The sequence below is a fragment of the Dasypus novemcinctus genome, chromosome 30 (assembly GCF_030445035.2).
Source record: "Dasypus novemcinctus isolate mDasNov1 chromosome 30, mDasNov1.1.hap2, whole genome shotgun sequence".
NCBI classification, from domain to species: domain Eukaryota; kingdom Metazoa; phylum Chordata; class Mammalia; order Cingulata; family Dasypodidae; genus Dasypus; species Dasypus novemcinctus.
Window position 1 is genome coordinate 9,497,962 of NC_080702.1, and position 288,358 is coordinate 9,786,319.

General features: G+C 40.7%; 1 long non-coding RNA gene, 1 other non-coding gene and 1 pseudogene across 2 annotated transcripts; 2 read left to right on the forward strand and 1 right to left on the reverse strand.

Annotated features, from left to right (window-relative positions):
• Positions 1-48,841: 48,841 nt before the first annotated feature.
• On the forward strand, positions 48,842-152,971 carry LOC131276715 (uncharacterized). Its single transcript, XR_009184120.2, has 3 exons — positions 48,842-48,967; positions 111,725-111,858; positions 152,727-152,971. It is a non-coding gene; the product is annotated as an uncharacterized lncRNA (long non-coding RNA).
• On the reverse strand, positions 128,821-128,882 carry LOC131276962 (U7 small nuclear RNA). The gene has a single exon (XR_009184177.1). It is a non-coding gene; the product is annotated as a U7 small nuclear RNA (small nuclear RNA).
• Positions 152,972-267,106: 114,135 nt separating the features above from the next.
• LOC131276953 (U2 spliceosomal RNA) lies at positions 267,107-267,206 on the forward strand (annotated as a pseudogene).
• Positions 267,207-288,358: the final 21,152 nt, after the last annotated feature.

Genomic DNA, 288,358 nt, shown 5'->3' on the forward strand with positions numbered 1-288,358 from the left:
TCTTTGTCTAGAGCATTGGATAATTTGACAAGTATATGTCTTGGGGTAGGCCTGTTGGGATTTATGCTGTTTGGAGTGTGTTGTGCTTTCTGGACATGTACATCCATCTCCCTCAATAGGTTTGGGAAGTTTTCCGCTATTATTTCCTGCAACACCCCTTCTGTCCCCTTTCCCTTCATTCCTCTTTCTGGGATGCCTATTTGTTGAAGAGGCCATTCTCTCCCAGTTGAGTGGGCTTGGTGTCCTTGTCGAAAATGAGGTGACTCTCTATGTGAGGATCTGTATCAGGACTCTAAATTCAATTCCGTTGGTCATTATGTCTATCCTTTTGACAACACCATGCAGTTCTTACCACTGTAGCTTTTTAGTATGTTTTATGGTCAACTAGTGTGATTCCTCTGATTGGATTTTCTCTTTTCAATATGTCTTTGGCTATTCAGTGCCTCTTGCCCTTCCAAATAAATCCCATAGATAGTTTTTCCAGTTTATTAGAAAATGCTGTGTTGATTTTTTTTGGGATTGTATTAAGTCTGTAGATTTGTTTGGGTAGAATAGACATCTTAATGATATTTATTCTTCCTTTCCATGAACAGGGAATATTCTTCCTTTTTTTTACTCTCAATTTCCTTTAACAGTGTTATGTAGTTTTGTGTTTATAAGTCATTTACATCTTTAGTTAAATTCATTCCTATGTATGTGATTTTTTTTTAGTTACTATTTTAAATATATTTTTTCTTGATTTCCTGCTCGGATTGATCATTATTGATATACGAGTTTGATTTTTGCGAGCATGTCGGACAGCACGTGATTGGTGCCTCGCTTTGTCCGTCAAGGGTAGGGCCCCTCCCCCTTAGGGGCGTGGAGACCCTGAGCGGGCAGGACCTCATTGGCCCAGGCGCTGGCTTAGAAGCTCCGCCCCTCAAGTCACGTCCAGTCCACGTCGTGGGGGCTCCTCTAAGAGCTCGCGGTGTTTGGGAAGCTCGCGGTGTTTGTGAAACTCGCTGTGTTTGGGGAGCTCGCGAGAACCTGCTGGCGTGTTCCGGGTAGGAGGACGTGTAGGCCGGCGTGGGGACTGCGGAAGCACTCGGCCCATCGCACAGGGACCCCGCCTGTGGACCCACCCCACGGCAACGGTAAGTCTGGGGACCCAAGTTGGCGTCGGGGCGGGGCGCAGGTGGGCGGGGACCCCCAGAGGCGTGGAAAAGCGGGCGAGCGAGCCTCACCTTGCTGCGTCGAGGGGGCGCCCGCGCCGCGACCCCTAAAGTTCCTGCTGGCTCCCCTGTGGGGGGTGCGGGGGGCGGAAAGTTGTGCGCGCCTCCCGGGTCCCAGAAAGTTGTACGTAGCGCCCGGGACCTGCGTGCCCTCGCGGCCTGTAGGGGACCAGGCAGGGCCGCGCCGGGTGGGGGCGCTGCTTCCGCGGGCGGTGCGGGGCGGGGGGCGCAGGGTGCAGTCGGGGGTCCCGGCCCAGCCCGACTGGCCTGCGGCGCAGGGCCCTGTGTCAGAATAAGGGTCCCGCGGCCCACGGGAAGGGCGGCCCGCCCCTCCCTCCCACAGCTCCACCTTTCCCCCACCATGGTCATCTTCCCCCCCACTGTCCCCCCTTTACCCCCACGGTCCTCCTGCCCTCACCACGGTCCGTCTTGTCCTCCCCATGGCCCCTCCTGCTCCCCCACCTACTGTCGTTGCTCTCCCCCACGGTTCCTGTTCCCCCAAGGTTCCTCCTATTCTCCAGGATCCCTCCTACCCTCCATGGTCCCTTCTCCCCCTCCACGGTGCCCCCTCCCTCCCTGCATTCCCCAAGGTCCCCCCATGGTCCACCCCTGTGCCCCTCCCTCTGCCCTCCTGACCCTCCCAGGTGCCTGGGGTCCATCCCCTTTCAGCGCCCACTTCCCAGGCCCTACACTTTGAATTTGCCTCTGGAGCCAGGCAGAGGCTGCTTGGCTTTCTTCTGCACCTGGGAAGTTAATGCTCAGGGCCTGGCCTGCAGCAGCTGGCTCTTAAAGGGGTTACTGCTGAGGGGGAATTGATGGCTCCCAGGGGAAGGGCTCCTGGGAAGGCCCAGGGGGAGGGTGACTGACACCCGGTGTGTGCCTGCAGGGAGCCCAGTGAATGGGGACCCCTCCCGGGTGGGGCCTCTGGTTGCAGGGTTGTGCCCAGCCTGGGAGTTTTGCAGGGATCACAACAGTTTGCAACTAAAAGTGTGTATCCTTCCCCAGTGGTCTGCAGGTGTGGGGCCCTCCTCCTCTTAGGCACTTGCATTCTTTGGGTCAAAGCCCTGGTGGTTCACTTGAGCCTTTAATTGTGTGTCTTTCCTGTTTTACTCCTTTCTGCTCTCTGAGATTACACAGGGCAGGTGAGATCTGGGTTCCAGGGGCCCACTCCCACTGTGTCCTCTCCTGGCTGTGGTGGCACTAGAAGCCCTGGGACAGCTTCAGCCTTGGCTTCCCTCAGAGGTCCCCATGGTCCCAGGGACACTCTTTCCTTTTGGTAGTGGTTACAGCTTTTCTTAAAAGTTTGATTTCTTGGGGTAATGCTGGGTAGACATGGTTGGTGAACTCTTGCTAAGGTGGTAGCTTGCTAGGGCTGGAGGAGGGCAGCTGGCCAGTGGGGGCCCCTGGATTTGGGTGCCTGCTAGGACCCTCTGCACAGACTGGGGAAGGGCTCCTGCTGGTCAGGCCACCTGCCCGAGGCTGCTGAGGGAGCCCAGGGGTGTGCTGAGTATTTCCAGGAGCTCCAGGGAGCCTCTCCTTTGCAGGAGGGTGACTGGGTGACTTGGGGACACCATTCTTGCCCTGCTTTGTCTGCCAGGAGCAGTCACCCAGCTGGCCTTAAAGGAGCTGGGCTGCAGAGGAAGTCTCTGCATTAACTGTTCTCAGCCTCTTAGAAGAGATGTTCCCGTTCTAGGGGAGCAGTTGAGGGCTGTGGAGCTGCTGTTCTTAGAACAGATGGGCTGGACCTTCTCAACCCCCAGCCCCTTCTTTTGTCCCCTGCAATTCCCCCTGAACTTCTGCAGGTGGTTTTCACAGAGTTACCACCCTGGCGGGGGGTTGCCAGGCAGGGCTCCTGGGTGCCCTGTCACTTCCGTACAGATGACCACACTGTTCTCCTATTGCACTATCACTCAGCAGATCCTAAGTATGACCAGGAAGAATATAATGCTATTCTCAGTGGAAAAATTCGGGAAAGTTTTATACCAAAACCTTAGCAATGACATTTTTGGATGAGGATTAGCAGTCTTTTATTTTTTAATTTTAAAAGAAATTAATTTTATTGATACACCTATATTTTTTAACAAATCAGTTTTATTGATAAATGTTAATAAAGCATACAATTCATTTAAAGTGTCCAATGCATGGCATTTGTATAATCATGTGCATTCATTACCTTAGACATTGGAATATTTTCATTATTTCAATAATAAGAAAAATAAACCAATAAAATTCTTCACCCCTCTATTTGTTTTCCCTGCTGGAAATAGCTTCTATTTCTGGCTTTTCTAGCGCAATTATTTATGTTTTAAGCAGTTTTATTGAGTTTTATTCACATACCATACAGTCTATCCAAAGTGTATAATCAGTGGATTTTAGTATTATCACAATGTTGTGCATCCATCACCATAAAATATTTTAAACATTTTCAGTACTCTAACAAGAAAAACCCCATGTCCTTTAGCAGTCCTTCCCCAGCCCTACATAACCACAAATCTAACTTCATCTTTATAAACTGATTTACATTTTCCATAAATGGAATCTTGCAGTATATCGAACTTTGTGTCAGGTTTCTTTCACTTAGCATAAGTGATATTATATTAACATTTTGTAGTGTAAACATACATTTGTTCAGTTTCAAAGAATAGATTATCTCTTTTTTGTTACCTCTTTTTCTTGAGTTATAAATTACATCTTAAGTCTCCAATTTTCAACTCTTCAGTGTAACCTCACTTTTTTTTTAACTTTATTTTGTACATTTAATAATTGACTATATAAACAATAGTTTTAAAAAAGAAAACACTTGAATAAAAGCATACATTTCTAAATTAAATATATTAGAAACATATAAATTTTTTTCAATCATATAATATATTACACGATATATTTGGTTCATAGAAACGCAGTCATATGGTATTTGTCCTTTTGTGTCTGGCTTGCTTCCCTCAACATAGTGTCCTTTAGATTCATCCATGGGGTCACATGCTTTCCGACTTCATTTCTTCTTACTGCTGCATAATGTTCCATCACGTGAATACACCACAGTTTGTTTATCTCCTGATCAGTTGATGGACACCTGCGTTGTTCCCAACTTTTCGCATTTGCAAATAATGCTGCTATGAACATCCGTGTGCAGATAGATGTCTGTGCCTCTGCTACCGATTTTCTGGCTATATTCCCAGTAGTGATATTGCAGCATCATGTGGGAAGTTTATATTCAACTTCTTTAGGAACCACCAAACAGTCCTCCACAGTGGCTGTAGCATTCTGCATTCCCACCAACAGTGAATAAGTGTTCCTATCTCTCCACATCCTCTGCAGTACTTTTGGTTCTCTGTCTGTGGCAGGGGAGGATCATTGGTGCAGGTGTCAGTGATGGGATAACATGGAGGAAGCTCACCTGGGCATACATATAAGGCATATAAATGTGTGTTTATGGAGCATTGCCACGGTGGATGGAGATTCATACAATAACCAAAGAAATATCAAATTTCCATTGTGGGGAGCTCTGCTACATTCTCTAGGGTCAGCAAGAATCCCCTGAGTACAGGAGCAGTGACTAGTGAAGGAGAGGATGTTCTACTTATGGACACTTGATATAGATGACTGTGCTTATGAACCTTTACGCTCGAAATTGAAACTTAGACTAATATTACAGGGTGCCTACGAATTGTCTCTTGGGAGCCTCCTTGTTCAAATGTGGCCTCTCTCTAAGCCAAACTCAGCATGTAAATACTATACCTTCCCCCCAGTGTGGGACATGACTCCAGGGTATGAGACTCCCTGGCACTGACGGATTACTACCAAGCACCAACTAGCAGTGCAACTGGAAAAAGACCTTGACCAAAATGGGGAAAAGATAAAGACAAATGGGTTTATATGGCTAAGGTACTTCAAAGTGAGATGAGTCCAGAGATCATCCCAGAAGTAATGCTTCTGTATGTATCAGCAGGATCTCTTTGACTGCCAAAGTAGATACTACCCCAAATAGCTGGGCTCCTGAGGGTTCTGGAGGCATCCAGACACTTGAGTCAGGGCAGATAGCTCAGGAGTTTGGTGCCTTGCTGGTGGTCCCTACTTTGGAATTTATGTTCCCCAGAGTGACAGAATTGGACTCAGTTGTGGTTTCCCTACACATGGCTCTTCTGTCCTTCTATTTGAATCTATAATCAGTACTAAAGTTAGTCCTTTGGAGGCCTGCGTACCCTCCAGGTAGGGTGTGGACAGGTCCTGTGGGGTTGTTTCCAAGGATAGCGTGGAGCGGGGTATGTGCCTGAAATTAGATAGTTGAAGGTGCAGATCTATTTATGGATGTACCACCTTTTGTTATCCATGCACCAGCTAATAGACATTTGTGCATTTTTTCCCCCAGTTTTGGCTGCCATGCACTTGCCCTAGGAATTATTGCATGGATATGATTTCATTTGTCTTGGACAGCTTTTTGAAGTGGAATTAGCAAGAATTATGGTAAGTTTATATTTTTAAGAAACTGATAAAATGTTTCCCAAAGTGGCAGCACCATTTTGCATTCTCACCAGAAATGTATGAGGGCTCCAGTTTTTCTACATCTTCTTAAACAGTTGGTATTATATCTCTTGATTTTAGCCATTCTAGTAAATATAGCAGATTTTAATGTGTATTTCCCTTGTGATTAAAAGAATGGAACGTTTCTTCTTTTGCAAATGTGTATTCACATATTTTCCCATTTTTAAGTGCTGTTTGTCTTTTTTATTTTTTTTTTAAAGTGTACCATTCATCCACAGTGCACAATCAGTGGTATTCGGCACTGTCACATAGTTGTGCTTTGATCACCTCAGTTATCTTTACAGCAATTTATTTCAATAATAATAATAATAAATGAAAAATCAAATAAGAAAATCCATCACCTCTCCATCTCTCTATGCTTCCGCTGTCCACAGATCCCATAGTTATTTTTGCACAGATACTTTTTTCCTCTATAAATTGATTTATATTTACATTTCCTATAAATGGAATCCTACATTATGTTACACAATACATGTAGGCCATAGTAATGCAAGGTTCCTGTATTTGTCCTTTGGGTCTGGCTTGCTTCATTCACCATACTGTCCTCTAGGGTCATCCATGTTGTCATATGGTTTATGACTTCATTTCTTTGTACCACTGCCTAATATTCTATCATGTGAATACATCATAGTTTGTTTACCATTCATTGTCTGATGGACACATAGGTTGTTTCCATTTTTGGCAATTGTGAATAACGCCACTATGAATGTAGGTGTGCAGATGTCCGTTCATGTCACTGCTCTCATATTTCTGGGTATATACCCAGTAGTGGTGTTGCAGGGTCATGTAGCAAATCTATATTCAACTTCTTTAGGAATTGCCAAATAGTCCTTCAGCGTGCTGTACCATTCTGCATTCCTACCAACAGTGAATAAGTGTTCCTATCTTCCCACATCCTCTACATCACTTGTAGTTCTCTGACTTTTTAATAGTGGCCATTCTGATAACTGTGAAATGATATCTAGTTTTGATTTGCATTTCCCTAATCATTAATGACATTGCATATTTTTTCATGTGTTTTTTGCCATTTATATTTCTTCTTTGGACAAATATCTATTCATGTCTTTTGCCATTTTATAATTGGATCATTTGTTTTTTTATTGTTGACTTGTAACATCTCTCTATATATCCCATATATTAAACTCTTATCTGACATGTACTTTCTAAGTATTTTCTCCCATTGAATTGGCTGTCTTTTCACCCTTTTGACAAAGTCCTGGGAGGTGCAAAAGTGTTTAATTTTGAAGAGGTCCCATTTATGTAATTTTTCTTTGGTGTTTGTGCTTTGGATGTTAAGGTCTAAGAAACTTCACATACCACAAAGACTTTAAGATCCTTCCCTACATTTTCTTCTAATAGTTTCATGGTATTTGCTTTTATATTTAGGTCTTTGATCCATTTTGAGTTGTTTCTTGTATAGAGAGTGAGATAGGGGTCCTCTTTAAAAATTCTTTTAAGTATAGACAACCTGTTCTCCCAGCAGCATTTGTTGGAAAGTCTGTTTTTCTCCCATTAACACAGACTTGGTACACTTGTCAAAAACTAGTTGACAATAGACGTGTGAGGGTTTATTCCTGTACTCTCAGTTCTATTCCACTGATTGATGTCTCTCTCTCTCTATGGCAGTATCATGCTGATTTGTCCACTGTAGCTTTGTAATATGTTCAAGGTCAGGCAGTGAAATTCCTCCTATGTCACTCTTCATTTTAGAATGCTTTTGGGTGTTCATGTGCACTTTCCCTTCCAAATGATTTGGTAATTGTCTTTTTTGGTTTTTTAAAGTAGGCTGTTGGAATTTGGATTGGTATTGCAGTGAATCTATCAATCAATTTGGGTAGGATTCACATCTTTATGATGTTTAGTCTTCTAGTCCATGAACATGGAATGTCTTTCTAATGGTTTACGTCCTGTTAAATTTATTTTGGCATTGTTTATTAATATTCTCCATATAGGTCTTGTACTTCTTTTTTTAAATCGATTGCTAGGTATTTGAGTCTTTTTCTTGCTATTGGAAGAAAATGGAATTTTCCCCTGGTCTCCTCCTCAGATTGTGCAATAGTAGTGTAGAAAAATATTACTGATTTCTTCATGTCGATCTTGCTGCCTGCCACTCTGCTGAACTCATGTATTAGCTCCAGTAGCTTTGTTGTAGACATTTCAGAATTTTCTAAATATAAGATCATGTCATTCAGGAGTAGAGTTTTACTACTTCTTTTCTTAATTGGATACCTTTATTTTTTCTTCTCTAATTGTTTTACCCAGAGCTTCTATTACAATGTTGAATAACAGTGGTGCTAGTGGGCTTCCTTGTCTTATTCCAGTCTTAGAGGGAAAGCTTTCAACCATTGCCCACTGGGTAAGATGTTAGCTGTGGGTTTTTCATCTATCTTTTTTATCAATTTAGGAATTTTCCTTCTATTCATTTGTTTTGAAATGTTTTTATAAGAAAGGATGCTGGATTTTGACAAATGCTTTTTCTGCCTCAATTGAGGTGATCATGTTTTCTTTCCCTCGGTTTGTTAACATGGTGTATTACATTGATTGATTTTCTTCTGTTGAACCAGCCTTCTCTAACAGGAATAAATCCCACTTAGTCTTTTGATATGCTGCTGGATTTAAATTAGAAATATTTTGCTGAGAATTTTTATTTATTTATTTATTTATTTTTTATTGACTTTGTAATAATATTACATTAAAAAAATATATATATGAGGTCCCTTTGAACCCTACCACCCCCACCCCACTTCTCCCCCCCCCCCCCCCCCCCAGCAACACTCCTTCCCATCATCATGACACATCCATTGCATTTGGCAAGTACATCTTTGGGCACCTCTGCACCTCATGGTCAATGGTCCACATCATGGCCCATACTCTCCCCCATTCCATCCAGTGGGCCCTGTGAGGATTTACAATGTCCAGTGATTGCCCCTGAAGCACCATCCAGGGCAGCTCCATGTCCCAAAGACGCCTCCACCTCTCATCTCTTCCTGCCTTTCCCCATACCCATCAGCCATCATGTCCACTTTTCTCAATCCAATGCCACCTTTTCTATGTGGACATTGGATTGGTTGTGTCCATTGCACCTCTATGTCAAGAGGAGGCTCAGATTCCACATGTATGCTGGATGCAATCCTCCCACTTTCAGTTGTAATCACTCTAGGCTCCATGGTGTGGTGGTTGTCCTTCTTCAACTCCATCTTAGCTGAGTGTGGTGAGCCCAATAAGTCAGATTGTAGGTGCTGGAGTCTGTTGAGGCTCAGGACCTGGCTATCACATTGTCAGTCCAGAGATTCAAATCCCCTAAATATATCTTAAACCCCGACACTAACTGCACCTCCAGCACATTAGCATGAAAGTCTTATGAAGAGAGATCCCATCTGAGTCCAGATTCATCACACATAAACACCATTTCCAAAGAGGGGCCATCTGACCTGGTAGTTAACCCCATCGGCCGTGACCATAACTCCCATGGGTCTCTTTAGCCCTCGAAGGAACCGTTATCTGGGGGTTGTATCTGCTTTATCTGTCTCTCAGACTCTGCTCAGTTGTGCATAAGGGCAATCCTTCTGACAGCCTCCAGACTCTTTTTTAGAGACTCGTAGCCATATAAACTCATTTCTCCTTTCCATTTCCCCCTTACATTAGGTCAAACAGCATTTTAAAGTCATGTTATTTTATGTAGACAGGGATATTCCACTGATCCGCGTTGAACCTTCCGTATAAGGTCATTTTCCAGTTGCATCATCAGTTGGTAGTTGATAGTGGTCCCTCGGTGCCAGGGAGGCTCATCCCCGGGTGTCATGTCCCACGCTGGGGGGAAGGCATTGCATTTACATGCTGAGTTTGGCTTCGAGACTGGCCACATTTGAGTAACATGAAGGCTGACAGGTGGAAATTCCCAGGCACAATGCTGCTCTAGGCCTTGTTCTTATTTTAGGCTTATCAGCTCACAAGCATAGTCATTATTTGCTGAGAATTTTTGCATCAGTATTCATTAGAGAGATTGGTCTGTAATTTTCTTTTCCCTACAGTGTTCATGTTTGGCTTTGGTATTATGGTGATGTTGGCTTCCTATAAAGTGTTGGGTTATTTTCCCTCTTCTTCAGTTTTTGAGAAGAGTTTAAACAGGATTGGTGTTAATTGTTTTTGAACCGTTTGGTGGAATTCACCTGTAAAGCCAAATAATCCTGGAGTTTTCTTTGTTGGGAGATTTTTGAAGACAGTTTCAGTGTCTTTAAATGTGATTGGTTTGTCAAGTTCTTGTATTTTTTCTTGTAGTGTCAATGTAGATTGGTTGTGCATTTCTAGGAATTTGCCCATTTCATCTAAGTTGTTTAGTTTGTTGGCATACAGTTTCTCAGAATATCATCTTATGATCCTTTTTAGTTCTGTGGGGTCAGTCATAACTTCCCCGTCGTTGAAAATTGTTTTATTGGGTTCTTTTTTTTTTTTTTTTCCTTAATCTTGGTAGGGGTTTGTGAATTTTACTGATCTTCTCAAAGAACCAGGTTTTGGTTTTCTATATTTTATTTTTCTCAATTTCATTTATTTCAAATCTAATCTTTATTATTTCTTCTGTTTGCTTTGATGATTGGTTTGCTGTTCTTTTCCTAGTTTCTCTTGTTATTCAGTTAATTCTTTGAGTTTAGCTCTTTCTTTTTTAATACCTTCTAGAAGTATAAATTTCCCTCTCAAGAATACTGCTTTAGTCAGCCAAAGCGGTGCTAATGCAATATACCTGAAATTGGTTGGTTGTAAAGAGTGTTTATTTGTGTTAGGAGCTTACAGATACCAGGCCATAAAGCATAAGTTACTTCCCTCGGCAAATTCTATTTTTACGTGTTGGAGCAAGATGGCTGCTGATGTTTGTGAGGGTTCAGGCTTCCTGGGTTTCTCTGGGCTCAGCGCCTCTATTTTCTCCGCAAGGCCAGCTGTAGACTATGATGCTCTCTAGGCTTTGCCTCTCTCCACAAGGTCAGCTCTAGACTATCAGATGAATGGCTCTGTCTCTGTACCTGGGGTTCCAGCTTCAGCATCAATCTCCACCATCAAAACTCGAATTTTTTTTTTTTTTAGAAAACAATAGAAATGGAGAAATTTAATGAAGATAAAGGGACAAATAAGCTTAATGAAAAATAGATCAAAGAAATTTCATAGCGTTGTATATGTAATATATTTCAATAAAATATAAACCATTAGATATTCCATATTATTTTTACTCCATTAAAATATTTTCATTAAAACTTCTAGGAGAAAGACCGGTTTTGGGACTCTGAGCTACAATCTTAATTTTGAACATCATGTATGGCATTTCTTTTTTTTTTTTTTAATTAAAACTCGAATATTAAAAATCCCAATTCTGTCCTTTACCATGCTTTTCATCTGTGAGTCCCCACCCAGGGGGCAGGGACTCAATGCCTAATGACATGGCCAAATCAAAGCCCTAGTCATAACTTAATCATGTCCGCGTATAGACCAGATTACAAATATAATCCAATATCTATTTTGGAATTCCTAAGTGTTGGAGAAAGTGGTGCTTACTGGGACATGGAGACTGATATAACCATAGGCAGAGAAAGAATTTACTGGGAAGCTCTCCCAAGAGAGGGGGTCTGAAGAACAGACTTCAAGCCCCCCTCAGCATGGTGGGGGTCTGAAGAGAGTCTTCAGCCCACCCCTGGAATGGGATTTGAATTTATACAGAACTTTTCTAGGTGGGGACATGGTAGTTGGTGGGAGGGGGTTGAGGGTCCGAGTGAGGTGCAGGGGCCAATAGGAAGCCCTAGAGGTGAAAATTTTCCCTCATAGTGACTAGGAAATAGTGGGTTAGGGAGTTATGGTTTCTTGGAATGCTGCAGGAGCAGATGTTTCTTTGATCTGTAGGGATTTTATCTCCCTCTGACATGCAAGTAGGGAAGGTTTCATTTCCCTTTACTCCTGTCTCTATGTGGTTTCTTTGTTTAACCTGTGGGAAAGTGCCATGCCCTTAGACACCTAATTTTATGGGGGATGGGGTTAACCTTTCCCCAGTGCATATCAGGGGAAACTGAGCTACAGCTTGTTAATTATTGGAAGCCTCTAATGTTTCTAACTCTTTATATATATAAAATATTGGGGTATGTGGTACTGGGCAGGATGGGAGAGTGAGGGGATTTGGGGCATTGGCTTGATCTGGCTACTTCCTGCTGTCAAGGGGCAGAGAAAAGTTCCCTTCCATCCTGTATAGTGGGCTGTCGTTTCAGGTCCCATAGGGGTTGACATTGTTCACACAGCAGAAAGACACCATTTACGTATTCCTGGGTTGTTGGCTGTATGATTCGGGGTATGAATTGGAGAAGAAGATGATCATGGGTGACATCTTGGATGGCTGTCTGGATAAACTGAGTTATTGCATGGAAGATGTATGGACCTGCTGATAGGAGGAGTATGAGAGTTAAAATTGTGGTAAGGATAGGAATTAATTAGGAAATTTAGGGTGGTCTATGAGGTTATTGCCTCCAGGAGTCTGAGGAGAAGAGATAATAAGATTATACATTCAGTGTTAAACATTAGTGGCATTAATGGTTGACAGTGAAATTACATGGTTTGATGGGCTTATACATATAGAATTTTAGTTGGAATAAAAGACTTCAGATTATTAACTGTGGTTTCATAACAGTGTTTTTGAGTGATTTTTTTAATGGATTTAAGAGTCCCAACCAGCAGAGCTGCATAGACCAGTGTGGTGATCAAAATGACCACATTTCCCCCAGTTTATAGAGTTTGAAGCATAGGCCACAACAATAATTATTACTTTCCCTTTTGGGCTTGGAGCAGCTGGCACTTTAACTTGTAGGTTAGACTTAGTTGATTGCTGTAAAGATCTGGTTACAGGATCTGCCTGTTGCAGTGTTTGCAGCACTGAAAGCATATCTTGCGCCTTCTGAGAGAGGGAGTGGACGGATGTCATCCACTTGCCATCGTGCTGCTGGAGTCTGTGCTCGGCCAGTCTGTTTCATCCCGTGAGGTGATTGTTACAGTCATTGGAGTGAGCACGATGGACACTCATGGGTGATGTTCATGAGCTGCTGGCAACTGACAGGCAGTTGGAACTGCTGCCCTAGGCACTGCCAGGTCTGGTATCCACGATATTTGTGGGTTTTTTTGGTGGATTCACTCTGCTGCTTTTGGGTTTCAGTGGTATGGCTCTGGACTTTCACGAGGGCATCTGCCTTAACAGTCTCAAGAGATGCTAGAGGAGGGGCAGGGACATGGTAGACAGTTGCCTGTTACTGCTGGCAGGTGTTCCAGATGTTTTTTCACAGATTTTTCTTTTCCACAGAGGGCAGTTTACAACAGTTCATTGTTCTTGTTTTGTGCTTTGTTTTCTTCTCATAATTGTGACTAAAACTCAAGTGGTATTTATTTAGAAAGTTTCTTTTGCCACAAACCCCACCCAAAGCTAATATTGGTACTGGCTCCATCCAGTTCACAGGGTAGGTTAAGATCCACCCCCTTGCTGCTTGAGCCTCTGTTATTGTTTTAAAAGCAGCCTGCTGGAAGGGGCGGGCTTTCATTTCCATGCACAACTTTTTCTGATTAACACATATAATGGTTTTAATATCTGAGCTGAATGAGGGATGAATTGTTTTCGGTACCTTAATAATATGAGAAAACATTGTACTTCATCAGTTACAACGGAGGGTGCAGTTTTTTTTTTGTTTTATTTAACTAAACACCATTTAAGAATGTGATAGACAGGACTTTGTAGTTTGTTTTAATTGTTTGCCTATTTTAGGCTCTAAAGATCCTTAACAATAAAATACGTTCTATACACCCTACTTATATAAGTTACTAAATGATTTTGGAAACTGTTTTAAAGGAAATGCTTTAAAACCTATAATTATCATGATTACATTAATTAACAGGTATTTTATTTTAGCAGTTCAGAAAAAAACTACTTTTTTATTATTTTATGAAAACTTAAGATTTTTAATGGAATTAAAATTATTTTTCCCTATTACCATTGTAATATGCAGAGCGAGGTGGTTTTTAATCATCAATTCAGTTTCTGTTTAATAATGATTTTTGTAATTAGCCATTTGAATATTTCATTTTAAGCAATGCTTTTACAAACTTTTTATAATTATTTATAACTGCATAGAGTATAGTTACTTCATTTCAAGATAAACTCTGCCTTTACAGAACACGTTATTTTACTTAACGCTACCACAATGCCTTCTACAACTTGCCATGTGCATTCAAGTTTTGTCTTATGTACTTCCATTTTGATTTCATGAAAACCAGCCATCTTATCTTAGGACAAAACACACTTTCTTGAAAGAACTTATTAAATTTCAGTCAGTTTTCCTACAAACTTTTCACTTCTTTTAATAACCTTACATTTTATTCTGTGAAGAAAAATAAACTTCCTTTTAATTTAGGTGAGAACCATTTTTCATGAAGAGATTTGTAGTAATTTTATCAGTTAAGACAGAATTTTCATTACTTACACCTAGTTGCTAATATAAGTGCTCGTTTAATTTTTGGCCATTTGAATAGAGTTTTTTTAGGAATTAACATTACCATCCAGAGGTATTAAAATATATACTGCCAGTGAACAAACAGACAAACAGAAAAAGAGTTAATGCATGCAGACAGAAACATAATGGTCATTAATTTGACTCATAGTTTTTACTCCTTTGGTATGGCTATTTTTACTGCCTTCAAGATTTTTTTGGAATCAGCGTTGCTTGTAATATGCAATCTTATTTTTGTAAACATGTTTATTAGTAATGAGCAACAATTAGGACTATTTGAGCACAATAAATGCAGTTAAACTTTAAAACAGTTTAGATATATATATTTTTAAAGATTTATTTATTTTTTTTAAAAGACTATTTATTTCTTTATTTCTCTCCCCTTCCCCCCCAACCTGGTTTTCTGCTGTGTCTATTCTCTGCGTCGTCGTCTTTGTCCACTTCTGTTGTCAGCGGCACGGGAATCTGTGTCTCTTTTTTTTGTTGTTGTTGTGTCATCTTGTTGATGTCAGCTCTCCATGTGGGCAGCACCATTCTTAGGCAGGCTGCACTTTCTTTCACGCTGGACGGCTCTCTTTACGGGGCGCACTCCTTGCACGTGGAGCTCCCTTACGCGGGGACACCCTTGAGTGTTAGGGCACTCCTTGTGCGCATCAGCACTGCACATGGGCCAGCTCCACACGGGTCAAGGAGGCCCAGGGTTTGAACCGTGGACCTCCCATATGGTAGACGGATGACCTAACCACTGGGCCAAGTCTGCTTCCCTTATTTATTTTTTAATTTATCTCCCACCCCCCCAATTGTCTGCTCTCTCTGTCCATTCGCTGTGTGTTCTTCTGTGACCCCCTCTATCCTTATCAGCGGCACTGGGAATCTGTGTCTCTTTTTTTTGTTGTTGTTGCGTCATCTTGTTGATGTCAGCTCTCCACGTGGGCAGCACCATTCTTAGACAGGCTGCTCTTTCTTTCACGCTGGGCGGCTCTCCTTATGGGGCGCACTCCTTGCGCGTGGGGCTCCCCTACGCTGGAGATACCCCTGCGTGGCAGGGCACTCCTTGTGCGCATCAGGACTGCACATGGGCCAGCTCCACACGGGTCAAGGAGGCCCGGGGTTTGAACCGCGGACCTCCCATGTGGTAGACGGATGCCCCATCCACTGGGCCAAGTCCGCTTCCCTGATTTTACTTTAAATGCTTTATTTATTTCTACCATTTTCTTCTTTGGTTATCATATGTCATGTCAGATTTTAGTCTGTCTTTTTACTCTTGTTGTTATCCTTTCTTCTATTCTTTCTTCTCTACTCTTTTCCAAGCCTCTCTCTCCTGTCTTTTCTTTCAGGTTCTAAGACTTCATTTAATATATCCTTTGAGATGGATTCTTTATTATGAACTGTCTTAGATTCTCTTTGCTTGTGTATATTTTATACCCACATTCCTATGTGAAGAACAGTTTTGCTGGATGCAGAATTCTTGGTTGCCAATTTTTCTCTTTCAGTCTCATAATTGTGTCATTCTACTGTCGTCTTACCTCCATGGTTTCTCATGAAGAATATGAAGTTTTACTGGGTGTCCCTTGTAAGTGATGGTTCCCTTGTCCCTTACTGCTCTCAGAATTTTCTTTTTATCTCTGACATTTGTGACCTTCTGAGTAGAATAGCATAGGTCTATTTGGATTTCTTCTGATTGGGGTACAGTGGGCTTCTTGGACATGGAGGTTCATTTCTTTCATGAAAGTTGGGAAATTTTCAACTATTTTTTCCTCAAATACTCCTTTTCCCCCTTTTTCTTTCTCTTCTCCTTTTTGAACTCTTCTGACATGTATATTGTTGCTTTTTGAGTTGTCATTCCACTCCCTGATCTCATGCGCATTTTTTTCCTTTTTTTCTCTCTTCAGTTTCAGCTGTTCTGTCTTCAGTATCACTTATTCTTTCTTCTGTCATTTCAAGTTTGTTGTCATGTGCCTTTAATGTGTTTTCGATCTCACCTATTATGTCTTTCATTCACATCAGCTCTTGTTACTTTTTTCTCATGGATTTCAAATATTTCTCTATTCTTGTTCAGTATCTTCTTGATCTCACTCATTTCTTTAGCCATATAGTCTTTCATCTCATTAATTTCAGAAATTTGTACGCATCTTGTTAACTAGTGATCTCAAATTCTGTGTCTCTTTTGGGGCTTTGATATATTCCTTTTCCTGAGCCATTCTTCCATTTTCTTAGTCTGGCTTGAAAAATTTTTGCCGATGTCTGGGCATCTGGTTAGGATGCAATTTACTGAAATGCTCAATTTCTTTCTCATTTTGGGATTTAGTGGCAGGAGGCTGTGAGTTAGTCCTGCTCTTTGATTCTTGGTTCAACCTGGATCCAATGTTAGTTGTCAAAAGTAGGGTCTGGACCCAGTGTATTAGTCATCCAAAGGGGTACTAATGCAAAATACCAGCAATATATTGGACTTTATAAAGGATATTTATTTGGGGTGTAAGCTTAGTTACCAGGCCATAAACTGTAAGCTACTTTCCTCCTCAAAGTCTTTTCCAACATGTTGGAGCAAGATGTCTGCTGATGTCTGCCAGCCTTCGGGCCTCCTGGGATCCACTCTTCCCATGGTTAATTTCTCTCCAGGATCAACTCCTCTGTTTTCACCAGAAGGTCAGCTGTAGACTCTGAGGCTCTCTAGGCTTTGCCTCTTTCCACAGAGTCAGCTGTAGACTATCAGGCAAATAGCTCTGTCCTCTCCTTGGGGCTTATTCTGTGTCTAAGGGGCTGTCTCCATTCCTTTGGTGGTGTTCTCCTGTGTGTTCATTCCCTGGGCTCCAGCTCAAAAACTCCAGCCATCTTTTCTGCCATGTCATTTTCTCTGTGAGTCCCCACCCCAATGGGGCAGGGATGCAACATCCTACTCATGTGGCCCAATCAAAGCCTTGATCATTATTTAATCATGTAAACCTCTGAATCCAATATAATCTAATATGCCCAGAGAAAAAGACCAGTTTACTAACATAATCCAATATATTTTTTTGGAATTCATCAATAATATCCAAGAGTTACACCCAGTAATGGGTTGCAGACTTGCTTCCTAGGGCTTTGGGAGGGAAGCTATAAAGGCCAGCAAAATCCTAACATACTTATTTTTCCTTTTCTCATGTGTTCTCCCTAGTTCTGCTAGCAGATGGCACTCTTTGGCAGCCCTTTCAGTTCAGCATCTGGTTGGAGTGTTCTTGCTGTAACACAGACTGGATCAATGTGATAGAAGTTCCTGCCTGGAGATTTTTCCTCAGAAACAGTTCTCCAGCCTTCTCTGGCAGCCCCCTCTCTTTTCCTGGGTATGAAATGATTCCACTCCCCTCTGTGTCCTCAACAGTCCTTCCTGTTTAGTAGAGAAGTAGATCGAGAGGGTCAGATCTCTTTAGTCCTTTGCTGGCTTCCAAGGCCAATGATGGCATGTCTTCTGCAGCCAGGTGGGGCTCATGGGACAGTGCAGACCAAATTTGTGGGTCAAAAGCTGAGCCAGCCTTATGCTGTGTCCCCCTCTCTCGTTTCCTGCAGAGGTGCCTCCTCAACAATCAGTCCTGGCCATAATAGAGGGAGACTGAGTGTCAGATTTCTCCATTTCAGTTAGGGTCCCAAGTAAACAACAGGGCTTTCTCACCCAGCCTGGAAAGGGTGGTAGGACACAGCAGACCAGATTTGTGGGTGAGAAGCTGTCAGCCCTAGGCTATGTCCTTCTCCCTCTCTTCCAGGGGTGGTAGATCCCTGGAGACCCCTTTGTGGGTGGCCAGCTCAGAGCCTGAGTATTCTAGTATCTTTAGTGTGGAGAGGTTCCAGCAGTAGTAGCCCCTCCTTCGTCCCTCTCTGTTCTGGGTGGTGTCTGGCCTTCACCTGCTGTCCTAAACCCTGGAAGATCTTTTTCTAGTCCATTTCACTCTGTCCTCCACCTAATTTTCTGGAGGAGGAGAGAGGCCCATGTCTTTCTAATCCACCATGTTCCCAGAAGTCCTCAGTAGTATCTTCTTTTTTTTCCCCCTCCCCTGCTCCCACCCTGCTGTTTTTGCTGTCTGTGTCCATTTTCTGTGTGATCTTCTGTGTCTGTTTCTGTTTTTGTCTTCTCTTCTCATTTTCTCTTCTAGGCTTCACCAGGATTCAATACTGGGTACCTCGGATGTGGAGAGAGGTTCCCTGTCACTTGCACCACTTCAGTTCCTGGTTTCTTTTGTGCCTTGCCTTGACTCTCCCCTTCATCTCTCTTTCCTGGCATCCTCATCTTGCTGTGTGACTCACTTGCTCAGGCCCTTGACGTGCTGCATCGACCCTGGCTCACCACGCGGGCACTTGGCTGGCTGCATGGGTGCTTGAATTGCTGAGCAGGTACTGGCTTAATGCACAGGCACTTGGCTCCAAGCACCGGCACTCCTTTCCCAGGAGGCCTTGGGGATTGATCCCAGGTTCTACCATATGATAGGCAGAAGCCCTGTCACTTGAGCCACACGTGCTTCCTGCTAGTATCTTCTTGACATCGCCAGTGAATTCATTCTCCATGGATCTGCGTAAACTGACACTGCATTTACCATATATGCTACAGGAATTTCTACTTGATTAGAAGCAACCTTTTTTTGGCGGAGTCAGTTCAGTCCTAGACAATCCATTCTATCACATTTATTCACTAATGTTTGTATTAAATATAATAATTATAGGTATGAAAATACTGCTATCTTACCATTTAAAAATGGTCACTTAATAATAGTGTATTTTTCCATCCAGTCTTCCTTTTCTTCACCATGTGTGTTTGTTCATTGGATTACTGGCCATTAACAGTAGGACAGTCATTATGGAGGGACGCAGAGGGTCAATGCTGACTCCCGCTAACGTTGCTCTTTAGTTGTATTTTATCCAAGGTTTTGGACACCAGGTTAAGAACTGAGCGGAATCAGAATTCTTATTTGTCACAAACACTACTGTGTGACTTATAGGATTTTAGCATCTAGAGGGTCCGTGGCAATGATATAATCCAGTACATTTAACTTTTCTTCCCAATACCTATGTACTGTGGCAGAGCTCCTGGCTGTGACATCAGCGTGAGGGTTGACAGGTCATTCTATGTGATGCTTCACAACTCTCAGGATTTTGATTTAACCTATGAGCTTTCTTTTCATTTTGGACATCAGGAACTATGCTAGAGTCTGAGGTGATCTGCTCAGCTAGCTTCCCTAGGCCCTATGATCATGGATGTACAGTTTGGTCTCTCTGTAGACTCAGTTAATTGTAAGCCCATGCACAGATGGTGGAACTCCCTTACATAGTTTCTTTTTTTGTTGTGGTGGTTGTTTTATTGGTTTCTTTTTGGTGATTTTTAAAAATGATTTCTTTTCATTCATTTATTTGTCCCCACCCTCTCATTGTTTACAGTTGCCGTCTCTATGTGTCTTCTGTTGTTTCCTTAGGAGGCACTGGGAACTGAACCTGGGATCTCTGATGTGGCTGGGAGGCATCTAATTGCTTAAACCACCTCCATTCCTTGCCATTGTTGTGCCTCTCATTATGTTTTCCCTTTTGTGTCTTTTGTTGCATTGTCTTGTTGTGTCAGCTTGCCATGCCTGCCCAATGTGCCAGCTCACTGTCTTTTTTAGGAGGCACTGGGAACCAAACCATGAACCTCCCATATCATAGGTGGGAGCTCAGTCCCTTGAGCCACCTCCACTTCCCTGGGTGGTTGCTAATAGTCCCATGACTGAGTGATAACTGCAGCTCTGTAGTGCAGAGCATTGGAGCCACATGCCTGGGTTCACATTAAGGCCAGTCCCCTTGGAGCACCAGAGCTTGAGCAGTCCATCTCACCTGGGAGAAATGCACACAGTGACCCCACAAGCTCACACATAGTCTCACAGTCACGCCACAGAGACTCAACATAGATTCCCTTAAGCCTCCACACAGCCTAACCTGTAACTCCCAAAAGGAACAGATCCATTCCTGGGGACTGGGGAAGGAAGGACAAAACTCCTTAATAGAAAACTTTTCATAATATCTCATATGCTCATTTTACAATGAGGATGGGATCAGCTTAGGTCTACAGCCTAAAGCTTGCAGGAAGCCCCCTATTTTATGTCGGTTTTTCCCACTTTATTTGGATAAGCCCAGAATACCTATATATTTTCATTTGCTCTCAAGGTCACCTGCAATGGCAGAAAAGAAAAAAACAGTGAGGATAGGATCACGCTGTGTTGTGTGTTTTCAGGTCTTCATGATTTTAAAAAACAGTTGGGAAACAGTGGTAAATTCAAAGACCCCATGAATAAGCTTGAAAACACCTGTGGGAAAGACTCAAGCTCTTCCTGGAGGATGCGATTTCCAAGTCTATTTACGAAAATAGGCAATTACAAAAGTCTTAGTCAAATAAGGGAAAATGTTGCTCTGATAATTAATACAACCTTTCTATTTGGTTTATAACCAGATGCTGCCATTTTTAAAGCCCTCTTGTGTCATGTATCTGTTCATAGGATTCTTACTTTCAGTTCTTCCTTCCACAAAACAGCAGCTAATGTCTATAGGTATAACATATAGTAAAATCTGTACTCAATGTGAAAAGGAATGTGAGAAAGAAACATTTCTGTCTTAGACAAAAACAGGTGGCCTTATCTCAGCATTAGAGGGAGTCTCTTCATCTGCCCTGTAACTAGCAGGCCCCTCCATCAGGTCTTCCAAGGGAGCTAGAGGGACACAGAGTAGCCATCAGTACACTGGGTGCAGTTCATGCATTACCTGGGGAACTTTAACTAGGATGAGGGGCTACAGTGATCAGGGCTGGTTGGGTAGAAAGCACACATGTGCAAGAAAGAGAGACTAATGAGAGCAGGAAAATTAGAAGTGGAGTCCTTGGCTTTGGAGCTTAAAGGCAATTTAAATGAATGTGAAGTAGTTCATCTAATATTGGTTCTGAATTACACACTGAGTCAAACACAGAGCCCCTACCTTTTTGCCCATTTTGAAGCCCAACTAAATTTCCTGAATCTCCTTGACATCAAGTTTGTTACTGATTTGCCTGTCCCATGTATTTTATCAGATTTTGTTAATTTTACAAGTTGACATGTTTATAAAGAAAATTCCCATTTTAACCATTTTCTACTGGTACAATTAACTCATTCACCTTAATTACATTAACTATTTTTAATATCACCATTAATCTCCAAAATTTCTTCATGACCTGAAACAGAAGCTCTTTATCTATTAGATATTAATCTCATTGCCCTTTTCCCCAAATTTCTATTAATAATCCTTAATCACCTTCCTTCTTCTGTTTTCTTTTTGTAGATGTTTCACATATGCAGAATCATACACTCTTTGTCTTCTGTGTCATCTAATTTCACTGAGTATAATCATGTGGATGTCATCCATACAGTAGGATGTCTCAGAACTTCCATTGCTTGCTGTGGCTGAATTCCATTGTATGGATGTTGCCATTTTTCCTTTTTTATCCATTCATCTGTTGATGGACACTTGCATAGTTGTGAGCATTGGCTATTGTGAATAATGCTGCTGTGAACATTGGATTGCAAGTATGTGTAGTCCCGTTTTCCAATACATAGATATATATCTGTGTATATATGTATGTATATAGATTTGTTAAATTGCTGGTTATATGGTTACTCTATATTTCACTTTTTGAGGGATTGCTCACCTGTTTTCCACAGTACAGGACATTATGCCTTGGTCAAAGCCTGCAGAGCTTTTCAACAGATACTGAGCCTTCATAGGAATGTATTGATACTGGCCCTTGAATTGTGCTTCAAACTAAACAATTAATGCAGTATGCTGAGGAAGAAGAGGAAAGATGGGAGGGGAGGATGCAGAAACTTTAGAACTATCTTTCCATTTTTATGTGACTCTAAAACTGCTCTACATAAAGTCTGTTAATTTTTTCAAAATATGGAAGCATTATTTCAGGCGTGTTTCAGTCAAACGGGTGCTGATGCAAAGTGCTAGGAATCTGTTGGCTTTTATAAAGAGTATTTATTTGAGGTAGAAGTTTACAGTCAGAAGGCCCTAAAGAGTCCCTCTCAAGTTACTCTAGAGGTACTTTGCCACTCAAAGTCATTTGCCACGCGTTGAAACAAGATGGTGGGCACGTCTGCAAGGGTTGAGCCTTCCTCCTTCTCTTAAGGCGCCATGATCCCAGCTTCCTCCCATCTCACCTGTAGGCTGGCATGAGGCTGAGCTCACAAGGCTTCTCAGCTGCTCTGTTCTCTTCAGCTCCAACTCTCAGGCTCATCTCTGTATTCTTCTTCTCTGCATCTTATTCTGTGCTCTCCCAGAGCGAGCATCTGCCTAATCTTGATTTAATAAAAGTGAAACCTTTGAATTTAGATGTGAACCAATCTTGAGTTGTAGACGCATCCTTAATTCTGATGGTGGTGCTTCTGATTTAATTAGTAAATTAAAGTGTTCACAGGTGAAAGAACAATATGGCTTATGCATTTTATGGATTTTCCCTATACGTGGGACTGAATAAACTACAGTCATTATTTTTGAATCAGTGTGATTGCATTTCCACATTTACCATCTGTATTAGTCAGCCAAAGGGGTGCTGATACAAAATACCAGAAATTGGTTAATTTTTATAAAGGGTATATAATTGGGGTAGGAGCTTACAGATACTAGGCCGTAAAGTGTAAGTTACTTCCCTCACCAAAGTCTATTTGGAGCAAGATGGCTGCTGACGTCTGTGAGGGTTCAGGTTTCCTGGGTTTCTGCGTTCCTGGGGCTTGCTTTTCTCTGGGTTCGAGGTTCCTTTCTTCCTGGGGCTGGCTTCTCTTTGCTCTGGGAGCTTACTTCCTGGGTCTCCAGCTTAAGTCTTCAGCATCAAACTCCAACATAAGAAAACCCTTGCATCAAAAGCTCCAACTCTGTCCTTTACCATGCCTTTTATCTGTGAGTCCCTACTCACCAAGGTGTGGAGACTCAACACGGTAATAACATGGCCCAGTTAAAGCCCTAATCATAATTCAATTATGCCCAGGTATAGATCGGATTATAAGCATAGTCAAATATTTCTTTTTGGAATTCACCAGTTATATCAAACTGCTACAGCGTCCATAGGGCAGTTGCTTGGTGATATCTTCCCGAGCTCCCTCTTCTTGAGCAGATAGTGATTTTCATGCTACTGATGGGCTGGGTGTCATTGGCAGTAGGTTTTTTGACTAAGAAACAAATTTTCAGTTTTTAACCCTGAGACAAAAACCTGGGAAAATCATTCATAATTGAAAGAACTGTTGACCGCTTACTCACAGTAAAAGGTAGGAATATTGCTAGTACTTTTTTTACAGTTCAAACTTTTGATCCCCTTATTTATAAGTGTCCTAGTAGATCCATGTGAATTAAAGTCGGGTTTCATGAAAATCTTGTGATTTTATGTTTACTTAACCCAACCAACAGACAGATATGAAGGCATGTGAAAGTTGCAATAGGTGATATGACTTAGCTTACCTTATAATTTTTGGGAATATTTGGAAACTGTAGGCTTGGGAAATTTCAGCAATATGCACAGATGCTAGATCTCCCTTGTACAGTATCTAATATTCCCATTTCACAGTTTAAGGGTAGGCTTGTTGTATCAACATTGAGGTTACTTGATGGGGTACATATTAGGCTCTTCCACATGAGATTGGAAACATTTTTCTCTATGCCTGGGATCCTCTATCTGAGTTGTGTATATAATAAGCAAACCCACTACATATGGCTGTGATAATGGACTGAATGAGTCCTATATGTAAACCTTGCAGTGGTAAGATGAGATTATATTTTTGACATCATTGACAGTGGCAGTTGTCCTGTGTAAATAAGAACTATGTCTAGGATAAATGCACAGCATCCCATGTAGACACAAACATGCACAATAACACTACATAGACTTACATATTGACAAACTGCAACTCTACTTTATGTTAAGCCAGACCACCCAATGGGAACCCAGGTGATTCCAGGAACTGTAGAAACATGATCCAAGATCTTTTCCTGGAAATGAGTTTCTCTCATCACACTCATGATCCTTGTTCCCACGTGGCATGCAGAATCATTGTGCTATCCAATTTAAAGCCAACATGGAAACCCCATCATAGTCATCTAGATTTCTTTCCTCAGCCAGAGATATCAGAATACACACCTTTTTCTCTTGTACTTGAGGCCACCTGTAGTGAAGGAAAGGAAATGTTGTGAGTTTGTATCATGGTGGGTTCTGTTTGCTCTTTTTTATGCTCCAGAAAACCAGATGGAAAACAGTGATCATATCAAAGAACACAAAAGCAAGATTGGTAATTTATAGAAGAGGCTTGAGGAATTTTATTTAAAGTCCATCTGGTTGACAATTACAAAATTTTTAATCAAAAGAGGATAAATGTCACCAATTAAAAGTCCTACCATGCACTTTCCTATCTGGTGGTATCAACATTGAATACTCTTGGCACCAGGCATCAGCTAGTAAGAGATTCTACTCACACACACACATATGCACACACTACACACACAAGAGGATGGTACCTGAATTATGTTATCTACATGATATTGTCAAGTCTGAACTTGACTGAAAACACAAAAACCAAGAAAGCAACAAAACTGTTTCAAGCAAAGAAAGGCAATCTTGCCTTGGCATTGGATGGGTTTTCCTCCTTTGCCTGGCATTAGGAAGCTCCTCCAGTTAGTCGCCAGGTGGAGGTGAGAGGTGAGAGGACCCAGAATAATTGTCAGTACACTGTTGTGCTCATGAATTACTCAGGGAAACTTTCTTGTTGCACAAAGGGCCTCTGTTTATCACTGTTGTTTAGCAAGTATGAATTGAGCATTTTGTCTTCAAAGAAACTTTAGGTTACAGAAAAGTCATGTACAGAATAGAGTAGATTCCCATATACCCAACATTGTCCCCCATTCCCCTCTCCCCTTTTAATAACATTTTACTTGTGAATGGTACATTTGTTACAATTGATGTACAAATATTGAAATATTCATACTAAATCTTGTCAATGATTTACATTATGGTTTATATTTTAGCCCATACACTTAGATAAATTTTGATGAAATTTAACATGGCCTGTATCCATCATTGTAAGATCCTGCAGAGAAAAATATTTAAAACAATAAAAAAAAGAAAAAGGAAAAGAAAAAGATCATAATGGACACTTCCATAGCCCCCCAAATGCCCCATGTTCCATCTATTCTATTCCTTCTTCCCCCACCCCTCGGGACCTATGGCAACCACCAAGCTTCACTCATAGTTATGTGCAACAACATTTAGAGCTTGACATACTGACATGTCCTCCACTATTAGGCACTGCCTATGCTCTCAAGAGTCTCCCACCCCTCTCTTGGAGAACATAGCAGGACTCCTCAGGATGGGAGTTCAACACTTTCCCACTCACTCTGTGGGTCTCAACCCAGTGATACAACACACTATGACCAGGTGAGCACTTGCACACTCCCTAGAAGCCTGCCCCAGGGGTGTATTCTCCCGAATGTCCCCCTCAACCAACACCCTAAACCAGTAACCATTCCCTACCATGTTGCCAAAAGAACATTCTGAACTTTGTAGTTTCAAGCAGGTACCTCCAAATACCCAGATGGTACCTGGTCCCTCCTCAAGTGACTCCCATTGCATGGATAGTCCAACCCACCCTCCTCACTCTACCCTGCACACAGACCAATCCCATGTATCAATTTACCACTGTCATGCCCATCCACTGCACAACTACATACTTCCACCTTATCATAGATTTTTCCTATATGGGCATTTGGTCACAACCTTCTTCTCCCTGTCTCCTGTAAACATGTTTTCCAGATTTTAGATCTGTGAATCTGCTCAATTTATTTAATTTCTCTCACTGAGGTCATGTAATATTTGTCCTTCAGTTCCTAGCCTGCTTAATGCAATGTAAGGTCTTCAGAATTCATCCATGTTATCCTATGTGTTCATACTGGATTCCTTCTTACAGCTGAGTCATATTCCATTGTATATATATAGCACAATTTGTTTATCCATTCGTCGGTTGATGGACATTTGGGTTGTTTCCAACTTTTGGCAATAGTGAATAATGCCACTCTCAACATTGGTGTGCATATATCTGTTTGTGTCCCTGCTTTCTGTTTTTCTGGACATATACCCAGCAGTGGGATTGTTGGATCATATGTTTGTTCTATAGTTAGATTTCTGTGGAACAGCCAAAATGTATTCCACAATGGCTGCACCATTCTACATTCCCACCAGCAGTGGATGATAGTTTCCATTCCTTCACATCCTCTGCAACATTTGTAATCCATTGTTTTTTCAATTGCTTCCAATCTAATGTGTGTAAGATGATTTCTCATTGTAGTTTTTTTTTTCTGATCTGAATGTTTTATTTTTTTTCTCTATTTTTTTTTAATGTTACATTCAGAAAATATGAGGTCCCCATATACCTCCTACCCGCTTCACCCCACTGCTCCCAAAAAACAACCTTTTTCATCATCGTAGGACATTCATTGCGTTTGGTGAATACATTTTGGAGAACTGCTGCACCACATGGATAATGGTTTACATTGTGGTTTACACTCTCCCCCAGTCCACCCAGTGGGCCATGGCAGGATATATAAAAGTCCAGCATCTGACCCTGCGATATCATTTAGGACAACTCAGATTACCAGAATTACCCTCACATCACATCTCTTCTTCCTTCTCCATGCCCTCAGCGACTACCATGGCCACTTTCTCCACCTCAGTGCTACAATTTCTTCTATTACTAGGTCACAATTGTTTTATAGTAGAATATCAGTAAGAATATCAGTAAATCCGTATTTTATTCCTCCATACTCGGGACCCTGGGATGGTGATGTCCACTCCACCTCTGTATTGAGAGGGGGCATAGATTCCACATGGATGATGGATACAATTCTCCTGCTTGCAGTTGTAGGCACTCTTGATTCTCTGGTGTGGTGGTTGACCATCTTCACCTCTCTGTTAGCTGACCTGGGTTAAGTCCAACGAACGAGAGAGTAGGAGTTGCAACCCTGCTGTGGCTTAGGGCCCAGCTGGCACACGGCCAGTCCAGAGATTCAAGTCCCCTGAGTATACACCATCTCTAGCGCCAACCTGCTGGGTAGGATTGATATTAGAAAAATACAGTCTTATCAACCTTGAACAATGGATATCTTGCCATATGTTTATGTCTTCTTCAGTTGCATTCAGGTATGTTTGCTAGTGTTCAAGTGTTTCATCCTTTCATTAAATTCATTCTTAGGTATTTTATTTGTTAGCAGCTAATTGAATATACTTTGAAAAGAATCCATTTCAGTTTTTTTTTTTTTTTGCTGTACTATATAAACAAAACGGACTTTTGTGTGTATATTTCATACAATGAAAGTTTGCTTGAAGTCTTTGTTGTTGCCTGAGTTATGTAGTGGATTCTTTGGAATTATGTGTTTAAAATACTGTGTATAAGGATAGCTTTACTTCTTTGATTCCAATTTGGATGACTTTATTTCTTTTTCTTACCCAATTGCTTGGCTAGAACTTCTAGTACAATGTTGAAAAGCAGTGATGAAAGTGAGCTAACTTACCTTGTTCATGATCTCATGGGAAAGACTTTCAGTATTTCACTATTGAGTATGATTAGGTGTGGGTTTTTAGATGCAGCTATGACCAGAGTAGAATGACTTCCACAAATGACTATTCACTTTGTGAGCAGCAGAAAGTCCCCAGGTTATAGGCTTCCTGTGAGTGCATTTCTGAAATCCTGGAATGTGAGTTAATTGTAGGATAGCTCCATTTTTATGGTTTTGAAGAACTTAATTCTTACTAATGTCCACACATTCAGGTTTTAATAATAAGATCATGGTAGACTATACCTGAAATATTTTCATGTTTTCTTTTTTTTTTTTTTAAAGATTTATTTATTTATTTAATTTCCCCCCCCTCCCCTGGTTGTCTGTTCTCGGTGTCTCTTTGCTGCGTCTTGTTTCTTTGTCCGCCTCTGTTGTCGTCAGCGGCACGGGATGTGTGGGCTGCGCCATTCCTGGGCAGGCTGCTCTTTCTTTTCACGCTGGGCGGCTTTTCCTCACGGGCGCACTCCTTGCGCGTGGGGCTCCCCCACGCGGGGGACACCCTTGCGTGGCACGGCACTCCTTGCGCGCATCAGCACTGCGCATGGCCAGCTCCACACGGGTCAAGGCGGCCCGGGGTTTGAACCGCGGACCTCCCATATGGTAGACGGACGCCCTAACCACTGGGCCAAAGTCCGTTTCCCTCATGTTTTCTTAAATTTTAAAAATTCAATAAACCCTATTAAATGAATTTTTCTTTTTAGAGGTTATTTAAAAATAGTACTTTTAATGGTGCAAGGGTAAGTATTAAGCACAATCCTCAGGGACCATGGGACATATAAAGATTACTTTGGGGGTGTTGGTGTGTGTGCCTGATGATAGGTATTAAGCCATACAGTGGTAATAGTGTAGTTCAGATATAAATGACTCTGAACCTATGTGATTGTGAATCTAAAGCAGGAGAAATTTTAAAGAATTTGCTGAATATGAACTGTGATTGCTAACCCCAAATATGTATAATAATAGATTGATATAAAACTAAATAGAAAATTAATCTCTTTAGTATTATAAAATATGAGAAACTAAAATGTAATGGTTGTAGGAATACAAGACATATAAATACACAATATTAAGGTAATTCACAAATGAAATACAGTGTAAGTTATTCAAGTAACTTATAGATAATTGATTTTAAAACATTTAGATATTTATGGATAAATGATTTTGAAAATCTATAGACATTTATAAGGAATGATTAGATTTTGGCAATGTAATGGTTTTCTTCAATAGAGGAGCACATGTAACAGGAATATTTGATAGTCAGATGGAGTAAGAAAAGAGACAAAAAAGATTCAACAGAGGTAATGAGAGTGTAGACCCAGTTTTAAGAGTGGTAGAAGTACAGAATCCAGAAATATCAGCAAGAAAGTTTTCATACTTTAAAACATTTCATAAAAAATGTAAAGAGAGAAGCAAATTGGTGTTGTTGGGAAAGCTGTTTTCAATCTCACTTCTGTGTCTGAATTTTTTTAAATCATGTGAAAACTAACAAAAAATTCATCTTATTTTATTTTCAAGAGAAAAGGAGTAAATGCAGAGGAACCCACAACAAATGAATGAAGGCTCATCATTGTGATCTACATTATATACTGACATACACTTTTCCTTTTGGGAGGTTTTTGATTATTCAGTCTTTTTGCTTTTATAGGTCTGTTAAGCTCTTTTATTTCTTCATGAGTCAGTGTAGGTTATTTTTATGTTTCTAGGAATTTGTTCATGTCCTCTAGATTGTCTAGTTAGTTTGCATATGATTGTTCACAGTATTCTCTTATAACCCTTTTAATTTCTGTAGTGTTCTCACTTTCATTCCTTAAATAATTATTTGCTTCTCTCTCCTTTCTCTTTGTCTGGATAAAGGTTTGTTAATTTTATCAATCTTTTCAAAGAACCAAATTTTGGTTTCATTGATCCTTTCAATTGTTTTTCTATTCTTTATCTCACTTATCTCCACTCTAATCTTCATTATTTCTAGTAATGTTAAGTTTGGCTTAGTCTTCTTTCCTCGAGATACGAAGTTAGGTTATTGATTATGATATCATTCTTTCTTAATGTAGGAATTTATAGCTATCAGTTTCCCAATGAGCAGTGCCTTGCTCCTTCCCATAGTTCTTGGCATGTTTCTTTTTTTTTTCCTCTAAGAATTTTCTGATTTCCCTTGTAGGTGGATTTCAGAAAATTATCCTATTGTTTATTTAAAATGGGTCATTTATTTTCCACTTAATAGTACAATTGCAGTTTTCCTTCTTTTATTGATTTTTATATCATTCATTTGTGGTAGGAGGGAAACTGTGTGTGATTTCAATCTTTCAATTTTTATTGTCTTGTTCCCTAACATATGGTCTAGCCTGGAGAAGGACCTATGGCCACTTGAGAAGAATGTGTATTATACTGTTGTTGAGTGATGTTCTATATATATAGTTATTAGATGCTGTTTTTTTTCTTTTGTGTTATTCTTCACATCCTTATTTTCCCTCCTGATATTCTGTTTTGATAATCGATTCATTCTTGAAAGTGTTTTGAAGTCTTCAACTATTATCGTACAAGTATTTCTTCTTTCAGTTTTGCCAGTGTTATTTCATGTATTTTGTGGCTCTGTGCATATGTGTTGATGATTGTTATACCTTCTTGGTGGATTGACCCTTTTATTAATATATAATTTCCTCCATTTTCTTTTTTTGTAGTTTCATACTTCAAGGTTATTTTTTTCTGATAGTAGTATAACCACCCCAGCTCTCTTGTAGTTACTCTTAATATGTAACATTTTTATTCATCTTGAAACTGTTTATTTCTTTGGATCTAAAGTGTATCTCTTTAAAATAACATAGGTGTTCCAAATAATTTTTTAATACATTCTGTCAATATCTGTCTTTTAATTTGTGAGTGTAATCTATTTATTTTTTAAAAGATATTTAGATTACGTGATACATAAAAAAACATAGCAAATTGGCATTTGCCCTGCTCTACATCTTGCATATTTTCCCACTTTAACAACATCATTCATTAGTGTGGTGCATTTGTTACAATTGATGAACATACTTTGGTGCATTCCCTCTAAGCATGGAATGTAGTTAACATTGTAGTTTATGCTCTCTCCTGCACAATTTTGTAGGTTATGGCAAGATGCATAATGGCCGGTATCTGTCATTGGAGTGTTATTCAGAGCAATTCCATTTCCCAAGAATGCTCCCCCATATTATACCTGTTTTCCCCTCTCCCTTCCCTCAGAACCTCCAGTGGCCACTGCCTCAACATCAGTGACACAAGTTCTTCCATTTCTAGAATCACAATAATTCTGTAGTAGAATACCAGTAAATCTACTTTAATCCATAGTTCATTCCCCAATCCTGAGGATTCTGGGATGGTGATTCCCAATCCACCTCTTGTTAAGAGGGGGCTTCGATCTCATAGAGCAGGTGGATGGGACTATCTTGTTTGCAGTTGCAGACTCTCTCTGTTTCTTGGGATGGGCAGTGTCCATCATCATCTCCTTGTTATTTGTCCTGGGTGAGTCCAATGAACTGTAGAGTAGGTGTCGCAACTCTGATAAGAATCAAAGCCCAGCTGGCACATGGACAGCCGAAAGATTTAAGTGCCTGTATGTACCCCCTTAATCTATTTATTTCCACGTAATTACTTTGAACATCAGGATTTATTTAACCATTTTAATATTCATTTCCTGTTCCTCTTATACTTTTTACCCCTCTTTTCCTCCATTGCTGCCTACTTTTGTGTAGAGTTGATCTTTTGTCATAAAACAGTTTGATCCCATCCTTATGTCTTTCTCTGTATATTTTTTAGATATTTTCTTTGTGGGCTTATATTGTAGTTTTTATTTAACATCAGAAATTCATAATAATCTTGCTTAAGTTGACACAAACTTACCTTCAATTTCAACACTAACAATAGAAGCTAAAAGTTAATAATTCTTAGATAAAATACTTATAAACAAAATTTAATTCAGAAGTGAATTACGTTTTAAGATATATAAGTGAAAGTACCTTTAAGGCTGATTTAGTCTGAAAATACATGTGCATTTAAAGGCAATGACTAGATTTTGTCAAGGTGGTGGCATTTTTTTCCTTTCATAACAGGAACTTAGGGGTAAAAATTAATCAAATACAGAATGAAAAAAGAAGAGGACAGGTAAAATAGAGGTAATGTGAATGGAGACCCATATTTAAGGTTGGGAGAGGTACAGAACCAGGAAATACCCAGAACTAAGCGGCCATATTTTTGAACATTTTACAGAAAGAACAGGAGAGTCAGCTTTGTGAGGTTGGGAACACTCTTCTGAATCATAGTATTACCTACAAATTCAAGGGAAAAAAAATCATATAAAATAGCCAATAGAAAAAATACTGATGTCAGTTGGCATAAGGCAACTATGGAGTAAGTACAGAGTAAAGCACCACAAAGAAATGAAAAATCACCATTTCGATGTACTTTTATGCTGTACCTTTTCAAAAACAAGGTATAAAGTATTCAGAAAATGAAGCTAGATGTGAAAAGACATCAGATAAGAAATACTCAAAGAATGAAGGGACAGGAATGAGGAAAACAAATATGAAAAAAAGAGGAAAATCACTTCAAAATATAATGTAAGACCAGAAGAAACACAGTGAGTGATAATGGTTTATAAGAAATAGAAGTTGAAAAGAGAAAAAAATATTCAAGAGAAATTAACAAAGATTGTAAAGATTTGGGGAAAAGTGTCAAAAGTTAACAATAGGTACAGAAGAGCCAATATGTAAATAATTGGAGTGCATCTAAAGAGAAAACCAAAGCAGAGACCCGAAAGAAATTTAAAAGTTATCCTTTTTTTCTGGAAGTGGGAAGAATGCATTGAAGCCATTCAGGAAAAGTGCAAACTGAGCACTGGAAGAGAATGATTATAAGGGCAATATATATTCTAGTCAAATTGATGGGCTTTAAAGAAAAAGAGAAATCCTTTTTGCATTTAGGAAAAAAAGCAAGTTGTGTGAACAAAACATTAGAATCTCATCAAGGATTTTGAAACAATGCATCATGTCGAAGGAAAATGGAGTCATTAGTTTTGTATCAAAAAAATTGACCTGCAATTATAAAAGTCATGGAAGTTCCAAGTTTTATAATTAGACCGTGGGCCATGTGTAATATTGTTCCAATGTTCCCTTCCATGTGAGTGAGCAGCAGAATTCAGTAAAGGAAGTGTTTTAACTATGATTAAATGAGGATTCTATGAGAGAGGGAGTGTCCTTGGTGGAATCCACTAGGAAAACTGACTCAGGATAATTCAGGAAGTTCCAATTCTCTTTAGGGTACTTATCTGTATATGTGTTTATTTTATTGATAAGTATTAAGAAAAACAACTAGTAGGGCCTATTTCTAAAACTCCCTTTAATCTATCAAACTAAAAACTAAACTTTCACTTAATTGGCTGGTTAGAGAAAGGCTATAAGGGGTTGAGTCATGAGACATCTCCATTTCTTTGCTTTTATGCCTTCTTTCAGTCTCCAAACACCAGCTCCTCTGAGGCTCCCACAAAGACCTTCAGTTCATGCATGGTTTTTGTAGCTGTCAGTACTAGGACCTGAGACACAAACACAGGTTCTGGAATCTGGAAAGGCAGAGAGATGACGGGAGGAGGAAGCTGTACATGTTGACCCTACAGTCACCTGTAAGCCCTCTTCTCTATATTAAGGAGCTCTTGCATGGATGACCGAGCACCCTAGGAGCTTGTGTGGAAAGGGTTTCTATCCCCTAGGTAGAAGTGCGTGTCTCAGTTACCCAGTGCAGGAAAACACCCAGTGGCCTGAGGAAAGTTCACAGGGAGGAGCATGAGTAGATTTTAGGGGACAGAGCGAACTGTCTCACTGGAGCTGTGGGTTCTGAGAGAGCAGGGGGCCCTCAGCCCTGTGGTCCAGAGATGCTGTGGTGGGCCCGGTTGGTTCCAGGAGACCAGGTCAGCAGTGTTGTGGAGCCAGTGTGTGAAACAAGGCAGTCAGTAGCCCCTTCACCAAGTCCTCCAGAAACCCTGTCAGGCCTTGGAAAGTACTGAGGGGCCGCTGGACAGCAATTTCTCTCAAATGGGAGCCAATTCAGGTTTTATTCCTAATCCTGGAATTTTGGATTTGGGTGAAGAGTGGAGGCTAGAAGTGAGTTCAAGGATATGCATCCCCCTGTCCCCAACCAGGACACACACTCACAGCCCTCCCCTGCCCTGCACATTCACCAGCACACCACGCAGACTTACACAGACTCTCCAGTCCCTGCACACAGAATCCATGCCACCTTAGGGGAACACTGATGCTTACAAGAACTGTAGTCCTTTAACTGGAAAATGACTTTCTTTAACCATACTGGAATCATTGTTTCTTCCAGGAGATGGAACCAGAATGATTCTCCAGACAAAGCCAGCAAGAATGCTCTGATTTTCTTATGCAGAATTTTCCTCAAAAGCGAGTGATTTCAGAAAATATACTGTTTTTGTTTGTTCTTAAGTCATGCCCAATTACAGGAATGAAAACTCCATGTCAGATCATGCTGTGTAGTGTTTGCTCAGGTACTTTGTTCTCTTGGGGCTTTATTTTTTTTTATTTATTTATTTTTTGTCTTTATCTTTTTAATGTTACATTCAAAAAACATGACGTCCCCATGTACCCCCCACCCTCCTCACCCCTCTCCTCCCCCTATAACCACAACCTCCTCAGTCATCGTGAGACATTCATTGCATCTGGTGAATACATCTCTGAGTACTGCTGCACCTCATGGTCAATGGTCCACATCATAGCCCACACTCTCCCACAGTCCACCCAGTGGGCCATGGGAGGACATACAATGTCTGGTAACTGTCCCTGCAGCACCACCCAGGACAACTCCAAGTCCCGAAAATGCCCCCACATCACATCTCTTCCTCCCACTCTCTATCCCCAGCAGCCACCATGGCCACTTTCTCCACACCAATGCCACATTTTCTTCGATTGCTAATCACAATCACAATAGTTCATGAATAGATTATCAGTAAGTCCACTCTAGTCCCTACTCTCTTCCTCCATCCTGTGGACCTTAGAATGGTTGTATCCACTCCACATCTATATCAAGAGGGGGCTGAGATTCCACATGGATGCTGGATGCAATTCTCCTGCTTTCAGTTGTAGGCACTCTTGACTCCCTGGTGTGGTGGTTGACCTTCTTCACCTCCATGTTAGATGAGTGGGGTCAGTCCAATAAACCAGAGTGTAGGAGTTGCAAATCTGTTGAGGCTCAGGGCCTGGCTATCATATGGCCAGTCCAGAGATTCAGGTCTCCTGGGTATCCATTAAACCCCAGTACCAACTACAGTTCTGGTAAAAGTAACAAGAGAGACTTGTGGACAAAGATCACATCTAAGTCAAACTCCATCACACAGAAACACAAACTCCAAAGTAGGGCCAACTGACATGGCACTGAACTCCATCTGCCATGACCATAGAACCTGTGGGTGTCTGTAGCCCTCAGAAGAACCAATGCCTGGGGTTGTATCTACTTTATCTTTCTCTGGGACTCTGCTCAGGTGTGCATAAGGGCAACCCCTCTGATAACCTCCTGGCTCTTTTTGGAGACTCATAGCCATATAAGCTCATTTGTTCTTTCCATTTCCCCCTTTTATTCAGGTCAAAAGCATTTTTAACTCCTGGTATTATATGTAGACTGAGATATTCTGCTGGTCCGAGTTGACCCTTTTATTCGAGGTCATTTTCTAGTTACATCATCAGCTGGTACTTGGTAGTAATCCCTCAGCACCAGGGAGGTTCATCCCGGGGAGTCATGTCCCATGCTGCGGGGAAAGCAACATATTTACATGCTGAGTTTGGCTTCGAGACTGGCCACATTTGAGCAACACGGAGGCTCTCAGGAGGTAACTCTTAGGCACCCTGCAGCTCTAGGCCTTGTTCTTATTTCAGGTGCACAGGCTCACAAGCATAGTCATTAGTATCAAGGGCTCATCGTTGGACCTTCCTTCTTTTTTGGTCTTTGCTGTTATACTTGGGGGATTGTTGCTGTTCCTTTAGGGACTGTGATAGAGCTCCGCTTGCTAGGAACTCAGCACTCCCTCAGTTGTTGTTTTTAAATGTAACCACTATGAAAATATCCAGACATTTTTATGTACCCTGGATATATGCCCAGTAGAACTCCCTGCCAACCATGTGTCCCCTGTCAGTAATATCCCATACCAGTATTCCTCCCCTGCCATTGTTGAACCTCTCTGTGATCCAAAACTTCTTCAAAAGTGAAGCCCAATATATTGCCAGGTTCCATTAATAGTAAAATGGAATATAGTGATGAGTTTAAAGGTTAGCTATAGAATACATATTTAGAAAAATTAAGGTAAAAATAAATTGGGGTACCAAAAATTTAAAAATGCAAAAGCTTTGTTTTTGATATTTTGCCTTCCATCACTGCAATAAGTGTTGCCCTGTATGCTTATCTTCACAAAAGCTTTAGATCACAGTAATTCATATTTACAATATACAGTACTCCCACATATCCAACATAAAACTTTTTTCCCTTCCACAGCAATAATCTTTTTACATATTCCTATTATATGTACTGAAACTGATGTACAGATATTGAGACAATAGCTTTCAAACAAGGTAACATTTGGGTTTACATTGTAGTTTGTATTTTAGACTATACAATTTTCTAAATTTTTAGCTATCTTACGTTTTACATTATGATTTACATTTAGCCTACCAGCCCCTATATATTTTTGGTGTAATTTAACATGTCTTATATCCATACTTGTGTACTCTTGTGGAACAATTCTATTGCCCACAGAGTTACATTGGTTTCATCTATTCAATACCTCTTTCCCCTCTCCTTAGGGCCCACAGTGACAGTAAATCTTGATTGCTTGAAGGGCCATGTTCAGAGATACTTGGAACAGTGTTAAGGGCTTGACATGCCCTAATGCACTGGGAGCCACCATTTCTCTCGAGAGATACAATTCCCTCTATTTGAGAACATCAATCCTCCCCAGGATGTGGGTATACCTTCACTCGCATTATATGGGTCTCTATCCAATGATATAACCCAATATGGCAAAATGAGCACTCACATACTCCCTAGGAGCCTGTCCTGTGTCTGATTATGCCCTTTAAGCATCTTAAATAGGTAACATTCCTTATTATATTTTTGAAAAAGTTTTCTCAGCATTATACTCTGAATCAAATACCTGACAATCTCCTATGTTCGTATGTTGCCCTCCCCTCCCCCCAATTTCTTGGGCAATATTACCCATCCTCCCATCCCTAGCCCCCTCAAGCCCGCAAAGCCCCACCCAAAGGTAACCCTATGCCCCCATTTTATCCCTTCTTGTACAAATACTTACCTCCAGCTTATCATAGATTTCACCCATGTAGGTGTCAGCTTACATCCTTCCTCTACCCCCCATTTTCCTTTAAGCCTATCATCCAGTCTCTAGCTCTCTGAGGCAGCTTGGTTTACTTATTTCATATCATTGAGGTCATGTAGTATTTGTCCTTCAATGCCTGGGTTACTTCACTCAACATAAGGTTCTCAAGATTCATCCATGTTATCATGTGTGTTTGTAGTGTATTCGTTCTTAAAGCTGAGTAGTATTCCATTGTATGTATATACCACATTTTATTTATCCATTCATCTGTTGATGGGCATTTGGGTTGATTCCAGCTTTTGGCAATAGTGAACAATGGTCCTATGAACATTGGTGTGTATATATCGGTTTGTGTCCTTGTTTTCAGTTCTACTGGAATTGCTGGGTCATATGGCAAATCTATAGCTAGTTTTTTGAGAAACCGCCAAACTGTCCTCAAGAATGGCTGGATCCTTCTGCATTCCCACCAGCAGTGGATGAGTGTTCCCATTCCTCCATATCCTCTTAAGCATTTCTGGTCTTCTGTTTCTTTCATAGCTGCCAATCTTATGGGAGTAATATGGTATCTCATTGTAGTTTTGATTTGCATTTCCCTGATAGGTAGAGATTTGGAGCATTTTTTCATGTGCTTTTTAGCCATTTGTATTTCTTCTTTGGAGAAGTGTCTGTTTAAATCATTTTCCCATTTTTTAAATAGATTGTTTGTCTTTTTATTTTCAAGATATAGGAGTTCTTTATATATGAATGATATAAGTCTCCTATCAGATATATGGTTACCAAATATTTTCTCCCATTGTATATACTCTCCTCACTTTCTTGACAAAATCCTTTGAGGTGCAAAAGGCTTTAATTCTGAGGAGGTCCCATTTATCTTATTTGTTCTTTTGCTGCTTGTGCTTTTGGAGTGAAGTTCATGAAGCCATTTCTTATTAAGAGGTTTTATAGATGCTTCCCTACACTGCTTTCCAAAGTGTATATGGTCTTGGCTCTCATATTTAAGTCTTTGATCCATCTTGAGTTGATTTTTGTATAAGGTGTGAAATGGTAATCCTCTTTCATTCTTTTACATATGGATATAGTTCTCCAGGCACCATTTGTTGAATAGGCCATTCTTTCCCAGTTGAGAGGGTTTGGTGGCTTTATCGAATATTATATGACTATATATATGAGGTTCTATATCAGAACTCTCAGTTCGGTTCCATTGGTCTGTGTGTCTCTCCTTGTGCCAACACCATGCTGTTTTCACTACTGTAGCTTTGTAGTATGTTTTGAAGTCATGTAGTGTGATTCCTCCAATTTCATTTTCTTTTTCAATATGTCTTTGGCTATTTGGGGCCTCATTCCTTTCCAAATAAATTTCATAGCTAGTTTTTTCAGTGCCTTAAAGAAGGCTGTGTTGATTTTTATTGGGATTGCATTGAATGTGTATATCAGTTTTGGTAGGATAGACACCTTAATAATATTTACTCTTCCTATCCATGAACAGGGAATATTCTTCCATTTATTTAGGTCTTCTTTGATTTCCTTGAATAGTGTTGTGTAGTTCTCTGTGTAAAAGTTTTTTTTACATCTTTAGTTAAATTTATTCCTATGTATTTGAATTTTTTATTGACTATCGTAAATGGTATTTGTTTCTTTTTTTTTTTTCAAATTCTACTCAATTCATTTTTTAAAAAGATATTACATTAAAAAAATATGAGGTCCCCATTCGCCCCCACCGCGCCCACCCCACCACTCCCCCCCCCCCAATAACACTCTGCCCCATCATCATGTCACATCCATTGCGTCTGGTGAGTACATATCCAGGCATCGCTGCATCCCATGTCCCGTGTTCCACACCATAGCACACACTTTCCCACATTCCATCCAGTGGGCCACAGGAGGACATACAGCATCCGGCAATTGTCCCTGGGGCACCACCCAGGACAACTCCAAGTCCCGAAAATCCCTCCACATCTCTTCTCTTCCTCCCATTCCCTGCACCCAGCAGCCACCATGGCCACTTTTTCCACATCAATGCCACATTTTCTCCATTATTAACCACAATAGTTCATGAATAGAATATCATTAAGTCCACTCTGATCCTTACTGTATTCCTCCTTCCTGTGGACCTTGGCTTGGTTGTGTCCATTCCACATCTATGTGAAGAGGGGGTTTAGATTCCACATGGATATTGGATGCAATCATCTTGCTTTCAGTTGTAGGCACTCTAGGATCCATGGTGTGGTGGTTGACATTCTTCAACTCCATGTTAGCTGAGTGGGGTAAATCCAATAAATCAGAGTATAGGAGCTAAAGTCTGTTGAGGTCAGGGCCTGGCTATCATATTGTCAGTCCAGAGATTCAAATCCCCTAGATATATCTTAAGCCCCAGCACCAACTACAATTACAGTAAAGTAGCATGAAAGGCTTGTGAAAAGAGATCCCATCTGTGTCCAGCTCCAACACACAGAAACACCAGCTCCAAAGAAGGGCCAACTGACAGGGCAGTGAACCCCATCTGCCATGACCATAGAACCTGTGGGTCTCTTTAGCCCTCAAAAGGACCAATACCTGGGGTTGTATCTACTTTATCTGTCTCTGAGACTCTGCTCAGGTGTGCATAAAGGCATTCCTTCTGACAACGTCCAGACTCTTTTTTAGAGACTCATAGCCATATAAACTCATTTGTCTTTTCCATTTCCCTCTTAATTTAGGTCAAACAGCATTTTTAACTCCTGTTATTATATGTAGACAGGGATATTCTGCTGGTCTGCGTTGAACCTTTAATTCAAGGTCATTTTCTAGTTGCAGCATCAGCTGGTACTTGGTAGTGATCCCCCGGTGCCACGGAGGCTCATCTCCAGGTGTCATGTCCCTCACTGGGGGGAAGGCATTGCATTTACACGCTGAGTTTGGCTTCGAGACTGGCCACATTTGAGTAACACGGAGGCTGTCAGGAGGGAACTCCTAGGCACAGTGCTGCTCTAGGCCTTGTTCTTATTTCAGGCATATAGGCTCACAAGCATAGTCATTAGTATCAGGGGCTCACTGTTGGACCCTCATTCCTTCCTGATCCTTGCCATTGCACCTGGGGGACTGCCGCTGCTCTCCTAGGGACCACGACAGAGCCCCCCCCCCCCGGCCAGTAACCCAGTACCCCCCCAGCTGTTGTTTTTAATTGTTTCCACTATGAGTATATCCAAACATTTCCATGTCCCCTGGACATATGCCCTGTATAACTCCCTGTGAACCCTATATCGCCTGTCCATAACATTCCATACCAGTATTCCTCTGCTGCCGTTGTTGAACCACTCTGTGATCCAAAACTTCCTGAAAAGTGAAGCCCAATATAATGTCAGGTTCCCTAACTAGTAAAATGGAATATAGCGGTGAGTTTAAAGGTTAGATATAGAGTACATATTGATTTGGAAAAATTCTACATCCTACCTTTTTCTTTTCTTTTTTCCTAATTATTGAGCTTCTCTTCACAGGAGCCCTAGATCACAGTAATTCGTACATACAATATACAGTACTCCCACACATCCACCATAAAACCTTTTCCCTTCCACAGCAATAATCTTTTAACTTATTCATATCATATTTGCTGAAACTGATGTACAGGCTCTGAGACAATAGCTTTCAAACAAGGTGACATCTGTGCTTACATTGTGGTCCATACTTTAGGATATACAGTTTTCTAAATTTTTTAGTTATCCTATGTTTTACATTACGGTTTACATTATTAGTCTGTCGTCCCCTATATGTTTTTGGTGTAATATTACATGTTTTATATTCATCCTTGTGTACTCTCGCAAAACTCCTCTCTTGCCCCCACATTTACCTTGGTTCCATCCATTCAACATCCATTTTCCCCTCCCCTTGGGGCCCATCTCCATTTCCCGAGGAGCCACATCCAGAGATACTTGCAACAGTGTTCAGGGCCTGACTTGCTCAACTGCCCTAATGCCCTGGGAGCCACGCTTTCTCTCGAGAGATACAGTTCCCTCTATTTGATGGCATTAGTCCTCCCCAGGATGTGGGTCCACCCCCACTCTCACTACTTGGGGTTCTACCCAATGGTACAACCCACCCTGGCAAAATGAGCATTCAGACATTCCCCAGGAGTCTGTCCCGCGTCAGACCATCCCCTCCGAGCATCCTAAACAGGTAACCCTCCTAATTATATTTTGATACGGTTTTCTCAGCATTTTACCAACCAACCACACCTGACAATCTCCTATGTTCGTATGTTGCCCTCCCTCCCCCCAATTTTTTGGGCAATATTACCCATCCACCCATCCCCAGCCCCCCTCAAACCCTCAAAGCCCCACCCAAGGGCAACCCCTTGCCCCCATTTTATCTCTTCTTTGTGCTCATACTTACCGCCAGCTCATCATAGATTCCACCCCTGCAGACGTCAGCTCACATCCTTCCTCCACCCCCCGATTTCCTGTAAGCCTATCTTCCAGTCTCTAGCTCTCTGAGGCAGCTTGCTTATTTCATATCATTGAGGTCATGTAGTGTTTGTCCTTCAGTGCCTGGGTTACTTCACTCAACATAAGGTTCTCAAGATTCATCCATGTTATCACGTGTGATTGTAGTGTATTTGTTCTTACAGCCGAGTAGTATTCCATTGTGTGTATATACCACATTTTATTGATCCACTCGTCTGTTGATGGGCATTTGGGTTGATTCCAACTTTTTGCAATAGTGAACAATGCTGCTATGAACATTGGTGTACATATATCGGTTTGTGTCCTTGTTTTCAGTTCTGCTGGGTATATACTCAGCAGTGGTATTCCTGGGTCATATGGCAAATCTATAGCTAGTTTTTTGAGAAACCGCCAAACTGTCCTCCAGAATGGTTGGCTCCTTCTGCATTCCCACCAGCAGTGGATGAGTGTTCTGATTTCTTCACATCCTTTCCAGCTTTTGTACTCTTCTGATTTTTTCATAGCTGCCAATCTTATGGGAGTAATATGGTATCTCATTGTAGTTTTGAATTGCATTTCCCTGATAGCTAGAGATTTGGAGCATTTTTTCATGTGTTTTTTAGCCATTTGTATTTCTTCTTTGGAGAAGTGTCTGTTTAAATCTTTTTCCCATTTTTTAAATGTGTTGTTAATCTTTTTATTTTCAAGATATAGGAGTTCTTTATATATGCAAGTTATAAGTCCCTTATCAGATATATGGTTGTCAAATATTTTCTCCCATTGTGTAGGTTCCCTTTTTACTTTCTTGACAAACTCCTTTGAGGTGCAGAAGGCTTTAATTTTGAGGAAATCCCATTTATCTATTTGTTCTTTTCCTGCTTGTGCTTTTGGTGTGAAGTTCATGAAGCCATTTCCTATTACAAGGTCTTGTAGATGTTTCCCTACATTTCTTTCCTAGGTCTTTATGGTCTTGGCTCTTATATTTAGGTCTTTGATCCATCTTGAGTTGATCTTTGTATAAGGTGTGAGATGGTAATCCTCTTTCATTCTTCTACATATGGATATCCAGTTCTCCAGGCACCATTTGTTGAATAGGCCATTCTTTCCCAGTTGAGAGGGTTTGGTGGCTTTATCGAATATTATATGGCTATATATATGAGGTTCTATATCAGAACTTTCAATTCGATTCCATTGGTCTGTGTGTCTCTCCTTATGCCAATACCATGCTGTTTTCACTACTGTAGCTTTGTAGTATGTTTTGAAGTCATGTAGTGTGATTCCTCCAATTTCGTTTTTCTTTTTCAATATGTCTTTGGCTATTCAGGGTCTCTTTCCTTTTCAAATAAATTTCATAGTTAGTTTTTCTAGTTCTTTAAAGAAGGCTGTGTTGATTTTTATTGGGGTTGCTTGAATGTGTAGATCAGTTTTGGTAGGATACACATCTTAATAACATTTAGTCTTCCTATCCATGAACTGGGAATATTCTTCCATTTATTTAGGTCTTCTTTGATTTCCTTGAACAGTCTTGTATAGTTCTCGGTGTATAAGTTTTTTGCATCATTAGTTAAATTTATTCCTAAATACTTGATTTTTTAATTTACTGTTGTGAATGGTATTTGTTTCTTGATTTCCTCCTGATCTTGCTCATTATTGGTGTACAGAAATGCTACTGATTTTTGCGCATTGATCTTATAACCTGCGACTTTACTAAACTCAGTTATGAGTTCTAGAAGCTTTGTTGTAGACTTCTCAGGGTTTTCTATGTATAGGATCATGTCATCTCCATATAATGAAATTTTGGCTTCTTCCTTTCCAAGTTGAATGCCTTTTATATCTGGTTCTTGCCTCAGTGCTCAAGCAAGTACTTCTAAGACAATGTTAAATAGAAGGGGAGACGGTGGGCATCCTTGTCTTGGTCCTGACTTTAGAGGGAAGGATTTTAGGGTTTCTCCCTTGTAAGCAATGTTGGGTGTAGGTTTCTCATATATATTCTTTATCATGTTCAAAAAATTTCATTGTATTCCGATCTTTCGGAGTGTTTTTATCAAGAAAGGGTGCTGTATTTTTCAAATGTTTTTTCTGCATCTATGGATATAATCATGTGATTTTTTTCCTTCCATCTGTTTATGTAGTGTATTACATTGATTGATTTTCTTATGTTGCACCATCCTTGCATACCTGGAATGAATCCCACTTGGTCGTCGAGTATAATTAATTTAATGTGTTGTTGAATAGGATTAGCAAGTATTAAGTATTTTTGCGTCTAGGTTCATTAGAGAAATTGGTCTGTAATTTTCCTTTCTTGTGGTGTCTTTGTTTTGGCTTCAGTACTAGGGTAATGTTGGCATCAAAGAAGGAGTTAGGCAATGTTCCTTCTGTTTTGATTTTTTGGAATAGTTTCAGCAGGATTGGTGTTAGTTCTTTCTGGAATGTTTTGTAGAATTCACCTGTGAAGCCGTCTGGCCCTGGGCTCTTCTTAGTTGGGAGGTTTTTATCGACTGATTCTATCTCTTTACTTATGATTGGTTTGTTGAGATCATCAATTTCTTCTTCCGTCAATAAGGGCTGCTTATGTGTTTCTAGGAATTTGTCCGTTTCCTCTGAATTGTCATTTTTGTTGGAATATTGTTTTTCAAAGTATCCTCTTATGATAGTCTTTATTTCTGTGGGGTCAATGGTGATAGCTCCTTTCTCATTTCTTTTTTGTGTATTTGCATCGTCTCTCTTTTTTTCTTTGTTAGTCTCGCTAAAGGTTTGTCAATTTTATTGATCTTCTCAAAAAACCAGCTCTTGGTCTTGTTTATCTTTTCAAGTGCTTTCTTATTTTCTATTTCATTTAGTTCTGCTCTTATCTTTGTTATTTCCTTCCTTCTTCTTCCTGTTGGATTACTTCATTGTTTTTTTTCTAATTCCTTCAAATGTGCAGTTAGTTCTTCAATTTTGCTCTTTCTTCTTTTTTGATATAAGAATTTATGGCTATAAATTTCCCTCTCAGTACTGCTTTTGCTGCATCCCATAAATTTTGGTATGTTGTGTTATCATTATCATTTGTTTCAAGGTAGTTATTGATTTCTTTTGAGATTTCGTCTTTGACCCACTGTTTTTCTAAGGGTGTGCTGTTTAATTTCCAAATCTTGGTGTGAAATATGGGCCTCTGGCCGTTGCAAATTTCCAGCTTCACTCCACTGTGGTCAGAGATATTATTTTGTATGATTTTGATCTTTCTGAATTCATTGAACCTTTCTCTGTGGCGTAGCATATGATTATCTTGGAGAATGATCCATGTGCACTTGAGAAAAATGTATATCCTGCTGTGTTTGGGTAATGACCTGTATATGTCTATTAGATCCAGCTCCTCTAATATACTATACAAATATTTTGTTTCTTTAGTGATTTTCTTTTGAGATGTTCTGTCCAGAGTTGATAGTGGTGTATTAAAATCCCCCACTATAACTGTAGATGCATCTCTTCTTTCACTTAGTTTTTCCAGTGTTTGCCTCACATATTTAGAGGTGCCCTTGTTAGGAGCATAAATATTTATGATTGTTCATTCTTCTTGACAGATTGTCCCTTTCACTAATATGTAATATCCTTCTTTGTCTCTCACAATTGTTTTGCATTTAAAGTCTATTTTGTCTGATATTAATATAGCTACTCCTGCCTTTTTTTGATTATTGTTTGCTTGTAAGATTGTTTTCCAACCATTCACTTTCAGCCTCCATGAATCTCTGGGTCTAAGATGTGTCTCTTGTAGACAGCATATAGATGGGTCATATTTCCTTATCCAGTGTCCCAGTCTGAATTATTTGATAGGTGAGTTTAATCCATTGACATTCAGTGTTATTACTTTCAAGGAATTATTTATGTTACCCGTATTTTGATTGGACTTGTGTTTGTCATATTTTGCTTGTTTTTTTTTCCCCTTCTCTTTTTGTCTTTTTTGTTGCTCTTACACTCTCCTCCAACTCTGTCTGTTCTGATTTTTCCTTTCTTCCTGCAGAACTCCCTTTAGAATTTCTTGAAAGGTTGGTTTCTTGTTGGCATACTCTTTCAGTTTCTGTTTATCTGTGAATATTTTGAACTCCCCATCAGTACTGAATACTAGTTTAGCTGCATAGAGTATTCTTTTTTTTTTTTTAAAGATTTATTTATTTAATTTCCCCCCCTCCCCTGGTTGTCTGTTCTTGGTGTCTATTTGCTGCGTCTTGTTTCTTTGTCTGCTTCTGTTGTTGTCAGCGGCACGGGAAGTGTGGGCGATGCCATTCCTGGGCAGGCTGCTCTTTCTTTTCACGCTGGGCAGCTTTCCTCACGGGCGCACTCCTTGCACGTGGGGCTCCCCCACACGGGGGACACCCTTGCATGGCACGGCACTCCTTGCGTGCATCAGCACTGCGCATGGCCAGCTCCACACAGGTCAAGGAGGCCCGGGGTTTGAACCGCGGGCCTCCCATATGGTAGACGGACGCCCTAACCACTGGGCCAAAGTCCGTTTCCTTGGATAGAGTATTCTTGGTTGGAAATTTTTTTCTTTTAGTTCCTTGATTATATCATACCACTGCCTTCTTGCCTCCATGGTTTCAGATGAGAAATCAGCACTTAATCTTATGGAGCTTCCCTTGTATGTGATGGTTTTCTGTTCTCTTGCTGCTTTTGGAATTTTCTCTTTGTCTTGAGCATTGGATAATTCGACAAGTATATGTCTTGGGGTGGGCCTGTTGGGATTTATGACAATTGGGGTGCGCTGTGCTTCTTGGATATGTACATCTGTCTCTTTCAGTAGATTTGGGAAGTTTTCAGCCATTATTTCCTGCAACACTCTTTCTGACCCCTTTCTCTTCTCTTCTCCTTCTGGTATGCCTATAATACGTATGTTTCAGCGTTTTGCATTATCATTCAGGTCCCTAAGTCCTAGCTGGATTTTTTCTTTTTATCGACCATTTCTACTAGCTGTTTGATTTCCATTGTACTGTCTTCCACATCACTAATTCTCTGCTCTGCCTCTTCTATTCTGCTGCTGTTTCCTGCAAGTGTATTTTTGATTTCTTGAACTGTGGTGTTCATTCCCATCATATCTGTTATCTTTTTGCATATGTCTGCAATTTCCCCTCCAAGTGTTGTCTTCATGTTGTTAACCTCTTACTTTACTTCATTAAATTTGTCGGTGATAAATGTTCTGAGATCTTTCATTGCTTGTGTGAAGTTCTGCTCCCCTTCCTGATTTTTAGTTTGTTGATTGGATTCAGCCATGTTTTCCTGATTACTGGTGTGGTTTGTAGATTTTTGTTGCTGTCTGGTTATCATTTTATCTTGACAGGTTTAATCAGTTCCTTAGCTTCTTTGTCTAGTCTTGGGGATTAGTTAGCTGTTGTTTTTGCATAAGTATTATATCTTCTCTTTGTCACTTTGTTCCTCTTCTTCTAATTTCTTATTGCTGGTTTAGTTCACTTTAAAGGAAAGTATTCAGGCCAGGGAAAAGCAATTGTGTAAGCAAGAAAAAAGTGTAAAGTAATATTGGTGATAAATGTTAACAGAGCAACAATATGAGATCTGGGAGGATGGATATTAGATTCATGTAAGTTGTGTAGAGTATAGGTATAGTACCTATAATGAGGTAGTCGACTGAATATGGGAGGAATATGGTATGAATTAAAAAGCTATTGTTTTCGTGAGAGAGGGAAAGAGAAAAGAAAGGCAGTAGTTTCAAGAGTGGATAAAAGACATAAAACAAAACAAAGGTGTTAGAAATTAAGAGTTAGACGATTTGGGGATCAAAGAAAGGGAGGTGGAATATAGGAGAGACAGTAGATGATGGGGGATATTAAGATGTAGGGGAAAGGAGATTGTGTAGGTAGCCAAAATCAATTCACACAGAAATGAGTCAGTAGAGGATGAGGAAACCCAGGAAATGTGAGGTGTTCCCTGCAGCACCTATTGTATAATTAAGATAAAATAAAATAAGAAGAAAATGAGGGACAAGAGAGAGAAGAAAAAAAAAAAGAGAAGAAAGGAATGAAGAAAATGGGGGTGGTTAAAGGGCGGTGAACAAGTAGGGAAAAGAAAAAAAAGATATAGAAGAACCACAACAGTAACAAGAACAATAACAATAAAAAAAAACCCTAAATTACTGAAATAAAAACAAACAAAAAAAGACTTTGGGGGATACGCTGGGAGAAAAGACTAGGCGAATAATGCAATGTTAGCAATCAGGACATGAAAAAAAAATAAAATAAAATAAAAATGAAAACAAAACAAAACAAAAAAGAAAAAATGCAGACGTTGAGGGCTAGGACATTCAAGGACCTTAGATGGACCTCAGGGCGTGATGGATTCAGGGATCAAAAGTCTGAGATATTGAAGACTCAAGAAGTGTGAGTCTCTGGGGTGTGGGCCACCAGGGTTTAGGGGACTCAGACCTGGCAACCTCAAATCTGGTTAACAGGGAGCCTGGGAGCACCGCAGTGCAACACAGCCTTCAGGGATCTCCGCAGCTAGGTGCCAGCCCGATGGATGAGGTCACATCCACAAACTCTATCTTATGTATCTGAACCCCGCAATTCACTCACTCACTGGGGTCTATTCTGTGTATGTATCACCAATTCGGCTTCAGGACACCTCCCACCCTGTAAGCCCCTGGAACAGCCACCTGGGGGAGCCTCTGCACTGCAGTCAATTTAATGGTGCAGTTCAGTAGGCAGGCCCGGGGGTGGGGCTCCAGCCGGAAACACCAGTAACAGAGTCCAAAACCGAAATTCCCACACTTCACAAAATACTCCCCTAATCGGCTTCCAGACGTCTCCCACCCTGCCAGAACCTGTAACAGCCTCCTGGTGCCGTCTCTTTATTGCTAGCAATTTAAGTCTGCTGCAAATCGGCAGCTGGGCTTGGGGGGGCGGGGCTCTAGGCGTAAGCACTATTTTTTGTGTCCGCCATCAAAAATTCCCTGCTTCACAATAAAACTCCCGTTTGTCTCCCCAGATCGGTCTGCAAAGGCCTCCTGTCCTGTTAACCCCCCAATAGCCCACTCTGGGCTTATGAATTCCCCAGTACCACAGAGCCTCCAGAAATTGCCTACGCAGCGCAGGTGCTGCGGCTCCACCCACCCCAGGAGGGAGCTTCCCACATGCAGCTCCCACCTCCATGTAATAGAGTCTCAATTATATTTTATAGATGAATTTTCTGTCTTACCTTCCCACCAAATCGATGTCCAGACACCTCCTGTCCTGCGAAAATCCCGAAACAGCTTGGTCCCGAAGAACCTCCAACGCTGCCCAGCTGCTTCTTTGCAGGAGAGATTATCAGGTAAGGTCACTCAGCTACCATCTTGCCCCACCCCTCGGTATTTGTTTCTTGATTTCCTCCTGAGCCTGCTCAAGAGGAAATGCTACTGATTTTTGCACAGTGATCTTATAACCTGTGACTTTACTAAGCTCATTTATGAATTCTAGATGCTTTGTTGTAGACCTTTCAGGGTTTCCTATGTATAGGATCATGTCATTGGCAAATAATGAAATTTTGACTTCTTCCTTTCCAATCTGAATGCCTTTTATATCTGGTTCTTGCCTCAGTGCTTGAGCAAGTACTTCTAAGACAACGTTAAATAGAAGAGATGATAGTGGTCATCCTTGTCTTGTTCCTGATCTTAGAGGGAAAGATTTTAAGATTTCACCACTGTAAACGATGTTGGCTGTGGATTTTTCATATATACTTTTTATCATATTCAGAAAATTTCCTTGTATTCCAATCTTTTGCAGTGTTTTTATCAAGAAAGGGTGCTGTATTTTGTCAAATGCTTTTTCTGCACCTGTTGATATAATCCTGTGATTTTTTTCCTTCAATCTGTTTATATGGTGTATTATATTGATTGGTTTTCTTATGTTGAACCATCCTTCCATACCCGGAATGAATCCCACTTGGTCAAGGTGTATAATTTGTTTAATGTGTTGTTGGATATGGTTAGCAAGTATTTTGTTGAGGATTTTTGTGTCTAGGTTCATTAGAGAAATTGGTCTGTAATTTTCCTTTCTTGCGGTATCTTTCTTTGGCATTGACACTATGGTAATATTGGCATCATAGAATGAGTTAGGTAATGTTCCTTCTGTTTCGATTTTTTGGAAGAGTTCCAGCAAGATTGGCGTTAGTTCTTTCTGGAATGTTTTGTAGAATTCACCTGTGACACCATCTGGCCCTTGGCTCTTCTTAGTTGGGAGGTTTTTTATGACTGATTCTATCTCTTTACTTGTGATTGTTGAGATCATCAATTTCTTCTTTCATCAATATAGGCAGCTTATGTGTTTCTAGGAATTTGTCCATTTCCTCTGAATTGTCATTTTTTTTGGAATATAGTTTTTCAAAAGTATCCTCTTAAGATAGTCTTTATTTCTGTGGGGTCAGTGGTGATATCTCCTTTCTCATTTCTTATTTTGTATATTTTCATTTTCTTTCTTTTTTTCTTTGTTAATCTAGCTAAGAGTTTGTTAATTTTATTGATCTTCTCAAAGATCCAGCTCTTGGTTTTGTTTATCTTTTCAAGTGCTTTCTTATTGTCTATTTCATTTAGTTCTGCTCTTATCTTTGTTCTTTCTTTCTTTCTTCTTCCTGTGCTGTTACTTTTTTGTTTTTTTACTAAGTCCTCCAAATGTGCAGTTAGTTCTCCAATTTTAGCTCTTCTTTTTTGATGTATGAATTTATGGCTGTAAATTTCCCTCTCAGTACTGCTTTTGCTGCATCCCATAAGTTTCGGTATGTTGTGTTATCATTTTCATTAGTTTCAAGGTAGTTATTAATTTATTTTGAGATTTCCTCTTTTGGCCTCTGGCCCTTGTAGATTTCCAGCTTCACTCCACTGTGGTCAGAGATATTATTTGGTATGATTTTGATCTTTCTGAATTCATTGAGCCTTTCTTTGTGGCCCAGCATAAGGTCTATCTTGGAGAATGATCCATTTGCTCTTGAGAAAAATGTATATCCTGCTGTATTCGGGTGTAATGATCTGTATATGTCTATTAGGTCCACCTCCTCTAATAAACTGTTCAGAGTTTTTGTTTCTTTATTGATTCTGTTTTGAGATGTTTTGTCCAAAGTTGACAGTAGTGTATTGAAGTCTGCCACTATAATTGTAGAGGCATCTATTCTTTCACTTAGTTTTTCCAGTGTTTGCCTCACATATTTGGAGGCACCTTTGTTAGGAGCATAAATATTTATGATTGTTCGTTCTTCTTGAAAGATTATCCCTTTCACTAGTATGTAGTATCCACCTTTGTCTCTCACAATTGTTTTGCCTTTAAAGTCTATTTTGTCTGATATTAATATAGCTACCCCTGCCCTTTTTTGGTTATTGTTTTCTTGTAAGATTGTTTTCTAGCCATTCACTTTCAGCCTCCATGAATCGCTAGGTCTAAGATGTGTTTCATGTAGACAGCATATAAATGGGTCATATTTCCTTATCCAGTCTTCCAGTCTGAATCTTTTGACAGGTGAGTTTAATCCATTGACATTCAGTGTTATTTCTTTCAAGGAATTATTTGTGTTAGCCATATTTTGTTTGGACTTGTGTTTGTTATATTTTGTTTGTTTTTTCCTTCTCTTTCTGTCTTTGTTCTTGCTCTTACACTCTCCTCCAACTCTGCCTCTCCTGTTTTTTTCTTTCTTCCCGCAGAACTCCCTTTAGTATTTCCTGAAGGGCAGGGTTCTTTTTGGCATACTCTTTTAATTTCTGTTTATCTGTGAATATTTTGAACTCTCCATCATTTTGGATTGCTAGCTTAGCTGGGTAGAGTATTCTTGGTTGGAAATTTTTCCTTTTAGTACCTTGACTATATCATACCACTGCCTTCTTGCCTCTATGGTTTCAGATGAGAAATCAGCACTTAATCTTATAGAGCTTCCCTTGTATGTGATGGTTCTCTTTTCTCTTGCTTCTTTTAGAATTTTGTCTTTGCCTTGAGCATTGGATAATTTGACAAGTATATGTCTTAGGGTGGGCCTCTTGGGATTTATGGTGTTTGGGGTGTGTTGTGCTTCCTGGACATGTGCATCCATCTCTCTCAGTAGATTTGGGAAGTTTTCAGCCATTATTTCCTCCAGCACCCCTTCTGTCCCCTTTCCCTTCTCTTCTCCTTCTGGGTTGCCTTTAATATGTATGTTTGTGCATTTTGTATTGTCATTCAGGTCTGTAAGTCCTAGCTGGATTTTTTCTGTCTTTTGATCGATCAGTTCTACTATCTGTTTGATTTCAGATGTGCTGTCTTCCATGTTGCTAATTCTCTCCTCTGCCTCTGCGAATCTGCTGCTATTTGCTGAGAGTGTATTTTTGATTTCTTGAACTGTGGTGTTCATCAACATCATATCTGTTATCTTTTTGCTTATGTCTGCAATTTCCTCTCCAAGTGTTTTCTTCATATTGTTAATCTCTTCTTTTACTTCATTGAATTGGTCTCTAATATATATTTTGAGATCTTTAATTACTTGTCTGATGTTCTGCTCTTCTTCCTGGTTTTTAGTTTGTTCATTGGATTCAGCCATGTTTTCCTGTGTGTTGGTATGATTTGTAGTTTTTTGTTGCTGTCTGGTCATCATTTTATCTTGATGGGTTTAATCAGTTCCTTAGCTTCTTCGTCTAGTCTTGGGGATTGATTAGTTGTTGTTCCCATGTAAGTGTTATGTCTTCTCTTTGTCACTCTGTTCTTCTTACTCTATTTTCTTGTTGCTGGCTAAGTTCACTTTGAAGGAAAATATTAGGGCCAGGGAAAGCAAAATGAATAAGAAAAGAAAATGTATAAAGTAGTATTGGTAGTAAATGTTAACAGAGCAACAATGTGAGACCTAGGAGAATGGATATTAGACTTATATAAGTTGTGTAGAGTTATAGCAGTAAGTAGAGTACCCATAATGAGATAGTCAACTGAATATGGGGAGGAATATAGTATGAATTAAAAGGCCAGTGTTTTCATGAGAGAGAGAAAGAGAAAAGAAAGACAATAATATCAAGAGTGGATAAGAGACAGAGAACAGAACAGAGGTATTAGAAATAAAAAGTCAATTTGTGGGCCAAAGAAAGGGAGGTAGAATGTAAGAGAAACAGTAGATGATGGAGGATAGAAAGATGTGGGAGGAAGGGGATAGTGCTGGTGGCCAGAATCAATACACACAGAAAAGAGGAAATGGAGGATGAGGAAACACATCAAGTGTGAAGTGCTCCCAGCAGCACCTATTATATAAAGAAAATAAAATAGAAATAGAAGGAAAACAGAAGAGAAAAAGGGGGGCAAAGAAAAAGGAGGGGAAACAAGCAAGAAAAAGAGAAAAAAAAACCTAAATAAATGAGAAAGGACCTTGGGGGATAAAATGGGAGAAAAGACCAGGAGACAATGCAATAATAGCAACCACGCCAACAAAAAAACAAAACAAAAAACCAACATTTCAAGCTAGGAATCCTCTTTGCAGTTAAATAATACACTTAGGGATCTGACCTTCCCCCTTTCTCCTTTCCTAACTTCTCTCTCTCCCAGGGCAGCAGGAAAGCTGCCTGTAGGAGATTCAAGTAGGTCCTTGTTGAACCAACTCAACACAGAAGGCTATGACTCTTTATTTCCACCATGAGAGCACCTACATCTCACCAGAAACCCGAAATATGTTATTGGAAGCTTGAATAGCACCTCCTACAGTCCCTCCCCCTTAGGTGTGCTAGGAGAGGTCTAATTGATTTTCTGACTCCACCTTCTCCCAGAAGAAGTTTCCTATTCCAGGACGTTTAGGTAAATTGGGCTTCCTCAGCAGATTTGCCTCTGTTTTCTTCCCAGACTCTCCCCAAATCAGCTGCTACACTCCTCCAAGTTCAAGGAAAGAGAGAGAGAGAGAAAAAAAAAAAAAGCCAAGGGCTAGCGTAATCAAGGACCTCCGACGGACCTCAGGGCCGGGTGGGTTCGGGGATGGAAGGTGCGCGATATTGTAGACTCACGGTGTGTGAATCTCTGGAGTGTGGGCCACCAGGGTTTAGGGGACACAGACCTGGGAGCCACGCATCTTATTAACACGGGGCCTGGGAACACTACGGTGCAACAAAGCCTTCAGGGATTGTAGCAGCCGGGCCGCCAGCCCTAGGGGGAGGGGTCCCGCCCACAACTTCTGACCTCCATGTCAGAAACCCAAAATTCCACCTCTCACAATAATCTCTTCTGTCACTCTCTCACCAAATCGACATCCAGATACCTCCTGCCCTGCAAGCCCCCGAAACAGCCCGCTCAGGGTTTTGGAGCACTGCAGCACAACAAAAATTTCAGGGATCGCCGCATCCGGGCTGCCTGCCCTGGTTTGGGGGGGGGCGGTGGGTTTCCACCTACAACTTCTGACCTCCATGTCAGAAACCCAAAATTCCAACTCTCAGAAGAATCTCCTCCATCACTGTCTCATCAAATCGACATCCGGACACCTCCCGCCCTGCAAGCCCCCGAAACACCCACTCAGGGCTTGGGAACTCCCCAGCACAGCAAAGCCTTCAGGAATTGCTGCAGCTGGGCCGACAGCCCCAGGGGGAAGGGTCCTGCTCACAACCTCCGACCTCCATGCAAGAGACACAAAATTCTACCTCTTGCAAGAATCTCCTCTGTCACCGTCACACCAAATCGACATCCAGACACCTCCTGCCCTGCAAACACCCAAAACAGCCCGGTCCAGCAGGACTCCAACCCTACTCAGCCGCTTCTTTGTAGGAGAGATGATGAGGTGCACTCACTCAGATGCCATCTTGCCCCGCCTCCTCCTCTTGGTGCTTTAGAAGAACAGATGGGAAATGGTGGTCAGGTCAAAGGCCCAATAAGGAAGTATAGGGACATCTGTGGAAGGGCACATGCTTTGCTTGAAAAGAAATCTCTCAAGTCCATTTTGCTTTGCGATTGCAAAATTATTAATCAGTGGAGAAACAAATGCTGCTGAGGTAATGATCCTTACCATGTAGTTAATAATCTGCTGTTGCCTTTTTGGATGCCCTTTTAAAAAAGGGGTCAATTTGAAGTTGACCCCACTCAACATTTACCTCTCCTACAAAATTGTTTATATCAAATATAAGACACATGATTAGATATTCTTATCTGAAGTCAATGGAAAGAGAAAGAAAGAAAAAAGGTAAAATTTAACTTAGAAAAGAATAGCGACCCCACCTCAGCATTAGATGGTGCCACCTCATCTTCTCTGTCATTGGGAAGCTCCACCATTATTTATTCCTTGGGAGCTAGGAGGACACAGCATTTCTCCAAGCACATTGTGGTTTTAGCCATGAATTACTCAGGGAGTATTTTGGCCTTGGACAATAGGGTAGAGTGTTTGGAGAGTGTGGTTTAACAAGTACAGTATAAGCTGCTGCTGGGCCATCCTTCTTACTATAAGAAGAATAGCAAAGACAGTAGGATGAAAGATTTGTGAATCAGAGAGCTTGGTTTTGTAGTTAATGGCAACCTAAAGTAATTTGGAATAATCAGTTTGCAAATGGTACTAAAATTCAAAGACAGTGTCCCTTGGTGCCTCCCATTTGTTCTGTATCTCACCTAAATCTCCAAAACTGCCAGTGTTTTCTTGACATTTTTCAGATCATTTCAATCTCCATGTATCCACATATGCTGATCATGCATTTACCTTATGTTCTACCATTTTGGTGGACTGAATTCAATCCTGGGCAACACAAATGCTCTGGATTTGAAAATTTTTCCCCTCAAAACTGAGTGTTTCCATAATATGTACTGATTTTGCTTGCGCTTGAGGCACCTGCATTTACATAGAAGAAAATGCTGTGAGAGTTCATTCTGTTTAGTGTTTGCTCAGGTCTCGGTGATTTTAGAAAACCAGATTTTGGTGATTTTAGCAATAGTGGTATGTCAAAGGCCAGAATAATAAGTGTAGAGCTGTTTCTGTCCATTTGGTGGTAATTATAAAAGTCTTATTCAAGGAAGAAAAATTACTTCTGAGGAAAAGGCTCCTTACCTTACAGCTTATAAGCGGAGGCTGCTTGTTTTATTAGGAGTCCCCTCTCCAAAATTTCTCCTCCCCAAAAATGGTAGCTAGCATCTGTAGTGTACATAGTCATATTTTCATGTCTGTACTCAATTGAAGAAGAATGAATCCAAGGAAGGAACATATCTATCTTAGAGAAAAACAGGTGACTTTATCTTGGCATTAGATATGGCCTCCTCATCTACCCTGTTAGCCCGAAGCTCCTCTAACATGTCTGCCAAGAGAGCTGGGAGGCAAAGAAACTGTCACCTTGCTCAGGGAACTTGATGTGATTTGGTCCAGGAAGGGGCTAGAGTGTATGGAAGCTGTTGGTTAACAAACATGGGCTGACGTCCTACTCAACCATCCATTGTAGATGAAAGAGACCAAGGAGAGGAGCAGCAAAGAAATAAGAAATAGATTTCCTAGCTTTGTAGTTAAAGACAATTTGTATTAGTGTAAAATGGTCAGCAAATAGTCCTGTGGTGCTGTGCTACACTATGATTCAATGAGAGAGTCCTGTTACTCCTCCTGCCCGTTTTGAAACTCAGCTAAATTGCCAGTATCTTTTTTGTTCCATCTAAGACGGTTTCCGCCAATATTGCATTTCTCATATATTATATAGGATTTTAAAGAATTACTAAGATAACATTTAAATAACATAAAATTTGCCATTTCAACCACCTTTTTACGATTTATTTTACTTCATTTATTTCTCTATTCCCCTCCCCTGTATTGTCTGGTCTCTGTGTCCATTCACAGTGTGTTCTTCTGTATCTGCTTATATTCTCATTAGGCGTCTCTGGGAACAGGTACTGGGACCTTCCCGAGTGGGAGAGAGGCAATCATTCTCTTGTGCCACCTCAGCTTCCTGATCTGATGCATCTCTTATTGTCTCTTCTCTGTGTCTCTTTTTGTTGCATCATCTTGGTGTGCCAGCTCTCCGCATGGGCCAGCATTCCTGCACGGGGCAGCACTCTGTGTCGGCCAGCACTCCGCTCAGGCCAGCACTCTACATAGGCCAGCTCACCACATAGGTGAGCTTGCCTTCACCAGGAGGCCCTGGGTATTGAACCCTGGACCTCCTATATGGTAGATGGGAACCCAGTTGCTTGAGCCACATCCACTTCCCTCAGTCGTTTTTATGCATGTAATTCAGTGGGATTAATTACATTTACACATAGTGTTTCCATCACTACCGTCCAATACTAAAGCTTTTTCATCACCTGTACATGAACTCTATATATAGCACTCCATTCCCCCTGACCCAATAACTTCAGTCTGCTTAGAAGTCTTTGTGAATTTGTTTATTCTAGAAATTTCATAAGTGGAATCATACAATATTTGTCCTTTTGAGTGTATCTTATTTTACTTAGTATAACGTTTTCAGGTTCATTCATGTATTAGCATGTATTAGAACTTGATTATTTTCAAAGACTGAATAACGTTCTGTTATAGGTATAGAACACACTTGGGTTGCTTCAACTGTTTGGCTGTTGTGAATAATGCTTGTACGGATGTTGGTGTACAAATAATTGTTTGGGTCTCTATTTTCAATTTGAATATACCTGAGTAGGGTTGTAGGTCATATGGTAATCCTTTTAAGTTTTTGAGGAAGCGCTACACTGTTTCCAGAGTGGCTATAAAATTTTTCATTCCCACCAGCAATGTATGAGGACTCTTATTTATTCACATCCTAGCACTTGTTATTTTCCTTTCATTTTTTTAATATTGGCTATCATAGTATCACTCATTTTAATTTTCATTTCCCTAATGTATAATGTCTTTGAATATCTTTTCATGTCCTTATTGGTCATTGGTATATCCTCTGGAGAATTATCTATTCAAGTCCTTTGCCCATTTTTAATTGGGTTGTTTTTCTTTCTGTTGCTGTTGTGTTTTTTAAAAAAATTTTATTCTCTTTTTTTAAAGATACATAGATTACACAAAATGTTACATTAAAAAATATGAGGTTCCCACTACCCCCACTTTCCATCCGCCCCATTCTTCCCACGTCAACAACACATTCATTGCATTTGATGAATATATTTTCGAGCACTGCTACATAGCATGGATTATAGTTTACATTGTAGTTTACACTCTGCCCCAGTGCATTCAGTGGATTATGGCAGGATATATAACATCCTGCATCTGTCCCTGCAGTGTCATTCAGGACATCCCCAAGTCCCGAAAATGCCCCCATGTCACACCTCCTTTTCCTTTTCCCTGCCGTCAGCAACTCCAGAGGCCACTGAGTTCACATCAATGAGATAATTGCTTCCATTGGTAGAGTCACAATAATTCTATATTAGAAGATCAGTCAAGTTCACTCTAGTCCATATTTTATTCCTCTATCCTGAGGACCCTGGGATGGTGATGCCAACTCCTCTCAATTGAGAAGGGGATTCTTTCCCACATGGCTGGTGCATGTGACTCTCATGCCAGCAGCTGTATGCTCTCTTGGTTCCTGGGTGTAGTGGTTGTCCATCCTCACCTCCATTTCAACTGACCTTGGTAATTCCAATGAACTGGAGTGTAGGTCCTCCAACACCGCTGAGGCTCAGGGCCCAGTTGGCACATGGACAGCCCAGAGATCCAAGTCCTGTGGGCATATAGCATTCCCAACCCAAGCAGAGTTTCAATAAAAGGGACAGAAAAGGCATGTGTAGAAAGTCACATCTTAGTCCAACGCAATCATGCTTAGGAGGACAAGTTCCCAATTAGGACCCACTGTTAAGGCAATGATCTCTTGAGCTATCTGCCATGACCGTAGGACCAGGGTGTCTTCATAGCCCTCAGGAGCACCAATACTTCAGGTTGTCTAGTGTCATCTTTGGCTGTCTATGAGACCCTGCTGAGACATGCATAAGCACGATCCCTTTGATGACCTCTCAACTCATTTTGTAGTCTCTTAGCCATGTAAACTCATTTGTCTTTACCATTTCCCCTTTTAATCAAGGTCTTTTTCAAGTTACATCACCAACTTATGCTTGGGTGCAAGCCCTCGGTGCCAGGGAGCCTCATCCCTGGGAGTCGTTTCCTATGCTAAGGAGAAGGTAATGCATTTATATGCTGTTTGATCAGAGAGTGGCCATATTGGAGCAACATGGAAGCTCTCAGAAGGTAAGTCTTAGGCACCCTGCAACACTAGGCCAGGTTGAAATTTCAATGACAAGAGGTCCACAAGCATAGGCATTAGTATCAAGGTCCCATCATTGGACCATCCTTCACTGGTCATTGCCCTTGCCCATGGGAATTGTTAGTGTTCCATTGGGGAATGTGTGAGAGCTCTCCAGATGGGAACCCAGCACTCCCTCACTTGTCGTGTGAAACTCTACCCACTGTGTCAGTACCCAATGAACATACAAACATATCTATACCCTGTATATCCATGCCAAGGTGAGCTCCCTCCCATACATCCCCCATCAATGACAGCCAACACCAGTGTTCCTCCCCTGCCCTACTTGAACCCTGTGTGATCCAAAAGTTCTTCATAATGAAGCCTAATATATGGCCAAATTCAATTAATAGGAAAATGAGATAGTAATTCTTAGTTTAAACATTAGAAGGGAAATGCATATTGATTTAGAAAAACTAAAAAAAGCTTAGAATTTGGGGTATTAAAAAATGGAAAATATTGCAAAAATTTTTTTTTGACGTTTTGCCTTTTATCACTGTAATAATAGGTGTTGTCTTATATGTACAGTGGCAAGGCTATCTCTTCCATTTCTTCCTCAGCATCTTATCTCTTTTTTATATATTTTTCATTATGTCTTCAAAGAAGTTTTAGGTTACATTAACGTCACATACAGAATATAAGTGACTCCCATATACCCAGCATTCTCCCCCTTCTCTCCCTTCCCCACCAATGGTATTTTTACATGTGGATGTTCCATTTGCTATAACTGATGTATAAATATTGAAACATAGCTACTAACCATGGTCAGTCGTTTACATTATGGGCTACATTTTAGAATGTACACTCTTTATAAGTTTTTAGTGAAATTCAACATGACCTTTATCCATCGTTGAATGATCATGCAGAACACTTCCATTGCCCCCCAATTGCCCCTCTTCCATCTAGTCTATTCCTCTCTTCCCCTCCCCTCCTGGCGCACAGTGACAACCAAGCTTCAGTGCTTGAAGAACAAGATTCATAGATACTTGTGATAATGCCGAGGGCTTGACATACTAGCCTGTCCTCCCCTGTTAGGAGCCACCCTATTCTTGAGAGACAACATCCCCTCTGAAATCATCAGCCTCCCCAGTGTGGGGGTACAACACCTTCCTACTCATTGTGTGGCTCTCCATCCATTGATATAACACATTGTGACAAAATGAGCACTCACACACGCCCTAGAAGCCTGCTCCAGGTGCATCCTTTTTCAGATGTTCCCCTTCCAAACCCCTAAACCAATAACCCTTCATTGTCATATTGCTGAAAGGTTTTCTGAACATAGTAGTTTGAGCCACACACCTGCCAATCTCCTGTGTTCTCCTGTTCCCTCCCCCAACATTCCCCCTAGTGCCATGGACTTCTGACCCATCCTTCCCACCCTAGACCTTGTCAAGCTTGCATTGCCCAACCCGAGAGTAACCCTGCTCCCATCATATCCCTTCATTGCCCAACTACTTACTTCCTCTTTATCTAGATTTTGCCTGTGTGGGTATTTGCTCACAACCACCTTCTACCGTTCTATTTCCCATAAGCCTGTCTTCCAGACTCTAGCTCTCTGAGTTGGCTGGATTTGCTTAATTCACATCAGAGAGGTCATGTAATATTTCTCCTTTCACACCTGGCTTCCTTCACTCAACATAAGGTTCTCAAGATTCATACATGCTATCCCGTGTGTTCGTACTGTATTCCTTCTTACAGCTGAATAGCATTCCATTGTATGTGTATACCACATTTTGTTTGTCCATTCGTCTGTTGAAGGGCATTTGGGTTGATTCCAACTTTTGGCAGGAGCGAATAATACTGCTATGAACATTGGTGTGCATGTATCCTTTCATGTCTTTGTTTTCAATTCTTCTGGTTATATACCCAGAAATGAAATTGCTGGGTCATGTGGCAGATCTATAGTTATTTTTTTGAGGAACCACCAGTCTGTCCTCCACAATGACTGGACAATTCTGCATTCCCACCAGCAGTGGAAGAGGGTTCCTATTCCTCCACATCCTCTACAACACTTGTAGTCCTCTGTTTTTTTAATAGCCGTCAGTCTATTGGGTGTAAGATGGCATCTCATTGTAATTGCATTTCTCTAATAGTGATGTTCGGCATCTTTTCAGGTGCTTTTTAGTCATTTCTATTTCTTCTTTGGAGAAGTGTTTGTTCAAATCTCTTGCCCATTTTTAAATCGTTTTGCTTATCTCTTAAGTTTTTAAATATAGGTTTTCTTTATATATGCTGGATATTAGGCTCTTATCAGATATATGGGTTACCGAATATTTTCTTTCATTGAGTAGGCTGTCGTTTCCCTTTCTTGACAAACTCCTTTGCAGTGCAAAAGGCTTTAATTTTGAAGAGGTCCCTTTCATCTGTTTTTTTCTTTTTTTTCTCCCACTTTTAATTGTGAAGTTCATGAAGCCATTTCCTATTACAAGGTCCTGTCGATGCTTCCCTACATTACCCTCCAAGGTCTTTGTGGTCTTGGCTTTTATATTTAGATCTTTGATCCATCTTGAGTTGATTTTTCCATAAGGTTTGAAATGGTGTTCCTCTCTCATTCTTTTGCATATGGATGTCCAGTTCTCCAAGCACCATTTGTTGAAGAGGCCATTCTCTCCCGGTTGAGTGGGCTTGGTGGCCTTGTCAAATATCAGGTGACTGTATGTGTGAGGATCTGTATCAGAACTCTCAATTCGGTTCCATTGGTCAGTATGTCTATTCTTGTGCCAATACCATGCAGTTTTGTAGCTTTGTGTAGTATATTTTAAAGTCAGGTAATGTGATTCCTCTGATTTGATTTTCCTTTTTCAATAAATGTCTTTGAGTGTTGAGGGCCTCTTCCCCTTCCAAATAAATATTTCATAGGTAGCTTTTCCAATTCAATAAAAAGTGCTGTGTCGATTTTTATTGGGATTGCATTAAATCTGTAGATTAGTTTGGATAGGATAGACATCTTAATGATATTCTTCCTTTCCATGAACAAGGAATATTCTTCCCTTTACTTACGTCTTCTTTGATTTCCTGAAAATGTTGTGTAGATTTCTGTGTTTGTCATTTATAGCATTCAATTCATTCCTAGCTATGTGATTTTTTAAGTTACTACTATAAATGATATTTTTTTCTTGATTTTCTCCTCAGTGATCTTTACTGGTACATGTATTTGAGTTTTGCACAGGTGGTGTTCCGCTAGCCAGTCCGAGAGCACATGATTGGGTGCCTGGCGCTGTCCGTCAAGGTTAGGGCCCCTCCCTCGGGGGCGTGGAGACCCTGAGTGGGGCGGGCCCTCATTGGCCCAGGCGCAGGCGCAGAAGCTCCGCCCCTCAAGTCTCGCCCAGGCCACGTCGGTGCGGCTCCTCTAAGAGCTCGCGGTGTTTGGGGAGCGCACGAGGACCTGCTGGCGTGTTCAGGGGGTGCTCCCCAGGACCCCGAGGGCAGGGGAGACGTGTGTAGGCCGCCGTGGGGGCTGCGGGAGCATTCGGCCCCTTGCCCAGGGACCCCTCCCGTGTCCCCTGCACGAAAGCGGTAAGTTTGGGGACCCGACTTGACGTCGGGGCGGGGCGCAGGCGGGCGGGGACCCCCAGAGGCGCGGAAAAGTGGGCGAGCGAGCCTCCCCTTGCTGCGTCGAGGGGGTGCCCGTGCCGCGCCCCTAAAGTTCCTGCTGGCTCGCCTGCGGGGCGCGGGGGCCGGAAAGTTGTTCGAAGCGCCCGGGTCCTGCGTGCCTCAGGGCCAGTTGGGGACCGGGCAGGGCCGCTGCTTCCACGGGCGGTGCTTCCATGGGCGGTGCGGGGCGGGGGGCGCAGGGTGCAGTCGGGGCCCGGCCCAGGCCGACTGGCCTGTGACGCGGGGCCCGGGGTCAGAATAAGGGTCCCGCGGCCCAGGGGAAGGGTGGGCCGCCCCTCCCTCCCTCAGGCCCACCTTTCCTCCACCATGGTCATCTTTCCCCCCACTGTCCCCCCTGCCCCCCATGGTCCTTCCTCCCCCCTCATACCCTCACAGTCCTCCTACCCCCCCTCCCCTCAGGGTCCCTCCCATCCCGGGAAAGTCCCTCCCCCATAGTTCTTCCAACCCCAAGGCCCCTCCTACTCCCACACAGTCTCTCCTGCTTCCCCACAGCCCCATCCCCTGCAAGCTCCCTGCCCCTCTACCCTCCTCCTTCCCCCCACACACTTCCTCTCCCTCCACACTGTCCCTCCTGCCCCAACAAGATCCCTCTCTCTGCCCTAAGGTCCCTCCCTGCACATGGAACCTCCTAGACCCCTCTGGTCCCTTCTCCCCCCTAAAGTTCCTCCTCCTCGCTTACTGCCCCTCACCCACATGATCACCCCTCCCACTGTCACCGCCCCATGGTTCTCCCTCCATAGGCCGTTCTGCCCCCCCAAAGTCTGTCCTTTCCCTCTCCATTACCCTCCCACCATGATCCCTCACCACCACAATCTCTTCTGCCCCCCAATGGCCCTTCCTGCCCCCCCCACTCCTGTTCCTGGATGGTCCCTCCTGCTCCACCATGCTACCTCCACCCCCACAGTTCCTCCCGCCTCCCCAATGTCCTTCGTGCCCCCTCAAAGTCCCTCTTCCATCCCCATGGTCCCTCACTCCCCACAGTCCCTCCTAGCTCCCCGTCCCTCCTGCCCCCCCCCAGTCCCTCCTCCCCTGCCACAGTCCCTCCTGCCACCCATGCTCCCTCCACCCTCATGGTCACCTCCAGAAGGTTCCTCCCACCAAGGTCTCACCCTCAAGGTCTCTCCTGCTCTTACAAAGCCCCTCCTTCCCCCTTACCTTCCCTCTTCCCCCACAGTCCCTCTTGCTTCCCCAGGGTCCCTCCCCCCTCGGTCCTTCCTCCTCCCCATGGTCCCTTCACCCCACTGTCCCCCCTTCCTCCCCATAGTCCCTCCTGCTCCCCCCACAGCCTCTGCCCCTTGTCCCTCCTCTTCCCCAGTCCCTTCCCCCCAAGGTTCTTCTGGTCCTCTCCAACATCCCTTTTGTCCCCCCCCCAGAGTACCTGCTGTTCCCTCCAAGGTCCTTCCTGCTCTGCCATGCTACCTCCAACCCCCACAGTTCCTCCTGCCTCCCCAGGGTCCCTCCTAAAGTCCCTCTCCCACCCCCATAGTCCCTCTCCCCTATGGCCCTTTCTGGCCCCCATGGTCTCTGTTGTCCCCCACAAACCCTTCTGCCCCCCCGCCCCCCCCCCAGTACCTTCTCCCTGTCAGGGTTCCTCCTGTTCCTCCAAGGTCCCTCCTGTTCCCACATTATACCTCTTGCTCTGCCATTCTCCCTCCACTCCCACAGTTCCTCCCGCCTCCCCAGGGCTCCTCCCCCCACGGTTCCTCCTTACTGCTCCGTGCTCCTTCTTCCACCCACCCTGTAGCGCCTCCTGTCCCCCGGATTCCTCCCCCGCCCCCCGTCCTTCCCGTCATCTCACAGTCCCTCCTCACCACCATGGTCTCTCCTGTCCCTCCTTGTCCCCTCCTGCCCCACGGTGCCCCCTCCTCCCCCCCTACTTTCCCTCCTGCCTCCCCTTGGTCTCTCCTGCCCACCACAGCCCTTGATGCCTCCCTCCCCCCCTCCCATGACCCCTTCTCCACCCCTGTGGTCCCTCCTCCCCTCCATGGTCCCTTCTCCCTCTCCACAGTCCCCCCTCCCTCCCTGCATTCCCCTGGGTACCCCCCATGGTCCACCACTTTGCCCTGCCCTCTGCCCTCCTGGTCCTCTGACGTCCCTGGGGTGCTTCCCCTTTCAGCAGCCCCCTTCCCAGCCCCTGCACTTCAGATTTGCCTCTGGAGCCAGGCAGAGGCTGCTTGACACTCCCACCTGGAAAGGTGAGGCTCAGGGCCTGGCCTGCAGCAGCTGGCTCTTAAAGGGGTTACTGCTGAGGGGGAATTGATCACTCCCAGGGAAGGGCTCCTGGGAAGGCCCAGGGGGAGTGTGACTGACACCCGGTGTGTGCCTGCAGGGAGCCCAGTGAATGGGGACCCCTCCCGGGAGGGGCCTCTGGGTGTTTTTGTGTCCAGCCCAGGAATTTTTTAGGGACCACACCAGTTTGCAACTAAAAGTGTGTATCCTGCCTCAGGTCTGCAGGTGTGGGCCCCTCCTCTCTTAGGGACTTTGCATTCTTTGGGTCAAAGCCCTGGTGGGTTGCTGGAGCCTTTCATTTTCTGTCTTCCTGCTGTGTTGTACTGGGTTCTGCTTTCTGGGAGTACACAGGGCAGGTGAGGTCTGGGTCTCGGGAACCACTCCCATCGTGTCCCCTCCTGGCTGTGGCTGCACTAGAAGCCCTGGGACAGCTTCAGCCTTGGCTTCCCTCAGAGCTCCCCATGGTCCCAGGGACACTCTTTTCCTTTTGGTAGTGGTTACATACCATATGATCTCTCCAAAGTGTATGATCCATGGCTTTTAGTATAATCACAGTATTGTGCATTCATCACCACAAAAATTTGAAGACATTTTCAGTACTTTAAGGAGAAAAACCCCACGCTCCTTAGCAGTTCTTCCTCAGCCCTACATAACCACTGATCCAACTTCATCTTTATAAACTGATTTACATTTACATTTATGTAAATGAAATCATACAGTATGTAGTACTATGTGTCAGGTTTCTTTTACTTAACATAAGTGACATTATGATATTAATTTTTTAGTGTTAACATACATTTGTCCAGTTTCAAAGAAAACAGTCATTTATGCAGTTTTATCCATATTTAAATAATTTTTTATTCGCTTCTTTGAAGATAAATAGATCACACAAAATGTTACATTCAAAAACATAAGAGGTTCCCATGCCACTCCCCATCCCCCACCCCCACTTCTCCCACATCAGCATCCCCTTTCATCAGTAAGAAACATTCATTGCATTTGGTGAATACACCCAGTGAATGCCCCATATCACACCTTTTCCTCCCTCTGCTTACCATCAGCAACTCCCATGGCCATCATCGTCTCCCTATCAATGATATATTTTTTTCCATTTCTAGAGTCACAACAGTTATATAGTAGAATACCAGCAAATCCACTCTAATCCTTAATATATTCTTCCATCCTGTGGACCCTGGGATGGCGAAGTCCAGTCCACCTCTAAATCGAGTTGTGGTTAGATCCCACATGGCCAATGGATGCGATTCTCCTGCTTGCAGTTGTAGACACCCTCAGTTCCCTGGTATGGCTGTTGACCATTCTCATTTCCCTGTCAGCTGACCTGGGTAAGTCCAACGAATCAGAGAGTAGGTATTGCAACTCTGCTGAGGCTCAGGGCCCGGCTGGCACATGGACAGCCCTGAGATTCAAGTCTCCTGAGCATACACCAAGCTCAGCTCCAACCACAGGTTCAGTAGAAGTGACAGAAGAGGCATGTGCAGAGAGGTCACATCTGAGTCCAACTCCATCACACTGAGGAGCACAAATTCCAAAGGAAGGCCTGCTGGCAAGACAGTGAACTCTAGAGCCAGCTGTCATGACTGTAGAACCTGTGTGTTTCTGTAGCCCTCAGAAGTACCAGTACCTGGGGTTGTATCTACTTTGGCTGTCTCTGGAATTCTGCTGAGCTGTGTGTAAGCGTGACCCCGCTAATGAACCCCTGACTCATTTTGAAGTGTCTTAGCCATGTAAACTCATTTGTCTTTACCATTTACCCCTTTTATTCAAGGTCTTTCTCTAGTTGAATCAGCAGCTGGTAGTGATAGTAATCCCTTGGTGCCAGGGAGACTCAGGGTGCTTGAAATTAGGTAGTTAAAGGTGCATATATATTTATGGATGTACCACTTTTTATCCATGCACCAGCTAATAGACATTCGTATTTTTTTTCCAGTTTTGGCTGCCATGCAGTTGCCCTAGGAATCATTGCATGGACACAATTTCATTTGTCTTGGATATATTTCTTGGAGTGGAATTAGCAAGAATTACACTAAGCTTATATTTTTAAGAAACTGACAAAATGTTTCCCAAAGTGGCAACAACATTTTGCATTCTTTCCAGAAATGTATTAGGGCTCCAGGTTTGCCACATCTTCTTTAACAGTTGGTATTATGTCTTTTGGTTTTAACCATTCTAGTATGTATAGCAGAGGTTTTTTTTTTAAGATTTATTTATTTATTTACTCCCCCACCTTGTGAGTTGTTTTTTGTTTTTTTTGCTGTCCTCTGTGTCAGTTCACTGAGCGTTTTTTTTTTTTTTTTTTTTTCCCTGTCTGCTTGTCTCCCTTTGTTGCGTCACCTTTCTGTGTCAGCTCTCCATGGTGCACGGGCCGTCAGCTCTCCACAGTGTACGGGCCAGCTCACCTTCACAAAGAGGCCCTGGAGTGGGAATCCAGGGTCTCCCATATGGTCGATGGGAGACGGGAGCCCAACTGATTGAGCCACAGCTGCTACCCTGTATGGCAGATTTTCTACATGTGTTTTTCTAGTGATGAAAAGAATCAAATGTTTCTTCTTTGGTAAATGTGTATTTACATGTTTTCCCATTTTTAGGAGCTGTTTGTCTTTTTCTTAAAAAACAAAAAACAAAAAACAAACAAACATATAATTCATCCAAAGTGGTCAGTCAGTGATATTCGGCACAATCACATAGTTGTTCACTGATCACCTCAGTTATCATTAGAGCATTTTCATTATTTCAGTAATAATAATAAGAAATGAAAAACAAACAAGAACTCCTCACCTCTTGATCACTCTTGCTTCCCCTGCCATCAACAGATCCCATTTCTGAATACTTTTTATTTCCTCTAAAAATTCATGTTTACATTTTATGTAAGTGGAATCATACATTATGTTATACTGTATTTAGGTCATAGTAATGCAAGGTGCCTGTATTTGTCCCTTTGTGTCTGGCTTGCTTCACTCAACATAGTGTTCTCTAGTTAATCCATAGTGGTCCTACAAATAGTGAATAAGCGTTCCTATCTCTCCACCTTCTCTCCAACACTTGTAGTTCTCTGACTTTTTAATAGTGGCCATTCTGATAGCTGTGAAATACTATCTTGTTTTGATTTGCATTTCCCTAATCATTAATGGGATTGAATATTTTTTCAAGTGTTTTTTGCCCTTTATGTTTCCTCTGGATAAATGTCTACTCATGTTTTTTGCCCTTTTTTATTTTATTCCCCCCCTTGTGGCTTTTTACATGCTGTCTGTTCTCTGTGTCTATTTGCTGTGCTTTCTTCTGTGTCTGTATTTATTTTATTTATTCCCTCCCACCTTGTGGCTTGCTTGCTGTCTGCCCTCTGTGTCCATTTGCTGCCCGCAGTGATTGTGGGCCAGGTGGCACTCTGCAGCGCCCGGGCCGGCGACTCTGCGCAACGTGTGGGCGAGCCTGCTTTCACAGAGGCCCCAGGACGTGAACCTAGGGCTTCCCATATGGTAGATGGGAGCCCAACTGATTGAGCCACAGCCGCTTCCATTTTGCCCGTTTTTTCATTGGGTCATTTGTCTTTTTATTGTTGAGTTATAACATCTCTCTTTATATCCTGAATATTAAGCCCTTATGGAACATGTAGATTTGTAAGTATCTTCTCCCATTGAGTCAGCTGCCTTTTCACCCTCTTGACAAAGTCCTGGGGGGTGCAAAAGTTTTAAATTTTGAGGAGGTCCCATTTATCTAATTTTTCATTTGTTGTTTGTGCTTTGGGTGTAAGGTCCAAGAAACTACCATGTACCACAAGGTCTTCTAGTAGTTGTATGGTATTTGCTTTTATGTTTCGGTCTTTAATCCATTTTGAGTTGATTCTTATATAGAGAGTGAGATGGGGTCCTCCTTAATTCTTTTGGTTATAGATAACCTGTTCTCCCAGCAGCATTTGTTTAAGAGTCTGTTTTTGTCCAGTTAACACAGACTTGGTAGGTTTGTCAAAAACTAGTTGACCATTAGAGATGAGGGTTTATTTTTGTACTCAGTTCAATTCCACTGATCGTTGTGTCTCTCTTTATGGCAGTATCATGGTGAATTGTGCACGTAGCTTTGTAATATGTTTTGACATAAGGCAGTGAAATTCTTCCTATGTCGCTCTTCTTTTTTAGAATGCTTTTGTCTATTCATGTGTACTTGCCCTTCAAAATGATTTTGTAATTGTCTTTTCTATTTTTGTAAAGTTGACTGTTTTAATTTTGATTGGTGTTGCTGTGAATCTATAAGTCAGTGAGGGTAGGATTCACATCTTCCTGACATTCAGTCTTCCAGTCCATGAACATGGAATGTCTTTCTAATTGTTTAGGTCTTTTAAAATTTCTTTTAGCACTGTTTTGTGATTTTCTCTGTGTAGGTCCTGTACTTCTTTTTTTAAATTGATTCCTAGGAATTTGTTTTTTTGTTGCTATTGTAAATGGAATTTTCCCCTGATTTCCTCCTCAGATTTGCACACTACCAGTGTATAAAAACATTAGTGATTTCTCCATGTTGATTTTGCTGCCTGCCACTTTGCTGAACTCATTTATTAGCTCTAGTAGCTTCATTGTAGACCTTTCAGAATTTTCTAAATATAAGATCATGTCATCTGCAAATAGAGTTTTACTTCCTCTTTTCTTAATTCTTTTAATTCTTTTTTCTTTTCTTATTGCTCTACCTAGAGCTTCTATTACAGTGTTAAGTAACAATGGTGCTAGTGGGCGTCCTTCTCTTCTTTCTGGTCTTAAAAGTTAAGCTTTCAACCTTTCCCCAGTGGTTATGATGTTAGATGTGGGGTTTTTCATATGTGTCTTTTATCATATTAAGGAATTTTCCTTCTTTTCATCTCTTTTGAAATGTTTTTTATAAGAGAGGATACTGGATTTTGTCAAATGCTGCCTCAATTGGGATGATCATATGTGTTTTTTTCCTTCCTTCAGTTTGTTAATGTGGTGTATTACTTTGATTGATTTTCTTATATTGAACCAGCCTTGCCTACCAGGAATAAATCCCACTTGGTTGTGATATATAAGTCTTTCGATATGCTGCTGGATTCGATTTCTAAATACTTTGTTGAGAATTTTTGCATCAATGTTCCTTAGAGAGCTTGGTCTGTCATTTTCTTTTCCATGCAGTGTCCTTATTTGGCTTTGGTATCATGGGGATATTGGCTTCTTAAAAAGTGTTGGGTTATTTTCCCTCCTCGTCAACTTTTTGTAAGAGTTTAAAGAGGACTGATGTGAATTCTTTTGAAGTGTTTGGTAGAATTCACCTGTGAAGCCACATGGTCCTGGAGTTTTCTTTGTTGGAAGATTTTTGAAGACAGAATCGGTGTCTTTGAATGTAACTGGTTTACGTTCTTGTATTTCTCGTAGTGGCAATGTAGGTTGGTTGTGCATTTCTAGGAATTTTCCCACTTCATCTAGGTTGTCTTGTTTGTTGGCATACAGTTTCTCAGAATATCCTGTCATGATCCTTTTCAGTTCTGTGGGGTCATTCATAACTTCCCCCCTTTTAATTTCAAATTTTATTTATTTGTTTCCTTTTGTTTTTTCTCTTAATCTTGCTAAGGGTTTGTGAATTTTATTGATGTTCTCCAACCAGCTTTTGGTTTTGATTTTCTCTATTTTTTTAATCCTCAATTTCATTTATTTCTACTCTAATCTTTATTATTTTTTTTCTGCGTGCTTTGAGGATTAGTTTGCTATTCTATTTCTAGTTTCTCTTGTTGTTCAGTAAATTCTTTGAGTTTAGCTTTCTTCTTTTTTAATATAGGCTTTTTGGTCTATAAATTTCCCTCTTAGGACTGCCTTTGCTGTATCCCATAAGTTCTGATAAGTTGTGATCTCGTTTTCATTTGTCTGAATACATTTACTGATTTCACTTGCAATTTCTTCAACCTACTGATTATTTAGGAGTGTGTTGTTTAGCTTCCATATATTTGTGAATTCACCTTTATCCTGTCTGTTTCTGATTTTCAGTTTCATTCCCTTATGATCTGAGAAGGTGCTTTTTCTAATTTCATTCTTTTTATTTCTTGAGAGTTGTATTGTGTCCTAGCCTATGGTTTATCCTGGGGAAGGATAAATGTGCATGGGAAAAGAATGAATAACCCACTGAGTTTGCATGCTGCATTCTGTATATGTCTGTTAGATCTAACTCATTTATTATATTGTTTAAGTTCTCTATTTCCTTGTTGACCTTTTGTCTCATTCTATCTAATGATGTGAGAGGTGTGTTGACATCTCTAATGATTAAAGTAGAGATGCCTATTTCTCCCTTTAGTTTACCCAGAATTAGTTTCATGTATTTTGGGGGACATTGGTTAGGTGCATAGATATTTTTGTCTCCTATATCTTCCTGGTTGATTGTTCCTTTTATTAATATTTAATGTCCTTCTGTATCTCTTGACTTTTTTGCATTTATAATTTTTTGTCCAGTATTACTATAGCTACCCCTGCTCTATTTTGGTTACTTTTTGCATGGAGTATCTTTTTCTAGGCTTTTACTTTGAGACAGTTTGTATACCTGGGTCTAAAGTGTTTCTTTGATAAGCAGCATACGGATGGCTCATGCTTTTTCTTTAATACATCCTGTCAGTCTATATCTTTTGATTGGTGAGTTTAATCCATTCACATTCAATGGTATTACTGTAAATTCATTGTTTATTTCCACCATTTTCTTCTTTGGTCATCATATGGCATATCAGATTTTGGTCTTTTTACTTTCTTGCTTATGCTTTCTTCTATTCTTCCATTCTCTCCTCCAAGCTTCTCTCTCCTGTCTTTTTTTTTCAGGTTCTAAGGCTTCCTTTAATAAATCCTTCAAGATGGATTCTTTAATAAGAACTTAGTTTCTTAGTTTCTGTGAATATTTTATACACACCTTCATATTTGAAGGAAGTTTTGCTGGATGCAGAATTCTTGGCTGGCAATTTTTCTCTTTCATTGTCCCAATTGTATCATACTACTGTCTTCTCACTGCCATGGTTTCTTTTTTTTTTTTAAAGATTTATTTATTTATTTTATTTCTCTCCCCTTCCCCACCCCCACCCCAGTTGTCTGTTCTCTGTGTCTATTTGCTGCGTGTTCTTCTTCGTCCGCTTCTGTTGTCAGTGGCACAGGAATCTGTGTTTCTTTTTGTTGTGTCATCTTGTTGTGTCAGCTCTCTGTGTGGGCAGCGCCATTCCTGGGCAGGCTGCTCTTTCTTTCGCGCTGGGCAGCTCTCCTTATGGGATGCACTCCTTGTGCGTGGGGCTCCCCTACACGGGGGGCACCCCTGCGTGGCAGGGCACTCCTTGCGTGCATCAGCACTGCACATGGGCCAGCCCCACGCGGGTCAGGGAGGCCCGGGGTTTGAACTGAGGACCTCCCATGTGGTAGATGGACACCCTAACCACTGGGCCAAGTCTGCCTCCCCCTAATGTGTTTTCTTAATCTCGCCTATTGTGTCTTTCATTCCCATTAGCTCTGTTACTTTTTTTTTTTCCTGTTACTTTTTCATTTCGGATTTCCAGTTTTCCTTTGTGCTTGTTCAGTATCTTCTTGGTGTTGTTCATTTCTTTAGCTGTGATTTTTTTCATCTCATTAATTTGATTTCAGAATCAGCACGCATCTTGTTAATCAGTTCTCTCAAATCCTGTGTCTCTTTAGGGACTTTGATATATTCCTTTTCCTCGGCCATGTCTTCCATTTTCTTAGTCTGGCTTGTAAATTTTTGCTCATAAGAGGCATCTGATTAGGATGCAGGTTACTCAGATGTTCAATTTCTTTCCCTTTTCTTGGGATTTGGTGGTGGGATTCTGTGTGTCACTGCTGCTGTTTGATTCTTGGTTCAACCTGGATCATTAGGATTGTCTCTCTTAGTTGCTCAAAACTGGGCTCTGGACCCACTGTTTTTGCTAAAGGAGTGCTGATGCAAAAAGCAGAAGTCTGTTGACCTTTATAAAGGGTATTTATTTGGGGTAGAAGGTTATTTACTAGGCCATAAAGTGTAAGTTACTTCCCTCACCAAAGTCTTACCATGTGTTAGAGCAAGATGACTGCTGGTGTCTGCAAGGGTTCAGGCTTCTTGGGTTCCTCTTCTCTTGGTTCATTTCCAGGATCAGCTCTTCTGTTTTCACAAGGTCAGCTCTAGACTATGAGGCTCTCTAAGCTTTGCCTCTCTCCACAAGGTCAGCTTGTAGACTATCAGGCAAACAGCTCTGTCCTCATACCAGGGCTTCTCCTGTGTCTAAGGAGCTGTCCCTCTTCCTCTGGTGATGTTCTCCTGTGTGTTCACCTCCTGGGCTCAAGCTCAAAACCTCCAACCATGTTTTATGCCATCTCGTTTTCTCTGTGAGTCCCACCTACCCAGGGGCAGGGATGCAACATTCTTAATGTGGCCTAGCCAAACCTTTGATCATTATTTAATCATGTACATGTATGAATCCTATATACTCTAATTGCCTAGAGGAAAAGACCAGTTTACATGCATAATCCAGTATTTCTTTTTGGAACTCATCAGTAATGTCCAACTGCTATACCCAGTAATGGTTTGCAGACCTGCTTCCTAGGGCCTTGAGAGGGAGGGTATAAAGGCGAGCAAAAGCCTCTCTAACTTTCTTATTTTTAATTTTCTCATATGTACAACCTAGTTCTGCTAGCAGATGGCACTCCTTGGCAGCCCTTTCAGTTCAATGCCTGGTTGGAGTGTTTTTGCTGTGAGACAGACTGGATCTGTGTGGTAGAGGTTCTTGCCTAGAGATAAAGAGACTTATAATTTAAACTTTCTCAGAAACAGTTCTTCAGCCTTCTGTCAGCCTGCTCCCTTTTCCTGGGTAGTAAATGATTCCACGCCCCTCTGTGTCTTCAACAATCATTCCCACTTAGTAGAGAAGTAGATCGAGAGGGTCATGATCTCTTTAGTCCTTTGCTGGCTCCCAAGGGAAACGATGACATGACCCCATCCAGCTTGGTAGAGCTCATGGGACACAGCAGACTAAATTTGTGGGTCAAAAGATGTCAGCCTTAGGCTGTGTCCCTCTCCCTCCCCTTTCTGGGGGTGGTGGATCCCTGGAGACCCCTTTTTCTAAAGTTGGTCAGAGGCCTGAGTGTTCTAAAGTCTTTAGTGTGGGGGAGGGTGCCAGCAGCAAGAGCTGCTGCTTTCAACTCACAGTTTTGCTGTCGCGATTCCCCTCCTTTGTCCGTCTCTGTCCTGGGTGGTGTTCAGCCTTACCCTGCTGTCCTAAACCCTAGAAGATCTTTTTCCAGTCCATTTCAGTCTCTTCTCCAGCTGTTTTTCTGAAGGAGGAGAGAGTCCCATGTCTTCCTCGTCTGCCATCTTCCTGGAAGTCTTCACAGGTGTCTTTTGACATCTCCAATGAATTCAGCCTCCATGGATCTGCATAAACTGAAACTACATTTACCAAATATACAACAGGAATTTCTACTTGATTAGAGGCAACCTTTTTTTGGTGGAATCAGTTCAATTCTAGGCAGTGCATTCTGTCATGTTTCTTCACTCATCTTTGTGGTATAAGATAATACTTACAAATATGAAAACATCGATATCTTACCATTTAAAAATGATCATTTAATAATACTGTTTTTTTCCATCAGTCTTCCTTTTCTCCCCTAGGTGTGTTTATTCATTGAATTACTGGCTCTCCATCTTCAGTCTTTAACAGTGGGATCGTCATTATGGAGGGACGAAGAGGGTCAATGCTGACTCCCTCTAATATTGCTCTCTAATTGCATTTCAACAAAGATTTTGGATATCAGGTTAAAAACCAAGTGGAATCTGAGTTCTTATTTGTCAAAGACCCTCATAGGATTTGAGCATCTAGAGGGTCCAAGGTAATGATACAATGCAGAGTACTAACTTTTTCCCAACGCCTGTGTGCTGTGTCCAAGCTCCTGGCTATGACATCATTGTGATAGTTGACAAGTCATTCTGTGTGATGCCTCACAGCTCTCACGATTTTGATCTAATGAAGAGTCATATGGGCTTACCTTTAGTTTTGGACACCAGGAACTATGCCAGCGTCTGAGGTTATCTGCACAGCTAGCTTGCCTGGGCCCTGTGATCTGGAGGCCACCTTATAAAGATGGACAGTTTGGTTTCTCTGTAGACTCAATTGTAAGCACGTGTGCAGATGGTGCAACTCCATTGCATAGTTTCTTTTTTTTGTTGTTGTAGTTGTTTTTTGGGTATCTCTTTGGTTGTTTTTTTTAAAGATTTGTTTTCATTTCTTTATTTCTCCCTACTCCCGTGTCGTTTACACTTGCTGTCTCTATCCATCTTCTTTTGTTTCTTTAGGAGGCACTGGGAACTGAACCTGGGACCTCTGATGTGAGAGGTAGGTGCCTAGTCATCTAAGCTGCCTCTGTTCACTACCTTTGTTGTTTCTCTCATTGTTTTTCCTCTTGTGTCTCTTGTTGTGTCATGTTGTTGTGTCAGGTTGCCATGCCTGCCTGTCATGCAGGCTCACTGTCTTCTTTAGGATGCATGAAGAACCAAACCCCGGGCTTCCCGTATGGTAGGCAGGAGCTCAATCTCATGAGCCACACCCTGGGTTCACATTAAGGCCCCTCCCCTTGGAGCACCAGAGCTTGAGCAGTCCATCTCACCTGGGGGAAGTGCACACAGTCATCTCCACAAGCTCATACAGTCTCACAGTCACACCACAGAGACTCACACATGGATTCCCTTAAGCCTCCACACAGCCTAACCTGTAACCCCCAAATGAACAGATCCACCCCTGGGGACTGTGGAAAGAAGGACAGAACTCCTTAATAGAAAACCTTTCATCATATCCCATATCCGCATTTTACAGTGAGGCTGGGATCAGGCTAGGTCATCAGCCTACAGCTTGTAGGAAGCCCCCTATTTCATCCCACTTTTTCCCACAATATTTTGATGAGCCCAGAATACCTACCATTTTCTTTTGCTTTCAAGGTCACCTGCAATGCAGAAAAGAAAACAGAGTGATGATAGGATCATGTTTTGTTGTGTTTTTCCAGGTCTTGGTGATTTTCAAAAAGAGATGGGAAGCAGTGGTAAATTCAAAGGCCCCATGAATGAGCTTGGGAGACACCTGTGCGAGAGGCTCCAGCTCTTCCTGGAGGAAGTGATTCTGAAGTCTATTTACCAAAATAGGCAATTACAAAAGTCTGAGTTAAAGGAAGGAAAATGGTGCTGAGATAATTAACACAACCTTGCTATTTGGTTTAAAACCAGATGCTGCCATTTTTAAAGCCCTCTTAAACAGCAGTGTGTGTCTATAGGTACAACCCGTAGCAAGATCTGTACTCAATGTGAAAAGGAATGTGAGAAAGAAACATTTCTGTCTTAGACAAAAACAGGTGGCCTTACCTCAGCATCAGAGGGAGTCTCCTCATCTGCTCTGTCACTAGCAGGCCCTCCATCAGGTCTTCCATGGAACTAGAGGGACACAGAGTAGCCGTCAGTACACTGGGTGCAGTTCATGCATTACCTGGGGGACTTTAACTAGGACGAGGGGCTACAGTGATCAGGGCTGGTTGGGTAGAAAGCATACACATGATGCTACTCAGACTTCCTTTGTTTAAGAAAGAGAGATTGATGAGAACAAAAATTACCAGAAGTAGAGTCCTTGGCTTTGGTGCTAAAGGCAATTTAAATTAATGTGAAGTAGTTCATCTAATATTGGTTCTAAATTACACACTGACTCAAACACAGAGCCCCTACCCTTCTACCCATTTTGAAGCCCAACTAAATTTCCTGAATCTCCTTGACATCCAGTTCATTATGGATTTGCCAATTCCATGTATTTTATAATATTTTGTTCAATTTCATAAATTGACATGAGCATAACGAAAATTCCTATTTTAACCGTTTTTATTGGTACTTAACTCATTGGCATTAATTACCTTAACAATCTGTAACATCACCATTGATCTCCAAAATTTCTTCATGACCTGAGACAGATGCTCTTTATAACTCTTAATCTCATTGTCCTTTCCCCCTAATTCCTATTGATAATCCTTAATCTCCTTCCTTCCTGTTTTCTTTTCCTAGAGGTTTCACATACGCAGAATCATACACTCTTTCTCTTTTGTGTCATCTGATTTCACTCAGTATATAATCATGTTGATGTCATTCATATATTAGGATGTCTCAGAACTTCCATTGTTTGCTATGGCTGAATTCTGTTTTATGGATGTAGCAGTTTTTCTTTTTGTATCCATTCATCTGTTGATGGATACTTGCATAGTTGTGACCATTGGCTATTGTGAATAATGCTGCTATGAAGAGTGGTTTGCAAGTATGTGTAGTCCCATTTTCCAATACATAGATATATATCTATTTGTATTTATGTATGTTTATAGATTTGTTGGATTGCTGGTCATATGGTTACTGTGTTTCACTTTTTGAAGGATTGCTCAACTGTTTTCCACAGTACAGGATAGTATGCATTGGTCATAGCCTGCAGAGCTTTTCAACAGATACTGAGCCTTCATAGGGATGAATTGATGCTGGCCCTTGAATTGTGCAAACTAATCGACTACTGTAGTATGCTGAGCAAGGAGAGGAGAGATGGGAGGGGAAGATGCAGGAATTTTAGAAGTATCTAAAGTATTCATTTGTTTGTGAATCTAAAACTGCTCTGAATACAGGGTGTTAATTTTTTTATAATATGGAAGCATCACTTATCAGGTGTAGCCAAAGGGGTGCTGATGCAAAGTACCAGGAATCTGTTGGCTTTTATAAAAGGTATTTATTTGGGGGAGAAGCATATAGTCAGAAGGCCCTACCTAAAGATCCCTCTCAAGGTACTCTAAGAAGTAATTGGTCACCTGAAGTCATTTACCACGCGTTGAAACAAGATGGTGGGCACGTCTCAAGGGTTGAGCCTTCCTTCTTCCCTTAAGGCTCCATGATCCCAGCTTCTTCCCATCTCACCTGTAGGCTGGCATGAGGCTGAGCTCACAGGGCTTCTCAGCTGCTCTGTTCTCTTCAGTGTCAAACTATCAGGCTCATCTCTGTATTCTTCTCTGCATCTTATTCTGTGTTCTCCCTGAGCGAACATCTGCCTTTTCTTCATTTAATAAAGTGAAAGTGAAACCTTCGAATTTAATATAATCAGAGGGATATCATATCTACATTAATAGACCAGTTTACAACCATGATCAATATCTCTTTTTGGAATTCATAAATAATATTAAACTGCCACAGGAAGGATGTTTTTCCTGTAATGTTCAAAATTAAACTAATAACCAAACTTTAGGTTGAAACACTGGCCACTATTAGATGTGAAGAAATCTTGTGTTGTAAATGTGTCCTTAATTCTGTGATTGTGGCACTTCTGATTTAATTAGTAAATTAAAGTGTTCACATGTGAAAAGAATATGGCTTAGGCATTTTATGAATTTTCCCTATATATGGGACTGAATAAACTGCAGTCATTATTCTTGAATTGAAATGATTGCATTTCCATATTACCATCGGTAGGGCAGGTAGTGATATCTTCCTGTGCTCCCTCTTCTTGGGCAGATAGTGCTTTTCATGCTGCTGATGGACTGGGTGTCATGGCAGTAGGTTTTTTTTGACTAAGAAACAAATTTTCTCTTTTTAACCTTGAGACAAAAACCTGGGAAAATCATTCAGGATTGAAAGAGCTGTTGACAACTTACAGTCAAAGGTAGGAACATTATTAATACTTTATTTACAGTTGAAACTTCTGATCCCCTTATTCATAAGTTGCCTAATGGACACATGTGAATTAAAGTCAGAGTTCAAGAAAATCTTGTCATTTTATTTTTACATAAAACACCCAACAGATCGATATGAAGGCTTGTGAAATTTGCAATAGGTGATGTGCCTACTTAGCTTACCTTATAATTTTGGGCAGTATTTGGAAACTGTAGGCTTGGGAAATTTCAGCAATATGCACAGATGCTACATCTCCCTTGTACAATAGCTAATACTCCCATTTCACAGTTTAAGGAAAGGCTCATTATCAACATTGAGGTTACTTGATAGGTGTGTGTTAGACTCTTCACATGAGATTGGGAACATTTGTCTCCACACCTGGGATCCTCCTCCTGAGTTGTGTGTATAATAAACAACCCTACTACATATGGCTGATGAGGACTGAATGAGTTCCTGTATGTAAACTTTGCAGTGGTTAGATTATATTCTTGACGTAGTCGACAGTGGCAGTTGTCCTGTGTAAATAAGACCTATGTTTAGGATAAATACACAGTAGCACATATACACACACATACATGTACAATTATACTACTTAGACTTAAACATTGACAAACTGCAACTCCAATTTATGGTAAGCTAGACCCCCCAAAGGGAATTCAGCTGATTCCAGGAACTGAGTAATGTGATCAAAGATCTCTTCCTGAAAATCAGTTTCTCTCACCACATTCATCATCCTCACTCCACAAGTGAAATGTTATCACTGTGATATCCACTCTAAAGCCAACAAGGAAACCCCATCATAGTCCTCTAGATTTCTTTCCACAGCCAGGAGATAACAGAATTTCCTCTGTACTTGAGGCCACCTGTAATGAAGGAAAAGAAATGCTGTGAGGTTTGTATCCTGGTGGGTTCTGTTTCCATGGATTTTTTGCTGTCTTTCTTGCTCCAGAAAAGCAGATGGAAAGCAGCGGTCATGTCAGAGAACACAAAAGCAAGATTAGAAGACGTCTCTAGAAGAGGCCTTGAGGAATTTTATTTCAAGTCCATCTGGTTGACAATTACAAAATTTTTAATTGAAAGAGGATAAATGTCACCCATTAAAAGTCCTTATACCATACGCTTTCCTGTCTGGTCCTATTGACCTTGAATGCCCTTGGAACCAGACATCAGCTAGTAAGGGATTCCACTCACACACACACACGTACACACTACACACACAAGAGGATGGTACCTAAATTCTATGATCTACATCATGTTTTCAAATCTGAACTTGACTGAAAACACAAAACAAGAAAGCCACATAAGTATTTCAAGCAATAAAAGTAATCCTTATCTAAGAATTGGATGGGTTTTCTTCTTCTGCCTGGCAGTCGGAAGCTTCTCCAGTTTGTCCCCAGCGGGACCTGAGAGGACACAAAATAACTGTTAGTACTTTGGTGGTTTTGCTCGTGAAATTACTCAGGGAAACTTTCTTGTTGAGAAAAGGGCCTCTGTTTACCACTGTTGTTTAACAAGTATGAATTGAGCATTTTATCTTCAAAGAAGCTTTAGGTTACAGAGAAGTCATGTACAGAATAGAATGGATTCCCATATACCCAACATTCTTCTCCATTACCCTTTCCCCTTTTAATAACATTTTACTTGTGTATGGTATATTTGTTACAATTGATGTACAAATATTGCAACATTTGTCAATGATTTATATTATGGTTTACATTGTAGACCACACACTTATATAAGTTTGATGAAATTTAACATAGCCTGTATACATCATTGCAAGATCATGTAGAGAAAAAGAATAAAAGCTCAAAAAATAAAAAGGAAAAGAAAAAAGATCATGTAGAACACTTCCATTGCCCACAAAATGCCCCATGTTCCATCTAGTCTGTTCCTCCTTCCCCGCCCCTAGGTACCCATGGCAACCACCAAGCTTCACTCCTTGAAGAACAAGATTCATAGTTACTTGCAGCAATATTGAGAGCTTGACATACTGGCCTGTCCTACACTATTAGGCACTACTTATGCTCTCAAGAGTCTCCCTGCCCTCTATTTGAGAACATAGCAGTACTTCTCAGGGTGGGACTCCATCACATTCCCGCTCATTATGTGAGTCCCACCCATGACACAACACACTGTGACAAGGCGAACACTTACTCCCTAGAAGCCTGCCCCAGGTGTGCATTCTCCCAAATGCTCTCCAGAACACCCTAAACCAGTAACTCTCCCCTACCTTACTGCCAAAACAACATTCTGAACTTTGTAGTTTCAAGCAGGTACCTTCAGATACCCAGATGTTACCTGGTCCCTCCCCAGATGCCCCCCCCATTCCATGGATCGTCCAACCCACCCTCCTCACTCTACCTCACACACAGACCATCCCTGTAGTGTCACTTCACCACTGACATGCCCATCCACTGAACAGCTACATACTTCTACCTTATCATAGATTTTTTCCCATATGGGGATTTGCTCACAACTTTCTTCTCCCTGTCTCTTGTAAACCTGTCTTCCAGATTCTAGCTCTGTGAGTCTGCTCAATTTATTTAGTTCACTGAACTAAAATTTATTTAGTTCACTTATTACACTGAAGTCATGTAATAATTGTCCTTCAGTATCTGTCTTAGTTCACGCAACATAATGTCTTCAGAATTCACCCATATCATCCCATGTGTTCTTAACTGCATTCCTTCTTACAGTTGAGTAATATTCCATTGTATGTATATACCACAGTTTGTTTATCCATTCATTGGTTGATGGACTTTGGGTTGTTTCCAAATTTGGCAATAGTGAGTGATGCTACTGTCAACATTGGTGTGCATATATCTGTTTGTGTCTCTGCTTTCAGTTCTTCTGGGTATATACCCAGCAGTGGGATTGTTGGATCATATGGTTGTTGTATAGTTAGCTTCCTGTGGAACAGCCAGAATGTCCTCCACCATGGCTGTACCATTCCACATACCCACCAGCAGTGGATGACAGTTCCCATTCCTCCACGTCCTCTCCAACATTTGTAATCCACTATTTTTTTTAAATCATTGCCCGTCTAATGGGAGTAGATGATATCTCATTGTGCTTTTGATTTGCATTTCCTTAGCAGTGATGTTGAACATCTCTTCAAGTGCTTTTTAGCCAATTGTATTTCTTCTTTAGAGATGTGTCTGTTCAAATCACTTGCCCATTTTTAAAACGGGTTAATTTTTTTATTTTTGAGGTGTAAGAGTTCTTTATATATGCTGGATACTAGGCCTCTATCAGATATATGGTTACCAAATATTTTCTCATATTGTATAGGCTGCCTTTTCACTTTCTTGACAAACTCCTCTAAGGTACGTAAGTTAGTATTATTATTTTTTTTGAGGCGGTGTAGGATTCCTTTATATATGCTGGATATTAGTCTTCTTTGATGTCCTTTAACAGTGTTGTGTAGTTTTCTGTGCGGAAGTCATTTCCATCTTGGGCTGTTCAGTTCGTCTTTCTTCTTTCATCAGTGTAGGCTGCCTGTCTGTTTTTAGGAATTTGCCTATTTCCTCTGAATATCCTTTTGGTTGGCATAAAAGTTTTCAGAGTATCCTCTTATGATACACTTTATTGCTGTGGCATCAGTGGTGATATCTCCTTCCTCATTCTTATTTTATGTATTTGCATCTTTTTTTTTTTTTGTTAGTGTAGCTAAGGGTTTGTCAATTTTATAGATTTTCAAGAACCACCTTTGCTTTTGTTTATTGTTTTCTAGTGTTTTTTCCTAGTGTTTTCTTATTTTTTATTTCATTTATTTCTGCACTAATCTTTGTTATTTCCTTCTTTCTACATCATTTGGGGTTAGTTTGTTGTTCTTTTCAAGTTTCTCCAGGTGCGTCGTTAGGTCTTTGATTTTAGCACTTCTCTTTTAATACAGGCATTTAAGGCTGTGAATTTCCTTCTCAGTATAGCATTTGCTGCATACCATAGAGTATGGTACTTTGTGTTGTAATTTTCATTTGTTTCAAGGTAGTTACTGATTTCTTTTGGAATTTCCTCCTTGACTACTGATTGTCTAAGAGTGTGTTGTTTAACTTCCATATCTTTGTGCCTAATCTGCTTCTGTGCCCCTCGCTGATTTCCAGTTTCATTCCATTGTTGTCAGATAAATTATTTTGTATAATTGCAGTCTTTTGGAATTCATTGAGAGTTGTTCTGTGGCCTAGCACGTGGTCTATCGTAGAGAGTGATCCACGTGCACTTGGGAAGAATGTACATTTCAGTGTATTTGGGTGTAATGTTCTGTTTATGTCTATCAGGTCCAGATCCTCTAATATATTATGCAACGTCTTTATTTATTGATTCTCTGTTGAGATGTCTGTCTAATGTTGTTAATGGTTTATTAAAGTCCCCCACAATAATTGTAGAGCCATCAGTTTCTCCACTTGGTTTTTCCAGTGTTCTCCTCATGTATTTTGAGGCACCTGCTTAGGTTTGCAAATGTTTATGATTATTCTTTCTTCTTGAGTGATTTCTTCCTTTATGAATATATTATGTCCTTTTTTCTCCCTTACAATAGTTTTGAATTTAAAGTCTATTTTATGTGATATTAGTATGGCTCCTCTTCCCCCTTTTCTGATTGTTTGTATGTAAAATTGTTTTCTATCCATTTACTTTTCATCTCCTTGTGTCCCTGGATCTAGTGAGATTCTTGTAGGCAGCATATGGATGGGTCATATTTCCTTATCCATTCTGCCAATCTCTTGATTGGAGAATTTAAGCCTTTAACATTCAGTGTTCTTACTGCCAAGGAATTATTTATATTAACCCAATTTTGTATAGGTTATGCATGCCAAATGTTTTTAGGAATAAAAAAAATTTTTTTTTTTTGGAGGCATTGGTGATTTAACCCAGGAACTCATACATGGGAAGCAGGCACTCAGCCACTGAGCTACATCCACTTCCCTATACCATATGTGTTTATTTCTCTTTTTATCTTTTTAGTTATTCTTACACTGTCTTCCCCCTCTTTCTCTCCTGTTTTTCCCTTTCATCCTGCAGAACTCCCTTTTGTATTTCTTGAAGGGCAGGTTTATTATGGACAAACTCTCTTAGTTTCTGTTTATCTATTAATATGTTGAATTCTCCCTCATTTTTGAATGCCCCTTTACTGGATAGAGAAATCTTGGCTGGAAGTTTTTTCCTTTTAGCACCTTAACCATGTCATACCACTGCCTTCTTGCCTGCATGGCTTCAGATGATGTAGCAGTTTGATATAATTGATGAATTCCAAAAAGAAATACTGGATTGTGTTTGTAGTCTGATCTGTACCTGGGCATGATTGAGTTATGATTAGGGCACTGAGTCAGATGAGAAATCAGCACCTAATCTTATCGAGCTTCCCTTGTATGTGATAGATCTCTTTTCTCTTGCTGCTTTTAGTATTCTCTCTTTGTCTTGAGCATTAGACAGTTTGACAAGTACATGTCTTGTGTTAGGATTTATATGTTTGCATGTGCTGCACTTCCTGGACATGTACATCCATGTCCCTCAATAGAGTTGGGAAATTTTCAGCCATTATTTTCTCCAACAGTCCTTTTGTCCCGTCTCCCTTCTTTTCTCCCTCTGAGATGCGTGTAATGCATAAGTTGTGGATTTTGTGTTGTCATTCAAATCCTTAAGTCCCTCCTGGAGTTTTTAAATCTTTTTATCTATTTGTTCTACTATCTGATTTCAGATGTACTGTCTTCAGATGTACTGACTCTCTTCTCTGCCTTTTCATATCTGCTGTTATGTGCTACTGGTATGTTTTTGATTTCCTGCACTGTGCCATTTGCCACCCTTGTATATGGCATCTTTTTAGGTATGTTTACAATTTCTTTAGTATGTTCCCTCAATGTTTTCTTTTTTTTTTTTTTTTTTTACAAAGACACAAACCAATAATAAAGTCTTAATTTTACTTAGCATTTTACAATTCACAAGGAGTTTGCACATACATTCTCTCATTTGAATCTCATCTCACTACAACCTTGAGGAACAAAAATAAAAACACTCGGGAGTTCAACACACACACACACACACACACACACACACACACACACACACGAGGGCACCTGGATCACTTCCCCTCACCCCCCCCAGGCTGCCGTCGGGAAGTGGGCAGGCCTGGTCCGCCAGGTTTTTCTCCCCACCTCCCTCTCTAGCCCACGACCTGCTCCAGGACCCGGGAGAGGCGACCCCAGGACCGGCTCCTCCCCCGCCCTCTCTCTGAAGCGCGGCCGCTGGCGCCCGGCGCCCAGCACGTTCCCACCGCCTCGCTGCACGCCCCACTCCGCCCTCCTCCCCAGGCCTGCGTCTTCCTCCAGATCCCGGGGCTCAGCGCCGCCCCAGGGGGGCCCCGGGCGGGAGCGAGCGGGGCGCCTGGAGCAGAGGCTGCGTGGGCGGAGGATGTGCGTCACGGGGAGCGGGGGCGGGGGAGGGCGGGGGCACGTGGAAACCTGGGGCCAGCGGCTGGCAGCCCGGGCTCCAAAATAACCGGAGGGGAGCGTGGGGGAGGGGCCGCCCCCGCGAGCCTCAGAGGGGGGTCCAGGAGCGCTGCCGGAGGGAGCCGGTCTAGGCGCGCCCTCCGGTTGCAGAATGGGGCATTGGAAGGAGGGAACTCTGCTCGTTCCTACCCTCAACCTCGGGGTTTGGTGTTTAAAGGGATGAAAAGGGGAATCTACAGAAACCCCCCCTAACAAGTACCCCTCCTCACCTGCCCCCACCAGAAACGGAAAGGTCCCCTCACCCGGCCGGAATGTAAAACCGGCCCCCGCCCACGCCACCCACGCCCTGCCGGGCCCTGGGCCACTCAGAAGTGCGGAATGGAGGGGCGGGGCTCAGGCTCCCGACGAGGGGGAACCTGGTTTCTGGCCTGACTGCTCTCCTGCTGCCACCCGCCTCTCCTCCCCCGGACCCTGGGCCGCTGGGCGGGGCCCTCAGAGCCCCCGCGCGCCCTCCAAGCCGTGGGAGGGGGTGAAATGGGAACCAGATGGGGCTGGGAGAAACTAAGGGGTAGGAGGCAGTGAGCTGAGGAGGGGGCCTGGCTCCTTGCAGGCGCTTCTCGCTCCCGCTTTTCCGCAGGGAGCCCCGTCGGACACTCGGGCCTTGGAGGTTGGGGGTAGGAACGAGCAGAGTTCCCTCTTTTGGGAATGAGACGAGTAGACGGAGGCGGGGGTCCCCCCTTCCCGCCTACCCACGCGCTAACAACCCCCTATGCGTCTCAACAGGCATCTAAGCGGTGGCCTTGAGCGTAACCCGCCCATCCCAGGCCCCCAGACTGCCGCAAGGGCTCGAGGCAGGGCGGGCGAAGGCCTCGGTTTCCGAGGGCAGCCTCCCCAGATTACTCCTTTTGGGGCTGCGGAAGGGCGCCGGAGTCTCGCACAGCCCCACGCTCAGACTCGCCTACGGCAGTCAGGTGCGCGCACACGCAGAGCCGCGCGCCGAGCGTCGCCAACTTTTCCGACTCTGCACATTCGCTGGTACAGCGCCGCGAGGCCGCAGTGTGGGCACCAGGCGGCCGCGCAGTCGTCTCGGCCGTGTGCACGTCCCGGCGCTTCTCTGTCTTTGTGTACCTGTGCTGATTGTGAAACTCCGCTCTCAGCTCCGAGTGGCGGGGGAGAGTAGGAATGTGGCCGGCGGGGAGCTCACGTGGGAACGTGGGCGCGGAGAGGGCCGGCTGCGCATCCGGCGTGGGCGGCACGAGGCGACCTTTCTCAATGTTTTCTTAATATCCTTAATCTCTTCTTTCACTTTATAAAGTTGATTCAGGATATTTGTTTGCGCATCCATATTCTGTATCAACTCCTGTTTTTTAGTTTGTCATTAGACTGGGTCAATCTTATTTCTTAGTATGGCTTACAATTTTTGTTGCTTTCTAGGCATCTAATTATCTTGATGGGTTTATTCAGTTGGTTAGTTTTTCTTTCTTCTCTAGAGTTATATTTTGTTCTTTTTATGCATTGTAAGGTTTCATTTTGATTCTTCATTCCTTTTATTCTGTTTCCTTGATAAAAAATACGACCAGAGAAAAGGAAAGATATAAGAATAGAAAAAGAAAAATAGTAGTAGTAATAATGATAAAAGGTAGAAGGGGTGCTGTAGAAGATCTATGAAAATAATTTATATGAGTAAAAAATCATAAGTACAGAAGAATAAGGTTTAAAAAGTGGAATATAAAAAATGAAATGAGAACTAAAATAGAGAAAAAGATATAGAAGTAATTCAAAGCTTGGGATGATGAAAAGAGAGGAAAAGAAAATAGAATAGGAAAATAAAGAAAGAAAGAAAGTAAAAAAAAAAATAAGGAATGGAAACAGAGAAAAAAGAGATAAATAAAAATTGAGAAATATTGGATCCCAAACAAAAAGTGGTGTGATGAATGAAAACAAAAGTAAATAAAAGATAGAAAAAGGAAGGAAAGAGAGAAACATTGTAGGTAGAAAAAAATAAGTAAAAGTAAAAAAGGGGGGACAAAGAAAGGGGAAACATAACAAACGAAAGAAAACAGCAGCAACAACGAAACAACGGAGGAAACACTGCCTTCCATTTGGGCCCCTAAGGAGCTTCTCAGGCTGCTGGTGTTCATCATTCACCCTACAGCCTGCCCTCTGAGGGTGATGATCTGGGTTTTTGCAATCACAGTTTAAAAAGTTAAAATTGAAAAAAGAAGTTTTGTTTTTGTTTTTTAAAGAAATAACAGATCCAGGAAAGCCTAAAAAAAAAGAATATCTGTATGTTCCTTGTCATAAAGTACAAGCTGGATGCCTGACAACCAGGTGGCTCATGCTCTTGATTGACCTGGGAATCAAACCTGGGGCCTCTATGCAAGTCAGGAATTCCTCAACTGAGCTGCCTTGTCTCCTTAGGTTAACTGGCCTTTAGAGAGCTAGCTGCCACCTTTCCCAGGTGTGTTTAGACTTGTGTAGCTTGCTAGAGTCCTGCTGATGAGGTGCGTGTGCCCAACCCCTCTCCACTGTCATTGCTTTCTCACCCCAGGTGGGCGGCTGGGTCTTAGAGCCAGCCTGAGGGGAACCCCCCTCCCTTCTCCCAGTCAGGTCCGGGTACCCTATGAGATTCAAAGGTGCCGTTGCTAGACAAAGTCACCACAAAGAAACCACCTGGCTGTGCCAGACCCCTCTTCCTCCCAGGACACGCCCCCTCCCTGTCCCTTGGCAGCAACAAGCCAGGGGCCATGCAGTTACTTGCTGTGATTGTGGGGTATTTATGCTGTTTCCAGCCACAGGGTAAGGAACTCAGTTTTCTTTATCTTTCTAGTACCTTCCTAGATGACTCAGGGCACCTTCCTGTTCAATATATATCCAGAGCAGCTTCTCTAGATAGGTCCCTGTCTTCTCCCCTTTTTTTCTTAGAGGATATGTCTGGATTTTCATGCTGCCTCCACCCTCTGTCACCACAGAACTCATGCTTCATCCTTAACTCTCCAATCTTTCCTTCTTATTCAGAAATTTATGGATACTCTTAGGCTAAAATCACCTTGTTTCCACAAACCTTAGGTGAGATTTTTGTGTCATGGTCATCTGCGGTTTGTAGAATCCAAGCCTTCAAACATGGATATCTATTTTCTACCTTGTAAATTTCTAATATTCTAAATAAGAAATTTTCTAAATTTCTACCATCTAATTTCTAAATTTGGAGTTCAGAAATAGAGCCTCATGTCTATAGATGTATGGTGGAAAGAATAGTCTTTAATTAATTGGGAAAGAATGCTCTTTAACAAATTGTTCTGGAAGAACTGGCTATTCATAGGCAAAAGAAAGAAGGGGACACCTGTCTCTCACCCCATATTCAAAAAATTAACTCACAGTGCTTAAAAAACCTAAATATACAAACCAGGACTATAAAACAAGAAGAAAAATAAAACATAAAGAAGCATCTTCAGATCATTATATTCGGCAATGTTTTCTTAGGCTTGACACCTAAAGCACAAGGAACAAAAAAAGGAAGAGCTCAGTGGGACCTTATAAAAACTAAACATTTTGTGCATCAAAAAGCCTTACCATGAAAGTAAGAAAGAAAATTTATTAGTGTAAGAAAATACTTGGAAATGACATTATCTAGTAAGAGTTTAATATCCAAATTATCTAAAGAAATCCTACAATTCTGGCATAAAAAGACAAGCAACCTATTTAAAAACAGGAGAAGTCTTGGGTAGACATTTCTCCGACGAAGATATATAAATGTCCCAAAAGCACATGGAAAGATCCTAGAAATCATTAGCTATTAAGGAAATGCAAATCAGAGCTACAAGCTGATACCAGTTCATACCCATTAAAAAGACATCTACTAAAAAAACGGACAGTTACAAGGGTTGGAGAGGATGTGGATAAATAGGAATATTCATCCATTGGTGGTGGTAAAAAAAAAATAGTTGTAGTTGCTGTGGAAGACTGACAGTTCCTCAGAAAATTAAGTATAGAATTACCGTATGAACCAGCAGTCCCACCAGGACAGAACCAGGATCTGAAAGCAGTTCCCACTCTAAGCCTTAGGCCTCTTGGCATTTGCACCACAGCTTTGAAGAACTCCATGGCGCTGGCCTTCTCTGGCTGAAGTTCCTTTAGATTCACATGGTCTGAGTCTGAGTCACCATTTTAACATTTTTTGTTCTTAGAAAAATAAAATATTTTATGTAAGCATCATTACTCCAACACTGATGCCCCAACTTTCATTCAGAAGCTGAAATTTTCTCACTTTATCTTTTTCCTTTGCCCTGACACATTTTTGAAGATTTCTTTTAGGACATGGCTGTTAGCAATAGGCTTCTACTTTTTTTTTTTTACCTAGGAAAGTATTTATTCCTAAGATTTGATGCATAATGTCTCTAAATACGGAGAACTTGAATATGTAGTGTTGGAACTTTTTAACATTATATATTACAAGTAACTGTCTTTTTAGTTGCATGACTCTTCAGAATTTTTTTTCTGTAATTCTATCATTGTTTTTATGGAGGTAATTGTATTTGTTTATTTAACTTTCTTTCAATTCTTTGAAAACTAATACAGGTTGAACATACTTTGCCTAGATAAGACTTTTAAAAATATTTTTTATTTCCTTTTCAAAGACACATAGATCACACAAAACGTTACATTAAAAAATATAGGAGGGGGAAGTGGCCGTGCCTTGCTTAAACAGTTGGGCTCCCGTCTACCATATGGGGGCCCTGTGTTGGCATCCCGGGGCCTTCTTGTGAAAGCAGGCTTGCTGGCAAGCTGGGATGTGCTGCCAGTCCGGGTGCCGCAGCGTGCCACCCAGCCCGCATGGCCACGGAGTGCCACCGGCCCCCAAGCGCCACAGAGAGCTGAATTAGCAAGGTGACACAAGAAAAAGGGAGACAAGCAAAAAACCAAAAAACCAAAACACAGAAGAACTTGCAGCGAATGGACAGAGAGGAGACAGCCAACAAGCCACAAGGGAAGGGGAATAAATAATTTAAAAAAAAACACACTTTAAATACCGACCCAGAAATACACACTGTAAATGGACACAGAGCAGACAGCACACAAAATGCTACGGGGGGTGGAGATTAAAAAAAATACATTATTCTAAAAAAACAAAATAGGTTCCCAGATGCCCCACTCCCCACTCCCCCCACCTTTCCCACATAAAGAGGTTCTTTCATTAGTGTGGTACATGCATTGCATTTGATGGATACATTTTGAAGCACTGCCACACAGCATGGACTATTATTTAGAGTAGTTTACACTCTCTTCCAGCCCATTCAGTGGGTTATGGCAGGATACATAATGTCCTGCATCTGTCCCTGCAATATCATTCAGGACATCTCGAAGTCTCAAAAATGCCCCTGAGTCCTGTCAATGACATAATTGCTTCCGTTGCTAGAGTCACAATAATTCTATAGCAGAATATCAGTTCCATTCTAGCCCATATTTTATTCTTCTATCCTGAGGACCCTGGGATGGTGATGCCAAGCCCTTCTCTTGATTGAGAAGGGGCTTCTTTCTCACGTGGCTGGTGGATGTGACTCTCATGACCACAGCTGTAGGCTCTCTTGGTTCCTTGGTGTGGTGGTTGTCCATCCTCACCTCCATTTCAACTGACCTGGATAATTCCAATGAACTGGAGTGTAGGTGCTGCAACACCACAGAGGCTGAGGGCCCAGCTGGCACGTGGGCAGCCCAGAAATCCAAGTCTCCTGTGCACACTGCAATCCCAGCACCAACCACAGGTTCAGAAGAGGCATGTGTAGAAAGTCACATTTGAATCCAACATCATCACACTTAGGAGTACAATTCCAAATTAGGGCCCACCATGAAGGCACTGATCTCTCGAGCTATCTGCGATGACCGTAGGACCAGGGTGTCTTCATAGCCCTTAGGAGCACTACTACCTGGGGTTGTCTAGTATCATCTTTGGCTCTCTATGAGATCCTGCTGAGACATGCATAAGCACGACCCCTCTGATGACCTCACAACTCAGTTTGAAGCCTCTTAGTTCTCTCAGTCTATCTTCCAGACTCTAGCTCTCTGAGTCGGCTCAATTTGCTTAAGTCATATTAGAGAGGTCATGTAATATTTGTCCTTTAATACTTGCCTTGCTTCACTCAACATAAGGTTCTCAAGATTAATCCATGTTATCCTGTGTTTCTGTACTATATTCGTTCTTAGAGCTAAGAAGCATTCCTTTGTATGTGTATACCATATTTTGTTTATGCACTCATTTGTTGAGGGGCATTTAGGTTGATTCCAACTTTTGGCAATAGTGAATAATGCTCCCATGAAACATTGGTGTGTATATATCTATTCATATCCTTGTTTTCCATTCTTCTGGTTATATACCCAGCAGTGGAATGCTGGGTCACATGGCAGATCTGTAGTTAGTTATTTGAGGAACAGCCAATCTCTCCTCCACAGTGGATGGATCATTCTACATTCCCACTGTCAGTGGATGAGGGTTCCCATTCCTCCACATCCTCTCCAACACTTGTAGTCCTCTGGCCTTTAATAGCCATCAGTATATTGGGTCTAAGATGGTATCTCATTGTAGTTTTGATCCCTTATAGTTAGTGATGTTGAGCATCTTTTCATGCACTCTTTAGTCATTTGTATTCCTTCTTTGGAGAAGTTCTGTTCAAATCTCTTGTCCTTTTTAAAAATGGGTTGTTTGTTTTCTTATTTTTGAGATAAAAGATTTCTTCACGTATGCTAGATATTAGGCTCCTATCAGATATATGGTTACCAAATACTTTCTTTTATTGGATAGGCAGTCTTTTCACTTTCTTGACAGACTCCTTTGAGGTGCAAAAGGTTTTAATTTTGAGGACTTCCCTTTTATCTATTTTTTCTTTTTCTGCTCCTGCTTTGAGTGTGATGTTCATGAACGGATTTCCTGTTAAAGTCCCTGTAGATGTTTCCTTACATTATCTTCCAAGGTGTTCATGGTCTTGGCTTTTGTATTTAGAGCTTTGATCCATCTTGAGTTGATTTTTTAGTAAGGTTTGAAATGGTGTTGTCCTCTCAGTCTTTTGCATATGGATATCCAGTTTTCCACCCACCAATTTTTGAAGAGGTCGTTCTCTCTCAGCTGAGTGGGCTTGGTGGCCTTGTCGAATACCAGGTGACTCTATGTGAGGATCTGTATAAGAACTCTAAATTCAGTTCCATTGGTCAGTGTGTCTATCCTTGTGAGAATACCATGCAATTTTTGACCCCTGTTGCTTTATAGTATGTTTTAAAGTCGGGTAATGTGAGTCCTCTGATTTGATTTTCCTTTTTCAATAAATCTTTTACTGTTCTGGGCCTTTTGTCCTTCCAAATACATTTCATAGGTAGTTTTTTCAATTCAGTAAAAAATGCCGTTTTGATTTTTATTGGGATTGCATTGTCTGTAGTTTAGTTTGGGTAGGATAGCCATGCTAATGATATTTATTCTTCCTTTCCATGAACAGGAAATATTCTTTCATTTATTTACATCTTCTTTGATTTCCTTGAACAGTGTTGTGTAGTTTTGTGTGTATGTCATTTACAGCTTTAGTTAGTTATTCCAATATATGCGATTTTTAAAATTTATTATTTTAAATCATAGTTTTTTTTTCTTCATTTCCTCCTCAGATTGGTCATTACTGGTGTACATAACTGTTGTGATTTTTGCACAGGTGGTGTCCCGGGGGCAGGTTCGACAGTACCATGACTGGGTGCCTGGCGCTGTCCGTCAAGGGTAGGGCCGCGCTCTCTTAGGGGCGTGGAGTCCTGGAGCGGGGCGGGGCCTCATTGGCCCAGGCGCAGGCGCAGAAGCTCCGCCCCTTAAGTCCCGCCCAGTCCACGTTGGTGCGGCTCCTCTAAGAGCTCGTGGTGTTTGGGGAGCGCACGAGGACCTGCTGGCGTGTTCTGGGGGTGCCCCTCGGGACGTGTTGTCAACCGGTGTGTGGGGCTGCAGGAGCGCTTAAGGGCCCCGCCTGTGTTCCACCCACGGTAGCGGTAAGTTTGGGAGCCTCTCCTTGGCAGGGAGGTGACTGGGTGACTTGGGGACACCATTCTTGCCCTGCTTTGTCTGCCAAGAGCAATCACCCACCTGGCCTTAAAGGAGCCGGGCTGCAGAGGAAGCCTCTGTGTTTACTACATATTGCATGATTCCATTTATAGAAAATATAAATATGCTTATAAAAATGAAGTTAGATTTCCGGTTATGAAGGGCTGGGGAAGGACTGCTAAGGGGCGTGGGGTTTTCTTTTCATAGTACTGAAAATGTTCTAAAAAATTTTGTGGTGATGAAGGCACAATATTGCAATTATACTAAAAGGCACTGATTATACACTTTGGATAGATGGTATGGTATGTGAATATGTCTCAAGAAAACTGCTCAATATAACTATTTACTGTTCTCAGCCTCTTAGAAGAGTTGTTCTCATTCTAGGGGAGCAGTTGAGGGCTGTGGAGCAGCTGCTCTTAGGACAGATGGGCTGGACCTTCTCAACCCCCAGCCCCTTCTTTTGTCCCCTGCCCTTCCCTCTGAACTTCTGCAGGTGGTTTTCACAGGGTTGCCACCCTGGAAGGGGGGAAGCCAGGCAGGGCTGCTGGGTGCCCTGTCACTTCCATGCAGATGACCACACTGTTCTCCCAATGCACTGTCACTCAGCAGACCCTAAGTATGACGAGGAAGAATATGATGCTACCATCAGTGGGGAAATTCAGGAAGGTTTTATACCAGAACCTTAGCAATGAAATCTTTGGATGAGGATTAACAGTCCTTTTTTTTTCCTTTTTCTTAAACAAAATAATTTAATGATATATGTGTATATTTTTAACAAGTCAGTTTTATTGATACTTATTAATAAAGCATACAATTCTTTCAAAGTATACCATGCATGGTATTTGATATAATGACATAGATGTGCATTCATTACCTCAGTCATCATTAGAATATTTTCATTATTTCCATAATAAGAAAAATAAACTAATAAGACAGTTCTTCAGCCCTGTATCTGTTTACCCTGCTAGAAATCACTTCTTTTTCTGGCTGTTCTAGCACAATTATTTATGTATTAAGCAGTTTTATTGAGACATATTCACATACCATACCATCTATCCAAAGTGTATAATCAGTGGCTTTTAGTATAATCGCAATATTGTGCCTTCATCACCATAAAATTTTTTAGAACATTTTCAGTACTCTGAAAAGAAAACCCCACGCCCCTTAGCAGTCCTTCCCCAGCCCTTCATAACCGGAAATCTAACTTCATTTTTATAAACATATTTATATTTTCTATAAATGGAATCATGCAATATGTAGTACTTTGTATCAGGTTTCTTTCCCTTATCATAAGTGATATTAACATTTTTGTAGTGTTAACATACATTTGTTCAATTTCAAAGAATAGAGTCTTGTATATGCAGTTTTATCCATATTCATATTTTACACATGGTTTTACAATGCTGAAAAATAACTTTTTGGTTTCTCTTATCTCTTTTTTGTTACCTCTTTTCTTGAGTAACAGATCACATGTTAAGGCTCCAATTCTCAACTCTTCAGTATAGCCTCACTTTTTTTATTTTAAACCTTATTTTGTAAATTTAATAATTGAATATGTAAGCAATAGTTTCTTAAAAAAGAAAATACTGTTGAATGAAGATATACATTTCTAACTTAAATATATTGGATACATATAAATTTTTTTCAGTCATACATTACAATATATTAGGTTCATAGTAATCCAATCCAGTCATATAGTATTTGTCCTTTTGTGTCTGGCTTGCTTCCCTCAACATAATGTCCTTTAGATTCATCCATGTTGTCACATGCTTTCCGACTTCATTTTTTCTTACTGCTGCATAATGTCCCATCATGTGAATACTCAATTTGTGTATCTTTTCATCCGTTGATGGACATCTGGGGTGTTCCCAACTTTTCACAATCGTGAATAATGCTTCTGTGAACATCCGTGTGGAGATGTCTGTGTCCCTGCTACAGTTTTTCTGGGTATGTACCCAGTAGTGATAATGCAGCATCATGTGGGAAGTTTATATTCAACTTCTTTAGGAACCACCAAACAGTCCTCCGCAGTGGCTGTATCATTCTACATTCCCACCAACAGTGAATAAGTGTTCTGTCTGTCCACGTCCTCTCCAGTACTTGTGGTTCTCTTTCTGTGGCAGGGGAAGATCACTGGAGTGGGATGTCAGTGACAGGGGATAACATGGCAGGAAGCTCACCTGGGCATACATATAAGGCATGTAAATTTATGTTCATGGGGCATTGCCATGGTGGATGGAGATTCATAACGTAACTGAAGAAATATCAAATTGCCATCTAGGGAGCTCTGCCACATTCTCTAAGACATCAGCCAGAATCCCCTGAGTACAGGGGCAATGACTAGTGAAGGAGGATGTTCTACTAATGGACACTTGATATTGATGACTGTGCTTATGAACCTTTACACTCGAAATCAAAACTTAGCCTAGTATTATAGGGTGTCTAAGAATTGCCTCCTGGGAGCCTCCTTGTTGCTCAAATGTGGCTTCTATCTAAGCCAAACTCACCATATAAATCCATTATCTTCCCCCGGGTATGGGACATGACTCCAGGGTATGAGACTCCCTGGCACGAAGGGATTACTACTAAGCACCAGCTAGCAATGCAACTGGAGAAAGACCTTGGCCTAAATGGGGAAAAGATAAAGATAAATGAATTTGTGTGGCTAAGAGATTTCAGAGTGAGGTGAATCGGAGGTCATCCCAGAGGTAATGTTCATGCATGTATCAGCAGGATCTCTTTGACTGCCAAAGTAGATTCTACCCCAAACAACTGGGCTCCTGAGGGTTCTGGAGGCATCCAGACACTTGAGTCAGGGTAGATAGCTCAGTAGTTTAGTGCCCTGCCAGTGGTCCCTACTTTGGAATTTATGTTCCCCAGAGTGACAGAATTGGACTCAGTTGTGGTTTCCCTACACATGGCACTTCTGGTCTTCTTTTTGAATCTATAATCAGTACTAAAGTTAGTCCTGTAGAGGCTTGTGTACCCTCCAGGTTGGTTGTGGACAGGCCCGGTGGGCTGCTTCCAGTGGCGGCGTGGGGGAACGGGGAGGTTGCCTGAAATTAAATAGTTAAAGATGCAGATCTACTTATGGATGTACCACCTTTTCTTATCCATCCACCAGCTAGTAGACATTCATATTTTTTCTAGTTTTGGCTGTCATACAGTTGCCATAGGAATCATTGCACAAACACAATTTTGTTTGTCTTGGATAGATTTTTAGAGTGGAGTTAGCAAGAATTATGGTAAGTTTATATTTTTAAGTATCTGACAAAATGTTTTCCAAAGTGGCAGAACCATTTTGCATTCTCACCAGAAATGTATGAGGGCTCCAGTTTTTCCACATCTTCTTTAACAGTTGGTATTATGTCTCTTGATTTTAACCATTCTAGTATATATAGCAGATTTTAATGTGTGTTTCTCTAGTGATGAAAAGAATCATTCGTTTCTTCTTTGGTAAGTATGTATTCACATTTTTTTTCCCATTTTTAAGTGTGATTTGCCTTTTTTTTTTTTTTTTAAAGGCATGCAATTCATCCATAGTGCACAATCAGTGGTATTAGGCACAATCACATAGTTACGCTTTGATCACCTCAGTCATCATTAGAGCATTTTTATTATCTCAATAATAATAAATGATAAAACAAATAAGAAAATCCATCACCTCTCGGTCTCTCTGTGCTTTTTCTGCTGTCCAGAGATCCCATTTCTAGCTATTTTTGCACAAATACTTTTTTCCTCTATAAATTGATTTATGTTTACATTTTATGTAATGGAATCATACATTATGTTACACAATATATTTAGGTCATAGTAATGAAAGCCTCCTGTATTTGTTCTTTTGTGTCTGGCTTGCTTCACCATACTGTCCCCCAGGTTCATTCACATTGTCAAATGGTTTATGACTTTATTTCTTCTTAGCACTGCATGAGATTCCATCATGTGAATACATCACCGTTTGTTTATCCATTTACTGGCTGATGGACACCTGGGTTGTTTCCAGCTTTGCAATTGTGAATAGCACCACTATGAATGTAGGTGTGCGGATGTTTATTCATGTCACTGCTCTCAGTTCTTCTGGGTGTTTATCCAGTAGTGGTATTGCAGCATCACGTGGCAAATCTATAGTCAACTTCTTTAGGAACTGCCAAACAGTCCTCCACAGTGGCTATACCTTTCTGCATTCCTTCTGACAGTGAATAAGTGTTCCTACCTTTCACATCCTCTCCAACACTTGTAGTTCTCTGACTTTTTAATAGTGACCATTCTGATTGCTGTGAGATGATATCTCGTTTTGATTTGCATTTCCCTGATCATTAATGATGTTGAATATTTTTCCATATATTTTTTTCATTTGTATTTCTTTCTTTCTTTTTTTTTAAGATTTATTTATTTATTTAATCCCCCCCCCCCCCCTTGTCTGTTCTCGGTGTCTATTTGCTGCGTTTTGTTTCTTTGTCCTCTTCTGTTGTCATCAGCGGCACCCGGAAGTGTGGGCGGCGCCATTCCTGGGCAGGCTGCACTTTCTTTTCACGCTGGGCGGCTCTCCTCACGGGCGCACTCCTTGCGCGTGGGGCTCCCCTACGCCGGTACACCCTTAGGTGGCACGGCACTCCTTGCGCACATCAGCGCTGCACATGCGCCAGCTCCACACGGGTCAGGGAGGCCTGGGGTTTGAACTGCGGACCTCCCATGTGGTAGACGGGCGCCCTAACCACTGGGCCAAGTCCGTTTCCCTCATTTGTATTTCTTTGGACAAATATCTGTTCATGTTTTTTGCCCATTCTATAACTGGATCGTCTGTCTTTTTATTGTTGAGTTGTAACATCTCTCTATATATTTTATATATTAAACCCTTATCGACTTGTGATTTCTAAGTATTTTCTCCCATTGAATTGATGACCTTTTCACCTTTTTGACAAAGTCCTGGGAGGTGAAAAAGTGTTTAATTTTCAGGAGGTCCCACTTACCTAATTTTTCATTTGTTGTTTTTTCTTTGGATGTAAAGTCTGAGAAACCACCCTGTACCACAAGGTCTTATGTTTCCCTACATTTTCTTCTAGTAGTTTTATGGTACTTGCTTTTAAATTTAGGTCCTTGATCCATTTTGAGTTGATTCTTGTACAGAGAATGAGATAGGGGTCCTCCTTATTTCTTTTGGGTATAGATATCCTGTTCTCCCAGCAGCATTTGTTGAAGAGTCTGTTTTTTTTCCGATTAACACAGACTTGGTAGGCTTGTCAAAAACTAGTTGACCATAGAGCTAAGGGTTTATTCCTGTATTCTCTATTCAATTCCACTGATTGATGTATCTTTCTTTATGGCAGTATCATGGTGATTTGTCCACTGTAGCTTTGTAGTATGTTTCAAGATCTGGCAGTGAAATTCCTTCTACGTTGCTGTTTTTTTTTTTAGAATACTTTTGGCTGTTCCCGTGCACTTTCCCTTCCAAATGATTTCATAATTTTCTTTTCTATTTCTGTAAAGTAGGCTGTTGGAGTTTAGATTGGTATTGCAGTGAAATCTATAATATAATCAGTTTGGGTAGGATTCACATCTTTATCCCATTTAGACTTCCAGTCCATGAACAAGGAATGTCTTTCCAATTGTTTAGGTCTTTTAAAATTTCTTTTGTCATTGTTTTGTAATTTTCACCATATAAGTCCTGTACTTGTTTTGTTAAATCAATTGCTAGGTATTTGAGTCTTTTAGTTGCTCTTGTAAATGGAATTTTCCCCTGATTTCTTCCTCAGATTGTGCAACGCTACTGTACAAAAACATTACTGATCTCTCTGTTGATCTTGCTGCCTGGCACTTTGCTGAACTCATTTATTAGCTCAAGTAGCTTTGTTGTAGACATTTCAGAATTTTCTAAGTATGAGATCATGTCATCCACAAATAGAGTTTCACTTCTTCTTTTCTTACTTGGATGCCTTTAATGTTTTTCTTCTCTAATTGCTGTACCTAGAGCTTCTATTAAAGGTTGAGTGACAATTGTGCTAGTGGTCATCCTTGTCTTGCTCCAGGTCTTAGAAGGAAAACTTTCAACCTTCCCCCACTGGGTAAGATGTTAGCTCTAGGTTTTTCATATGTGCCTCTTTTATCATATTCGGGGATTTTCCTTCTCTTCATTGATTTTGAAATGTTTTTATAAGAAAGGAAGCTAGATTTGGTCATATACTTTTTCTGTCTTGGTTGAGATGATCATGTTTCTTTTTTCCTTCAGTTTGTCAATGTGGTGTATTACATCAATTGATTTTCTTATGTTGAACCAGCTTTGCCTACCAGGAGTAAATCCCCTTTGCTTGTGGTGTAGAAGTCTTTTGATGTGCTGTTGCATTTGATTTATAAGCATTTTGTTGAGAAATTTGCATCAATGTTCATTAGAGAAATTGGTCTGCAAATTCCTTGCAGAGTCTTCATTTGTTTCGGGTATTACGGTGATGTTGGCTTTCTTAAAAGTGTGGGTGATTTTCCCACCTCTTCAATTTTTTGGAAGATTTTAAACAGGATTGGTGTTAATTCTTTTTGAACTGTGTGGTAGAATTCACCTGTGAAGGCATATGGTCCTGGAGTTTTCTCTGTTGGGAGATTTTTGAAGACAGATTCAGTGTCTTTAAATGTGATTGGTTTGTTAAGTTGTTGTATTTCTTGTAGTGTCAATGTTGGTTGGTTATGCATTTCTAGGAAATTGCTCCTTTCATCTAGGTTTTTTAGTTTGTTGGCATACAGTTTCTCAGAATATCCTCTTATCCTTTTTAGTTCTCTAGGGTCAGTCATAACTTCGCCCCTTTCATTTCAAATTGTATTTATTAGGTTCTTTTTTTTTTCTTTGTTTATCTTGCTGGGGTTTGTGAATTTTATTGATCTTCTCAAATGATTAGCTTTTTTAATATTTTAAATTTTTTTTTTTAATTTCCCCTTCCCCCTTGCTTGCTTGCTGTCTGCTCTCTGTGTCCATTCGCTGCATTCTCTTCTGTGTTTTTGCTTGTCTCCCTTCTTTTTTTTTGTTGTGTCACCTTGCCGAGTCTCTGCTCCGTGGCATCCTTGTGCCAGGCAGTGCACCGTGGTGTCTGTGGGCTGCGTAGCTCTCCTCCGCACTTGGGGGCCCAGTGGCTCTCCACAGCATGCAGGGGAGCCCGCCGCCACAAGGAGGCCTTGGGACGCGATCTGAGGGCCTCCCATATTGTAGACGGGAGCTCATCTGATTGAGCCACAGCTGCTTCCCTCAAATAACCAGCTTTTGGCTTTGATTTTTTCTATTTTTTTCTTTCCAATTTCATTTATTTCTAGTCTTATCTTTATTATTTCTTCTGCTTGCTTTGAGAATTGCTCTGCTGTTCTTTTTCTAGTTTCTCTTGTTGTTCAGTCAATTTTTGGAGTTTAGCTTTTTCTTCTTTTTTACTATAGGCTTTTAGGTCTATAAATGTCCCCCTCAAGACTGCCTTTGCTGTATCCCGTAAGTTTTGACAAGTTGTGATCTTGTTTTATTTGTCTGAATACATTTACTGATTACACTTGGAATTTTTTTTTTTTAATTTTTAAGGATTGATTTATTTCTGTATCCTTTCTCTGCTCCCCCCTCTGTGTCTATTCACTGTGTGTTCTTCTGTGTGCACTTGTATTCTCATCAGGCTGCACTGGGGTCTGTGTCTCTTTTTATTGCATCATCTTGCTGCATCAGCTTTCCGTGTGCGTGGCACCACTCCTGGGTGGACTGTAGTTTTGCTCAGGGTGGCTCTCCTATCCCAGTGGCCATTACTTGCATGGGGGACATTGTTACACGGGGGCATCCCTTAGTGGGCCAGCACTCCTTGTGTGCAGCAGCACTATGTGTGGACCAGCTCACCCTATGAGCCAAGAGGCCCTGGCCATCGAATCCCTGGACCTCCTATATGGTAGATGGACCCTCTATCAGTTGAGCCACAACCACTTTCCATATGTCTTCTTTGACCCACTGATTATTTAGGAGTGTGTTGTTTAGCCTCCACACATTTGTCAATTCACCTTTTTCATGTCTGTTACTGATTTTCAGTTTCATTCCCCTATGATCTGGGAAGATGCTTTGTGTAATTTCAACCTTTTTATATTTATCAAAAGCTGTATTATGCCCTAACATGTGGTCTATTCTGGAGAAGGATCCATGGGCACATGAAAAGAATGTATAACCCACTGAGTTTGGATGCTGCTTTCTGCATATGTCTGTTAGGTCTAACTTGTCATATTGTTTCAGTTCCCTAGTTACTCGTTGATCTTCTGTCTAGTTCTGTCTAGTGATGTGAGAGGTGTGTTGAAGTCTCCAGTGATTATTGCAGAGATGACTATTTCTCCCTTCATTTTTCCCTGAATTTGTTTCATGTATTTTGAAGGATCTTAGTTAGGTACATAGATATTTATGTCTGTTTTATCTTCCTGGTTGATTGTCCCTTTTATTAATATTTAATGGCCTTCTGTATCTCTTCTCACTTCTTTGGATTTATAGTCTGTTTTGTCCAGTATTACTCTTTGGTTATCCTTTCTGTTATTCTTTCTTTCTACTCTCCTCCAAGCCTCTCTCTCCTGTCTTTTTCTTTCAGATTCTAAAGTTTCCTCTAATATATCTTTCAAGATGGATTCTTTATTGCGAACTGTCTTAGTTTCTCTTTGCTTGTGAATATTTTTTACCCTCTTTCATATGTGAAGGACAGTTTTGCTGGATGCAGGATTCTTGGCTGGCAGTTCTCATTCAGTCTCCAAATTGTGTCATACTACTGTCTTCTCACCTCCATGGTTTCTCTTGAGGAATGTGTGCTACGTCTTACTGGTTGTCCCTTGTAAGTGATGGTTCTCATCTCTTATCGCTCTCAGAATTTTCTCTTTATCCCTGACGTTTGACTTTCTGAGTAGTATGTGTCTTGGAATAGGTCTATTTGGATTTATTCTTTTTTTTTTTAAAGATTTTTTATTTATTTCTCTCCCCTTCCTGCCCCCTTCCCCCAGTTGTCTGCTTTCTGTGTCCATTTGCTGTGTGTTCTTCTGTGAACGCTTCTATCCTTATCAGCAACACCGGGAATCTATATTTCTCTTTGTTGAGTCATCTTATTGTATCAGCTCTCTGTTTGTGCGGCGCCATTCCTGGGCAGGCTGCAGTTTCTTTCGCGCTGGGCGACTCTCCTTATGGGGTGCACTCCTTGCGCATAAGGCTCCTCTATGCGGGCGACACCCCTGTGTGGCAGGGTATACCTTGCGCGCATTAGCACTGCACATGGGCAAGCTCCACATGGGTCAAGGAGGCCCGGGGTTTGAACCGTGGACCTCCCGTGTAGTACACGGACGCCCAATCCATTGGGCCAAATCCGCTTCACTGGATTTATTCTGATTGGGGTACAGTGGGTTTCTTGGCATGTAGGTTCATTTCTTGAGAACTGGGTCATTTTCACTTATTATTTCCTCAAATACTCTTTTTTCCCCCTTGTCCTTTCTCATCTCCTTCTGAAACTCTTATGACATATATTTTGTTGCTTTTTGTGTTGTCATTCTGCTCCCTGATCTCTTGCTCATTTTTTTCCCTTTTTTTTTCCCTCTCTTCAATTTCAGCTGTTATGTCTTCCTTATCACTTATTCTTCTATCATTTCAGGTTTGCTGTTGTATGACTTTAATGTATTGGTTTTTTAAAATGATTTATTCCCCCCGCCCCCATTGTCTGTGCACTCTGTCCATTCGGTGTTTGTTCTTCTGTGTCTGCTTCTATGTTGTTAGGCAACTCTCGGAATCTGAGTTTCTTTTTGTTGCATCATCTTGCTGCGTGTGCTCTCTGTGTGGGTGGCACCACTCCTGGTGGGGCTGTACCTAGGTACAGGGTGGCTGTTCTTGCGTGGGGAGGCACTCCTTTGGGGGGCACCCCTGTGCCAGGCAGCACTGCTTGAGTGCAGCAGCACTCCACGTGGGCCAGTCACCACACGGGCCAGGAGGCCCTGGGTATCCAACCCTGGACCTCCCATATAGTAGGCGGAAGCTATCAATTGAGCCACATCTGCTTCCCTTTAATTTGTTTTTGATCTCACCTATTGTGTCCTTCATTCCCATTAGCTCTGTTAATTTTCTTTTTGTGGTTTCACCTTTTTCTTTTTGCTTATTCAGTAAGTCCTTGATCTCATTCATTTCTTTAGCCATATTGTCTTTCATTTCATTAATTTGACTTTGGGAATTTGTATACATCTCGTTAATTACTTCTCTCAAATCCTGCATCTCTTTTGGAGCTTTGGTGTATTCCTTCTTAGCATGGCTTGTAAAGTTTTGCTGATGCTACGCATCTGATTGGGATGCAGTTTACGCAGATGCTCAGTTTCTTTCTCTTTTATTGGGATTTGGTGGTGGGAGGCTTTGTGTTATTTGTGTTCTTTGATTCTTGATTCAACCTGGATTGTTAGGGTTCTCCCTGTTAGTTGCTCAAAACTGGGTTCTGGACCCAGTGTATTCGTAGTCAAAGTGGTGCTAATGCAAAATATGGGAAATCTGTTAGCCTAGCCTTTATAAAGGGTATTTATTTGGGGTAGTTGCTTATATACCAGGCCATGAAGTATAAGTTATTTCCCTCACCATGCCATGTGTTGGAGCATGATGGATACCGATGCCTGCCAGGGTTCAGACTTCGGGGTTCTTCTCTTCCCAGGGTTCCTTTCTCTCCAGGATCAGCTCCTCTGTTTTCTCCACAAGGTCAGCTGTTGAATGTGAGGATCTCTAGGCTTTTTCTCTTTCTACAAGGTTGGTTATAGACGATCAGGCAAACAGCTCTGTCCCCTCGCTTGGGCTCCTGCTGTGTCTGAGGAGCTGTCTCTAATCTCTGGTGATGTTCTCCTGTGTGTTCACTTTTGGGCTCCAGCTCCAAACTCCAGCCATCTCTTCTGTCATGTTTTTTCTGTGAATCCCCACCCACCAAGGAGTCGAGGATGCAACGTACTAAAGATATGGTCCAATCAAAACGCCTTGATCATCATTTAATCATGTAAACCTCTGAATAAAATATAATTTAATATGCCAGAGGAAAAGAGCAGTTTACAAACATAATCCAATATTTCTTTTTGGAATTCATCAATAATATCAAACTGCTAGCATCAAACCCAGTAATGGATTGTAGACTTGCTTCCTAGGGCATTGGGAGGGAAGCTATAAAGGCCAGCAAAAGCTAATCGAACTTATTTTTAATTTCTCCTGTGTACTACCTAGTTCTGCTAGGAGGTGGCATTCTTTGCAGCCCTGTCAGTTCAGTGCCTGGTTGGAGTGTTCTTGCTGTGACACAGGCTGGATCAGTGTGGGCAGAGCTTCTTGGCTGGAGATTAAGAGCTTGTAATTTAAACTTTCTTAGAAACAGTTCTTCAGCCTTCTCTGGCAGCCGCCTCCCTTTTCCTGGGTTGGAAGTGATCCCACTCCCCTCTGTGTCCTCAACAGTCATTTTGTTCAGTAGAGAAGATTGAGAGGGTCAGATCTCTTTAGTCCTTTACAGGCAAATAATGGCTGGGCCCCGGGCTCATGTGACACAGCAGACCAAATTTGTGGGCCAAAAGCTGAGTCAGCCTTAGGCTGTGTCCCTCTCTGTCCTGTTTCCTGCAGAGGTCAGTCTTTGACAATCAGTCTTAGCTGTAAGAGAAGGAGATTGAGCCTGGAAAGGCTGGTTGGAAACACAGCAGATCAGATTTGTGGGTCAGAAGCGTCAGCCTTAGGCTGTGTCCCTCTCTCTCCCCTTTCCAGGGGCAGTGGATCTCTGGAGACCTCTTTGTGTAAATTTGGCTCAGAGGCCTGAGTATTCTAAAGTGTTCAGTGTGGGGGAGGGTGCCAGCAGTAGCAGCCTCTGCTTTCAACTCATGGTTTCACTGTTAGGATTCCTCTCCTTTGCCCCTCTCTGTTCTGGGTGGTGTCCAGCCTTCACCTGCCGACCCAATGCCTAGAAGATCTTTTTCCAGTCCATTTCAGTCTATACTCCAGCTGCTTTATTGGAGGAGGAGACAGTCCCATGTCTTCCTAGTCTGCCCTCTTCCTGGAAGTCTTCACAGGTGTCTTTTTTTTTTTTTAATTAATTAATTAATTTCTCTCCTCTTCCTCCTCCACCCCCCCCCCAGTTGTCTGCTCTCTCTGTCCATTCGCTGTGTGTTTTTCTGTGACTGCTTCTATCCTTATCAGCAGCACGGGAATCTTGTTTCTTTTTGTTGCATCATCTTGTTGTGTCAGCTCTCCGTGTGGGCAGCACCATTCCTGGGTAGGCTGCACTTTCTTTCACGCTGGGCGGCTCTCCTTATGGAGTGGATTCCTTGGGTGTGGGCCTCTGCTATGCGGGGGACACCCCTGTGTGGCACAGCACTCCTTGTTCACATCAGCACTGCGCATGTCCAGCTCCACACTGGTCATTGAGGCCCGGGGTTTGAACCGCAGAACTCCCATGTGGTAAGTGGATGCCCTAATCACTGGGCCAAGTCCGCCAGCTTCACCAGTGTCTTTTGACATCTCCAATGAATTCAGCCTCCATGGATCTGCATAAACTGACACTGCATTTACCAAATATACTGCAGGAGCTTCTGATTGATTAGAGGCAACCTTTTTTTGGTGAAATCATTTCAATTCCAGGCAATTCATTCTATCACATTTATTCACTAATCTTTGTGGTAAATATAATTTTAGGTATGAACATATTGATATCTTACCATTTAACAATGACCGCTTAATAATAGCGTATTTTTCCATCCAGTCTTTCTTTTCTCTATCATGTTTGTTTATTTCTTGAATTACTGGCCCTTAACAGTGGGACCGTCATTATGGAGAGACGCAGAGGGTCAATGCTGACTCCCTCTAAGGTTGCTCTCTAGTTGGAGTACAACAAAGGTTGTGGACACCAGGTTAAGTACCAAGTGGAATCTGAGTTCAGACTTGTCAGAGCCCTACAGTGTGACTCGTAGGCTTTTCTTTAAAATTTATTTTTACTTCTCCTTTCCCCCTTGCTGCTTGCTTGCTGTCTGCTCTCTGTGTCCATTCCTTGTGCATTCTTCTGTGTCTGCTTGTATTCCTTTGTTGCATCATCTTCCTGTGCCACCTCTCCACGGACGCAGACTGTCAGCTCTGTGCAGATGCGGGTCAGCTTGCCTTCTCAAGGAGGTCCTGGGAAGCAAACCCAGGGCCTGCCATATGGTAGATGGGAGCCCAGTTGATTGAGTCTCATCCTCTTCCCTGACTCATAGGATTTTAGCCTCTGGAGGGTCCGTGGTAACGATATAATCCAGTGCACTAACTTTTCTTTCCAGTGCCTATGTGTCGTGGCAGAACTCCTGGCTGTGACATCAGCGTGAGGGTTGACAGAGGATTCTATGTGATGTCTCACAACTCTCAGGATTTTGATCTAATGCAGAGTCAAAAGGCCTTTCCTTTAGTGTTGGACATCAGAAACTGTGCCAGAGTCTGAGGTTATCTGCACAGCTAGCTTCCCTAGGCCCTGTGATTTGGAGGCCACCTTATAAAGATGGACAGTTTGGTCTCTCTGTAGACTCAGGTAATTGTAAGCACATACACAGATAATGGAACCTCCCTTGCATGGTTTCTTTTTTTGTTATTTTGGTTGTTTTTTTTGTTCCTTTTTGGTTGTTGTTGTTGTTGTTTTTAATATTTATGTCTATTTCTTTATTTCTCCCTACCCCCTCATTGTTTACCTTTGCTGTGTTTGTCTTCCTTTGTTTTTTTAATCAGAAGGACCTCTAATATGACAGGGAGGTGCTTAATCACTTAAGCCACCTCTCTTCCCTGCTTTGCTTTTTCTGTCATTGTTTTTCCTTGTGTCTCTTGTTGCATCATCTTGTTTTGTCAGCTTGTTGTGGCTGCCCACCATGCCAGCTTGCTGTCTTCTTCAGGAGGCACTGGAAACCTCTTCTCTCTGCTTTGTTGTGTCTCTTGTTGCATCATCTTATTGTGTCAGCTTCCCGTGTCTGCCCATAGTGCCATCTCACTGTGTTCTTTAGGAGACACTGGGAACCAAACCACGGATCTCCCATAAGGTAGGCAGGACCTCAGTCTAATGAGCCTTATCCGCTTCCTTGTGTGGCTTCTCCTGGTCCCATGACTGAGTGATAACTGCAGGTCTGTAGTGCAGAGCATTGGAGCCACATGCCTGGGTTCACATTAAGGCCCCTCCCCTTGGAGCACCAGAGCTTGAGCAGTCCCTGTCACCTGGGGGAAATTCATACAGTCACCCCCCCACAAGCTCACACACAGTCTCACAGTCACCCCACAGAGACTCACACATCGATTCTCATAATCCTCCACTCAGCCTAACCTGTAACCCCCAAATGAACAGATCCATCCCTCGGGACTGTGGATGGAAGGACAGAACTCCTTAATGGAAAACCTTTCATCATATCCTCAGTCTACTTTGAGCCTGGGACCAGGCTAGGTCTCCAGCCTACAGCTTGCAGGAAGCCCCCTATTTTATCTGTTTTTCATGTTACATACTTTGATGAGCCTAGAATAGTTACCATTTTCATTTACTTTCAAGATCTCCTACAAGTGACAGAAAAGAAAATACAATAAGGATTGGACCATGTTGTGTTGTGTTTGTTCATGGCTTGGTAATTTTAAAACACAGATAGGAAACAGTGGTAAAGTCAAAGACCCTCTGAATAAGCACGACAGATACCTGTGGGTAGTATTGGTATTAGAATAATATTGAGTCTTACCCACTTCTCCGAAGAAGAAATACAAATGGCAAGAAAGCACATGAAAAAATGTTCAAAATCTCTAGCTATCAGGGAAATGCAAATCAAAACTACAATGAGATACCATCTTACACCCATAAGATTGGCAGCTATGAAAAAAACAGAAGAATACAAGTGCTGGAGAGGATGTGAAGGAAGGGGAACACTCATCCACTGCTGGTGGGAATGCAGAAGGATCCAACCATTCTGGAGGACAGTATGGCGGTTTCTCAACAAACTAGCCATAGATTTCCCATATGACCCAGCAATACCACTGCTGGGTATATACCCAGCAGAACTGAAAACAATGACACAAACCGATATATGTACACCAATGTTCATAACAGCATTGTTCACTATTGCCAAAAGTTGGAATCAACCCAAATGCCCATCAACAGATGAGTGGATCAATAAAATGTGGTATATACACACAATGGAATACTACTCGGCTGTAAGAACAAACACACTACAAACACATGTGATAACATGGATGAATCTTGAGAACCTTATGTTGAGTGAAGCAACCCAGACATTGAAGGACAAATACTACATGACCTCAATGATATGAAACAAACAAGCTGCCCTAGATAGCAAGAGACTGAACGATAGGCTTACAGGAAATCGGAGGGTGGAGGAAGGATATGAGCCGATGTCTGCAGGGGTGGAACTTAAGACGAGATGGTGGTAAGTATGAACACAAAGAAGAGATAAAATGGGGGCAAGGGGTTGCCTTTGGTTGGGGCTTTACGGGTTTGAGGGTGGCTGGGGAGAGACGGTTGGGTAATGTTGCCCAAAAGTGGGGGGAGGGAGGGGTAGCATACGAACACAGGAGAGGGTTAGGAGGTGGTGGAGAGTAAAATGCCGAGAAAATCATATCAAAATATAATAAAGAGGGTTACCTGTTTAGAATGCTCGGAGGGGAGGGTCTGATGCAGGACGGGCTCCTGGGGAATGTCTAAATACTCATTCTGCCAGAGTGGGTGACACCATGGGGTAGAATCCCAAGTAGTGAGAGTGGGGGTGGACCCACATCCTGGGGAGGACTAATGCCACCAAATAGAGGGAACTCTATCCCTCGAGAGAAAGGGTGGCTCCCAGGGCATTGGGGCAGATGAGCAAGTTAGGCCCTAAACACTATTCCATCTATCTCTGGAAGTGGCTCCTCAGGAAACGGAGGTTGACTGTCACTGTGGGCACCAAGGTGGAAGGGAAAATGGACGTTAAATGTGTGGAACCAAAGTAAATGGGGGGCAAGGGAGGAGTTTCTGGAGAGTACACAAGGATGGATATAAAACATGTAATATTACACCATAACATATAGGAGATGACAGACTGATAATGTAAACCATAATGTAAAACATAGGAGAACTAAAAATGTAAAGAACTGTGTATCCTAAAGTATGCACCATAATGTAAGCACAGATACTACCATGTTAGAAAGCTAATATCTCAGACTCTGTACATCACCTTAAGTAAATATGATGTGAATAGGGTGTAAGAGTATCGCTGTGGAAGGAAAAAGGTGTTGTGGTGGATGTATGGGAGTGCTGTATATTATATATATGCATTGCTGTGGTCTAGGACTCCTACGAAGAAACGCTGAATAATTAGGGGGGGGGGGGAAAAAGGATAGGATGTGGAATTTTTTCAAGTCAACATTCTTTATCTAAGTTCTTTATCTAACTTTATCCAAGTTCTTTATCTATCCTTTAAACCCATCGCTATATGCCATTCCCTAGTAAGGGACCATGACATTATATTGGGCTTCAAATTTCGGGGAGTTCTGGATCACAGAGTGTTTCAACAATGGCAATGGAGGGATACTGGTATGGGATACCAATGACAGGTGATATATGGCTGACAGGGAGCTGTACAGAACATATGTCCAGGGTGCATGGTAATGACTGGATATACTCATAGTGGCAACAATTAAAAACCCAGCAGGGGGGGTACTGGGTTCCTGGCCAGTGGTGCTCTGTTGTGGTCCCTAGGGGAGCAGCGATAGTCTCCCAGGTACAGCGGCGGGGACCGGGAGGGAGTGAGGGTTCAACAGTGAGCCCCTGATGCTAATGACTATGCTTGTGAGCTGATAAACCTAAAATAAGAACAAGGCCTAGAGCAACATTGTGCCTGGGAATTTCCTCCTGTCAGCCTTCATGTTACTCAAATGTGGCCAGTCTCGAAGCCAAACTCAGCATGTAAATGCAATGCCTTCCCTCCAGCGTGGGACATGACACCCGGGGATGAGCCTCCCTGGCAACGAGGGACCACTATCAAATACCAACTGATGATGCAACTAGAAAAGGACCTTATATGGAAGGTTCAATGCGGATCAACAGAATATCCATGTCTACATAAAACAACATGACTTTAAAATGCTGTTTGACCTAAAGTAAGGGGGAAATGGAAAGGAGAAATGAGTTTATATGGCTACGAGTTTCTAAAAAAGAGTCTGGAGGCTGGCAGAAGGATTGCCCTCATGCACAACTGAGCAGAGTCAAAGAGACAGATAAAGCAGATACAACCCCCAGATATTGGTTCCTATGAAGGCTAAAGAGACCCATGAGAGTTATGGTCATGGCCGATGGGGTTTACTACCAGGTCAGATGGCCCCTCTCTGGAAATGGTGTTTATGTGTGATGAATCTGGACTCAGATAGGATCTCCCTTCATAAGACTTTCATACTAATCTGCTGGAGGTGCAGTTAACGTTGGGGTTTAAGATATAGTTAGGGGATTTGAATCTCTGGACTGATAATGTGATAGCCAGGTCCTGAGCCTCAACAGACTCCAGCACCTACAATCTGATTTATTGGACTTACCACACTCAGCTAAGATGGAGTTGAAGAAGGACAATCACCACACCATGGAGCCTAGAGTGATTACAACTGAAAATGGGAGGATGGCAGCCAGCATCCATGTGGAATCTGAGCCTCCTCTTGACATAGAGGTGCAATGGACACAACCAATCCAATGTCCACATAGAAGAGGTGGCATTGGATTGGGAAAAGTGGTCATGGTGGACGATGGGTATGGGGAAGGGCAGGAAGAGATGAGAGGTGGGGGCGTATTTGGGACGTGGAGCTGCCCTGGATGGCGCCTCGGGGGTGATCACCGGACATCGTGGATCCTCACAGGGCCCACTGGATGGAATGGAGGAGAGTATGGGCCATGATGTGGACCATTGTCTATGAGGTGCAGAGGTGCCCAAAGATGTACTTACCAAATCCAATGGATGTGTCATGATGATGGGAACGAGTGTTGTTGGGGGGGGGGAGAGGGGGGGTGGGGGGGTGGGGTTGAATGGGACCTCACATATATATTTTTAATGTAATATTATTACAAAGTCAATTAAAAAAAAAATATTGATTCTTACCATCCATGGACAGTGGATGTCTAGACATACGTTTAGGTCTTCTAAAATTTCATTCACCTATGTTTGCTAATTGTTGAATTGCTTCACCCTTTCATTAAATTCATTCTTAGGTGTTTTATTTGTTAGAGGCTAAATGAATGGATTTTCTTTAAAAAATCTATTTGTATTATTTTCGGCTGTTTGAACATACCTGACTTTTGAGTGTATGTGTACTACAATTCAAGTTTACTTAATGTCTTCACTTGTTCCAGTAGTGTTGTGGATTCTTTCGGATTGAGTATTTAAAACTCTATGTCATCTGTGTATTAGGACAGTTTACTTCTTCCATTCCAATTTGGAGGACTATTTCTTTTTCTTGTGCATTTGCTCTGGCTATAACTTCTAGTATAATGTTGAATAACAGTGATGAAAGTGAGCTAACATCTTGTTCCTGACCTAATGGGAAAGACTTTCAGTCTTCCACTTTTGAGTGTGTTAGCAGTGGGTTATGTCAGTGCAGCTGTGAACCAGAGTGGAATGTGTTCCCCCAATGACTGTCCACTCAGAGAGCAGCAGAAAGCCCCCAGGATGTGGGGTGCCTGTGAGTGCATTTCTAAAATCCTGGAATAGGAGCTAATTGTCTAAGACCTACATTTTTGTGGTTTTGAATTACATATTTCTTACTAATATGCATGTGTTCAAGTTTTAATAAGATAATGATAGTGTGCCTGAAATGTTTGTGTTCTTAAACTTTAAAAATTCCAAAAACCCTATTAAATGAACTTTTCTTTCTACAGGTTATTTATAAAATAGCACTTTAACTGGAGCAAGAACCAAGTACTCACCGGAATCCTTGAGGACCATGAGAAGTATAAAGATTATTTTGCGGGATGTTGGTGTATGTTCCTGATGATAGATGTAAAGCCATAAGGTAGTAATATTTTATTCCAGATATTAGTGACATTGAACCTGTGTGATTGTGAATCTAAAGCAATGGGAAATTTTTTTAAAATTTGTTGAATATAAACTGCCGTTGCGAACACTTAAGTATGTATGAAAAGATTGATATAAAATTAAATAGAAAATTAATCACTCTGTAGGCAAATGACTCAAAGTATAAAAACGAAACATTTCATCATGAAAGAAATATAAGAAACTAAAATCTAATGATTGTAGGAATACAGTACATATATACACCAAGAACATAATTTAGAAATGAAATCCAGTGTAACTTACTGAAATAACTTAGATAATTGATTTTGAAAATATATGGACCTTTAGATTTTGGTGATGTGGTAATGTTCTCTTCAAGAGAGGAGTACACGTAAAAGAATATTCGGTGTCAGTTGGAGAAAGACAAAATAGATAACAAAGGGTGCAATAGAAGTAATGAGAGTGAGGGCCCATTTATAAGAATGATAGAAGTACAGAATCCAGAAATATCAGGAAGAAAGCTTTCATCCGTCAAAACCTTTCATGAAAAATCTAGAAAGAGAAATCTGTCTTGTTGAGAAAGCTGTTTTGAATCTCACTTTAATCCACAATTTTTTAAAAGTGTACGAATACCAATAGAAAAAAATGCATGTTACTTTCAAATACCTGTGTAATACAGGGAGAAAAGGAGTAAGTGAAGAGTATCTTACCGCGAATGAAAGCTCTTCGTCATGACTACATGATGTTCTGAAATATACTTTCTGAAAAGAAGATAAAAGACATTAAGAAAATGAAGCAATATATGATAAGACATCATAAGTTGGAAAAAACTCATAGTGAATGAGAATACGATAATAAGAACAATGGGAAAATAGTTCAAAAGTGAAATGTAATCTCTTAGGAAATAGGGTGACAAGATGATGCTTAAGTACAAAGTGAAGGTTAAAAGAGTAGAAAGGGCTAAAAAGAAATTAAATGGAGAATGTTAAAATTCGTAAAAAAAAACCTTTCTGAAAAGATGAGGAATGGTACAGATGGTCCAGTGTCTGCACCCTGGCGTGCCTGGACCAGGAGGTGGGTGGGGCCATCCCAGTCCCTAGGCCCTGGCTGGGCCCTGTGGTCTGGGTGGGCCTGCATGTGGGTGGTCCTGGAAGCTGCCCCCTTCCCCCTCTCCCATGATGCTCAGCTGCAGGCTGCAGGCCTTGGCAGTTGGTGGGTGGTCCTGGAAGCTGCCTCCCCTCCCATGATGCTCAGCTGCAGGCTGCAGGCCTTGGCAGTTGGTGTCCAGGCTTCAGCAGCCAGGCCTTGGGTGATGGCTGTGGCTCCCCAGGTGCCAGGCCACCTTGAGCTCTGCAGCCTGGGGATGTTTGTGGGAGGTGTTAGTCCTGTGCGGTGAGGAGGGAGCCGACCCTTCTGCTGAGTTTCTTGTCCTTTACTGCACTGAACGTCCTGCGGCTGGAGTGGGAGGTGGTGCATTTGTCTGCCGTGGACCTGAGGGGACTTCAGAGCACCGATTTCTAAATTAACGTGGTGTGTTCCTGCTTGTCCAGGGCAGTCCTGGTTTATGTCTGTTGTCCTACCTTTTCATGTCACTCCTTCTCACTAAGAATATCCTGATGTGACTTTATGTTATATGGTCATGTTATTGGGTGTATAATGAAATTTACTTAAGAAAGTTTGACTTAATGACTGAATAACTTAATAATTTAGGTAAAAGTTTAAAAATGGGATGTATGATCAACCACAGATATATATGCTTGTACCTGGCTGACCTATTCATTCAAGGAGGTGAGAGAAATTGTAAGTGGGTGTCTAGGAGGGGGTAGAACTGAGGGAATGGACTGGAGAGAGGGAGGCTTACCTTTAATTGTGTACCTGTTTCAACATTTGATTTGTTTTTTATTAATATGAGCATGTGTTTCTTTTCCACAAAATACAAAATAATAAATACAGATTATGGGGAGGGGTCACTCCAGGCATTTGAAGTATGTCCTGTTATGTGCATTTTCCTTCCAGGAGGCCCCTAGTCAGCTGAACATTCCTAGACAATAGGACAAAATTTTGGTTTTATGTTCCTGTCCTTTGTGTTTTGAAATGTCATTAATTATTGATTCAAAAAATTAATGACCATAGGGTTATTCTAATGATACTTTTGTTCCTGTATGAGTTTTGTTAATTTGTATCTTTCAAGGAGTTTTGGGTCGTTACATGTAAGTTATCAAACTCTTGGACATAGGGTTGTTCATAGTCTTGTTTATCCTTTCAATGTGTGGGGAACTAGTAGTGATGACCCCTCTTCCATTCCTGGTATTGGTAATTTGTATCTTCTCTGTTTTATGTTTGGTTAGCATAGAGGTTTATCAGTTTGATCTTTTCAAAGAACAAACTAATGCTTAATCTGGGCTTAGTTTTCATTTTTTGTGAGTAATGTGCAGGAGTGCACTTGCTGGACTGTATGATAAGTGTATATTTAGTTTTAAAGAAACGGTTAATTTTCAGAGTGACTATCATTTTTGAGCACTAAAGAGAGATCCAACTTCTGTGCATTCGCAACAGCATTTGGTATTGTCACTTTACATTGTCTTAATAATGGTGTAATTTGCATTTCCCTGATTGTTAATTATATCATTGCATCTCTTTATGTACTTATTTCCTATCTGTGTATCTACTGTGGTGAAATGTTTGTTGATGTGTTTTGCCCACTTTCTAATAGTAATGTTTTTATGATTGAATTTTGGAAATTCTTTTATTATATTCTAGATAGGAGTGTTTTTTTTTTTCCTAGAACCATGTCTGGAGTTTGAACCTGGGATCTCAAAAGTGGGAAGCCAACATTCAACCACTGAGCCAAATTGGCTCGATCAAGTTGTTTTTTTTGTTTGCTTGCTGGGTCTCTGTTGTTTTTTTTTTTTAAAGAGGTATTGGAACTGAAGCTGGAACCTCCCATACGGGAAACAAGCACTCTCGCTTGAGCCATATCCACTCCCAATTTTCTAGATATCTGTTCCAGATATCAGCTCTAGATTTCCTAGATATGTGTTCTTTCTTTGTCGTAAGTTTGCAAATATTTTTGCCCGTCAGTAGTTTGCCTTTATAATTTATCATTTGCAGATCAGTATTTTAAAGTTTGTTGAAGACCGATGTGTCATTTTTGTTTTTTTATGGATCTCTCATTCAGTGCACTCTTCCTTAGGATTCTGTCTCCATGTTTTCAAATATCAAATAGTTTTGATGATGCCCCAGTATTTCTATTGCCTATTCTGACCACTCCACTGATTCTTCTGCTTCTATGTAAAAATTAAAAAAAAAAAAACTTTTTTGTTTTTAAAGTAGCTTTAAATGACATAAATGTTCCATCAGAAATATAGGGGATTCCCATATACTCTACTCCTTCCCCCTACCACACTTTCCCCCATGAACAACATCTTTCATTAGTGTGGTCCATTTGTTACGCAGCTACTGCTTTGTCTAATCCACCATGTATCTTGCCTGGACTACTGTGAGAGCTGCCTACCTGGTCTGCAGTTTGATCTGCTTGCCACTGTGCTCCGTTCTTATCTTGTGGCCAGAATGATCCTGTTAAAGCCTGAGTCAGGTCCTGTCCCTTGTTATTCTTTACTGAACCCCCCATATATTCCCAGCTACAGTAAAATATGAAGTTCTTATACTGGACTACAATGTGTGCACCAAGTTTTAAAAGCAGTTTTATTGAAATAGATTCACATACCATACAATCTATGGAAAGTGTCCACAGTTACTTTTAGTATAATCAAAGAGCTGTGCACTCATTACCACAGTCAGGTTTAGAACATTTTCTCACTCCAAGAAGAAAAGCCCCATACCCCTTAGCAGTCACCTCTCAATCCCTGTCATCCCTCAACCCCAGCCTTAGCTAACAACTAATCTTACTCCATCTCTATAAATTTATTTATCCTGACATTTTATATTAATGAAATAGTAGAATATGTTAGTACTTTATGTCTGGTTTCTTTCAGTTAGCCTATTGCTTTCTTAAATTGTTGAAAATTTTTAATAGTGAAGTTGTATGTTTATAGAAAATTCATGTAAAAAATACAGTGTTCCCATGTATCTCTCTATTGACACTTCGCATTAGTGTGGTACCTTTTTTAGGATTGATGAAGGAAAATAAGATATTACTGATACCTATAGTCCATAGTTTTCATTAGGTGTTTTTTTCCATATACCATCCTATTATTAGCAACATATAATAGTTTCATACATTTGTTATAATTCATGAAAAAATAGCCTTGTATTTGTACTATTAACCCCAGTCCATCATCCACAACAGTGTTCACTTAAACAATCCCGTGTTTTGGCTTCTAACTTTCCCTTCTAGTAAAGTACATGACCTTAAACTCCTTTCAATCTTATTCATAAACATAATTCTGCACAGTTAACTACATTCCCAATAATGTGCTACCATCATCACTATCCTAAATAGAAATTGTGCACAATTCAAGCATCAACTCTACATTTGCTACACCCATTCTGTCCCTTGGTAAGTTATATTCTAGATTCTAAATCTCTTGAGTTTGCTTATTATAATTAGTTAATATCAGTGAGATCATACATTATTTGTCCTTTAGTGTCTGGCTTATTTCAATGAATATAATATCCTCAGTGTTCATCCATGTTGTCACACGCATCTGGACTTCATTCTTTCATAAAGCTGGATAATATTGTGTTGTATGTATTTACCACATTTTGTTTATCCATTCCTCTCTTGGTGGGTATTTGTTGTTACCTTTTGTATTTTGTGCGTTAACATTGGTGCACAAATACTTGTCTTAAATCCTGCTTTCTTTTGTTTTGGATGTATATCTAGAAGTGGGATTGCCAGGTCATATGTTAATTCTAATTTAACTTTTTGAGTTACTGCCCAGCTGTTTTCCATACTTGGCTCCATTATTTATATTCCTGCCACCAGTGTATAAGGTTTGCTATTTATATACATCCTCACTAGCACTTGGTATTTTCCAGTTTTTAAAATAATAGCCATTTTAATGGGTGTGATGTGATAACTCATCATACTTTTAATGTGCCTTTCCCTAATGGCTGATGAATTTGAGCATCTTTTCATATGCTTATTGGCCTTGGAGGTTAGCCTGTGACTGTCTTCCTTGTCCACTTGTCACTGGCTAATTCTTTGATGTGGAAATACCTCCTCACCACTTGGCTGCTTCTTCTTCCTTTGATCTCCAGCTCCAATCTCATCTCCTCTGACTTAGGTAAAATAATTTTTTTGGGGATTCCAGGGCTGGACATTGAATCTGGGACCTTGTTTGTGGGAAGCTGGCACTGAACCACTGAGTCAGTTGGTTTATTCATTTGCTTGTTTGTTTTTAGGAGGCACCAGGAACGAAACTTGGGCCATCCCGTATGGGAAGCAGGTGTTCAACTGCTTGAACCACATCCACTGCCAACACCTTTCGTACCTGCTCTGTTATCCTACCACTGACCCCTCACGTTGTATTTGCTGATTCTTTAGCTTTTGCTCCCTGGATTGTAAATGACTCCTTATAAGGTTTACATTCCTCTCTCCCTGCCCTGGGCCTAGCACAGGGTCACATATACAGTCCTCACTCACTCTCCATTTCGTAGAGTGAAAAGAGTAGAGGACAGTGCCTGGTGCCTGGCTCTTTCCACCATCTGTACGATGCCTCTCCTGGCAGGGGAGGTGCTTTCAGACCATCACATCTGCAGTACTTGGATGTAGTTGAGACTCGCCGTGGACTGTGAGGTCAGCTCAGCTAGGGTGGAATTGTGACTCCTGTGAAGTCATATTCACAGGGTGTAGCCTAACGTTAGACTTCCCTGTACCTAGATCCTGACATGTACTTGCTGGGTCACTTCAGGGAGAGTACTTGAGATCTTTGTGCCTGTCGCTCATCTGTAAACGGTGATTAATAAACATACATAAGTTTTAGACTTTGTTTTATAATTAAAATCTAATGTTAGCTTGCCTGCCTCCTCAAGCAGTCTCCTTCCATCCTTTATTCCTCCGAAAGGAGAGTCATGGACTCAGTGGGTCCTATGCGTATTTTAAGATAAATTGTCCAGAAATATGTCATATCTTAGATACATGCATTTTACTATTTACAGAGCAGAGGTGACTTTTCATCCTTTGTTCACTCTGGTCCTAGGGCCTTGATGTCAGTCCCACACTCTCTAGGTGAGCTGTGATTTGTCTAAACCTTAATTAAAAGCAAAAATAATCACCAGCTTCAAAACACTAGATATATCAGATGTGTTTTATTGTGTGTACTAGTGATGACTCTGCCTGTTCCACTGTCAGACTCCCCTTCCCTGGGCCCACCCTTTTCACCCCAGGCTCCCCATCTACCAATACCTTCCCCCAGGCCGCTTTTACCCTGGGCACCCCATCTGTCCTTTCCCTGGATCCACTATATCTTTTTTCTTTTTTTTAAGATTCACATTTTATTTCTCTCCCCTCCCCTCCCACCCTTGTTTCTGCTCTCTGTGTCCATTCACTGTGTGTTCTTCTGTGTCCGCTTGCATTCTTGTCAGCAGCACCAGGAATCTGTGTCTCTTTGTGTTGAATCATCTTGCTGTGTCAGCTCTCCGTGTGTATGGTGCCGCTCCTGGGCAGGCTGGACTTTTTTCATGCGGGGCAGATCTCCTTGCAGGGTCGCACTCCTTGTTCATGGGGCTTCCCTACACGGGGGACAACCTGTGTGGCAGGGCACTCCTCGCATGCATCAGCACTGCGTGTGGGCCACCTCCACACGGGTCAGGAGGCCCTGGGTTTGAACCCTGGACCTCCCGTGTGGTAGGCGGGCGCTCTGTCAGTTGAGCTAAATCCCTTCCCAATCTTGAATTCCCATCCCTTAAAGTCAAAACACGTTTTTAATATTTCTGGGTCAGGTTTTTACTCAGGTTTCATCTTTCGTGCTGCTTTCCTCACCATATTAACTGGGACATCAAAACTTTAAAGAGTTAAGTCTGGCTTCATCTGTCTCCAATTCTACACATCAGTGGCTTCTCTATACTTGATTTACAGAGAATAGATAAATTATATAAAAGAAAAAGAACCAGGTTTTTAAAATTTATTTCTCTCCCCTCCCCCCCCACCCTGTAATCTGCTCTGTTTCCATTCACTGTGTGTGCTTCTGTGACCACTTATATCCTTATCAGCGGCACCGGGAATCTGTTTCTTTTTGTTGAGTCATCTTGCTGTGTCAGCTCTCCATGTGTGCGGCGCCATTCTTGGGCAGGCTCCACTTTCTTATGCGCTGGATGGCTCTCCTTAATGGGGCACACTCCTTGCGCGTGGGGCTCCCCTACGCCAGGGACACCCCTGCGTGGCAGGGCATTCCTTGTGCGCATTAGCACTGCGTGTGGGCCAGCTCCACACGGGTCAGGGAGACCTGGGGTTTGAACTGTGGACCTCCCATGTAGTAGGCGGATGCTCTATCCATTAGGCCAAGTTCACTTCCCAGAACCAGATTTTATTTCTAAAACGTCTGGAAGACTGACAAGAAAAATGGGAAGGACAGGAGGCACCTGTGCGCAGCAGTGGGTTCTACTGGCTCCACGTCTGGAGGGGACAGGCGGAGGCTTCCTCTCCTGTCTGAGTAATCTGACTGCTGGGATCCTACCAGATGACAGCCCCAACCCCCAACTTCTGTAACAAAACTGCAGGAAACACAGAGGAAATGGAAACCTTTGTCTTTGGGGCTCCATTTGGCTCTAGGAGTGCAGAGAACAGGTGCTGATTTGTATAACACTTTTAAAGTTGACAACCCCTGGTCCAGCCTGCAGGAAAGTGGACAAGGCTGCTTCTTGAGGTTCTGCTGCCTCAGGCCAGCATTTGTCTCTTAAAACTTGTCATGGTAGAGCCGCACCTGGAGAGAAGTGAACGGGCTGAGGGCCCAAACAGTTCTGTCTCCTGCAAAGCCCTGACTCGTGGTGACAGAACCCTGAAGGCAAGGCTCCTCCTTGTGGGTTCATGAAATTAAAGGCTGGGATGGACGTGAATGTAAATCCAGTATGTCTCTGAGAGGTTCCAGGTCCTCCACAGGAAATAAGGGGGCCCTGCCGGGGCACACCCCTGGGTGTTGGGCATTAGTGCCTTCATCCACAGGGTTACTCTTAGGGGTGGTGGCCCCTATGTTGGCCATAGGGTGCTTTGGCTCCAGGGCCCCAGGTCTTTAGGCCTAAGTTTACCCCAAAGTGATATGTGGTGTGGGGGCCCTACTCCTTTTTCCTCTTATACTGAGTGCATCAATGTTGGAGCTCAGATCTGTGACCTCCACTTGGCTCCCAAAGCTCTTATGTGCTGCTGAAACCCGACCTGGAGACGACTGGGGTGCTGCTGCCGAATGTTGAGCATCGCTGCCTCTCGCTGGGGTTGAAATTGGTCACAGCACACGGCGTGTTGGTGGTGGCTGCAAAGCCAGAGGCATTGCCTGTGCTGGAGGAGAACACGGTGGGGTGGACCCAAAGGCCAGCTGGAGCCTGGCGTGGCTGCCCAAGGTGAAACTTCTAGGTATCAACCCATCAAAGCTAGCAGTGGTCGTGCTCAGGTGTACCTGGCCTTTAGCAGAGGTTGAGGTGGGAGTTGCCAGGTTTTCAAATTGGAAAGAATGTTCAAAGCCGAGGTTTCCAGGAAGCTGCCCACCAGGGACTCCAAATAGGAGCTGGGGCGCTGCTACAGGGTTAAAGGGGAGTTTACACTTTGGGGTCAGGCTGCGAACCCAAGTGTGTGCAGGCTGAGGGTGTCTGTGGTGGAGGCAGCGCTGCCGCTGGATGTGCCTGAAGGGCCTGGTCAGATGGGAAGAAGCTGGCACTGGAGCCAGCAGGAGGCCCACAGAGCAGTGGAGGGGGAAGGGATGTGGTATTCATCGGGGTGACCCGACGGTCAGAGGAAGGTGGGAAGTCAAGGCTGCAGGTGTGCTGGTTGAGGGGCTGGAAGTGGCTGCAGAAGCAGCCTCTGGAAGGCCCGTGGCGTGAGGGTCCCCAGGCCTAGTGGTGGGAGGGGTGTCCATGAGAAGGAGTGAGGAGAGTCCACACACACCGGAATCGCTGAGCTCATTCTGACTATGATGGGATACCTGCGGAGGGAGGAGGTGCTGGGAGCTGTGCGGAACTCAGAACTGGCATCAGTTGCAGCTGTCACAGACTCTGGGATGCACAGGGACTCTTCTCAGGGGTCTCGCCGAAATTGGCTTGACCATGCAGCAGCTGCAGGAGCAGGCTCTGGGCTTCTTTCACAATTCCCACCTTCTGTGGTGCCGGGATCCAGGGCAGAAGAGGGCCTAGCACACAGCCCAGTCTGTGATGATGGGGTGGCAGCAGGGCTCAGCTAGGTGAAAGATACTGAGGGGAGAGGGTGTGCCAGTACGTCAGGTGGGGCTGGGACAGTGAGGAGAGGACGGGTCTGCAGAGTAGCATTTCTTCCGAGGCAAAGGACCCACCGATGTGGCCACTGCAGTGGATCCCAGGATGAGCCCTGGGCCTGGGGAGTCCTTCCCACACCTCCTCACCTGTGAATTACTGTGGGGGATGCAGAGGCAGCTGGTGGAGGAGCAGTCCAGGAGCAGGCCAGGGAATGTACTAGAAGGCTCTGAGGTGCTGCATTCTGGGGTGCTTCAGTCTTACCACCTGGGGAACTGTTGATTCGTCCAGCGCACTGCTTCCTTTTCCTGGGTCTAGATTCTCAGCAGTGACTCAGTACCCTAGCTGGTGTGTGTGTGTGTGTGTGTGTGTGTGTGAGTGTGATGGCAGCCTCAGGTGGGCCCGTCACCTGTGTGACAGCAGAGGAATTTTACGTTAATGGTGCCTGGACTGTCGAATATGGGTGAGCCATCCCCTAACTTTTTTCTGCTCTGAGGTGACCAAAGCCTGATTGATCTGGATCTTTCTCGGGGTTTTCATGGAGGCCAAGGAGATAGGAAGATGCCCATCCTTGCTCACATTCTTTGTGTATCTGTAGAGCAGCTGGGAGACAGACAGGGCTGGATCTCTCCTCTTCTCAGGGGCAGCAAACCTGGAATGGATCTCTCTGAGTTCCTGACTGCATTTCCTATGTGCATGGTTCAGAGAGATCCAGGAGTTCTGGGTGGAGCTGCTTTCTGTGCTTTGGCAGGAAGTTTTCTCTTAAGGCCCAGGTCTGGGCAGGAGGGAGGCCAGGCCTCCCCTGACCCTCAAAGGCCTAATGCAGACTCTGCAGTCCTGGAGCCATCGGAACCCTTCTTTCATTGTCCTGATAGGTCTTTGGCCTTGTTAGGAGAACAGCTTGCCCAGGGAACTGCACCCCTAGGATTAGGAATGCCTGAGAATTCAAACTAGGGGGCCGTGAAATAGGTTCCTCCAAGAAACCCAGATCCCAGTGACTACCACAACCAAAAACGCTGTAAGTTGTGTCTAGTTCAGGGACATCATTTGTTTGTCATTGGTTAGAATTCCTCTCTAGGCCACTAGAATTAGCAACACATATTCAACCATAGCTATTTATGTTCTTTTTCTTTTTGATATACTTTAACCTCCGAATACTTAGTGTGTGATTTCAAAATATGTTCTGTGACTGAAAGTACAAAAAGAAAAAACAAAACCAATGTCATGCTCTAGCCAAGAGAAATGAATATTTTTGTTCACCTAAAATCCCTGTGTGCCACTCTTTTAGCTGCTTAATTGTATGTCCTAGATAAAGGCCATTATGGTTCTCCTGGTTTTGACTTTGTTTGGAATTGTTTTTAGTGTTTGCTCTGGGGATAACTTCTCACATACTAATCAGTTAATTTTTAACAATTCAAATAAAACGTAGATCCCTCACAGTCATATAGAGTATTTAAACCCCTACTCTTGGTTATACTTGTCATATGCATTCTCTGCATGTGGTATGGCCATCTACTCCCAAAAGGGTGTAATTTCTGCCAAATATTCATTCATATATTAATTTAATGGTATCTGTTCCTGAAGTTCAAAATTTTCCTCTTATAATTATTTTTATTCTTCCCGAAGATGTTTCTTTCGCATCTTTATAGAGCAAGTTGTCTAGTGATGAATTTAGATTTCTCTGTCCTCTCCGTTTTCTTTTTTGCCTTGAATCCTTGGACAGTTTTTGGTGTATGTAGTATTCTGGGTTGATATTATTTTATTTCAGCACTTCAAAGATCCTGTTTTACTCTCTTCTGGCCTCTATTGGGTCTGAGGAGAAATGACAGGCCTTCAAATTGTTTTTCTCCTATAATGTGTCGTTTTTCTTAGGGTCCTTTCAGAATTTTTCATCTCTGATTGTCAGCCGATATTTTAAATGATGTGTCAGGGTGTGATTTTCTGAGTTTCTCAGATCTGTGTATCACAAGATTGGCTAGTGTTCAGGCTGTTTTAGCCCATATTTATTCTGAACAATTCTGTGTCTTCTCCCTTCAGCATTTAGCATGAATATTTACTGTCCTACAGGTTTCTGAGGTTCTGTTAACTTTAGCTTAACCTTTTTGCTCGCTCTGTGTTCTTCATTATATCACGTTACTGCTCTAAGTTCCATGTCACTGATTCTTTCCTCTGTTACCTCCATTCTCTTATTTATCCCACTCAGGGAACTTCTGAATTGTGGGTTGTTGTGAACTTAGAAAACGAACATACATAGCATCATACAGGGCTCTCAACCTCACCCTACCACCAATGCCTTACAATGTCAAACATTTTTAATCATTAAAGAGCATCCTCAAAATATTACTAGTAATCAAAATACCTTATGATGGTGTATTTTTCCCCAAACCGACTCTATTATCATTATTTTTATATGATTTATATGTGAATATGCATAAACAATAGTGTGTAGTGGAAGTTGTGAACTTAACAAAGCAAACATGCATAACATCATAAAGGGGTAGTCCCATACATCAGCCCACCGCCAACAGTGTTCATTGTTACATGACATTTGTAACAAAATATGAAAGATTGTAATCAAAATCTTACTACTAACTATAGTCCTTATCTTACATTTGGTGTATTTTTCCTCCAACCTACCCTATTATTATTTTTAAAATATTTTTTTTTGACAGAAGTTGTAAACTTAGGAAACAATCATGCACATGTGTAGAATTCCCATACAACACCCCTCTATCAACATACCACTGTGTGATGGCACATGTGTTAGATTATGAAATAATATTGGGTTATTATCAGGTTCATAGCTTATATTTGGCACATTTTTTCCATACTCGCACATTATCAACACAGTACATCTTTGGTATATAAGCATGAATATTACGCTATTATTGTTAACCACAGTCTGTAGGTCATTTCTGTTGTATTTTTCTCATGCTTCTCCATATTCCCACCTCCCCCCCCCGCCACAGTGATGTATATCTCCTCTAGATCACAAAGGACACTCTGTCCTCTGTACCATCAACCAAAATTCTCATCCACCTCTGTGTTTACTGTGTTAGCCCCTAGATTATTCCCTAGCTGTCTGTCAATTTGCCTTTATATCCCTAGACTACACTTTTCAGTCACATTCCCATTTATATAACGATGTTAATCACTGTAATATATTACCATCAGCTGTATATGTTTTCACCCTTTTACAGTACTGTTAATTAAAACGTCTACATAAATTAAATATCAGTAGTCCATGTCAGTCCTGCTCTTATCTCCTTGAAGCATCCACTACCTACTACTGAGTCTTCAAGATACTTTACTACATTTTTTCCAGAAGCTTTATGGTTTTTGCTTTTGTATTTACGATTTGGTTCTAGTTTGAATTAATTTTTGTATGAGATGTGAGGTAGGGGTCCTTTTTCTTTCTTCTGGCTATGGATATCCAGTTCTCCCAGCACCGTTTGTTGAATGGACTGTTCTCCCTAAACTGGGTGCATCTGACAGGCTTGTCAAAAATCTCTTGACCCTTGATGTGAAGAACTGTTTGTATTCCTTGAGAGAATCAGTCGATCTCAATAGTTTGGGAAGTCTAGTATTCAAGCCCTCAACATTGTTGCAAGTATCTGTAAATCTGGTCCCTGAAGTAGTGAAGATTGATTGTCACTATGGGCCCTGAGGGGAGGAGGGGAGAGGTATAGAATAGATGGAAGCAGGGTAACTAGGGAGCAATGAAACTGCTCCACAAGATCATGTAACAATGGATATTAGGACATGTTAATGTACACCAAAAATGTATACAAGTCTATAAACTAAAGTGTAAACCATAATGTAAACACAGGGAAACTAAAAATTTAGAAATTTTACAGTCTGAAATATAAACCGTAATGTAAACCAAAATGGAACCAGGTTTGGAAGCTATGTTTCAAACTCTATACATCAGCTGCAGCAAATGTAACATGAACATGTAAAAAGATCGTTGCTGGGGAAGGGGGAAAGGGTTTGATATTGAATATATGGGAGTCCCCTCTATTGTGTAATGTGAATTACTGTGATCTAAAACTTTTTTGAAGACAAGGTTAAAAATTAGAAAAAAAAATTAAAAAAAGAGGAATGAATGTAGACACTGAGGAGAAGAAATGAAAGAAAGTGCCTTGCCACTGTACATACAGGGCAACACCTATTACAGTGATGAAAGGCAAAAAGTTAAAAACAAAGCTTTATGATATTTTTTATTTTTATTAATACACCAGTTTATTTTTTCTTTATCTTCATATTTCTAAATTAGTATGTGTATTTCTAATCTTTAAACCCATCACTTTATTTCATTTTCCTTTTAAGTGTATTTGGCAATATATTAGACTTCATTGTTCAAGACATTTTGGACCACAGAGAGTTTCACCTATGGGGAGGGGAAGAGCACTGTTGTGGGTTGTTATCGATTCGGGTCCCATGATTGGGAGGGTGTTTTCCAGGGCATGTATATAGGGGCCATAAAAATGTTCTGCTATATGTTGGGTATTTTTATAGTAGTTACAGTTACAGATGACAACTGAGGGAGTACAGAGTTCCTACTCAGGAGAGCTCTGTAACATTCCCCGATGGAACAGCAGTAATCCCCCAAGTGCAACAGCAAAGACCAACAAGGAAGGATGGTCCAACGATGAGCCCTTGATAATGACAACTGTGCTTATGAGGCTGTGTGCCTGAAATGTGAACTAGGCCTAGAGCTGCAGGGTGCCTAAGAGTTACCTCTTGAGAGCCTCCATATTGCTCAAATGTGGCCAATATCTAAACTAAACTCAGCACATAAATGCAATACCTTCCCCGAGCATGAGACATGACTCCTAGGGATGAGCCTCCCGGGCACCGATGGATTATTACCAGTCACCAACTGGTAATGCAACTAGAAAGAGACCTTGAATAAAAGGTCAACTCAGACCAACAGAGTATCTCAGCCTACATATAGGATGTGTTAAAAACTGCTGTTTTACCTTGTATAAAAGGGGGAAATGGCAAAGAGAAATGAGTATATATAGATGAGAGTCTTCAAAGAAGAGTTGGGGGGTCATCAGAGTGGCCGTGCTTATGCACACCTCAGCAGGACCCCAGAAACAGCTTAAAGAGATACAACCGTAGGTACTGGTTCTCCTGAAGGCTATGGAGACCCACAGAGTATATGGTCATGGCAGATGGATTTTGAGTTCTTTGCCATGTCAATAGGCCCTACTTTGGAATTTGTGCTCCTGAGAGTGATGGAGCTGGACTCAGATATGACCTGTCTACACATGCCTCTTGTGTCACTTTTACTGAGCCTGTGGTTCATATTATGTGTGGTGTGTACTCAGGGGACTTGACTCTCTGAACCACCCATGTACCAGCTGGGCCCTGAGCCTCAGCAGAGTTGCAATCCCTACTCTCTGTTTCATTGGACTTACCCAGGTCAGCTAACAGGGAGGTGAAGATGGTCAACCACCACACCAGGGAACGAAGAGTGCCTACAACTGCAAGCAGGAGAATTGCATCCATCAGTCATGAGGAATCTATGCCTCTTCTTTATATAGAGGTAGAGTGGACATCACCATCCCCAGGGTCCACAGAATGGAGGAATAAAACATGGATTAGAGTGGACTTACTGATATTGTACTATGAAACTATTGTGACTAGTAATAGAAGAAATTGTATCATTGACGTGAAGAGTGTGGCCACAGTAGATGCTGCGGGCAGGGAGAGGGAAGAGAGATGTGATGAGTGGGCATTTTGGGGACTTGGGATTTTCTTAAGTGATATTGCAGTGTCAGATGCTGGACATTATATATCCTGCCATAACCCACTGAATATACTGGGGGAGAGTGTGAACTACAGGGTAAACTATTATCCACGTGGTGCAGCAGTGCTCCAAAATGTGTTCGCCAAGTGCAGTGAGTGTGCCACAATGATGGGGGAGGTTGTTTGTGTGGGAGGAGTGGGGTGGGGGGATGGGGGGTATATGGGAACCTTTTTTTTAAAAAATATAACCTTTTTTGTGATGTATTTATATTCAGAAAAATACTGATTACAAAAATGATGGAGGTGGGAGTTGGGGACTAGGTTATATGGGCACCTCTTATGTTTTTTTAATGTAACATTCTGTGTCATCTATTAACTTTAATAAAAAGAAATGTGTTAATAAAACAAAAACCGATGATTTGTGAAACCATCACTTCATTTCCATTGGTCTATGTATCTGTCTTTATTTCAGTACCATGGTGTTTTCACCAGTATACCTTGGTAATACGATTTAAAGTCCAGAAGTGAGAGTCCTCCAACTTCAGTTTTCTTCTTTAAGGTGTTCCTGGTATTTAGGACCCCTTAACCTTCCAAATAAATTTAATAATCATGCTTTCCAATTATTTTTAAAATGCTATTGGACGTTCTATCAGAATTGCATAGAATCTGTTTATCAATTTGAGTAGAATTTACATCTTAATGATATTTAGTCTTCTAATATGTGAGCATGGCATGTTCTTCCAATTATTTACATCTTTTTAAATTTCTTTTAACAGTGAGTTGTAGTTTTCTGAATACAAGTGATTTTCAATGTTAGGTTGATTCTTAAATATTGGTGGTTTATCTGTCATTTTATTTTACTACTCTTTTGACATTTTCGGTTACTTTTTCTTACATACTCTATATTTCTAGACTCTCTGTCCTGATTTTTCTTTTCAGGCTGTAACATACCCTTTAATATTTCCTGCAAAGCTGGTGTCTTGGTTATAAACTCTCTCAATTTCTGTTTATCTGTGAATATTCTAAACTCACCCTCAATTTTGAAAGACAATATTACCAGGTATAAGATTCTTAACTGGAAATTTTTCCTTCACAGTATCTTAACTATATCATACCAATGTTGTCTTCTTTTTATGTTTTTTAAGAATACCCAGTTTACTAAGGTGAACTTAACTTTATTGTTAAATATGGGGAATGTGGGAAGCACATGGCACTCATGTGATAGGGTCTCTGCCTACCATAGGGGAAGTCCCAGGTTTGGTCCCTAGTGTCTCCTGGTGAAAAAGAAGAGAAAGTGTGCCTATATGGCAAGCCATTTTCTGCATGATGAGCCAAATGTTTGCACTAAGTCAAGTGCCCGAATGGTGAGCCGAGTGCCCTCATGGTGAGCTGAGTGTCCACATGGCAAACTGAGTCCCCACTTGGTGAGCCAAATGCACAAATGTGAGTGCCTGAGTGGCATACTGAATGCCCACACGAGTGCCCGTATGGCGAGCCAGTGCCTGCATGTTGAGCTGAGTGCCCACACAGTGAGTCAGCACCTGTGTGAATCATGCAGCAAGAAGATGCCGCAATTAAAAAACAGACAAGGGAAGAGTCAAGGTGAAGCGCAGCAAGAGGCCAGGAACTGAGGTAGTAGAATTGACAGGGAACCTCTCTCCACAGTAGAGTTCCCCAGGATGGAATCCCGGTGAATCCTAAAGGAGAAAAATGAGAAGAGAATACAAAAAAGAGAAATTGATAAAGAAGATCACACAGCAAATGGACACAGACAGCAATAACAGCAGGGCAGGGGATGGAAAGAAAAAAAAAATATGGGGAAAGTAAGGGTCTTCCAGCAAGAGCCAGAAGACCTACTGAACAAATTCTAAAAGACCTGTAACACTCACCACTCTCTCTTGCCTCCATGGGAACTCTGTACTTAATCTTATTGGGTGTCCCTTATATGTTATGCATTGGTTCTCTCTTGCTCAGAATTCTCTGTCTTTGGTATTTGACATTATAATTAATATGTCTTGGGGTTGTACTCTTTGAAATTATACATAAGGGAGTGCGTTGTGCTTCTTGGATATGGATATCCATGTCCTTTAATAGGCTTGTGAAATTTTCTACCGTTATTTCTTAAAACATTCCTATTACCCTTTTCCCCTTTTCTCCTTCTTGGACACCTTTTACACATATGTTTGCACATCTTTTGTTGTCATTTAGTTCCCTGAAACCTTGTTCAATTTTTTCCATTCTTTTCTTCCACTGTTCTTTTTTACTTTTGCTTTCAGAAGCTATTTCTTCCAGCTCACCAGTCCTTTTTTCTGCCTCCTCAAATCTGTTATATGAGTCCAGTATTTTTAAAATTTCATTTATTGCACCTTTAATTCCCATAAGATCTCCAGTTTTTCTGTATGTACTTTGAAATTTGTGCTTTTCCAGTGCCATCTTTTTATTTTTTTATTAAGTTGTCTTCTCTTTTTAAAAGATACATGGATCACAAAAAATGTTACATTAAAAAATGTAAGAGGTTCCCACATATATTGACTGTCGCACATTCATTGCTTTTGGTGAATACATTTTGGAGCACTGCTGCACCACATAGATAATAGTTTACATTGTAGTTAACACTCTCCCCAGGCCATTCAGTGGGTTATGGTAAGATATATAATGTCCAGCATCTGTCCCTGCAATATCATTTAGGATAATTCCAAGTCCCGAAAATGTCCCCACATCTCATCTCCTCTTCCCTTTTCGTACCCTCAGCAACTACCTTGGCCACTTTCTCCAGATCAATGCTCCAGTTTCGACCATTAGTAGTCACAGTAGTTCTATAGTAGAATACCTGTAAATTCACTGTAATCTGTATTTTATTCCTCCATGCTGTGGACCCTGGTTTGGTGATGTCCACTCCACCTCTATATCGAGAAGGAGCTTAGAGCCCGCATGGTTGATGGATGCGATTCTCCTGCTTGGAGTTATAGGCACTCTCAGCTCCCTGACATGGTGGTTGACCATCTTTACCTCCTAGCTGACCTGTGTAGTAAGTTCAACAAATCGGAGAGTAGGATTTGCAGCTCTGCTGAGGCTCAGAGCTAGGCTGGCACATGCCCAGTCCAGAGATTTAAGTTCCTTGATATATACCAACCCCAACCAACCACAGGTTCAGTAAAAGTGACATAAGAGGCATGTGTAGAAAGGTCACATCTGAGTCCCAATCCATTAGACTCAGGAACACAAATTCTAAAGTAAGGCCCATTGGCAAGGCAATGGATATATTAGGCTTCATTTTTGAAGTAGTTTTGTACCATAGGGGGGTTCAAGTATCGCAGGCGAGGAGCATCAGTGTTGTCTTAATATACCTAATCTCTTTAGTCATCTCGTTGAATTTGTTAAGGTGATTTGTTTGAACATCTATGATTAGTTGTCTCAACTCCTTTATGTCATCAGGAGGCTTACCTTGTTCCTTTACCTGGGTGATATCTTCCTGTTTCTTTGTATGGATTGCCGTTTTTGTTGGTATCTTGCCACCTGGCTTACTAGATGTATTTATTCTGGGTGGCAGTTTCTCTCTTTAGTTTAGGGTTTTTTTGCCCTTTCTCCTTTGCCAGTTGTGTGGTGGGAGCCAAGGATATAATTGGTGTTGAACGCAGTGGAGACTCAAGCTGCCCTTGTTTCCCAAGGACTGATGAATCTCCTCCCTTCTTTCTCCTTTGCAGGATATGGATAGTGCCACAGCTGTGTGGAATGATCCAGGGTGCGCAGACCTAGACTGTAGTCACCTAGAGAGACTGAGGAAGCTTAAAGTCCCCTCCCCTGCATTGGCAGGGATAGAGCTGCAGGTGTGGGCAACATGCTATGCTGTACATGTGCAAAATGACCTTAGTTGCCCTGGTAGCCTTCCCATTATTCAGTCTGCCAGCCGAATGTTCCTGCAGTTATCCAGAGATAGGCTGGTGCAGGGCCCACCAGCTTCCTCCCTGGTAGAGGTGGGGCTGATGCCTAGGCTAGGGGTGCAGGCTGATCTCGGTACAAGAAGCCAGTCCCTACGATCACTATGATTTTCAGCCAGCCCAGCTTCCCCTCATGCTGGGGGCAAAGTCAAAATGGTGTCCACTGGCCTCTTTCTTACTTCGACAGGTTCAAACTTTACCTGTTCTTAGGGTTCTATTTCAGCCAGCCATATTTACTAATCACTAGCTGCAGTTGGTGGCCAACCATCCCTTCCTTCCCTGTTTTTTGGGAAACGGAGCTTCCAATTCCAGAATGGCCCCTGAAGCAGTCAGAGTAGAATGATTGTAGTCCTCTGAGGCATGGCCTTTATTTTCCTGGAGAGACTGGTACAGGGTCCCACAGCCTCCTCCCTGCTGGAGGTGGGGCTGGGGCTTAGCCTAGAGCTACAATCTGATAAGGATGGAAAGAAGCCTGTCCTTACAGCACTGGAATTTTCTCCTTGTGCCAGGGGCAGAGTTAAAATAGTGGTTACCAGCCTTGTTGCTGCCAGTGTGGGCTGAGGAGCGGCCTGGGGGCCTTCTGAGGTAAGGACAAACAGAGCACAATAACACACAGTAACCGCTCTGGAGAGGCAGGCTGGTGGCGCAGGTCTGATTTATTAGGGAAGTGCAACAGCTTATAAGGGCTAGGGTGGGGGTTGAGGGGAGTGTGGCATGCGCTGATTGGCTGGGCAAAGAGGACGGAGTGTATAGGTTGCTCGCTCTTGTTGCTGGGGAAAGAAGCAGCTTTCAGGTTGGCGAGCCAGCTAGCGCCGGAGGCCATCTCGGTACAAGCCGAGCCATTTTGCTAGGCTGAGATGTGCTGCCTACAACACAGCCTCTTTCTGACTTGGATAGGTTCAAATTTTAGCCATTCTAAACATTATACTTTAGACTGCCTAATTTACTTTACTAATCAGTATCTGAAGCTGGTGCCCAGTCTTCTCTTCCTCTGCCATTTTTGGGAAGTGGAACTTCTGATTGCAGCTGAGGAATAGCTCCGAGATGTCTTGTGCTGCCTCTGGAAGATGGGCGCCAGCCTCTGGGGTGTGGAGTGTTCTACTTATAAATCTTCTCTGCAGATGGGCAGTGTCCTCCTTCCATGCTTTCAGGGATGTTGGAGGATGCTCTTCTGGTCTCTTGGAGCCCCCAAACAGGTGCTTTAGTAGATAGCTCAGTGTGATTACTAACTGTCCTGTGGCATGAACTGACTCTCGGAACTCCTTCCTCTGGCCACCATCTTGCTGGTTTGTCCCTGAGTTTAGATGTTTTATATGTAGGTCTAAAGGTTCCCTTTTACATCTTTTTGTTGTTTGTTTCTTTGTTTTGAGCTATCTTTTCTTTCACTCCAAGGAGAGTATTTACCTTTCTCATTGAGCAGAGACTTAATAACTGCTTTGTCTAATCATTCTTTCTGTGGTTCCTTTGGGGCTGTATCTGCTGATTGTTTTTTTCCCCCTGGAGAACAGACCAGATTTTTCTAGTTCTTTTTTTTTTTTTTTTTAATTTTATTTTATTTATTCATCTTTTAAAAAAATATTACATTCAAAAAAATATGAGGTCCCCATTCACCCCCACCCCCCCCACCCCACCACTCCCCCCACAGTAACACTCTCCCCCATCATCATGACACATCCATTGCATCTGGTGAGTACATCTCTGGGCATCGCTGCACCCCATGGCCTGTGGCCCACACCATAGCCCACACTCTCCCACGTTCCATCTAGTGGGCCATGGGAGGACATACAATGTCCGGCAATTGTCCCTACAGCACCACTCAGGACATCTCCAAGTCCCGAAAATGCCTCCACATCTCATCTCTTCCTCCCATTCCCCGCACCCAGCAGCCACCATGGCCACTTTTTCCACACCAATGCCACATTTTCTCGATTATTAACCACAATAGTTCATGAATAAAATATCATTAAGTCCACTCTAATCCTTACTGTATTCCTCCTTCCTGTGGACCTTGGCTTGGTTGTATGATATGGCATGATATCCTGGTTGCATGTGGTGGTTATTTAGTTGTGAGACTTCTGAAAGATTGATTTTGCTAGTTGGGACCTCTTGCTATTCCATATGAATTTGAGGATCAACTCTTTCCATTTCTCCAAAAAAAACCGTAGAGATTTTGAGAAGTATTGCATTTAATCCGTAGATCACTTTAGGTAATATCTTGCCATTTATTAGGTCTTCTTTAATTTCTTTTCAGTAGTGTTTTGTGGTTTTCATTGTACAGGTCATTCAACTCTTTGTTCAAATTTATTCTCAGGTTTTTTTTTTTTTTTTAGGTGCTGTAGTGAATAGAATAGTTTTTTTTAAAATATATTTTTTATTTTTTTAGAAGATAGATTACACAAAATTTTATACAGAAATATAAGGGGTACCCAAATGCCCCACTCTCCACACCCCCCACCCTTCTCCACATTTAACAACTTCTTTCATTAGTATGGTAAATTCACTGCAGTTGATGAACACATTTGGAGCATTGCCACTAAGCATGGTTTACAGTTTACGTTTAGTTTATACTCTCTCCTACTCAATTCTGTAGGTTATGGCAGGGAATTAATGTCCTGTATGTGTCGTTGCAATGTGCTTCAGGACTATTTCATGTCCCAACAATGACCCCAAATTTTACACCTCCTTTTACCTCTCCCTGCCTTCTGCTCCTCTAGTGACCAATGTTTCCACATCAATGATAGCATTTCTTCCATTGCTTGAATACCAGTATGTCTGTAGTAGAATACCAGTAAGTCCCCTCAATTCCATATTTTATTCCCCAATCCTGAAGATTCTGGGATGAGTGATGACCACTCGACCTCTAATTGAGGGGTGGCTTCAATCCTATATGGCCAGTGAACTGGAGAGTAGGTGTTGGAATTAATGTAAATGGTGTTTTTTTTCCTTAATTTTTAAAAAATTTATTGAAGTGTATCACTCATACAGAAACATATGTAAACAATAAGTTTATATTAATAGTTTTGAGCTTACAAAGGAAACATACATAACATCATACAGGACTCTTATACCTCACCCTACTACCAATACCTTGCTTTCTTGTTAAACATTTTCCAGTAACGATTAAAGGGCAACATCAAAATATTTCTACTACCCAAAGCATTTTTCCCCCAACCAACCTTATTTTGTTATCTTTATCTCATTTATGTATACACATACATAAACAATAAGTGTATAATAAAAATTGTGAACCTACAAAGCAAACATGCATGACATATGTATGGGAGCCCATATATCGGCCCTCCATCAATACCTTTCATTATCGTGAGACATTTTTTATAGATTATGAAAGAATATTAGGGAAATTTTACTACTAATTATAATCCTTTTCTTATATTTGGTAGGTTTTCCCCCAACCCACCCTATTACTATTTTTTAATGTATTTTTATGACAGAAGTTGAAAATTTAGAAAATAATTGTGCACATGTGCAGAATTCCCAAACAAATCCCTCTATCAGCATACCACACTGTGGTGGAATATTGGTTACAGATTATATGATGATATCCAGTTGTTACCATATCCATAGTGTACATATGGCACATATTTTCCATACTGCACCATTACCTACACAGTTCATCTTTGGCATAAATGCAAGAATACCACATTATTACTGCTAATCACAGTCCATCTGCCGCTCCAGTTGTGCTTTTCCCATGTTTGTCCTCTCCCACCGTATTGTATATGATCAAATAGTGATGTGCCTTTGCTCCTCCTGACAAAGGACACTTGAATCTGTACCATCAACCACAATTCTCATCCACCTCCTGGTTTTCTGTGCTGTTCAGTTCCTAGGTTATTCTTTAGGCATTTACAAATGTAGACTGTTGAACGAGGGGCTCGTTGGGGTAAGGACGACGGAGACAGACTCACTCCGGAGACGGGTTCATGATGCACGTCTGCTTTATTGAGGAAGTTGCAGCTTTTATATAGCGGTTTGGCTTACGGGGCATAGCTGACAGGTGGAGGGCTCACGGGAGGAGGGTGAGGTGGGGCTGGAGACATTTGGCTCAGTGCCGGTGCACCATCTTTTGGGTGTGCCCAAAAGCGTGTGGACTAGAGAGAGTGCTCATCTAGTCGCTCGCAACACAGCCAGGCTGAATGTCTCTGCCACTCTACCTACATCTCCCCGTCTGTTATTAACTAGAGCCTACTATCCTAATTTCCTTTCTTCAGTTTTTTGGGATAAAGCTTGAAGGCTTTTGTTGATACATCAGTAGACAATACATATGACAACAATTAAGATTCCCGTTATAAACCATAGCAGAAGGTTGGGAGATGATAGGAGGGACTGTACATGCTCTAGCATTGCAGCTAGTAAAGAGGTGTCTACTCCAGAGGCTCAGGTGTTGTTAATCGATAAGATTTGAGATGTTAATAGTTGGGTGAGGCTGAGGAACTGTGGAGCGTCCACGTCCACGGGCATAAGAAGAGGTGGATGTCGTACTGCGGTCCAGAGCAGCTTTCCGCGAGCGGAGTTTGCTGTGAGGATCCAGCAAATAAGGAGGAAGAGGGTTTTGGGCCTTGCAGGGGCAGGTGCCATACGTTGGGCTTCTGTGCATAATGATTTGATGTTTCCCCGTGTGATGCAACACGTGGGATGGGCAGGAGTATGGTGTTGATGGCATCATCTCACAGGGCCGCCTTCTCGCCTTTCTTCCAGGGACAGGTTATTTATGTCGCCTGTGAGTTGAGTGACTGTCTGGGGGGTCATCTTCGGTGGTGGAGGATCGGCCATCTTGTTTTTCGGTGGGCAGGGCGAGCTGTATCAATCTGCTGGGGACCCAGATGGGCTGGTCTGCGTTTTCTGGAAAGACACAAGCAGACCCTCATCCCTGTACTAGTAGGGGATGGGGCCCATTCCATTGTTGCGTCAGGGGGTCTTTCCAGCGCACCAAGGGCGCTGGTGTGGGTATAGAGCGGAGTCCTCCCCAGTGCTTATTGGCGGGAGAGAGACCTTCAGAATTGAAAGAAAAGTAATTTAGTGTAATTAGGGCTTTTGTTATGATGTTTTTGAGTATATCCCTAGGGTCCTCCCCCTTTGTTTAATTATATGTTGTTTCAGGGTGGCATGGATGCGTTCAACGATGGCTTGACCGCGTGGGTTGTGTGGGATGCCTGTAGAGTGTTTGACCCGCCATTCAGAACAGAAGGATTGGAAGGATTGGGAGGTATAACAGGGTCTGTTGTCTGTTTTTAAGGTCCATGGCACCCCCATTTGTAGAATGGCCTGCAACAAGACAGAAGTAGCATGACGGGTACGCTCACGAGAGAGAGCAGTGGCAAACACGAATCCGGAATATGTGTCAATAAGTACATGGACATATTTCAGTGTCCCAAAAGAGGGGACGTGGGTGACGTCCATTTGCCATAAGCTGTTATGATGTAACCCCCTTGGGTTGACTCCTTGGGGTTGAAGTGGTCCTGGTGGTAACAGGGGACACACCGCGGGCAGGCGCGAGTTAGATGTTTGCATTGTTGGTGAGAGAGCGAATGAAACAGCCGCTTGAGGGCATGTGCAGACATATGGAATTTGGCATGTAAAGTGGGTACTTGATCAATAGCAGGTGCAGTGAGTATTAATCAATGGATTCGTCTGCTTGCTGGTTCCCTCGTGCTAGAGGGCCAGGCAAAGCAGTATGTGCTCTAATATGTTGTATGTACCATGGCTGTGCTCTATTTTCAAGGATAGCCTTGGTTTGAGTTAACAGGTCATCTAGTTGGGTTTTTCTTAAGCGGAAGACTGCATGTGGAAGGCTATGTAGGGTTTGTACCGCATATGCACTGCCGGAGAAGGTATTTATAGGGATATTCTGACAATGATCTAGCGCAAGGAAGAGTGCATATAGTTCTCCGAACTGTACTGAGCCATCATGGGGGCATTTTATAATCCAATCCATTTGTTTTTGTTGTTTTAGGAGTACTCCATGGAATGACTTATTGGCGTCTGTAAAGACAGGGGTTTCATTTGGAAGTGGTTTGGACGGTGGGTAAGCGTTCTCATGGAAACTGTACGGCAATTGCTCGAGGGTGAAGAGAAGTTTGTGAGCGGGCCGATGATTATCTATTTGCCCAGGAAATCCTGCTACAAGCGTTTGTATTTCGAGGTTGGTTTGGAGGAGGTGGGTGATATGCTTTCCTGTAAGAGGCAAGATTAGTTTGTCTGGCTCCTGGCCGTAGATGCTTTTTGCTGTGTATCGTAATTTTCTCCCCAGTAGGCAAAAGGCCGTTAATTGGGGTGTGATTTTGCTGAGACTATTGAAGGAGAGGTGCACCCAGTATAGGGGCTCATTTTGACATAGAACTCCAGTGGGTGTTCCTTGGGTTGCTAATACTATGGCAAGGAGAGGTTTATGAGGATTAAATTTGGCCAGTTCTGTGTTTTGCATTTGGGAATTGATATATTTTATGACGTCTTCAGCTTCAGAAGTGAAGACACGACGGCTCGTGGGATTGGGGTCTCCCTCTAAAAGGAAAAAGAGGGGGGCTAATTTATGTGATGATAGGGATAGATGTGGTCTGATCCAGTTTATGTCCCCGCAGATTTTCTGCAGTTCATTTAATGTGCAATTTTGTGTTATTGTTAGAGATGGTGACAAGGGCTTGATGCCTGTATTGATATGTATCCTAGAAAGCTGAAGGGCGATTTAGTTTGCACCTTTTCGGGGGTGATTTGCAGTCCCAACTGTTTTAGATTATGGAGTAACACCTTAAAACAGTTTGTTAGATGATTCTGATCAGGGTGTGCTGTGAGAATATCATCCATGTAGTGGATGATTTGGCAGTAAGTTTGCAATAGTAACTGCCGTCACCCCTCGGGCTGAAGTGTGGTTTGCTGGCCTGGCGAGGGGCGGCGGCCGCGGTAGGCCTATTCCAAACCGCTGCCCCCATAATAGGGTGGTTGGTCGGGCCCACTGCCACCCCTGAAGGAAGCTCGGCATGGGCGCAGAGTGCCCTCGGGTCTCCCCTTCTCGGCAGCCATGCTTCCGTGGCCGCGCCTCCTCCCAGATGGTGCCACACGATGCCTTGTGGGGCAGCACCCTTCTTCTTTTTTCTCCCTGCGCAGGCGCAGGGTGGAAAATTCCAGTCCGCCTTTTTCCCTCCCCCCGACAGCAGCAACAGCCAGGCGTGGGCGGGAAACTCAAGTCTGCCCTCTACCCCAGCAACAGCAGCCACCAATCACTAAGCCCTGCCACTTCCCCCAGCAACAGCAACAGCCAATCCCTAACCACCACCCCTCCCCCGTCCAGTACCTCCCACTGACCTTTCTCCAGCAACCAATCAGAACAGGGCGTGGCTTCGACCAATCAGCCTTCCCCAGCCCCTATAAAACTGCTGCCTCTCCCTCAATAAGGTTGGACTTGCATGTTTACCTTGTCTCCGCGGTAGTTCTTCTGCTGTGCGCCCTCTAGTCCTGAGAGCCCCCGACAAGGGCCTGGCCTCCCTTGTCCCCAGTTCGTCGCCGGCTTCGCCGGGCGACCCTGTCAGCCAAACCGCGCAACCCCTGTGAGACCGACCCCTCGTCTGCTGCCGGACCGACCCCTCGTCCCAAGTGGGACCGACCCCTTGTCCGCAGCCAGACCCCACCTCTACCGACCGAGCAAACCGTCGCAGTAACGTGGCATTGCCTACGAAATTTTGACATATTGTGGGACTGTTTTTTCATGCCTTGGGGGAGGACTTTCCATTGCTCAGTTGGCAGAGCATGCCAGAACTGTGAAGGCGAAATATGGGCGGTCTTGTTTATACAATGGGATGGAAAAGAAACAATCTTTTATGCCTATTATAAAAATATAACTATTTTCTTGTATAGCTGAGGGATGGGGGCCCCCCGTTGTGGTGAGCCTATCTTTTCCATGTGAGAGTTGGTGGCCCGCGGGTCATGAAGGAAGCGCCATTTGCCTGTTGCTTTCTTTTGTATAACATATACAGGGGTATTAAGGGGGCTGGTAGTGGGCTCTAGGTGCCCGAGGTCTAGCTGTTGTTGGACAAGGATTTTGAGTTGAGTGAGTTTTTCACGAGGCAGGGGCCACTGGTCCACCCAGATGGGTTGTTTAGTATCCCATTTTAGGGTGACTGGTAGGGGTTTCATGATTGTCATTAGTGGTGGAGCAGTGGCCTTTAGGATTGGGGGAACTGGTCGGTTGTTAGGACAGTTCCGAGCTGAGGCATTTTGTCTCTGCCCCATAGGGTATTAGGGAGTTGTGTCAACACCAAGGGTTGGAATTGTCCTGCAGCACCATCTGGGTCTGTCCAAGTTAAGGGTTTTGAAACTTGGCGGGAAGTTTTTAAGCCATCCACTCCCTGAATAATGGGCCCGATCTGTAGGGGCCATTCTGGGTGTAGATCTTTACTACTTAGGATGGAGATATCCGCCCCTGTATCAAGCTGCCCTACTATGGATTTTCCATTGATATCTAGGGTTAACCACGCTTTGTTTTGGGTGATGGGGACCGTCCAATAAATGCCTGGATTTAATCGAGTTTCCTCTCTTACTGGTGGGGCTGAGAGGTGCCCCGCTTCTCATTTAAAGGCAGTAGGGTTTCTCCACAGGCATTGGTGTGAGACCTACAGTCACGTTTCCAATGGAGCCCCTTGTGGCACCTAGGACAGATTGGATTTGGCTTGCCAGGAGAGGATTTTTGTGACTGTTTTTGTGGGCATTCTCTCGCAAAATGTCTAGTAGAGTGACAATGGAAACAATTGCCTGAGTTTGATTTGGGGGATACCTTGAGATGCTGGGCTAGGGCGGCCGCCAACACGCTGGTGGATACCGAGCCGACGTCACGACAAGCTAGCACCCAGTCTTCCAGTGTGCCCTTGCACAACGGAGCGATGGCTGTACGGCATTCGCCCTTGGCCCCCTCCCATTAAAGGTCCTTTACTAGCATGTCCGCTGCTGTGGCATGGGTGACTTTTCTCTCTACCGCTTCCTTAACTCGGCCAGAAAAGTTAACAAAGCCTTCATTAGCACCTTGTACAAGTTTAGACATTTGAAGGGGTTTTCCTTTTGGATTTATTTTTTTGAATGCTCTCCTAGTGCATAAACGGCATTGATCAAAATATTGGAGGGCCCTGTCGCCTGGACAGTAGGAGATGCATATTGGCCCTCTCCTTGTAAGGATTCTGTGGGAATATTAACTGCAACCCACATTTCTTTCTCCCAATATTTCAGCCTCATCATAATAGAGTGCTTTCCATTGGATATAATCCCCAGGGGGTAATAGAGCACGTGCTAGGTTTTTCCAATCAGTGGCACAATTAAGGTTTACATTGAGGTTTTCTAATAACGTTTGTGCACATGGACTGTTAAGGCCATCCTCTTGCATGACACGGCATAAAGTGGTGATTGTTTTTTGTTCATGGGGATACCGTTGTGCCGGGCGGGCAGCAGTGGGGTTTACATTAACAGGATGGAAGTGGGGCCATGATTCTGCTCCTGTGATAGAATGGGCATCTCGTTGCCGGCAAAGCTGGGAGAAGTTAGTTAACCATGGACTGCTGGTAGGAGAGTCTGAGGTGTCACAGGGAGTGCCCATAGCCCAGGCTTCCTGGGGAGCTGGGTTCTGTGGAGGGGGAAGTTGTGAAGTGGGAAGCGCTGACACGGGGAGTTTTGCAGCAGAGAGTTCCTTTGGCGTGGGGACTCCCAAAGCAGAAAGTTCCTCGGTAGCGAGTCTTTTTTTTTTTTTTTTAATTTAATTTTATTTATTCATTTAAAAAAATATATTACATTCAAAAAATATGAGGTCCCCATTCACCCCCACCGCCCCCACCTCACCACTCCCCCCACAGTAACACTCTCCCCCATCATCATGACACATCCATTGCATCTGGTGAGTACATCTGTGGGCATCGCTGCACCCCATGGCCTGTAGACCACACCATAGCCCACAGTCTCCCACGTTCCGTCCAGTGGGCCATGGGAGGACATATAATGTCTGGCAATTGACCCTGCAGAACCACTCAGGACAACTCCAAGTCCCAAAAATGCCTCCACATCTCATCTCTTCCTCCCATTCCCCGCACCCAGCAGCCATCATAGCCACTTTTTCCACACCAATGCCACATTTTCTTGATTATTAACCTCAATAGTTCATGAATAGAATATCATTAAGTCCACTCTAATCCTTACTGTATTCCTCCTTCATGTGGACCTTGGCTTGGTTGTGTCCATTCCACATCTATGTCAAGAGGGGACTTAGATTCCACATGGATATTGGCTGCAATCCTCCTGCTTTCAGTTGTAGGCACTCTAGGCTCCATGGTGTGGTGGCTGACATTCTTCAACTCCATGTTAGCTGAGTGGGTAAGTCCAATAAACCAGAGTGTAGGAGCTGAAGTCTGTTGAGGCTCAGGGCCTGGCTATCATATTGTCAGTCCAGAGATTCAAATCCCCTAGATATATCTTAAAGCCCAGCACCAACTACAGTTCCAGTAAAGTAGCATGAAAGGCTTGTGAAAAGAGATCACATCTGAGTCCAGCTCCATCACGCAGAAACACCAGCTCCAAAGAAGGGCCAACTGACATGGCAGTGAACTCCATCTGCCATGACCATAGAACCTGTGGGTCTCTTTAGCCCTCAAAAGAACCAATACCTGGGGTTGTATCTACTTTATCTGTCTCTGAGACTCTGCTCAGGTGTGCATAAGGGCAATCCTTCTGAGAACCTCCAGACTCTTTTTTTAGAGACTCATTGCCATATAAATTCATTTGTCCTTTCCATTTCCCCCTTACTTTAGGTCAAAGACCATTTTTAACTCCTGTTATTATATGTAGACAGGGATGGTAGCGAGTCTCTTACTGGGTGGCTCTGCCTCGTCTTAGCGTCAGGTGGTCCTGGGGGGCCGGTAGCATTGGTGTCTGAGCTGATGGCCCCCACAAATTCCAATAGAGGAGAGTATAGGGCATTAGTATCGGGCGGTGTAGTCGAGCCCCACAACTGTGTGGGGGTTAAGGTATAAGGCGGTGCTGCTGGGGAGCAGTCTGCAGGCATTATATCAGGGATAGGGGCTGGTTCGTCTTCTGGAGCCCCCGTAAGGCAAGCATGAATAGCTAGGAGCACAGGGATAAGGCTGAGAGGGAATGTTTTGTTTTCATGAACCTCTGCAGAGCGCATGTGCTTTAACAGTTTAGCCCAGGTCTGAGGATCCCATAGAGATGCAGTTGAGAGCCAGGGATTGAAGTGGACTATCATATCCCAGTACTGGTTCAGTTCTTTTTCTGATATTTTAATATGCCTACTTGCAAGAGAGTGTGCCGGGCTCGAGCCTGTGGAGTCCGAGGGGAGGAGGGGAGGTTACCCATGGCAAGGATCACTTACCCGAGTCATAGACGGCAGGAGCATCAGCTGCAATGAGTCCCTGTTCGGGCACCACTTGTTGAACAAGGGGCTCGTTGGGATAAGGATGACGGAGACAGACTCACTCCGGAGACGGGTTCACAATGCACATCTGCTTTATTGAGGAAGTTGCAGCGTTTATATAGCGGTTTGGCTTACGGGGCATAGCTGATAGGTGGAGGGCTCGGGAGGAGGGTGAGGCAGGGCTGGAGACATTTGGCTCAGTGCTGGTGTGCCATCTTTTGGGTGTGCCCAAAAGCGTGTGGACTAGAGAGAGTGCTCATCTAGTCGCTCGCAACACAGCCAGGCTGAAAGTCTCTGCTGTTCCACCTACAGTAGACTGCCGTTTTCAGCCACATCCCCATTTATGAACTGGCTGTTACTAGCTATGTGTTACTATCCACTCTACATTTCCACACTTTTACAGTAAAGCTAATTAAAATTTCTATATACAGTAAGTATCAGTAGGCCATCTTAGTCCTACTCTTGTCTCCTTTAAGAAACCACCACCTAGTATTTATAGTAAATATTACCAGGGAAATCATGTGAGATCTAGGAGAAAGCATATTAGACTCCTGTAAGCTCTGTAGAGTTATAACAGTAAGAAAAGTAGAGTACCTATAATGAGACAGTAAACTAAATATGGGGAGGAATATAGTGTGAATTAAAAGGCTAGTGTGTTCAGGAGAGAGGGAAAGAGAAAAGAAAGGACAGTAACATAAAGAGTCAATATAAGACAAACCAGAACAAAGGTATTAGAAATAAAAAGTCAGAAAAATAGGGGGCCAAACAAAGAGAGGTGTAATGTAAGAAAAACAATAAATGATGGGGGATAGAAAGATGTAGCGGAAAGGGGATAATGTTGGTGGCCAAAATCAATACACACAGGAAAGAGGAAATGGAGGATGAGGAAATACAGCAAATGTGAAGTGCTCCCTGCAGAACCTAATATAAAAAAAGTTTAAAGGAAGAGAAAGAAAAAAAAAAGGGATGGAGGGAGAAAGTAAGGGAAAAAAAAGAAAGAAAAAAGTGCCTTTGGGGGATAAAGAGGAAGGAAAAACAAGAAGACAAACCAACAAAATACCAGACAAAGTTTCGAGCAAGGAATCCTCTTTGCAGTTAAATAAAATGCTTGGGAATCTGACATTCCCCCTTTCTCCCTTCCTCACTTCCCTCTCTCCCAAGGCAGCAGGACAGCTGCCTGAGAGGTCCAGTAGGAGATTCAAGTGGGTCCCCGTTGAACCAGCACAGCACAGAAAACAATATCTCTTTAATTTCCAGAGAGAGAGCACCCACACCTGACCAGGGACCCCACGTATGCTATTGGAATATTTTCTGAATGTAACATTTAAAAAAAAAATAAGGAAAAAGTATATATATAGGGATCAGGGAAGCGGCTGTACCTCAGTTGATTGGGCTCCTGTCTACCATATGAGAGGCCTTGAGTTCATGTCCTGGGGCCTCCTTGTGAAGGCAAGCTGGCCTGCTCCTGTGGAGAGCTGATGGCTGGCACCCACAGAGAGCTGGTGCAGCAAGATGATGCAACAAAGGGAGACAAGCAGTGAACGGACAGAGCAGACAGGAAGCAAGATGCAAGGGGGGTGGATAAAATAAATGATAACAAGTATACACACACACACACACACACACACAATAACACCTATCACCAGGTCTTACAGATATTTTCCTTCATTTTCTTATAGAAGCTTTATGGTTTTTGCTTTTATATTTAGGTGTTTGAATCATATTTAGTTAATTTTTGGATCAGGTGTGAGATAGGGATCCTCTTTCCTTCTTTTGGCTATTGATACTCAGTTCTCTTCGTACCATTTGTAGAATGGGCTGTTCTGCCAGAGCTGAGTGGGTTTGACAGGCTAGTCAAAAATCGCTTGACCATACATGTGAGGGTATGTTTCTGAAACATCAGTTTGGTTCCATTGGTCTATGTGTCTGTCTTTAGGCCAGTACCATGTTGTTTTTACCACCCCAGCTAGGTAATATGATTTAAAATCTGGCCATGAGAGTAAGCCTCTGGCTTATTAGAGTATTTATTCTGCATGCAGTTTTTCTCTTTAAATTAGGGTTTCCTGCCCTTTCTCCCTTGCTGGTTGTGCAGTCGGAACCAAGAATGTAGTTGGTGATGTAAGCTGTGGAAGCTCAAGTTTCCCTTTTAACCCCAAGAACCAATGAAGCTTCTTCAAGCTTTGTCCTTTGCCAGGGATAGGGACCGAGTCATGGGTGTGTGAAATAATCCAAGTCATGCAGGCCTAGACTGTAGTTGCCCAGAGAGCCTGATGAAGCTTCATGCCCCCTTCTCCCCTGCTTGGGAGGGCATGGAGCTGCATGTGTGGGCAGCAATCTATGCATTACGGGCCCAAGATAACCGCAGTTGCCCTAGTATATTCCCTATTACTCATTCTGTGCCAAGCAGAGGTACCTGCAGTTACCTGGATAGGTGGGGCAGTACCACCAGTTGCCACCCTGACAGAGGTGGGACTGAAGCCTAGCCTAGGGCTGCAGGTTGATCTGAATGAAAGAAACTATTTCATACCTTCACTGTGATTTTCGGTCAGGCTGGTTTCCCCTCATGCCAGGAGCAGAGTTAAAATGGAGGCAGCTGACCTCTGTCCGACTTGGCAGGTTGATACTTTAGCTGTTCTTAATATTATACTTTAGCCCACCGAATTTACTCATCAATAGCTGATGTTAATGCACAATGTCTCTTCCTCCCCCGGTTTTGGGAAGTGGAGCTTTTGATACCAGCCACGGAATAGCTCCAGAGGTGGCTTGTGCCTCCAGTGGAGGATGGGCACCAGCCTCTGTGACGTGGAGTGCTCTATTTAACAATCTTTTCTGCAGAGGGACAGTCTCCTCCCTCCATTCCTTCCAAGGATGTTGCAGGATGTTCTTCTTGTCTACTGGAGTCCCAAACAGGTGCTTTAGATAGCTGTGTGATTACTAACTGCCCTTAGCAGGAGCTTACTCTGCTGCCATCCTGCTGGTTGTCCTTGAATTAGATATTTTATATCTAGGTCTAAAGTTTCCTTTTATATCTTTTTTGTTGTTTGTTTCTTTGTTATGAACTATCTCTTCTTTCATTCCAAGAGTATTTACCTTTCTCACTGAGCAGAGATTTAATAACTGTTTTGTCTGATAATTCCTTCCATGGTTCTTTTGGGACTGATCTGCTTGATTGTTTTTTCCCCTGGAGAATAGATGAGGTTTTCCCAGTTCTTTATATGGTATGTTGTACAATTTGGGATGATATTCTGGTTGCATGTGCTTATTATATAGTTACAAACTTCTGAAAGATTGTTTTGACTAGTCGTGGCCTCTTGGTATTCCATATGAATTTGAGGATCGACTTTTTTCATTCCTACAAAACAATGCTGCAGAAATTTTGATAGGTATCATATTTAATCTGTAGATCGTTTTAAGTAGTAATGGTATTGTAACAATATTAAATGTGAAATGTGGACACACTATATCTTGACATTTATTTAGGTCTTTAATTTCTTTCTGTAGTTTTCATTGTATGTTCATTGTATAGTTCATTCTTTTAATTTAAATTTATTTTCAGGTTTTTTTTCTTTTAGATGCTATAGTGAATGGAATTAAAAAATTTTTTTTTCAAAATACTTAGGTTTCGCAAAATGTTAAAAAATATAAGGAATTCCCAAATGCCCCGTTCCCCACACCTCACACCCTTCCCCACAATAACACCTTCTTTCATTAATGTGGCACATTCATTGCAGTTGATGAGCATATTTGGAGCTTTGCCACTAAGCATGGATTATAGTTTAGATTGTAGTTTACATTCAATTGAATTACATTCAATAGGTGGTGGAAGGTATATATGGGTTGTATTTGTCATAGCAGTGTCATTCAGGACAACTCCATGTCCCAGAAATGCCCCCATATTGTACCTCTTTTTCCTTCTCCCTGCCTTCAGCACCTCCAGTAGCCCCTACCTCCACATCAATGATATAATTTCTTCCACTGCTAGAATACCAGTAAGTCTATAGCAGAATACCAGTCAGTCCTCTCTGTTCCATATTTTATTTCCCAGTCCTGAGGGTTCTGGGGTGATGATACGTATTTCATCTCTAATTGAGAAGTGGCTTCAGTCCCGTATGGGTGATGGATGGAACTGTGATGCTTGCAGTTGTAGACTCTCAGTTCCTCTGAGTGGTGGTTGTCCATCCTCACCTCCCTGTTTGTTGTCCAGGGTGAGGCCAATGAACTGGACAGCAGATGTTGCAACTAATGGAATTAGTTTTTAATGCCCATTTCAGATTGTTCTTTCCTGGTATGAAAAAAGAAAACTGATTTTTTAAGAGTTTATCTTGTACCCTGCACCTTCACTAAATTTATTTTCTGTAGTAGTTTTCTTGTGACTCCTTTGGGATTTTCATTATGGAAGGACATACCATCAGAGAGAAGTGTTAGTTTTACTTTTTCATTTCTGATTTCAATGCCTTTTTCTTTTTTTGCCTAATTACCCTGCCAGGAACTTTGAGTATAATTTTGAATAGAAGTGATAAAAGTGGGCAACCTTGCCTTGTTCCTGATCACAGGTTTCAGTCTTTCATTGCAAGTTTTCATTCTTTCTTATATTGACTACGATGTTTGCTGTGAGTTTTTTGTGTTTATCATGTTTTGGTTGTTACCTTTTATTCCTATTTTTCTGAGTGATATTATTATGAAATCATGGTAGATAACATCAGAAGCTTTCTTTGTGCTATTAAAGTGATCATATGGATTTTTTCTTCTTGGGATAAGTCGCCCTTGGTCATGCGGTATAATCCTTCTAATTTATGTTGGATTTGATTTTCCAGTGTTTTGTTGCGATTTTGCTTCATTAGAGAAGTTGTTCTGTTATTTTCTTTTGATGTCTCTGTCTGGTTTGGGTATCACAGTAATACTAGCCTCCAAGAATGAATTAGGAAGAATCCCGACCTCTTCGTTTCTTTTGGAAGGCTTTGTGAAGGATTTGTGTTAATTCTTGTTTGAGTGCTTGGTACAATTCTCTCTAAAGCCATCTGGTCTTGGACCTTTCCTTGTTGGGAGGTTTTTGATTATTCATTCTTTTTGCTTTTATAGGTCTCTGAAGATCTTTTATTTCTTCTTGAATCAGTGCAGGTTATTTTTATGTTTCTAGGAATTTGTTCATATCCTCTAGGTTATCTAGTTTGTTGGCATATGAATGTTCATAATAATCTTTTATAACCCTTTTAATTTCCACTAGATCAGTGATAATATTCCCACTTTCACTCCTTAAGTAGTTATTTGCATCTTCTTTCATTTCTCTTCGTTTGGATAAAGCTTTGCCAATTTTATTAATCTTTTGAAAGAACTAAATTTTGGTTTCATTGATCCTCTCAATTGTTTTTCTGTCCTTTATCTCACTTATCTCTACTCTAATCTTTATTATTTTATTTCCTTCCTCCTAGTAATGTTAAGTTTGACTTAGTCTTCTTTCTTCAAGATAGGAAGTTAGGTTATTGGTTTGATACCATTCATTCTTAATGTAGAAATTTATAGCTATAAGTTTCCCTTGTAGCTATAAGGGGCAGTGCCTTGCTCCTTCCCATAGGTTTTTGCATTTTTTTTTTTTAATAAGAATTTTCGGATTTCTTTTGTAGGTGGGTTTCAGAAAATTATCCTGGTGGATATTTAAAAATGGGTCATATATCTTTCACTTACTTGTATAATTCCAGTTTTCCTTCTGTTATTGATTTTTTTCTTTAAATATTTCTCTCTCCCCCTTTGCAGCATTTTTGCTTGCTGTCTACTCTTTGTGTCCTTTCACGGTGCATTCTTCTGTGCCTGTATTTATTTTTAAAATTTATTTCCATACACACCCCCCTTGTGGCTTGCTTATTGTCTGCTCTCTGTGTCCATTCACTGTGGGCTCTTCTGTAGTTTTTGCTTGTCTCCCTTTTTGTTGCCTCACCCTGCTGAGTCGGCTCTCCGCTGCTCTTGCAGGTCTGCGGCATTATGCAGCGCTTGCCGATGAGCCTGCCTTCACAAGGAGGCCCCGGCACGTGAACCCAGGACCTCCCATGTGGTAGATGGGAGCCCAACTGATTGAGCCACAGCTGCTTCCCCATTACTGATTTTTATATAAATCAATTGTGGTAGAAGAGAAGCTTTGTGTAATTTCAGTCTTTTAATTTTTATTGTCTTATATCTTAACATACGGTCTAGCCTGGAGAATGATACAAGGATAGTTTAGAAGAATGTGTATTCTTCTCTTGTTGGGAGGCATTCTATATATGTTTGTTAAGTGCAGTTTATTTATAATATTGTTGACTTCCTCAGTTTCCTTTCTGATACTTTGTCTTGATGGTTGATTCATTCTTGAAAGTGGTATTTTGAAGTCTCCTAGTATTATTGTATAACTATTTATTCTTTCAGTTTTGCCAGTGTTGTTTCATGTATTTTGCGGCTCCTGTGCATATATGTTGGTGATTGTTGCACCTTCTTGTTGGATTGACCCTTTTCTTAGTATATAGTTCTCTCCATTTCCTTTTGTTCTGAGTTTGGACTTCGAGGCTGTTTTTTTCTGATAGTAGTATAGCTACCCCAGGTCTCTTCTCATTACTCTTTGTACATAATATTTTTATTCATCTCAGAACTTTCAGAGTATTCGTTTCTTTGGATCTAAAGTGAGTCTCTTCAAAATAACAGGGTGTTTGAAGTATTTTTTTACAATACATTCTGCCAATATGTGTCTTTTAATTGGTGAGTTTATTGTTTTTATTATTTTTTGAAGATATTTAGATTACGTAAATGTTATATAAAAAATAGTATGGGTTGAAGGAAAAAGACATCAAATGTAAGAGAAGGAATATAGTTGGTAATAATATTTTGTCGGTGCTCTTGAATAGTTTGTAATAAATGTTTGACACCAATGCAGAGAGTTTGTGGAGGGGTGATGTATGAGACCCCTGGGTGATGTTATGTGTGTTTATTTTTTAAGTTCGCAGTCTTTACTATACACGTATTGTGTGTATGTGTATGAGTGATATACTTCAATAAAAAATATACATACAAAAAATGTATACATACAAAAAGTATTGGGAAATACTTTGGTAGTAATATTTTGATAGTGCTCTTTAATCATTAGTTTAAAAGGTTTAACAAAAATGTAAGGTGTTGGTGGTAGGGTGACTTATGAGAGTCCTGTATAATGTTATATACATTTGTTTTGTAAGTTCACAACTATTACTATACACTTCCTGTTTATGTATGTTTGTGGGTGTGTGATATATTTCAGTAAATATATTTTTAAAAATACAGAGTTTTCCCATATACCCCACTCCCTATACCTCTCACATTTCCCCCCATTAACAACATTCTTCATTAGTATGGTATATTTGTTACAATTGATGAATACATTTTAGAGCATTGCCTCTAAGCATGGATTATAGTTGACATTGTAATTTACACTTTCTCCCAAACAATTTTAAAGATTATATCAAGATATATAATGGCCTATATCTGTGATTGTGATGTCATTCAGGGCAATTTCCAAGTCCCAAGTATAACCCTATATTGAACCTGTTTTTCCCTCTCCCTGACCTCAGGAACTCCAATGGCCACTGCTTCCAAATCAAGGATATAAATTTTTCTATTGCTAGAATCACAAATAGTCTATAGTAGGATACCTGGAAGTCTACGTTAGTCCATAGTTCTATTCCCATTCCTGCGGATTCTGGGATGGTGATGCCCATTCCACCTCTAATTGAGAGGGGGCTTCACTCCCATGAAGCAGATGAATGGAGCTATGTAGTTTACAGTTGTAGACTCTCTATGTTCCTTGAGATGTTTGTTGTCCATCGTCATCTCCTTGTTAGTTGTACTGGGTGAGTCCAATGAGCTGTGAGTAGGTGTTTGCAACTCTGTTGTGATTCAAAGCCCAGGTTGGACATGGACAGCCCAAAAAACTTAGGTCTCTTGCAGATACACCTTATAATCTATTTATTTTGAAGCAATTACTTTGAAAAGCAGGATTTATTTAGGCATTGTAAATTCATTTCTTTTACATCTTATACCTTTTACCCCTCATTTCCTCCATTGCTGCAGCCTTTTGTGTGTAGTTGATCTTTTGTAGTGAAACAATTTGATCCCATTTTTTTTTCTGTATATTTTTTAGATATTTTCTTTGTGGGGTGATGTTGGAGTTTATATTTAACATTAGAAATTGATGATAAACCTTGAATTGATTTGAACTTACTTTCAGTTTCAACAGTAATAATAAGAAACTAAAAGTTAATAATTCTTAGATAAAATACTTACATATATGTATTTCAGAAATAAATTACATTTTGAGACATTTAACTGAAAATACCTTTGAAGCTAATTTAAAGGTAACGACTAGATTTTGGCATGATGACAGCATTTGTTCCCTTTCAGAACAAGAACTTACTATAGGGGTGAAAATCAGTAATCAGATACAGAATGAAATAGAATAGGACAGGTGCAATAGAGGTAGTGAGAACAAAGACCCATATTTAAGACTGGGAGAAATATGGAGCCAGGAAATACCCTTAAGTTAGCTGCCATATTTATGAGCATTTTATAGAAACAACAGGATGGACAGCTCTGTGAGGCTGGGAAAGCTATTCTGAATCATACTACCTACAGTTTCAAAGAAAAAAACATGTGAAATGACCAATAATAAAAATACCTCGTGTTGCTTGACATGCAAAAGGGAATATAGGGCAAAAAAGGAATAAGTGCAGAGAAACAACAGTACAAAGAAATGAAATATCTACATTTTTGTGTACTTTATGAGGTACTTTTTCAAAAACAAGGTATAAGGCATTAAGAAAATGAAGTAAGATATGAAAAGACATCAGATGAATACTCAAAAAATGAAGGGTCATAAATGAGGAAAGAACATAAAAAATAGGAAAAATTGCTTTAAAATGTAATGTAAGCTAGAAGAAATACAGTGAATAATAATGCTTTATAAGAAATAGAAGTTGAAAAGAGAAAAACATATTGAAGAGTAATTAACAGAAATTGTAAAAGATTTGAGAAAAAGTGTCAAAAGTGAATGCTAAGTAAAGAAGAGCCAATATGTGAAGTCCATGAAAAGACAAAACCAAAGCAGAGTCCTGAAACAAGTTAAAAATCTATCTTTTTTTTTTTTTTTTTTTTTTTTGGAAATAGAAGGAATGCTTTGAAGCTGCTTATTAAAAGTGTGTACTGAGCAGTGAATGAGAATTATGGCAATATATTTATGGGCTTCAAAGAAAAAAAAATTTTGTGCATTTAGGAAAAAGCCTGTGGCATAATAGAAAGAAAATTACAATCTCATAAAGGTTTTGAAAAAACAATGCATCGTGTCAGTCCTCTTCTCCAAAAAAGCCATTGGATGGATGGCTCAGCAACCTAAGGGCTTGTATGTAAATGGTTGCTGTCCCTGAGTAGAAGTTCTCAGGACATCCTTCAATTCCTGTGCCTATTTTTACCAGCTAGTTCTTATCTCCACTTACATGTTCATGTAAAATATTAATTGCAGCTACCTGGTGTTCCCTCAGTTTTGCTGCATTTCCGGAAATGCCAAAAAGAAAGGTAGAAAAGCAGTGGATTCCATATGCACTTGTTTCCCTTCCCCTTTTTTGACCTGCTCCACATTTCCTCTTCTCTCTCTTCAGCTCTTTTTACTTCCCAGATCTCTTCTCTTGAACCTAGTACAAGATAATTTCTGGAATCACACTTGCTCTGGAAAAGTGTTGACAGCTGGGGGAGGGAGGGAAGGAAACATTTATGCTTGTCCCAGTTACCCAGGGCAGGAAGACACCCAGTGTCCTGAGGAAAGCTCACAGGGAGGGGCATGAGTAGAGTTGGGGAGACAGGGCAAACTCTCTCACTGGAGCTGTGGGTTCTGAGAGAGCAGGGAGCCCTCAGCCCTGTGGTCCAGAGATGCTGTGGTGGACCTGGTTCATTCCAGGAGACCAGGTCAGCAGTGTTGTGAGAGCCAGTGTGCGAAACAAGCCAGTCAGTAGCCCCTTCACCAAGTCCTCCAGAAACCCTGCCAGGCCTTGGAAGGTACTGAGGTGCAGCTGGACAGCAATCTCTCTCAAATGGGAGTCAATTCAGTTTTATTCTTAACCCTGGAATTTTGGATTTGGGTGAAGAGTGGAGGCTAGAAGTGTGCTCAAGGAAATACATCCCACTGCCCCTCTCCAGGACACACAGTTACACCCCTCCCCTGCCCCGCACACACTCACCAGCACACCACACAGACTTACACAGACACTCCCCAGACCCTGCACACAAAATCCATGCCACCTTAGGGGAACACTGATGCTTACAAGAACTGTAGTTCTTTCTCTGGTAAATCACTTTCTTTAACCATACTCCAATCCTCATGTCTTCCAGGAGATGGAACCAGAATGACTCTCCAGGATGCTCTGATTTTCTTATGCAGATTTTCCCTCAAAAGCGAGTGAATCCTGGGAAGCATATGTGGCTCAGGACCTCTGCCTACCATATGGGAGGATCTGGATTTTATCCCTGTGACCTCCCAGTAAAAAAGAAGAGAAAATGTGCCTGCATGGTGAGCCAGTGCCCGTGTCACGAGCTGAGAGCTTGCACGGTAAGCCATATGCCCATGCGAGTGCCTGTGTGGTAAGCCAAGTGCCTGCGTGGCGAGTGCCCACATGGCGAGCCAGTGCCTGCAGAACAAGCAAATGCCCGTGTGGCAAGCCGAGTACCCATGCAGCAAGCCAAGTGCCCATGCAGTGAGCCAGTTCTCACGCAAGCTAGTTATGCAGCAAGATGATGATGCAACAACCAAAAGTGAGTGAATCAGAATATGTACTGTTTTGCTTCCTTAGAGTCATGCCCAATAGTCTAAATGAAAACTCTCGAGAACTGGATCATGCTGTGTGGTCTTTGCTCAGGTACTTTGTTCTCTTGGTGCTTTAGAAGAACAGATGGGAAAGGGTGGTCAAGTCAAAGGCCCTATAAGCAAGTGTAAGGACGTTTGTGGAAGGGCATTTATTTTGACATAGATCTCTTAAGTCCATTTTGCTTTGCGATTACAAAATTTTTACAATCAGCGGAGGAAAAATGTTGCTGAGATAAAGACCCCTACTGTGTAGTTTATAATCTGCTGCTGCTTTTTTGGGATGCCCCTTTATAAAAGGGGTCAGTTTGAAGGTGACCCCACTTGACACTCTCCTCTCCTAGGAAATTGTATATGTCAAATATAATGCACATAATTAGATATACTTACTTGAAGGCAACGGAAAGAGAAAAACAAAAAAAGGTAGCATTTATATCTTAGGCACAGAATAGCGACCCCACCTCAGCCTTCAATGGGGCCACCTCATCTCCCTGGTCATTAGGAAGCTATACCATCATTTATTATTTCAGAGTTAGGTGGACAGAGAGTATCTCTGTGCACATTGGTGTTTAACCATGAATTACTCAGAGAGTATTCTGGCCTTGGATAAGAGGGTAGAGTGGAATTTTGGATTAACAAGTTATAGGATGAGCTGCTGCTGGGCCATCTTCTTACTGTCAGAAGAACAGCAAGGACAGTAGGAGCAAAGAATTGTGAATCAGAGTGATTGGCTTTCTAGTTAATGGCAACCTAAAGTAACTTGTAATAATCAGCTTACAAATGGTACTAAAATTCAGTGACAGGGTCCCATGGTTCCTCCTGTTTGTTCTGTATCTCACCTAAATTTCCAAAATTGCCAGTATCTTCTTGATATCTTCCAGATCATTTCACCCTCTGTGGATCCACACATGCTGACCATACATATACCATATGTTCTATAGGAATTTCTCTAATGAGTAATGACTTTGAATATCTTTCATGTGCTTATTGGTAATTGGTATATCCTGTAGAGAATTATCTAGTCAAGTCCTTTGCCAGTTTATAATTGGCATGTTTTTCTTTCTGTTGTTGAGTTGTTGGTGTTCTTTTTATATACTGGCTATTTTAACCCTTTCTTAAAATATGATTTGCAACCTTTTCTGTAGGTTCTTTTCACTTTCTTGATAATGTCTTTTGGTCCACAAAGCTTTTGACTTTTGATGAAGTTCATTTCTGTTTTTTGTGATTGTTGCACATGCAATCCCGTACCTCAGTTTTTTCACCCAAGGAGTAGAATAGTGAATCATCCATGACGTATGTCTTTGAGTGAGTTAATATATGTAACATGTGTAAATGCTCAGAAAGGTTGATTGAAGATACAATGTCTTGGCTCACATCTGACTTAATAAGACTCAAAGCTGGATTCATACCTGGGAGTGGAAACTCCAAGATCAGTGCCCTGTCCTTTAAACATGGCTGCTTTGCCAATACACAACTACTTAATTTTAGTCATTTCTTAAATTAAAGTGTTTCTCAGAAATGGCCTAGAGGGTCGTGAGCAATTGTGGGCAATATGTATGGTAAGGCGGAAGGGTGTAGTCATGCAGTGGATGGGTATGACAGTGGGCAGTGATGCTGTTGGGTTGGGTGGTACTGGTTTGTGAGGGGTTAGCGAGAGGAGGGTTGGACTGTCCATGGAAGTGGGGGGAAGGTTGGGGAGGGAGCTGGTGAACACTTGGGATTTTTGGATATGTGATTGTAACTATAACATTGGGAATGTTATTTTGACAAATATGGCATGAGACGGTTACTAGTTTAGCTTGTTGGATGTGGGGAGCATGCAGGACAGGGTGCACCAGGGGCAGTCTTCTAGGAAGTGTGTGAATGTTCATCTTTTTATAGTATGTTGTGTCAGTGGGTGCTGACCCACATAATGAGTGGTAAGGTGTGGTACTCCCATTCTGGGCAATCCTGCTATGTCCTCAAATAGAGGGGCAGGAGTCTCTTGAGAGCATAGGCAGTGCCTAGTAGGAGAGGACAGCATAGTATGTGAAGCCCTCAGTGTTGTTTTAAGTAACTATAAATCTTTTCCTTCAAGGAGTAGAGCTTGGTGGTTGCCCTTGGTCCTGAGGGGAGAAAGAGGGAGGAATAAAATAGATGGAACATGGGACATTTTTGGGGTGATGGAATTGTTCTACATGATCTTGCAGTGCTGGATACAGGCCATATTAAATTTCATCCGAATTTATAAGTGTATAGTCCTAATTGTAAACCATAATGTAAATCATTGACCATGGTTAGTCGCAGTGCTTTAGTATGTGTGCATCAATTGTAACAAATGTACCATCCACATGTAAAATGTTATTAATAGGGGAAACAGGAAAAGGGGAAGATATTGGGTATATGGGAATACCCTGTATTCTCTACATGACTTTTCTATAGCCTGAAGTTTCTCTGAAATTACAGTGAAAAAAGTAAGACTCTGGGGGAATAAGTGGAAGAACATGTCACTGAACATGGAAGACAACAGATCTTATAATGACGAAAGATATAATGGAAAATTTTTCAATTATTTCAATTTTAAAAACTTTATTGTATTTGTATTTTTAAAACTATCATCATTTCATTTTCTTAAAAATTGTGTTTGATTCTTTTATTGACTTCGTTTTAAGAGAAATTTTGGATCCCAGAAGGATTGCAAGTGTTTCAGGTGAGGATCATTGGTGTGAGGTGTCAATGATGGGGGATTCGTGGGAAGACGTTCACCTGGTGCATCCCAATAAGGCATAGGCATGTGGTCAGATGTTCATGTGGCATTGTCACAGTGGGTAGACTTTCCCACAATAACCAAAAGAATAACAAAACCCAGTTCTGCAACATTCCCAAATAGAACAGCAGGAATCCCCAAGTACAGAGGCAGTGACTAGTGATGGAGGATGGACATTGATGCACCCTTGATGTTGATGACTCTACTTATGAACCTTTACTTTTGAAACCTTTAGCTTAGTATTATAGGCTGCCTAAGAGATTTATTCTGAGAACCTCCTTGTGGCTCCAGTGTGGCCTCTCTCTAAGCCAAACTCAACATACAAATGCACTAACTTCCCCCTGGCATCGGACATGACTCCCAGGGACGAGGCTCCCTTGCACTGAGGGATTGCTACGAAGCACCAACCAGCAATTCAGCTTGAAATAGACATTGACCAAAAGGGGTAAAGCATAAAGACAAATGAGTTTATATGGTTAAGAGACTTGAAAATGAGCCGGGTAATCATTCTAGAGGTTATACTTATGCACGTCTCAGCTGGATCTTATTGACTTTCACAGTAAATATCGCCTCAGATAGCTGGGCTCCTGAGGGCTCTGGAGACATCCAGACAGTATAGACAGGGTGGACAACTCAGGAATTTGGCACGCTGAGATGTCCCCACCCCCTACACACTGTATACTAGTTATCTTATGCCACTTTTTATCCATAGAAAATTTTATTATTATTTATTATATGTTACAACTAGAAGGTATACTCCCTGAGATCATGTAATTTTGCCCTTTTGGTCACTGATATCCATAGGGTTTAGTAAAATACCTGTCAATAGCTTTAAAATTAATAATTATTACAAATACTTGGGCCTACCAGGTCTTACAGGATCTAGTCCCCGCCTACTTCTCTGACTCTTTCCTCCAGATCAATATTCTCTAGTCCCATTGGTCTTCCCCCCCAAAAGAAAATGGTGAGTTTTTCCCTATCTCACAGTCATATACAGCTTCCCCATATCTGACTAGATCTCTAAATGGCTCCATACTTTTCTTTCATTTGTGTCTAAGTGTAAGTGTAATGCTTCAAGAATAACTTCTATATTATTCCTTGCTCATTTTCAAACACCTCACCTAGTTTGATTTTCTTCACAGTACATGCAACTAATGAATATTTTCTGGTTTATCTGCATTTGCCTATTTCATCTGACTTGTGGTGGAATGAATTCTGAACCCTGATTTAGAGATGTTCTTTGTATTGCTCCAAATTCCTGTCAGTGTGACCCCATTGTAAATAGGTTCTCTTGGAGATGGTATTTTAGTTACGGTGTGGCCCAAATGAAGGTGGCTGGGCCTTATTCTGGATTAACAGAGTCCCTTATAAGCAGAAGAAATTAAGACATAGTAGAAAAATTCTACATCCTGTCTTTTTCTTTTCCTTTTTTTTTTCCCCCTAATTATTGAACTTCTCTTCACAAGAGCCCTAGACCACAGCAATTCATGTATGCAATATACAGCACTCCCACACATCCACCACAAAACCTTTTCCCTTCCACAGCGACACTCTAACAGCCTATTCACAACGTATTTACTTAAAGTGATATGTAGAATTTTTTAACCAATCCAAGGACCTCAGAGAAAAGGTGGCATTGGAGTGGGAAGGGTGGACATGGTGGCTGATGGGTATGGGGAATGGCAGGAGGAGATGAGATGTGGAGGCGCCTTTGGGACTTGGAGTTGCCCTGGATGGTGCTTCAGGGGCAATCACCGGACATTGTTAATTCTCCCAGGGCTCACTGGATGGAATGGGGGAGAGTGTGGGCCGTGATGTGGACCAGTGGCCATGAGGTGCAGAGATACCCAGAGATGTACTTACCAAATGCAGTGGATGTGTCATGATGGTGGGAGTGGGTGTTGCTGGGAGGGGAGGGGTGCGGTGGGAGTGGTGGGGTCGAATGGGACCTCATATTTTTTTAATGTAATATTTTTACAAAATCAATTAAAAAAAAAAAAAAAAAAAAAACATAGTAGAGAAAGCCCTATGGAGGAGCCAGAAGCCTGAAGTCAAGGGAAGCCGTATGAGAAAGGCATGGATATTGCCATGTGATGGCAGGAAGTAGACATACAAGGTAAAGAAGCCCAGGATTGCCAGCAGTCAGCAGCAGAATGTTACAGACTTTAGGGAGAAAGCCTTACCATGTTGTTGCCTCAGTTTATGGCTTCTACTAGGCTCAAAACCACAAACCAATAAATTCCCATTGTTTTAAACCAATCTGTTTTGTGGTATTTGTCAAAACAGCCCAGGAAAACTAAACTACCACTTGAAAATAAGTTCTGTAAATGTGAAAGCCTTGTCTGCTTTATCCACTGCTCTATCATTCAGCTCCTAGAGCAGTGTCTGTCTAATTGGAGGCACTCAAAATAGTATTGCCTGTTGGAACAAATCTACCAATAATGTATACAAATGCTGATTTTCTTCTTAAAACTTTTCTTATAAAATTCAGCTTAAATTCAATGCCTAGATGTCTTTCTCATTGCCCCCCTCCCACCGTCCCTTTTATTGCTCTAATATTGAAATCACTGAATGTCATTATACTCCTTTTCACAATGACAGTAAAATATCTACTCAAGATGGGCCTAATGACCTGGAAGTAATTGGAAGAGTGTGCAAAGAGCTGCCAGTTGGCCAACAAGGTCGATAGTTTCTGCACACAGCCTTGTCCCTACAGCAGTAAATCTGGTTTGGCACTTGGTTTTAGATCTATCATGTGAATTGATAATTAAAACTTAGGAGAGCTTGGAATAGCCACCTGGTGACTAAGATCCTTTTAGAAGGTATATGTACAAACTAATGAAGAAGAAATAAAGAACATTTAGCAGGTACAGAGACTACATTTTGAACCTAGTAAATTTTTAAATGGATAGGGATACCTTCTTATTTTAAAAAAACGTCCTCTTGCTCCTTCTTTCTTCCCAGGCTACAAAGGCATTCTGGGGGGACAATATATCTTTCCCTTTGGCACCCTGAACTTTAGGGGAAGTGATGAGCTCAGAATCAGTGCAAAGTTCTTGCTTCACTGGGTAGGATTATCCAAACGACTGTGGGGGTCCTGGCCAGGTAAAGAAACAAAGGTCAATGGAATTCAGGAAAATCTCATGTCTAATCTTTGGAAACATGATCTCTTAGGCAGTTGTATACCTCTCTCCTGGCCCAAATCCTTTTTCAAGTGTACCTCATGTCTAAAACCAGCATCGACTAGTAAGTCATATATGTTAAGAAATAATTGTTTAAATCAGACATAATTTCCAAAAAAAAAAATTAAATGATAGAAAACATCTGTTGGATCACAGATACCAATTCATGAACTCAGGCTCAGATCACTCACTTAAATCTGCCCAGGTGACCTCCTTCTCCAGGAAGAAACACACTGCTGAGAGAGGAGAATATTTAGTGAGAGCTCTTTGAACTAGAACTTGACTAGTACTTCTTTCGTACAATGATAGTCATATGTATGGAAGTAGGGAAATCAGTAATGTCACTTAAGAACATATTAAGTGATTTCTTAAGGTTTACGAATGGGTGATGATGGGACCACATAAACAGAGTGCTACCAACACAAAAGCAAAAGTCGCCACTCACAGAGGTGTAAGATGTTGACTTAGTTCATATTTCGGTAGGTAAACAGTGTCAGAGGTTAGTGACTAGAATTGCTTTTAGAATTTAGCCTTCTGATTTATTAACAGTAGCCTTTTCATCCTTTTCACAAAGGCAGTAAATCTTCCACTCTTCTGTTCTTTCTCATTTCTAACCTCCAAAACTTCTAAATGTTTCTTCAAAGCCCATCTGAAAATTGACAAGGTATAAGAGCATTTAGAAAGCAATGAGATCATGGTAAGAAAAAAACAAAACAAAACAAAACAAAAAACTGCAGCAGGAGTTTGAAGTCTTTTGTTCTAGTCTCCCCAGCTCGATATTTTGGTGCTTTGGGAAGTTATTCAAGCATTCTTCTCTTTCACATTCACACATTTTGGAAATTATTGTGAGATTAAAAGAGAGATGCAGAGAAATTGTTTTGGAAAATGTAAAAAGGTAAACACTACATCATAATTTGGATGCATGTGGATATATGTATGTGTAATGTCTACTGATAGATATGGCTGAGAGTGATACTGGAGAGGCAGGAAAAAATAGCACTGAATTATGTATTTGAATATGGCCAAAAGGGGGAAATTTTAGGTTGTATAATATGTTACTAGAATAAAAATTACATAGAACTATGTAATGCAAATAGAGAATCCTAATGTAAACAATAGATTGTAGTTAATAGCACGATTATAAAACTGTTCCTTCATGAATTATAACAAATGTACCCCACTATGTTAACAACAGGGTGGTAGATGAGAACTCTGTATTTTATGCATGATTTTTCTGTAAATCTACAACTTCTCATGAAAAATAAGCTAAATGGTGGCTGATGGGTATGGGGAATGGCAGGAAGAGATGAGAGGTGGAGGCGCCTTTGGGACTTAGAGTTGCCCTGGATGGTGCTTCAGGGGCAATCACCGGACATTGTAAATCCTCCCAGGGCCCACTGGATGGAATGTGGGAGAGTATGGGCCATAATGTAGACCATTGACCATGGGTGCAGAGATGCCCAGAGACGTACTTACCAGGTGCAATGGATGAGTCATGATGATGGGAGTGAGGGTTGCTGGGGGGGGGAGTGGTGGGGTGGGGGTGGTAGTGTTGAATGGGACCTCATATTTTTTTAATGTAATAATTTTACAAAATCAAAAAAAAAAAAAAGCTAAATGAAAGAAATAAATAAGATCCAAAGATAAAGACACCATGTTTTCCATAATGGAATTTAATACATATATGACTAACTTTTTTGTATATCCCAAGGTCTAAGTGCTACAATGAAAGAAAAAACAACTGTTTCCAGAAAAGGAGGCCATGTAGATTCAGACTATTTGGGTGTGTTGGAAAATGTTTCCTGAGTGGAGATGGTAGTAGATAATTATGTTCAGATTAAAGGGGCAATGTAAACAATGGTATAATATTGGTCTTTCCCAGATTGTAAACTCTTTAAGGACAGGATCCAAGTTGTATCATTGTTTTACTTTGGTGTCCTGGAAGCTAGTTGATGCTTAAGAAAATATTTGTATTTGTGTTAGGATATAATTAGGGAGCAATTCATATTTTGATGCATCTGTAATGTAGAAGGAGTTGAGGGGGATTTGAAAAGAAGCTAGAAAGGAAGATGAGTAGCAGGCCATGGCTTCCTAAATCTAGTCTTCCTTTTCCTCTTTCTTTTTAGTGAAGGTATCTAAACAACAATTATAATAGTGAAAATTATAATTCCTGTGAAATTTATGAATTAACTTTTACATTACCAATTTTACAAGCAGGATAGGTAATTTGCCCATGACCACAATGCTGGTAATGGCAACGCAAGAGGAGACAGAGGCAGAAGGTGAGTGAATTCATCCCTACGTGATACTTTTACTCTTTGGGCTTTTAGCTATCCTCTAATGATATGCCCTACATGATCTTGTGAGGTTGTCTACTAATAAGTGAACTGCTTCTGTATTTAAAAATTGTTGCTGACACAGAATCTCTCTTAATTACAAAAATGACCAGATTTCTTGTCAAGTGTTAAAGAACACCAACTTATTTTAATATCCAGAACTCAATTTTTATGTTAAAGAGAAGGGGAAAACTGTTTCTTGGGTAATTTCTGGACTACCAAATTAACTTTAACTATCTTAGTTCAAAATCATCATGAAATTAGGAAATCAAGATGCTCCATGACTGGTTAAAATCCCTTTTCTTTCATGCCAGTGATATCTTTTTAAGGGAGAAGGGGGACATCATCCAGATCATGTCTTATTGATTATCCACCAAAATAGAATGCTGTCATCATTTATGAGTCTGTTCATTACAAAATCAGCATCCTTACCTTCATCGTAGTCTTATTTAGTATTTATTTAGGACTTTACTCTAAATCAGGTACTTTAAATGCACTATACCATTGTGTGCAGACAACCAGCTATGAAGTTAGAGGTCTTATGAAGAAACCAGTACTAACACAAACTTCCTTGTAGGTTAAATTGTGATCCTGAATTAGTCAAGGATGCAGAATCTTTGGGAAAGTGAGATGGATGCTGAGGGAGAGCAGAATCAGATGCCAGCATATCTCAGCATAGTTCCCATGTGTCCCAGAGCCCCTAACTGGAGTCACCCAGCCTTTATTAACAGGGGAGTATCCTGCCAGACCTGAGAATCTTTGATGCAGCACAGCCCTTTAACAAACACTCTGGTCTTCTGTGTCATTCAGAAAGTTAAACAAATAATATGTGCATTCTCTTAAAGAAATGTTCACAGTCATGGACTCTCCTGATTCCTGAATCAAACTTAGGAGAATCAAGTCCATATTATTATCTGAAACCAGAAAGTAGATTTATTGTTTCCTCCAATTTTCTTGTTCTCCATAAAATCCATTTTCCTGAAGTCTTCCTATGCTTTGGTCTAATAGTCTTTTATCAGGGTAGTTTTAATACTGAGTTCATAAGGTGACCATGAAAACAAATCCATTTTTCCACAGCTAGATATTATTATTATTATCCTTACTTTAAGATGAGAAAATTGAGACTCAAAGAGATTACTAGACATGCACAAAGTCTAAACATATTGTAATTGACAAGAGTTTGTGTTTTGAAATGAGCCTCAGCTCTCAACAATTACACGATTCAGTCTAGCTTTAAAGGAAATAATGCCTGGGCTTATCCTATATTGTTTTGTGGCATGTTCATCTTTGTAGCTAGGGATATAAAATTGTGTAAAATGTAAAAAAATTTTATGCATTTGGATTTCTTATAAATGTAATTATTGCTTACATAGGAAAAAGTAAACTATCAGAGTCCTTGTGAATCCTCACCCTTTAGCTAAAAAAACTGCTATATTTTCATCATCTTTATCTTGAATGATGTGCAGATATTTGTATTGGAAATATGTGTGACTTATGAAAGAAAAAAACATGGAGCTCATTCTTTATTTGTATGCTTTTATGGAGGAGATATATGTTTCAAGTGTGGCTAAAATTAAGAGCACATAAGTAGAAACAAAGGTAATGAAAATATAAGGAATGAGTAGAAATTCTATAAAAAGTGCCTGAAATTGCTTTCTTGTTTTTTCCCCCAATCCGTACACTGTCCATTCTTCAAACACCTATTTGAAAATAAACCCCACGAAGTCTTCTTTGACCATTTCAGAACTACTTGTGTGAATTTGCAATAAGATTAGACCTACATAATACAAATTATTTTCTATTACAGTCCTCAGCTTTATTTTGTTTCTAAATTTTCAAGGATGACTCCTAAGTTCTTATAAGAAGTGATAATCTACATTAAATAATACATTGATTATAAGATCTATCCTAATTTTAGACATTTTAGACACGTTAAGATAAAATAAAACCTGAAATTCAGGTCTAAGTAATGTGGGAAATATGTTTGCTAGTATTTAAAATATGTATACATAAGTGTGTATATTCCTTCTATAGCTTTTACAATACATCTCAAAAACAAGGAACTAATATATTTTAAATGCTCATAGCACTTAGCCCCGGTGCTAAGCACATGTACCATATGAGTGTGTTTTGTTTTTGCAATGCTTTATGGAGATATAATCCACATGCCATAAATGTCATTCATTTAAAATGTACAATTCAGTTGTTTTCAGTATATCCTCAGAGTTGTATGACCATCAATACCATCAATTTTAGAGCTTTATCATCCCACAAAGAGACCCTGTACCTTTTAGGTATCGCTCTGCAAATCATTGATCTCTATCCCTCAGCCTTAGGAAATCACTAATCTACATTTTGTCTTTATAGATTTGCATATACCAGACATTTCATATAAATGGAATCATTCAATATGTAGTCTTTTGTAACTTGCTTTGTTCACTTAATATTTTTAAGGTTTGTCTATGTTATATCGTGTATCAGTACTTTTCGTTGCTGCATAATATTCTATTATATGGCTATATATAACACATTCTGTTTATTCATCAGTTGATAACATTTGCATTGTTTCTACTCTCTATTGTGAATAATATTTCTATGAACATACTGATACAAGTGTTTTTGTGGACATGATTCCATTTCTCTTGGGTATTTATCTAGGAGAAGAATTCCTGGGTCAAATGGTAATTCTGTTTAACGTTTTGAGGAACTACTAGACTTTTTGCAAAGTGGCTGCACCATTTTACATTCCTACCAGCAGTGTGTGAGTGTTCTCATTTCCCCACATCCTTGTTAACATTTGTAATTATCTCAATATTCGTTTATACCCATCTTAGTAAGTATGAGGTGGTATCTTATTATGGTTTTGATTTCCATTTCCTTGATAACTAACAGTGTTGAGCAATTTGCATGTGCTTCCTGGCCATTTGTATGTGTTCTTTGGTGAAATGTTAATTCATATCCTTTGAACATTCTTTTAATTGGTCATTTGTCTTTTTATTATTGATCTTTAAGAGCTATTTATATATTCTAGATATAATTCCCTTATCAGATACGTTTTTTGTATATTATATCCTACTTTGTGAATTGTCTTTTTACTTTCTTGATGGTGTCCTTTGATACACAGTTTAAAATTTTGTTTTTACAATATCCAGTTATCTATTCTTTTCTTCATTGCATTTGCATTGGGTGTGATATCTAAGAAACCTTGCCTACTCCAAGATGACAAAGATTTATACCTCTGTTTTCTTCTAAGAGGACACATTTTATAGTTTCAACTATTATATTTAGGTCTTTGATCAATTTGGGGTTAATATTTGTACCCATATAAGGTAGGGGTGCAATTTCATTCTTTTGCATGTGGTTATCCAGGTGTCCCAGCATAATATGTAGAAAATCCTATTATTTCTCCACTAAATGTTTTTGGTACCCTTGTCAAAAATAGTTGACCATAAGTGTGAGGGTTTATTTCTTGACTCTTGCTTTAGTTTCCTAGGCTGTTTAAGCAAATACCATGAAATGGGTCAGGTTAAACAATGGGAATTTATTCACTCATAGTTTTGAGACTGGAAAAAGTACAAATGAAGCTATCATCAATGCAGTGCTTTATCCCTGAAGACTGTGGCATTCTGGGGCTGGCTGCTAGGGACCCTTGATACCTCTGTCACACTGCTAGGCACATGATGGGGTCTCCTGGTCTCTTTCAGGTTCCGTTTCAGCTTCTTGCTTCCTGTGGCTTTATCTCTGTCAGTCTCAATTTCATTCTCTTATAAAGGACTCCAGTATAGGATTAAGACTCATCCTGATTGAGGTGGGTCACACCTTACCTGAAGTAGCCTCATCAAATGGTCCTACTCAAAATGCATTCACACCCACAGGAATGGGTTAAATTTAGGAATATATTTTTTGGGAGGCATACACAGCGTCAAACCACCACAACTCTCAGTTGTCTATCCTTATACCAGTACCACATGATCATGATTATTGTTGCTTTCTGGGAAGTTTTTAAATCAGGAAGTGTGGGTTTTCCTGTTCTGCTTTCTCTTTCAAAATTGTTTTGGATATTCTAGTATTCTGGGTCCCTTCCAATACCATATACATATTAGAATCAACTTGTCAATTTTTAGAAATAAGTAAGATGACATTCTGATAGGGATTGTGTTGAAACTGTAGATCAGTTTGGGGAGTGTTACCATCATAATAATATTAAATTTTTCGATCCATGAACATAAGATATACTTTCATTTATTTAGAGCTTTTAAATTCTCTTTCAAAGTCTTTTGTGGTTTTCAGAGTACACATTTTGCACCTATCTTGTTAAATTTAACCTGTGGTTTTTTCATGCTCTTGTAAATGAATTTGTTTCCTTAATTTCTTTTTCAGATTGATCATTGCAATGTATAGAACTACAATTAAGTTTTATATATTGAGCTTTTATCATGAAAACTTGCTGAACTTGTTTATTCGGTCAAATGGTTTTTAGTGGGTTCCTTAGGACTTTCTATATGCAATATCATGTAATCTGCAAACTGAGCTAGCTATATGTCTCATTTACAATTTGTGCCCTTTATTTCTTTTTCTTGAATAATGACCATGGTTAGAACCTTCAGCACAATGCTGAAGAAAAGTAGTGAGAGTGAACGTCATTGTCTTTTTCCTTATCTTAGAAGGAAAGCATCCAGTCTTTGACCATTAAGTATGATATTAGCTGTGGGGTTTTATAGACGCTCTTTAACAGGCTGAGGAATTTCCCTTCAATTCCTAGTTTGTTGAGTGTCTTTTATTATGAAAGGGTGTTGAGTTTTGTGAAATGCTTTTTCTACATCTATTGAGATGATCATGTTATTTTTTTACCCTGTTGATAATGGTATATTGCATGACTTGATTTTTGAGTCTTAAACCAACTTTGCATCCCTGGTATAAATCCTACTTGGTCATGGTGTGAAATCATTTTTATATGGTGCTGCACTCAGCTTCTTAGTGCAGTGTTGTCATTTTTTCCCCAATTTTATTGATACATGTAACAAAGCAAAAATCCATCCAAGGAGTACAATCAGTGGTACTCGGTATAATCACGTTTGTGCATTCATCACCCCAATCACTCCCAGACCACTTTCACTGTTCCCATAATAATAAATTAACAAACAAAACTCATCACCTCTCAATCTCTCTATGCCTTGCCTGCCTTACTACGTAACTGCTGTTCTTTTTCTTTCTTTCTAATATATTTGTATTTATATTTTGTAAAACAATCTTACATATTCGACATCTCCCATACTGGTGTTTTCCATGAGGTTTTACTATCTTATAGTGTCCTATGTTACAGTTTTTAGCTTTCCATCTAGTAATATACGTGACCTTAGATCTTCCTTTTCAACCACTCTCATACCCATACAATGCACTGCTAGTTACAAACACCATGATATGCTTTCACCATAGCTATTCATTTCCAAAGATTGACAAATAACCTTTTTACCAGATTAATCTGGTAAATTTACCAGATAGTCTGCACAGATTAACCCTCAGCTCTCCGTTCTCTACCCTCTTCTGATTTTCTGGTGACCTATATTCAAATTATTAGCTCCATGAGTTTACAGAGTATATTTAGATCACAATAGCACAATCAAACAGTATTTGTCCTTTTGTGTCTGGCTTAGTGCACTGTTTTGTTGAGGATATTGATGTCTATCTTCATAAGTGGTAGGAGTTCTCAAGTTTTCTTTTTTGTGGTGTCTTTGCCTGATTTTGTCATCAGAGTGACCTATATTCAAATTATTAACTCCATGAGTTTACAGAGTATTTTTAGATCTCAATAGCACAATCAAACGTATTTGTCCTTTTGTGTCTGGCTTAGTACACTGTTTTGTTGAGGATATTGATGTCTATCTTCATAAGTGGTAGGAGTTCTCAAGTTTTCTTTTTTGTGGTATCTTTGCCTGATTTTGTCATCAGAGTAAGAAATACCTTAAAGAATGAGTGGAGAAGTGTTCCCTTTTCTTGTATTTTATTTGGAAGAGTTTCTGAAGAGTTGTTTCTAATTCTTCTTTAAATTTTTGTAAAATTTACCAGTAAAGCCATCTGGGTCTGGGATTTACTTGGAGGGAAAATTTTTATTACTAACTCAATCTCTTGTTTCAGATTTTCTATTTCTTCTTGCATAGACCAACTTTTAAATTTTTTGTATTTATTTGACATGACAAGAGGTTCTATCCCATATTTATTTCTTGGATTCCAATTTACAAAGTATTTTAATGTAAAGAACTCAATCCCATTTATTATTATTGCCCTTTTGAGTTAAAAACTAACACTCAAAAAGTTTATGTCTGGGATTGGCCTTGTTCCCAGAGCTTGTGACTCTTATCACAGGGATGTAAAAGTAACTTCTTTTATTCCAAATCCTATAAGTTCTCCTCCCATATTCATAATAAATAAATTGATTATCAATTTGGGTTTAGAGATCTTCCAACTTCCAATTTATTTGAATCTATATTATTATGAGAAGTGGCCAAAGATACACTAATTTTTGTCCCAGTATATAATATTGCTTCAAACTTTCATAAGTGCTGTTGAAGTTTTACAAAGAGTTAATATATTTTTGCTTCTGGCTATGATAGAATAGTTTATATCAGATCAATCCATCTGTGGAGAATAACCATAAAACTGAATATAAATATAAGACATAGTGAAAATATTCAAAGAAGCCAGGACTTGAGGATTAAATATTGTGTACAAGAGTGTAGTGAATTCATCATTCTCCTCCACTTTTTTCTTTTATTCCTTTAATTTTTTTAAAGATTTATTTATTTACTTCTCCCTTCTTCCTCTCGCTCCCCCCCCCACCCCCCAGTCTGCTCTCTGTGTCCATTCACTGTGTCAGCTTGTACTCTCATTAGACAGCTCTGGGAACCAATCCTGAGACCTTCCAGAGTGGGAGCGAGGCGCTCATTCTCTTGCACCACCTCAGCTCCCTGTTCTGCTACATCTCTTATTCTCTCTCCTCTGTGTCTCTTTTTGTTGCATCATCTTGCTTCATCAGCTCTCCATGTTGGCCAGCACCCTGCACAGGGTGGCACTCCCAGGCTTGGTGGCACTCCTTCATGGGCCGGAACTCTGTGTGGGCCCGCTCGTCTTCCCCAGGAGGCCCTGGACATTGAACCCTGGACCTCTTATAATGTAGATGGGAGCCCAACTGCTTGAGCCACATCCATCTCCCTACTCCTTTATTATTATTATTATTATTAATTAGAAAAGTTGAGGGTTCCAGAAAAATCATGCTGAAAGTACAGTGATCTCATATATTCCCTCCACAGTTTTCCCATAATAGCACTTTGTATTAATGTGCTATCATTGCTACAATAAATAAAACTATCTTATTATTATGATACTATTAACTGTAATCCATATTTTTCATTAGGGTTTACTGTGTTGCACAGGTCTATGTTGTTAAAAAATTTATATTCTAGTAGCATATATACAAACTAAAAGTTTCCATTTTAACCCCTTCCAAATTCAGTGGTGTTAAATACATTCACCATGCTGTGCTACCATCACCACCATGCGTTACCAAAACAAGGTATTCACTAAGTAATAAGTGATATGGATGGAGAACAGTGCCTCAGAACTTTCAGCACAAATGATGGAAGCCAAAAGGCATTAAAACTTTATGCTCAAAGGAAATACTTTCCAGTCTTCAACGTCTAAAGTGAATAAAATGTCATCAGAAAGAAAATAAATTGTCCAAACTAAAAGAAAAATTTAGGGGAATTCTACAGGTAGAAAGAAAATGATCTCAAATGAAAGCATGAAAATGCAGTAAGTAATAAAGAGGATTGGGAAAGTATGTACATAAATGTGACACTGCCACTTCCGGTTTTTAATTCTGGAAGTTGCTTTCGGGGGTGTTGCGTGGATTTATCTGGTCTTTATGAACTTCCACCATGGCTTACCATGGGCAGGGCCAAAAAGCGCAGTCGGTGATGGTGCAGCTCGTGGTATCCTAAGCAGAGTGTCAGGACCAGAAGGTTCAGACCGGAAGCCGGGAAGCGGGAGTCAGCAGAGCTGGGTTCAGAGGGAGCGGAGTGACTCCACCTCCCGTCAGCCCCCGGGGCTGCTGAGACGGTGGAAGCGCCTGAGGTGAAGACCCCGCGGCGGGAGGTGGGCAGGGCAGGAGTGCGAGCAGCGGCTGGAGAGCAGACGGCTTATTAGGTAAAGAGTAAGACTCGGAGTTATAGGTTGGGGGAGGAGGAAGAGGTCAGGCAAAGGAAACCCCTGGAGAATAAGGGAGTCCGAAGGGATTCTTCCAGAATCTTGGGGAGCCCCTACTGACCGCCCACTGGGTCCTCGTCCTCGCGGAGGTACCGGCCTCGCTTTCAGAAAAGTGAAAAGAGAGGTCCTGGATCCAGGTGTGGCTCTATGAGCAAGTAAATATATGGATAGAGGGGTGCGTTACTGGCGTTGATGAGTACATGGGCCCTGTATTAGATGATGCAGAAGAGAGTCATTCTAAAAGAAAGTCAAGGAAACAGCTGGGTCAGATATTGCTAAAAAGAGATAATATTACTCTGCTACTAGAAATGAAGTGACAAGTTGTTGAGAAGTCAGTAAATTTTTTTAAGGTGTCCTTTCTTATAAGTATAGTTCTAAAACGATTGTTCATATTGTTTTTGATTACCATTATTACCAGATCAAAATAAATGCTATGGGGATATTTTTATTAAAAAAAAAAAAAAGACAATTATGGTAGAATTAAATAGGCCCTAAACAGTGGTGTAATCCTTAGGGGAACAATAATAAATAAACATAAAAATAATAAAATTAGGTATAACTAACAATTTAATGGTTGAATGAAAAGGGAATAACATGTTTTGGTTACTGAAAAATACAAGTTAAAGGAAGAAAGTACAGCTGGTCCATTAAAAAATAAAAAGTAAGGTAGTAGATACACCCAAATATATCAATAATCACTTTAAATATATATTGAAAAAATATCATCAGTCTGAATAAAAGAAGGTTACCCCAAGTATATTCATATACAGGACATACCATAAATATATGGACTGGGAAATGTTGAAAGTGAAAGGATGAATAAAGGTAGAAGAGGCAAGTACTCACTGAAAGAATGTTGGCATAGTTATACTATCATCAGACAAAATAAGCCTTAAGACAAAAACCATTGCTGTATATACCGAGACAATTCACGATGATGAAGAGTCAATCTGCGAGGAAACTACATGAGTTACTTTTGCATGCACAATAATATAAAGCAAAACAAATAAAACCAAAATTTTAAAAAGTGAAATTCACAGTGAATGTTGAAAATTTTAACTTACTTTTAGCTAAAAAAAACTGCAGAAAATCAGTAGAGATAATAGAAAGTTTTAACACTACACAACATGAATTAGTTGACAATTGTGTAACACAGTACTAGCAACTGCAGAATTCATTCATTTCAAAGGCGCATGAAATAAGCTCTATGCCAGTTCATCAAGCGCTTTTTCACAAGTTTCAGAATTTTGCAGTCTTGCAGAGTGTTCTCCAACCATATTGGAATTAAGCCAGAGATCAGTAACAAGCAGATATATTTGAAAACATAGCTGTACACTTCTAAACAATCTATGGGTCAAAGAAGAAATGAAAAAGAAATTTAGAAAATATTTAAAATTGGATGATGGAACACTATGTGTTAAAAGCTATAAGATGCAGCTAGAGCTATGGTGTTTTGTTCATATTACCTTGTGTGAGGTATGATAAGACCAGACAGAGATCAAGAGAGAAAGATCAGAAGAATTTGAAAGATTTCTTACTCCCATAGTTTCCTGGGGAAAGGGTATCAGGGAGAGGGCATCATGCCCTGCAGGGCCAAATGGGGAAAACAACAGGATCAGTCTCAAGGCAGAGAGAGCAAATGGAACTGAGAAAGTGTCTTTATTGTGATTTCTGTGGGAAGCAGGAAGGCTGGGGCAGGAGCACACCAGAGAGGGATTGGCTGGCTATATTTGAAAGTGGTGTCCCTACAACTGGGGTCAGAATTATCTAGGAGGAACAGAAGTATAGGTGGCGTGTGGCCACCTAGTACCAACTATAGATGTTTAAGCATAGATGTAAATAGATGTAAAGCATCAATTTACAGAAGCTAAAATGTGGTTAGTGCACATATTCATAGTAAAATGTGTATGCTTAAATGTATATTTTATAAAAGGAAATAAGGTTAAAAATGATCATTTAATTATTTAAAAAGTTATAAAAATAGAAAATTAAAAGAAGGAAAAGAAAATAGGTAAGATAGAAAATAACAGAATATTAAACAAATTTATAATACGAAAAAATAAAACCAAAAGTTGGTTGCTTGAAAAAAGACTAATATAACTGAAGTATTCCTGATTATAAAAGGAGAGAAAACATCAATTACCAGTATCAGTAATGAAGAAATGAACATCCACCCCCTTGCAGGCATTAGAAATATTTAAAAGCTTTATAAAAATGATTTACTAATACATTGGATAATTTAGTTAAAATTAATAAAACCCATAAAACACAAAGTATCAGAGATAGAAAAATTAATAGAAATTCTGAATTGTGTTATACCACAGTAAAAAATTAAATCCATAAGAAGAAATAAATAGTAAAATTTTATGAAAGAAAATTTTAGTTACAGTTAGTTTCGGCAGTAAATTATTCCTAGAATTTAAGGAAGAAATATCAAACAAATTCTAGCGTAGAATAGAAAGAGAGAGTACCCTTCTGTATTGGCTTTAGTCTTTTGTGGACCCCAGAAAATTATGTTCTTAAATTGAACCTATTGTGAACTTTTGATTAGATTAGATCACTGAAGACCATTTGATTAGATTGCTCCAGTAGAGTGTGACCCATGATGGATCTTAATACTCTACTGGTGTCCTGTATAAATGGATGAATAAAAGCTGCGGACATAGGATAAAAGCTGCAGTGATAGAGAGAAGCCTCCAGAAGTTGAAATCAACAAACCTGGAGAGAGAAAATCCACAGCGGGAGCAGCCTGGAGCAGAACTAGCACTGGGGCTCAGAGCAGAGGGGAGAGATGAGCAGCTGCTGCGGTTGTGCTCTGTCATGTGCCTGATAGCCCAGAGCTGAGCTTAGGGAGAAAGTGAGCCTGGAGGAGAAGGCAGAGCTGCCATTGTACCTTATCACATGGCAGGAATCCAGGATCAACAGTAGCTGACCTTCAGAAGAGAGCTTCCACCAATGCCTTGATTTGGACATTTTTCTTGATGTCAGAACTGTAAGCTTTTAACTAAACAAATCCCGTTGTAAAAGCCAACCCTATTCTGGTGTATTGCTCCCAGCAGCTTTTAGCAAACTAAAATGCCTTCTCACCTCATTTTATGAAAGTAACATGATTATGATACCAAAACATATTCCTAATGCAACAGCATGGGTGAATCTCAAACATAATGTGTGAATGAAACTAGACACAAAATAGGAAATAGGGTATGAGTCTGTTTATAAAAATTTCAATAAGATAAAGTAATCTTTAGTGTTGGTGATCACAATAGTGGTTATTTTGGGAAATGAAATAATTTGGAAATGATTATGAGGGAGGTTTCTGGAATACGAATTTTTTTTAATTTCTTGATTTGGGAACCAGTTACATGGGTATGCTGACTTCTTAAAAATTCCACTAGCTGTTCATTTATGATCTGTGCACTTTTCTGAATTTGTTATATGTCAATAAAAAGTTTAAAAACTATAAGAAATGTTTTATAAGCTCATGGAGGAAGCTTAATGAAAAGTCTTAATTAAGAATCAAACTGCCTAAATTGCTTAAGATGTGTTGGAGTTTCCACATAATAGATGTGTTAGTCAAGTGACCTGCCCATTCATTATCATGTAGCCTCCCTGAACCTACCTTGGTGACCCTTACACAGGTGATTTAATCTTTTTATGAAGCAGGTTCTTTAACTTTAGATATTACTTTCATATTCAAAGCAACTGTGCTGAACAAAGGAGATGGGTTAATTTATACTTTAAAATCCTATAAAAATACTAAATCCTAGCAAATGAAGTCTACATCTTAAACAATCAATTTTCAGAAGTGAACATATAAGCTGAGGAAGAAACAGCCTGACAAATTCATCTGGTGTTCTGTATAAATACAATTTTAAAGTGCTTCCAGTTTGTTCATGCTATGCCATCTGCCAAATGACTCTGGGAATGGAATTTTAATCTCTAATTGCAAATTCAGGGATTAAAAAGTTTACATTCAAAATGTGCTGGGAGACCAACTAACAATTCAGAAAAGAAAAAAAAGTCTGTGTCTGCAGGTTTTGCTGGCATAGATGTTTTTCTGGAAATGATAATCTGGCAGCAGGTCTTTTACAGTCAGAAGTGGAAAAGGAAAATAACCGCTTCAGTTGGGTCTGACTGTCTGGGCCTTGTATAACTCCAGCTGATTTTGCTTGTGGAACCCAAACAAGAATGGACAATTGTACTCTTTCATATCCTTAAAAATGAGGGCATTCTTTACCTGACATTTAAACAAAACAAGGAACACTTTTTTATTTTGTTAACACCTATCTTAGATTTAAATGAATACATAGGGAAAAATCACAATTGGAAGTACTGAGTTCTGAAGAAAAATATCAGAAAGATCTACATTTGGCCTGCTCATACTATGCTTCTGAATTGGGTAGAAATTTGTGAAAATATTTCAACTGATTTTTTAAAAATATATTTAATATATAGCTATTTCTGTCAAATTGCCTTCTTTCTGAACATTCTCTTACTATTCTTCACAAAGCCTTCTGTTGCTATGTGCAATCATATGTTAAATATGCACACCATGCCTCCACCCTGCTCTGTGCCTTTACATCACTTACGTGGACTGCCCTCTGCCAAACCAAATCCTTCTCTATGATGACTTTGACAAAGTGAAGGGTCCTTATGAAAGAAAATTAAATACACTCCTGAATTCAATACCAGAAAAATTTGAGCTTGATTTTATTGTTCTTCATTTGGTTTCTATGTATATATTTAGTGTAATCAACTCCAGATCAGGGATTATGTCTTGTTTTATGTGTCCTCATAAAAGAGAGAGTAAAGAGCACTTATAAAATCAAAGCCATTTTTTTATAAATTTAGCACAAGGACCATGTAAAGATTATAATGCATAATATTTTGACAGTATAAAAGATTATTTTTATAAATGTTCATTTCCACATGTTTTGTATGACTTTTTTGAATGGACCACAGATACACACATGTACATAAATGGTTCAACTACTCCTTCACCCTACAATGAGCCTATAATAAATATTTACCAACACCTATCTTCCTTTCTTTCTTTGTTTTTTCCTTCATCTCTAAAATGACCCAGAAAACCCAATGGAAATAATATTACCTATGGTGAACAGCCCAACTGGGAAAAAATTGGATCTCATTGAATCTGAGGATGGAACAGCTGTAATGAATTAAGATTAATATTACCTCTGAATAATGTCTTTGGTAATGACCAGCTACTGAAATTTAATCAAACTTCTTCTTGGTAGGAGGTGAATGGAGGGAAAATGGATCTCTAAAACATGTACAGTATAAATAACTTTCTTTCAAAAACAACTGGGAGTCATGTCCCATGCTGAGGGAAAGTTATTACATTTATATGCTGTGTTCAGCTTAGAGAGAGGTCACATTTGAGCAACAAGGGGGCTCTCAGGAGGTAATCCTTAAGCACCTTATTGTTGGCCTCCGCTGCGGCACTGCAGGCGGGTCACTGCAGGCGAGTCGCTGCCAGGGATCGGGCCTACGCCACGGCCGGACCGGGGCGGCAGCGGGCGGCTCAAGGCTTGGGGGACGCGTGGTTCGATGGAGGAAAAACCACGGAGACGAGGTCTATGCGCAGGTCTGATTTTATTCGGGAAGTACATGGGGTTTTATAGTGTCATGGAGGCGGGGAGGTTGTGGGAGGGGCATGTCCGCGGGGCAGCTGAGGATTGGCTGCAGAGGCAAGGGCGGACCTGCGGTTTATGACGTAAGCCATTGATGGCAGAGGGGGTTGTTTCCGAGGTTGTGCCGGGGCGGATACGGGATGAGGGCGGTTGAAATGAGGCAGGGAGAACAGCGATCGGCTGGGAGGGGGAAGATAACAGTGGCTGGGAGGAGGGGCAGAGGGAGGCAGCAGCACAAACTGCTGCTGAGAAGGGCCATAATACAGGGAGGTTACGAGGAACAGGCGGGCAAAGTGTAAGGAAGCGAAAGGCAGGGTGGGAGCAGGGGACACCTTATAATATGAGGGTAAGTTTCAATTTCACAAGTAAAGGTTCATAAGCACAGTCATCAATATCGAGCGCCTGTCAATGGACCATCCTCCTTCACCAGCCATTGCCTAGTACTTGGGGGATTCTTGCTGTTCCATTAGAGAATGTGGCAGAACTCCCCAGGATGGGGATTCAATATTCTTTTGGTTATTGTATGGATCTCTACCCACCATGACAATACCCCATGAACATTTGAACACATTTATATGCCTTGTATGTATGCCCGGGTGAACCTCTTCCCTTGTATCCCCCATCACTGACACCCCACACAAATCATCCTCCCCTTCCACAGTTGTAACCTTTTTGTGATCCAAAACCTCTTAAAAAATGAAGCCAATGCAATAGACAAATACAATTAATAAGAAAATGAAATAATGATAGTTTTAAAAATAAGACATAAAATACAAAAAAAATTAAAAATAAATACTTTTGGGATAATAAAAAAAACAAATTTTTTTTGACATTTTGCCTTTCATCACTATAAGATCTTTTGTCCTGTATGTACAGTGACATTATGATGAGTATAACAAACACTGCTGATTTGTGGATGTGATTGTGGCTGAAACAGGTAGTCTAGGGAGGTTAATGTTAGTTGGATAATCTAGGGAATGTATAACAGTGATTCTGGTGGTAGATGAGGATTGCAATTATAATGTAAATACAGGAATGTTCTTTGACTATGTGATGTTAAGAATATGGTGATATATGTGGGAAATGTAACTAATATAACTTCTACACTGTAGTTAATAATACTGTACATTTTTAAAGCAAAAGCAGAGAAAGTGCTCTATCAATGCTAAAGGTGAAAAAAGAATATGTAGGGCTCAGTTTTATGAGATATGAATATGAATAAGGATTTGTTTTCTTCCTTATGTTCTCCATTAACAAAACCTTGTTCATGTCATTTAACCAACCTGTGTTCATCTGTGTATCTTCCTGAACACTGGAGAAACAATTGAATTTGTTTTTAGGATTAGATGAGATAAAAGTGCCTGGACATGGGGAGTGGATGGAGCTTAAATGGTTGGGTGCCTGCTTCCCGTATACCAGGTCCTAGGTTTGTTCCCTGGTATCTCCTAAAAAAAAAAGTACCTGGACAAAATTTTTTGGAGTAATGCTTGCATAACTGGTGAAGCTACCTTTTGTCTGTTATTTTATTTTTTTGAATTTGAAATAAAGTTTACTTAAAAAGCAATAGACAGTGGAAAAGTCAAAGTTTGAATGTTATATCCTTGGTGATCTGAGCATTAGATTCACCTGTCCACAAGAGTTGACTCCCAAAGGGGAATAGCATCCCACTTTGAAAATCCCAATGTTATTTAAAACTAAATGGAACACAGGACATTTTTAGGGTATTGGAATTTTTCTGCAAAAAACTGCCATGGCAGATGCAGGCCATTATACATTTTGTCACTGTAAGATTGGTCATCCTGTATGTACAGTGATATTATAATGTATAATATATAATATATATAGTGTATAAAACTGTACAGGGCAAAGTGTAAACCGTAATGTAAACTATAAATCTGACGAGTATGAATGAAGTAAGCCAGACCCAAAAGTTCAAATAGTGCATAGTCTCATTAATATGAACTAAATACAAATAATAAACACATGGAATTAAAACCTAGAGTATAGGTTATAAGGAGATGAGGAGGGTTGAGAAGAACTATGGATACTTAATGTATGTAGAAGTTTTAATTAATTTGACTGTAAAAATGTGGAGATGGATAGAGTTGATAGTAACACATTATAGTGAGTAGCAACTAGTTTATAAATGGGATTTTGACTGAAAAAGGTAATCTGGGAGAGTAAATGTCAATAGAAAGAAAGCTAAAGAATAATCTAGGGACTGAATAACACAGTGAACCCAGAGGCTGTTGAGAATTGTGGTTAAGGGTACAAATGCAAGAGAGTCCTTCTGTGAGCTAGAGCAGATGTACGTCACTATTGCAGGGTGATGGAAATATGGAGAAACATGGGAAAAGTACAATTGGTGTGACCTATAGACTGGTTAACAGCAATACTATAATATTCTTGCATCAATGCCAAGCTGTACTGTGTTGATAATGGAGGTGGATAGAAAAAGTGTCCCAAATGTGTGCTGTGAACCATAATTGGTAGTAATAGTCTAATGATATTATCTCATAATCTGTAACAAGTATTCCACTAGTGGTGTGGCATTGTATGGGAAATCTACACATCTGTATCGTTGTTTTGCAAGTTCACAATATCTGTAACAAAAATATACTTTAAACAAATAGTATGGGTTGGGGGAAAAATACACCCAATGTAAGATATGGACTATAGTTGGCAATAATATTTTGATGATGCTCTTGCATAGTTTGTAACAAATATTTCACACTAATGCAAAGAGTTCATGGAGGGGTTATGTGTGAGACCCCTGTGTGATGTTATGTATGTTTTGTAAGTTTACAATCTTTACTATACACTTATTGTTTTTATGTGTTCATGTTTGAATGATATAGTTCAATAAATAAAAAAATTTTATTTCTAGCATGATTCATTTGTGAAATAGAGAGTAAAAACCATTAATACAGACTTTCATATGCTACTCTGTAGTCAAGTAAAATGTGACAGATATTTTATCAGTTTTATATTATTTATGAATTCCAAAAAGAGTTATTATGTTTGTAAACTGGTCTGTTCCTCTGGTCATGATAATCCTTTGATTGTATTAGATTCAGCTGAGATGTCTGATTAAATTGTGTTAAGAATAGGACTTTGGTTCAGCCACATCAGTAGCCCATGTGGTGAGCAGGCCCATGCAGAGTACTGCCCCATGCAAGGAGTGCTGCCCCATGCAGGAGTGCTGGCCCCTGTGGAGATCTGACACAGCAAGATGATGCAACAAAAAGAGACACAGAGGAGAGATGATAAGAGATGCAACAGGCCAGGGAGCTGAGGTGGCACAAGAGAACGATTGCCTCTCTCCTACTCTGGAAGGTCGCAGAATTGGTTCCCAGAACCACCTAATGAGAATACAAGCAGACAGACACAGAAGAACACATAGGAAATGGACACAGAGAGCAGACAATGGAGGGAGTGGGAAGAAATAAATAAATCTTAAAAAAAAAAAGAGAGAATATTGCCTTACACCTAAATATCTAGGAGGTGTTATTACAATGATTTTTGCAAAGTACATGTAATTTTTCTTTATTTACCAAGACTGCTCTTCATCCTGGGGATGCCCAGGTGTGTCAAATGGCAAATTGTGCTAGGGAAACTTTAAAAATGTCATGAAGCAATTCTGGTGAGTTCTGCTAGTCTTCTGCAAGGTAATCACAAACCTTATTGGTGTGTGCTAGGGCAAAAACAAAAATAACAAAACCGAAGAAAACCTCAAATAAAAGAAAAAGTTCTTAATGGTAGAAGGCACCCTTAAAATGATTGCTATGCTATAAAATAAATGGGTCTATCTCCTTAGGCTAGAAATAAGCAAATCATCCAGAATTTTATTACCAATCAATTTTCTCCTCATCCAAATCAAATCATTATTAATAAGCTTTGACCTAACTATCACATGCTGGTGGTTGACATCAGAATGGAACATACTGTTAAAGTTAACTGTTTGCATGAGAGATGGGTGTGAAATGGAAGAAATAACAGAAATGTTCTCAGCACCTATTGAATGTTTTGGGGAAAAAATGGACTGGGCTACACTCTTCTATGCTGCCTCAGTGAAAGTACTTCCCAAAAGCCATGAGCTCCTGTCTTTTACTAGTCTATTTGTCAGAGCAAGAGGAGTTAGGATGCTGAAAGGAAAGCCATCAAACTGATGGAGGGGTATGTGAGAGGAATAGAAAAGGCTTCCAGCTGGATATTTTGGGCAGAGGTGAAGGGAAAGTATGAGTGGTAGTCGAAGTGACAGAATATTGAAAGCCAGTGCTAAAAGGCTGTGTGGCTCAAGGCATGCTTTCCAGTGGCTTCTCATCATCATTCATGAGCGAGGAAACGTGTAAAGGAGTTGTCTGTTGGTACAAGGGTGAAGATTAAGAGTTGGAGAGAAGAGTCATTTACATCTAGAGTCTTCCAATCAGCTATACCAGTGAGAGCTGTCAGCTCCCAAGTCACCTGTTGTTTATTATACATGGAATGGGACCTGTGTCTTCTTCAGAGTCGTGTTACATTCTCTTCACAGGCCAACAGACACCTGCCGGAGTAATTGTATACACACACACTCCTGGGTATTTGGGGGTCCTCATAACTTCAGTTAATATGAGGTGGTGACAATGGATTTACTGGTCTCTGGGTTTTTAAGTGTTGCTGATGTTTCTGAGATACATGCTTTAAATAAAGTTTCAGAATTTCTTCCTAAACATCTTCTCTGAAAATCTTCTGAAGAGCTTTCTTTCCAGGAGGTACCAAAATATGGACCAAATACTTTGATGTCCGAACACAATACTTGATCCTACATTTATCACCCTCACAGAAAGACACTTCTTCAATTGTCAGAATGACTGTCTGTCTGAAGCCTCCCAGCTGTGACTAGGAATCAGGAGAAATCTGCCTGAACTTAATTTGATTTTAGGGACATTTTTGTTGACAGGCATTAAAAGAACTGGGCTGAATGCCCTAATCCTAAAGTATGCATATATCTGCATTTCTTTTTTTCCCTGAAGCAAACTTCACAATAGATAAGGGAACTTTTCTGTAGTTCTTCAACAATTCTTGTGAAAGATAACTTTGAGGGCAACCATTGTATGAAGAGCATTTAGAGGAGCAAGCCTCATTTGGAAATGGGACATGTGACTGAAATATAGCTTACGACTGTTAAGACTCTTGTTCTAATGCTCTGAATGTTTTCTAAAATTGTAAATCAGAGAAGGCAGAGTGGGCCAGCCTAAGAGAAAATGTATCCACTATAACAACTTCGAATGCCAGCTATAAAACAGTTTAGCTTTTATTTTTTTAAAAAATTGCAACTTACACATTTTTTTTTCCAAATAGACTATTGGGGGCTCAAATTAACTTCCAGGACAAGAGAAGATAAATTGTTGTTTTTAAAATATGCTTTTGAAGTGTTCTTTTAGACAGTGATAAGGTGAGATACCATCAGCACACAGTGAACAAATCCAGATAAATGATTTATGATTTCCAAAAAGGTGGGAGTAGAGGAAAGACTGGTTTGTGGGAGACTGACTTTGAATTTTATCTCTCATTTTCAAAGGGCTTTCTACTTTCCGTTCACAACTGTGAATTGCACCTCAGCGAACTCTTTAAAAAGAATATCAATAAAGATGCTTTGCTTTGCATCTGTAAGCCACACAGAACTTAATGTTCTGCTATCTCTCACCTTCCAACTCTCCTAACTGTGCTTGGCATCGGCAAAAGCAAAGCAGCTGATACAAATCAAAGAAGTAATTAAATGGAAAAGTTTCTTTCCCTCTTCTACTTACTGGATAAGATAATTTTGACATAGTGAAAATAATCTCTTGGGTGCTGAGATAAAATAAGTTGCTTGCTGGCAGTCCTCTGCTCCAAATCCTTAGCTGATACTCAGAAACATGAAGGTACATCAAGGTTTTTTTAAAGCATAGTGAAAGTAAGAGGATGGTCTTTTTCTGCCCTGGATATAGAGGACTGGATGGGGAATCACTGTATATATACATAAAATGCATTTTCAAATGTCCAAAATGAAAGATAAACAACATTTAACATGCTAGGTTTTTGCGCTGCTTGACAATGGTGTACTAAAAGAATAGTGAATGGTATTTCTACCCACCCAAAAGAATACAAGTGTAGATTTTTTTGTCCACACAGTTTCAGGTCAAACAAGGATTCTCCCCAAAGTTTAGATTGTTTGCTCCAAGCAAACCTGTGAAGTTGTAATAATTACCCCATTTATGGATGATCACACTCAAGCTCAGAGAAGTTCAGCAGGTTGGCAAAGTCAACAGTCAGCAACTGGTGGATGTAAAGGTTCTGACTCCAAATTTCACCCTCTTGCCACTTGACCCTTCCATACTGGGGTTGGGTTCTTGTTATTTAGAGGAGACTTCCCGCAAGAGTTAACACTATCTTTTCCTTTTCTCTCCTTTTGGTCAACTAGATGTCTCCTTAATGAGAATTATCCAGAGACCTGGGGAGATCCTGAAATCTTGGTGGAGATAAGAGTATACTGTGTGACCTCTACCATTAAAACACATTTGGAACTGGCAGTGTATTTTCGTAAGGAGCTCAGCAAGTTCAGTAGCCCATTGGCTTACTGAGGGTGCAAAGTGATTTTCACCTTTTTCTCTTTGAGATGGGGTAGAAAAAGAAACAATATTTAAAGACCTCTCAGCATATTTCTCTCTTTTCATCAGACCCCAGGATCTGAGATCTGAAGCTCTTTACTGAGCTCTGCATATTTTGTTAATTCAATATCACACTTCTGTGTTTGGTCTCTGGGCCTTTGGGATTCAGCCTGTCAGCATTTCAATATAAGTGGAAAGTGAATGTTGAATATTTATTTAACACTAATGATCCCTACTAAGGACTTCCTTTGTCAGATGTGATTTCTTCAGCTTCATTCTATTGTGCTCTATCATTTCTGTAATTTACAACCAGGCCAGTGATGTTGAATATAAGAAGACTTTTTATTTAGTTTATTTTTCCTCACAACTTCCAGCAGAATTCTAATTGATTTTTGTATTATATCCTTAGTCTTTGCACATACAGCATTTATATTGTATTTATTTCTTATGGATTTCATGGCCTGTCAAATGTATTTTTAATTTTACCAATCCTATAATTTTTCTAATACAGTTACGTAAATGTAGAGTGATACATATTTAGTTATTACTTTGGATTCAAAATACTAAGAGTATAAATGAAGGTTGTAGCAATTCAATATTTATAAATTATCTTTACATAATGCTCAAGTGCATACTTAAAGGGTAAAATGCAGGAATGTATATGTATGTGTGTACATGTATATTCATATATAATTAACAATGGGAACAATAAATCACAAATCACTTTTAAAATTTATTTTTTAATTTCACTTATATACAGGGATCATTTACATGAGATCAGAATTCTCCCCCCTCCCCCTTGGTTCCTATTGTCCACATTTCACCTGTAGTTATACTCTTCAGTTTGTATGTAGTATGAAAATCTCTTTGGTAGCTTAATTAATTGTGATATCATGAGTAGAAATGATGACTAAAGGTGGTAAATATGAATCGAAACTAAATTAAGTACTGAATAAATACCAAAATTCTGACAAAATAATCATTTAATATGATCTGGAGGGAAAAAAAAGAAAAGAATTAAATTATTACAAACTATTAAAATTTATTTTTAAGTTGTTCATCCAAAATCTGCTGAGGCAAATGGCCACAATTTGTTCTAGTTTTCCAGGGTAGATGATGTACATTGATTTGGATGCCTGGTATCCATTCTTCTATTTTCTATTAATTTTATCCGAATTCTCCTCTTGGCTATCCAATACAACCTAGTTCAAAGTGTTTCCAGTGGAGTTGACTCCATTCCTTCCTCAAGAGGGGTCAACCATCATCTTGCATAGTGCAGGCAACAGTGATTGGATCAGAGGTGGGCCCATGACTTATTCAGGATCACTGATGCAACAAGACCCCATTGGAAATTCCAGGAAAGGAGCACTCATTCATTCCCACCGAACTTCTGGTTGAGGCAAGATAAAATCTGGATTTAATGCAGTCATCAAAGAAACACAAGAGAAGAGCTGTGTAAGAACAAAGCTAGCTAGCAGAAAAGAGAATAACTAGGTGGAGATAATTCTTTATAACATTAAGCTATACCCAGTGAGCTCTACCATTCTGATCTTCCCATTAACAAAAGCCCATAAATTCCCTCTTGGCATAAAGTCATATGAATTGAACTTTTTGTCACGTGTAGCTGAGATCCAATATGATTCACCAATATGAAGAGGGCAAATAAGGGGTGGAAATTCTTAGTTTCACTATGGGGAAGAGACTGGATTCTCATCACAGAAGGGCAAATAACTTTCCAGTATACCAGTAAATCCTGAGCCTGAACAATGCAGACATTATTGAAGGGAAAACAAAGTTTTGCCATGTACAAAGACACATCTGCTCTGCAGGAGGTAGGAAGCCATGGACTGCCTTTAACATTCATAATACTATTGCACAATCCCAGTTACAAGTATTATTCACTTGAGAATATGTATATTATTCTGTCTGTCTAGATTTTCTATTATTTAATCTGTTGTCTTGGTGATGTATGGATAGAGACCTCTTTAGATGCTAGAAGCTATTGTAAAAAATTTATTAATATAAAAGAATAGAAAATGATAAATATAAAATTTATTTTTCTTATTTTTAATTGCTCTGAAAGATAATAAACTCTCTATAGCAAAAACAGTAACAGTAGCAAAAACAAACTAGTATTTTGTATCTATAGCATACGTAAAAGTAAAATGTCTGACAACAATGGCCCAAAGGATGGAAGGGAGGAATTGGGAGAATACTCCTGTTATTTATAGGAGGTGTATAGGAATAAGTGGAAAGGATATGGATATAGGTAAGACTTCTCTGAAAATACTTCTTCCAAAGCTTTGAGTTTGTACTGTGTCAATGTTTTCATATTCAAAATATGAGTGAATCAGAAAGGGTGAAAAGTCACTCAATTGAATACAAATAGATAAATGAATCTAAATGCATTTAAAATAGCTACCCAGAAAAAAAGTAATTTAGTTAAGCAGCTTTCAGACTCTTCACCCACAGCGAATATATTGTAAGAGTAATAAGAATTGAAAAACTTAAAAAATTTACAGAGTATGTTTTTTTGTGTGTGGTATAATATTTGTACATTAAGTCTGATTTTTTGGAATGTTATAGAACATTTAAGTATATACATTTATGTTAGGAACTATAGTTCTCACTGGGGGAGAAATGAGGAAAATATGGAATTGGGTATAATCTTGAAGCCTGTGGTATTAGGGTTTTTTGTACGATAAATTGATTATTGAAATATATTTTCTTCTCTGGCTGCTAAAAGGAAGAAGAATGAATGACATTACTGAGCACCAAGATCTTGGTTTCTGAACATTATTCTTCACTAAAAGTAACCAAGGCTTCTTGGAGAAATTGACGGTTCTAGGACAAGGATATGGAAAGTATAAGTTGAACCTGGGATATCTTGTTGAAGAAATCAAGAAAGTTTTCAAAGACAAACAGGACATTTTGAAAGACGTAGTAGCTGGCTTTTCTGGCACTACCATTGGCATTGAGCATCACCATAATAATAATTAATATGGATTATGAAACAATGGATAAAAATGAATCTATGGAAGCATACTAATACTCAAATGAGAGGGATGGGAAATTTTTCTTTATAGAAGAATTGTAGCTACAAGTGTAAAAGTAATGATAAAATTAGAAAATCAACCTTTTTAAACTGTCCATATAATCATTGATAGTAGGTAAGTAGTATAGATAGATTCTCAAATCATAGAGTACAATGTTGCCGGGGAACAAAATATTCAACCAGTATTGGTTGAATTCTCCCAGATTACTTTTAAAGACTTTTAATCTTAAAAAGGCACTTTCATCATAGAGAGATCTGTTGCACACCAGCTGAACTAAAAGATCAAACTGGGCCTCACCAATAATGTAACAAATGAACATCGTATGCCACTTGAAATGATATAATGGCAACTACACAACATCACCTATATGGTATTTTTACCTAAAATGTTTAATCTTAATCAATGCATGAAGAACACATTAATCTGGAATCACACCAGCCCCTATTGTGAAACATTCTACAAGAAAATTGGCCCCACTGCTTCAAACATATCTATTTCATGAAAGAAGAAAAAAAATTCTAATCTAAAGGAGAATAAAGAGTCATGACAACTAAATTACATTTGTACAACTAAATGTAATTCATGACTCTAATTGGATCTTTGATTTTTTAAAAAACAAAGAATAATTTGAGGACAACTGGAAAAGTTTGAATATAGACTCTTTATAGATAATATCATCCAAGTTAAATTTCTTGATATGACCATTATGCTGCAGTTTTGTTAGTGATATTTGTTGAAGTATTTAGGGGGAAAGTATCAATATCTGCAACTTACTTTCAAATGGTTCAACAAAAATGTCTGTGCATTCTTATATGCCTTCATGTGTGTGTGTGTGTGTGTGTATGTAAAGAGAGAGAATGGCAAAGTATAACAATTTATGAAACTATGTGAACATTATGCTGGTGGTGTTATACAATTCTTTCAACTTGCTTTGGGATGGAAATTTCAAAATATTTATATTGTTGCAAAAATATATATTAGACTAGGGATTTTCATGTGCTTGTTAGCTTTTGTATTCTGAATTCCTATGCCATTATTCCTATCATAAAGCTCAATTATATATTTTAAACAACTGAGTGAATACATACATTGGGTTCTTATAAATAAGTTATAAAAATAACCAATAATCCAGTATATAATGGGAAATATAAAAATAAGCAATTAAGAAGCCAGATGCAAATGGTGAAGGAACATAAAATTATGTTTAGCTTCATTGGTAATCAAGGATATATAAACATGAAATAGTTTGCTTTTCAAAACGGCAAAGATCAGCAAAATATAATAATAGCTAGATCTGATGAAAATATGTAAAGGAAAATTCATTCACTACTCATTGAAGTATGAATTAGTACCACTTTTCTGGAAGGCAATTTTGCACATTTTTTAAAAGCTTTAAAATATGTATAAGCTTTGACATAGCAATATCAGAATTTATTCTATTAAACTAATCAGTAAATAATGCAAAGACATAAGTGAGAATATTCCTTGCCTCTATGTCTGTAATGAATATAAAACAAATAAGCTAAATTTCCACCATTGCAGGAGTTGAGTTTACTCAAGGCTACAGGGCTCAGTAGTGTATTGGACCTGACAAATCAGTGCATTGTATCCTCCCAGTTGCAGTGGTTACTTAAGGACCAAGCACAGGACCCATCCAAAGTTATCCTAGGAATTGTGCTGGAGGGTTAGAAAGACATTTACTTTTTTACTGGATTCAAACTGGAAAGAATATAACTCCTGAACTGGAAGGGATACCTCATGAAGAGAATCTTTTTAGGAATGAAGCCAGTGCACAGGAAAGTAGATCTGAGATGGAGAGAGACACATTTAAGGACCCAGCTCCATTCATGAATGAAATCTTAGAATCTTTAGTTAAATACTTTAATAAGTATTTTTTTATTTTGCTAAATCCAATTTGATTTGCTTTTCTTGTTACTTGAAACAGAAAGCATTCTTACCAACACAAAATTCTTAGATATATGAGAATTAGAAATGTACAAAAGTAAATAATGAGTAAACATTCCATATATCAAGAATATAGACCTGTTATTTGCATGTGTAGTCAGAAACGGAAATTGCAATTACATATACTTTTAAATAGGCAAAATCGTATCAATGCTTTTCAGTGTTATGTTAAATCTCTGTGTCATCACAATTATTTTTGATTCAGCTTTTCAACTGGATGTATCACAATAAGGAATCAATCACATTTACAGGATTTTCTTTTTGTTTGTTTGACAGATGTTACCAAGCTTATCGATATCACAATTATTCCCTCTTTTATTCCCTTCTAAGTCACTTTCAGGCATGTAGGGCAGCAATTTAAATTACAATTCACATTGAAAATGGAATTAGACTGGTTCCAGTGAAAGCAAGATGAAAATAAGAATTTCTTATGTATGGAGATGGAGGTTGGCATCTGAAGTATTTGGGACTCTCAAAATGATTTTTCCAATAGTTTCAAATGTTTTAAGTAGACTGGCACTGTGGGTGTGCAATATATAAAATATAAGTTGATTTCTTCCATCTGTTGGTCTCTCTTCAACTCAGTTTTTCTGTGAAATTGAAACATTAAAAACAAAATGGAGTAACATCTGCCTTTGAAATTAAAATCGTGATTTTCAATCATGGTTTCATGGAATGGTGCTTCAGGCATTCCATAATATTTTACTTTTCTCCTTGAATAAATGTTTTAAAAATATGTTTTAGAGCTGTAATTTAAATAAGTTCTAAAATACTTATATATGTTAATCAACCAAATTTGAACATGCTAGAGACCCTTCAGTATGCTATTCCTGGTGGGGGAACCCATTTTTGTGCAGAACTTATATATTAGGATAAAGTTTGTCTGGTCTTTTATATTTAATGGAGTACTATCCTAAGAATTCAAGGGAAGGTATAAAAATACTTTCATTTGTTGTTGCAGTTTGAAATTTATTTACAAATTTCAAAAAGAGATTTTTTTTTGTTTTTTTGTTGCAGTTTGAAATTAATTTATGAATCCCCCAAAGAGAAAAGATTATGTTTGTGAGCTGGTCCACACCTGTAAAAAGGTATGAGACCTTTTTAAAATTGGACTACCTCAGTGAGGTGAGACTCACGTTGAGTCTCCACCCTCTTACTGGGTCTGTTGAAAAATGGAGACATTCAGGAAAAGAGAGAGCTGCCATTTTCAATCCTGTTAAGTGGCAGAAAGGGGAGGCTCAAGCATCTGAGGCCCCCAGAGAGATAAGTCATTTGCTGATAACTTGCACCTCAAATTGGGAAGAAAGCTGGGGAGCCAAGCCTGAGAGGGAGTCCTAGTAAGAGATAAGCCCTATGCCTGGTTGCCCTTAACTGAGCTCTGGAAGCCCAAAGGGAAAGGCAGAGACTAGGCAGAGATCACCTACCATCTTGCTTCAACACACAGCAGCTGACGTGAGCGAGAAAACACTTCATATGGTGCCCTGAGTTGGATTTTTCACAGCCTTGAAACTGTATGGTTTTACCCCCCAAAAAAATACCCTTTATAAAAGCCAACACGTTTCTGGTAATTTGTGTTGGCAGCCTTTTGGCAAATGAAAACACTGCAACTCATCATCAGGGTAAATTGATGGTATTAATTAGGACTCTTTCAGCTCTAAATTCAACAAACCTAGAGAGAGTGAAAAAGAATATACAGGTTCATGAAACATGAAAGTTATGGAGTAGTGTGCTTGACCCAGACTCATACTTAAAACAAAATCCAAGTTCCTTTCTCTGGACTAAATTCTGGTTCTTATTCACTGACTTTGACTCCTTCTAGTCCTCATCTATATCCCTCCAGCTTTAGTAAATTTTTGGGCGTTTCTGGAATACATTGTCATTTAAGCTTTATAGCTGTCTGCCTGGAATGCTTAGTCTTAGCATGGTTTGCTTCTCCATAGTAGTAAGGTTTCTGCCCCGATGTCACTTCATCAGTGAGACTACTTTGGCTTCTCTATCAAATAGACAATGTATCTTTTATCTATTTCTGGATAACAAACCACCTAAAAGGTTGGTGGCATCTGACAACCATTTTATTACTCATGATTCTGTTTGTCAGAAATTCAGGTAGTTTGGCTCTGCTCTATGTGAGCTTAGCTAGGTGAATGGGCTAGGCTCAGAGGACCAATAGAGCTTCAGTTACATGTCTAGGGCCTTGGTGCTGGCTCTCAGATGGGGTACCTCAATTCTTCTCCACTTGATTTATCTCCCTCATGATCGGTTACCCTCTAGAGCAGAAAATGCAGGGTTTGACTCTAAAGGATCTTAACTGAGTCAGATACTCTGTTTTGAAAGGATTAGTATAGCCAGGAAACGTAAGGAGCTGTGATTGTCCAAATCTGAATAACATGTCAGAGGTGGAGTCACTAACATCCCCAAATGCATGACCTGAAAATTCGGTAAGTAGTGGCCAGAGGAGGCACATCTTACAGTTACTGGATGAAGGATGACTAGATACTTCCCAGCAAAAAAAATGTCCAAATTGCAAACTTTTTACCCAATATTTTTCAACTAAAACAAACATAAAGCTGAAACAGATTGATTCTTAAAATGTTATAAGACAAAACTTGTATCTGCATCATCCAAGTTCTAATGCTTGATATCATGAAAATGACTTTATTTTTTAACTTATGGGCATTAAAATAAGTGAATTTATACTTCTTTAAAACATATACCAATAAAATAATACCATTATCTATTTTATTTTTGAAAGTTCTCTCTTTTGCTTAGTTTGAGGAAAAAGAGCTAGTAGAGCTGTTAAAACATTAAATTGAATATAAGTGATTTAAGATTGATAATCAGATGTGCTATCCTTGTTTTATTGGGATTGCCTGCATCTTATTTATTACTCCTAAGTTAGTAAAATATATTGTTTCAGTGGAGAGAAATCATCATACCTCAAGCAAGAGCTTTCAGTCAGAAATCAGTTTTCTCTGTGAAAATCCATGTATGATTATTCTTCTACATACTGTTTAAAACCAGTATATTTTATTTGACTGGTGTCTTGAAGAGAAATTATTTGTTTTTTAAAACATGGCCTATTGAAAATCAATTTTTAAAAAGTGCTGTATGTTTGATCATACATTTCCTACTCTTTCTCTAATATCTGGAACAAAATAGGTGTGGAAACTATCAGCAGCTTGTCCCTGCCTATAAGAACTTTTATATTAACTGTAGTTTCACTTATGAACTATTTTCAGTCAAAAATTCTCAAACAAGATGAAATTTGGAATAGATTCCCCTATTCCTATTTTTAATCAGTGTTTGCATATATTATGTTAGGGAGACCCTTTATTTGAGTACCCTGAGGAAGAAGCTTCCTCATTTGATGTTAGATACTAGTTGTACTTTCTCAAACATTATATGCTGCAATAATAGAAGACCAGAGATGTGTGGTTCCTAATATCATTTAGAGAGCACTGATTTCAAGTTTTTTTATCAAGGCTTCCATAGGGTTTAATAACAACCATTTTGGAAATGTGAGGAAAGTTGACTAGATGGTACTATTAGCAAACAACCAAGGCTGCTGAAATCAATATTTTGGAACGCCTCTTTTAAGCAGTTTAGAATCAAAGCTGTATCTGAGAAATTGTAATCTGAGAAATTGCATACCTGCTAGTTATTCATGTTGTTTCTTTTTTAATTAATTTTTAATGCTACATTAAAAAATATGAGGTCCCCATATTCCCCCTTGCCCCTCTCACCCCACTCCTCCCATAACTACAACCTCCTCCATCATCATGGGACATTCATTGCACTTGGTGAATACATCTCTGAGCACTGCTGCACCACATGGTCAATGGTCCACATTACAGTTTACACTCTCCCCCAGTCCACCCAGTGGATCATGGGAGGAAATACAATGTCCAGTAACTGTCCCTGCGGTACCACCCAGGACACCTCCAAGTCCTGAAAATGCCCCCACATCAATCTCTTCTTCCCATTCCCACCCTCAGCAACTACCATGGCCACTTTCTCCATCTAAAGTGCTGCATTTACTTCCATTACTAATCACATTAGTTCCAGAATAGAGTATCAGTAAATCCACTCTAATCTATATTCTATTCCTCTATTCTGTGGACCCTGGAATGGTTATGTCCATTCCACCTCTGTATCAAGAGGATGCTTCAATTCCACTTGGATGATGGATGCAATTCTCCTGTTTGCAGTTGTAGGCACTCTTGGCTCCCTAGTGTGGTGGTTGACCTTCTTCACCTCCCTGTTAGCTGGCTGGGGTAAGTCCAATAAACCAGAGGGTGTGAGTTGCAAGTTTGTTGAGGTTCAGGGCCTGGCTATGACATGGAAAGTCCAGAGATTCAGGTCCCCTGAGTATACACTAAGCCCCAGCGCCAACAACAGGTCTGGTAAAAGTGAAAGGAGAGGCTTGTGAACAAAGATCACACCTCGGTCCAACTCCATCAGGACCACAAACTCCAAAGTCGGGGAAACTGACATGGCCCTGAAGTCCATCTGCCATTACCATAGAACCTGTGGGTCTCTGTAGCCCTCACAAGAATCAATACCTCGGATTGTATCTGCTTTATCTGTCTCTGGGAATCTGCTGAGGTGTGCATAAGGGAGACCCCTCTGATGACCTCCTGGCTCTTTTTTGGAGACTCAGCCATATAAACTCATTTGTCCTTTCTATTTCCCCCTTTTATGCAGGGTCAAAAAGCATTTTTAACTCCTGATATTACATGTAGGCTGAGATATTCTCCTGGTCTGAGTTGACCCTTTTATTAAAGGTCACTCTCCAGCCACATCATCAGGTGGTACTTGGTAGTAATCCCTTGTTGCCAGGGAGGCTCATCCCTGGGAGTCATGTCCCACGCTGGGGGGAAGGCAATGCATTTACTTGCTGAGTTTGGCTTCCAGACTGGCTACATTTGAGCAACATGGAGGTTCTTAGGAGGTAACTCTTAGGCACCCTGCAGATCTAGACATAGTTCTTATGTCAGGCCCACAGGCCCACAAGCATAGTCATTAGCATCAAGGGCTCATTGTTGGACCATCCTTCCTTATTGGTCTTAGTTATTGCACTTGGAGGATCGTTGCTGTTTCAACATGTTTCTTAAGTCAGTCTGCAATTTTGTTATGTACTTGAACTCTTTTTATAGTTTTGTACACAATATAAACAAGAGAATTTGTTCCTTTTTTGATAGACATTAACATTGATAACAAAAACAATTTTTGGCCTATATTCCACATCTTTTATCCCTCTCTCACCATTTATGTAAGGATTTTTGGAATTGGAATTATAGACAACTCATCAGAAAAGACTTTTTCCCCCCTTTCCCAATAGGAGTGTTTTTCAAAGTGACATGTACAAAAGAGGATGCCAAAGGGTTTTGCTTTAAAGTAATACAATCTATGGACATCTCAGAGAAACCTTATTCTATATTGAATTCTTGTTCTGTCTTTGTTATCCTATCCCTTTCTCCTTTTACAATGAATGCTATGTCTTCCCAACAGCCATTACAATTATGTAAAAATGCAAGAGGATGTACATTGTATTAGCTATCCCAGGAATAGAAATGCAGTAACACTGCATATTGATTACTCTGACTTCTCATTCATCCTCGAAAGATTTTTGATGGTTCCTTCTCATAGACTCCAATGTACCATCACTTATCCATCAAGCCCTGGTGCAGCTTTGTGTTTTCTTTGAGCAATCTGATCTAATCTGTTCTGTTTATATTGAAATTAATAAAACATGTACCCTGAGGCATAGGCCACAACTACAATAGTGCGGCACAAATGACCTTGTACATGAGGTCAATCAACACAAATACATCACACAGTTATTCCAAGCCTCATGCTGTGTCTATAATTGCCCTTGTTCTGTCATTAGACCTCCCTTACAAGTCATTATTTTGAGTCAACAGAGCTACAGGGAATATTCTTCCTGATGGTTTGTATAAAGTTGAAATGATAGCATAAATATCTCCTAACTCAAAAATACAAGGAGCACGTATTTAGATTAGATCTACTAAAGTGCGCAGCTGTTCACTTTATGAATCCCAGCTAAAACAATAATGACAACTTTCAATATGGGTTCTCTTTTAGTAACTCCATAAGAGAGAAACTCTGCTTTTCTAAATGAAAGGACAAATGCCCTATTAGAATTTGTCTTTCAACTCATCTTATATATTGTTTTCGCTTGGCCAAGTTCAACGTCATTTAGGTTTCATGGGAGTTTTGCCTTAGCATCGTATAATAATTATTTCCTTTTAAAGTAGAAGTAGAATTCATTCGTTTTGTGAAGGCCAGCGGTGTGAGTTTAATGCTGAAATAATATGCTAAGTTTGTGTCCACAAGCACATTTCTAGAAGTACTTCCTTTTCTGGGAAACGTAAAATTTACATCCCCTTCTCAAAAGATGGTAGCTAACAGGGCTCAGTTGAGCCTGGTGGAGATGAATGAAGGGATTTCTTCATGTGGGTGTAGCGTTTGGACAAAAATGAAGTGGCAGGAATGATGGGGAATCTGAAAATATACGTGCATTCCAATGAGGGCAGTATGATGCTTTACAACAAGTGACCCGAGTAGGCGAATTCCTGCTTCTGAGGTCCAGTTATTTGGCTCTGGGAAAGAGATTTTATCTCTCAGTCATTTCCTAATTTTAAAATAAAGGACTCAGATAGAACAGAACATGAAATACTGCTCAGTGGTCTAGAACTGACTCATAGAAAGTTTGTGTTTAAACTGATGTTATTTTAAAAACTTGAATAATAGCGAACTTTAAAAAATCAGAATATTTCACTAAGAATCTGGTTTTTTGGGTTTATGTATCAGAGACCCATTACCATGATAATGCTGCATAGCAAACAACCACAAAACCTCAGGGGCATACAGCAGAAAGTTTATTGCTCTCACATTTGGGATCATTTAGTGGTTAGCCACCTGGCTTCACTGATCTTGGCTGGTCATCCCCAGGGGTGATTGTCTTTTCTCCATATCTGGTCCAGCCTACTCATCAGGCTATCACAATTGATCCACATCCTCAACCAGGCATTCTTGTGTTGATGGTAGAAGTAAAAGAGAACCAACAGAAACATGGAAGACCTCTTGAGCTCTAGGCTTAGAACAGATATATGTCGTTTGTGCTTCGTTCTGTTGGCACAAATGACATGGGGAAGCCTATAGTCAGAGTTTGAAGGCACCGTATAGTTACTTGGTAAACAGCATGGATACAGGGAGGGGTGGGGGAGAATTGGGTCATTTTTCTTATCTACCACACTTTGCTTAAAAATTAAGAACTTCTGACAACACAGGGAACTGTATTGCAGGCATGGCACGAATAGATAAGGCTGAGTAGCAGCTGACAGCTTTAGATGATCATGCTTTTGCTAGTTTGCTGACAGAGCCTACTCACTCTTATTATTTTTCTGAGACTAAGCCCCATGTTGATTTACCATTATCATAGCACTTTTGCTGTAACTTTTCTCAAAGTAGAGAGATTATTTTCTGCATTCATGCCATTGTGAAAACTGGGAAAATGAGAGGCAGACTGAAAGAGCTGTACAATGTTTCCCATTCCAAAATTGATTCATTTACTTATGGTACTTGCCTAGCTTCAGTGGTCATCTAAGTTTGTGACCAGGTGACTTCCATTTTTGAAACACTCTTCATGAGCCCAGCATAAAACTGAAAGACATTGGCACTCTTGACACAACCTTGAACAAATTGAAAGTTTGTAATAAAATTGTAAAATTGGCCAAAGTAGTTCTGTGAGAGCTGAAAAGAGCTATTAGTTAGAATTTGTGTAAACAAAGTGCAACCACATGTAACTAAGTTGCTCCATAAAGGTTCATTTAACTTCCTTCAGAGACAAATATCCATATCTTCCATGGATAAAGTATAGAGTTTTAGAAAAGGGGAAGCTAATCCTCACCAAAAGACTCAATAAACAGGTAAAACAAATGTTCTTTTCCAGAATGCTCTGTGTCATACCTCTCCAAGAAGTACTTTTGGGCATGAAATCCCCAGAGTTCCTGATAAAACACTTTCCTTTTAGCCCATGCTTGTCTACCAGGCTTATAGGAAGATGAGTCCCGAATGTTCTTAAAGGCTGTTCTTCATCTCTCCTTCCTATCTCCTTCAGGGCCTCAATTCATCTATTAATATTATTCATTCCTTTTCATTACAGCCTTTTTGAATTTTTGAATACTGTGTATGTATACACGTGTATACATATATACTTACATACTTATGTACAAAGTTCTTGCAACAAAACTATCATCACAAATTTTATCATATTTGCATTTTTTGTGGGGTGAAGAGGAAGAAAGGTTAGGATAAAAACATTAGCTGAGGGGATGTTAAACTTAGCTGATCTTCCTGCTTCAGTTTTCTCATCTGTAAAATGGGGATAATGATTTGTAATGTGCATTGAATAGAACCCAAGTGATATTTTCGTGTTTGCTATTATTAATATGAATATTATCATTGTTGTTTTTGGTCTTATCATTGTAGAAACACATATAGAATTAAAATTATTTGCACGTGTACTATTAGCACCCTTCTATTCTTTCTTTCCACTCGTACTCTCCCCTTTCTGCCATTTTCATATTAAGGAATATTTATTGCTGTACCTCTATTTTTTAAAATTTAATCTTTTTTATTTTTAAATAAGCATTAGCTTACATAAATGTTACATCAAAAAGATGGGGGTTTCTCATATACCCCACTCCCCCTCACATTTTCCCCTCTTAATAACATCTTATGTTAGTGTGGTACATTTGTTACAATTGATGAACATGTATTGAAGTTTTGCTGCTCACCATGTTCTATAGTTTACATTATAATTTACATTTTGCACTGCACAATTTTATAGGTTTTGACAAAATGTGTAATGACCTGTATCTGTCCTGAGCTTGTCTGCTCTGCCTATAGTGTCTCGGTATCTCTGGAGCCCTCAGGAGCCAGGCTTTTTGAGGCACAGTTTACTGTGGCAGTCAATGAGATCCTGCTGAGACACGCACAAGCGTCCCCTCTGGAATGACCTCCTGACTCATTTTGAAATCTCTTAGCCATAAAAACTCATTTGTATTTATCATTTCCCCCTTTTAGTCCAGGGCTTTTTCCAAAGGCATAGCTAGTGGTGCTGTGCCTCCATCTTAGGACAGTTTTACTTAATTCTTCATTCTTAATTGAATATACTTAAAGAGCTATTGGGCTCCTCAAAAATATACATACCAACCATGACAAGGCTTTGGGAGGGGTCTTCCAAGGAATGCTCTCCCCTTTCTCCTCCCTCCATATCCCTCCTGACTGACGGAGACTCTTCACTTAACTAAATATTATTGTTCTCCTGGAAGATTTTAATAAGTGCAAGGTTCCCTTTTATAGTCATTTCTGAAGATGATGCCCTGGTAAATACTATTCCTTGCTGTGGATCTCACATTTCTTCCAGAGAAGGAGTCATGTGGCCGTTGATAGCCATGGTACCAATACAATATCTTTGTGTGGTGGCTTCACCATCACTAGCAAGAACATTTATCCCTCTGTGACATGAACACAGAGAGGGATGCATTGTTGTTCTTTACTTAATTACTCCCAATTTGTAAATATCAGCACTGAGTCCAGTTTATTTCACCTTAATATGTTCTCAGACCCCTCCATTAATATCTAGAGCTGTGTGTCTTCTGAAGATAGCTTGTGTTATCAGGTTATTTTTCTGAAAGAAATAAGGAGAAAGAGAGAGAGAGAGAACATCTATAGGCAAATGTGTTGTGAAGTGTTACAAATAATTTGGTTACTAAGCCTGAATAGAATTCAAGGGAAGCATGTGGAGTACCTCAAAACATTCAGGGTAAACTGAACCACCAGAGCTTGGGAAGAGGTGGGCAAATGGAGTGACACTTCATGGCACTGAATTTGCCTTTGTGTCCTGCTCCTAAAGTGGCAATTTCTCAGGAGGAGCCTAATTGGCTTAGGCTGGGTCATATGTCCAACAGTTTGGGAGAGGGGAAAACATTTGAGCACTCTGATGGAAAGTCCCAAATCAAGCTTCCTTCTTGTTCCCCAGAGGAAAAGTGGGCAGCTTTACCAAAAGGGGGAGAAAGAACCCTGGGAAGAATAAGCAACAGGAATCTACAACACACTACTCTCTCCCTTTACAGTGCCACAGTGCACAATAGTTCTGAATATTCTCTCCAGTAAAGTAATCTATTCAACCCCATGTTGCCTGACACTCTCATAGTTTTTGCAGTTTATGTGATGTCTGTTAACCTCAGGGGAAACTAGTACTCCTTTGAATATCCTTAGGAATTGCTGATTTATATCTCTTGGGCATCACACTTTAATCTTTGTTTCGATTTTTCCTGTATTATTATTTTCTAGTCATTTGATAGAATTAGCCTCACATTTTTTCATATTTTAGAATATCAGCTTGTATGGGTGACAGGGGTATTTGCTTCTTAATCATTCTGAATAAAATAAATATTCCTAAAAGCCCTGCTTTAGGGCCTTCCATTTTCTTTTTCTCTTCAATGCCATTATACTGGTTTATGCTCCTTTTCTCCACCCATTTGGAATATCCTTTGTATTCTCTGGCTCACCCTGCTCTCAGGTCCTAGTCCTTACCCATATATGGCTCCTCACAAAGCCTTCTTTCTTAAGGATTTCTGATTTTCTAGTTGTTGTTGACCTTGAACCCTTCCTTGCATTTCAATTGGACATATTGTATAAATACTGCCACACACAAGATGGCCCATGCCTGCCCTCCATCTCACTGCTGTCTCCTTCTTTTGTGCAAGTGCCACTTTACTTATTGATTATTTCATCTTTCTTCCATCTAGGGTCTCTTACTTATATTTTTCAGGTTATTTCAGGATTTGACCTGTAATAGCAAATTCTGAATTGGCAGCAGCTCTGGACTTAGAGAGGAACTATTCACACAGATTTCAACAATGATAACTATTTACCAAGTGTAATGCCATCCAGTAGTCTGGAGGAAAATTCAGAATGTCAGATATCTAAAGAAACCACAGGCTCAGTCAAATTATTGTGGTGTATGGAAAATAGAGATAAACTTGTGTTCATGATTAAAGCCTATTTATTAGTTGCTTATTTGTTTTACAGCTATCATTAGGTGATAATTGAACTTACCAATAAATGACAATCATATTTTATGGAGGATTATATGCGTCCCTTGTGCTGTTTTCAAAAGATTTACATTTAGGTTTCATTTCTTTTTTTTTTTTAAAGATTTATTTATTTATTTAATACCCCCCCCTCCCCTGGTTGTCTGTTCTTTGTGTCTATTTGCTGCGTCTTGTTTCTTTGTCCGCTTCTGTTGTCCTCAGTGGCACAGAAGTGTGGGCGGCGCCATTCCTGGGTAGGCTGCTCTTTGTTTTCACGCTGGGCGGCTTTCCTCACGGGCGCACTCCTTGCGCGTGGGGCTCCCCCACGCGGGGGACACCCTTGCGTGGCACGGCATTCCTTGCGCGCATCAGCACTGCGCATGGCCAGCTCCACACAGAGCCAAGGAGGCCCGGGGTTTGAACCGCGGACCTTCCCATATGGTAGACGGACGCCCTAACCACTGGGCCAAAGTCCGTTTCCCTAGGTTTCATTTCTGTCAGTTTCCTACACAGTCTATCTCCCATTCTGCTTATTTTGATTTATTTTACTTTAAAATAGGGAAGAGACATAAATTGACCACAGGAAAGGCACCGATTTTTTCTCTGCTCAAGACCAAAATTGTTTACTAATACACCACCTTTTTCTTCTTTTTTTATGGGAAAAAAAAAGAAAAAAAGAAATAGGAGGAAAAAATCCTTTCTTCTCTGATTTCTAACAGTTGCCCGGTGACATTCTCTATTTATTACACAGTGACAGATAATAGAATTGAACGGACTTCCTTTAGTCCTGTCCTCTGCCTTTATGCCATCGACTCTATCTAATCTTTTCTAGCAGGCACCCAGGCTTTGTCCACATCACTTCTGTTTCAATGTTTCAATGTCATTCTTTATGTTCTCTCCATGTTCTGTTTCAATGTTTCAATGTCATTCTTTATGTTCTCTCCATGATCTTCTTCCAATGTGGTCCCTGACTTCAGTTTGGGAGGAGACAGAGGTTGCCTCCTCCCAAACCAGAAATGTGTCTGGAGAATTTGAGATGGCAGATTATTCTTTGTGACTATTTCAGCAAATATTGTCTATTTCTGATTCTGACTATAAATAACAGCAAATATTTATTGGGCCCTTTTGAAGTTTCAAGTCACTGGGGCCGAGGAGTTTGCAATTGTGTTCTCATGTAATCTTCATAACAAACTGAAGAATGAGAGATGGCATAAACTACTACTTAACCCTCGCTATAGATTCTCCCCTTTATCCTTTAACAATAGTAGGAACTTAGGTGTAGTTGGACACAGGATGTCCATCTACCTAAAAACTACATTTCCTAGATTCCCTTGCAGCTAGGGTGGCCAGAAGGTTAAATTATCTTTGGCAAATGGGTGGAAGTGATACGTGAAGATTCCAGGCCATAGCTTAGAAGATGTTCAAATAAAAGCTTGAGCAAATTTTGGTTGGATCTCAGAGTTTTAGTGAATCGCTTCATGAAATAGGGAAACAAAGATAGAAATTAATTTTTACAGGTAGAATACACAAGTACATTGGGAGATAAATTTTATTGGTTAGCTCGGACTATGTTTCCTAAAATGGTTTGTGCAAGTGTTGCTTGGGATGGATGAAGTTAGTTGGCGATAACTAATTGGCTGTATGTAAATTTGATTTTCTTGGTGAGTCAGGCATTTATAGGAAATAGTGATTTGCTTAGGTTTTTGGTCTTCTTGCTGATGTAGGGCTTAGCATGGATGCCTCCACGATGTGCTTCCTAGATTTTATTTATCAGAAGAAAGGAATGTCTTTCCTTTTTTTCTTGCTGACTAACAAACCCCCTAAAAACTTAGTGGGGTAAAACAACAACCATTTATTTTTACTCAGTTCTGCAGCTGACAATTTGGGCCAAGATCAGTTGTTTGATTCTTCTGGCAGTCACTGAATTTTTACAGTTGTGGTAATCTGGCAGCTACTTGGGGGGCTGACTGTGAGCTGGAGTCATAGGAGCAGTGGTGCTCCTCATCTGTTTTTCATCCAGTGGACTAGTCTCTGCTTGTATATGCAGTGGCTAGTAGGTTCCAGGAGAGCAAGCAGAAGAGTTCAAGACCTCATGAGACTGTGATTCAGAACTCTCACAATGTCATTTTTGCTGCATTTTATTAGTTAAAGCAAATCACAAGACCGCACATATTCAAGGGGTGGGAAAATTGACTACTTTCTAGGAATTGCTGCAAGCCATGTTGTAAAGGGACATAGATACAGGGAAGGGTGGAGAACAGTGACCCTTTTTTTGGTCTACCTCACTTCCTTTTCATTTATTCATTTTCCCACTGGCAAATATGTAAACATGAAACTAGAGCTTAGGCAGCATTCTTTGGAACAAAATATGGAAGTTATATATTGAAAATGGCAAAGCAACATGATAGAACGAGCCCTGTCCCTGGTACCCTAGAGGTGCTATTTCAACCCTAGACTGCTTATGAGCAGAGTTATTATCTGAGAGAAAAATAAACTTCTATCTCATTTAATTCAGTATCATTTTATTGTTTTTGCTATAGCAGTTGAACCATATACTGATTTTACAAATGATTAATTTGAGGCATAGAAAAGACAAAGTAACTTGCCCAAAGCCATCCAGCAGGTAAGTAGCAGTGGCTCCATTTGAACCCAGGACCTAGCTGATTCCAGAGCCCATGTGCTTAGCACTGTACTGCATTTGTATATTGCATTTGTATATTTGTATACTTCTCTTATCTACAAGAAATAAAATTTGAAAGGTCTGTTTTTCATCTTCAGAAGGAATTTATGACTTCTATTGAATGGCTACACCAAATTTAAGGTCTCAATCATTTGTAATTCAAAACATGTTTGACATGTATAATTTAAACATATATACACACATACACCGTTTATTTTTTTAATCATTTTTTTTCCTTTTTTTAAAGATACATAGATCACAAAAAATGGTACATTAAAAAATATAAGAGGCTCCCATAGACCCTGCACACATATCCTTTAAGCATGTAAATATTGGTGTTTTAACCAGTCAGCTTTTAGGACTTTTTATGATATTATTAATGTCAAACATAAATGGTTAACCAATCAAAACAGAAAATATACAAAAGAGCAAAACATACCAGATACTCTTATAATCTATATGTCAGTCTGAGTGTGATAAGAAAGAGGGTCTGTATTTGTCTACTCTTGGGGTAGAAATAGCAAAATAAGTAGAAAATGGCATACGTATAGCATTCAACCTAAGGCCTTGTGTGGGTATATCCATAGTTACAGACAACTTAAATATGTGGACATTAAGTCATCCCTGGCTTCTATCTGTAATAGCACATTCTACTAAGCTAATTAAGTTTGAGACGACATCATTTGTTGGACTTCTCTGGAGATATGTTGAAATTGGGAATGAGTGCTGACTCTTTGTTGAAGCTCGATTTTTGTCTGTGCCACAGGTAAAGGATATTGGTGATCCAGAGAAACTGTTTACCAGTACCAGTACTTTGCTTTCTTATATCTTGGGCCATTGTATTATTCCTTTCATTTCCAGTCCTTTCTAAACACTTAAAACTAGAAATTTCTATGTTCGAGTGAAGGTTTTTCTATGTCGAGTTATTGGGTGTGGGAGCAAGTCTCAATACTGCCCATGTAGGAAGCTGAGACTCTTCTACAATTTCTTTCAATCCTTTTTGTACATGATGAGCTGGAATAACCTCACTGAACTGAATTATCCTTCCATGGTATGGGTCACTGAATACCATAATATTTTAGCACACCTTGAGTGATTTTTAATGCCAAGAACATCAGTAAGAAACACAAATGTTACAAAATATTGAAACAATATAATAAAAAAGCCCAGGATCATAAATACTTTACTTTACAAGGTCTCAGAGGTCAACATACCAATACTATGGAAAATTAAAATGCTCTGTGTGAGAGCCTTTCAGGGGAAAAGACACACAGACATGCTCAGCTGTTTACTATCAAGATGCAGAAAACTGTTCTCTGAATATATTTTAGCCTGATTAACAAAGAAAAAAGTAACTGTTTTCTGGGAGTAAAAATTTATGAAGTTATTCCTCTGCATGTTTCTCTATTTGGTTTTAATTACATTCTAATTAAAGGAGAATTACAGCCCGTGATAGAGAGATGACTTTTATATAAATTATGTCCTGAATCACACAAAGGAAAACAGCTTGCAGTAGAAGTGAGCTGAGGATTTGGATTTGGGCAGTTATAGTATGAAAAACCGTTAACTAAGAACAGAGGCTTTGAATCTCAGAAACTTCCTTTCAGCCAAGGGTTTTTTGAGCGACCCTGCCATAGGGATATATAAGATCAATCAGAAGAGAGAAAGAAAAAATGTTGTAATATCTGTACACGGAGCTATGAAAAGCTGGTCTTCATGCATTCTGTGGTACTAAGGTGTGTGCTGGCTCCTAATTGACTGTCCACTAAAGGTTAAATCTTCCTAGCCAGTTTTCCTGAGTGATGTGTCAGCTTCAGCTGAAATCAGTGAATCCATGGAAAAATAACCCACCCTGATATGTCTAATAAGAATATGTTGGAGTCGGGACAAGATCCTGCCCGAGTGAACTGTTTTGGGAACCCACAGAGCAGGAGGCTTCAAGGCATTGGTCTGGAGAGAGCTGGACAAAGAGATAAACTGTTCAAGGAAAAAGCGTGAGTTTCTTGCCCTTGAGGTTGGAAACTGCAGGACAGCTAAGCCCTACCTCAAGGCAAAAAGCCAGGGAGAGCCCCTACCCAGCTGGAGGAAGAGTTCTCTGAAAGTGGGAGGGTTCTGGTGGAGGGCGGAGAGGAGTTTTCCTTTGTGGATTTGGTTGCCTGGACCCCCTTGGGCTTTGAGGAGCATACCAGCTGGCTTGAGGTGGCACCAGGAGGAGGAGAGAGGCAAAGCTGCTGAGGCACCTAACTGCCGTGGAATAGGGAAACTTGGCCTGCGGAAAGGTAGTCAGGCAATTGACTAGTCCTGTGCTGAAAACTAAAAATTTCTACTCCCCTAAGGGAGGCGGGCAGTAGGAAGTGCTTAATAAGCTTCCAGTAGTCTAGTTAGGGTCCCCTGGGAGGAGGAGGTGGTCTGGAAGATGGTTGGCAGTCATTTCTTTCTGCAGTGAGTTAAGGCACCAAGGTCCCATTTGAATTTTAGGTATCTTGCTTCATAGTACTGCAGTCTAAGGTCCATTATTTTATTTGCTTCATTTTTAAAAGTTTATCAAAAAGTTTGAAATATCTGGCCAATTGATACATATTTTTTTGGAATGGAGAATTTTTATTATGTCATAATAACTGGTGTTATTAACAACTGGGCCCTTACACTATGGCCTTACTCAGGCATTGACCAGGGGTTGCCCAGAAAAGAATACAATTTCCTCCCAAAAGCTGAGACAGACCCTGAAGGAGCTAACAGCTGAAGAATGCCATACTCTTGGCAGCTGGGCAGCAAGTGCTTTCCTGAAGGGAGTTCTGAGCAGGCACATCCATGCCTGCCTCAATGGTTATTGTGTGGGGTGCTGGCCAAAAATGATTCTGAGGAAGTGTTGGTATTCAGTGGGCAAAGGCAAACAGAGATGTCATAATTGATTTAGTCTTTGTTCAAGTATGTTGAGCAAGGAGGAGAGGCCAGCTTACCAGGAAATTATACCACTAAAATAGATTGTCTCAAAAATCTCCAGCTCTGACAAATTTAGTTCTTTGCTTCCTTCTTTAGCAGTTCTCTCAGACCCAAGCTGACAGGATGTCCTGAGCCTGAGACCTTGCTGCTCCCTTCAAGATAAAACTGTCTATGCTATCTCCTGAGAGGGAGAAAAGTATTCAAATATCAGGAAGCTCCAGACTCATGGAATCATAGCTAACTGTTCAAAGTCCCACCCTCAGTTTTGGCTCATGTGTCCTTCTCATAACCTTGTCCAAGGCCAGTAGTTTCTCAGCCACCTTCAGAAGGTCAGTCCCAGGTCTTTAAAACAACAGTTGCTTCTCTGAGTGTTTAACCAATTCCTGGGTTCCCTGAGAGTGTTCTGGAGTTCAGAAGTCCAACATAAGTCTCACTGGACTAAAGTCAAGGTATGACAGGGTTGTATTGCTTTGGATGCTCCACAGGAGAATCCATCCCTTACCGTTTCCAGCTCTTGGATGCTACTTTCATTCCTTGGTTTGTGGGACCCTTTCACAACTGATGTCACTTTGACCTCTGCTTCCATCATTGCAACTGCTTCTCTTTCTCTGCTTCCATCATCATGTAACCCTCTCTGACACTCACCCTCCTTCTTACCAAGGCCCCTGTGATTACATTGGACCCACTAGCATGATTCAGACTAATCAGATCTTAAATTCCTATATTTAATCACATCTACAAAGTCCCTTTTGCCACATATGGTAACATGACAGGTTCCAGGCACTAGGATGTGGACATCATTGGAGATATAATTCAGCCAAAATACAGTGACCCTGCAGCTGCAGAGGTAACTTCCATCTTGATTTTCTAAGGTTGCTTGTTGTAGTCTCATGGGACAGAAATAATGTCTCTTCCTGGGCACATAGGAAAAGCATGTTCCTTGACCTCTTTGCAATTAGGTAGAGCAAATGAAGGGTTCTGGCCAAAGGGATGTATTCAGAAGGAAGGTGAGTCTCTGCTTCTCAAGCTGTGGGCTATGAGACAGCAGCACCACTATTACCTCAGGGCTTGCTAGAAATGCATATCCCAAGCTCAATCTCCAACCTCCTCAATCAAATCCTCATTAACAAGATTCCAGATGATGCACGTTAAAGTAGAAGAAGCACTGATGTAAGTCACTTTCAACCATGGCACTTAAACTATGGTGCAAAATCCAGTCCTCCGTCTCTTTCTCTACTGCAATGACCTTAGAGGCCAAGAGTTCTAGAAGTAGAAAACATATTTTTTGTCACGTTAGATTAAGCAAATATTTATTATTTATGACATCAAAAGTACAATCCATAAAAGAAAAAACCCCAAAACTTTGGCCTTTATCAAAATTTAAAATTTCTGCTCTTTGAAAGATAGCATTAGGACAATGAAAAGTTACTGGTTGAGGGAAGATTTTTGTAGAACATGACTGTATTCAAATATAAAAAATACTTTCAAAGCACAAATTTAAAAAATACTCCATCTAAAAATATGGGAAAAGGTTTTGAGTGGATACTTCACCAAAGAAGATATATGGATGGCAAAAAGGACATGAGAATATGTTCAACATCATGTGTCATTAGGAAACTAAAATTAAAATTACAATGTGATACTCCATACCTATTACTAACAATGAAATCTGGAAAATTCCACTGCTGGTTGGAATGAAGAGCAATTGGAATTCTCATACTTTGCTGGAGGGACTGTTAAATGCTACAGCCAAACTGAAAAACAGTTTATCAGTTACAAATATAGTTAAAAATATACTTACTGTATCACCCATCAATTTCATTCCAAAATATTTACCTAAGAGAAAACTGATGTTCACAAGCAAACCTTTATATAATGTATATAGTGGCTTCATAAATAATTGGCAAAACCTGGAAACAACCCAATGCTTTTAAACTAGTGAATAAATAAACAAACTGTTGTGCATACATACAATGGAATAAAACAGCAATAAAACAGAAGGAACTGTTTAAGCTTCTAATAATATGGATGAATCTCATATGCATTAAACCAAATCAAAGTAGCCAGATTCAAAAGACTACAAACTGATTCCAAATACGTTACACTCTGGGAAATGCATAACACAGAGACAAAAAGTGGATCAGTTGCTGCCATTGGATTGAGTTAATCACAAAATGGCATGAAGAAATTTTGGGGGCTGATGGACCCATACTATATTTTGATCATTTTGGTAATTACACATTTGAGTGATAGTAACATACTGTATTTTTTTTTAAATTTTATTTATTTCTCCCCACCCCCTCATTGTTTGCACTTCTGAGTCTGTTTGCTGTTTCTTTAGAAAGGCAACGGGAACTGAACCTGGACCTCCAATGGAGGAAGGAGGTACCTAATCACTAGAGCCACCTCGATTCCCTGCTTTGTTGTATCTCTCATTATGTTCTTTCTTCTTGTGTCTCTTGTTGCATCATCTTGTTGAGTCAGCCTGGTGTGCCTGTCTGTTGCACCAGCTCTTTCTTCTTTAGGAGGCACTGGGAACCAAACCATGGACCTCCCGTGTGGTAGGAGGGAGCTCAATCACTTGAGCCACATCTGTTTTCCTGTACTGTATTTTAATTATATTCATAAGTGTATGTGCTTGTCAAACCCATAGAATCTTACACTAAAAAGGGTCATTTTACTACATTTAAAGTATAGCTCAATAAACAGTACATTAAACCAACTTAGGGAATTTGTTGAATCTATCATTAGAGTCATTCGTTATGATAATAAATAAAGACTTGAGTGTATTATAATTTGTATCTTACCAGATCTTTAGTATATATGGATCATACTCATCGAATACCTTATTCTGTGCCAAATATATTTTTGCTTTTATATGCTGTTTGGGTTGGAGTGTTGGGTACAAGGTGTTGAGGCAGTGGGGTTAGGAGAATAAAATAGCAAATCTGACACTCACTTATATTTTCCCCTGTATTGCTACATTGCATATATACATAAATAGCTTGGGTAGCCATTTTAATTCTTAGAAACAACTATTTAACTTCTATCCATACTCATGTAACCATGGACACAGAAATATACACACACAGTGAAGTCTTGCCTTCCTCTTCAATATCACCTCCTATCACCACCCCCCCCCCCCAATCTTCTATCAATAATGAGTAACTGAACAATTCCCTAAAGGGCTATGCATTCCATGCCACCCTTTCTTTTTACTCACCTGAGATCTTCCTGGATTGTTCTTGCTCCACTTATCTGATTGGTGAACTCCTCCTTATTTCTTTACATTTTGAGAACTAAATTAAGCTTTCTATTCTCACTGAAGCTTCCTGCTCCCTCAAGGCAGTCACCAATCAACTTTGTTCTGAATTACTATGTTTCCTCCATTCTGTCACTTCTGATGCCTTCATGTGATTGATTACAGTTATGTTTATTTTACACAATAAATAAATATCAAATTACTAAACAAAACTCCTTGTTTTAGAAATTTTCTATCCCCTTATCTCCCTGTATAGTGCATAACATATAGTGCGTTCTCAGCATATTTTCACTGAGTGAACTAATGGAAAAAATACACTTTCTTGAAAAATAGCAATATGGCTGTCAATTGTATTACACATTAATTTTTTTTTCCTTTTTCCTTTTTGGTTTCTTCTTAATTGACTTGTAAATATAGGTACTCCTATTCCTTCACATGTAAAAGGGTAAAGGTTATAATTTCTTCAAAATGTATTCTTTAATTTTAAAGACTATCTACTCATTGCATAAAACAAAAAACTAAACAGAAAAGTAAAATGATCATTTTAAATGGGTTTAGGCTACTGATCCATTTCTATTTCTGGAACACAAAATTTGCTTTACTTTAGGATAATAGGGGTAAAGCATTTTGATCAGAAGCGTTCCCATTATCATCAGCCTTTTGGAAAGTGTAAGCAATCAATTGGCCTCTTCATTCATTAGCATTTAAAGAGCAGACTCTGGATGAAGCTAGAGATATGATTATTGACAGTCCCATGAGAAACACAGAATTTATTAATCATAGTCATATGATTACTTTATGCTCATGAACAGAAAGGATTGCAGCATCTATTTTTGATGTGTGGGCAAGGCTCATGAGTATACAAAGGTTGACAGTCTTTGACTGGTGGTCATTACTAATTTAATAAGCAGTCTTCAAAGGTCTTGCATATACAGAGGAATCTGAAGTTACATGTGTAATGTATAGCATGAGCAAAATACTTAATCCATTCACTATGATACCTAGTGGACAGTTATTTAAATTTTATGGTGCAAATTAAAATTTAAGTTTAAAATACAAGATCAAAAGAATTTTTCCTTTTCCCTCAGTGCTATTAAGAACCAGCTTTTTGAGTAGAGAGGCTCAATGTCCAATGTCATGTCCTTTCTCTCTGGAGAGCCAGATTAGAGCTAATCAAAAGTGACAAGAGAAACATATCTCTCTGTATTTTTCTTCAAGTGGGAAGTTTTTTTATAACCTCTTTGTATATAATGTAACTGTAGTCACAGAGTAGAAAATACAAATCAAATATGACTGTGGCAAATTTTGGAGAAGCAAGTGTGGTGTGAGACAAGGCAAAATTTACATTGATGATACTCTTAGCACTCTGAAAAAGCATACCCCTTAAGGAGAACAAAACACCTGAAACCTGAGCAAATACAGAAACACAATTTCACCTCTCCCCTTGACTACTTGTGATTTTAAAAAGGCATCAATTACCATATGACCCAGCAATCCCACATCTTGGTATATACTGAAAAGAATTGAAAGCAGAGCCTGGAACACATCTTTGTAGACCAATGTTCATAGCAGTATTATTCACAATAGCTGCAAGGTGGAAGCAATCCAAGTATCCATCAATAAATGAATGGGTAAACAAAATGAAATATTAGTCAACCATAAAAGAAGTTGTGATATGTGCTACAACACGGATGAATCTTGAAGTTATCGGGCTGAGTGAAATAAGCCAGAAACCAAATGACAAATATTATAATGATCTCACTTATATGAAATATCTGGAATAAACAAATTTCTGAGAGAAAGATAGGAGATTACAAGTTACCAGAGTCCAGGGGTGGGGAGGTGAGGGGTACCTTATTGCCTAATGAGAGCAGTATTTGTTTGAAGTGATGAAAAAGAGTAATAGATATTGGCAATGGCAGCACAAGAGTGGTAATGTAATTAACAACACTGAATTGAAAGTGTTAAATGGGAAATGTTCTGGATGTCATTTTAGGTGAGAAAAGAACTGGTACAAAGGAAAGCATTCTAGATAGTAGAGAGTTGAGAAATGATGGCCCAGAAGGAATTGTTGAAAGAATTTAAGACATTTAACCTTAAGAGAAAACCTAGAAGGGTAAGAATCTTGGATTGCAAACTCAAAGGCATAAAGACTGAAGTAGTCCAGATGGGCAGTCCTTAAAAAAAGAGGTAAATTTTTGCCATGTGGACCCAGTATTTCTGGATCTTCGGATTTTATAAGAGGAGGCAGAAAGCAAGGTTTTCATGTGAACTTCTTAATTTTTAAAAAATAAACCTCTGTCATCTATTTTTTTAAAGATTTATTTTATTTCTCCCCACTCCCTTGTTGTTTCTCCCTTGCTGTGTCTGTTTGTCTTCCTTGTTTCTTTAGGAAGCACTGGGAACTGAACCCAGGACCTCTGATGTAGGAGAGAGGTGACTAATCACTTGAACCACCTCCACTCCCTGCTTTGTTGTGTCTCTCATGCTGTTTTTCCTCCCCACATCTCTTTTCACATCATCTCATTGTGCCAGTTTGCCACACCTGCCTGTCACATGACCTAGTTGTCTTCTTTAGGAGACACAAGGAACTTCTGCTCCTTGCTTTTATTGTGCCTCTCAGAATGCTTTTATTCCTTCTTGTGTCTCTTTTTGTGTCAGCTTGCTGCACGTGCCTGTTGTGACAGCTTGCTATCTTCTTAAGGAGGCACTGGGATCCAAACCAGTGACCTCCCATGTGGCAGGTGGGAGCCCAGTCACCTGAGCCACATCTGTTTCCCTTCTCCTTATTATTAATTGTCAGTGTTCTCTCTTTTTAAAAAAATAACTTGGTGGTCCAAGGTGTATCTGCAGATCTTGTATGGATATTGTGTGTCTATTGGTTTATGCTAGTAATCAGAAAACTATGGCTCATGTGTCAAATCAGTCCTGCCACCTATTTTTGTATGGCCTGATAGCTAAAGATAATTTCTATATTTTATTACTGGTTGACAAAAGCAAAAGAATATTAATATTCCATGGCACATGCAAATTATATGAAATTTAAATTTCAGTGTAGAACATGTCCATGCTTATTCATTTGCATATTGTCTATGGCTGTTTTGATCATACAAAAGCAAATTAAGTAGTTGCAACTTAGACTGTATGTGACTTTCTCATCAGACTCAGCACATTACAACTTGCAGTGACAGTTACAATTTGACACCATTTCAAAACATATTATCTTACTACAATGTTTTATTTTATTTTTTAAATTATCAATGCATATCCACCATTTCAAAACAATTAAAGAAGAGAAAAGTAGGCTTTGTATGTGTGGTAGACTGAATACCCCAAAGGTGTCCATATCCTAATCCCTGAAACCTGGGAAATTATTACCAAATTTTTTGGCAAAAGGGACTTTGCAGTTATGCCTAAATTAAGGATCTTGAGATGTGGAGAAAATCCTGGGTTATCCTAGTGGCTTCAGTGTAATCACAAAGCTCCTTCTAAGAAGGATGCTGGAAAGTCAGATGTAGAGAGAAGGTGATCTAATGAGAGAAGCAGAGATTGGAAAGATGCAGGGAACTGCCAAGGAATGCCAGCAGCCTCTAGAAGCTGGAAGAGGCAAGGAATAGATTAATCCCTGGAGACTCCAGAAGGAACTGCCCTGTTGACACCTTGATTTTAGCCCCATAAGACCCCTTTCAGACTTTGAACCTCCAGCAGTATAAGAGAATAAATTTGTGTTGTTTTACGCCACTAAACTCATGGTAATTTGTTATATTAGCAATAGAAAGCTAATATGGAATGTCACACATTTAATGAACAATGGGATGTGAATTATTTTATTATTAAATCCACATCATTGTGTTTATGATGCAGTGACAGTATGGATGTGATAAAAGAATATGTCATGTATGGACATTGCCAGAATGAACACTCATCAAAATATACCAACACACAGGAAAATATTGATCAGGAAAATTTGAAAGTTTTTTTTCTTTAATCTCATTTCAACAGAAATTCTTCACAAAAATTAAAAATGGACACACAACCAAAGTAAACTTTCAGATGGCTTATTTATTAAATAAGCAAGAAAAGCCAGTGATTTACGATAAACTAATTGGATCATGTTTGGTTGAATACTTATGTGAAGAGTTGAGGACATTTGTAACAACAATTGCAAGTTAAAATAAAGACAAACAACTTTGAGAGCATTTCCTTGGGTGAGTTGACAGATGCAACCTATACTGCTCAGTTGTTTGTTTAAGGGTCAATAAAGTGTTTGAAGTATGTCAAGAATTAGCCCCTTCAAATACTCTCTGTGGAACATTTACAGGCAAGAATATTTTCAAAGAATTTAAGGAAACACTAATTCAGTACTACCTGAAGTGGAATCTGCTAAGACCTGTAGTAAGTAAAAGTAGTAAAAATACAGGTCGAGCAGAAATCGATTTGGTCAGACAAATTTACAATGCTTGTGAAAATGTAAAATGTATAAAGCCTATGGTTATTCATTATATTATTTATTGGCAGGTAGCTTACATAAAACATTTGAATCTGTAATGTGTTCTTGAACTGGTAGTGTCAGAGGTGAACTTCATTTACTCTTGTGAAATAATCATAATTTTTTCCTGAATTTTTATAAGCAGTGGAAACTGAATGTCCTGATTTGCCCTACCACACAGAAGTCTTATGGCTTCCCAATGATAAGATTTATTTAGATTGAGTTCAGTACTGAGATTGAATTTTTTCTGAATGAGAACCATCTTCAGCCATTATTATGAAACACTGCATGTTTTTTAAATTAGCTTTTGCTATAGGTTTGATAATATTTCTTTGTGAATTAAACCTAAATTTACAAGGCAAAACAGTGCTTTTGTGTGAAATTATCCTCTGGTAAAGTCGTTTTGAAAACAACTAACACTGTTTGAATCACAAGTAATGTTAAACTGCTTTCTATACTTCCTAGACTCTTAAAAGTTAAAATAAGAAGTGAGAAATCCAATCTCTCACAGAAATTTGTCTATATTTTCCAAGCTCATACTACCGTCCTGAAGCATATTTCAGATCTCAATACAAGTGCTTCCACCTAATCTTCAACTGGAGGTGACTAATCTGCATGGCAAAGACATGCTAAAAAACAAATATCAATAAAAGAATCTAATAGACTTCCAAATGACATAGATACTGAGTTAAAACCAAATGCTTATGACCTGGTATCAGTACTTAGCAGTGCCTGTCTGTCTGAAAAGACATTTTCAAAGATACAATACATAAAATCACATTACCAATCAGCATTAACAGATTAACAGTTGCAATTGATTTGGATAATAAGGATTTCTAACTTTTAATCCAATTAAGTGAAATCTAATCTGCCAAAGAGAAAATAATCCCTTTCTCCTTAGTAGACTTGTATTAAAAATAAATATTATTATAATTTCATTTTTTTCAGTAAAAATTTTTGGGATTTGTTTTTCTTTTTGTTATACAACTTTCCTACATTTTGCCTCTTAGTTCACAAATATTGAGCAAAATAGTTATTATCTGGCTCTTTACAGAAAATCTATTGACACTTGCTCTAGTTGGTTTTTTCCAACACCTGACTTGAACTGCCTATATGTCTGTCTTGATTCGTGTGGATGGAAAGTATGTGCAGGAGGGGAGCTCCCAAAGTACAAATTGAGGATGTTTCTGGAAGCAGAAAATCTTCTGGTAGGCAAACAAAAATGAACACTCACCCACTGTATACCTGAAGTTCATCTACCTTCAAACCAGCCTCAGAGTAATTATTTCCCTTCCAGAGGAGCCCTTCTATAGAATCACTGATCAGCCCTCGACACTCATAAGTGGCCAACCCCAAGCTGTACAGAGCCAATAGGCATTTGAAACTTTAAATCAGAGGACGGTAAGGTAAAATACACCACCAGTCTAAGTACACACCCAGGTCTTTGAAGTATTCCTGAAGCCTCACCACTGGTACCTCCTCAGGTGTTAGGACTGTCTTGCACCACTTCTCTGATTGCCAATTTCCTATTGATTATCTCTGGCATCCAGAGCCTCATCTCCACAGGCCCCTGGCAAACTGGAATAGGCAGAGAATTAGCACTACTGGGAATTACCTTCTGCAGACTATCCCTCCAGTAGCATGGCTCTGATACACATGGGTCACACTGACCCCCAGATCCCCAGTCAATCCCCAGATCCAGAAGAATGACTTGTTAACATGTACTTCGTAGCTACCTCCCCTTCTCTGTCTCACTTTCCTGATCATCTTTTCCTTCCTGGGATCACTTCTGAGCTCTTCTCTCAGGGTCTACAACCTAGAAGTCAGGGTTGTAAATATTTCCTGCAAAATACCTATCTTGTACCAAAGTATTAAACATAAGACTGGGAGAGTTTGCATAACTCTCAGAAGTCCCCTTTTAGCATGATTTCAATTAAAATTAAAAACAATATGCACTTATATAATTGGAAGATATAAATAGTATGAAGGGAAAAATATTAAAACTGAAAACCCACACACTCATCTCTTCACAGATAAGGCTATTAATTATCTTATGATTCTTACAGAAAGAATAAATGGAGAGAGAGAAAAAACAAACAACAACAACAAAAAAGAGGGAAGTATCATTAGTTTTTGAGGAAAGCCAGCTACTAAATGTGAACCAAATATGTTTCTTAAAACTTGTACCAAAAAGATAGTTTGATTTTTTAATATCTTCCAATAAGATAACCTGTAATTTTATGGGTATATTTAAATGACAGTGTGGTACTGGTTACTAATTATGCTCAGTTAACTCAACAGGAAAAATACAATAAAATCTTTGCTAATTGAGAATGGTGATTGGCACTGAAAGTGTTGCCATATCTTTGAAGAGAATATTTTTATCTCCAGGGTAGCCAACATTTTACAAATGAGTCTATTAAAACTCATGTATATGAGTTTACCAGCCAATATTTTCAAAGCTTATTGAGCCATGCTTTTAAAAGCTATACATTGTTCCTTTGATTTTTAAAATTTCCTTTTTTTACATTTCTCTTTGATTTTAGTGATACTACTTTTATGGAAGGAATGAAGTAAAGAACTAATGTTTTCTATAAATAGGTTCAGCAGCTTTTCAAGTGGCAAATTAATGGGCAGTAACAGTGCATACACAAAAAAAAAGCCCTCACAGTATTTTTAGAAGAGAGGTGGTCACCCAGGAAAGGAGGAGACACAGCACTTCTCATAGGAGCTTCCATTGGTGTTTAGAGCCTTGAATTATGCACAGCAACTCCAGGTGATTTATTCTCACAACAGAATCTGCTAGACCTGGAAAGTTTAGTTAATACCATGCCAGTCTTTTTGACTTGATATTTTTATAATCCCTTCAGAAAAATGCACATGCACACACATGCAACTAGGCATTTCCATTAATGGAAATACATAGAAATACTGAGTTTCCTTGTATAAATTCCAGGTCATCAGGTCTATATTATCACTTGTGGGAGAAACAGAGGACAGTGCCCAGTTACTCCTGGACAAACGTCTCAGATTCCCATTTCCCTTCATTTTGGAAATCCATCTCTTTGGCTACCCACTTGTCTTATCAGATTATGTTGACTGCAGCTTTCTTCCCAATTATCTGGAAAACCTCCTGTATTGATTTGCATGCCCCAAATTCCCATTGGCATTTAGATCAATTTCTAGATTCTACTCTGTTTCCCTTAATTTTGTCTCTATCCTGGTATTATACTAAACTGATTTAACTGTGGTTGCTTTCTACTATGTTTCTCTCTCAGGTGGGCTAGTTTTCTCTCCTAATCCTTATTTTTCATGTATCTTCTTCATATATTATCTTCCTACTTAAACTGGTCTGGGTGCTCTGGATCAAGTGTGACAGGAGAAAATCAGAGTTATTTCCATGGTTTGTAATCTTAATAATGAAGCTGTCATTATTACAGCTATGCTATATGCCTGCTGAAATGGGAGATAAATATCTATGTATGCATGTCTGAGTGAATATAGCTATTTAATATTCATTGTTTTAAGAATTATTGAGAGGCCAATAGTATTTTGGTTAAAACTTAAAAAGTAGAAGTCAAAAGTCAGAAATCTTTTCACAAAAGAAGTAACATAGGTTAAGTACTTTTTTAAAAAGTTAATATTTCCTTTATAATACTTCAGATTCCCCTCAGCCGGTGTCAAAATCCAGTGGGTTTAGGACAGGTTGGGGTCAAAACTTTCAAGAGCTTCTGGGAGAAATTCTGGGGAGGAAATGGGGGCCTGGAAGACAGGGACCAGCAAGGTGGGTGCTATGGGCTGAGAGGAGCTATCGGAGAGGCTTTCGGGCAGAATGCCCATAAAATGATTTTGCTGCACAAAAATTACTAAGTCTGAACCTATAAATTATTAAATTATTCTTCTAATTAATTTATTTGGCATGGGGGGGGTCCTAGCATCTCTCTCAAACTTGTTGGGTGCCCTTTTAGTATCTGTAATAGCATCTACTTTGCCAACTCATGAGTTTATGTGGGTTTGTTTGTGTGTGTTTAATCAAAATGGAATAGTTTGGGTAAACTTGAAAGATAGCATAATTTTATACCTGGGTTCATACAAGCAAGCAGAAAGGTGGCAAAGCTGGAGTTGAGGGCAGAGAAATACCGAAAGTAACGTACTAACAATTTGCAAAAAAAATTATTGAGAAAGCATCAAACACTCTAGGCTATGGGTTTGATGGCATCAAAGCTGAAAGCACCAAGGAATAAAGCAGGAACAGTTCCTATCTGATGATTTTGTACTGAGGTATACATATGCTATTCTGTAACTGTGCAGTTGGCTGTGCTGTGGGGTCTTTAAGGTGGGGGAGGGGCCCTGGTCCCTCCCTGTGCCCCTCCCCCACCCTCTCTGAATGTTCTGGGGCTCTGTGATGTGGGCCTGTATCTCCAGGCAGCGCAGGCTCAGCTCTCAGTACTCAGTGCTGCCTGAGGCAGGTGTGTGCTGGGAAGATGGAGACAGATTTCTACTTCCCGAGAAGCCACAGTGCCCCATGGACGAGCACAAGTACTTCCGCATGGATGGTTGTATGCAATGTGTTCTTACTGTGCGGGTTATTACTCTTCCTATTTCTGTTCGTAATCCAGATGAATCTATCTGAGGAAGATGGATACAGAGATGAGGTAAGGGAATCCCAGAGCCAACCCCCATCATAGATGGACTCTTGCTTTCTCTGCTCCTTCCACTTCACTAAATCATTTATGTTTCCACAGAGATGGACCCTCTAAGGAAAGATGAAAACCTTTCTTTAGGGAAACAGGGTGAGGCAGCAGAGAGGCTTCTATCCACACTCTTGTCTCCTTGGGGGTGGCAGAGGACACCAGGGTAAATTTCAAGTGCTGTGACTCAGGGTCCCTGGGCTGGGTTATTAAGAGAATATAGGAAATATTTGGGGGAGAAATGTCTCTTAATGTCAGCATCAAACAGCCGCTATGATAATTATTCATAATTCTCCTTCCCAAGTCTGGTGTCTCTGGGTGAAGCTGACCCAAAGAGTGAGACTGAGCCTTGGAAGGCCTCTGGTCAGATGCTAAGCGCAAGCTCTGGCCTTGGAGCAGAATCTTACAAGGCCTCCCAGGCACCTAAAGATTAGAGATTACACTATTCTCAGCACAGAGCACTGACTGCAGTATCAATAGAGGATCATGTACATAAAGTACTTTGAGATTTTCAAAGAAGGAAAAGGAGAAAACATTTTATTCCCTTTAAAAGAATAAAAAGAAAAGAACACAGTTCTTTGCATTCTAGGTAGAAAGTCATATAGTTTATGAAAAATGAAGGTCTGCAGTTTGCCTAAGAAATGACAGTAAGAACTGGGTCCCAGGCCCTCATTCTTTCTGGGTCAATTCAGAGTCAAGAGGGATGTCCTTAGCTGGGCCCACAATCTCAGGATATCACTCTCTCCCCCAAGTCCACCATCCCATGAATCCCACGAATCATTCACCTGCCATGCTCCACCACCCGCTCTTCCACTCCAATACCACATATGCATCTTATACTGACTCAGTCTGACTTTCCTCCTTTTCTATTGAACACTGGCCCAGAGAGCTCAACTCCACATTGTCCCTTTGGATTAAAGCCTTCTGTTCTAACAGTATCAGGCCTCAGGACTCAGGCTTGCTCATTTCAGCCTTCTCCTGGAGGCAGTTACCTGACAAGAGCTTGTCTTTTCCACGTTCCCACACTGTGCTCCATAAAGTGTGTCTTTCTCTTCATCTTTCACAGGCCTCATCCTGGGCATACCATGAATGCTGTCATAGGGCATCAAGTGGCTTCTTTGGCCTTCACCATTTTCTTCAGGAGCCCCTTGATAGAACAAGGATAGTGGTTGTCCAGGTGGTGTTGGAGAAAGGAAAGGAGGAAGAAGTATTTCCAAGAAAATGCAGATGGAAATGTGGACTCAATTCTGAAAAAACTGTAGATTTACCTGATATTGATGGGGACTTCCCAGGGCCCCCTCCCTTCCTGAGCACTGGCGATCAACCAGGGCAGTTGTATGAGGAAACCATCAAGGCTGGGGAGACCATTGTCTCCAGACCCAAATCAGGAGATTCCCCATGTGCTAGTGATTTTGCAGATTCCCAATTTATCGAACAGTTATTCAATGTAAGGAATATATCACCTGGTGAATGCCCCACAATACTGAACCTAATGGGGGAGCAGGATGTAGGGAAATCACCTCTGAAAGTTTATCCTGATAGTGAGCCAACGCTCCAACTGGAGGGAGAGCCACAGAGCCAGTCCCCTCCTGGCTGTGCTGCTGAAGGGTTCCCCAATTTACCTAGTTTTTCTTCTGAGGACTATGAGACCTGGTTGCCAAATATGTGTAGAGGAAACATGGCCAATTCCCAGGGACCCTATATCCACCGAGAGGACAGAGGGAGCAACATGGGCCTGCAGGAGCAAAGGGATTCTAAGGTTAAGACCTCTTGCATGGTCAAAGATGCCAGTTTAAATACAGGAAAAGAGGACCCCGGGGATTTCCCATTGGAAGAATACCCAGAAAGAGAGTCAGGGTCAGGGCCCTCCCTTGGAATAGAGATGATGGACGACCCTTTTCAGGATGGGGGATCAACAGAGAGTGTGATGCCCCAGTTCTTGCCCCAAAAGGGACAGGGACCTCAAGAAAGCAAACATCGGAAGAGGGTTAGCTGTATGCTACGTTGGATTTGTCTAGGGAGAAAAAGAAATAGCCACCAAGCTGCACTGAAATCAACAAGGCCAGTGTTAGTCTCCCAGCAACTGCGTCCAAGCTGTACTTCTGCCATTCCTCCCATGGAGTTGATGACTCCTGTCAGGGCCCACCAGCATGTACCAAGAGTGCAAGGTCCCCGAGACCGCCGTCACCACTTCCCCCTGCTATGCTTTATGTCCTGTGTCTCCCCCACCGAATCATAAATCTTCTTCCCCAACCCCAGCCCCATACCACATTTTCTGTTCTAAATTTTTAAAAAAATTCTTTAAAGATATATTTCTTTGTTCAAATAAGGGTGTTGTGTCTGTCTCTGCCACCTTTGGGTTGAGGTTTAGGGTATTCCAATAGCTTGAGCTTAAATGAAGTGGTAGTTTTAACACCCATTAGGTGCCTGTTTTGGCCTCTAAAAGAAGCCCGTGTTCATAGAGGGAATTTAATACTGACATTGCACATCCACTGCCACCAGGCAGTTCATTTTCATGTGCTCAGATATCTTACATTTAAAATATGTTTTCCTTACCTTTCATTTTAAAAATTTCAAAAAGCATCCATTAAAATTTCTATGAATCTATAAAGTTCATAGAGATCCAATCCCAGTCCTGCCTCAGGAAGTTCCTCCCTATCCTCCCTTTCTTGAGAAGGATGGGATGGATGGGGATACACAGGTTTACTAGAAACAGAAATTGCCATCCAGGAAGATGGGAGACCTGCAGCATCACATATCTCCAATGTGAGAAGGGGAAGTCTGGGGCTGCCTCAGTGCTGAGATCAGAAGGTGGAAGTAATCTATGTCTATCAATTGTGAGAAAAGAAGACACCTTCACCGAAGTCTCCTTTCTTTACTGATTAAAATGGGGGAGATGGCCCTGCTTTCCACTTTTTTTGTTTAGCCTCAATGAATTGGAAAACATTCCACCACTTGTAATTCTTCTACCCCTGAACACACTCTAGAGCTATTGTATCTATGTGTGTACACAGGGAACAGCCAGGGAGTCTACTGTGGGACTTGTTTTCCTCTCAGCCCCAATGAAAATTTCAATGATCGTGTAACCTCTCTCAAGCCCAGAGTCTGGGCAGGCAGGTCCATGAATGGTGATAGCTGCACACACAGGTGTGGTGACCTTGGCTATTGACTGCTGGACACGGTAGCCCTAGGTGGTGGGTTTGTGGGGACAAACAGAGAAATTTCCTTTCTCTGTTCTTTTTTCCTCTAAATGAAAGGGTATGTGATAGAAGGGAGTGGTTCAGAGGAATAAGCCTTTCAAATTGGTTTGAGAAGAGGAGAGGCTATTTATAAGCTTGGCCAAGACATCTCTTCACATATTCAAATGGTTCACAGGTTTGTTTATAGCCATACAATGACAACTGGATTCAAAACTGGAAATATGAAAACTGACCTCAGGCCTGGGTCAGGTGTCCCCACTGTCCCCTCAGCACAAGTCATCCCAGTTGTAGAGGAGTTCAGGGATGGGAACACTTTCTGAAACATTGTGGCTTTTATCATTTCACAAAATATATACTGTTTTTGGTGGGGGGGCATGTGTATGATGTGCTCTCGGATGGATGGTGTAAAGTTGAAGAACAGACTATTAGCTTAGGGCAGTGAGTTTTAATTTAAATTTTAAAAAGTATTATTTTGGGGATGTGTAGGTACAGATGTGACATATTAAAACACTGTATAGTGTGGACTTAGTAAGGGGTCTGTGGTATTCCCCTGACTGGCAAAGTGGTCCATGGAACCCCTGGCTTAGGGGATGTTTGAACTGGGCAATGATATCACCCATTGGGTGTACTTTATCTGGAGGGGAATTCCATCCCTATCAAGTCTTTGCCAGGATATGGCTTGATGACTTTTATTGTGGGTAAAGGAATTACTCATTCATTATACTGGAAATGTTCACATTGCCCAAGGAAAAATGTGGCAGAGTGAGAAAAAATGTGGGTATGGTGGACATCGAGGAAAGAGAATGAAGAATCCAAAAGAGCATTGAGATGTTAGAAGGAGTAGGCAGGTGCCTAATCTCCTAAGCAAGGCTCTCCCCCTTGTGATCTTGATGAGTACAGGGGAGTCATGACATATTTTCCCCAGGGCCACCCTCAGCTCATGTCCACATGTGGGTCCTGTAGCTTTTCCTCTGGGTGCAGTGGTTCTGGGACTTACCTTGGCACCAAAGTAGCCAGGTCTCCATCTGTTTCATCTCCATGTCACCTGTGCTAAAGACATTAAAAGGCCAATTGGAGTTGCTTCCGGCAAAGAAGTTATGAAAGGGGTGGGAACCACTAAAGAGGGAAATGTTTTGTGGGAAGGTCCCCATGAATGGTTTATGAGAGAAGCCACCAGAGCTCCCTAACTTATCAGTCCTAAATTTTATGGTGATAAGTTGGCAAATTAGAGGCTAATGGGGTACATCCTGGCTTCACCCCAATGCCTCCACATGTCCCAGCTCCTGAACCATAAGCCTAGAAAAGTTGTTTTTTCTAATAATTGAGTTTTATCTTATTTTTTGTTTCTAAAGCCCCCATGGGATCTAATCTAAGAAATCTAGAGGCTTGCCTCCTGAGTTTGTGACCTTGCCTTGGCTTTCCTGCCTTTTACTCCAGACCCTCCTCTATTGGGGCCCTGTGTTATTTCCATTCCTAATTCCTTTACAAACTCTGGAGCTCTGTTACTAATAACAAAAATTATGATCGACTCATTACTGTTTTCTGAGTTCCTAATATATTGGGTTAGCAAGTAGTGGAAGTGGATTCCAGAGTCTGGGTTCTCAAATGCAACCTCTGGCTATCATGTTTCAACATCCATGCTTTCTATTTTCTAGATAAAAAAGGAAAGGACAATAGCACATAATAAGCACCTGCTCTATTGTATCTGCATGAAGTTTGAGAAAACTTTTCTTAACCACTGCATCACATGAATCCAAATTATTGGTTATTTAAAAATGTGAGGAACTGTATAATTTTCAATAATTCAAAAATAATCTGAAACATAGATTAATATTAATCTAGCTAAAATGTTGCTTTCATACAAGTATGCTGATGGTTTTATGTAAAAGCAGTGATAAACTGTTACTTTAGTCACTTTTCCAGATTAGCATTATGGAGAATCATTTCCCCATCTAAAATAACTTGGCCATACAAGTGTCACACTCAAGAATCCTGTGCAATCAACTTTCTAGATCCCACTTCAAGGCTGTCACACAGCTGCCTGTGCTTTTAAATTGCCATAAACAGGGGCAGGGCAAGATGGTGGCTGAGTGAGCTCACCTGATAATATCTCCTGCATAGAAGTGGATGGGCAGTGTTGGAGGCTCTTTGGGACCAGGCTGTTTCAGGATTTTTGCAGGACGAGAGGTGTCTGGACGTCGATTTGGTGGGAAGGTAACGGAGAAAATACGTCTATAAAATATGCACGGAGGTCCTGGCTCCGCACAGAAATCTCCCTCGGGTGGGTGGAGCTGTGGCACCAGGCGCTGCCGTGGTGTTTTTTTTTTTTTTTTGGAGGCTCTGTTGTACTGGGGAATTCATAAGCCCCAGGCAGCCTGTTGGGGGCTTGATCGGACAGGAGGCGCTTGCAGACCGATTTGGGGAGACAAATGGGAGTTTTATTTTGAAGTGGGGGAATTTTTGATTGCGGACACAAACAGTAGTGCTTCCACCTGGAGCCCCGCCCTCCCCCAGACATGGCTGCCGATCTGCAGTGGACTTGGGTTGATAGCAATAAAGAGACGCCACCAGGATCTGGCAGGGTGGGAGAAGTTTGGAAGCTGATTAGGGGAATAATTTGCGAAGCATGGGAATTTTGGGTTTGGACTCTGTTGTTAGCATTTCCGGCTGGAGCCCCACCCCTGGGGCCTGGCTATTGATCTGCATCATTAAATTGGCTGCAGTCTAGAGGCACCCCCAGGTGGCCATTTCGGGGGATCACAGGGTGGGAGGGGTCCTGAAGTCAATTGGTGATACATTGACAGAATAGACCCCAGTGAGTGAGTGAATTGGGGGGTACAGAACACAGGATAGAGCTTGCCGATGTGACCTCACCCATAGGGCTGGCACCCAGCTGTGGGGATCCCTGAAGGCTGTGATTCACTGCAGTGCTCCCAGGCTCCCTGTTAACCGGACTTGAGGTTGCCAGGTGTGAGTCCCCTAAACCCTGGTGGCCCACACCCCAGAGACTCACACCTCTTGAGTCTTCAATATCTCAGACTTTCCATCCCTGAATCCATCATGCCCTGAGGTCCATCTGAGGTCCTTGAATGTCCTAGCCCTCAACATTTGTGTTTTTTCTTTTTTCTTTTGTTTTGTTCTGTTTTTATTTTTATTTCTATTTTATTTGTTATTTTTTTTAATGTTCTGATTGCTAACATTGCATTATCCCGTAGTCTTTTCTACAAGTGTATCCCCCAAAATCTTTATTTTCAGTTATTTAGGTTTTTTTTTTTTATTGGTATTGTGGCTGTGGTGGTTGGTGTATATCTTTTTTCTCTTTTCCCTATCCTTTACCCAACCCCTTTTTCTTTCTTCCTTTCTTCTATTTTTTTCTCTCTCTCTTGTGCCTCATCTTCTTATTTTATGTTATCTTAACTATATAATAGGTGCTACAGGGAACACCTCACATTTGCTGGGTTTCCTCATCCTCCACTGCCTCATTTCTGTGTGAACAGATTTTGGCTATCTACACTATCCCCTTTCCCCTACATCTTGATAGCCTCCATCATCTACTGTCTCTCTGATATTCCACCTCCCTTTCTTTGATCCACAAAGTGTCTAACTCTTAATTTCTAATACCTTTGTTTTGTTTTCTGTTATCCACTCTTGAAACTATTGCCTTTCTTTTCTCTTTCCCTCTCTCAAGAAAACAATAGCTTTTTAATTCATACCATATTCCTCCCATATTCAGTTGACTACCTCATTATAGGTACTCTACCTACTGCTATAACGCTACACAATTTACATGAATCTAACCTCCATCCTCCCAGATCTCATATTGTTGCTCTGTTGACGTATATCACCAATATTACTTTACACTTTTTCCTTGCTTACACAGTTGCCTTTTCCCGGCACTAATACTTTCCTTTAAAGTGAACACAACCAGCAATAAGAAATTAGAATAAGAAGAACAAAGTGACAAAGAGAAGATATAACACTCATGCAAAAACAACAGCTAATTAATCTCCAAGACTAGACACAGAAGCTAAGGAACTGATTAATCCCATCGAGATAAAATGATGACCAGACAGCAACAATAAACTACAAACCAAACCAGTAATCAGGAGAACATGGCTGAAACCAATGAACAAACTAAAAATCAGGAAGGGGAGCAGAACTTTGCACAAGCAGTGAAAGATCTCAGAACATTTATCACTGACAAATTTAATGAAGTAAAGGAAGAGGTTAACAACATGAAGACAACACTTGGAGGGGAAATAGCAGACATACACAAAAAGATAAGATATGATGGGACTGAACACCACAGTTCAAGAAATCAAAAATACACTTGCAGCAAATATCAGCAGACTAGAAGAGCCAGAGTAGAGAATTAGTAATGGGGAAGAAAGTACATCAGAAACCAAACAGATAATAGAATTGGTTGATAAAAAGATAGGAAAAATCCAGCTAGGACTTAGGCACCGGAAGGACAATGCAAAACTCTCAAACATACGTATTATAGGCATTCCAGAAGGAGAAGAGAAGGGAAAGGGTTCAGAAGGAGTGTTGCGGGAAATAATGGCTGAAAACTTCCCAAATCTACTGAAAGAGACAGATGTACATATCCAAGAAGCACAGCACAATCCACTGATCATCAACCCCAACAGGCCCACCCCAAGACATATACTTGTCAAATTATCCAATGCTCAAGACAAAGAAAATTCTAAAAGCAGCAAGAGAAAAGAAAAACATCACATAAAAGGGAAGCTCCATAAGATGAAGTGCTGATTTCTCATCTGAAAACATGGAGGCAAGAAGGCAGTGATATGATATAGTGAAGGTACTAAAGGAAAAAAATTTCCAACCAAGAATACTCTATCCAGCTAAACTAGAATTCAAACATGATGGAGAGTTCAAAATATTCACAGATAAACAGAAACTGAAAGAGTATGCCAACAAGAAACCTCCCCTTCAAGAAATTCTAAAGGGAGTTCTGCAGGAAGAAAGGAAAAAACAGGAAAGGCAGAGTTGGAGGAGAATGTATGAGCAACAAAAGAGAAAATCAGAAGGAAAAAAATGCAAACAAAATATTACAAACACAACTCCAATCAAAATACGGCTAACACAAATAATTCTTTGAAAGTAATAACACTGAATGTCAATGGATTAAACTCACCTATCAAAAGATTCAGACTGGGACATTGGATAAGGAAATATGACCCACCTCTATGCTGTCTACAAGAGACACATCTTAGACCCAGAGACTCATGGAGGTTGAAAGTGAATGGCTGGAAAACAATCATACAAGCAAACAATAACCAAAAAAAGGCAGGAGTAGCTATATTAATATCAGACAGAATAGACTTTAAATGCGAAACAATTGTGAGAGACAAAGAAGGATACTACATTTTAGTGAAAGGGACAATCTGTCAAGAAGATCGAACAATCATAAATATTTATGCTCCTAACAAGGGCACCTCTAAACACGTGAGGCAAACGCTGGAAAAACTAAGTGAAACAATAGATGCATTTACAATTATAGTGGGGGATTTTAATACAACACTATCAATTCTTGACAGAACGTCTCAAAAGAGAATCACTAAAGAAAGAAAACATTTGAACAGTATATTAGAGGAGCTGGATCTAATAGACATATATAGATCATTACACTTAAATACAGCAGGATATACATTTTTCTCAAGCGCACATGGATCGTTCTTCAAGATATACCATGTGCTAGGCCACAAAGAAAGGCTTAGTCAATTCAGAAAGATCGAAATCATACAAAACAATATCTCTGACCACAGTGGAGTGAAGCTGGAAATTTGCAAGGGACGGAGGCCCAGATTTCATACCATGATTTGGAAATTAAACAGCGCACTCTTAGAAAAACAGTGGGTCAAAGAGGAAATCTCAAAAGAAATCAATGACTACCTTGAAACAAATAATGATAAGACAACATACCAAAATTTATGGAATGCGGCAAAAGCAGTACTGAGAGGGAAATTTATAGCCATAAATTCATATATCATAAAAGAAGAAGGAGCAAAAATTGAAGAACTAACTGCACATTTGAAGGAATTAGAAAAACAACAACAAAGTAATCCAACAGGAAGAAGAAGGAAGGACATAACAAAGATAAGAGCAGAAACAAATGAAATGGAAAATAAGAAAGCACTTGAATAGATAAACAACACCAAGAGCTGGTTTTTTGAGAAGATCAACAAAATTGACAAACCTTTAGTGAGACTAACAAAGAAAAAGAGAGAGAAGATGCAAATACACAAAATAAGAAATGAGAAAAGCGATATCACCACTGACCCCACAGAAATAAAGACTATCATAAGAGCATACTTTGAAAAACTATATTCCAACAAAAATGACAATTCAGAGGAAATGGACAAATTCCTAGAAACGCATAAGCAGCCCATATTGATGAAAGAAGAAATTGATGATCTTAAAAAACAATCACAACAAAAAGATAGAATCAGTCATTAAAAACCTCCCAACTAAGAAGAGCCCAGGGCCAAACGGCTTCACAGGTGAATTCTACAAAACATTCCGGAAAAACTAACACCAATCCTGCTGAAATTCTTCCAAAAAATCAAAACAGAGGGAACATTGCCGAGCTCCTTCTATGATGCCAACATTACCCTAGTACCGAAGCCAAACAAAGACACCACAAGAAAGGAAAATTACAGATCAATTTCTCTAATGAACCTAAAAGCAAAAATACTTAACAAAATACTTGCTAATCATATTCAACAACACATTAAATGAATTATACACCACGACCAAGTGGGATTTATTCCAGGTATGCAAGGATGGTTCAACGTAAGAAAATCAATCAATGTAATACACCATATAAACAGACTCAAGGAAAAAAATCACATGATTATATCTATAGATGCAGAAAAAGTATTTGACAAAATACAGCACCCTTTCTTGATAAAAAACTCCAAAAGATGGGAATACAAGGAAAGTTTTTGAACATGATAAAGAGTATATATGAAAAACCTACAGCCAACATTATTTACAATGGAGAAATCCTAAAATCCTTCCCTCTAAACTCAGGAACAAGACAAGGATGCCCATTGTCTCCCCTTCTATTTAACATTGTCTTAGAAATACTGGCTTGAGCACTGAGGCAAGAACCAGATATAAAAGGCTTTCAAATTGGAAAGAAAGAAGTCAAAATCTCATTATTTGCAGATGACATGATCCTATACATAGAAAACCCTAAGCGATCTACAACAAAGCTTCTAGAACTTATAAATGAGTTTAGTAAAGTCGCAGGTTATAAGATCAATGCGCAAAAATCAGTAGCATTTCTGTACACTAATAATGAGCAAGATCAGGAGGAAGTCAGGAAACAAATACCATTCACAATAGTAAATAAAAAAATCAAATACTTAGGAATAAATTTAACTAAATAGTAAAAAACTTTTACACCGAGAACTATACAAGACTCTTCAAGGAAATCAAAGAAGACCTAAATAAATGGAAGACTATTCCTTGTAAATGGATAGGAAGACTGAATATTATTAAGATGTCTATCCTACCAAAACTGACCTACACATTCAATGCAATCCCAATAAAAATCAACACAGCCTTCTTTAAGGAACTAGAAAAACTAACTATGAAATTTATTTGGAAAGGAAAGAGGCCCCGAATAGCCAAAGACATATTGAAAAAGAAAAACGAAATTGGAGGAATCACACTTCCTGACTTCAAAACATACTACAAAGCTACAGTAGTGAAAACAGCATGGTATTGGCATAAGGAGAGACACACAGACCAATGGAATCGAATTGAAAGTGCTGATATAGGACCTCATATATATAGCCATATAATATTTGATACAGCCACCAAACCCTCCCAACTGGGAGAGAATGGCCTTTTCAACAAATGGTGCCTGGAGAACTGGAAATCCATATGTAGAAGAATGAAAGAGGATTACCATCTCACACCTTATACAAAGATCAACTCAACATGGAACAAAAACCTAAATGTAAGAGCCAAGACCATAAATATCTTGGAAAGCAGTGTAGGGAAACATCTACAGGACCTTGTAATAGGAAATAGCTTCATGAATATCACACCAAAAGCACGAGCAGCAAAAGAACTAATAGATAAATGGGACGTCCTCAAAATTAAAGCCTTCTGCACCTCAAAGGAGTTTTTCAAAAAAGTAAAAAGGGAGCCCACACAGTGGGAGAAAATATTTGGCAACCATATATCTGATAAGAAACTTATAACTTGCATATATAAAGAACTCCTATATCTTGAAAATAAAAAGATAAACAACCCATTTAAAAAATGGGAAAAAGTTTTAAACAGACACTTCTCCAAAGAAGACATACAAATGGCTAAAAAGCACCTGAAAAAATGCTCCAAATCTCTAGCTATCAGGGAAATGCGAATCAAAACTACAATGAAATACCATCTTACTCCCATAAGATTGGCAGCTATGAAAAAAGCAGAAGAATACAAATGCTGGAGAGGATGTGAAGAAAGAGGAACACTCATCCACTGCTGGTGGGAATGTAGAAGGATTCAACCATTCTAGAGGACAGTTTGGTGTTTCCTCAAAAAACTAACCACAGATTTGCCATATGACCCAGCAATACCACTGCTGGGTATATAGCCAGCAGAACTTTAAACAAGGACACAAACCAATATATGTACACCAATGTTCATAGCAGCATTGTTCACTATCGCCAAAAGTTGGAATCTACCCAAATGCTCATCAACAGATGAGGTGGATCAATAAAATGTGGTATATACATACAATGGAATACTACTCGGCTTTAAGAACAAATACATTATGAACACATGTGATAACATGGATGAATCTTGAGAACTTTATGTTGAGTGAAGCAACCCAGGTATTGAAGGACAAAAAATACATGACCTCAATGATATGAAATAAGCAAGCTGCCTCAGAGAGCTAGAGACTGGAAAATAGGCTTACAGGAAATTGGGGGGTGGAGCAAGGATGTGAGCTGACGTCTGCAGGGGTGGAATCTATGATGAGCTGGCGGTAAGTATGACCACAAAGAAGAGATAAAATGGGGGCAAGCGGTTGCCTTTGGGTGGGGCTTTGTGGGTTTGACGGGGCCTGGGGATGGGCGGATGGGTAATATTGCCCAAAAAATTGGGGGGAGGGAGGGGCAACATATGAACATAGGAGAATGTCATGTGGTGGTTGAGAGTAAAATGCTGAGAAAATAGTATCAAAATATAATTACGATGGTTACCTGTTTGGGATGCTCGGAGGGGATGGTCTGATGCGGGACAGACTCCTGGGGAATGTCTGAATGCTCATTTTGCCAGGGTGGGTTTTACCATTGGTTAGAGACCCAAGAAGTGAGAGTTGGGGTGGACCCACATACTGGGGAGGACTAATGCCATCAAATAGAGCAAATTGTATCTCTCGAGAGAAAGGGTGGCTCCCAGAGCATTAGGGCCGTTGAGCAAGTCAGGCCCTGAACACTGTTGCAAGTATCTTTGGACGTGGCTCCTCAGAAAATGGAGATTGGCTGTTGCTGTGGGCCCCAAGGGGAGGGGAAAATGGATGTTGAATGGATGGAACCAAGGTAAATGTAGGGGCAAGAGAGGAGTTTCGCAAGAGTACACGAGGATGAATATAAAACATGTAATATTACACCAAAAACATATAGCGGAGGACAGACTAATAATGTAAACCATAATGTAAAACATAGGATAACTAAAAAATTTAGAAAACTGTACATCCTAAAGTATGGGCCACATTGTAAGCCCAGATGTCACCTTGTTTGAAAGCTATTGTTTCGGAGTCTGTACATCAGTTTCAGTAAATATGATATGAATTAAGTTAAAACATTATTGCTGTGGAAGGGAACAGGTTTTATGGTGGATTTATGGGAGTAATGTATATTGTATATATGAATTACTGTGATCTGAGACCCTTGTGAAGAGAAGCTCAATAATTAGGAAAAAGGAAAAGAAAAAGGTAGGATATAGAATTTTCCCAAATCAATACGTACTCTAGATCTAACCTTTAAACTCATCGCTATATTCCATTTTAGTAGTAAGGGAACCTGACATTATATTGGGCTTCACTTTACAGGAAGTTCTGGATCACAGAGTGGTTCAACAATGGCAGCAGAGGAATACGGGTATGGGATGTTATTGACAGGTGATATATGGTTGACAGGGAGTTATACAGGGCATATATCCAGGGTGCATGGTAATGTTTGGATATACTCATAGGGGAAACAATTAAAAACAACAGCTGGGGGGGTACAGGGTTCCTGGCTGGGGTGCTCTGTCATGGTCCCTAGGGGATCAGCAGCAGTCCCCCAGGTGCAACGGTAAGAACCAGGAAGGAATGAGGGTCCAACAGTGGGCTCCTGATACTAATGACTATGCTTGTGAGCCTATACGCCTGAAATAAGAACAAGGCCTAGAGCAGCACTGTGCCTGGGAGTTTCCTCCTGACAGCCTCCATGTTACTCAAATGTGGGCAGTCTCGAAGCCAAACTCAGCATGTAGATGCAGTTCATTCCCTCCAGCATGGGACATGACACCCAGGGATGAGCCTCTCTGGCACCAAGGGATGACTACCAAATACCAGCTGAAGATGCAACTAGAAAATGACCTTGAATTAAAGGTTCAACACGGATCAGCAGAATATCCCTCTCTACAAATAATAACATGACTTTAAAATACAAATAACATGACCTAATGTAAGGGGGAAATTGAAAGGAGAAATGAGTTTATATGGCTATGAGTCTCTAAAAAAGAGTCTGGAGGTTGTCAGAAGGATTGCCCTTATGCATACCTGAGCAGAGTCACAGAGACAGATAAAGTAGATACAACCCCAGGCAGGTATTGGTTCTTTTGAGGGCTAAAGAGACCCATGGGTTCTATGGTCATGGCAGATGGGGTTCACTGCCATGTGAGTTGGCAATTCTTTGGATCCGGTGTTTCTGCATGATGGAACTGGACTCAGATGGGATCTCTTTTCACAAGAATTTCATGCTAATTTACTGGAATTGTAGTTGGTGTTGGGGTTTAAGATATATTTAGGGGATTTGAATCTCTGGACTGACAATATGATAGCCATGCCCTGAACCTCAGCAGACTTCAACTCCTACACTCTGATTTATTGGACTTACCCCACTAAGCTAACATGGAGTTGAAGAAGGTCAACCACCACACCATGGGGCCTAGAGTGCCTACAACTGAAAGCAGGAGGATTGCATCCAGTATCCATGTGGAATCTAAGCCCCCTCTTGACATAGATGTGCAATGGACACAATCAATTCAATGTCCACAGAGAAAATGTGGCATTGGTGTGGGAAGGGTGGCCATGGTGGCTGCTGGGTGTGGGGAATTGGAGGAAGAGATGAGATGTTGAGGCATTTTCGGGACTTGGAGTTGTCTTGGGTGGTGCTTCATGGTCTATTACGGGACATTGTAGATCCCCCCAGGTCCCACTGGATGGAACTTGGTAGAGTGTGGGCTATGATGTAGACCATTAACTATGAGGTGCAGTGATTCCCAGAGATGTACTTACCAAATGCAATGGATGTGTCATGATGATGGGAGAGAGTGTTGCTGTGGGGGGAGTAGGGGGTGGGTCGGTGGGGTTGAATGGGACTTCATATTTTTTGAATGTAATATATTTTAAAAAATGAATTAAAAAATAATAAATTGCCATAAACAGACTGTACTTAAATATTAGCAATTAATATTCCACTATCTGTACACATAAAAGCAGAAATCTTCTGTGTAAGAGATTCTTACAGAATCAGTTCTTATACTGAGAAGTAAGCATTTTGAAGTTTGATGTAATCTATGAAAGAGTAATTTTAAAAATAAAAGTAGAGTCATAGATATAAAAAATTGGATTTTTTCATTGGAAATGAATGGGGAAATTTTATGTAACCAAAATGACAATATATACATTTCTATATCTATCTCTTTACTCATTGATCATACAGACTATTATTACTGTGGCTTAAAAATGGGAGCGAATAGGCATAGGGAATTGGAATAAGCTTTACAGGGTTATAACTTGCAATGTAAGTCCTAGGCAAAATTTCAGAATCCAGAGGTAAGTACATCATTGTGAAAACAAGGCAGACTGAGAATTTTGGAATTGGGGGTAGTCAGCATCACTGCCACACAGGGAACGTAATATTCAAAACAAAGCAGGATATTGGGGGATTTTCAAAGCCCTTTCCCATCAGGAAGCATCAAGGCAGATTGGCCATAGAAAGAGACCTGTGATGGCAGAGGGGTCACGAAAGGCTGCAGGATGGGCTGCAACTAGACCACTGATTACTTCACTGGTGGTGGAGAGGTCCTCCAGGCAAGGGACACCTCTATGGGGAAAACTCTGAGGTGAGAATTAAGGCAGTATTTTTGGAACAACCAGGAAGAAAGACATACTGAATTAGTTTATTTAATAGAAGTAGGAAGATTACTAAGGTAGAAAATGTTTAATATGAGTGGGAAGATTAGTTCTAGGAACTGACAAGCAGTAGTAGGGGCTCCTGCTCTGTTACTGTCTCTGAGAAATTGAACCAGTGACTGAATGTACTTCTGCATCATTTCTCCATGGATGAGAAGGTGATATTAGTTGTATGAACTTCAAGATGCTGTTCTGAAATTCAATCCAAACATAACCCCAGTTATTGTTTATATACAGAGTCAATTATAGGCAGAAGACTCAAAATAACAGTTTTCAGGAGGCATTGGTAAACAGAGTAGAGGCAAGAAAAACAAAGACATCTTGAATATGGTGGTGTGAGGACAGGAAGCATGAAAAGAATGGACAGATATAATTGATGGAACAAAACCAGATGCTCTTTCATTTCCAAGTGCTATATTTCATGGTTAATTCTTCCAACATTAGACCAAGAATAAAATATTTAGAAAATTTACTAGGTTTTCTTGCCTTGGTATTCCTATGTTACTAAATTTAGCAATTTTTCATTACTTTTTATCCATTTATGTGTTTATATTCAGTTCTACATGACAACTCAAAAGCCACCTAATCTGAGCGAACTTGCCAGACCACCCTTTCCTGCATAGGGCATCTGCTGTCATTCGATGGCCTTCTCCTCTGCATTTTTTTGCTTCATAAATCAGGGCACCAACTGAAAGATAAAATATAAACTCTAAATACTAACTCACTAAAATATTAACTTGGAGGGCCAAAATTAAAATTAAAATTGGTGACTTGAACATTTAAAATATGTTTTTTAAGGTTTATTTATCCTCCCTCCCCTCTCCCTCCCCTCCCCCCCCTCCCTACCCCACCCTGCTATTTTTGCTGTCTGTATCCATTCACTGTGTGATCTTCTGTATCTATTTCTCTTTTTGTCTTCTTTTCTCATTTCTTCTCTTGGATTTGATCCTGGGGACCTCTGATGTGGAGGGAGTTTCCCTGAGTCTCCCTGTCAGCTGCACCACCTCAGTTCCTGGTTTCTGTTGTGCTTCACCTTGACTCTCCCCTTCATCTCTCTTGTTGCATCATCATCTTGCTATGTGATTCACTTGTGCGGGCACTGGCTCACTGTGGGGACACTCAGCTCACTGCATGGGCACTGACTCACTCCACAGGCACTGGCTCACCACACAGATACTCATGCAGGCACTGGCCTTGCCATACATGCACTCAGCTCGCTGTGCAGGTACGTGCATGGGAACTTGTGTGGGCACTCGGCTTGCTGTGCAGACACTGGCTCACCACGCAGGCATGCTTTCTCTTCTTCATTTTCACCAGGAGGCCCCAGCGATTGAAGCCAGGTCCTCCCATATGGTAGGCAGAAGCCCTATCACTTGAGCCACATCAGCTTCTCTCAAAATATGTTTTAATGAATTGAAGCATGTAAAGTGCTCCTATGCTAATAATGAAGAAAATTTCCTCCAATTAATGTCCTGAACAGTAAATATTAAAAACGAACATACACTAGAGACTGAAAGATTTTGCTTTTTTGACACTTTCCTCACTTTTTGTGCAAGATAAGTTAAGATTTTGCTATCATGTGAAACAATACTTCCTGAAATCACATATTTTTCTTTCCTTTTTTGAGTTGGTATTAGCTGTGTACTTGGCTATCCAGTTGTTGGAAACTGAGGCATGGTGGTCTCACAAAGGGAGATGTGCTGTTTCCAGGGCTAAGCTTTTAACATAGGAATGCAGCAATTAAGCCTTTCGAGTCAGCAGGACAGAGCTGTCCCGGGCAGGGAGAAATATGAGTAAACACACTTTGTAGTTTGAAAGGAATACTAAATCTTTGTATTTAGAGATAAGTTCTTTAATTTACCAGTCTTGTTAATGGGTAGTTACACTGTTTGTTTTCTCAATAGTTTGAGTATATATAATGCCACAGGTAGAAAATAAAGTTGTCTGATGAGTGACTACTCGCAGACCCCCTGATCCCAGCTTTCTCTTTCTTTCTTTGTTTCACTCTCTCCTTTTCTCTTTCTTTCATTCCTGATACCCTTCAGGTCCAAATCGCCAACATCCAGTTTTCCACTCTCTTGACCTTTGTTTTGCTTATAAAATCTTAATGTGCTTCTCTGCAGTGTTCCCAGGTGTAATTTGTTTTTGTTTTTTAAAGATTTATTTTTTATTTATTCCTCTCCCCTTTCCCCCAACCCCCCATTGTCTGCTCTATGTGTCTATTTGCTGGGTGTTCTTCTTTGTCCGCTTCTGTTGTCAGAGCATCAGCTCTCCGTGTGTACAGTGCCATTCTTGGGCAAGTTGAACTTTTTTTCACCCTCGGCTGCTCTCCTTATGGGGCGCACTCCTTGCACATGGGGCTCCCCTATGCAGGGATACCCCTGCGTGGCACGGCACTCCTTGCGTGCATCACCGCTGCGCATGGGCCAGCTACACATGCGTCAAGGAGGCCAGGGATTTGAACCGTGGACCTCCCATGTGGTAGATGGATGCCCTAACCACTGGGCCAAGTTCTCTTCCCTCCCAGGTGTAATTTGATGCAGTCTCCAGTTTTGCTCATTTTTCATACAGAATAAATAATTTTATCTTCATGGTCTGTATCTCTCCCTTCCTTTTTCTCTCCAGTTCTATCTCTCTTCACCTTTTATTACCAGCTAGAAATCCATGCCATCTATGCCATTTATGTGAAGCAATAAAGCAATATACATTTTTTGTGATAACCTTTATATGGCAAGATCCTGAGTGCCTTCGGAATCATCAGTGCATGATATTCTAACAAAACTTTGAGAATTAATATTTCAGTAAAGTACTGTGATAACTTGCAACTAAAATTGGGAGTCCTGACTCCATTGTCATATTGGATAATAGAGTTTGAGGTATGCAAGTTTATTTATCTTTTACCACAGACTGCGTTTGGATTCTGTTGCTCACACTGATTAATCAAATCATTAATACTGTAGAATATAGGGTAGGGTAAAAGGTAATAAAAGATTGAGTTTTTTTAGCTAGTAATGATAATTATTATTTTAGCTAACATTATTGTCCCAGGCCTGATATTGAGTGCTTTAGTATGCACTTGTTCATTTCATTCTTACAGCAATCCTATGAAACAGATACCAGTATAAGTCTCATTGCACAGAGAGGAAATGGAATACATGGAGAGCTTTTTAAAAATTCTCAAGACCACAGAACTAGAGTGAGATGGATCTAGGACTTGACACTACTCCGGTTTGACTCTAAAGTCTATCCTCCTAACTTTATCCTTGTTATCATTTGGTTGTATCTATTTTATCTACTGATCTGTTCATCTCTCTGTGAATCATTTGCAAGTAAGTTGCAGACATCAAACCACCTCACCCTTAAATACTTTAGTTTGCATATTCTAAAAGAAGAATATTTTCCCACACCTAAGAAAACTGACAATAACCTTCTAATTCTATAATCTTATGTAAATGCTGACCAAATTAAAATTTCTTCTTTAGTTTCATTTAATCTAGACTAGTCCCCCACTTTTTCTTTTATTTTTTTGAAAATGATATTGACTTATGAGAAGACCTGGCCAGTTGTCTTTCAGAAATTCCCCTTCTTGTATTGGTCTTATAGTTCTGCCATGTCATTAACTTGTTTTTCTATGCCATGTGTTTTTAGTAAACTGAAAGATTAATCTAAAGGCTTGCCTAGATTGGGGTTGCAATTATTGAAAAGAATACTTCATAGAAAATGTTGAATTTCATGCTGTCACTACTGTATTGTCTCAGTATAAATGATGCTACCTATGACGATTTGGTTAAAGTGGTGACCACTTCATTGAAGCCCATTTTTGGTTTATGATTTTTTCCTAACTAAAAAATAATCTGTAGGATGATACTGTGGCAAGATATAAATAGTGTATTCTCCAGTAATGTTTGGGTGATCACAATAATCCTTGCATGATTCAGTTATTACTCTGGAGCTGCAAAATACATATTTCTAGCATATCATATTTCTATTATTCCTTTCATATTTCTTGCATTATTCTTTAAAGGAGTGTCCATGATTAATTTGTGATGTTTACACATGAGCAGGAGTAAATGGTGAAATGTGATTATTTTTGTTTCATTTCTGATGTAAATATACTCTCAAGTTTCAGAATTTAATGTTTAAAATGGCTTAATTTTCATTCAATGTGCTGAATAGCTGCCATATACCCACTAATCTCTGTTTTATACATAACTGATAAGTTATGATTGCCTATATCAGATTATTAAGTTTTACTGATGAAACCTTAAAATAAGTTTTCCAGGTATTTCATATAAGTGAGTCATATAATATTTGTCTTTTTGAGTTTGTGAATGTAATTAATACCAGTGAGTTGTGTACTTGAAATTAGTTAAAATGGGAAACTTTGAGTTGTATATATATTACTACAATAAAAAGTTTAAAAAAAAAACTGCCAGTGATTTTCACCAATTTATAAATCTGGAAAATTTCATTTTATATTTGGTATAATTTCCAAGAGTTTCATGACTGTTATCTGATTTAATTCTTTAATGATTATGTGAGATTGCTTTGACTACAGGTGAAAAAATATTAAGGATGAGTAAACTCGGAGTCAGACAATGCATAACTAATCCATGGTTAATCTGGCATTGAACCCTAAGTCCTCAGAGTTTTTAAAAAGTTTTCCACTCTAGCATATAGGTTCAACATAAGTTCCATAGACTTGAATATAGGTCCTAGAGCTGCAGGTCAACATCAGAGTTGTGCCAGGTACTATGAGCTGGAATTGATAGGCTGGTTGTTGTTTCATATTTACCAATACTTTAGATGTGGTCAAAATCACCTAGGTGACCAGATGGCAGCATCTTTGTCTTATAGCTGATACGGCATCAACTTCCCTTATCTCCATTTAAAAATTATGGAATAGTATGGAAAATACACACATATATTTAAACTTTATAAATGTTCATACTAAAATGTATGATATGGGAATCAGCTGTACCTCAATCAGTTGGGCTCCAATCTACCATGTGGGAGGCCCTGTGTTCACATCCCAGGGCCGCCTTGGAAGGCAGGCTCGCCCACATGCTGCAGAGAGCCCCTGGCCTGGGCACCGTGGAGTGCCACCCGGCTCACAAGCACTACAGAGAGCCAACTCAGCAAGGTGATGCAACAAAAAGGGAGACAAGCAAAAATGCATAAGAGAGTGCAGTGAATGAATGCAGAGAGCAGACAGCAAACAAGTCACAAGGGGGGATAAATAAAAATAAATACAGACACAGAAGAAAGCACAACAAATGTACACAGAGAGCAGACAGTATGCAAAAAAAAAAAAAAAAAGCCACAAGGGAGGGGAATTTAAAAGCGTGTTATGATTAACCATAGGAGTTACATTTCACTATTTCATACAATCAAAAAACATGAAATAACCAGAATGCACAAGAAATTATGGCACGTTCATAAGTTTACATTACACAGCATTATAAATAAAGTTGTAAAAATATATAAAGCTTTGTAAAGCACATTAACTTTATCTACTCAAGCTGAAAAATATTTATACCTCATGTGGTAAGTAGAATAATGACTTCCCAAAGATGTCCATATTCTAATTCCTAGAACTTGTGGATATATTAGATTACATGATAAAGAGGAATTAAGGTAGCCAATAGAAATATAGCTGCTAGTCAGAGAGACAGATAAAGCAGATACAACCCCCAGATATTGGTTCCTTTGAGGGCTAAAGAGACCCATGGGAGTTATGGTCATGGCCGATGGGGTTAACTACCAGGGCAGATGGCCCCTCTTTGGAAATGGTGTTTATGTGTGATGAATCTGGACTCAGATGGGATCTCCCTTCATAAGACTTTCATGCTAATGTGCTGGAGGTGCAGTTAATGTTGGGGTTTAAGATATATTTAGGGGATTTGAATCTCTGGACTGACAATGTGATAGCCAGATCCTGAGCCTCAACAGACTCCAGCACCTACAATCTGATTTATTGGACTTACCACACTCAGCTAAGATGGAGTTGAAGAAGGACAACCACCACACCATGGAGCCTAGAGTGATTACAACTGAAAATGGGAGGATTGCATCCAGCATCCAGGTGGAATCTGAGCCTCCTCTTGACATAGAGGTGCAATGGACACAACCAATCCAATGTCCACATAGAAGAGGTGGCATTGGATTGGGAAAAGTGGACATAATGGACAAAGGGTATGGGGAAAGGCAGGAAGAGATGAGAGGTGGAGGCGTCTTCGGGACATGGAGCTGCCCTGGATGGTGCTTCAGAGGTAATCACCGGACATTGTAAATCCTCACAGGGCCCACTTGATGGAATAGAGGAGAGTATGGGCCACGATGTGAACCAATGTATATGAGGTGCAGAGGTGCCCAGAGATGTACTTGCCAAATCCAATGGATGTGTCATGATGATGGGAACGAGTGTTGTTGGGGGGGGGGGGAGAGGGGGGGTGGGGGGGTGGGGTTGAATGGGACCTCACATATATATTTTTAATGTAATATTATTACAAAGTCAATAAAAAATAAAAAAATTAAAAAAAAAAAAAAAGAAATATAGCTGCTAATTAACCTTAAGATAGGGAGATTGTTCTAGGTTATTTGGGGAACACAGTAGATGTAACAAGGGCCCTTGGAGATGGAAGAGGGAAGCAAGAAGGTCAGTGTGAGAGTATTAGGATATGAGAAAGACTTAAACAGTTAGAGCTGGTTTTAGAAGTTGGAAGAGAACTGTTTTAGTAAGCCAAAGGGGTGTTGATGCAAAATACCAGAAATTGGTTGGCTTTCATAAAGGGTATTTATTTGCGGGTAGAAGCTTAAAGTTACCAGGCCATAAAGTTTAAGTTACTTCTCTTACCAAAGTCTTTTGCCACATGTTGGAGTAAGATGGCTGCCAATGTCTGCCAGGGTTTGAGCTTAGGTTCCTCTCTTCATGGGACTTGCTTCTCTCTGGGTGAGGGTTCCTCTCTTCATGGGGCTGCATATCTCTTCGGACTTAGTTGCTGTGCTCACTCCACAAGGCCAGCTGTAGACTATCAGGCAAATGGCTCCATCTCTCTGACCAGGGCTTCTGCCATGTGTAAGGAGCTGTCTCTTTTCCTCTGTGTTCATCTCCTGTGTGTACACTTCCTGGGCTCCAGCTCCAAATTCCAACATCAAAATTCCAACACCACAAAATCCAACATCAAAATCCCCATCTCTGTCCTTTGCCATGTCTTTTATTTGTAAGTCCCCACCCATCAACACCCTACTGATGTGGCCAAAGAGAAGCAGTAATCATAATTTAATCATTCCCAGGTATAGACCAGTTTACAAACAAAATCCAATATCTAATTTTGGAATTCATAGCTATATCAAACTGCTACAGGGACTCTAGCCAAGGAATGTGGGCAGTCTATAGAAACTGGAAAGAGCAAGGAAATGGATATTCCCCTAGAGCCTCCATAAAATAACAGCCCTGTTGACACCTTGTTATTAACCTAAGGAGGCCCATTTTAAAAAATCTAATTGGTACATCAGTTATAGGAAACTAATAATTTGCAACCAATAATACTCCTTATAGGACATTAGATCATGAGAGCGTGAACAAAATGTTCGTTTGTTTTAGCATTTTTATGGCAAATTATGAACATTGCTGTTTCAAACACTCTTAATAAAATTTAAAAAAAAGAATCCTTAAGTCCAAGGTTGGATTATATCAAAAACTTATCTACAGTTATTGGATGCAGTATTCCATATATGCCTGTCAGTTTAAGTTCATCAATTCTATTATTCAAATTTTCTATATCCTTTCTGATTTTTTTTTGGATTGCTTGATCTAACAATTACTGAAAGATGGTGTAAAAATAATTGACTGTGGAGGTCAATTTATCTATTCTGTTTGATAATTCTTTCAATTTTTGCAGTATATACTCTTGAGACTAACATTATGTACATTATATTTCAGAATTGCTTTTGTTTTCTTCCCAGAGTATTTAATCTCTTTTGATTAAGAAGTAATCCTCTCTACCTCCCCTCAAACTTTTTGTTTTTTAGCCTATGTTGCCTTAAATGTCATCATAAAGTACATAACTGGATTTGCTTAATTCCAGTTTTTAATCTTTCACATTTAACAAGTGCACCTAGTCCATCTACATTTCTTATAATTCTTTCTGCTATTTTTATTTCATGATTTCTATTTTTCTTGCATTTTCTATGTTTCTTCTTTCTCCATTAACTATTAAATTTTTCATATTTTTTAAATTCATGTAACGACATTTTAGTGTTTATCATAGAAAGTCAAGTGTTTTTAAGTTTTTCAACTCTAAAGTTACTTAATAACTTATGCTCCTCTTGAAGAATATGAGAACATTAGGCCTTAGACTATTTTAAACATTTTAACTCCTTGTTTGAGATATCACTTGCATATTTTTGATCTACCGTTTTTTAACTTGATAGTACATTTTCATTTATTCTGTTTGGAATTAATTGGGAATTTGGATTCTGTGGTTTGCTACCTTTAATCATTTCTGAACATTTCTCCATTATTTCATCAAAACATTTTCTCTGATCCAATAATTTACAGTTATTCATTTGAAACCCCTAGTAGCTGTATTTGAACACCCTCATTCTCTTCTCCATGTTCAATACACTCCTTTTAAAAATATTTTCCATCTTTCTGTTCTTTTGGTACTTCATTTTTTTTTTTTTTTGGATTTTAGAATAGTAATTTATTAGAGTAAAAGCTTACAGTTCTGAGACTGTGAAAATGTCCAAATCAAATCATCATCAAGAGATGCTGTCTCACCAAGTTGCAACTGTGGGCAATCAGGCACATGGCAGGGCATAATGGTGGTCCACTCATCTCTCCACTCTCCCACAGGGCTGTGGCTAGTTCTGCTTCAGGCCACCCCATCTGTGACTTTTTTTTTTTTCTTTTTTTTTTATAGACTTTGTAATAATATTACATTAAAAATATATATGTGAGGTCCCATTCAACCCCACCCCCCCACCCCACCTCTCCCCCCCCCCCCCAGCAACACTCGTTCCCATCATCATGACACATCCATTGGATTTGGTAAGTACATCTTTGGGCACCTCTTGGTACTTCATTTTTGGATAATTTCCAGTTCTATCTTTCAGGCTGTTAATTTATTCAACTGTATTATGTCTGCACCTAAACTGCTTTTAGCCCTATTTAGCTTATTATTGCTTCAATTATATATTTCATATATATTTATAAATCATAATCATATATTTCAGTTATAAAAATATTCATTCCTAGAACATTCTACTTTGTTTTTCAAATACTCTTAGTCACTATACTTTACCTCAGTGTTTTTAAAAGTATTTATATATTAAAAAATACTTATTTTATATTGTGTTTGACAGTTCCAATATTGGAATTTATAGGTCACATTTTACTCTCTTGTTTCTGTTGGTTGTTATTCATAGTACATTGTTTTCACCTGAATCTTGTATTGTTTGCTGTGAGCCCATATTTATTGGAATTTTAACACTGTGAATACTTTTCAGCCTGGGATGAACGTGGGTTCTTTCAGAGAATATTTCCAGTAGTTCTTGCTATATGACTGGTAGCACCACCAAATTGAGACGATTAAATCTGAGGAACTATTCAAAGGAAGGCTGTTTGTGGTTATTAGTTCTCAAAGAGAACATTTTTTAATTTTTAACCTTTTTTTGTAGAGACATATACACAACTCAAAATTTCCCATTTTAACCACTTTCAAGTGTATAGTTCAGTAGTATTAAGTACATTCACATTGTTGGACTTTTCTCCCTTATAGTGACAGAACTTGAGATAGCCAGTCTTCTTGCAGGACCCTGTTGGTAGGAGAAGGCAAGGGAGCAGAGCTTTTTTTCTGATCTACCTTGCATTGATATGTCTAGCCCTGTAGGGGTCACAGGCTTATAAATGACTGTCCTGTCATATTCCCCATATTGGAGGTGGGTCCTGGTCTTTGTTCTCTTATATTCTTCTGAGTCCATAAAATCTAAGCTTAAGTTCCCTGGGTTCAATAAATGCCTTAAATGCAAATGTGAGCTTTTACTTATTTCTGTAGGTTCCTGCCTTTCTCTGAATTTTGGCCCAAATATGCCCTATGTAATGTATTGAAGAAGATATTTTTATATTTCATCTGGAAATTTTAAGGCAAATTAATTTTTATTCTATGATTCTATTTATCATTATCTTATTTGACTGGATAAGTTTTCCTTATCATTTTTATTTTATTTTTGCATCCCTGCCTTGGAAGTTATACATTCTAAAATTTCAAAATATTCTAAAATTTAAAAAATGATAACATACACATTTGACATGAATTCTAAAGCAATTTATATCCTTTTCTCCTAAGAATACAAAGATTAAAATGCTTTTATATCTTATTTGACTTCTGGCATTTTAATTTTTCTCCCCGCCCCATCCAACCAGAAATCATTTTTATTATTATCTTATATAGTCAACCCTTCTTTAGATGTAGCACTGTATCCAGTACATTCCTTTCTCACCACTCCTTCTTCCAATACATTTCTTCCTTCTGAAATTAACTTCTTTTACCATGAAGTATATCCTTAATTAGAGGAAATCTTCTCATTTTTGTTCTTGATTTAAAATTGTTTTTTTTTTTTAATTTTTTCCTTATTTCAGAATCAAAGTTAAGTTGGATAGTGATTATAAACAATTTTCTTTTAGCACATTAATTTTATTCCCATATATTCTGGACTCCATTATTGCTACTAAAATATTAGTAAAGGTAAAATTTCTTTTTTTTAAGAAAATTAGTCTGTTTCTTTCTCTTTGACTATTTTTACAAACTCTTCTTTGCCTTTTTATTCAGCAGTTTAATTTCAATGTGGTCAGGTGTACATTTTACTTTTATTTTTTTCTCTATTTTATTAAGTATGTTTCCCTAGTCAAGGACCCTTATCTTTAATCAGTTATGTGAAATTCTCAGTAGTAATCTTTAATATCAGGTTTTTCTGTTTTCTGGATTCTTTTCTTCAGATACTTTAATTAATATGTTAGATCTCCTTCTATCTTCAAGGTCTGTTAACTTTTCTTCCTTGTCTTCTATTTAACTGTGTTCATTCCTGGGTAGTTTCATCACATACATATTCAAAGGTACTAAACCTTTTCTGAGGATGTATTTTTTATTTCCAGAAGTCTAACTTCATTCTTTTTAAAATTTCCCAGGTCTTTTGTGATTATGCCTTTTTGATTATAACTTATGCCTTCAATTTCTTTTTCCTATTAATATAATCATTGATATTTAAATCTATCTGACATGTCTTTTAAAGAGTTTAGAAAGGAAATACAAATATTTTATTAAAGAATTTATAGAAGAACATACACAAACACAGTAGTTCTCTGTATGGTGAAATTAGAGTGGATTTTTCATTTTGCTTATTTGTTGTTGTTGTTTTTACTTTATTTCTTCATTGCTTATGTAATAACAGATACCCTTCAAAGCCAGAGAAAATAACTAGTTTTATGGTGCCATGTTACCTATCATACAAACATCCTGATAATAAATAAATGTCAAATAACCAAACCTACCATATGACAATCTACTGAGATCATTCAGATACCTAAACTGATTAGGGATCAGGCATAACTGTGGTTTAATACCACACATTGGATATCAAAAAAAAAAAAAAAAAAAGTCAAGGCTTTAAAAAAAGACACACTTTCTAAGATATTTTCAAATACATTTTATATCCACCTCTAAAGTGTTTTCAAGCCAATGGAATGTCTGTAGCTTTCAGAATATTGTGCAATTTTCCTTTTCATATAATAATATTTCCCATTATGCATAATCTAACTGCAGTATGATTCTGTTTTAATACAAATCAATAATTCTCAAGCATTTTTAACAACATACTTCATGCCATTTAAGAAAAGCACACATAAACATACAGCCCAGAGTATACACCTCTGATTTATATAAGAGGAATTATCCATTTAGCTTTTCTACAAAATACTTTAGGCTAAAGAAAATAAGAAATAATTTGAAAATTGCATAAAGACAGAAAAATCATTGTGGCATCTTCCAGCTAACAATTTTCAAATATAGCAAAACCTTTTTTCCTTATATATTATACTACTATGCTTCAAGAATTCTTTACAGTCATTCTGTAAGAATTTCTATTGAAATTTATGAAGCATGTATATTAAGACAATGAAAAATTCACCAATTTTGATTAGTACACCTCAACAAAAAAATTTTTTTAGCTTAAATGGCCAGAGCATTACTTCACGTACATATACATTTTATTGGACCCAGAAGCTGACAAGTTTGTTCAAAAGTGATTATGGACAGATTTCTGAAACAAAAGAAAGGCTCAATAGCAACTTTAAAAGAAAAATCTTTGTTCAAAGAAACATTTTAATGTCCCACATAGTGAGAACTTTCTTCCTTTTCCAGTTTTAAAGTGTTTTTTTATGGCAACGTCCATATTTTCTTGAAATTCTTTAAACGTATTAGTTATTGGAAGAGATACTACACTTGTTTCTAATAGGAAAATCCATATGCAGGCACTCAGTTGAAGGAGTGAGTTTAAATTCAGTAGGTGGACTGGAACTGCAACCAGTTGCAAAAAATAAGATTATCTTTCATTGTTGTTGCAGATTTACAATTTTCAGTAGCTTGTAAGTAACTGTTCCAAAATCCCAAAGTTGTATGTTAGACAATGGATAAACTGTAAAAAGATCACTAAGAATTTTCACAGAAAGATTATAAGGTTTATGATAGGATGCTGCAAAATACTTCTGGAGAAGTCAGAATTCTCTCTAAAATGTAGGGTTTTCAGACCCTGCTTAAAACTTCCAAAAGGTGTTTGGGTTCTCTTAATTACATGATCGAAAAGTATGTCTTTTACCAACATATATTTATCACTTAATGTCTAAGACATCCAATAAGCTGTATGTAGTTAGAGCATTCATTTATTGCTGAGTTAAAGTCAGCCATATTTGTTGTATTTATCTTGTGCATTAAGGGACAAGTTCTTTGACAAGGACCCTTCAAATAATGATGAGCTTTCAAGATGCTGCATTGAAAGACTCAAAAACTCTTGTTTTGATCCAGGATGCTCTTGGCCAAATTTATCATTTTCATTTACATAAGCTATTTCAATGAGTATACAGGATTAAAGCTTTGATTTCTGAATCTATCTAAGGCACTATTCCAGATATAGGCTTTGTTGATATATAATCTTTTAGTTTTTCTTTTAATTCTAACTCTATTAATACAGTTTAAAAACTCTTCTAAATTTGCCGCCTTCCCTTCTTCTAACAGGTTGATTCCTTGCTCCTTTCCAGACCAGTGGGACTTCCAGGGGTGTTCTCATTAGATCTGGGCTCCAGGTGACTGAGTAATTTCGGTGATGACCCTTCTAACAGACAATCAGTAATATCCATGTTATTTGAATTAGGCTAAGTGTGCTTTTTGGCTTCTTTTGAAATCCCCTGAATTGTAGGTGATACCTTCCACATTCCAAACACTCCCAATTTTGTTCCCATGATTGTGGTGAGCAACAGTCTAAATGGGTTCCACTAGAACCACAACATTGACAGTGTTTTATTTCTCATTTGCTGTCAGGTGCATTCTATTCTTGCCCTTTACAGCGACATCCTTGGACATCACAAGGCTCATGGTGCTGCAAAAGCTCTCAATAAGCATTTTCCCCTAGTTCCCAAGACACATCTTTTTCAGGAATATGAATTCCATTCTCAACATCTCTTTCTGAAATGTATCACTATCATTGCATACATGCATCTGAAGAAAAACACTCCTGCGTTTACTGCTTGAAACTGTAAACCGTTTCTGTGAAACCAAGCATTCTTACTACAAGGATTTCATAATATACTATATGTTGGACTAGGCTCAATAAATTCCAAATGGCACATGGTAAGGACTGTCTATAACAATTAGATGTAATTATTTGAACAGGTTGATGGTTCCAACGAAATAACCCAAAATTGCCAGTAATCTGGAAAATATATTCTCTCTGAAGGCCACATGGAAAACGATAATAACTTTTTACATCGGAGTGCAACATATTCAATTAAAGCACCAGATTCCTTGCAAAGACAGGTTTTCAGTTTAGAACCTCTCTTCACTTACTTCCTGACGTCTTCTATAGAAAACCATAAACTCCTTTTTCTTTACCTCTCTGCCAAATTCCACTTGACATCAACGAAGTTCTGTGTGTCACCCGATTAATTTTCATTCATTTTACAATGCGGCTTTGGCAGAAGTTCCAGGACCGGGGGTAGCACTTTTCCATTCTCGCGCCACGGGACACGCCAACCGGGAGCAGCCCCATCCAACGGCCAGTAAGATTCAAATGCCCCTGCAGTTTTATTTAAAATGTTTTGTTTTTGTCAGGTCTGCTGACCATATGGTCTACCCTGCAAGAAACAAGCTCTCAGGTAAGTTATATCCTTTAGTGTTCAGTAACGTTGTGTTTTGCGCGATTGTTGTTACAAGACCTTTATCCTTTAAAGGAGGTTTGCATCTGTGTCTCCCAAATGTCTTTAATGATTATCACTGGCCCTTTTATGTTCATTTTACAGATTAGCAGTACCTAGAGCGAGCAAATTTGAAACACAGGCCTGTAACTTCTCAGGGAAGACTGTTTTCCCAATCAGAATTCAACCTTAGAAAGTTACCATTCCCTCTCATTAACTTGTACCATTTGTTGGATGATTGGTCATTTAGAGGATTTTCACTGATTTATTAATCACCAAAATGTACTGCCTTCATCTGTGAATCTGAATGTTAACACCCTCTCCTCTCCTGTATTTGAATGATTTTAAATTCTAAGCCCTTTGATTTTGAGACTAGTAACTCTTCATACAGCTTCTATGGATTCAGCTCATTCACTAGATCATCTGGTTTCCAGTTTTCTTGTGGGTTTTATTCCTTGAGGGAGACAAATGCATTCACATAGCTTTGCACTTTTTTGTTTTTTGTTTTTTGTTTTTCTTTATTTTTAAAGAAGTTTTATATTATATAAAAGTTACATAAAAAATACAGGGATTCCCATATACCCCACCCCTTCCCCATTAACAGCATCTTTCATTAGTGTTAAAATTGATGAACAAATATTGAAGTGTTGCTGCTGACCATGTTCTCTAGTTTATGTTATGGTTTACACATTACACATACAACTTTTAGATTTTGACAAAATGTATAATGGCCTGTATCTGTCACTGCAGTATAATGCAGAACAAGCCCAATGCCCCTCAAATGCCACATTTTATACCTATTCCTTCTTCCTCCCCTCAGAACCTCTGGTGACCACTGCCTTTATATCAGTGTTACAAGCTCTTCCATTACTAGAATAATAAAAAGTCTACTTTGGTCCATAGTTGCATTCCCCCCTTATGTTTGTTCATTCCTCAATCTTGAGGATTTGGGGATAATGATGCCCACTCTGCTTCTGATTGAGAGGGGGCTTAGATCCCATGGGGCAGATGGATGGAACTGTCTTGCTTGTAGATGTAGATACTCTGGGTTTTGGAATGGGAGCTGTCCATCCTCATTTCCTTGTTAGTTGTCCTGGGTGAGTTCAATGAACTGGAGAACAGGTATTTAGCTGCAACTCTGCTGAGATTTGGGCATATGAACAGACCAAAGATTTAAGCCTCTGGGACATAAATTTAATAGGTGTAGTGCTAATTATAGGTTCAAATAAAGGGGCAAAAGAACCAAGTGTAGGGAAATTATAAATGAATCTAACTCTGATTCTTTGGGGAGATGGGTTATCATATATTTCAAGGTAAGGTCTATCAATGGGGTGCCAATTTACTGGGTTTGTCTGTCTTAGTTATTGGGTCCAGATGTCTCTAGACCCCTTTGGAGCACTCCTGCTTGAGGCATTGTTTACTGTGGCAGAAATGAGATCTTTCAGAGAGGTGAATAAGCACAACCTCTGGAAATATCTCTTGATTCACTTTGAAATCTCTTAACTATAAGAAATAATTTGTATTTAGTATGTCTCCCTTTTGGTCAAGAAGCATCACTAATTGGTGCTTGTTAATACTCCCTTGGTGCCAGGGAGGCTCATCTCATGTCCCTTATCAGGGGGAAGGCATGGAAGTTATGCTTTTAGAAGAATGCTTGCTGTACTTCTTCTAGAATTTCTCTGCATTTTGTAGCAAGGTTTTTAGTCAATATTACAGAAATGGAAGTCGACGGTTGTTATACAAATCCCTAATAGAAAGAACTACTTTTCAAGGAGCAGACTTTCAGTCAGATGAAGTGGATGAGAAAGGCCAAAGACCACTTCACTGGGATTAGACAGAGGTTTTTGTAAGATCATTTCAACTCTAATATTCTATGATAGAAATTTTACTTTGTAATTCATATAGGGATGAAATTGTCAATTGTGTACTAATAAACTGGATCTCAAACAAATGAGCAAAACGAAAATAAATAATTCCCCAAAGTACTATTTGTAGCATTTGCTAATTTTCATGTTGTAAACACTGCCACTGATAGCTGATTCCTGGATATGGCCAGCCTGGTCTTACTATTATGAACCAGTTCCAGTACATCACTGCATTTAGTATATATTCCCAGATATGTATTTGTGATATAAATGATATTTTCACTTTTTCTTGGCAAAAGATATCCTGAGTTTGAATTTCAGACTGCACTTCAGAACAGATATCATCAAACTTTTTAAAATAAACGGCATGTTAATAAATATTTTAGGCCTCATATACTCTCTGTTGCATATTCTTTCTTTACAACCCTTTAAAATGAAATGACTGCTCCACAACAAGCCCAAAGCTGGATTTGATCGAGGGCTAGAGTTTGCTGGACCCTGCTCTGACAGCTTGTGATTATTTTGCCTAATAACAAACTGTGATTGAGCTTTCTTAGAGAAAATAAGAAAATCACAGTCTCTCCTAATGTTTTGTACCATTTCTGCAATTATCAAACCAAGAAATTTCTTCTGGCATCAGTGACCTGGCATAGGAAAAAAATACATGCTTTAAAAATTCATTAAGAAACTTCCCATAAAAAATGAACATACACATTGCTACCTTATTATTATAGAAATACTTTCTGACCAGCTGCAGTTATCAGTTTTAAGATTTCAGTATCACTGAAACAAAATTGATGAAGATACAGGACATTGTAAATTGAATACAGAAAATTCCACTTCCTATCAGAAATAAAAAACTAAAAATCAGATCAAATGAGACAAAGGGGCAACTGGGAGGAGGAAAATGGAAAAGAAACTTGTTTTTCCTTTATCTATAAAGTGAGATTAGGTAGCAAATTTGAGATGGTTGTCAGAATAAACAGCTAGAAATCAGAGCATAAGTCACAAGGTATATACTATTCATTAGCTGATAGCTGTGTTAGTGTATTTTAACTCAGAATTAATTGCTAGTAGTTACTTGAGTAGTTGAGAGATGTACCCATTTTCTAAGTAAGTAGAAAGCTTTAAGCCCAAATCAGTAATTTCTTGTATAGTTCTGAACTTGGTCATCTCTTAAAGGCTCAGCAAAAGTGTTTGCTATTGCCTTGGTGAATATTGAGAAATAAATATCTTTCTTTCAGAATGGTGGTGATTTCCATAACACATATATTCTAAAACAAAATGAAAATTTCTTATACCAGCAATGGCTGCCTTATAGAAGATATCTCTAGGTTATTAAATAGGGATAACTAACCTCTATGATGTATTTGTATCCTTGTGATAAAGCTAGTTTACCTTTAAAGAATATTCCAGGTAAAGAAGGTACTCATTTTTTAACTCAGAAAATATTAATTGATTTCCTCTTTTGTGCTAGACAGTGTTTCAGGCACTAAAGATAGAGCAGTGAATAAGACAAAGTCTATGCTTTCCTGTTATTTATAGTCAGAGATATTGGGTGGAGAGTGGGAGGGAAAAGAGAGAGAACAAAAATAAATAATATATCAACTGGTGATCAGGTCTAAGAAGAAAAATATAGAAGGATGGAGAAGTTCTATCTGATATGATTGCAGCAAAACTCTGAAAGATGGTGAGGGAATGAGCCATTTGTATATCTGTTGGACAAGAGCTCTTGGGAAGAGAAACAGTAAGGGTCTGATGAATGATGAGTGAAAGAAGAGATGCAAGATTGTGGAGCTAGCTGGGACAATACTACCTAGAGCCTAAAGGTTTTATTCTGAAGGATAAGGTTGGCTTTGAAGTATTCCAAGTAGAGAGGTGTGGTGTTTAAAGCTGTATGTACACCAGAAAAACATGTCCTTAAATTTAATCCATTCCTGGGAAGGTGAACCCATTATAAATGGAAGCTTAGGATGAGAATACTTCAGTTCATGTGCTACCCACGTAAATCAGGATGACTCTTTAGCGTACCACTGGAGTCCTCTATGAGAGAATGAAATTTAGAGATGTAGAAAGCCATGGCAGCAAGAAGCTAAAATCAATGAATCCTGGAAAAGTAGGAAAAGACTAGCAGTGCTGCCATATGTCTTGCTGTATGACAGAATGAAGGATTGCCAGCAACTGATCTTCAGGAAGAAAGCATTGTTTTGATAGTGTCTTTTTGTTGTTGCTGTTTATTTATTTTATTATTTATTTCTCCCCCTACCCCCATTCCTCCCATTGTCTACTCTCTGTGTCCATTCACTGTGTTTTCTTCTGTGTCTGCTTGTATTTTCATTAATTGGCTCCAGGAACTGATCCTGGGACTTTCTGAAATGGGAGAGAGGTGATTACTCTCTTGTGCCACCTCAACTCCCTGTTCTGCTATGTCTTCTTCTTTTCTCTCCTCTGTGTCACTTGTTGCATCATCTTGCTGCACCACCTCTCTGCATCAGGTGGCACTCCTGTGCAGGGAGGCTTTCCTGCACTGGGTGGGATTCCACACAGGGTGGCACTCATGCGTGGGGCAGCATTCCCACATGGGCCAGAATTGGTGTGGGCCAGCTAGCCATGTGGGCCATCTTGCCCTCACCAGGAGGCCCTGGGCATCAAACTCTGGATCTTCTATATGGTAGAAGGAGTCCAATTGGTTGAGCCACATCTGTTTCCTGATAGTGTCTTGATTTGGAAAGTTTCCTCCTCAAAACAGAGTAAATCAATTATTATTGTTTAACAATGCCTAGGAAATCAAAACAGTTTTGATACCAGGAGTGGGGGGCTGCTATTGAGAAAAGAAAAATGTGGAATGGGTTTTGAATTGCATAATAGGTAGAGACTGGATGGATTGTAAGGCATTTGATAGAAAAGGCCTTGATTGCTTTGACAAAACTGTTTATAGAACATATATGCTAAAAGTACTTCCCATGAGGACTTTGAAGAAAAGAATGAATGTGATATTGGGAACTGGTGGAAAGGTGATCCTTGTTTTTTTTTTTCTTTTTTTTTAATTCATTTTTAAAAAATATTACATTCAAAACATCTGAAGTCCCATTCAACCCCACCACCCCCACCCCTCACTCCCCCCACAGCAACACTCTCTCCCATCATCATGACACATCCATTGCATTTGGTAAGTACATCTCTGGGAATCGCTGCACCTCATGGTCAATGGTCCACATCATAGCCCATACTCTCCCATGTTCCATCCAGTGGGCCCTGGGGAGATCTACATTGTCCCATAATTGTCCATGAAGCACCACCCAGGAAAACTCCAAGTCCCGAAAACGCCTCCACATCTCATCTTTTCCACCCATTCCCCACACCCAGAAGCCACCATGGCTACTTTCCCCACACCAATGCCACATTTTCTCTGTGGACCTTGGATTGTTTGTGTCCATTGCACATCTATGTCAAGAGGGGACTTAGATTCCACATGGATACTGGATGCAATCCTCCTGCTTTCAGTTGTAGGCACTCTAGGCTCCATGGTGTGGTGGTTGACATTCTTCAACTCCGTGTTAGCTGAGTGGGATAAGTCCAATAAATCAGAGTGTAGGAGTTGAAGTCTGTTGAGGTTCAGGGCGTGGCTATCATATTGTCAGTCCAGAGATTCAAATCCCCTAGATATATCTTAAACCCCAGCACCAACTACAATTCCAGTAAAGTAGCATGAAAGTCTTGTGAAAAGAGATCCCATCTGAGTCCAGTTCCACCACACAGAAACACCAGCTCCAAAGAAGAGCCAACTGACATGGCAGTGAACCCCATCTGCCATGACCATAGAACCTGTGGGTCTCTTTAGCCCTCAAAAGAACCAATACTTGGGGTTGTATCTACTTTATCTGTCTCTGAGACTCTGCTCAGGTGTTCATAAGGGCAATCCATCTGACAACCTCCAGACTCTTTTTTACAGACTTATAGCCATATAAACTCATTTCTCCTTTCCAGTTCCCCTTACATTAGGTCAAACAGCATTTTAAACTCCTGTTATTATATGTAGACAGGGATATTCTGCTGGTCCACGTTGAACCTTTAGTTCAAGGTCATTTTCTAGTTACACCATCAGCTGGTACTTGGTAGTGATCTCTCGGTGCCAGGGAGGTGCATCCCCGGGTGTCATGTCCCATGTTGGGGGGAATGCATTGCATTTGCATGCTGAGTTTGGCTTCAAGACTGGCCACATTTGAGTAACATGAAGGCTGTCAGGAGGAAACTCCCAAGCACAGTGCTGCTCTAGGCCTTGTTCTTATTTCAGGTGTATAGGCTCACAAGCATAGTCATTAGTATCAGGGGCTCACTGTTGGACCCTCATTCCTTCCTGGTCCTTACCGTTGCACCTGGGGGACTGCTGCTGCTCCCCTAGGGACCACAACAGAGCACCCCTGGCCAGGAACCCAGTACCCCCAGCTGTTGTTTCTAATTGTTTCCACTATGAGTATATCCAAACATTACCATGCACCCTGAAGGTGATCCTTGTTTTAAAGTTGCATAGAACTTGGAAAATTGAGTTCTGATATCAGATGGAAAGCATAACTTGAAGACTATGAACTGGGATATTGCGGCGGCTTGCTCGGTCGGTAGAGGTGGGGTCTGGCTGCGGACGAGGGGTCGGTCCAGCTCTGGACGAGGGGTCGGTCCCGCTTGGGATGAGGGGTCGGTCCCACTTGGGACGAGGGGTTGGTCCGGCAGCAGACGAGGGATCGGTCTCACAAGGGGTTGCGCGGTTCGGCTGACGGGTTCGCCCGGCAAAGCCGGCGACGAAGGGGTCGCCCGGCGAAGCCGGCGACGAAGGGGTCGCCCGGAGAAGCAGGCGACGAAGGGGTCGCCCAGAGAAGCAGGCGACGAACTGGGGACAAGGGAGGCCAGGCCCTTGTCGGGGGCTCTCAGGACTGGAGGGCGCACGGCAGAAGAACTACCGCGGAGACAAGGTAAACACACAAGTCCACTTTACTGAGGGAGAGGCAACAGTTTTATAGGGGCTGGGGAAGGCTGATTGGTCGAAGCCACGCCCTGTTCTGATTGGTTGCCGGCGAAAGGTCAGTGGGCGGTACTGGACGGGGGAGGGGTGGTGGTTAGGGATTGGCTGTCGCTGTTGCTGGGGGAAGGGGCAGGGTTTAGGGATTGGTGGCTGCTGTTGCTGGGGTGGAGGGCAGACTTGAGTTTCCCGCCCACGCCTGGCTGTTGCTGCTGTCGGGGGAGGGGAAAAGGGCGGGCTGGATTTTTCCGCCCACACCTGGCTGTTGCTGCTGTCGGGGGAGGGGAAAAGGGCAGACTGGAATTTTCTGCCCTGCGCCTGCGCAGGGAGAAGGAAGAAGAAGGGTGCCGCCCCACAAGGCATCGGGTGGCGCCATCTGGGAGGAGGGGTGGCCGCGGAAGCATGGCTGCCGAGAAGGGGAGACCCGAGGGCACTCTGCGCCCATGCCGAGCTTCCTTCAGGGGTGGCGGTGGGCCCGACCAACCACCCTATTATGGGGGCAGCGGAATTAGGCCTACCGCGGCCGCTCCCCTGCCAGGCCAGCAAACCACACTTCAGCCCGAGGGGTGACCGCATTTCCCCCTTCTTTTCAAATAAGGACCAGGATGGCAGCAGCAACAAGTAGCCGAGGCCCAAGAGGCAGTAAGCAATGAGGGAAGCGGGGCTGAAGAGGGAGGTGAGTATGATGGGGATACAAATGTACAATTTGGGGGGCAGTATCTTGCCGTTGCAAGCAAGGGTGGCCAATGTCCAATTCTTGTTGATCTCGGTGGCTATAAGGTCCATCTGCTTGTTAAAAGTCCAGGATGACAGCGCGTTACAGGTAGTTGATCTCTTCTTGGCGGCGAAGAGCGGTAGAGGCAGACTGTGTGATGGTCTGGAGGATCGCAGCGGTGAGGACAAGTCGCGTCAGGGCACCAGCGATGGTGGTGGCGGCAGCGTCGGGAGTGGTGGAGACGTAGGCGAGGACAATAAGAAGGCCAAAGTCTTCACGGGCGTGAGAGAGGCCGATGTTAATGGGGCGGGCCAACATGGGGCGGCCCAATCTGCAACGCAGTAGGGGTTTAAGCGAAAAAAGGAGGGGGGCGGGGGACGAGAAAGGACGCTTTGGATGGCTGAGAAGAGGAGTGAGGTCGAGACAGGAGGAAGCTCCGCAAGCTGCGGGCCGGGGAAAGCGGGTTGCGGGCCGTTTAGTGGGGCTGGTGAGAGGGGTTAGCTTGGCCAGAGGTGGCGAGGGAGAGCATAAGGAGAAGTAGAGAGACTATGTTAATTGGCTCGGCAGCATGGCGAGGGTTGCGGCGTCTGCACTGACGGTAGAGTGCGAGCAGTGAACGGACTTCAGGGTTGGATGGTTGCCTCTCGGGGTGGAGGGTGAGCTGGCTCAGTTGGTGCTGGATCACTCGCATCTGGCGCCGTGCCCTGCGGGACATCCGCTGCTGAGGTGGCGGGTTTGACGTATCTCTCGGGGACCCAGATTGGCTGAGCGGCATCCTGCGGGAAGACACAAGCGAAACCTCGGCCCTGGGTAAGAAGGGGGCACGGGCCACGCCACTGACCTGTTTGAGGGTCCTTCCAAAGGACCAGGGGGGCCTGTGTGGGGCGATACGAGGGGCCCCAATGCCTATGGACTGCCGAGAGACCATCCTTATCAAAGGTCAAGAGATTTAGATGGATTAGGACAGCGGTGATGATGTCTCCGGGAGGAGCGTGAGGGAGGATTTCCCTCTGTTTTTCAATTTCTTGTTTCATACGGCGATGGGAGCTCTCCACAATGGCCTGTCCTTGTGGGTTATATGGGATACCAAAATGGTGGGCGATTTGGTAGAGCTGAAGGAACCTCGCAAAGGACTCACTGCGATAAGCAGGGCCGTTATCCATCTTTAGGTCCCAGGGGACCCCCATGAAGAGAATCCCTTGCCGAAGGGCCTTAATGCAGTGCTTAGCAGTCTCCCCAGGCAAGGGGACTGCATAGCACATGTGGGAGAAGGTGTCAATTATAACGTGCAAGAACTTAAGGCGTCCAAAGGACGGGACATGCGTGACATCCATCTGCCACCTGGAATTAGGCCTAAGGCCGCGGGGATTCACCCCCTGCAGTTGCAGAGGCCCCAGAGGCAGGAAGGGGGCACAGGTTTTGCATGTCCGCACTAGGTGCTTACAAGTCTCAATTGGCAACTCAGGCAAAAGGTGGTGGAGTGAGGCGGCAGAAAAGTGAAACCTCGAATGTAAGGACTTAGCCTGATTGATAGCATCTCCGACCGAATCAAGGGCAAGGGCAGAGACCGTCTGATCCGCGGTGTCGTTGCCTGCCGCTAGGGGGCCAGGCAACCCGGAGTGGCTCCGGATATGAGCAATATACCAGGGTGCCATGCGTTTTTCAAGAAGGGTCTTAAGGGCATCCAGTGCCTCATCAATAGGAGAGGAGGTCGGGAAGAATGTAGCTAATGCCAAGACCCTGCAGACTTGCAGAGAATAGAGGCTATCTGTAAAGATGTTAACGGGTTCACAGGGGAAGGCGCGAAGCACTTCTACAATAGCCAAAAGCTCTCCCGTCTGGACGGAGTGTAGGTTAAGATGTGTAAAGACTTTCGGCTCTGCGACTCCATCCAGGTACACAACCATGGAGTACTTAGTTCTAGACGCATCCGTGAAAATAGTGACGGACCTCGGAAAGGGGGAGGAAGACGGGAAGGGGAAAAAAGGACTTCGGAAGGGAAATTTGGACACGCCTTGGAGTAGGCGGTGACTAGGGAAATGGCAATTGAAATCGCCTGCAAATCCCTCACACAGCACCTGCATTTGCTCATTATCCCTAATGAGGGAGGTGGTTTCTTTCGCATTAAGCGGCCAAACAATTACGGCAGGCTGAGTTTCAAACGTATGGACAGACAGCTGCACTAAATCGGCTGCGAGAGCGATCCATAGTCTTACTGCGGGGCAGATCTTTTGCATCTTGCTTTTAGAAGGATGGAGCCAGAGGAGGGGCCCGTCCTGCCAAAGAACTCCAGTGGGCGTTCCCTTGGTGGGGAGGACCAACGCCTGGAGAGGCTGCTGGGGATCGAACCGCTGGAGGCAGCAGTTATTAAGGGCCTTATCTACAGCGGTAATGGCGGCTCGAGCTTCGGGTGTGATGGCTATCTTTGCGGACACGGCAGAGGGGGGTTTATGACTGGTTTGTAAGAGAGCAAATAATGGCTGGAGCTGTGCCGTGGTAACAGACAGAGCCGGACGGACCCAATTGATATTCCCACAGAGCTGCTGGAGCTCTGTGAGGGTGACTCGGTCTGGCACATTTAGTCGCACAGCCATTGGGGTTACATGCTGGGAGATATGGAACCCCAGGAAGGTTAAGGGGGTTTCAAATTTGACCTTGTCATTCTGGATTGTTAAGCCAATGGCGGACAGATTATGCCAAAGTTGAGAGAGGACATACTGCAGCTTCTCATGGGTCTCACATGCGACCAGGACATCATCCATATAGTGAATGAGGTAGCCCAGATCTCGCAAGGGGGCGACTGCCGCGTTCACATACAGCTGGCAGATGGCCGGGCTATTGCGCATGCCTTGTGGAAGGACTTTCCACTGATACCTATTGGCTGCCCCTCGGTGGTTGGGGACAGGAACAGTAAAGGCAAAGCGCGGGCGGTCCTTTTGGTGAAGCGGAATGGAAAAAAAGCAGTCCTTAATATCTAGAGTAGCCACAAAAAAGTGTTTAGGAATGGCCACTGGGTGAGGGAGTCCCGGTTGGGGAGTTCCCATGGGGAGGATATGCTTATTAATCTCCCTCAAATCATGTAGGAGGCGGTATTTGCCAGTGGCCTTCTTTTTAATAATAAAAACGGGCGAATTGTAGGGACTTGTGGACGGTTCTATATGTCCAGCTTCAAGCTGCTCTCGAACCAACTCACGAAGAGCTTGGAGTTTGTGGGATGGCAAGGGCCACTGCTCCACCCAAATAGGCTCCTCTGTATCCCACCGCAGAGGAGTGGGTGTGGGAGGTGTTAATTGAGCAGTGGCGCAAACTATTGGGGGGGCTGAGTGGTTAACTGAACACCACACTCCTCCAGGACATCTCGCCCCCAAAGTATAGTATCAAGGGTGCTAAGGAAGAGGGGCCGGAATGTGCCCACACGTCCCTCACCGTCCTCCCAGGCAATAGGGTGACTGGCGCGAAGGGAGGTAGAGGAGCCAGTGGCCCCTTGGACGGAAGGGCCTTCTTGAACAGACCACTGGGCGGCGAAATGAGCAGGGAAACAAGAGACCTCTGCACCCGAGTCGAGGGTCCCAGAATACCAGCGGTGGTGAATCTTAAACCTCATGGTAGGCCTGGTGGACGTGATGGGGACTGTCCACATCAGGGCTTTGGAAGGTTGGGACGGGGAGCCTCTTTGGGGTGGGGCTGAGGCCTGCCCCTCCTGGAGTTTAAAGATGGCTGTTGCCGCTGCAGGGGAGGCTGCATACGGCAGTCGCGAGCCCAATGGTACCCCCGGCCGCAGCGGGGGCAGGGGGTAGAAGGGCCCCGTCGGGGCGGTGGGGGGGGAGGAACAGGAGGGCCCGGCGGTGCAGAGACTGCCGGGCATTCACGGGCGAAATGTCCTGGCTCGCCAAGAGCGCGGCGATGGGAGCCGAGGTGCGCGGTGAGACGAGGGGTCGGAGCCGGTGGGGCTCCGATGGTGGTCGCGGGCCAAGAGAAGGCCCCGACGAGGGGAGGGCGGGACGACGAGCAGTGGAGCAAGGCAAAGGGGAGCAAGCGTGAAGGGGAGGAGGCAGAGGTGAAGGCAGGGGTGGAGGTGCTCAGGCACGTGCTCCTGAGAGTTTTATTGGCGCCTCTTAATCATAGCGGGTCGGTATAAGCCCCCGACATGGAAGGAGAAAGCCATCCAGCGATTCTCCCAGACCGCCGTGGATCATATGAGGTCGCCAAGGTTCAGGAGCAGCAATGCAGAGCGAAAAGATAGGGGTGAGAAGAGAGGAGAGCGTAGGGCTATGGTAGGGTTACTTCAGACGTGCAAGCGCGCGCTCCCGAGAAATCCAAGGCTCCTCTTAATCATAGCAGGTCGGTATAAGCCCCCGACATGGAACGAGAAAGCCATCCAGCGATTCTCCCAGACCGCCGTGGATCGTATGAGGTAGCCAAGGCTCAGGTAGCAGCAATGTTGCACGAGAGAAGTCCCAAGGTGAGAAGAGAGGAGGGCGTAGGGCTGTGGTAGGATTACTTCAGACGTGCAAGCGCGTGCTCCCGAGAAATCCAAGGCTCCTCTTAATCATGGGTCGGTATAAGCCCCCGACATGGAAGGAGAAAGCCATCCAGCGATTCTCCCAGACCGCCGTGGATCATATGAGGTAGCCAAGGCTCAGGTAGCAGCAATGTTGCACGAGAGAAGTCCCACGGTGAGAAGAGAGGAGGGGGGGGCGCCAGGTTATGGAGTGAGGCTGTGGTGGAGTTGCCTTGCCCCACATTGTGCTGTGGTGGGGTTGCTTTGCCCCACGTTGGGCGCCAGCTGCGGCGGCTTGCTCGGTCGGTAGAGGTGGGGTCTGGCTGCGGACGAGGGGTTGGTCCAGCTCTGGACGAGGGGTCGGTCCCACTTGGGACGAGGGGTCGGTCCCGCTTGGGACGAGGGGTCGGTCCCACTTGGGACGAGGGGTTGGTCCGGCAGCAGACGAGGGATCGGTCTCACAAGGGGTTGCGCGGTTCGGCTGACGGGGTCACCCGGCGAAGCCGGCAACGAGGGGGTCGCCCGGAGAAGCAGGCGACAAAGGGGTCGCCCGGAGAAGCAGGCGACGAACTGGGGACAAGGGAGGCCAGGCCCTTGTCGGGGGCTCTCAGGACTGGAGGGCGCACGGCAGAAGAACTACCGCAGAGACAAGGTAAACACGCAAGTCCACTTTACTGAGGGAGAGGCAACAGTTTTATAGGGGCTGGGGAAGGCTGATTGGTCGAAGCCACGCCCTGTTCTGATTGGTTGCCGGCGAAAGGTCAGTGGGCGGTACTGGACGGGGGAGGGGTGGTGGTTAGGGATTGGCTGTCGCTGTTGCTGGGGGAAGGGGCAGGGTTTAGGGATTGGTGGCTGCTGTTGCTGGGGTGGAGGGCAGACTTGAGTTTCCCGCCCACGCCTGGCTGTTGCTGCTGTCGGGGGAGGGGAAAAGGGCGGGCTGGATTTTTCCGCCCACACCTGGCTGTTGCTGCTGTCGGGGGAGGGGAAAAGGGCAGACTGGAATTTTCTGCCCTGCGCCTGCGCAGGGAGAAGGAAGAAGAAGGGTGCCGCCCCACAAGGCATCGGGTGGCGCCATCTGGGAGGAGGGGTGGCCGCGGAAGCATGGCTGCCGAGAAGGGGAGACCCGAGGGCACTCTGCGCCCATGCCGAGCTTCCTTCAGGGGTGGCGGTGGGCCCGACCAACCACCCTATTATGGGGGCAGCGGAATTAGGCCTACCGCGGCCGCTCCCCTGCCAGGCCAGCAAACCACACTTCAGCCCGAGGGGTGACTGCAGGATATTAATCTGAAAGATTTCCAAGCTAAATGTAGACAGTGCAACTGGTTTCTCCTGGCAGCTTCTAATAAAATGCAAGAGGAAAGAAATTAACTGAGAACTGAACTCCTGGGCACAAAGGAACTGTAAATTGATGGTTTGAAAAATTCGTAGTTTCTGGAAAACCAGTCCCCAGACAAGAGTTCTCCAGGGGATGATTTAACTTAAAATGGAGTTAATCAGCAATTTCCATTCAACTCAAAATTGGGGGTGCAATTATGCATAAAGGATCTATGGAAAGTTATTTTATCTGTTGGTTTGGGACCCCATGTAGTACATGCAAAAGTGCCGGGTTTTTCTGTGAGATCACTGTGAATAGAACCACTGCCAACCTGGATTACAAAGGACAGAAAAGGGACAGAACCATGGAAGCTGAGGTCTAGATCTAAGACAACTTCTCAGGCCAAGAGAATGGGCCCACCCATGTGTGTGGAAAGGATAATTCTTCCCTGGCTCTTGGAGAAGATGTGCTTTCTTCACCATTGTTCAGGATGAGTGCTGCCACACCAGTATTCTCAGAGGGTGGAGCTTGTGCTCAAGAATTTGCAGAGAGCTTGGCTGCCATCCCAGTGCTTAGAGAGTGTGGAGTCTTAATCCCAGGGTTCGAGGAGAGGATGGCTGCTGGGCAAGTGATTGGATGGGGTGGGGCTGCCACTGCATTCTGTGTTTATGGATTGGGAGATTACATATCATTAAGATGTCAATAATACCCAAAGCAATTTATAGATTCAATGCAATCCCCATCAAAATTCCAGCAACAATCTTTGCAGAAATGGAAAAGCCAATCATCAAATTTAAATGTAAAGTTAATGGGCCCCAGAGAGCTAATGCCATCTTGAAAAAGAATGAAGTTGGAGGACTCACACTTCCTGATCTTAAAACTTATTACAAACTCTTGGTAAACAAAAGAGCATGGTACTGGCACAAGGGCAGACATATACACAAAAGAAATAGGAGTGAGAGCTGAGAAATCAACCCGCAATCAGTTTATGGCCAACTGATTTTTGACAAGGTGGCAAAGACTCCTCCGTTGGGAAAGAATAGTCTCTTTAACAAATGATGCTGGGAGAACTGGCTCTCCATTAAAAAAAAAAAAAGGCAAGGAAGACTCCTACTTCACATCATATACAAAAATCAATTCAAAATTGATCTAAGACCTAAATATAAGAGAAAACTATTAAACTCCAATTTAAAAAATTGTAGAAAAGCATCTTAAGGACCTTGTGCTAGGCAATGGCTTCTTGGACTTTATACCCAAAACACAAGCCCTAAAAGAAAAATTAATAGGACCTCATCAAAATTAAAAACTTTTGTTATTCAAAGGAATTTATCATGATAGTAAAATGACAACCCATACAAAAGTAGAAAATATTTCGAAACCACATATCTGATAGTGGATTAATATGCAGCATATATAAAGAAATGCTTCTACTTATCAAAAAGACAACCCCATTACAAAATGGGCAAAAGGCCTGAACAGACATCTCTCCAAAGAAGATGTACAAATGGGCAGAAAGCATATGAAAAGATTCTCAACATCATTAGCCATCAGGAAAATGCAAATCGAAACCACAATGAGGGAAGCGGACTTGGCCCAATGGATAGGGCATCCGCCTACCAGATGGGAAGTCTGCAGTTTAAACCCCCAGCCTGCTTGACCCATGTGGATCTGGCCCATGCACAGTGCTGATGTGCACAAGGAGTGCCATGCCACGCAGGGGTGTCCCCCACATAAGGGAGGCCCATGCCCAAGGAGTGTGCCCCATAAGGAGAGCCACCCAATGTGAAAGAAAGTGCAGCCTGCCCAAGAATGGTGCCACACACATGAAGACCTGACACAGCAAGATGATGCAACAAAAAGAAACACAGATTCCTGGTGCTGCTGATAAGGATAGAAGCCATCACAGAAGAACACACAGCAAATGGACACAGAGAGCAGACAACTGGGCAGGTGGGAGGAGGGGAAGGAGAGAGATATAAATAAAAACAAAACAAAAAAACCCCACAATGAGATACCATTTCATACCCATTAGAACAGCAGTTATTGAAAAACTGGAAAATAGCAAATATTACAGAAGATGCAGAGAAATAGGAATACTCATTCGTTGCTGCTGGCAATGTAAAATTGTACAGTTTCTGCGGAAGACATTTTGGCAGTTCCTCACAAAGTTAAGTATAAAACTAAAATATGATCTGGCAATTCCACTACTACGTATATACCCCAAAAGAATTGAAAAGAAGAACTCAAACAACTATTTACACACTGATCTTCATAGTGGCATTATTCACAATTTACAAAAGATGGAAGCAACCCAGGTGTCCATCAACCAATGAATGGATAAATAAAATGTATATACATTCAATGGAATGTTATTCAGTCTTAAAAAGGAAAGCAATTCTGATACATGCAGCAACATGGATGGCCACTGAAGACATCTTGTTGAGTGAAATAAGCCAGACAAAAACATAACAAATATTGTGTGATCTCACTGATTTGAAACAATTGGAATAAGCAAACTCATAGAGTCAGAACCTACAATATAGGTTACCAGGCGTTGGGGTGGGGATATGGAATGGGAACTATTTCAAAAGTACTGTGTTCCTATTTGGAAGGATAGAAATATTTTGGAAAGGGATGGTGATAATGATAGAACAACACTGGGAACACAACAGCACTGTAATATATGTCTGAATATGTTTAATAGGAGAAACATTAGATTGTATATATGGTAACAGATTACAAATTTTTAAAAATCTAGGGAAATACACTGCACAAACAAGCAACCCTAAGTTAAACCATGGACTTTAATTAATAGTATAATTATAAAACTGTGCCATCATCAATTGTAACAAATATTCCAAACCAATGCAAAGTATTGATGGTAGGGTGATATATGGTAATCCTGTATTTACACCTGATTTTTCTATTAATGCACAATTTTTCTAATTAAAAAAACCCAAACTAAACACATAAATGAAACATAAGCAAATAAATTCCCATTGTTTAACCTGACCAATTTCACGGTATTTGCTTTAAGCACCCTGGAAATAGAACAACAGCCTTCTGGCTGTTTTCTGAGATGAGGACGATGGGATGAGTGGGGGGAACTGTAGACATGAGCTATGTAAAGTGTTCAGATAGGCATTAATGTTAATTTTGAGAATTTTATTTGATACTAGCCACCATTATATGTCCAGCTGCTGGAAATATTTTTGGAATGTAGGAAAGTTTAAAACCAGAGAGGTATTTTATGATGATATTTAAAAACATCAGTTGATGATGATGACATGTAGTGTTTCCTATGGGACAGGCACAGTTTTAATCCTCAGAGCAACCCTGGAGGACAGGTATTAATATTTACATTTTATGAATGAGAAACCTGAGGCACAGGGAGGTTAATTATATTCCTAATAATCTGCTTACACTTAGTATGAAGCAGTATTGTTACAAATGTTACATTAATTGTAACAATTGTTCCACAGCAAAGCAAGTGGTGTTGTGGTGGGGTGGTATATGGGAATCCTGTACCACATTGTTTTGTAAACCCGCAACTTCTCTAATAAAGAAAAAACATTTTTCAAACTGTAAAAAATAGGAAAGGACCTGCATTTTTAAAAAGACAGTTGCTAAATATTTATAATGTGGCATCTTTTGTTAAGATGGATTTTCTACTTACCATTCTTGTGCTCTATTGTCTGGACTAGGAGTGGATAACTGGGGTAGGCTAGCGCAGGGAAAGGGAAGATTTGGGTCACAGCTGAAGACCTGGCAGACAACATGGCAGATGAACAACATGGCTGTGAGATTTCACCCAGAAACCTCCTGAGGGCAAGGCTGCTTGAAAGATTTCCCAAGACCTGGCTACAAGAGTCTACTTCGAACTCTTTCTGGGGTCAAGGAGATGCCCCAGATAACCCCAAAGAGGCCTCCTCATTTGGCCTCTGAGAGCTAAAAGGTGGGGATCATAAGGCAACCAATCAGAAGAGCAAAAGGTTGGAGCTTTTTCCAACATTTGGAAGGGAGAAGAGTCAAGGTTCTAAAAGGCCTAACGTGAGCCTTCTGCCTGCATGACTCACCCTGCAGCATGCTGCAGTCCATATCTATGAAAATCCATTCTTTTCTTGTTTTTTAATAAACTCTTTACTCCCTTTCCTACTCTATGGCTGTCTTTAAATTCTTTCATGTGACATAAGTCAAGAACCTAGAAGCCCAGGACCCAGAGGGTTCTCATAGCATAACCAAAAGTCCATGGGCAAAATCCAACTCACCCTTTGATTTTGTAAATAAAGTTTCACACGCACATGCAAAGACACTGAGTTGGGATGTAAACTCACGTAGAATGACTTCCTGAATCACACTATATTCTTCCACATGAGAATCACGGGAATAGCCAATACCATGTACCTCCTGATAGGATGCATTGGGAATAAATCAGCATCATTTCATCACATCTGAGATGCTCCTGCCAAAAATGCACAATCTGAATCTAATAATAAGGAAACATCATGCAAATCCAAATTGAGAGACATTCTGCAAGATAACTGGACTACACCTTTTAAAATGTCGAGGTCATAATATACAAAACTCAGCCAAATTAAAGATTAAAGTAACCTGAGAACTGAATGCCAAGCATTCTTTTGGATTTTCTGTTGCTATAAAAATCATCACTTTGACATTGGCAATATTTAAATAAAAGTTGTGGATTAGAGAATAATATCGTGTCACTAATGTCTACATTTTATATCTCTTAAACCATACTTAACATGCTTTAAAACATGTCTGAAATTATTGGCCAAGATTTCTAGGCAGAATAGACACTTGATAAATATATGTGGACTGCGTGAATGAAATGTGTAAGAATTTGAAGTGATTTTTCAAATTTGATTTCTTAATACCAAAGCTGGGAATTCTCCTATAGTGAGGATTTTCCAAGTACAGTGTCTGGTAGCTAATAAGAATAGCTATAATTATTGAGAAAGTGATACTTTACCATCACCATACTCTGGCACCATCTGTGGAAGTCTTGAAGGAAAGTGTCACTTGTACATGTAGAGAGGAATGAACAGGTAGAAAGAATGGTGTGAACAAACTCCTAAGGGAATGTTGACATTTTGTTCTAGCAACAATGACTTGAAGAATTTGACTGAGAAGATTTAGCCCATGTAGAGGAGTTAAATTTAGAGATGTTGGGAGAGGGCAGCTTACCATATCTTGGGTTCCATGATGAGAAGATTGGACTTCACCCAGTGCCTACTAAGGAGGGACTAAAGAATTTTGAATAGGGGTGAAATGTCCTGAGCATTAAGAGAATTAATTTAATAATAAAAGAGTGAAGTTTTCACAGAGATAGGGAATGAGCTAGGATATTATTACATTACCTTTCATTATTTAACTGTAGTTAAGTGTGCCTACTATTAAATATATTTGAAATTTTTCATTTGGGCTATAACAGTTCTTTTTAAAAATGGCCTCTATTCTATATAATTCTTGCTTTATATTGAGGTATGACAAAAAACATACCAGGCGAAAGGTGACAGTGGTTTACCCTTGAAACTAAGGTGGGTCATCTATAACCCTTGGCATCCTTTTATTTATTTTAATGGCAGCTGAAACACTAGGATATTTCTACTAGCCCACTACATTTAATAACCATCATAGTTATGGTTTCCTGGAAGCAACAGATATGTCCAGAGAAACTTATTCCTTCATAAAAAGTTCATCTTTTAGAGTTTTCCAGACATGATGAAATATTTAGGGTCTTGGTTAGGTCTCCAGAGTATAACAGAAGTCTAGTAAATGGACTTAGAAAATGCAAAACCTCTACATTTCAGAAGGTTGCTGTAAGTCATTTGTTACATCCTGACTACACCCATAAAACACCTCATTCTTGTGTATTTCCTTAGGGAATGCCTCTATTCCACATACAAATAAGAAAGAGATTGGCTTGGGAAAGTTGTAACAGATGACCAAGCTGGGTGGTAAATGTGAGGCAGATGCAGAACTGAGATGTCTCCATCATACAAGTGTTTTCTTAAGCTTGCCTACTCAGAGTGGGACCACCAGAGCTCCTGGGAGAAACTCCTGTTATATATCTACAGACATAATTGTTTCACTGTGGATCCCTCTTTCATCCTGTAATATTCAATGTGTGTGACGGTTTGCTCAGTTGGTAGAGGTGGGGTCTGGCTGCAGACGAGGGGTCGGTCCCGCTTGGGACGAGGGGTCGGTCCCACTTGGGACGAGGGGTCGGTCCGGCAGCAGACGAGGGGTCGGTCTCACAGGGGTTGCGCCGTTCGGCTGACGGGGTCGCCCAGAGAAGCCGGCGACGAGGGGGTCACCCGGAGAAGCAGGCGACGAACTGGGGACAAGGGAGGCCAGGCCCTTGTCGGGGGCTCTCAGGACTGGAGGGCACACGGCAGAAGAACTACCGCGGAGACAAGGTAAACATGCAAGTCCAACTTTATTGAGGGAGAGGCAACAGTTTTATAGGGGCTGGGGAAGGCTGATTGGTTGAAGCCATGCCCTGTTCTGATTGGTTGCCAGAGAAAGGTCAGTGGAAGGTACTGGACAGGGGAGGGGTGGTGGTTAGGGATTGGCTGTTGCTGTTGCTGGGGGAAGTGGCAGGGTTTAGGGATTGGTGGCTGCTGTTGCTGGGGTAGAGGGCAGACTTGAGTTTCCCGCCCACGCCTGGCTGTTGTTGCTGTGGGGGGGTGGGGGGAAAGCAGACTGGAATTTTCCACCCTGCGCCTGCGCAGGGAGAAAGAAGAAGAAGGGTGTTGCATCCTAAGGCATTGTGGCGCTATCTGGGAGGAGGGGTGGCCGCGGAAGCGTGGCTGCCGAGAAGGGGAGACCCGAGGGCACTCTGCGCCCATGCCGAGCTTCCTTCAGGGGTGGCGGTGGGCCCGACCAGCCACCCTATTATGGGGGCAGCGGTTTGGAATAGGTCTACCGTGGCCGCCGCCCCCCACCAGGCCAGCAAACCACACTTCAGCCCGAGGGGTGACCGCAAATGTGTTCATTTTTTAAACCCACAAAATCCTACAAGCTCTCTGGAATAGCTGGACTGATTGGTTAATTTGATGTGAAATTGTTTAGACACCAGTTTAGTTGGCCCACGTGGTATGAAGACTAAGAGGAACATTAGTTAAAACAAAACACACAAAAACTAGAGGTTTATTTATACACCACTGACTTTTGTTCATATATTCCAAAAGGCAATTTAAGGAAGAAGTGTAAACACATTTATGCAATTTCCTTGATGTCCATCACCACACATACAAAAAGATACCTAGTTTATTTCTATTTTCTAGAATTTGGCCTTTGCCTTGATTTTTATTTCACACTGATATCTAGAAATAGGACTAGTTAATTGCTTCTTGGCCTTTTGGCTAAGATCAAGTGTAGAAATAGTGTTAGGAATCTGTCATTTTAATTAATTTAAATTCATTTTCTATAAGGAAAAACAATTAGCATACAGTATATTTTAATGTGCATTTTCTTACTATGAGGAAAACTCCAGTGAAGTTTTTTAGTAATACCTTATTCTGAGTTCTTTTGTGTGATGCAGGAAAACAGCTATTTTTTTGGGGGGGTGCCATTTTTAAAGTCCTCCCTCAAGAAGACCAATTGCACAGGGACTTGACGTTTGGGGAAAGTTGTGCAGATTTCTAGAAAGCACATTTGTGGCTTGGAAGAGAGTGATAGTCTTGCACAAGACTTAAACATCAAGACATCAGTAGATGGTAAGTGACTTAAGAGCCTTAAAGGATGTGATTTGTTACTGAATGTCAAATGCAGCTCTTCAAAGGGACTAGCAGGTAAAGTGGAAAGAAATCAGATAAGTGATATTTGTTCAGAGGCATGCTAAATGATCAAGAGATTCTGAGACGGAGTTGCGGGTTTAGGATTTTTTTTGCCCCTCACCTTGAGTCTTGCTGAAACATGCCACAGTGGCGGTGTTTCCATTCCCTGGGAACAGGAATAATGAGAAAGATTTTAGTTCTTAACTCTTTTGGAGTTTTTCAGGAATGCTTTCACCCATGTTTTTATTTTTTGTTTCTATCATCATATAAGGGTAACTTGGTGGCAGATATCTGGAGAAAGAGTGTAACGATTTGGCCCTTTATTGCATCTTATCTTTCTAAGATGGTATAGCATGTTTTTTTTTTTGTTTTTTTTTTAAGATTTATTTATTTATTTAATTTCCCCCCCTCCCCTGGTTGTCTGTTCTTGGTGTCTATTTGCTGCGTCTTGTTTCTTTGTCCGCTTCTGTTGTCGTCAGTGGCACGGGAAGTGTGGGCAGCGCCATTCCTGGGCAGGCTGCTCTTTCTTTTCACACTGGGCGGCTTTCCTCACGGGCGCACTCCTTGCGCGTGGGGCTCCCCCACGTGGGGGACACCCTTGCGTGGCACGGCACTCCTTGCACGCATCAGCGCTGCGCATGGCCAGCTCCACACGGGTCAAGGAGGCCCGGGGTTTCAACTGCGGACCTCCCATATGGTAGACGGACGCCCTAACCACTGGGCCAAAGTCCGTTTCCCAGCATGTTTTATATCTTAGGGGCAAATAAAGATTACAGGAACAAGGGACTCAATTTTATTCTATTAATTCATATTAGCAACACAAGAGTGTTCATGTATCAATAGCTACATAACAGTAATTTATTTATTTGTCTCACTAACAATATACAAAATAAGAACCTATATTATGTAAGTACATGTCGATAACTTGATTCAACCTCATGTTCACTGATGGAGTAAATAGTTATTAAAATGATGTCATTTTAGTTGAGAGGATATGGAGTTCTTACGGATAAAAGAACTATTTCCTCTCTACTGTCACCTTGAGTTGTCACCAGGAAACCAAACATTAGATGGGCACTCATTTGTGTTATTCAGTATTTTATCAGCTGTTTTTTTGGATGCATTAAAGAAATAATAAACACCACTACATTTTCCACACTGTGCAAAGGCACTGATTATAAATTTAATGCTGGTGTGAGGTGCCAGTGGTATATTCCAATTCATACTTTTCCCTTAATTCTTTGAATAATTTGGAATTAAGATGATTATAGATAGATACCTTATCTATATCTTAACTGTAAATATACTCCACTTTACGAATGGATTTTGGGGGTTCTTCCTGTAATGATTAATGGTTTGGTAATGCATCCAGTTTTTTTTAACTTTTAAAATAGAAGAGATTATTTAAGAAATATATGTTGGATCTGTCTTACTTTGCCAGCTCTAGGACAATACCACACATGGTGTGGCTTAACAACAGGAATGTTTTAGCTCATGGTTTCAGAGACTTGCAGGCTTTCTCCCAGGATTTGTAGGTTTTGCCTGGCCATCAGTCTTTGGGTTCCTTGGCTTTCCCATCACACGGTGATGTCCTCTCCTTTCTTTTTTGGGCTCAGTTGACTTCCAGCTTCTTCTCCTCCATAAAGACTCTAAGAATAGGATTAAAGCCCAACCTCATTCTAGGAGTTTAGCATCGGAGCACTTACCAAGCAGAACTGATTAACTTTAACACTGCAACAACTCATCAGGAAAGTGGAACATTATGTTTCCCTTTGAATGAAAATCCTTTCCTTAATCTTCTATTATTTCAATTCAATAACAAATCTCCATCTTGAGTAACCTTTTCCTTTCTTATCTCTCCTATATACTTAGTATGTTGAAGAACATAGTAATATCTTACCATCAATTTTATGACTATTTTACACCAGAACAATCTTACATATCTATGAAATAACCTTATTTTGTTATTCTTACAGAGGAGACAGGCTCTGGTAGACTTTTAAAAAATATTTAATTTGAGCAGAATTACAGGGAATTTATTTTTAGGGAGATGTAAATGCTTAAATTAGAAATGAGTTATATATATTCATAAACATTAGCAAGGTTATAATTTTGGCTAGCAAAGGCTGTATCAAAGTCCTGATTATGTTCATAAAGATATCAGAGGAAAAGAAAATAGCCTTATGTCTGAGTTATATGCTTCTGCAGATCAGTATCCTCAATCATATAGGTTATGGAATATTTTAAATTGTTTCTTTTTTTCTGGGTTCTTATTTATATTTATAAGTATAGACTTCTTTTTCCTGTTTTCCCTGTCAAAGTAACTTACAGTCTCATTGGAATATAGCAAACAGAACTGCCTCAGAGGCAAGGAAGATTCCTTAATGTGGTATTAAGCAACACAACCTAACACATTCCGTAAACTCTTCCAACTGCCAATTCTCTCTTGCACTGCATCAAAAATGAGATGTACACAGCAATTGTATCATTAATTACAAAGAATAAAGCTACAATGGCTGAAATATAATACTATCACATCTTCAGGCAATTTTCCTCCAGTTGAAATGATAGTAAAATTCAACTGGAGAGTAAATTCCACACTAAGAAAGTTGGTTGCCCTAAAGTGAAAATATACATAGCATGACCACTACTTTATTGAAGCCATATGTTTGAGTATTTGCCTACTCATCAAGGAGATAGCAGTTTTCAGGGGGACATTGCTGCAAATAAGATCTACATTGAGGGGTGTTGGAGAAGCTGTAGATTTTCATCCCAGGGAATAGTTTGGAAAACAATTTCCTGGCTGTCTATCAAAGTGAATGTAGTAGTTTTGATAAGCAATGGGTTGAAAGTTGTGGTGACTTTGAAACGCAGTCACACAGGTTAGTGTTTCTTTCTTGAACTCTTCCCTCCAGCTACACTGATCACTGGTTGGAAAGCTCATAGCCAAGATCTGACTGCTTTGTTTTTGGTCTATTCATGTAAATGCATTTCTGTATTTATTAGCGAGTTGCTGGATCTTTTGAGTAAAGAGTCCAGCATCGAGTCAAGCAAAAGTCACTTCTTATATTTTAGATCAAGTGTCATAAGTGTCCTTCCAATTCTATTGTTTGTGTTCCTTTTACAGAACAGTTTCTAAACCCTGGCAATATTGATATTTTGGGCCAGAGAGGGCATTGTGGGGCGAATGAGGCTTCACATTGTGGGATATTTAGTAGCATCTCTGGCTTCTGCCTACTAGATCCAGTATCACCCCCTCATTGTTATAATAAAAAATGGCTCCAGACATTGTCAAGTGTCCCTGGAGGACAAAACTCATCCTTGGCTGAAAACCATTCTTTGCAAAACAAGTCAGCAGCTTTTGAATTTTGAAGTATGAGGGAAAACACTTACATTCTTTGTAATTAAAAAAAAATTTACTTCCTATGAAATGTAGAATTAGGGACAGTGGGATTGAAGAAACAATATAGAAATTGGATCCAATCATTCCCATGCTCAAAGCCCTGCAGTGGCTACTCAAGTCACAGAATGTAAGATCCAATGTTTTTACAATGGTCTATAAAAGTAAAATTTTTCACACTCTGGCCTCTGTTCTCACTTCACCCTGTACCCTTTGCCTCTTGCTCTCTCCAGCCTCTTAGCCACTAACTTTCTGAAAGTCTGCTTGTTGAACAAACCAAGACTTTTCTTGCCTTAGGGCTTATGCACAAGCTTTTATTTCTTCCTGGAATATTCTTCACCTTGTGTACAGCTCTTTTTCCTCCTTGTCATTCAAATTTTAGCTTAAATATCATCTCTTCATTAAAAAACTTTCTGACAATCCTATCTTGATAGCAAATCCCCATCCAAGCTTCCTACTCTATTCCATTACTAGAATATTCCCCACAGCATCAACACTATCTGAAATGACACTGTTTATTCACTTGTTTTTCTTCTACCTTTCCCTTCTCCAACCACCTGTATTTCTTTTGAATATAAGCTCTATGAGGACAGGGGTCTTGACCATTTTGCTCACTGCATTATCCCCAGGATCTAGAATGTACCCAACACAGAACTGATAATTTATACATATTGGTTGACATTGAACTATTTCAGTAAAGAAATATTTAGGTTTGCTTGTAAGGCTTATTATTATAGAAGTCTCATGCTTTTCTTCTCTTTGTTCTTTTAATATTACCCTTGTCTAACTAAGGGCTCCTGGGGAAGAGGAAGAAAGAAATCACCCCTAACAAATAAAGTGTTGGAGACATAGTTGTAGTATATAATGTCAAGCCAGTTAATGAAATCTAAGAGAGAGGGTTAAAACACAAATCCTATTCTTTTGTTTAAAACACACAGGTTTCTAATTCCTTTGCAAAGAGTCTTCTGAGATTTCAGATTTTAATGAAAGATAATTTTTATTTTCCAGAAATGAAAACATATGAAAAGAAAATATCTAGATCTCCAAGCTTGAAAGTATATTACTGATACCAAAAATACTTGCAAAGTGGTGTAATAGATAAAACTCCACAGAACTGCATTTCATTTGACAGTCCTGAGACTTTTTTCAGTGAAAGCACAAAAGCATTAAATAGAAATGACCTAGGGATAGGTATTGGATTAATATGCACCAGTAAGTTTGTGAAATCAATTTTTTGCTCCTCAGATACAGGAAAATTGATATAACAAAAGCTGTATAGCTCCCATTAATTGCCCACACTAACAGAAAAGTTATCAATTAATTATTGACATGTTCAAAACCATGGGAAAACAGCAGTAGCTCCAAGTTTAAGTGTGTAATGTAGAAGCCTTCCCTGCTGAGTGAAGGTGCAACTAGAAGCCAAACAGATTTTATAAAACTAAATAGTTCCAAAAATTGACAGCTCTATATTTGGGTTCATGTCCCTCCCCAACTCATGTCTTGCCTCAGACATTAGGGATCTCAAGTGTATGCCTCTTAAGGCTTTTGATAGAATCCCTGCTAACAATATCAGTAATTAACATTTCCTAGCATTTACCATGTGCTAAATATTTTGATAAGCAAATAACATTAAGTATGATGCCATAATATCAGAACGGGAGACTATTAGAATGTGCTCTGTGGCAAGCAACAGAAAACCTAGAAAAAAGGGGCTTAAGCAAATGAGATTTTAAGTTTTAATCAAAAGTTCAGAGGTTAATGTCTAGGGATGGTGCATTTGCTCCATGCTGTGTAAGAAATCCTCTGCCATCTTACTGTATAGTGTGCTTCCTCATGTACAATATAGCTGCTTCTAGTCCAGGTACTGTGTCTACACCAGAAACAAAGGGGGAAGCAAAAGAGAAAGGGCTAAAATTGATTGCCTGGTGATTCTGCTCCTAGATGAGAATCTTTCTTGGAAGCTCCTCTCAAGAATTTCCTCATATATCTCAATGGCTAGCGTCAAGCCAGGGAAAATTGAATATTAAGTTGGCACATTGATGCCAAAAACTAATTGGGGTTTGTGTATAAGGACGAACGGGAGAATGGATATTGGGTAGTCAATTTGCTGCCACTGAGATTAACCAAGATAAAGTAATTTGTCAAAGTCACATGACATATAAAAGGCCAACCTGGGTTTTGAATCAGGTCTGTCCAACTCCAAAGCACATGTTGCATGTCTCTTGACCTCTGCTCAACAATTAACACGTTAAAGAGGAATGATTGTTGGTGTGTTTCTTTGTGATTCTAAAATTAAGTGCTTGACAAAAAATATAAAGTTTATTAAATTCAAACACACTTGTGAAATTGTGAAATACCAATTCACAATTTCCCTTATTTATACCGGTCAGGTTAGAAATAGAATATTTTGATTATGTCACTGATAACAAACCCATTATTAGAAATACAACATATGAATTTGACACTGCATCTTGTTCTGCTATAACTGCTCATTTTTTCCTACCATGGTGTCCATAGGTATGGTTACATATTCTTTCTGTTACCATAATTTTAAAAGACACACATTTTAATGAAATGGGTTAAACTTGGCTTTCTAAAAGTCCATTTTCATTATTTAAGTCTAAAATCTTTGTCAAAAGCATCATAAATGACCCAAATATTCTAGAACAGAGAAACACTTTGAACAGTCCAAATGTATTTGCTGTATAGATAGGAATTAGCTGAGCCAGATCTGTCTTTGGCTAAATGAAGTTAAATGTTCAGTTCAGGGTTACCCAGCTATTAATTGACAGAGCTGAGATTTGACCTGAGGTCTCTCTGGCTCCATAGCACATAGTCAAACATTGTAACTTGTTCTAGTTTGCTAAGCTACTGTAGCAGATACTGTGAAATGTGTTGACTTTTACAAAGGGAATTTATTAGATTACAAGCTTACAGTTCTGAGGTCCTGAAAACATCCAAACCAAGGCATCATCAAAATAATGCCTTCTTCCTGAAGTCCCACTGTTGGTGATCCTGGACTCCTCTATCACATGGCAAGGCATGTGGTGACATCTGCTGGTCTCTCCTTTCTTTTCCAGGTTTCATTGCTTCAGCTTCTTGCTCTGTGGCTTTCTCTCCCCTGCCTCTCAGTTTTATTGAGATGTAATTCATATACCATACAATTAATTTATTTTAAGTGTGTGCTTCAATGGTTTCTAGCATACTCACAGACTTGTGTATCCATCACCACAACTAATTTTAGAACATTTTTATCATCCCCAAAAGAAATCTCATACCCCATTGGCAGTCATCACCCTTTCTGCCACCCAACCCCCAGCTCAGCCCTAGGCAACCACTAATCTACTTTTTGTCTGCATGGATTTGCCTAGTCTGGACATTTCACATAAATGGAGTCATGGAATCATACACTATGTGGTCTTTTGTGACTGGCTTCTTTCACTTAGCATAATGTTTCTAAGGTTTATCCATGTTGTAGCAAATATCAAAAGTACATTCTTTTTAATGGTAAAATAACATTCCATTGTATGCATATACCACATTTTATATATCATCAGTTGATGGACATTTGGGTTGTTTATACCTTTTGGTTGTTATAATTAAGGCAGCTAAGAACATTCATTTACAAGTTTTTGTGTGGATATATATTCTCATTTTCCTTGGGTCCACAGCTAGGAGCAGGATTGGTCATATGGTAACTCTGAGTTTAATATTTTGAGTAACAGCCAGATTATTTTCCTAAGTGGCTACACCATTTTACATTTCCACCAACAGTGTATGAAGGATCCATTTCCTGTAGTTCTTGATGTTGTTTATCATTAAATATGTTTTCCTGTAAGTGTATAATTTTCTCAGCATGTTTTCCTGATACTTTGGGTAGAAGAAAAGCTATTCTTCTTTGAGAAAATCCAGGTTGGTCACAAGTAGAGAAGATTCTAACTAATGAGGTGCATTAACCTCAGGAATGCATGGAATCTTGTCCAAGGAGTCATGAGAGAAGGGGACATGTGTGAATGACTGAAGTCAAGAATTCGTGGAGGATTTGGGGGATTTGAATCTCTGGACTGACAGTGTGATGGCCAGGTCCTGAGCCTCAGCAGACTCCAGCACCTACAGTCTGATTCATTGGACTCACCACACTCAGCTAAGATGGAGTTGAAGAGGGACAACCACCACACCATGGAGCCTAGAGTGATTACAACTGAAAGTGGGAGGATTGCATCCAGCATCCATGTGGAATCTGAGCCTCCTCTTGACATAGAGGTGCAATGGACACAACCAATCCAGTGTCCACATAGAAAAGGTGGCATTGGATTGGGAAAAGTGGACATGGTGGCTGATGGGTATGGGGAAAGGTGGGGGGAGATGAGAAGTGGAGGCATCTTTGGGACATGGAGCTGCCCTGGATGGTGCTTCAGGGCCAGTCACTGGACAGTGTAAATCCTCACAGGGCCCACTGGATGGAATGGGGGAGAGGATGGGCCATGGTGTGGACCATTGACCATGAGGTGCAGAGGTGCCCAGGGATGTGCTTACCAAGTGCAATGGATGTGTCATTATGATGGGAATGAGTGTTGCTGCGGGGGGGGGGAGAGGTGGGGTGGGGGTGGTGGGGTTGAATGGGACCTCATATATATATATATTTTAATGTAATATTATTACAAAGTCAATAATAAAAAAAAAAGAATTCGTGGAGGAAGACTGTCCACGGTGTTTTCATGTTTTCAAGACAGAGAGAGTTTGGTTTAGTTATCTTGTATCAAGTAATTCCCCATGAAAACCATCTCAGCCTTTTTAGTGCCATTAACAAGTTTAAAAATGTTATTGATTAAAGATAAGCAGATACTGGGTCTACAAATTTATATTCAGTGAAAGACACCAATGTACCCTATAAAATATCAGCATTTAGTAATGAAATTACAAAAATTTCCTGAAGAGTTTCAGGCTAAAATTTATTTCCATGATCCTTTGTTGGAACCTTGATCAATTGGATTTAATTTAAAGGACTGACGGGCAAAATGAATTTAATGAAAGTCAATGCAGAACAGAAGCACATTGTTTATCCTGTATAAGCTCACTTTATGTCTAGATGCATTGAAATGTAACAAAAACCAAATTGTATATTTGGCTTCTATAAAGCCTGAGATCCTGTTAGCTTTTTATTGCAAGATGGCAAAGAGCAACAGCAGCAACAACAAAAAATAATAAAGAATTTCAGGGAAACGGACTTTGCCCAGTGGTTAGGGCGTCTGTCTACCATATGGGAGGTCCGCGGTTCAAACCCCGGGCCTCCTTGACCCGTGTGGAGCTGGCCCATGCGCAGTGCTGATGCGCGCAAGGAGTCCCGTGCCACGCAAGGGTGTCCCCCGCGTGGGGGAGCCCCACGCGCAAGGAGTGCGCCCATAAGGAGAGCCACCCAGCGTGAAAAGAAAGTGCAACCTGCCCAGGAATGGCGCCGCCCACACTTCCCGTGCCACTGATGACAACAGAAGCGGACAAAGAAACAAGACGCAGCAAATAGACACCAAGAACAGACAACCAGGGGAGGGGGGGAAATTAAATAAAATAAATAAATCTTTAAAAAAAAAAAATGAATTTCAAAGGACCACAAAAGAACTTTTTCTGGTAAATGCATAAACAAATATGAGATATTATCTGTTTTTATCAGTAATATATATATATTTTTTAGAGTTATTTCTTTTTTATTTATTTCTCTCTTTCACCCCAGTTGTCTGCTCTCTGTGTCCATTCGCAGTGTGTTCTTCTGTGTCTGCTTGTATTCTTGTCAGTGGCACCGGGAATCTATGTGTTGTTTTGTTTTGTTTTTGTGTCATCTTGCTGCATCAGCTCTCCATGTGTGCAGCCCCACAGCCCCACTCCTGGGCAGGCTGCGCTTTTGTCTCACCGGGCTGTTCTCCTTACGGGATGCCTCCTTACATGTGGGGCTCCCCTACGTGGGGGACACCCCTGTATGGCACCGCACTCCTTGTGCACATCAGCACTGCATGTGGGCCAGCTCACCCCATGGGTCAGGAGGCCCTGGGTTTGAACCTTGGACCTCCCATGTGGTTGGTGAATGCTCTATCCATTGAGCCAAATTTTAAATATTGTATTATACCATAATGATTGTATTATACCATAATGATAGTAAAGGTAAATTCTTCACTTAGAGTATATATCATTTCAAGAGACAATCTCACTAACAAGAAGCAGAACTTTCATTGTTATTATTTTTGCAAATGTTGCCAATGCCTTCCCTACCTAACTCCTGCATATCCAGTGAGCTACTTTTTCAATAATATGTTATTTGAATTAGTAAAGCATCTTTTCTTCTCCATTGCTGGTTTAAAAGGCATTTCCAAATTCACTCTCCTTTCACAGGAAGGCAGTTAGGTAGACATCATTCATAATTTTCTGTCTAGTGAATCTTCCTGCTTTTATCTATGGTCTCTTCAAATACCCCTTTGAGGTCCCAAATCCATTTAATACCTTTATTATGAATCCACACTAACACCTTGTTAAATAAGACCATCAAGATCTTACCATTTGCCAATTTTTCATGCCTTCTAGTGTTTATGGGCTGAATTTAACAAACTGATTGAAAAGTAATCCTTAGCAACACGGTTTTAATGGAAACAAATTACATCTGTGATACTTTTATATAACAGTAAAAATCAACACTTACGTTTGGGTTCTAGAATATGTAATATATTCAAGAAGAAATTAGAAACAGGTATTTCAAATCACAGTTCATTGGTGATGAATGAAATGCATAATGCATATGGAAATCATTTATTAAATTAGTGCCTAGAGGAGAGATGGAGATGGAAGTAAATTTGGGAAAAATCTTTTTATTTAAAAGTCCTGGGCATATCAAATAAATAACATAATCAATAATTTAAAACAGGAGGAAGAAGCAAGATGGTCACTGAGTGAACTTGCCTTGTGGTCTCTCCTGGGAAGAGATGGCTGAGCGCAGCTGGAGGTTCGCCGAGGCGGGGCTTTTTTGGGATTTTTGCAGGGCAGGAAGTGTCTGGACATCGATTTGGTGGAAAGGTAATGGACAGGATTGGTCTATAAGATATAATTTGGGTTCTGTTGCATGGAGGTGAGGCCCGCACACGGGTTCTTCCCTCTTGGGGGTGGGGGGAGCCGCGGTGCCGTGCAGCAGCTCAGCTTTTTGGTGACTCTGCAGTACTGGGGAGTTCGCGAGTCCTGGGTGGGCTGTTGGTGGGTTGATGCGACGGGTCGCCTTTGCGGATCGATTTGGGGAGATAGATGGTGTTTTGTTGTGAAGCGGGGGAAATTTTTGATTGCGGACACAAATAATAGCATTTCCACCTGAAGCCCCGCCCCCACAAGCCCGGCTGCCGATCTGCAACCGAATTACTCTGTAGGCAGTAAAGGGACGTAATTGGGAAGTTGTTTCAGGGTGCGGCGAGGGAGGGGGACACGTCTGGAAGCCGATTAGGGAATATTTTGTGAAGCTTGGGAATTCTGGTTTTGGAATCTGTTTCTGGCATCAGGGGCCGGGCTTCGGATCTCTGCCAGTAAAGTGGCTGAGGTGTAAAGGCGCCCACAAGTGGCAGTGCTGTGGAAGCACAGGGTGGGAGCTGTCCAAAAGCTGAAGTGACGATATACCCACATTAATGAGCCCTACTAAGTAAGTGAATTGCAGGGTTCAGTCACAATATAGAGTTTGCGGATCTGACTTCCCCCATAGGGCTGGCACCCAGCTGTGGGGATCCCTGCGGGCTGTGTTACACTACGGGGCTCCTAGGCATCCTGTTGAACAGATTGGAGGTTGCCAGGTCTGAATTCCCTAAACTCTGGTGGCCCACACCACAAAGACTCACACCTCTTGAGTCTTTAATATCTCAGACTTTCCACCCCTGAATCCATCACACCCTGAGGTCCATCTGAGGTCCTTGAATGCCCTAGCCTTCAACGTTGGCATTTTTTCTTTATCGTTTCATTTTCTTTTGTTTTTATTTTCATTTTGTCTTATTTTTTACTTTTTTTAATGTCCTGATTGCTAACACCACATTATCCCCTAGTCTTTTCTCACAGCGTATCCCACAAAGTCTTTTTTTTATTCAGTTATTTAGGGTTTTTTTTGTGGTTGTTGTTGTGTAGTTGTTGTTTTAATTGTGTTTCATGTATATCTGTTCTTTTTTCTTTCCCCTACCTATTCCCCACCCTTTGCCCACCTACTTTACCTTTCTTCCTTTCTTCTCTTCCCCCCTTTTTTAATTTTTTTATTTTTTTTCTTTTTCTGTTTTCTCTCTCTCGTGTCCCTCATCTTCTACTTATTTTATTTTAATTCAATTATACAATAGGTGCGGCAGGAAACACCTCACATTTCCTGGGGTTTTCTCATCCTCTACTGCCTCATTTCTGTATGAACTTTAGGCTAACTACACTATACTCTTTCCCCTACATCTTGATATCTGCCATCATCTACTGTCTCTCCTATATTCCACCTCCCACCTCCCTTTCTTTAATCCACGAAGTGTCTAAGTCTTAATTTCTAATACATTTGTGTTGTTTTCTGTCTGTTATCCACTCTTGAAACTATTACCTTTCTTTTCTTTTTCCCTCTCATGAAAACAATAGCTTTTTACTCATGCCATATTCCTCCCATATTCAATCATCTACCTCATAATAGGTACTCTACCTACTGCTATAACTCTACACAATTTACATGAATCTAACCTCCATCCTCCCAGATCTCATATTCTTGCTTTGTTAACATTTATCACCAATACTACTTTACACTTTTCCTTGCTTACACAATTGCCTTTCCCTAGCACTAATACTTTCCTTTAAAGTGAACTTAACCAACAACAAGAAATTAGAATAAGAAGAACAAAGTGACAAAGAGAAGATATAACACTTATGCAAAAACAACAGCTAATTAATCTCCAAGAGTAGACAAAGAAGCTAAGGAACTCATTAAATCCGTCAAGATTAAATAATGACCAGAAAGCAACAAAAATCTACAAACCAAACTAGTAATCAGGAAAACATGGCTGAATCCAATCAACAAACCAAAAATCAGGAAGGGGAGCAGAACTTTGCACAAGCAATGAAAGATTTCAGAACATTTGTCACTGACAGATTTGATGAAGTAATGAAAGAGGTTAACAACATGAAGACATCACTTGGAGGGGAAATTGCAGACATATGCAAAAACATAACAGATATGATGGGAATGAACACCACAGTTCAAGAAATCAAAAATACACTTGCAGCAAATATCAGCAGACTAGAAGAGACAGAGCAGAGAATTAGTGATGTGGAAGACAGTACATCAGAAATCAAACAGATAGTAGAAGGGGTCGATAAGAAGATAGAAAAAATCCAATTAGGATTTAGGGACCTGAATGACAATGCAAAATGCTCAAACATACGTATTATAGGCATTCCAGAAGGCGAAGAGAAGGAAAGGGGTCAGAAGGAGTGTTGCAGGAAATAATGAATGAAAACTTCCCAAATCTACTGAAAGAGACAGATGTACATATCCAAGAAGCACAGTGCAATCCACTAGTCATAAACCCCAACAGGCCCACCCCAAGACATATACTTGTCATATTATCCAATGCTCAAGACAAAGAGAAAATCCTAAAAGCAGCAAGAGAAAAGAAAACCATCACATACAAGGGAAGCTCAATTAGATTAAGTGCTGATTTCTCTTCTGAAACCATGGAGGCAAGAAGGCAGTGGTATGATATAGTCAAGATACTAAAGGAAAAAAATTTCCAACCAAGAGTACTCTATCCAGCTAAACTAGCATTCAAACATGATGGAGAGTTCAAAATATTCGCAGACAAACAGAAACTGAAAGAGTATACCAACAAGAAACCTCCCCTTCAAGAAATTCTAAAGGGAGTTCTGCAGGAAGAAAGGAAAAAACAGGAAAGGCAGAGTTGGAGGAGAGTATAAGACCAACAACAGGTACAGTGGAGGCAAGATGGTCGCTGAGTGAACTTGCCTTTGCGGTAGGTCCCGGGAGGAGACGGTTGGGCGCGGCTGCAGGCTCTCCAAAGCCAGGCTTTTTCGGGATTTTTGCAGGGCAGAAGTGCCTGGACATCGATTGGGTGGAAAGTGAACTTAACCAACAACAAGAAACTAGAATAAGAAGAAAAAAGTGACAAAGAGAAGATATAACACCTATGCCAAAATAACAGCTAATTAACCTCCAAGAGCAGACAAAGAAGCTAAGGAACTGATTAAATCCGTCAAGATAAAGAGATGAGCAGAAAGCAACAAAAATCTACAAACCAAACCAGTAATCAGGAAAACATGGCTGAATCCAATCAACAAACCAATAATCACGAAGGGGAGCAAAACTTGGCACAAGCAATGAAAGATCTCAGAACATTTATCACCGACAAATTTGACGAAGTAATGAAAGAGGTTAACAACATGAAGACATCACTTGGAGGGGAAATTGCAGACATACGCAAAAACATAACAGATATGATGGGAATGAACACCACAGTTCAAGAAATCAAAAATACACTTGCAGCAAATATCAGCAGACTAGAAGAGACAGAGCAGAAAATTAGTGATGTGGAAGACAGTACTTCAGAAATCAAACAGATAGTAGAAGGGGTCAATAAGAAGATAGAAAAAATCCAATTAGGATTTAGGGACCTGAATGACAATGCAAAACGCTCAAACATACGTATTATAGGCATTCCAGAAGGTGAAGAGAAGGGAAAGGGGTCAGAAGGAATGCTGCAGGAAATAATGGCTGAAAACTTCCCAAATCTACTGAAAGAGACAGATGTACATATACAAGAAGCACAGCGCACTCCACAAGTCATAAACCCCAACAGGCCCACCCCAAGACATATACTTGTCAAATTATCCAATGCTCAAGACAAAGAGAAAATCCTAAAAGCAGCAAGAGAAAAGAAAACCATCACATACAAGGGAAGCTCAATTAGATTAAGTGCTGATTTCTCTTCTGAAACCATGGAGGCAAGAAGGCAGTGGTATGATATAGTCAAGGTACTAAAGGAAAGAAATTTCCAACCAAGAATACTCTATCTAGCTAAATTAGCATTCAAACATAATGGAGAGTTCAAAATATTCGCAGACAAACAGAAACTGAAAGAGTATACCAACAAGAAACCTCCCCTTCAAGAAATTCTAAAGGGAGTTCTACAGGACGAAAGGAAAAAACAGGAAAGGCAGAGTTGGAGGAGAGTATAAGACCAACAACAATAACAAAAAAGACAAAAAAAAATATACAAACAAAATATGACAAACACAAATCCAATCAAAATATGGCTAGCACAAATAAATCCTTGACAGTAATAACACTGAATGTCAATGGATTAAACTCACCTATCAAAAGATTCAGACTGGGACATTGGATAAGGAAATATGACCCATCCATATGCTGTCTACAAGAGACACATCTTAGACCCAGAGACGCATGAAGATTGAAAGTGAATGGCTGGAAAACAATCATACAAGCTAACAATAACCAAAAAAAGGCAGGAGTAGCTATATTAATATCAGACAAAATAGACTTTAAATGTGAAACAATTGTGAGAGACAAAGAAGGATACTACATTTTAGTGAAAGGAAAAATCTGTCAAGAAGATCGAACAATCATAAATATCTATGCCCCTAACAAGGGTGCCTCTAAATACGTCAGGCAAACGCTGGAAAAACTAAGTGAAAGAATAGATACATCTACAATTATAGTGGGAGATTTTAATACACCACTATCAACTCTGGACAGAACATCTCAAAAGAGAATCACCAAAGAAACAAAACATCTGAATAGTATATTATAGGAGCTGGATCTAATAGATATATATAGATCGCTACACCCAAACACAGCAGGATATACATTTTTCTCAAGCGCACATGGATCATTCTCCAAGATAGATCATATGCTAGGCCACAAAGAAAGGCTGAACGAATTCAGAAAGATTGAAATCATACAAAACATTATCTGTGACCACAGTGGAGTCAAGCTGGAGATTTGCAAGGGACAGAAGCCCAGATTTCACACCACGATTTGGAAATTAAACAGCACACTCTTAGAAAAACAGTGGGTCAAAGAGGAAATCTCAAAAGAAATCAATGACTACCTTGAAACAAATGATAATGATAACACAACATACCAAAATTTATGGGATGCAGCAAAAGCAGTACTGAGAGGGAAGTTTATAGCCATAAATTCATATATCAAAAAAGAAGAAAGAACAAAAATTGAAGAACTAACTGCACATTTGAAGGAATTAGAAAAACAACAGCAAAGTAACCCAACAGGAAGAAGAAGGAAGGAAATAACAAAGATAAGAGCAGAACTAAATGAAATAGAAAATAAGAAAGCACTTGAACAGATAAACAAGACCAAGAGCTGGTTTTTTGAGAATATTAACAAAATTGACAAACCTTTAGCAACACTAACAAAGAAAAAAAGAGAGAAGATGCAAATACACAAAATAAGAAATGAGAAAGGCGATATCACCACTGACCCCACAGAAATAAAGACTATCATAAGAGGATATTTTGAAAAACTATATTCCAACAAAAATGACAATCTAGAGGAAATGGACAAATTCCTAGAAACACATAAGCAGCCCATATTGACGAAAGAAGAAATTGATGATCTTAACAAACCAATCACAAGCAGAGAGATAGAATCAATTATTAAAAATCTCCCAACTAAGAAGAGCCCAGGGCCAGATGGCTTCACAGGTGAATTCTACAAAACATTCCGGAAAGAACTGACACCAATCCTGCTGAAACTATTCCAAAAAATCGAAACAGAAAGAACATTACCCAACTCCTTCTACGATGCCAACATTACCCTAGTACCAAAGCCAAACAAAGACATCACAAGAAAGGAAAATTACAGACCAATTTCTCTAATGAATCTAGACGCAAAAATACTTAACAAAATACTTGCTAATCGTATTCAACAACACGTTAAACAAATTATACACCATGACCAAGTGAGATTCATTCCAAGTATGCAAGGATGGTTTAACATAAGAAAATTAATCAACGTAATACACCATATAAACAGATTGAAGGAAAAAAATCACATGATTATATCTATTGATGCAGAAAAAGCATTTGACAAAATACAGCACCCTTTCTTGATAAAAACACTCCAAAAGATTGGAATACAAGGAAATTTTTTGAACATGATAAAGAGTATATATGAAAAACCTAAAGCCAATATTGTTTACAATGGAGAAATCCTAGACTCCTTCCCTCTAAACTCAGGAACAAGACAAGGATGCCCACTGTCTCTGCTCCTATTTAACATTGTCTTAGAAGTACTTGCTCGAGCACTGAGGCAAGAACCAGAAATAAAAGGCATTCAAATTGGAAAGGAAGAAGTCAAAATTTCATTATTTGCAGATGACATGATCCTATACATAGAAAACCCTGAGAGATCTACAATGAAGATTCTAGAACTCATAAATGAGTTTAGTAAAGTCGCAGGTTATAAGATCAATGCGCAAAAATCAGTAGCATTTCTGTACACCAATAATGAGCAAGATCAGGAGGAAATCAAGAAACAAAGACCTTTCATAATAGTAAATAAAAAAATCAAATACTTAGGAATAAATTTAACTAAAGAGGTAAAGAACTTATACACCGAGAACTATACAAGTTTGTTCAAGGAAATCAAAGAAGACCTAAATAAATGGAAGACTATTCCTTGTTCATGGATAGGAAGACTGAATATTATTAAGATGTCTATCCTACCAAAACTGATCTACACATTCAATGCAATCCCAATAAAAATCAACACAGCCTTCTTTAAGGAACTAGAAAAACTAACTATGAAATTTATTTGGAAAGGAAAGAGACCCCGAATAGCCAAAGACATACTGAAAAAGAAAAACGAAATTGGAGGAATCACACTACCTGACTTCAAAACATACTGCAAAGCTATGGTGGTGAAAACAGCATGGTATTGGCATAAGGAGAGACACAAAGACAAATGGATTCGAATTGAAAGCTCTGATATAGAACCTCACATATATAGCCACATAATATTTGATAAAGCCACCAAACCCTCTCAACTGGGAGAGAGTGACCTATTCATCAAATGGTGTCTGGAGAACTGGATAGCCATATGTAGAAGAATGAAAGAGGATTACCATCTCACACCTTATACAAAGATCAACTCAAGATGGATCAAAGACCTAAATATAAGAGCCAAGACCATAAAGACCTTGGAAAGCAGTGTAGGGAAACATCTACAGGACCTTGTAATAGGAAATGGATTTATGAATATCGCACCAAAAGCATGAGCAGCAAAAGAACTAATAGATAAATGGGACTTCCTCAAAATTAAAGCCTTTTGCACCTCAAAGGAGTTTGTCGAGAAAGTAAAAAGGGAGCCCACACAGTGGGAGAAAATATTTGGCAACCATATATCTGATAAGAAACTTATAACTTGCATATATAAAGAACTCCTATATCTTGAAAATAAAAAGATAAACAACCCATTTTAAAAATGGGAAAAAGACTTAAACAGACACTTCTCCAAAGAAGAAATACAAATGGCAAAAAAGCACATGATAAATGTTCCAAATCTCTAGCTATCAGGGAAATGCAAATCAAAACCACAATGAGATACCATCTTACACCCATAAGATTGGCAGCTATGAAAAAAACAGAAGAATACAAGTGCTGGAGAGGATGTGAAGAAAGGGGAACACTCATCCACTGCTGGTGGGAATGCAGAAGGATCCAACCATTCTGGAGGACAGTATGGCGGTTTCTCAAAAAACTAGCCATAGATTTGCCATATGACCCAGCAATACCACTGCTGGGTATATACCCAGCAGAACTGAAAACAAGGACGCAAACCGATATATGTACACCAATGTTCATAGCAGCATTGTTCACTATTGCCAAAAGTTGGAATCAACCCAAATGCCCATCAACAGATGAGTGGATCAATAAAATGTGGTATATACACACAATGGAATACTACTCGGCTGTAAGAACAAACACACTACAAACACATGTGATAACATGGATGAATCTTGAGAACCTTATGTTGAGTGAAGCAACCCAGACATTAAAGGACAAATACTACATGACCTCAATGATTTGAAATAACCAAGCTGCCCTAGATAGCAAGAGACTGAACGATAAGCTTACAGGAAATCGGAGGGTGGAGGAAGGATGTGAGCCGATTTCTGCAGGGGTGGAAGTTAAGACGAGATGGTGGTAAGTATGAACACAAAGAAGAGATAAAAGGGGGCAGGGGTTGCCTTTGGTTGGGGCATTGCGGGTTTGAGGGAGGCTGGGGATGGGCGGATGGGTAACATCACCCAAAAGTGGGGGGAGGGAGGGGTAGCATACGAACACAAGAGAGGGTCAGGTGTTGGTGGAGAGTAAAATGCCGAGAAAATCATATCAAAATATAATAAAGAGGGTTACCTGTTTAGAATGCTCGGAGGGGAGGGTCTGATGCGGGACGGGCTCCTGGGGAATGTCTAAATGCTCATTCTGCCAGAGTGGGTGACACCATGGGGTAGAAACCCAAGTAGTGAGAGTGGGGGTGGACCCACATCCTGGGGAGGACTAATGCCATCAAATAGAGGGAACTGTATCCCTCAAAAGAAAGGGTGGCTCCCAGGGCATTGGGGCAGTTGAGCAAGTTAGACCCTGAACACTATTCCATCTATATCTGGAAGGGGCTCCTCGGGAAACGGAGGTTGGCTGTCACTGTGGGCACCAAGGTGGAAGGGAAAATGGATGTTAAATGTGTGTAACCAAGGTAAATGGGGGGTAAGAGAGGAGTTTCTTCAGAGTACACAAGGATGGATATAAAACATGTAATATTACACCATAACATATAGGAGATGACAGACTGATAATGTAAACCATAATGTAAAACATAGGATAACTAAGAATGTAAAAAACTGTGTATCCTAAATTATGCACCACAATGTAAGCACAGATGTCACCTTGTTTGAAAGCTATTGTCTCATCCTCTGTACATTACGTTAAGTAAATATGATGTGAATAGGGTGTAAGAGTATGGCTTTGGAAGGGAAAGGTTTTGTGGTGGATGTATGGGAGTGCTGTATGCTATATATATGCATTGCTGTGGTCTAGGGCTCCTGTGAAGAGAAGCTCAATAATTAGGGGGGGGGGGGGAAAGATAGGATGTAGAATTTTTTCCAAGTCAACACGTATTCTTTTTTTTTTTTTTTAAAGATTTATTTATTTATTTAACTTCCCCCCCTCCCCTGGTTGTCTGTTCTTGGTGTCTATTTGCTGCGTCTTGTTTCTTTGTCTGCTTCTGTTGTCGTCAGCGGCATGGGAAGTGTGGGCGGTGCCATTCATGGGCAGGCTGCACTTTCTTTTCACGCTGGGCGGCTTTCCTCACGGGCGCACTCCTTGCGCGTGGGGCTCCCCCACGCGGGGGACACCCTTGCGTGGCACAGCACTCCTTGCGCGCATCAGCACTGTGCATGACCAGCTCCACACGGGTCAAGGAGGCCCGGGATTTGAACCGCGGACCTCCCATATGGTAGACGGACGCCCTAACCACTGGGCCAAAGTCCGTTTCCCCGTATTCTTTATATAACCTTTAAACCCATCGCTATATGCCATTTCCTAGTAAGGGACCCTGACATTATATTGGGCTTCAAATTTCAGGGAGTTCTGGATCACAGAGTGGTTCAACAAAGGCAATGGAGGAATACTGGTATGGGATACCATTGACAGGGGATATATGGCTGACAGGGAGCTGTACAGAACATATGTCCAGGGTGCATGGCAATGTTTGGATATACTCATAGTGGCAACAATTAAAAACCACAGCAGGGGGGGTACTGGGTTCCTGGCCAGGGGTGCTCTGTCGTGGTCCCTAGGGGAGCAGCGACAGTCTCCCAGGTGCAGCGGCGGGGACCGGGAGGGAGTGAGGGTTCAACAGTGAGCCCCTGATGCTAATGACTATGCTTGTGAGCTGATAAGCCTAAAATAAGAACAAGGCCTAGAGCAGCATTGTGCCTGGGAATTTCCTCCTGTCAGCAATCATGTTACTCAAATGTGGCCAGTCTCGAAGCCAAACTCAGCATGTAAATGCAATGCCTTCTCCCCAGCGTGGGACATGACACCCGGGGATGAGCCTCCCTGGCACCAAGGGATCACTATCAACTACCAACTGATGATGCAACTGGAAAATGACCTCATACGGAAGGTTCAACGCAGATCAGCAGAATATCCCTGTCTACATAAAATAACATGACTTTAAAATGCTGTTTGACCTAATGTAAAGGGGAAATGGAAAGGAGAAATGAGTTTATATGGCTTTGAGTCTCTAAAAAAGAGTCTGGAGGCTGTCAGAAGGATTGCCCTTATGCACAACTGAGCAGAGTCTGAGAGACAGATAAAGCAGATACA